At 43.6% G+C, this 288,358-nt stretch overlaps 1 protein-coding gene across 2 annotated transcripts; it reads left to right on the forward strand.

Annotated features, from left to right (window-relative positions):
• The first annotated feature begins 6,622 nt into the window (after positions 1 to 6,622).
• Positions 6,623 to 243,137, forward strand: FSTL4 (follistatin like 4). Of its 2 annotated transcripts, XM_055719381.1 has the most exons (16): positions 6,623 to 6,709; positions 11,750 to 11,885; positions 25,044 to 25,077; positions 80,951 to 81,199; positions 133,136 to 133,326; positions 136,911 to 137,031; positions 200,570 to 200,736; positions 213,977 to 214,097; positions 221,486 to 221,647; positions 222,659 to 222,793; positions 224,251 to 224,277; positions 229,539 to 229,657; positions 232,513 to 232,662; positions 233,255 to 233,362; positions 236,395 to 236,504; positions 239,605 to 243,137. In XM_055719381.1, the coding sequence occupies exons 2-16, from the start codon at positions 11,757 to 11,759 to the stop codon at positions 240,305 to 240,307; spliced, it is 2,526 nt and encodes an 841-aa protein (XP_055575356.1). In that variant the 5' UTR covers positions 6,623 to 6,709; positions 11,750 to 11,756; the 3' UTR covers positions 240,308 to 243,137. The 2 variants fall into 2 exon arrangements, with proteins under 2 accessions (XP_055575356.1, XP_055575357.1); XM_055719382.1 differs by lacking the exon at positions 224,251 to 224,277.
• Positions 243,138 to 288,358: the final 45,221 nt, after the last annotated feature.

Raw genomic sequence — 288,358 nt, forward strand, 5'->3', positions numbered from 1 at the left:
CTTTTTACCCAGCTCTAGTTCACCACGGTCATGGGGAAAGGAGAGGCTGCTGCCGTGGCTCAGAGACAATTCTTCATGCGTGTCCTGCAGGTATAACCCTGCATCCGAGCCCGCTCGTGTGGAGGGGACTGTGTGTAGCCGGTGACATTAATTTACCATGAGGGGAACATTCCAGCGTAAGTGGTCTCTGCTGTGTATAAAACACTCAGTACCAGTGACATTTGCCTCTTCTCTTAGTGATAAAATATATTTATTTGTGAAGTAGATCTTAATCTATCTCAGAAAAGTGTTTTTAGTTTTTCACAGTAGCATTTATAATGATTGAAAGCGTAGGCTGGAGAGGATCTCTTTCTGTAGCAATGAACAAAAATAAGAATAACTTTTCAGCATTACCATATATCAATAGCCAATTATTTTTGTATGGATGGGTTCTGGCTGGCTGCTAATGGACTGACAATGAGATAAGTCTTCCAGGAGAGAAACCATCATTTTAAAGATGGAGTGGCTGGCCTTTTAATTTTAAGGTATTACCAAAATCACACCTTTCACCTTTAAAAATTGTAAATGATCAGCCTTGTTCTAAATCATTTAATTGCTGTTTGAACTGAGCCTGGCTCATGCTTTGCAGGGGTTTGTCTTTCTTAGCACTGATGGTGCCATTTACATTTCTTAATTTTTCTTGAAGAGTGACGTCCTCCTTGCTTGTACTCTCCCTCCCAGCCTGCCTGCTGGCCATCTGTCTGCAGAGGCAATTTAAGGAATCTGTAGCCAATTCGCCCTTGCTTGTATGTATTTCTTGAACTTGATATACAGTGTAGATATGCACAGGCATAAAGTAAAACCTATTAAGCGATGAGATAAAACATGAAGATGCTTTAGAAAACTTTTCCAACTGTTTCAGATGAGGCAGACTCACATTTTCTTGCTGTTTTTTCTTTTGCTTTGGTGCACGTTCTTTCAACTTCACCTCTTTCATTCATCTGCCTCTTTTTCTCTGGCACGGGGAGCTTTGACGACGTGGATTAGGAGCCCGTACCTCTGACCGACTGCCTACTCGTCTGCTGCACAGCCTCCTCACTTTAAACTTCCTCTTGAAAACAAGCTTGAAAGAAAGATCACCATATGCTCCAGAACGCGTACCAAGATTTTCCTATGACTCGACTGTATGTACGGATAGCCAAGGAGCTTGGGAAAAAAAAATCTAACACCTTATTATTATCCGTGCCCATGGATCAAAGTGCTTTCTTGTCTTCAGATAAACACTGTCACTGTCTTTGATGATCTCTCCTGTGCATCTGGGAGGAGAAACCAACACAATATTCAGAGATTGGTAAATTGAGGAAAATAGGTACTGTTCCCAGAGCCGCAAGCTGGGTCAAGGGCCACAGGAGCCATTCACGCCGGCGCCGCCGTTAGCCCTGCATTCGCCTCACATGTGGGCTTTCCATTTTCCATCCACACCAATTCCTATGCAGGCACCTGGGACCATTTGCTTGAACCCTCCGCGTGTCCCCTGCGCAGCAACAAGCCAGCTGCTCTGACAACTCCTAAGAAATACACAACGTGCCTTGAGTTCCTGTGACATTTTATATTCCAAACTTTGCCCAGTGGCTGATGGTTCCTTCCTCAAAGTGACATATTGATTGTGCGTACACGTAGGGTGAGTATGATTGTGTTCAGTATTTTGAGCTCATCATCTGTTATCCCATTCTCATTGTCATCCGAGGCCCAGGCACTATCAAATTGGAAGCAGTAGCGTAGAAAATTACGAACAAATCAAAAAAGACTACAGCTGTGAAATGAATCAAACCACTGTTTCTACCTTTAGTATTTCCTTTGGTATAAAACATCTTTTACAATTTATTTTTTTATTATTTCGGGCTTACAGCTATGAAGGCAGGGGCGAAGCACTTGCAATCCAGCACCCAGCATTTGCGGGCATTTAGCAAATAGAGCAATCGTTTACTGAGGCGTGATGAAGACACAGAAGGACGGATCTCCAAGGGCAGCACCTACCTAGATCTGGGCCTTGACCCATTTTGACCACCCAAAAGGACATGCCACTGCCGCAGAGGCTCGTCCATAGACATCCCAAACTGGTAATGCCATGGGAGACCAGTGCCCAGCAAAAACTCTTGCATGTCTGCTGCTCTTGACCTTGGTCCTCTCCATCTGCTGCAGCTGAAATGGAGCGATGCCATTAGAAACGTTCAGGTCTGAGCTCCATGTCAGCTTTTCAGAGCAGCCCCTCGGTGTGCTAACGCTGTACCCTGAGAGCAGGCTTTAAATATGTGTGTGTTTGTATGAAGATGACCACATTAAATTTAAGCAGAAATAAATGGTAATTTAACTGGCACAGATACACAAGGCTGACATAATCTCTAAAGGTTTGAGGCTGCTATTAAATTTGTTCCTCCTTATTAATTTGTGACCAAGAGGATAATGAAAAACTGGCAACTCTAAAGTTGACATAAAAAGTAAAAGATATACAGTTGGCATGGATAATTTTATGCGCTGTCAAAGCGAAAAGGCTTTGCTAAATATATGTAGGCAAAGATACGCACTGTCATCTTAATGAGCAATTAAAAGATGGACTCCTAATAATTGAATCATGACTCTTGTCACATTTGTGTTTGTTTAATATCTCAAGTTTTGGTTGAATCTGGCTTTGATTTCCTATTTTAATCAGGTCTGATTTAGGCTCTTGGTTCGAATGACTAAAAGTGATGAGCATGAATCTTGTCCTATTACCTCCTCTGCTTCTTGTTTCCAGTGAATACCACATTATTTTAAACCCTCATGTTTAATTATTACATTTAGCTAGCAGGACTGGACAAAAGGGGTAGGTGGGTGATTTGCCGTCATTGGAAGTTTGAATTTTCAAAGAGGAAATGTTGTCTTCCTCTTTTGAACATCACTTAGGAGATTTTGGAAGTACTTCAGATGGCTCAGATGATCACCAGGTAATTCCTTTGCTGGTGGAAATCAGCGAATCTTGGCTATGTGTATTGCTCTGGTGTGTTTTTTGTTTGTTTTGTTTTGGGTTTGTTTGGGGTTTTTTTATTTAAAAAACCAAAGCCCAATAAGAGAAGACCATCTGTTCTTCAAAATTCTCTCCCTTAAACTAACTGCTGTGGTCACCCTTGGATGCTATCGTATCTTCAGTGACATGGAGCTGTGCCTCACCAATCTGTTGTTTAAGATTTCTCATCAAATTCCTGAAGTCGCATCAGTCAAAGCTGACGACAGGTTGCACATTTCCAGCTCCTCTCACTGGAGTGCGCGACACCAGGACTGGCCCAGGTCTCTCCTTCTTCACAGTCCTCGGATCTGCCCACACCATATTAAACATATTGTCATTTACAGCTTCAGCTCCTCTCAACTTCCATTTGTTAATGGTTTTAATGGCTTCCAATGGTTTTATCATTTTTATTCAACTGAGGGAAGGGAAGAATGCTTAACTGTCATTTCAGTGGACAGGTGATTGTGTGTTTTTATGGGGGGGAAAAAAATATTGCAAACTTGTTTTTTTTCCCTTTCTCTGTGTAAGAATCTTCCCCTCGTCAAGTCTCTCTTTAAAATAATCCATTTTTCTTTTCCTTCTAACCGCAATCACTGTTTTTTGGGCCTCTCCAATTCCCAGTTCAAAGGAAAGTAACAATTATTTTGCTTCAAAGTCATCCAGCCCTGAAGATGAGGAATTTATCAGTTTTTCATTGCCAGCCCGCTGTGGAGCAAGGAGCAGTTTATTTCTGCAGATCTATAAGAGAGCTGTGTGCTTTGCCCAGGCTTTGCGGGAGGGTGAACCAGTGCAGGGGGGACAGCAGACACTCCCTCGCCCGCCCAACCCCAGCAAAGCTCCCACAGCATCCTTTCAAAAATGCCCCTTGGGATACAGCCAGGCTTCCATGGTGCTTTTAAAAGGTCTTGGGACAGATCGAAAGTGTTTGGAAAGGAGGGGGATAGAGCTGGCCGGAGGTGGAGGGTGCAGGGAGGGGTGTTTGCCAGTTGTTTTTTGGAAATTGTATTTTCAAAAGGTTGGAAAACATCAAAAGAACACCAGAGAATTGCACAGGACCCAAGCGTGCAAGATGCTAAAAATGATTGTTGGTATGTAACTGTGCCAACGGTGGGAAAGGGAAATCTGGGATCCTGAGGTACCTGGGTTAGGAACGTGGGCACCCCCGGCACCTGGTAACGCATGGCGGAGCAGGCTGGTGCTTTGTGTGAGCCGAGTCACCCAACACACCAACTGCGCGGGGTAAACACGCCCCTTCTTTAGCTGCCGAGAGCGAGGTGCTCAGTTTCAGGCACAGGCATGAAAACAGCAGGAGCAGCGTTCCCGGAGCACGGGGCGGTCGCCGCAGGCTCCTGGCACTGCGGTGCCAAGCTCTCGCCTTCAGCTCAGCTGCCGGGGTCACGCAGAAACACAGCAGCTCCAGCCCATGAATGTAAAACTGCACCAGGTGGTGTAAAATGAGCAAACTGTGCCTACTGCTATGGAAGTGTCGCGGCAAGTCTCAGCCAGGCAAGCTGTTGGTGAGGAGACACGATGGCATCCCTCCCCTGTGTCCTCCAGCACCCGTGGGTGTCAATAAATGGGGGCTGCGCGGGCACATCAAATGTCTGCTAATGCCTCGTGTTTATGTCCGTCTTGAAGAGATACAGAGGGATTAGTAAATACTTCACGTTGACAGCACAGACATGTTTCCATAGAAAAATGATGTTGGTAAGCAGCAAGACTTTTCTTCCTTCCCTTCGGGAAATGGGGAAGAGTTGTCTCCACCGATATTACTTCCAATTTTTTTTCCCTCAGGAAAGAGAAAAAGATCTCACTGCAGATAACATATTTGCCTCTGATTAGATTTCAGCTTTATTTTTTTAAAACCTCAGACCTCTTAAACCTATAGGCCAACTGTGAAATACGCACTCATTTCTTTTTTTAGGACACTCTACAAAGACCTCCTTTATATTGCCCGTGCACAGCTCACACCGGATACTCCCCGGTTTATTACATTTGTGATTTCTTTTTTAATCCACACCTTAAATCGGCAATTTCAGGTAATTTCCTTCCCAAAGAAGGAAACCAGAAAAAAAACCCAATAGTCCCTACGAGCCTTTGTGCACCGTTTGGGTAGAATAAGTTCCAGGGTTTTTTGGTAAACGCTGGTGGTATTTCAGAGGTGCTGCATTTAACAGGCCAGAACTAAAGGTGTGAAAAATTCTGGAGACCCAACCTGCTGATCATTTCGTATTTCCTGCAAAGAAAATAAAACACACACACAGAGGCACAAAAAAGCTTCCTCTCATGGAAGAGCCTTTTGTGCACCCTCGTGCCTGATTTTGTGCAATGATTTGTCAATAAGCAGATTTTCTTCCGGACTAGACCTGGTTTCTGAGAGTAGCCTGTCGCTTTTTAAGGATGTGAATGAGGGGGTCCTGTCCTTGTCACACTGAAGCCAACGACAAATTTGATTTAATTCAGCAGGATCCAGCCGTAAGACACTTTGTAGGAAGAAACACAAAAATTGGCATGTTTATCAGGTCTTTTAGACTGTTCATCTCCTTCTGTTGTTAATTGTGGGCGTTACATTGCCTTTGCCACATGGCCTAATCCTCACTGCCTTTGAAACCGAACCCCCCAAATCCCCCTCGTTCCCACGGCACCACTGTGCCTTCCTCTCCCGTAAACATCTATCCCCCTTTAAAAAATAAATGAGAAATTATTATATTGATTTTTTTTTTTTTTTAAACCAGATGCGATGGTGAAGAGGAGAATGAATGAATTTCAAGGTTTGCCTCTCTGCATAAGCAGGGGCCTGTGGAAACGGAGCATTTCAGTGGGCTTCGGGGCGGTGCTACCGTGGGCAACCCGTGGCGGGTTATGGGGTCCCATGGGGGAAAACCGGGAGCCCTGTAAAGGCACCCCGTTATACGGCCACATCGCACGGGGTCAGGGCTGTCCCCTCGCCCCGTCCCCCACTGCCCGGCCTCCTGAGGCACTGGCCGCCCGGTCCCTCATCCAAAACCGGCCCGTGGTACTGGCACTCACGCAGGGATGCTCCGAACAGGGGCCCCGCGGGATGACCCCGCTGCCCACCCCCCCAGCCCCGTGCTCCGCGGGGGCGGCCCCGCCGACACCCCCCACCCGCCTCGCTCCACGAGCGCCTGCGGAACGGCCCCGCTGCCCCCAGCTCCCGTGCTCCGAGGGGCGGCCCCGCGGTGCCCTCCTCCGTGTACCGCTGCGGGACGGTCCCACCGAACCCCCGCCGCGTGCCCCGCTGGCCCCCGCCCACGGCCCCGCGGCCCCGAAGGGGCGGCCAGGCTGTCCGTGCCCCCCTCCCGCTTGCCGCTGCAGGACAGCCCCGCTGCCCTCCGCCTACGGCCCCGTGCCCCGAGGGGGCGGCCCCGCTACCCGCCCCCCGCCATGTACCGCAGCGGACCGGCCCCCCTGCTGCTGCTCCCCCCCGCGCCCCCGGGCGCCCCCCGCCCCCCGCCGCGTGCCCCGAGGGGGCGGTCCCGCCGTCCCCGCACAGGTGCCGGCGATTGGGTGGAATATGCAAATGCGGCGGTGACGTCAGGCGGCTCCGGCCCAGAGAGCAGAAATAGGGCCGGCCCGGCCCGCGCCGCGGACTCGCCCGCCGCCGCTCCCGCCCCGGCCCGCCGCCCCCGGCCGCCGCCGCCCGGCCCGCCCCGCTCCCCGCCCCAGGTGAGTCCGCGGGAGGCGCTCCGCGTCCCTGCGCGCCCGGCGGAGCGCTGCCCGTCGCCGCCCGGGCCGGGGGCAGAGCGCCCGCGGGAGCCGCTCCGCTCCGCGGCGGTGCGCGCTCGGCGCCGGGCACACGCGGGGCTGCTGCCGCGCTCCCCCGCCCGCGGCCCCGGGCCGGGCGCGGTAACAGGTGGGCGCCCGCAGCGGCGCTGGCAGCGTGCCGCCTGCCCCCTGCCAGAGCCCCGCAGCCGGGGGCGCGACGGGGGCGCCGCCGCGCGTGGGGCGGACGCGGCTCCCTCCCCTCGGGCGCGGAGGGCGGCCCGGCCTGTCCCCCCCGCGGCGGAGCTGTCGGGGCTGCCGCCGTCGGTGGGACGCGGGGCCGGGCGGCGCGTCCCGCCGCGATCGCGAGTGGGGGCGGCGGTTCCCCCCGTGGCCCCTGGGTGGCGCCGTGGTGCCGGCGGCCGTCCCTGCGGAGCGCCCCGTCGGGGCGCGCTGCCGGCCGCGGGGCTGGGGGCGCCGTGCCCCGGGCGACCTTCAGGCTGCGGCCAGCGGCGGGGCTCCGTGGGCAGCGGGGAGGGCCCCGGGGTTAATTCGTGTATCAGAGCTACGGGGCTCCTTTCCCAGCTCGTGTAAAACGCTTCTGCGCGGTGGAAGGAGGTGGCTCCTGGGCCGTAGCGGGGGAACGGGACGGTGCGGGGCTTCTCCGAGCCAAACCTCGGAGCAAACCTGTGGTGGGAACGCGGCGAAGTGTCGCGGAGGCAGCCTTGGGTACCAGGCTTAAACACCTGCGAGGTTTAGGTGCGTCTTGGCATCCCGGCATCCCTGCCGGACTGATGTTCCCCACATTTCTTCTGGGAGCACTGAAGCGTCTTGGAGAATTTAAAGATCAGATGAGATATTTTTAGGTACGCTTTTGCTCAAATGAAATGTCTAGGTTGTACTTAAACATCACCGCTGGTGTCAGTGAGTTCTTAAGGCATCGAAACTGATTTATTTATCTACTGTCTACTTATTTATTTATCTAGTATTTATCTACAATGCTGCAGCTGGCTGACTGACATTGCTGTTGGGCTTCATGATGGCTCTCTGAAAGGTTATCTTAGAATAGATTTTCTCCTTAATTTTGTAGCTTAATTTTATAGCACTTGTAGCACTCAACGAGAAATTATGGATGTCAAAATTATTTTGCAGGCCGTAGAAATGCTGTTTAGATAAGGCTGAAGCAATTGGAGCAGTTAATGACAGGGGAACTGAGGACCAGATTCTTATCTGGTGTTAATGGAGCCAGTTTATATAGAGGGAATAGTCTGGTCCGACTGCTTTCCTTTTGCTATAGTAACAGTCATAACTTCAGGTAATTAAGTTCAACCTCTTTCTAATGCAAAGTGTCTTGGAAATTATTAGAAGCCATTGTGATCTATTAATTTCTCAATACTAAACAAATAAGCTGTAATTTGAGTAGCCCTGAAAACAAAACCAATAACTGCTTTTGGCAAATTCTTTAATCTTATTACAGTCACCATAATTGAATTCTTGAAGCTTCTGTGTTGTGGAGGAAAAAGTTGTGGGATCTCTGCAGCAATCTAGCTTTCTGACAGCTCACACTGCATGACACAGGAGTGCTTTTAAACAGCGAGTGGTGCTCCCTGCTCAGGTGGCCGGTGTGGTTAGTCCCCTTCCTTTTCAAGGTGACCCTTTTTGCTTGAGCAGCTCTAAAACCTGTACCCTAAAACCTGTGCTCATATCTTTGGCTTCCATCTGTTTGCTGTTACTTGTCTTCGTTCAGAGGCATTGCAGCAATTTTCTTGCAACTTGAGACTCTCCTGGTGTGTTGGTGTCAACACAAACATATCTGAGCTCGGGATGGATGTTCTGCAACACTTCGGTGTTACAGCACCAGCAGAGCTTGGCCACGGCCCGCGGTCCTGCTGGGCTGGGCACTGGTGTGCAGGCGAGCCAGTGTGTTTGAGCTGCTTCACGTAACGATGCGTAGTGTGGTGCTGCTGTGCTTGTGGTAGTGTTTCTTGGCAAAGCAATGCTGGCTGTAATGCTGTTCTAGCTCAGAGGAGGAAACTGCAACTTTTAGGTAAACTCTTAGGCTTTGCATAGTATCTTCTTTAACGTAAGAGCCAGAAGTGGTTTGGAATGGACTCCCCTGAAACCAAAGGAAATGTGTCACAATGGATGTGATGCACCAGTTTGTTTACTTTAAAATAGTCTGGTTTAATTCTAGCATCCACATTACAATTACAGATGTCTGTATTACACAGTAGATTAGAATCTGTCTCTCTGCTCGTATGCACTGTGGAGAGCAGGTGTGTGATAGAAACTCCCTTCCACCTCAGATCTTGAGAGATTTCTAGGGTTTAGCCACAAATGTTCTTTGATTTTTTTAACTGCTTGCCTTATGCAGACATTTCCATATGCAGGCTTTGGTTTATCTGGGCAGTAATATCCACACAGGCTCATGTCCTGCGAATCTGTCCCTTGTTCAAGTGAGGAAGGGAAATCAGTAGTAAAACTTGTCTGAGTTCACAGTTGTGGTCTAGATCGATTAAATCAATTTGCATTTTTCTGTTGACTTTGGGGAACTTTAGACTGCAATCGGATAGCTGTATTGCATGATGCAACTGCAGACCAGATTCTGCGAGGAGCCTTCCACTTAGCTCAGGGTAAGGTGATGCTTGAGCTATGGTTTAGGATGCCAAGTGACATGAAAAGGCTGTAAGATTTCAGTTAACCCTCACCTGATATTTATGATGCATATTTGTTGCTTAGTTTAGGTTTTTCAGATGTATAATGTATATTAGTCTGTCCTCCTCTCTGTATGAGAGAGAGCAATTAGTGTACTGTCAGGCAGTATGCAATAAAAATAAGTAATTTCTAAACGGACTAGAGAAAGATGTTCTACAATTTCTGTTTGTAAAGCAACCAGAGTTTCTAGCAGGTAGAGGCTGCCCTTTTGGTTTCATCAGTGTTACAGGCATCCTAATCCAAACACAATCATGTTTTCTAGCAGTTAGTTATTTACTAAATAGACGCTAAACTAGCTGGTCCCCTGTTTGGCTCTAGGATTGTGGTTTCAAGCAGGGTATGAGTCAGAGGTCTCTAGAACTGCAAAGTGAAATAGTTCTATTTGCTGTGATGGTATCAACTGAGCATACATAAGACCTCTATAAAAGAGCGTGAGAGACAGTATTGCTGTGCAAGAGCAATTCATAATGTAACAATGTACTTGTCGCTTATTGATATAGTGACTCTGGTTTATTAAACATTTATTTGTAGCCCCAGTAACATTACATGTGAGGTTTCTAATTGGAATTTAGAAAGCCTAATAAATTTTGATTTCATCCTGAGTGCTCTCAATTCAGGGTGTTTACATTAGTGCTGAAGAAAAGCAATGCCTGAACTCCACGGGCACGTGGTGTGCGGCGGCTGTAGGCTGTGCTCGTTCTATTGATGGTGTGTCTTTGGGCAGACTAAATAGCTGAGACAGTCATGGTGCAAATGGTCATGGCTTTGAAATGAATCGTGATGTGTCAAGGCTTGGATGTACCCTGCAGCAAATACATGGCGTGAAAATGCTGCAAAATGAGTCCTGTCAAGACAAGGTATGTCATGGGGCCTTAATTCAGCTAGGCTTAATTTTGCCATTAGCAGGTAACTCGCCTTGTTAATGTATGTTGCTCAAAGGAACCAGCAGCCTGTCACTTGTGTGCTATAGAAATGCCAGTGCTTGCTTCATTAAGTGGTCGTTATGCTTTGTTGGTGGGTCCTGTTGGCATCCTCTGCAGCTGCCATGAAAGGTCAGAACTTCCCTCAGCTACCCTGGAAATGGTACCAAGGCCTGAAGACTCCTTTGGTATTTTTGTTGTGAGAAGTAATGATACTCTTTGCTGTCCTCTTCCTCAGAGACGCTCAGATGAAGTTCGGAGCTCTCCTGGCTGAGCTGCCAGGGCACCAGCTTGGGGTTGTGCATGTATGAAACACGTAGCTCTATCTGAGAACACTTTGAATAACTTCATTGGTGTTACTTCCAAAGTCATTAAAAAACCCACAGAAGACAAGAACCACTGCTCAAAGTGGATGCGGTTGTGGTAGGAATCCTTGCTTGCATCTTCCCATTCCCCTGGGGTGGGGCGGTGCCAGGAGATGGTGCTGCTGTTGGGTAAGATGAGTCTGGGAGGGATGGGAAAGGTCTCTGTTTGGGGGCAGAGGCAAACGAGTTGAGAAATCACAGCCCCAGGCAGGGCTCACCTACATCGTGGTTGGAGAAACACATCAGCCCTTTTCAGCACAGTTTTTCAGGTCTTGCCAGTTCCAGTGGGTTTGGCGATGTGTGGGCAGATGCCTTAATATGGGGGAAGAGTGACCGTTCCTGTGATTTGGTGTCAGCTGCCAGGCCCTGGCTGGGCTGGCCCTGCAACCCTCATTGTAGCCTAAGGGGGTGGCAGTGGCTGTATCTGCTGGAGGCGGCGGCATCCTCAGAGTCAGAGGGGAATAATGGTATTTTCTGTCACACTGCTGGAAGCTTCCAAGCAGCCAAAGAAGTGAATATGGGTGTCTGGGGCTTTCCTGCAGGTCTGCTGAGGGTACAAAGTGTGAATCCCTGATTATGAATGACCCTGTGCCACCAGGGGTTCTGGAGATGGGATAAAGTCACCCTTTAGCTTCTGCAGTACCATAACGCCACGCTTTGATGTGGGTTGCTGTTGGCTGTGGTAGCTCGATTTAGCAGTCCCGGGGCTCTGGTTCTGCAGAGGTGCTGTTTGGGAACAGACTAGGTACAGCATGTCCAGTGGAGGATAGCTTTGGGGTAAATGTTTCACAAAACTACTGCAGTACGGGAATTCATGGCAAATTCATGGGTGCAATCCAGGAAAATCAGTGTTGTACTGCCTGTGCTGTGGGAGTCTGCAAAGATCCATCAGCACTGGCCGGGTATGGATGAGCACTGTCAGCTGAAGCTTCTGCTGTGTGATTGAATCTGAGCTGGGTTTTGTTGGGATGATTGTTTTATGACTTTTCTCTTGTTTTCAGCAGACGTGAAATGATGACATCAAGAAGCTTTTGGCTATCTCTCCTATTGCTTGGGCTTTTCCCATTGGTCACGAGGGGATGGATGGATGTGGAGAGGAGCAGAAGGCTGTATTCAGATGCGGGGAGGTTGCATCAAGAGGTATTGTACACCAGCTGCTGCTGCAGCTACAACTCTTCTGTTTCTATTTTTGTGCTGTGTTCAGGCTCTCCATACTGTGAAAACAGAAAACAAGTGAGAGCTTATCTTTGTATATTCATGTTAAACACCTTCTGAGGAGGTCAGTGAAGCAGAAGCTTTTACACTTTTTGAGTATACTGATGTTGTTCTGGGAGTGAAATTGTGCATCTGGCCATTGTGGAGATGCTGTCTTTGCCCAAGAGACTTTATGGTATGCTCTGTCCTCGGGCTGCTGGGACCGATGACAGTAAATCTAATAAGATTTACTGGCTCTTCCTTTGGGTCACTGGACCTTCAAGTGAAACCTGGAAAAAAGTCCTTTTGCTGCTTAAAAAAAGGAAAACTGAGCTGTAGGTCTTTCTGAAGGAACCAGCAAAGTTACTGCCCTGAGTGTTTCCCTCCTGACTTTCTGATGTCAAACCCCTGCAAAGCACAAAGTAATTGGAAAGGGACCAAGAGAGTGTGGTGGCCACAGTGAGGGGTGGTCATCTTCATCCAGCTGGAGAATGCCTGCCTCAGGGGGGTGGTGGGACTCCTCATGTGTTAAAGCACGACAGTAACATGCTCTTCATTGTTCAGTCCCTGGGCTTCTGGCAGTGGAGAAGCAACTGAATCTGTTTTTGGTGCTGAAGGTGACAGTGTTGGCTGTTGCAGTGACATGGATTCAGCAGGTCCCCGTTCGGACGGGTGCCTGGTGCTCCTGTACCAGAGCTCCCGGTGTGCCTTGTTGGACAGATGTGGGTAGGCTCCGATTTTCACACGTCTGTGTGAGGTGTGTGAATCAGGCCATAAAAATGTAGAAATGTGACTTTCATGAACAGAAAATGATAAATGCTGAAACAATTTTAGTTATTTAATTAGTTCCCAATTATCTTAGGTTGGCTAAATGATTGCTCAAATGCCTGAAAGTGGGAGATGGTGGGGGAGGCAAGGCAAAGGAGACCTTGCAATTTTTTTTAACTGCCATTGCCTAGAACACTTACGTGCTGGCAGACACATTAGTCAGTGCCAGGCTAATGGTAAGCCCTTGATGGATTTGTGTTGCAATTGGATCTATTTAAGCTTCAGGATTTTGTTCTAGTTGGAGAATCCCATTTCTCCCAGTCACATCTCATCTACAGATACCCGTAGTTGTGTGCATTATTTCAGTAAAACGGTTTAAGCCAATTAAAAAGATGCTTTTTGCTGCTTAGCAGGACTTGAAAGTCACTTCATTGGAGTTGGAGGTTCTGCAGTTCTCTCAGGTGTGCTTTTTTTCTTGAGGTCTCCATCCTCTGCTCTGTAGAAGTGAAGAAAAGCAGTTACCCTCCACACCTCTACTGCTACTACATTGCTGTGTAGATGCAGGTAGTACACTGGCACTCTGAATGTATTCTTGTATTGTCTTAGATCACTTTTGCTTTTTTATTAAAAATAAATATTTTGCATACTTTTGCATTTGGAAAAAATCATTCCTCACTAATGCATATTAGTTTTGTTATTTTGAAAAAGTCTGAGGAATGAAATTCATTACACAAATGATTAACATAAATTGGAGAGCTATTGTACTACTTGAAAGACATTAATAAATTTGATCTTCTTTTTAAACCCCATGAAGTTATTGTACCAACTACTTGATCTTCCTTGAGGTGAAAGGATCTAAGCTAGAAACTTGTTCAGATTTGCATGGAATTTAACAGGTATGAATATTAAAACTTTTAATGTACAAAGGATGTAGTTAAAGTAGTGTCAAGAGATGTAAGTTATATTGCAGATTTTTAAAAAAGCAACTATACAGAAAGCTCGTTCCACAAGAAAGTGTTTGTGACATGGCACCAAACACCAGGGTGAATCTGGAGCCCCAAATGTAGCTTTCAGGTAGGTCAGTGAAATTGAGATAACTGTTGTTTTCCTTCAAAAGATGTTTACTTTGTCTTTCAGAAACCGGTTTAGCCATAATTCCTCTTTAATAATAAAAGTCACCTGAAATCTTTTCCTGGGGATATTGGGCTTTGTTCAGTTCAGAGCTCTTTATTCATCAAAAGTTTGTTAGTTACTAAATTCATGGTTTGATTAATATGTAATTCCATTAACACATGTTTAAAACATTGAATCACAAATAGAAAAGCTCCTAGCAATTCACTAAAATTGCTTTAAGAATGTGTAAAGGGTTAATTTACAGGTCAAATAATTTGAAGTGTGTTCTGATCTAAAATTCCTATGAACTTCATCAAAGCAAATACTTGGGTATGGGTCACTGACCTTCACTAATACTTGTTCTGATCTACATAGGAACAAGTTTACTGAATCAAAAGCATTGCTTAATTTATGTTCAGATTGCTAAATCGATTTGTTCATGGTCTGTGGTAGAATTATTGCAGTTGTGCTTTGCATTTATAAAGGAAAAATAAGTCTTGAGGCCATAGACTTCAACATACAGCCCCTTCTGCATGAGAAATTAACTCTCCAACATAGCTAAGGTGTATGTTTTCTTGATGCGCAGCCTTCTACCTCTAGAATTTATGGGGTGTTCCTGAGAAGAGGTTGTTTTTCTGAAATATTTTTAGTTCTGGTTAGAATAGCTAATAAGCGGGTGCATGCAGTCTGAAATTCTATGGGTGTAGGACAAACTAAAATAGAAAACCTAATTAAAAAGGACTATGTTAGTGTTTAACTGAAAAGGTCCAGCTTGCCTAGTCCATATTAATTTTGGAGAATACTACTGTTACTTTTACATTGAGAAACTTCTCATAGTCTGGTTCCAGAGAGAGCTGGAAAGTTCTTGAAGCTTCTGGGTGCTGCACATAGACTGCTGTGGAGCTAGGAGGTGCAGCTTCCCAGGGTTGAACCTTCATGGGACTAAGTCCTACTGGGTGGAGTATATGCCAAAGTATCTAAATATATAGTGCTTGCCAGTCTGGGGTGATGTTTTTGAACAAATTTTGCCTCTGCCTTCAGCAAGGCTGATTCCGTGCTGAAGTTGGACATTCTGGAGGTGGTTGTGTTTCATGGGCAGCTCTGTGCTGGCTTAGAAGGGCTTTGAGTTGCCCATGAATCACCAGGTGGTGAGGTCTGGGGTCACCTTTTCTTTCTTGAAAGGATTCTCAAAAATGTAGCTCGGCAAGTCATTGCTGGTGGCAGTAAAGGGAGTTTCCAGCATGAGCGTAGCAGAAAAAGACTTAAACAACCTGAATCTGAAATAATTCTGGAGTTCAGATTTGAAGAACGTAGCCAGGAGATTCTGATGGAAAGCCAGTGGTACTACTCCACTCAGTCTCTACAAGGTAATCCACACAAGTAGCTCGGATTTTTTTCCATCAGGGTATTTTACAAAAGCATCTTATTAAATACTGAAATTTGACAGCTAGCTTTCCTTCTGTTCCCTGCTTTGTGTGAGAGGCTGCTTTTCTGTATGTGCCAAAGCCAAACTGGTTTTGCCACAGTTCTTGGGACAAGCTTCTCATCCTTTAAGCCATGGTGCAGCAGATCAGTGCTGCAGGTCTTCATCTACTCTTCCAGGAGTGGGTCTCCCATCTGCTACAGGGAGCTCCTCAAACACAAGCTGGCACAGCACAGCATCTCAGAAATTAAATTCTGTGTTATGCTTTCTGGGCCATTGCTGGTAGGTAGCCTGAACAATGCTGGCCTAGCTGGATAGCGTGAAACTGAAGAGTAATCCTGTGTTGTGGTACATGTTTAGTTGTTTTGTGTTGAGTTGTTAAAGGAAATATTTGGATGTCACTGATGGCACAGGACAGACTGGCAGGCATCCTGTGGTCTGCTCTGGGCTACAGAACCAGAACTGCTCTGTAGTTTTGTAGCAACACTTAATTGCGTTCATTTGGCTCTCGGGCAATGCTCTTCTTGCCACTCATGCTCCTATTTAAGAAGTCTCCTGACACTCCAGAAACATGTGCACAGCACCCCATGCTCCTGTGGGGAGAAGAGCTGTGTGTCTCTCCAGCGCAGAGCTCACAAGTGATGCTCCATGTGCTCACGCAAGTACCAGTGGCTCTTGCAGATCCAAGCACTGGCAGGTTTGCTTTTCCTTTCTGCGTGCTGCAAGATGTTCACACCTCTCTGATGCACCTTAACGGCCCTGTCCCCTGCAAGGTGCCGTTGGTGTGCAGTGCTGTGTCTAATTTGGACTGTGACAGCACAGTTCAAAGGTAAACTAGACAAGCTGTGCCAATAATTATTTCAGTACCTTGATAATTTTTACCCATATCAACCTCAAAGTATCATGTGTAGTTATACCAGTGCTTATTTTTATGCTAATGAATGTAGCAAATATGCTCATTTTTTAAGGTACTGTAACTCTTCTTACTAGCATTGGAAGGTGTTGGTTGTGTAGGCTATCTGTCGTTTGACTGGTTCATTATTACTTGCATGACACATGAACTGCTTAAAATCTCAGTGTAATAAATGTCCCCTTAAACTTCACTGTGACTGCAAATAGCTGGGTCATACCAGCCCTTCAGTGCCATCCTGCACAGGATAAAGCATCCCTCTGGAGTCCACTCACAGCCTCAACTGCGCTTGTCCAGAAGTATCAATTATTGCTGAAATTCCTAATTATCTTCAGTTTCTTAAATGTTGTTCCACTTACTGCTGCAGCTGAAGACCACAGCTGGTTATTCCAAGTAGCAGGGGAGTCATGGGGGATGATTTTGTGCTCCTTCCCCCAGCAAGGTCGTATTTCCTAATCTGACAGACTGTGAAAGGAGTGCTTTGGGAGGTAAGGTACAAAATTGTGAAGGCTTTTGGTAAAAGCTTTTGCTTACAATTCAAATACAGGCATAATTTCAGAGTATGAGCCTGGAATAAAACAGTGTGTATGAATTTTATATGCAGTCACAGATCTAATATCCTGGTATTTATTATAAGAATTATTAGTCGTGTGTTCTCTGCCATGTGTATGTTCTTCCTGCTTGTCAGGCAGTTTGAAGAAAGGACATAAAGAATCAGATTTGAATTAAAATCAGTACTGGGCTACAGCCTGCTCCTGTTTTAAACATTAATGAAGGTAAAGGGAGACAAGACTTAAATTTATTTTTGTATCACTTTGCTATGTACTGATAATTTGCTTCTTGTAACATGCATTTATGTAATATCTCTAACAAGCTGTAATTGCTGCTTGTAGACCCTTCTCAATCTTTACTACTATATTATCCTTGTGGAGATGAGAAGCTTTTGCTCTGAGTGTTGGTTATCAGAGTAACTGCATTTCAAGGTGCTGTGGAATGTCTCCATAGTATTTGGATACACGTGTTGGGATCCTTCCACTGCGTCCCTAAACCTCAACCACCCCATCCTGTGTACCCAGAGGGCTTAATACATGTTGTGTTTTATGGAACACTGCCCAGAGGAGTTTAAAGAATGCTGTATCTTACAGGATGCTGTTATGCTTGAAGTACTAGAAAATTTGAATGCTGAGTTACTTGGAACAAGGCAGGCACTGTATACTTGAATAAAGCATAAAATCTGAAGAATCTTAGTTTGCATTGATGTTTATGGTTCAAACCATAGTGAGAGAGTAAGCAATTGTCAGGATGCATCTATAGCACAACAAAGATAACTTTTTTTTATGCAGTCCCTTACAGAACCAAAATCCTGCTTCCTTTTTTTTTTAAACTTCTGGCAAGATGCAGTTTGTGATACCGCTTAGTGGTCCTGCACTGCCCAGCCTGCTGGGAGCTATCACCTTCCAGCAGCAGGACCACCAGCCTCTGCAGGGGTGAGCTCCCTGCACTTAAGTGGTGATGACCTTGAGTGATGATCTTTAAGTGACTTGGGTTTTGGTGCTGTAGCTGGAGTTCGGAGGGTTTGGGTGCTGTCCCCCAGGGAGCGGTGGGACCCTGGGCTCAGGGTGCCTGGCTCTGTGCTGAGCTGTGGCACTGACTGAGCACAGGAATCAAATATCAAAGTTTTTCTCATGTCACAGTTGAGCAACTGTGAAAAGTCCTACCTAGGTGGGGAAATGCAGGTGTATTTCTGAGGCAGAGAGTAAAACCAGAGTAACAAATCTTGCAAATAAAAAGAAATCTAAGGCAGCTTAACTTGGCTGTGATGTGCCAGAGTTACACTTTCTGATGTTCTGATCAGAAGCTACTTAACCTTAAAAGAGTAAATATTGACTATTTTTTTTTCCAAATGTAGTATTTTCTCTCTTTAAAAAAAGAAAAAGGCTGTAGCAATAGTATTTAAAGGAATAGAGTTCTGCTTAAAGTACTTTCTACCATCAAGCAGGGGAATTCTTAGTTTTTCAGATTAAGAGTACATCTGCAAATTTGGGGTTTCTAGAACAGGCATCCTGTGAGCTTCCCTTTGACAATGTGGAAGTCTATAAAGCTGTACCTGGGTTTCTCATCTGAAGTCCAGAAAGAGTAGTGAGTAAAATCAGAGATACAGCAATTATCTCAATTAGCTACCGTATGGATAAGCAGATGATACTGTGTGATGTGAGACATCAGAGCTTCTCTCAATGTTTATACCAGACAGGAGAATTCTAAATTGCCAGCGTCTGTACTGATAGCAGGCTTACTCTAAACAGTAGTGCGTAACTTATTTTTTTCCCTTCATGCTTGCTCAAAAAAAAAATAAAGTGGATGTTCACTGCCTCATTAGCATCTTTTTTGAAAATATTCTGTGTTCATGGTTGTAAACAGAAAATCCTGATTGTCAAACTAAGCCGTGTATTAGTCATAACCACTGCAAATGCTGCAATCTGTATGCAGAGTGCCTCACCTCTCCCTGTACTGGATGTCAGTGTAATTTTCTTGACCCCTCACTTGAGATAAGGAAAAGCATGCTCTGAAGGGGGGGAAAAAAACCACAAAACCCTGGGATGGTAATCTATTAATAGGAACAGCCACTTTATTAATTTGCTAAATGAGTCAGAGCTGTATATTTAGAAATTGTACAGCAGTTCGGCTGATCCTGAGAGCAGGTCCCTGGAGACTTGGTGTGTGCAGAGGTAACATCTAATTTTGTGATAGATGCAGCACTGAGGCCAGTTGCATGTGCTGAATTTGATTTAGACCCTTGCACAAGCACTGCAGTCTCTTCCACAGAGTATCTGGTAAGAAGGTTGCTACAGTCCAGCAATACAGGCAACTTGCAGAGCTGAGATGTGTTACCTGTTCTTCTGAATCTCTTCCATCTGCTGCATTAATTGTGTGGGTTTTTTTTTTAGTAAAGTCCCCTATGTTTAACCTTTGCTTATGGTCATAAAAAAGGGACGACTCTTGACTAAATCTACATCAGTAGTAAAGGGCAGGAGACTGAAAACACTGCAAGGTTATCCTATTAGCTGCTGTACTTGAGGGCAGCTGGTACCCATTTGCTACCAAGCTTGCTACTGTTAAGCATCATGCTTTGTGGGATCAGAGGCTGCTAACAAAAAGAGGATGGCGAATGTACAACTCTATACCAATATCTGTTAAGTACTGGTCTGGAAATGGAGGAAATTGGGAAGGAGAGAGAACTACAAGGAGACACTGCACTATGAAGATTTGCACCTTAAAATACTACATTGAGCTATTGCTCAGAGATTTGTGCTTGTGATGTGCCTCTGTGCATGTCTGGATTATAAGCACTCGTCTTGTAGTTTTAGTCAAAGGAAAACTAGGAAGAAATAGCAGACAGGAGCTTGTCTTTCCTGATTTCAAGTCTAATTGTGACTGTTTAATTACCTTGCAAAGTGTGCTCACTTTTCTCTTCAAATTAGAATGCAGGAAAATGCATATGGCCACATGTGGATGTGCAGGGACAAAAGGAGGTACAACTGTTACAGGAAAATCAAGAAGCAGTCCTTTTCCCCTCCCTGTCAGTAGCTTGTTTATGTGCATTGCATGTCACTTACGAACCAAATATAAAGTACTGTGTAGTTACTGTAATTTGTAACAGTGCTAGATTCTGCAAGCATTTCATTGTGGTTGTTGTCAAACCATGGGCTATTTGGGTAGTGGGTTGGTATATTTTTATTTAAGATGGCTAGGGGAGTGTATTATACACACACCTTAATGTCTAGTCTGCAGTTGTAGGACTGAGATTAACAGATTGCTTTCAATGATGCACAGCAGCTTCTAGTGATGGTACTTTATACCTGCATCAAACAGTTATAAATTCTGACACTTTCTTTACCTGCTGTAGGTTAAAAAAAATGACACTTTTTAAACCTGCTGTAGATGGTTAATATTACTTGCCTAAAGGCTGGGCTGTGTCATTTTTCTAGAGTGAAGGAGAACTTCAAGAGCATCTTGTTTGTGTGTCTGTGTCTTGTGCCCAGTCCAAGGGGTCTTTGAGCCCTGGGGAGGCTCTGCTCCGTACTGTGCTTCCTGCAGGCAGCCTTGGGGTAGCTTTGAGTGACCTCCCCTTCCTCATGCTGCAATAATCAGTTTGTGTAGTTGGAGCATCTACATGACTGTTCTGTTCTGCCTGCTTATTCCTTTGGGAGAATATGGGTGTTATTAATAGGGATTGCCCTTGAGGTGTGGGAATTAGGTTTCTACATGACAAACAACCCCCCCCTCCCAGTTTGCTACAGCAATTTCTGCAGTTTCATAGATCACTGTCTTCTATTCTGAAATTAACCCTTCAATGTGTTGCACTTGCCGGTTGTTTTAAAGCTGAGAAACATGCACGTGGGCTTTCCTTGCTGCCCTGTTTACTTCAGTACATCTCTAAAAAGCAAGAATGATCAACTGCTGGTTAGCATTGATGTAATAAAGCTAAACTGAAGTGATCTTGAGAGAGATTGGTATTCTTAGCATGGTGGTGGTTGTTCTACACTTCCTGGGCTTCACTTGTTAAAAGACATTCGAAAGCAGCACCCTGAAGGCCGTATACCAGGTCACCACATAGGGCTGTCCAGCCAACTCCAGTTTGCTCAAGCCTAGAGGAGCTGGAGCAGAATCTTCATTACCCAAGAGTGCAAAAAAAACCCCCACCATGAATTCATTGGAGGCAGAAGTAACATGCCATGAGGAAGTAAACCTTTGACTGTAAAATTTTGGTGGAAACTGGAGCATGAGCTAGGAAGGTGCTGCGTGTTCCTTGCAAAAGTGTAATGCACCCTTTTCCCGTGGAGTCAGGAGACGAGGGTCCTCCTGCTTCAGCAGCCGAAGAGCAGAAGCCCACGTAGCCTGCTCTCCTTGCAACAGGGATTTACAGGAAGAGAGCATTGCCTTGTATAGTGTACAATATCTTCTTTGTGGGTGTATACGTAGGGCAAATGTAGATATGTTTCTATACATAGGTGTTAAGAGGTTTTATTTACACTGATACCAAACAATATGAAAGTGGTTTTGCTGCTTGGATCAGTCCCTAATGACCGTCAATAAATCCATTTGCAGTGCATTGGCTACCAAGCACTGTACTATATTGCGTATTCCCTCTGTGTAGTTGTATTTTAAGGCTGTACAGTGAAATTTCCCCCAGCCCCCATTTGTTCTGAATGAAACCTGATTCTTCATTCCAGAAGCACTCTGCTCATCCATGGGCCCATGATTCAGCATTAATCAGGAGTCTATAACACAAACTGGCTATTATGTCTTGGCAGGACATCTAGATGCTGTCTTCTGAAAGACTGGCATTCCCTTTTTGTAAAAGCAGAAAAGGGCTTTGTGCAAAACAGTTGTTAAATTGCAAAAGGTTCACGCAGGTGTTTGATGTGCAGACACAGCAGTTATGAATGAGTGAAGCTGTGCAACAGCAGTGTGAACTGTATTTCTGATTTTTATTTTTATTTTTGTCCCTCCTAATCCAGGTAGGATTAGTCGTTGTACTTGATGATACTCTCTGCTCTCATGTGCTGATGCTGGCTTGGTTGGTCTTTTGGAGGTGCAGTTTTGCAGTAGCTACATGTCTGAAAAGCAATGCTGGAGCAAGGATACTACATTGATTTCCACGTAACGATGATTAGGCATTTCAGATACAGAACAGAAGGACCTTTTATTCTGCATTCAATTAACTAACATTAAAAAGGAGGAAAATAGGTGCTAAAAGCGAACCTTGACAAATAAAACTGTTGTATTGCATTAATGAAATGCTATTTAAAATGGTACTCATGAAGAAGCTTTGTAGAAGGAATGAGGGATCTGAAACAAATTTTTCCTTTCAAAGCCTATGATTTATGCTCTGATAAAATTAGATTTTTAGTTAAAGGAATTTGCAGTCATTAAATGGTGCCCATGAAATCAGTCTCATTTATAACCATCTGCTTTATGGCTTCTGCAGAAAAGTATTCCTCAGGCAATGCATCCGAGAACTTTAGTGTCATTTTTATCAAAATAGTTTGGTTCTCTACTAGTAACACTATTAAAACCTCTATGTGATTTTTTTTTTTTCTCCACTCAAGAGCAGTATCATATACTTCAGAGGAAGGGTGACTACTCCTTTTTGTGAAAAAGATTGCCCAAGTCAGAGCGTGCGGCATGGTGCTGTGCCTGTGGCCAGACTTGCTGGTAATGTCTCTTAGTGGTACATTAGATCACTAATAGAAAGGTCTTATGTTTCAGCATGCCCTCGAGGAGAAAAGTTAGCATCATTTCTTCTTTTCTGTGATACAGAAGAGAGAAATGATTGGGCTGAGGCAAACTAAGAAAAATGAGTCCTTGCCATAGCTTCACTTTCCGAGGGGGACAGAAACCACAGTTGTCCCTCTACCTGGAGCTGGTGCCTTTTTGTGGCTGCTCTTTAAGCCCTGCCACAGTTGCCAGGTATTTTTCCCATTTTTTTTTGTGCACCCTCCTGAAACGCTGAGCGCTTTCAATGCTGTTGGTCTCCTCTTCATGGAAGAGGATGTTTTGGGGGATGCACCAGGTGCCGGTATTCTCCCAGGTAAGGTGAAGTGGTGACTTGCAGCCTGACCTCGTGTTCTTCTGTTGTGTTTCTGACAGGCTTGTCCTGTGAATCCCACATCTGTTTTTTGGGGTAGTTTACAATCATTAGAACTTAGAATGATAAGGGGAACAGGGTAAAAGGGGAACTCTGAAGACCTTTCTTTGTTTTTCACGATGTCTATCCAGTTCCTTTCATGGAAATACCAAAAGGGTATTTAATACAAGTGAGCTGACACTTGAAATTTTTTTATGGAGTGTGAGTGTCTTTTTTTCTCTTTTGATCAATGTAATATTTGTAATTAGTTTTAGTGTTTCTAAGCTGTTGAACTGCAGAGAATTCAAACAGCTTGTTAAAGTGAGGGACTCCGGGGAACTTTAAAAGTACTCTTTCCTTTTGCATATATTATGTGTACACAGGCTTAATGATAGGCTGTATCTAAATTTTTTTTTATCGTGTGCCCCACCTCTCAAACTAATATTTTGAAAAGCTGAGAGAGGTCCCTGGAGTGTGACTGTCTGCGCAGCTCAGAGCTTTACTGCCTAAAGAGGATAAATGCTTTGAAGTCTGTACTAATCCCGAATGCCATTTTACATGTTTCTCAAGATCACTGAGGTAACATCCTGCGGGGAATAATGACTTGGTATTTTTATAAGCAAATACCCTTTTTTTTTTTTTGTTTATCCCCTCAGACTTGGAGGGTGCCAAGGAGGCCATTTACGCTGTTCTGATCTGCCTTGGGTTTGGAGAAGGCTCTGGCTGAGGCAGCTTGGCGTCGCTGGTGGGAGCGAGGGGCTCCATTGCCTGTGTGATGGGTGGCAGGGATGAAGTGGGGGCGATGGCGGGCCCGGGGGCGATGGCAGGCCTGCGGCCAGGGCGGCGAGCACAGCTACAGCACCTGCAGACATGAAACTCCTCACTGAGTTACCTGGTGCTGTCTGAGGTACCGGGGTGAGGGAGGCAAGGCCCGCAGCAGTTAGCTGAGCGGGTACTGTTGTAACTTCCCTAAGCTGAATTTTTTCCCTTTTGCTTATCTTCTCTCCCTTTGAAAAGCTCTGTATTATTTTTTTTATCCTGTGCTCCAGTGGCAGCTTTCTGTATGTCCCGCTGCCCTGTGCCTGTGGAAGGGCCCTGTGGATACACCTCCTTAGATGTGTGCGTAGTGCTGCGCTTTACCTCCCTTTGTCTAAGCGTGGTCTGCAGGGAGGTACTTTTATTTTTTTAAAAAGTGAAACAGTACAAATAAAACTACAATAAGCATCAGGTGGGCCGTGGGGAGGCCATGTGTTATTTTCCTATCAGAAGGAGGAGAAACAGAAACCTTTTTGTTGTTCTGTTCTCTGATAAACATCTGAGAACAGTGAGCGCTGAGGGGATGAAATGAAGTTAAGCAAGGCACATCTACAGGAGGAAAAACCTGCCTGAAGAGCTTTTGGTAGGGGTCTGGAGAGCTTGTGCCTGTTCCCGGTGTCCCTGCTGGGGACACTCTGGGGTCTTCCAGGTATAAATTCTGCACTCGGTGGGGTTAATCCTGCGTCGTCCAGCAGTGAGCTCTGCCCAGGTCAGTGTGGCTCTGGGCAAGGTGGTCTTCTAGAGTCCTCTGTGATTCTGCTATTTTGAATACTGGCTGCAAGAAGTAACTCAAGTGATGGTAGCTATAAGTATTTGTAATTAACCCATAAATGTTACTGCTTGGGATTAAATGTTTATTCCCGTGGAGCCTCACCATTGGTGTAAGTAGTGTTGTTTGGGAATGTGATACCCTTTGAGGCTTTATGCAATGTCTTTTTACAAGCGGTTTCTTTATTAGAGATAGTAGTGATGCTTTGCAAGAAATGGGGCAAATAATATAGGTGTGCAAACATTGAAATGAGCCTTCAGCTCTAAGCATGAGTAGTCTGGTTGTTTTGAAATCATTTGGGTATTTGAACAAGTGTCTGCTAAAAATAGCTGTAATGGCTCCTCCCGCCTCAACCCTAGATCCTTGGTATAGTAATAACAACCTCCTAGCTGCTCCCTTTGAACATCAATAGAGAAAACAATCCATTTTAAAGATATTGTGCTCTACCATGTAACTTATCACATAATGATGAATCATTTTAGGTGATATATTGATCCATTAAATATCTGTGGACAAACTGAAATGTATGCTTCTTATTACTCTTCGGTTATTGTGTAGAGCTTTGTAGATGCTTCTCTGGGACAATGGCTAATCTTTTTAGGGGTTTCTGTTTGTGCTGCCTTTGAACAATTATTTTATTTAAAAAAACCCACAATTTTTTTTCTTTTTCCTTATAGGACTTCAGAAGGCTTGAAGTTACAAGAAGAAAAGGTAGGGGAAAAAAACAACACTTTCATTTCAATGTGTGTGTTGGTGTTAAGTATTCTTGCAGTAACTTCTGAAAACAAACATGAGTTTACACACTCAAAAAGTGTGTAGTGCTGTGGGATTAAAAAAAAGATTCCCTCCTAACACTCCCCTGGCAGTTCTTAGTGTTGCAAATTGTAAATTATTCTATTTTTCCATGAAAAGTTGCTCTTACAGAACTGCATGATGGTGTTGGTGATGCAAGCCAAGTTTGTTTGGTGCTGGCAGAGGATCTAAACTCTGACCCTGGAGCAGTTCAGGGAGAAAAAGGTCCAGACAAGGCTTTCCATGTATCAGCACACTGCAAATCCACCCAAAGGTGCAGCAGTGTTGTCATGGCAGTGCCCTGAGCTCAGATCCTGCTCTTGTAAACTCTTGTGTTAGTGACTAATTGGCTGCTGCTGAGAGTGGCCCTTTGATGGTTCCCAGCAGCTGGGTGAGAACCGTCCATCAAAGAGCTCATTCTGTTATCATTAATTTTGATTTTTGTTTAGCAGATGTTTTCCGGATTAGGCAGTTGCTTGCCTCGTGTCTTGTGAATGTGAAGCAGGTGGCACTCTCCTGCTCAACAGATTAACGTGTTCCCCTGTTCTGTTCCAGCACCTCCTTTAATTGCTTCAGGCATCCCATATATTTGGAAGAGGTTGTAACTACTGCTGTTTTGCTGCTTAAATGAAAATGGTCATGTCCAAGGGTAACATGTCATAGAGTCTCCTTTTTGGGTTTTTTGTGGTTGTGTTTTTTTGGTTTTGGGTTGTGTTTTATTTTTGCTGTGAGGCTGATACAGCAGAGAGGCTTGTATAATATGTGGCTATTGCTAAAAGTGAAATATATTTAACTCTGGTTTCTAGCATGTGTGGTCTGGCATGTGGTCAGATGTTTGCCACTCTTTATGAAGAAATCCAGTTTTACTTGACTTCCCTTTATTGCAGACTGAGGAGGGCTCTTGGATGGCTCCAAGTTGCTTTGAGATGCAGAAGAGCATCTTGGCATCCTGGATGTGGAGGCATTTCGGTCATGCTCTAGCTATAGAGTTTGTGGGGCAGTTCGTTATTGACATGGAGACTGAATCTGGTCTTGTGAAAATGAACTTAATGAGGGAAACTTTGTGGAAGTACCTCTAGTCCCATTTCAGATATGATTTGGGTCTCAAGTTTCATTCCCAGTGAATGTAAGCAACACCTACAAGAACTTAAATATAGCGATTTTTGAAGGCAGGACTCTGTTTATAGATCATGTGGGTGCTTGGAAAATGTTACCTCAGAGCAATAACTGGATTTTGAGATCAATGCTTTTAGATACCAAATTTCCAGGCTCAGTTAGGCTGCTTTCTTACTGCCTTCACAGGATGGATTGGACTTTATTTCCATTTGGAGGGGTGAAACCATACCTTTTTTCAGAAATGCATTAAATATAATGAACTTCTCTGTCAGAAGACTTCTTAGATCCATGGATGGTGAGGAGAGAAGGGGATGATAGTTGGGGAGTTAAGGTCTGTAGATGAATTTGGCTTATGCCCAGCAATGCAATCTGTGAATAATCAAGAATGTCTGAAGAACTGCAAACTCCTCAGGAGTCAAGAAAATACTAACAAACATGGTAAATACATCTTGGTCACAAAAGCTTGTGGATTTGCAGAGCTACCCGGGGATTTTGAGCAGTGATTAAGTATCTTCCTCTCTGGAGTTAGTCCTCAATAGCGCCTTTAAAATAATTCTACAAAAGCCTCCTTCAGAAACCTCTTCAGTGTTAAAATGTGTGCAGAGCAGATACCACTCGGTGCTGGGGAAAAAAAAAATAAAAGGAGGTTCAAAATGTTTATGCACATGAAAGGATTTGTTACAAATTTTGTGATATGGTATGATCTGATTTTAAGATTCAGGCCTTTTTTCCCTAAAATGGTAATTTTTGTGGATATTGGTTTTTACCTGAAGAAATTGGATAACTGGAAAATGTTTGAAGGTGGGGGTTTATGCTTGTTCCCTTCCCTTGGTTGGAAGACTTGGCTTTCTGTTGAAAAGTTGAAAAACTTTGAAACTTAAAAATATCTGACAGAAGCCACCACAAAGGTGAGAACTGCAGCAAACTTGCTCTGTGCCTGCTTTTATTATCCCATGCTCATGGATGAACCAGGATAATTAAAAAAGAGCTTTTGGTGGCTTGCACTTTTCAGAATTTTTCTTTTTCTTTTTTTTTTTTTTTTTTTTTTGGACAAAAGGTTTGAGTCCTTTAGATTGAAAGCAGGCACTTTTCTCTCAAAGGAAACAAAGCCTTGATTGTTGTCAATGTGAAAACACTTTCTTCCTTTTTGAGCTGTGGATGAGAGTAGTTAGACTGGGAGGCTTTTGGTTTCCAAAGTGTCAGGACTACATATGCTGGAGAAATTTTGAAGCTGCTCCAAAGCCTATTACAGTCGATGAATGGCTTTCCTTTGACTTCTGTGGGAGCTAGATCAACTATAATTACATGATCTTTTAATTGCTGTGGTACGGAGGGGAGATGCTTCCCTGACTGCAGCTGGCAGCCATCTTCCACCGTGATGTATGAAGACTGATTTCCTTATGAATTTAAACGGGAACGGCTGCAGATCCTGGGATGCCTAACTAGTGTTCAAAAATTACCCGTTTTGACTAAAAATGATCTTTTAACCCCAAACCCCTCATTCTGGTCGTTGATTAGAAGCTGAAAGAATGTCTTCCTAAATTCAGTTTAGGCTCATGATGAAATTTTGCTCTCAGTAGGTCATATGCTTGACTGTACTTTATATGAGCATAATGCAGATGGAATGGAAAACAGAATATGGTGTGAGGTGCCAGCTTTTGTGTTGTAGCTTTTAAAAAAAGAACAAAACCACAAACTCGAGAACTCAGCATGTGGTAAACAAGCACAGGATTTGAATATGGTCTCTTTATATTGCTCTTTTAAACTAAGATCGTTGCTCTTTTAAACTAAGATAGGGGGGCAAGTTAGAGCTGGCAAACCTTTTTCCACTTATCCAGTCTTCTCTCTTTTTTCCCATTTCTATCTAAAGACTTTTCCATTGTTTATGCCATATGTTTATATATGGTTTCAAGTGTTAGCATTGTTGCTAGTTTCTATGCACTACCTTCCCATAGTGCACAGGAAAGGGAAACTCAGCAAAAATGTTAACAGCCTGCACATTTCCATCAGCTGCTCAGGACGGTGAAATAGTGCTGGAGAGCAGATGGGGAAGTGCAAAATGGGAGTAGGGATCTGGGAAAAGCAGCAGTTTGTTCAGATCAGGTGGACACAATGGGCATTTAGTGAAAAAGAATAAGAATAGCATGCAGCAGAAAACTGGGAGACTAAAGGCCTTTATGGTAAACTGGAAGAAGCACTGGACCAAGCTCTGAAGGTAACACAAGCATTTGGCTTTGACAGTGGTAGGGCTTAATTTTCAAGATCAGTGAGTTTTCACTGTGTAATAGGTGTAGATGAATGTGATACTTATCTGTTGCTGTAAATTAGACCACACAACTTACATATGTAAGAGCCATATACATTCGCATCCATCAAATTCCCCATGTCTAGCAGGACAGGGCCTCTAGTGGTTTCCCCGAGTATCTTAGTTGCAAGATCACAGGAACCAATTCTGCAACTTCTGGTGCTGACAAGTGCTCCTACTTCTGTTGTCAATGTGGGGCTAAAGGATGCTGAGTCCTAGGATAAATTGTCTGCTGAGTATAACTCTATGCATAAGTGTATGTATAGTGACATAAAGCATAAAGAGCCAGATCCTTGGCAGATGCAAATGAGCAAAGCCATGCTGAATTTAATGGACTGCCTTTTGCTTTTTACTAGCTGAGGATCTAGCCCAAGCACTTAAAACTTTTAATTTGTTTTTATGTTGCTTGCAATCATCCATTCAACAAATTAGTGTCAAAAGATGCTTTTGAAACCATTCAGCCAAGAAATGTTGAAGCAGATTGCTTCCACTCTGTTTGACCATATAATCTTATTAAATGAGATGCAACTCCAGATGTAGTCAGACAGATGACATCATGCTACTGTAAAGATATGAACTTTAACTAGTTGTTTTGGATTAAAAGGCTGAAACCTGTCTGGAGTATTCACAAGCTCTGTATTGTGGATGTCCTGTTTGTATTTATATTTACTAAGCATACACAATCCTCATTGTGTTTCCTAATCACAGTGAGGAGGAATAGAATATAGCACACCTTGAGCTTTCCCAGGTTGCCGTAGGTTTATTGAAAAATCTCTGGGTCTGCATCAGTTAGCACTGGCAAAGGATCCAGCAAACAGCTTAAGAAATACTTGATTACTTGCCACTTGACATCAGTTCTTATGTCCTAGATGAAAAACTGACTTGGTTATGAAACAGTAAATGCCCTTTAGAAATTCTATTCACTTCATCCTTTCTGTTTGCTCATTTCAAATTTTCACCTATCCATGGAAGATGAAAGGCTCTCAAAACTTGGCAGGAATGGCAAGTTTTTCTCCTTAAAGCCTTCATGAACACAATGAAGTGATCAACTGTAATTAGTTTTGTAGTAAATCACTTATTAATTTTCTATCCTGTTGTTTTTGTCCTATTGCTTGAGTCCAAGAAATTTGGTTTTGTTCCTTGTCACCTGGTCAAAATCCACCAAAAATCAGTAGCTGTGTCAGTGTTGCTCTTTAGAAGCAGCTGTACCTCCTGGATCTTGGTTTCTGGCTATCCCAGTGACATCCAGAATATATGATAAATATATATACATATATGCTATGTATGTGTAGAGTTGGATGTTCAGAAACCCACTGGCTGTATCTTCAGGACATGTCTCAACTGCAGAGGACAGGTTTCACATTAACAATACCTGTTTTCTAGGATCACAAGTAGGAATATTTTTCTGTATTTTATACTGATCTTAACAATCACTTAGTCTTCACTTCTTCAAATAAAGATTCATGTCTCTGTCTATCTCTGCTACCTTGTTTTCATAGAAATTATTATCTCTGTTTTTTCAGGGCACATGTTGTCAGTGAATGGCCATCTGTTACCTGGGGAAGGATGTTTGACTGGGTCAGAATATTATTCTGATGTTTGCCTCCTGTTTTCCTAAGTTTGGGAAACTGCAGTTTCTCAAGTGGGATGAGGTACAAAAAATGCTGAATATTATTCTTCAGATACATGATGCAGCAGGGATGCCTAGTTTTGTAATGTTGGCAGGGAATTAGGTAGAAATAAGATAAATGCCCAAGGCAGCATTTAGCTTGGATTTTAATTTAGAGCCAGGCTAACCCAAACTGGGGAGGGGAGAAGGGGCAAAATTGTTTGCTCCCATGTATCTGCCAGCAGCGGTGTCTAATGGTAACTTGGCATTTCTGTGGTTCTCTGTGACCAGAGTTAACAGAGGGAGTAAAACCATGCCGGCGGAAGAACTCTGAATAATCAGCTGATTAGCCGGTGTTGGGCACAGTAGTAAATTGAACAGTAATGCAGATGCTCCTAGACAGTGTTACTGTAGGTGCTGGTATTGCACATGTGTGTATGGGACTCTGGACAAGGAGGAGTAGCTGCAAACACTGAACAGTGAATTGCAACTTAACCAGGGAGTTGTTTATAATCTGTTTTCTAAACCAAACAGTGCTGGTCCTAGTAGTAATGTTTGGCTTCCAAATGACTGTTTGTTCATTTAGATGGATTATATCTGAAAATGTGAATGCTGCCCAGCTTTGCCAGTAGGCATAGAAAACCCATTGCATGCCCAGCTCTCTTGCTGCTGGAAGCAGTATGGCTTTGCAGATTTAAAGCTCCTGTAAATTCATACATTGGCTCCTGTAGTCAAGTACTTTGGGGCAAGAGGAATGAATTCTGTTCATGGCAGAATGGACATGAATGTTGAGTAAGTAAATATAATACTATGTGGCTTTGCTAGAGCAGCAGATTGATGGACCCAAAGGAATTGAAGTGAAAACTTCTTGAGAGCAGGAAACCAGGCAGCTGTTACCAGCAGCAAGTGGGAGGAACAAGCTTGTAGGCAATGGCTTACAATGTAGGAAATGGCCAGACTTCAGTTCCCTGGGTGGGGAGTAGGAGAAGATGGGGATGAGCCAGAAAACTACAAAACTTTGTGAGGATTTACAGGGAGATGCAAAATAATACATCTGTGTATCCCATACTACCGTACTTCATAAATAAGTATCCCCAATGCAGAGTGCTGAGGCTGGATGTGCCTGGAAGCATCTCTTTCCATCTGAAAGCAGAATGAACTGTGCTGATTTGGCAGCTGAATAAGCTACTGGTGCTGGCTGCCACACTATGCTGCCCACTGCAGCCCTGCCTGGCCATGCCCCGCCTTTAAAGAAGTCCTAGTTCCTTATCAGCATGTGAAGAACAGCTGGAGACCAGTCAAGTTTGATTTCTGGGCACACAAAAGGAAGTTACCAAAAAAAAATAGGGTGCTGCCATTGCTTGCATTCCTTGAATTTAGTACCTGTGGGTAGATACTGCACAGCAGTATCAGATCCCAAAACCAGATAGAGAGAAATCTGAAACTGAGTCAGCTCCACCACAGGATAGTGGAAGATGCTAGAGTTGTCTCTGTGATGTTCATTTACAGCAGATAACGTGGGGCATGAAACCTTGCAGTGACCTGCAGCAATAAAATAGCCTTACCTGCTGGCACAGTCCAGAAGGCTCCTTGAACTATTTTGTATCTAGGAAACTTGAATCACGTGAGATGTTTAGAGGTTTTCACAACTGATTACACCACACATAAATTGCTGACTTAAAGCTTGTGACCAAAACACACACCGTGAAGCCAGCTTCATCGACCCAGCTTCTCGGAGCAGTTAACAGCAAGGCAGAGTTTTACGGAACAGACTTTTTGCTTCGGGCTATGTAAGAATTTTAAGTTAGAAGCATGTGGGGGGAAAAAAAATACAGCTGTGTGAGGGAGGCAGTGGGCAGCATGTAGGGCCAACCTAGAAGGTAATTTCCTCCTGCTCATCAGTTGATGTTATTTGGAAACTTTGAAAGATAGATTAGCATATTTGCTGGAGTTAAAAAGTGAGGGGCTTTTCTGGTGCGTGCCAAGCACTGTGCCTCTCGGGGTGCTTCTGGCAGTGTCTGCCCTATGCCTGTGTCACCCACTGTGGCATGGCAGGGGCATCCTCTATGCTTTCAGGGAGGATAACAGTCCCAATAGGTCATGGTGCTGTGCTGGTGGTGCTGCCTGCTGCCAGCCTCTGTCTGAGATGGATGACCTCCTCACCAACTTGAATGCCAAGTTTTGATGAAAGCTTAATAGGGAGATTAGTTTTATTCCACAGGACAGTGTCTCCCTCTTCTTTTCACTTCTCCCTCTAATCTCTCTGTGCTCCACAGCCTGTAAATTACCTGTCTTTCCCCAGAAGATAACCACTTTAACATTTTCCCCATCCCTAACATCCTCTCACTCGGCAAGCTTCTCTACTTTTTTTAGCTAAACTGGGCAGTCTTTTAAAAGATACCCCTTTGTCCTACAAACCTTGTCTTGGCTGCATATTCACCCCTCTACAAAGCACTTCTCTCCAGCAGACCCAGAGCAGTCAAGCAAGACTGGTTTGCACTGGTCTTTTAAGACAAACTGTCTTTAAAAATAAGAGAAGGATAGATTTTCAGACAAATGGGCTTTTGTTGACTTAAGCATCCTTAGGAGCAGCCAGGTTGAAATTCAAAGTGAGATTAGAAATAGTGTTGGCCACTGTTCCGAGTGGTGCATTGCTATTTGTATGAAATACTACTTTTTCTGTTCAGGCACATAATTCTGCTGAAATACTGTTGTTACACAGAGCACTGCATGATGTGGAAGCCCCTCTCATATGGAGAGGGCATATGCTGCTTGCACATAATATTAAAAGGTGCAAATGCAGTGGACACCCTGAGTTTCAGACCAGCTGTAAGATAAATTCTTTGTAAGGTTTGAGTAAAAATCTGGCAGCAGATGTTTCAGATAATGGCAGTATAATGCAATATGCAAATATTCTCCAACAAGTCAGTTTATCTAGCATGTCTCAGAAATTAGCAGAATAAGTAACTCTGAGCCAGAAAACCCAAAGTCCAGGATCACTTGTAGGCTCATCAGATTTTTGAGTTGCATGCTGCTAGTCTACTTAATGTGTAAGGGCATGGTATATTTTCAATTACAGACTTAATAGGTTTCAACATGCCATGTCTTCCTGAACTGAGCTTTAACTATCAGGCAGAGCAATTAGGTTAATATTTTCAGAGCTTCAACTCACTGCCCAGATATGAGATAAAATAAGACAGAAGTTGCCCTCTTCATGCTCTCTTAGTTCAGGCACTTATAACCAGGTGGCTGTGGCCTCTGCCTGTGGCAGACGCAGCGTGTGGAGCTGTCAGCCTGGATTAGCCCAGCTGGAGCATTGTGGTTTATGGCAAGGGAGGCTCTAATGGTGCTTCTGCTGCAGGTGCCTCACTTTGCCAGGGCAGCGGCGAGGCAAGCGTCAGTGGTCCTTGCAATGGGTCTGTTATCTTCTTCCACCACATCCAGTTCTCACCAGACCCTGCAGGATGTGGAGAACAAACTGGTCAGGTGGTTGGTGCCATAGCTGCGTCCCCGGCTGCTGCCTTAACAAATACTCTGCTTTAATTTGTGGTTTTCCGGGGGGCTCTGCTTTGTTTGTAAACGTTCCCTCTGGACTTTACATCTCAGCAGCTAGTATGTGGCAGTCTAGTTTTTTAAGAAGAACTTAGGAGCCTGTAAAATGCTCCAGTTGTTCATGGTGTTTGGGAAAGAAGAATCTACTGTGTATGAGGTAATGCAATTACTTTTCTAAAGGAGTTTTTATTATGCACCTAACTGTGCATTTACTGTACTTGATAGACCAAAATAAAACCAGAAGAGAATGAATAAGCCATTTTGGTCCATTGGGTAAATAAAACAGCTAAAGGATTTATAAAAATGTATTTAGTCAGCAGAGCTGATTGGCGACTCTGCAACTGCTCAAGTGTCTTAAGTAATCCAGGTTTAAAAGCCTTCCATAAATAATTCCTTGTTAGTTACATATCTGTGCTATGCTGCTTGCTTGTTGTGTTTGATGAGATCTTTTGAAGAATATTAGCGAAGTTTGTTGTTTTGTATATAACAGAAGATGGGCACTAAGTGTGTTTATGAAGTAGCATGAGTGAGCCTCATGTCTTGTCCCCTTCTCCTCCTTTCCATCCTTGCCTCTTCCTCACAGGTGGCATGTTGTTTTGTCACTCTTTACTCTTCCAGTTTTGGTGACATTAAAATTTGTCTTATTTCTGCTTAACTCCTAAATTCTGTCTGCTAAATTGGTCCCAAAGATGTGACAATCAGTAGGTCTGAATCTCAGCCCAGCTGCTTTTTCTAAGTGAGTGTGTAACCATTTGACACATATTATGAAACTCATCTAGGAACGTGTGTTACCAGAATGAAATGAGTATGTGTGAAAAGTGATTCTGGACCTACAGGATGTATAGAATTCAAAGCCTTTTCCTTCCAAAGGCTTAAGTTGGATTCTGGCTTTTAAATTTGTTCAGCATATTGGTCCAGTTCTGTTGAGGTTACCAGTAAGTTCCTGCGGTTTGTTGTGTGCAGTAGTTGGTGCAAAGGCCACAGCTGAAATCCACCTTGTGCAGCCAGCAGATAATAGCATAAAGTTATGCTCTTGCTTGGAAAACAAAAGGTACAACAAAAAAAGTGCTGTGTTTTCCATCTGTAGAATTGGAATTTTTTCAAAATGTCACTTCTCACAAGATTTCAATTTAGTTTCTCATTGCTACTGCGAAGCAGGTGACAATGGCATGCAGTGCCCCTTCTATGTGCTTTGCTTCTCCCATTGAAATTCTATGATGTGAATTGCCTATAATATGATTTATTTTTTTTACTTTTCACATTTGAATGTTTTAAAGAATAACTTCTCTGTCACTTAAGTTAGATATTATTTTTTTATTATCCTTTCCAGGTTTCGTGTTCTGTTTTCCATGGTATTTTTTCTTCTTTACCCATATTTTCCCAAAATTATTTCTTTTCCTGAAATTATATGATAGTCATATTTAGTTTTTAACTCTTATTGCCCATTAAATACAGAAGTTCATCAACTGCTTTTAGCAGAATCAACATTATGGCAACCCTTATTCCCTGGGAATAGCGTCAGTGAAGCCAGAAATTGGAAGCAGCCCTATGCAGCTTCTCAGCTGTTATCAACACGTCCAGCACTGTTGGCACCCGTGTCAATGAGGGATGATCCATTGCCAGACACGTCTGTAAGGAAAAAAACCAGTTTGTGAAAACAGAGGTTGTTGCAATTAGAGCAGATGTACCACTGAGCATGCAAAGTGACCGTTTCTGCACCCTGACATGCTGGTGGGACTTGCCTAGCGTGCAGGAGTCGGGATGTGGGCTGTGTCTCAACACTGATCAACAATGACATAACTATGTGGCCCATAGAAAACCTTAATAAATGAAAAACTGTATTCTCCTAACTGTGTAATAACACTTTAAACAGTGAACCTCATCAGCAGCCAATAACTGAGCTAAATTAATGGATGAGCCCAGGATTGGGTCTGTCGGAGCTCATGGCCTCTGCTCTGTACATGCTGCTCAGGATGGCTGGACCAGTGTGCTGGCTTCCTGATGCTGGGAGCTGGAGCGAGCAGCCAGAGTCCCAGAGAAGCTGGAGAGGAGGCTTGTACCATTCTTGTAAAAACAAGGTTATTTTTGCCATCGTGACAGTGAACTGGACAGCCTGGGCTGCAAAATGTGTACTGGATATAGGGCTGTCACAGCTTACAGTGGTCTGTCGGTCCTAAAACCAGTAAGGAGCAACTCCTGACTGGCGTAGGGCGTAGGATGGGGAATAAGTCAAAGCCCTTACAACAACATTAAATTATCCTGGAAGCCCTGACTGCTCCTCAATACTATGAGGCATCTTAGAGGGAAATGGAGGTAGCAGTAAAGGAGCAGAGACAGCAGAAATCCCTCTCTTTTCCTTTAGAAATATAATAAACACTTCTCGTATTTGGAGGTTCACTTTTGGATGACACCTCTAAATATATTCAAAACAGGTCAGCTGCATTAGAGGCATTTGCTAAGTGAGTGTTTTCAGTAAGTCACAGAGGTTGCAATTATCACTGGAACGTCCTAATGCATCTCTAGGAAGTGGAGATGCTGGCGAGGTAATCAAGCTTTGAGTGAACTTCAAAAAAACTTCTGTTTGAATGTGAGACAATGCTGAAAATGACTCTACCACCTTCTAATGTTCACCCAATGTAAATAACATCACCAGAACAAATCTTCTGATCTGTATCAGGCATTGCAATTTTCTCTTCAAAGGAAGTGTGTTCGTCAGGGCTTGTTTATTATAGCTGAGCTGTGTTCCCTCTGATTAGATGACCCCATCATCTTCCAGACATCTTTAGCTGAGCACCTTGTAGTATTTTAAAAGAGAAATAATAATTACAGCCTTCTGTCTTTTCTTTTACCCTTCTACCTTTGCAGCAGGCAGAAGCTCTAATGTGATTATTTCACAAGATGATGTTTGTTCACTGGAGGGTGAGAGACTGGTCTCGTCGTGCGAACAGTGCTGCAGGCCTTGCCCGGATGCCTGCGCACAAACATGGACTTTTTCTGTGTTTTTTCTCTGTTTTGGGGAGCCTGAGGGATTATCTTTAGTTTGATATCACAGCAATTCATAGTGGGAATGACATAACCGAAGCACATTTTATCGTATTCATTTAACAATAGGAACATAATGAAAATCATTAAAAGTATCCAATTTATTTTTCTTTGCATGGAGAAACTAATATTGACTCAGTGCCCTAATGGTGGCATTTCCATTTTACTTCCCTGGTTTTGTAGCAATACTTTTCAGACCTTCCTTAAACCAAACCTGTTGTTCATTCTTTCAATGTATTCCCACGGGACAGCAGGATTTCTGTCAAAACAGCAATACAATTCCTTTCAAGGGGCTAACGGGAAGCAGGGCAGAGAGGGGCAGTGGGGCTCCACGCGTGCGTGCCCCCGTTGCTGATGGGCTGATCAGCAAGCGGCTGATGTTAGCGGTGCGCTCCGGGGAGCGGCAGCTGTAGCGGGAGAGTCATTAATATCCAGCAAATCTGTCAGTGGGAGCTAAGCATAGTGCACTTATTTAATTTAGACATTAAATCTTTTTCTTAGCGCTAACAAACGCTCCTTTGCTAGCTTAAAATTCTCCTCTGCAGCTTTGGAGACAGAGCTTTTGTCCGCGGATCTGCCCTTTTGGGAAGGCTGTAAGGAGGTGGTGGCTCTCCGAGAGCTCTCCTGAAGCCCTGCTGACTGGTGCTGGCTGGTTGCTGCTGGGGCGAGGGGAAGGGACTGCGTGCCCTTCATGGCTCCAACAGCTTTTGGTCGTGAAGTAGTTAAACGTACTTGGTCAGAACTGCTCTGTTGAGTTTGCTTGATTGCTTGGTTTTTTTCAGTTGCAACTGGCCCCCAACTAGACGTTTTTGGCTCACCCTTGCAAAATCCCATCTGCAGTGTGTAAAGAGGCACCCTGTAGCTTTACTTACCGCTGAAGTCCATACAAGCAAGAATAAGATGAACTAATAGAGCTAATAGTTACTGAAAACTGGGACTTGTGCTGACTTAAATGCAACAAAGTTTTGTGGTTTTTTTTTAATTTATTTATTTATTTTTTTAATTTCTGGTGAGAAGGGATGAGTTTAGATTTTGCTTCATGAACAGAGCTGAAGCTATGCATTGTCTAGATCCATAGTGAAACAAATTCCTCGCCATTTGATGCTAGATATGCTGCTGTAAAAAAAATGTGTTATTTTCCCCAAATGCCACCTATGTTAGTATTTCATTTTAATTTCTGGAAAGATTGCTGGTGCCACCACCGTTTCCCTTCAGGCATGCTGTATGGCAAAAAGAAGATCTGAGGGTTTTGAGGAATATGCCCATCAGCTACTAGGAAAGCTCTCTAAAGCCAAAGGGTTGGGTTCCATTTAACAAGACTCAGTCCTTGGAGACAAGCACAAACTTTCTTTTTCAAGTTCAGATAGAAATCTGTTTTCTATGTGGGTTATTTATCAGGCACTAGAATATGAAAGTCAAGGTTTGTAGGGAGAAGTAATATCTTTTATTAGGCAAACTGAGATAGAAGGAAATCTGTGAAGCTGTTGAACACAGGAGCTGTTCGTCAGGTCTAGAATGTGAATGGCAATTGTCAGATACCAGATTCACTGCCTTTATTCTTGAACAGAACTGCTGATTTTAAAGTTACTATAAACACAGTCTTTCTACTTGCTATCAAAATCTAATGATGTATGTTTGCCAGCTATTATGATAAAAATGGCTTTCAGGTCTCCCATCCTTATCTCCCTTGTCTGTTTGTGTTTTTTTTTAAAAAATCTTTCCTTTTTGGATGAAAAACAATAAAGATAACTTTGGTGGAGAGTGTTTAATGTGATGACAACTGACTGTAGGACTTCAGATAAGACTGATGTGGCAGCAAAAAGCTTTTGGGGGGTACACTGTAATGGTGGGAGATCAGTGGAGTTTGAGACAGGCACATTTCTACTTTCTACTCAATATTTTAGAATGTGGACTTGATACTTTGGAATTTTCTTTTTGCTGGTGGCATGGATGGGGCCACACTGCTGTGGGTGACCTCTAGGGTCAAGCTATAAGTTTATAAATTTGTCTAGAGTGTGAGGCCAGGGTTCACGTCTGTCTATGGGTGACGTGTGCCATACGGAGCGCCGAGTGCTGGTGATTTCTCGCTGTGGTATGGAATGGGACTGTTGCGTGCATGGGTGCCAGCGTGGGGGCTGCAGCTGAGTGGCCACTGTGTAGCACAATCTCTGAATTAGCTGTCTGGGGTATTATTTCACCTCAAGTTAGATCTCACCTGAGAAGTTAGGTTGTTAAAAATGAAAAGTCACGGAGCAGATATTCAGACCAGAATATGCTTGTCAGGGTGTGAGGCTGCATTCACAGATCCCAGCTCTTTGCCTGCAGATGTGGTGTGTGCAGCCAAGCTGGCTGGCGCTGCCAGCTGACACCACACTCCAAGTGTTTTAATGGCAATTTTCTGCTTGTTTCTTGTCCTGAGACCTCATTCAGGATTTAATAGGAATTAATTATGATAGAAGAAGTTAAAAAGTAATAATTACTTCTTCAGTCGTGCTCTTGTGTATTTTTTCTCTGAAGATTTTCTTCTACATCCTCTGATGGGGAAAAAAGCACAGGAAAACATGCTTCACTGGAGTGCAAACATAATCAAAGCTGGTATGATTTCTGAGATAAAATCAGCTTAAAACTAATTATTGTAATATTTAACTTCATAATACGATCATAAATTTCAGTCTCATGTAATCTGATAGTCACGAGGTACATTTTTCCTTATAGAGATGTAAAGAATCCTTTAGGTCTCTGTTAAGACTTAGTTTGTCACTGCCTGCCAGTGGCAGTCTGTTGTCATTGCTGATCCAACCCTATTGACTCTGAGCTCTAAATAATTAAAATTGTGTGCATCTATTAAGAAAAAAGGAAAGAATCATAAGTAGCAGAATATCCTCCAAAACCGGAGTGTAGCTTTTAGTATTTTTCCCTATAAAGGGGGTCACTTAGTTTGCAAGAAAGATGTAAGCTTCCACAGGGAGACAGGCTGGTATTGGAGTTGCACTCCCACAATTATTTGTGTAACTGTGTAATTACTTGTCTGAGGAAAGTGGTGTTTTTTGGGGGGGTTGCGGTGTTTGGGTTTGTTTTTTTTTTATGATGTGAGAAAGCTCTTCTCCCTAGGTGGGACTAATCTGTAGCATGCTTGTAGTGTATCTGCTGGAGGAGGAAAATGCCTGGAAAGGAGCTTCTGCTACCATTTCATGCTGTTGTTTGTAATTTATTTTTAAGATTAGGAGTACAGCAAAGGGGCTGATAGGCTGAAGGCCATGAGCCGTGACTCGTCCCTGGAATGCCGTGTCTTTCTAAAGCTTGTGTGGGAGCAAACCAAAATACCATGAATTAGACCCCATTGGTGCCTGAGAGGCTCCATATATTCTGGTGCTTCCAGCAGCAGGAGCAAAGAAGATATTTATGGGAGTGGTTAAAAATACTCCTATTGATTCCTGGAGCTTTATTAGGCTGAGTGATTTGGTACACTTTACTTTCTCTGTGTGCAAACCTCATTCGGTTGCTATTTTGTGCTTTGTCGTGATTTCAGTGAGGCAAGTTTAAAAGGAAAGTAGAATCAATTGATCTAATAGAAGTTGTAAGTGGAAAAATGGCCATTGCTTTGGAAATGGCAGCGACAAGATGCAGGCTCCTCCAGGATGCTGGTGCCCCAACACTTTGTCCTGTATCAGCACTACTTGTGCTGCATGTATGGATTTACTGGATTTGTGTTAGTTATTTCATCGATAAGTTGCTTTGCTTTGGCAAGTCAGGCTGTAACCAATAAGTAAACTCTGTTGTTTGGTCTTAATGGATTTGGAGGCTCGAAGATGTATGTTGACTATTATGAGCCTGAATACCTAGAGCTGAGTGTCTCGCCTTCAGAAATGATTTAACTCCTATTCATACAATTTTGAAAATAATGGGAATTAAAAGGAATTTCTTGTACCTTTATGTTGACTACATAGATGTTCTCAGATAATTTCAGTGTTTTATATTGAATGTTGTAGTTTTACTTGTGTTTTTATTTGTGTTTTGTTGTGGTTTTTACCCTAAAAGCCACTGTATTATCTTAATCACAGCAAGTAACCTTTCTTTTTTTCATGTGTGAAATGGGGATGACACTAAGTAAACTTAGTAACATTGCGTGGGGTGGTTGAAGTATTTTGGTATCTTTAAAATAAGGCTGTTAAAGAAAGTGTGCGTGTGTGCTGGTGATATGCTTTGCTCTGGCAGGCAGCAGCTTTCTGCCCAGGTGGAAGAGATGACACTTCGCGGGTCAGTGACAGATAGAGGCAGCTAAGCACACTGCTAAAATTATTATTGGGTTGGGGACTGCTGTGGTAGTTGGGTCAGAACCTGCCTGACATCGACATGTGGGGTTTGAATATTCTGCAGCAGCATGCCTTGTAATACCTGCAGGACACGTCTCTCATTTAAGGTATTGGGACAGGAGGGGCTGGGCAGGCTGTCATTGAGACTGTTGTCCCCCACGAGGGAAGTGCAGATGGGGACGCATTTGTTAGGACCAGGGTTTGCCCATCAGAGGCCCGGAGAGGTTTGTTGCCCTGTGGGGACCTCTGTGCTGGGGGCACCAGGTGAGGGCAATCACCTGCAGTGCTCCTCTGGTCCTCAACCGAGCAGAGTTCCTTTCCCTGGCATAGTTCCAAACTTAAGTGTGCCTGATACTGTCAGACATTAAATGTAAAATTATGTGGAAGACATTAGGGCTTTGGAAACCTAATTAAAATGAAAAAAAAAAAAAAATGAGGCTGTTGGTTTCTGGCTTTGTGTTGTACATGTCAGTGATGCTGAGGGTGCTGGGGCTGGTGGTGGCTGGGGTGGGGGTTGCTTCTGACCCAGGCTGGAGCAGAGAGGTCTTAGCTGCAGGGTCTGTCCTCAGCTGCACTTCATCTTCTGCAGAGCCTGACCCTTCAAAAGCACCGGTTCCTGCTGTGCTTGCACCATAACTTTGCATCATGTGCGGATGGGCAGAGAAAGCGATTCTTCAAGTCTTTTAAGAAAGAGCTTTAAGGCTCTCTGAAAATAAATGTATTGGCTAAAGGAAAGTTGAATGGCATGGCTTGTGAAAGAGGAGCAGCAGCAGAACGAAAATGCTGCCGGGGAGCCTGCCTGCTGCCAGGGAGGGAAACCTGCCAGGAGGTGCAGGAGGATCAGGGAGATGCAGTTTCTGACCGGTGGCAATTAAAAGGGTGAGAGGGAGGACTGAGTGGAACAAAAGAAAACCAAATGCTTTGAAAGAAAGAAGCCCCAGGTCTAGTCTGGTTTACTGATCTAAATCTTGATTGAATTAATCATTCATGGAGGTAAGGCAGTGACTGCGGGAGGCCAGGAGCCTGGGAGATGGATTTCTTTTCTGCAAAAGTTACTGGGCAGCTCCTGGTGCTTGTTGGTGCTGTCCACTGTTTCTCCTACGTGCAAATTGGGAGCAGGTGGCTTTCCTGTTGAAGACCTCTGGATGTTGCAACAGAAAAAAGCTTGACATCCTTAGGTACGCTTGTCAGAGCAAATCTAAAGGGAAGCCCAGGGACTTTAGCATCAGCATGCCACGGCAGATGTTGGCATCCCTTCAGTGCTGGAAGATTGCTGTGTGTTCCAGTCCACAGAGTATTACCAGCCTTACTTCTGCATGAGAAACCTGTCTTCCTGCCCCAAAGTCCCCTGGAAGAGGTGGCCTCCTTCCCATCACCCTGCAGCATCTCTGTGGGCCAGACCTGCTTGTGGAGCTGCCTTGGCTCCCCACAGCTCGCACTGCTTGCTGCCGTGTCTCACCCCTCCAGCGGCAGCGGTGGGAGTTGTGTGCCTCGCTGTGTTTGCAAATTTGGCCTTTAACTGCTTGGACTCCCGTTTTGTTGATGGCTGGAGAGATCATGCAGAACATACAGAAGGATGCAGTTGTGTGCAATGAATAATTATTAAGTGCCTGGTTTGTGTTATTGCTTGAGCCTGGCTTGAGAGACAACCCTTGTGGTGTCACTGGTACAGAGCTTCTGTTGGAGCAAGGGCAAGCTAAAAGTGACAAAATTCAGCATCTCAGCCAGTACCTCCAGGACCAGCACCCTCCCGTCTGTTAGCCGTCCCTGTATGCCCTTCCAGCAACCCTCCCTGTATTTAATGGATAGCACCAAATATGCTGGAGGTGGAGTAGCTTTAGAGAACTCCACTGTCAAAGTCAGTATGACTTTTCTGTTTAGCTGTGCTGAATTATTTTGGATAGATGTTTCTGTGGTGTGGACCAGCCTCAAATGACTTTCCTCTGTACCTTGTTGTGATACTCGGCTCTGTGAAACAGCCTTTTACAGCTCTCTCTGGGGAAGGCAGTGCTTTACACTGAGCGAGAGATGAGATTGCAAGGTCTGCACTTACCTTCCTTAAAAACAAATACAAAAAAATTTCAACAGCCTGAGGTAACTTCAGCGTTACCCTGGTATTTTGTAGCAACTTTTTTAAATAGAGGGAGGCTTCATTAATACCATAGTACTGGAGCAATACTCTACAGCTGACATCTGCAAAATCACTTCAGTTTTGTATTTCATTATTTCAACAGATTTGACTCATTCAAGATTTTGGTTTAGTCTGAAGGAAAAGCAGACATGTACATGTGATCCAGAGTGAGGAAAGAAGTATATGGGTATGCACACTTGCTTTTTTTCCTACGAACAGGAGATGCAGACAGGAAAAACAGCTGTCCCTTCGTGGCCTTCTGTGCTCTTCCCTTCAGTTAAACCAAGGGACCCCGAATCCTGTGGGCGCAGGAGCCAGTGCACAGCGTGCCAGGGATCGGGAGCCTGCGCGTGTGCCTGCCTGTAGCGTAAATGCGGTATTGCTTGAGACGGGCAGGCACGGGAGAAACCTGCCTGCTCATAACATTTTCAGTACTGACCACAGGGTTTTGCTCCTGCTTGCTTACCTGTGGGAGAAAACTGAAGCCTTTACTGATTTGGTCGTGGTCATGGGGAGCACGGGAAAGGGCGTGCGGTGGCACGGGCAGGAACAGATCATGAGCACAGCTCCTTATCTAGAGCTTGTGAAGATTTTACCTCAAATAACTCATCCTGCTCTGTCCTTCCTATCTCTTTCTCAGCTTTGCGAAATGCATTTCACATACACGGTGTCTCCCTGCTTGAGCCAGTTATCTGGCTCTCAACAGCTACTTATTCTTTCAGAGTACTCCATTACTGCTAGGATTTGATTTTTGTATATATATACAATCATTTTGCTATTGTGTTGGTTGTGTGTGGCTGTGGATGCAAAAGCACCTTAGCTCCCTGCTTTCCCATATGCTCCATCTCTCACCACAGTATTGATATTTCTATATGTGGTGGTAAAATTAATTAAATTATGTTCTCTATTTATGAACTAGTTTATAGCTTTAATTACTTATTGCTACTGCAGCTAATTTGATTTGGGCAATATTTAGTTCTGTTTCAGTAACTTTTCATTTTAAAAACAAACTGCTGGTTTGAATTCATTGGCATTAACAACCTGTTATTGATTAGTTTGGCCCCAAACCGTGTGATGAGGAAAGAGTGGCTGTATGCCATGCTAAGCCTTCAGAGCATTAACAGTGAGTTAAAGCGTATCTTTCTGGGAATAGTCCTTTGGAAAGTGCATGAAGACTTGCAGGCACCTAAGGATGGTCAAAGCCCCTCAATTTCTGTGGCTTGAGCTTCTCGTTATAGGAAAGGATAAAGCAAAGGAGGCAGAGCTAAACAACGGCATTACCTCCTTCCACTTCTGGACCTCAATCACAGCGTTCAGGCATGCCCTTTACTACAAACGTTTTTGTTGTGAATTGGTAATAACATCTGTAGTGATGACATTTGGTCTGCTAGTCTGTGTATCTCTTAAGGTCTGCTCTCCAATTTAAAGAGCTTAATTCAAAGCTATTAAAATCAATCTGAAGGTTTCCTCTTTCACTTGCACTTTATTTCGTACAGTATCTCCAATAATGACTTGCTAGATTTTCTCTGTTATTGCTGTTCATGATTTAAAAGACCAAGAGGTTAAATAGCTTCTCTTCCACCATCTCCGGTTACCCCTTGGAAGAGCTCAAGGGCTACACTTGAAAGCAGAAGACGAAAGTCTTGTTTGTAAATTATGGTTCAAGGTCAGTTTGAAGAGTGTTTCTTGAGGGACCAGGGCTGATCCTGCTTCTCTGGTTATACCGCAGTGGCATAGCTTGCATTTCATGTGTCTGACATCAGCACGGCTCGATTTGGTGAGCTGTCCTGGTGCCGCAAAGCTGTGCCCAAAGGGTGAGGAAGTGAGCTCCTAATTAGAGGCACAGCCCACAGAGGGCATGGGGATTTGCCACAGTGCAGCTCTGACCTGAGCAGTGGACAGCACAGGGAGAGCATCAGTAAGAGGGGTTTAGGTAAATGTACAGAATTTGTAGCTTGTGGGCAGCATACGGTCTGTGCTGTCCTGTTGTAGAGCCCACAGCTGTGTGGTCTTCACACTTTCCAGGTTGCTATGGGATAACATAAATGTTTAACTTACCACATTTTATGGACAGGGCCTTTTGAGCTTTTCCCTGGTCACTTCATGTTGATCAGATTTTCATACAATCATCTTGACATTAATGCCAGTTCTTTTGGTCTACAATAACTTCTGTGATCACAGTCCTTCTCTTTGGAATTGAAGGTGGCCAGCATGGTCAGAGGTTGGGGGGCTTTTGTTAGGTGGCCATCACGGCCATGGCACTGAGTTTGTGTTCAGCCAGTTTGAACATGTGCAAAATCCAGACTTCTCCTGGAGCTGAGCTGTCACAGTGGTCAGAGTGCTGCTGCCAACCCCGTGGGGGCTGGGGGCTCTGCTCGGCTCCATGGTCCTTGCGCTGGGTCTGGCTGGCTGCAATGTCATGTCTTTGCCTCGATGAAGCATGTGCTTCCCAAGGGATATAATGGATATAAAGTGTGCCTTCTAGAGGTGCAGGTCATCCTGTTCTCTGTCCTTGAGCTCTTGTATGGAAAAGTGGAAGGTTGATGGAAGCTTTTCTGTAACCTTCTCCTTCCTCTGACAAATATCCTTTATTTATTCCGTACTATGGTGTGTTGTTTACAGCACATGCAGTGATATTAAACAGCTGCCATGTCTCAAGCCAGAGGTATCTGCAGCAATCCTGGAGTGCCTCTGTAAACTCACGTTGAATCCTGGGGGATGAAGGGCTCTATTAAAAATGTAAGATCATTATCACTAATCTTGAAAGTGGACCATTGCATTTAACATATATAATTATAAACTTTGAAACAAGATGATTTCATCTGGTGGAGCATCTGGGAATTATTTTTTCATTATCACGTTTCAGAGAGTGAAAAATCTTCCTATTCTCTCAGAGGATTTTGTGGGATTAGTTGCTGCTGTTTGCTGTTGTGTATTCCTGCAAATGTTTGTATAATTATGCACGTCTCTAATTCATTCTGTATCCTTGGGGGGTAGAGGAGTGGGGTGTTGCATTGCCTTTCCCCAGTGATGTGCTGGGATGGTCCTCTTCAGATGGCAAGGAAAATGACAGGCTTTTCCCATGATCGATTTGGAAAATGGTCTGACAATGTGTGCAGGAGTTTATTGATGTGGCAAAGTACGTGCTTGTGCAATCAATTTGGGAATGACCATACCGACTCAGAAAATTGTCTGATAAAGTGATTTGCATGAATGATATTTCCAGTGCGAAATGCAATAGTAAACATACACAGATACTTTCATTGAAGGATTGTCTAAATTCCCTTCAGAGCCCCTGACAGCAGGTCCTGCTGTCCAAGGAGCAGCTCTAACCACTCGTTTGCAGGGGTAAAGGTATAAAAAGAGGTGTCTCTGGTCCTGGTGACTGAAAATTTTGCTTTATGAAGGAAGTGTGTCCTCTGAGGGATTTTGAGATAAATGGTACAGTCAAAAGTCGGTATGAGAGCGTGTTTTTACCTGATAAGAACAACTCATCCCAGTTTGGATTTTCAAAGTATCAGGCTATTTGCTATTGTGACAACAACTTATCTTAAACTTTTCTGTTAGAATAAAATCCAGTAAAGGCAAAACCAAAGCATCTACATTTTAAGTTAGTAAAGACTTGATTTCATCAGTAACCTGAATTCCTTCTTCCTCTGATACTAGATTTTATAGGGAGGCTTCCTGGTTTTGACAGTGCTGGGGGAAAAGTTGGTTGTGATGGCCCATGGATATTGTCATAGTTGTTTAAACTCCAGTTGTTGGAGAAGAAGCAAGGCAAATATACATAAAACAGAAAGGCACAAAAAAAGGGGGGAAGATTGTGTAGTGTTACTTATAAGCGTGCTGCTTAAGAAACATGATTGTATCTGCCATGTGCAGCCTGACTGTTGTGTGCCAGCACTGGGTTTTGTGGCAGGGTTTTTTGCTCTCTGTTTTAGGACTGTTGGCACTGTAGCAACAAGATGACCTGGTGAGTGAAGCCAGGCTCTTAGTAGAAGGCAGAGTGGCAACACACAGAAGAGGAGGCTTGTTTCTGTTGCAGGTAGGATTTAGCCTGTGCAGCTGAAGGTGGCGATGCTGTTGGAGTGTGCCCTTTTGATAAGATGCCTGTGTGGGACCTTTAATGGAGGAGATGGGAGAATGATGGAAATTTATTGCTTTGAGCTCCATTCTCACAGCATTTTGATCTTTACAAAACTCAAAGGACATTAAGAGTCCAGAATGAATTCATCCTTTTCATGTCTTAATTCTTCTTAATACAGTTCTTGCATGTTATCAATAGATACCTTCAGACAGACTGAAGAATTTTTGTCTCTTGTTTAACTCTTTCTGAGTAAGATCACAGCGATGGGTTGTTGGAACACCTTTGGTATCCTGAGCCCGTTGTTACTTACTGTAGCAATTGTGGGATTTGCCCCATTCTGCATTTGTGATGCAGAATTCAATTGTAAGGCACCTCTTTCTTGCAAATAATATGGTTTGTTTTTAAAGGTGATAATTGATCTTTGTTAGGTTTTGGGTCAGTAAAGTTATAAAGGTGCTATTGATTTCCCCGTTGAATGACAGCCAGAGATGCTGGCTTGCTCCTCTTCTTGCTCTGTAATTTCACAGTACATCCAGGAACTATGAGACTAGCACAGACTCACTCTCTGTTTAGCTGTCTGGTTGTCACTCCTTACTTTCAGGAGCTTAACTGGAAAGGAGAGGCAGGGGAGGAGAGGAAGAGGTAAATAGTGTGAGAATGGGAAGGGAAAGGGGAGACTGGTGAAAATCCCACACTTGGCTGGGGTGTTGAGCTGATGTATTGACCAGGTAGCAGCTTTGTGGGGAGTGGGACCAGGCAACTGTGAAAGTGGTGGAAATATCTTGTAAGGAAAATTGCTCAAGTTCCTACTGAGGAAGGATCATGGTAGTTACGGCATTTTTTTGCCAAAAGTGGTCCACTTCTGGCCAGCCAAGTGTGTTTTAATTCAATCGGTGCATAAGGCTCTTAAAATATCTTATAAAAGAATGTGATTTAAGGGTGTTACAGTTTTTCTCGTGATACTGCTTTCCTGTTTCCAGAGGGTAAGACAAGAGATACTGATGGAGGAGTAGGCAGAGCAGGCTTGCCTGAGAATAAGGGAACTCCAGAGAGTCTTAAAAGATACAAGTTAAATGGGAAATTTCTCTGTTCTTGCTAGGGAGGGAAGATGCGCTGCAGTTACTTGCCAAGGGCAGAAGTGTGGCTTGCCTGGCACCTGGGGGAAGCTCAGGGTTTCATGCAGTTGGTTGATGGAAACCTGTGTCCTGCTGTGTACAGTGCTGGGAGCCAAAGGACTTCGTGAGAGGATGGAGGAACACATCTACTGGTGCAAACATTATAGAAACCAGTTTTAAGTCTTCTAGGAGTCCCTTCTTAGCCTCTGAAAAGATCATGCTAGTGGGGATTTTCTTTAGGATTTGTTGTCTGTTTTTGGTAGAAACGGTACAAGACCACAAGCGAAAATAGTGACAGAGAAGGAGAAACTCGCGCATAATTTGAGCAATGTGAGCATGACACCTCATAGGTTTTTTGCCCGCATTGGAAAAATACTGTAAGGCTTGCTGGCTTTACAGCAAGGTCTCAACCAGCCTGTGATCTAGGTGGTGTAAGTCTTAATGATCTTTTCACAAACAAGATATGAGCAAAATAGTCTTTTCGTAGACTTGTAAAACTTGATTATTTTACAAGGGTTATTTAGTTAATAGAATTCATTGACACCTTTGGATGAACTGGCTAACACATTCTCTTTCCTCAAATGTTTAACCACTAGTAATTAATATTATTTGCAGTCTGCTAAAGCATCCCTAACTTTGTTCAGCCGTGGAGAAGCTGGGGGTTTCTTTTGTAAGACCTTAACTATAACACTGATTCCATATGCCAGATCTCCACTTTTACTTGGAGATGCCAAGAGAAGGGTTTACGATGCTTATTTTTTTTTCTTAACGGGCTAGCATGGTTGCTAAATCTTATTGCACAGAGCCCATCCCTGCAGCTCCACATGGAGCCCATTTCCTCCTTTAGAAACCCTTTCAAATCATTTCAAAGCCAGAAATTTAGGAGTGCATACAATGTGTGAAGTGATTCAATGAATTAACACTATTTAAAACAGAAGAACTCCTTTTATGCCTGTCTTGCCTTTTAAGCATTTCCATCAAGAGCATTTCAAATCAACGACTTAAACTCCTTTGTGCATCTGAATGTCTTACGGAAGGAGTGAGGATGTTGCTGAAAATATAAATAATGACTTTGGAAACCAATAGCAACACGAAATGGGTACATCTGCCAGTCACTGCAGTCCCCGTGTGCGGCAGCAAAGGAAAAGTAGGCTTTAAAATGCACCTAGCAAGACTGTGCCCTTAGTGACATTGCACACCTAGTCATACTTCTCTTGATAAAGGTAAGTGTGAGGGATTTTTTTTCTGTAAGCACAAAACAGGTGATTAAAGTCAGGTTAAGTTTTGCATTTGTACAGTGGCTTGATTATAACTTTAAAACATGGTGGTTAATAAAAAGGATCAGGAGTAAAAGGGGATATTAATTTTACTTGGTCTGTAATATTGCAGCAGTTATGTTCAATCATTTGTAAGACAGAAGGCTGTAAAATACATGCTGTGGTGAGGTTATAGTAAAACTAAACTTTGTCATAAATAATAAAATTCAGCTATTTATTTACCGATCTCTAAATAAGGTGTGATTGGAGTAAATATGATGGGAGACATTTAATTAAACTGAATGAAGGAGTGTTGTAAACATCACAACACTGCCAACGAAAACAGAAAATTAATGTGTTGGCAGACCACATAGTTAAGACTCAAATGCATCTATAACTGTGTCCTTTTGATAAATGTTTCACTACCTCTGTGAATGTTTTCAGATTGATTCAAGGACATCCAAGTGCCATAATATCTTGCCCAGCCTCTGTCAGGGCTGTGAGGCTTCTTTTTTTCAGTGAAAGCATCGCAAGCAAAGAATGTATTCCATAAGGAGAAAACTGCCTAATGCCCACAACTCTATAAAATGAAAATACAGCTTGCATTGGAAGGATTGATGAGTGTGTTGTCACAGATGTCAAACTATTCTGGTCTTGGTAGTAGTAAATCTTTTTCTGTGGATTGCTGCTTTTCTCTTTTTTTTTTATATTTTCAGTAAAAAAACATCACAATGCATTTTAATTGACCCAGTGTTTGCTGATATAGTTCTGCTCCATTCTCCTGTTTTATTTTGAAATTGCTGGATCCAGAAATGAGGGAGGATTCCTCCTGTGTCACCGGGAGAAAACCCTGTCTAGGATGTGGCTGCTGCTAGAGGTAGTATTTTGAACAGCTCATAAAACTCAGCCCAAAGTCTTCTGCTTTGCTGCAGTAGAGTTTATTTCATGTCCCCACCATGTAAAACTGCTGTGTTGCCTCCATTTAGATACACCCCCCCCTCCTTTTTTGTATCCTTTTTTAAATTTTTGAGGGTGATCTAGTCAGTCATGCTCAGATTCCAGTTTCCCATTAGACAAGCTGCTGTTGTCCTGTTGCTTGTAGTATCACCACGGGGAGCTGCTCAGGGTACACTAATGAGTCTGATTCTTGAATGCATCTGCCTTTCGTGAGGTGAACAAAACCAGGATCTTTAAGTTTCTTTGCTGCTTTTCAAACCTAATTCACAGGAAGCCCGTGTGCAGTCTACAGAGCTATGTTCACAAAAAAAAAAAAAAAAAAAATCAAAATTTCTTATTGCATAGAAAACAGGTAGTAGGAGTTAGCATTCATGAGAGAGGTGTCAGAACCATGAACTTACCAAGTTGGTTAAGTACTGAGTTTGTGCTTTTGGATAACTTTCTCTGTAAAATGAGGTGGAGAGGAGTTGAGGTTAGAACACCAAGTACACTGCACAGATGGATGAAACCAGAGGCCATTAAGAGCCCGATCTCTTGAAGTGTACTTTCTGATAGAAGTACATGAAAATCCCTCACTCCAGGTCCCCGTCTGTAGTGGTGTTAATGGAGCTTTGAAAACACAGTGCGGCATTGCTGCAGTCGCATGGTTTTATCATGATTTTTCCATTATTTTTACTACTTCTGTGGGAACCAAACTCATCCTTTCTGTTCTTTTCTATTTTTCTGGACATAAAACGTGCGGGATGCTGCCAGGTGGGCATCCCTGCCAGGAAGATGGCAGCATTGCACTGTACCTGTGCAGGCACATTGAATCATCCCACACGGCCTTGCACGCTCTGTAGTGTGGATTTTGTGCCCAGCAATTAATTTCTATTTCTGCTCTCCCTTTGTTGCCATTCCCCCAGGCCTGGCCTGAGGGGGATGAGCAGACTGCACCCCTGGGGAAGCTGGGACACATAACCACTCTTTTCTCCCTCCATGTGTATTTAAATGAGTCAGGAGCAGAGTGCCTGCACTTGACATTTTATCAATACTGCCTTCATTAGAAGTTCACTTCTGTTCATTAAAGTTCTCTTTTTAGATGTAATTTGTCACTTCCGTTCAAGTGAGAAGGGTATCGGGAGGAATGAGGTGGCTGCATTGTTTCTTGATGTGAATCTACAACGAAGAAACGGGTTTTACTGGTACGTTGTCTGATACTGCCCTCTCACTGCTGGAGTTGATTCGGGTCTGGATTAAAACCCCACAGGTTAAGACCCATCAGCATTTTTGCTGGTACCAGCCAGCTGAGCTTGAAACAGTGGGTTTCATGGAGGCAAAACAGCCTCCTCTGCCCTACCCACATCTTCCATTTGACTTGCTAAAGAGCAGCCATGGACGTCACCTCACCAAGGGCAGATTTTAGATTCAGTACAGATCTGTAGCGGTAGGTTTGTTCAGAGTCGTGCTCTTTGCTTACATGCAGTCTGTAAAACTTCACCTGATGCTTCCTGTAGTGTCTTTTCTAATGTGGACATTAATGTCATGACCCATAGGCTACTGAACCACTAAGGGAACTCCTAGGAAGACATTCAGGCTTCATTAAGGGCTTCAGAAATGTTCAGAACGTGCTATATGTTTTTAGCTATAGAGGAAGACATAGTTGCTTTTCCCTAAAACATACAACAGCCTAGCTGAATGTGGAAAATGAGATGAAAGTCTCTTACCAATAAAAACCTCTCATATTTGCAGTGCTTTTATGCAAAGATTACCACTCCATGCAAAAATGAGCTGTTGGAGTAGGTGGTTGATCATCACAAAATGCAAACCTGAAACACCAGGTCCAAAGTACTGGTGTGGTGTGCGTACGTGCTTGAAGGAAGGACCCAGAGTAGCTTTTCCTGCTCTCTGAAGTGTCTATGCCTTGATTCATATTTATTAAGTTACAATAGGAAGGGTTGGTGGCTTCTTGAGAAACAAATACAACATTAATGTTGACAATTAACCCAGTTGTTCTACCATGCAAAAAGGTGCAATTTTCCTCTTCATGAAAAATTAAGATCTGCTTTGATCATTTGGAAAGCGTAAAGTAAACTAATGAAACAACTTCAGTACGTGAATGCCAATGTTCTTCGTAGGTAAATATGCAGCATCGCTCCTCGGAGGCCCAGAGGAGCATCTACTACAATCTCAAAATAGAAAACCACAGAAGAAATTGCAATTAAATTTGCAATGCATTCAAAAAGCTGAAAGGGGATTGTGTTATGCTTGAAAATGTATAATTTATTCTCTTTGGTGATGTGTCCTTTTTTTTTCCCCATCTCCATCAGAGACAGCACCAGCTTTCCAAGTAAGTAGAGAAGCTGGCACATGGACACTTTCTTGCTCATTAATGAAGTCAGGAGTTTCAACCACAGATTCAAGGTATTGATGGAGCAAACTGCAATGTGTCTAGGAGCATGCTTGGATGTGCATCGTAGGAAACACGGCGGTGGTGATATTTTGCTGAAGAGTAAGACATGGCCACTGTGTGGATTCCTCTGGTGAAAAGCTTGCTGGGCTGTGCCTGTGTGGGATGTCCTAGGGGTATCTGAGATAGGTGATGAACTGGGGGCTAAACCTACATTTTGATTGCACTTTGCCATAAAAAGTAAGGCCCTTGAAAGGGAAAGGTGGATTTTTGATGCAAGCAGTCTGACAGAGCTGTTGCTTAGGAGGCAGGCACAGAGCTGTGGCTCAGGCAACCTGCAAGCGGCTTTGGCAGGTGCTTCTTGGTAAGCGATTGCAGTTTGCCAAAATGCTGGAAGGCAAAGCTTGTCTCTGCCTTCTGTGGCTCCGATGTCTCCTTCAGGAATGTATCTGTTACATCTGTGCAGGGGAAAAAAGGCTGGTAAATCACAATAGTGCCAATTAGTTGCTGTGGAAAAAGTTTACATCACTGCCAATCTCTAAGTTAATGGTTCAGCTACTGAAGCAGAATCCAAGTCTGCCAGAAACGAGGAACATTCATACCCATCGGCATTTCGGGACTATGTTTATTTAAAAACTTTTCAGGAGATATGAAAATTATTGCTGCTGTGAACCTTGCAATAGAGCTGTGAATAACTTATTTTTGAGGTCTAACAGCTGCATCAAAATAGTGAGAATGAGTGAGTGGATATGTCAGCACAGCAGAAAGCCTTGCAAGCAGCTCCTGACTCACATGGGCGCTTGCTTCGTGAAGAGCAGCAGCGTCGGATGAGCTGGGACGAGTGGATGAAGAAGCTGTGATGGGGAGACCTGTGGCACCCAGCCATGCTGGGAATCTGACCCAAGGCATGGTGTGCCCAGGAGCCAGTCTGGGATGGAAGAGGTGCCTACGCTGAAATAAACGCTGCCCTCACTGAAATTAGAGAGAAAACTCCCCCTGACAGAAATGCAAGCTTAAAGTGACAAAATAGGGACAGAGGAACAGGGTAAGGAGAGTACAGTTCTGAAAAGGACAACCCATCCAAGGACTTTTTTGTTGTTGTTGTTTGTTTAACTTTAATGTATTGATGTGTCTAATTGAATGAGAAAAGTATTAATTGTGTTCAGAGAAAAGTGCCAAGATATATTTTGAAAAGCATTCAAATGTTTGGTAAGTTCTGGAGCACTTCAAGGGGTGGCTTTGTGGGTTTTTTTTCATAGCTTGACTTGATGTGAGAAGTATCTCTGTAATGTGAAAGGAAATTGTATCTTGAAAAGGCATCTAAGCTTATGTTGACTTGACTGTCATTTTCATGCTAACAGGTTATTAGAGGCTGAGTTAAATTGAAGACAGGAAACCTTTAGGGGCTGTTTAAGGTGTCATGAATGTGAATACTGCTGTCTCTTGTCTCCATGCAACTCTTTATTAACCTAAAAAAAAGTACAACCATCATTTTTCTTCTAAAGACCTTACTAAAAAGAATGTTTAGTATGCAAGTTTATTTTTTGACACTTTTTTTCCATTTTGAAAGTTTCCACACTCAGTGATGTGGTCTTACCCTCTGTGGACAGGCATGCTTATTTCCACCAAGGCTGCTGACACGGATCTGATGGATGGCACCTGTGCTACAGGAGGTCTGGCTTGCACTGAGCTCCGGACAGCGGGGAAGGCTCTGCCTCAGCAATCCCCACCAGAAAACCAGCGGGGAAGCTGTGCATACCTTTTGCAGAAGGTTTAATTTGACCGTCTTGCTTTGCAGTGTCAGGACCCAGCAGTGTCAGTTATGTGACACCTACCACCCGCTGTCACTGGGCAGAGTGGAATGGGAAAGCAGGAAAAACCCATCTTTAGAGACAGCTGATTCTTACAGAATTAACAGAAAATGAAGTATGGTAATCTGTTCTTTCAGCTGGCAAGCACAGTGTTTCAGTTTACTTAGGGTCATTAATGTTTTTCATTTGTTTCAACATGGAAAAAGCTAATGACGTCTGGGCGCTAGAATAGTTTGGGAGAAGCATTTCACCTATAATGCTTTGGATCCTGATTTCTAAGCTCATCACTGTGCCAAGTATCCACTTGCTTTTAAGCACCTCATTTTGGTAAAACATTTATGCGCAGGGCTGGGAGATACGTCCCACTGTCTCAAAAAATCACCACTCCATTGTCTGCATCTGGCTCCCCCACCTTTTTCCAAAACAGTCCCGTGCAACAGTTTTGATGCTGTGACAGGAAAATGTGAAGGGTTTAGACAAATTTCCTTAATTTGGCCGCTTACAGAAACTTCTCTGCATCAAGGATAACATCCATTAACACGCAGCACACAGTGATTAAGCTAAGTAAGGGTAGTTAATATTTACATGGCATTTTGAAGGAGTATGTTGATAAATTCCTATATGATTTTCCAGAGATAATCTGAAATCCATGAATAAACAAGCCACAAAAAGGACAAAGTGGATGGGTATCAGCATTTTGCATCCCTGGCCCTTCTGTCATCTATCCATCTTGCTCCTGCCATATTGCAAAGCAAAGGCAGTGGAGGTTGGCCTTCGCCGTCAAAGAAAGTTTCTTAGTCTTTACTCTGATTTCTCTACTCGATACTGACCACTCTCTGTCTTCTAGACTTTAGATCTGTATTAATTGACATTTGTCCATTCGTCCATAAATAGAGCAGGTGGATAATAAGTAGTTATTTCAGAGTGCAGGTCTACACACTCAGCAAAGCTATATGCAAGTGAGACTTGCCAGAAGCAAAATCAATTAGTTAAACTTTGAATATTTCAAAGAAGTTAGTGCTGCATGTGAACAAAGATTAAAGATCCTGCAATACACTCAAGCCATTTTTTCCAGCTACAAAACCATATCTGATGGAAAAATAGCATTGCTCAAATATGCAGAAATAAACAATGCCACTCAAATACAAATTAATTACCAAAATGGCTGGTCGCAGTCGTCTAATAATCCAGCTCAGATGCAGAGTTTTGATAGTCTGTAAACTGTTTCAACGCAACTGGGCGACAGAGCTTTGAAGATTGACTTGATTAAAGCTTAACCCATTTGAAACTCATTCCCAGTTGCCTGAATTAGTTGGGCTTTGGCAGGGTACAGGCGGTGCTGCTGCCAGTGCTGCTGCCAGCATGGCTGTGCTCCCGCAGGGGGCTTGCAGCCTGGCAGTGTGTTTCCAAGCCAGATAATGTCCGTGTCCCTGCCGTGGCATTAGTGAACCTGCTCCTCTGGTGTTTGGCTTCTACAGGGTCTCTGGTGGGGGTTGGTTCAGCAGGAGCAGGACCTGTGAGCATGGATTTGACACTGTCCTGTCGGGCTGAGGCTCTGTGTTACAGCCGGAGGGATTCTCCTTAGTGCACAGCCAAGCTGATGGGCTGTAAATACGGGACTGCCCCTGTGAAAATTTCAAGAACTTTTTATTTATTACTGGTTTCTTCAAGACCCTTTAGGCGCTTTTTTTTTTAAAAAAAAAAGCTTTTTTTTTTTCTTTCCTTATTGGCCCTTAAGGGTTATTAAGTATCAGCATCTTTAAGGTCCATAATGTGCAGAAAGAGCCATGAGCTCTCCTGTCCTTGAGGAAATGTATTTCTGTTGCATTTGAAGATATGGCCCTTTCTCTTCCCAGAGTCTGTTGCAGTAAACTCTGGTTAGTGTTTTAGGAGAGTAAGAGGGAGAATACATTACCATGGGTTTATGTTTTAATTTAAGTATGACGGACGGTCTGGTCTGCAAATCTCCACTGTCTTTTTATTGTCTTATGTAATGTTAAATACATTTAACTTTGGGAGAGTTTTTTTCAATATTTGCTAGAAACTCTTAGCTGTACAAACTTTTGGTAGTCAAATATATTTAAATTTTCTCTTGAAAAAAGGGATTAATTTTATTCCTTATATTCTACCATAGTCCTGCCAAAGTTTTATTGGAGAAGATATGAAATAATTTTGTAGACTTTTCTGAATTTCAGTGGGATAATGTTTTGATTACCAAAAGCACTGATTTTGGAGCCTTTCCATGCTCAACTCTCTTTGCATACAGCTATATCCATTTTTTCCTTTTCTATATCCATTTTGTATTCAGCAACAATGAATCAAATCTTTCCACTCACATGGCTCCTGTGGTTGCTGTCTCTAAACACTTGACTGTGACACTTTGCCTTCTCCCTTTGGCTTGAGGATTCCCAGGGAGCCCAGCAGTGACCAGCACACATGGCTCTTACAGCATCTGGATTCAAAATTAGTTTAAAAAGCAACTAAATACATAAGGAAGAGATGTGCATACAAACTGTGTTTTTACTTTGTTTTTGAAGTTTGCTTGTAAGTGCAGCTGTGTTCTTCTGAAATGAGTTAACCTGAACATGGAAATGTTGCAAACAATTCTCACCTGTTATGCATAGCTGATTAACGAGTGGCAAGTAGATACCACAGGCTGTCAGTTTTTTGAAGTGGGGAGGTGGTTGCTGCACTTCAAACAGAATTTTATCTGACAGCACAGCGTCGAGTTCTGGCTCGATATTATTGCTTAGAACCTTCCTGATCTGGTGCAGAAAGCAGAGTGTCCCAGCTGGGCCTTCAGGATCGTCTTAACTGATGAGGAAACCAATTCTCCATCCACCAGTTGTGCTGTAAGGAAACGCCTGTTCTCAACGTGGAAAAATTTCCCTGTTTATGTTTCCAGAGGCAGGAGCCCTGCCCAAATCATAGGGGAGGTTCAGCACAAAAAATGCCCCCAGCAATTAATAATTTTTCTCAACCCTTTTTTTCTCTTTTTTCATTCAGAAAATGCTGCAGTTCTGGTGAGGGCTGACACCTTTTTTGACGCTGATGGTGTCTGGCACAGCATTAATGTGTAGTCAGACATGAAAAACAATGCAAGTAGCATTGATTTGTTGTTTTCCAGGTTGGTTAAGTTCCTTCCTATTGAGTAAAGGGATTTAAATATAGCTTGGCAGGCTGGAGAGAATAAATACAACTGGGACTTCTTTTTTCCTACCGATATTAATGGCGAAGCTCCCACTGCTTTCAGGGGATTCCAGATGGGACCCTGATGATGCTTCCAGGAAAAAAAAGGGATTTTTAGTTTCCCTTTCATTGTGGTGTGTGTAAAATGCAGCATCCGCCATCCACGCTCACACTTCGACTTCAGTTTTATTAACTTCAGCAATACTGTATGTAAGGCAACATGCAGCTGAAGATGAGCAGAGGTATTAAATGCAGTCCTACACAAGTAATCAGAATTGCAGTTATTTGGTGTAATATTTCCTCCGGGTGAGACTGGATGATTCTCCTGCACTTCTTGTCACACTGTGAAATTTTTTCTGTGAGCTTTGTTTGTTCCTTTACTCCAGCAATGTTCCCAAGCCAAAATGTGTCAGTAGTGCTGGAGGGCCAAGGTAACATAGATCATTGAAATATCAGTGGGATCTCTGTAGTTTAATGCTGACCCTATTTTCTTTCTTTTGCTATTTCATGTATGTAGCAAACTGGTTTTGAAAGCCCCATGTTTGGCTGAGGCTGGGAGGTGCTTGGCTGAGGATGTGGCTGGCGGTGCCAGAGGATGGGGCAGTGGCTGCACATCCCTGTTCTGCACAGCCAGCCCTCTTTGTGTGGACACAAATTCCAGCTTTTTGGGGTGGCCAATGACAGTTTCTATGGGTGAAAATCTGCAATTTAGCCATAAAAATAACACCAAGCAGACAAAAACATTGCTTTTTCCCAACAAAATGAGAACATTTCACTATGCTAATGGCTGAAGTAAGTTAGATTATTTTTTCCCTCAGCACTGTGGTGTTCTTGCAATGTGAGCTATAAACAGGGATAAAATTTTACAAAGGATCAAGTTTGTAAATGCTCAATGAGGTTTTGCAAATTGGTGTTTACAAAGCAAGAGCCAGTGGGGGCTGCTGGCTGCAAATACTTACATTGCATTTGCAAGTTTGGCACTACTTCTCATTAAAACTAGGAGTAGTTTGTCCATGATGCCTTAGGAATGAGAAGGCACTTCACGTCTTGAATTTTGTATGGGTATTTTTTATGAAGTCTTTTGTGTAACATTTCTATCTGGGAGGTTTCTGGGCTTGTCTATCCCTTAGGGATGTGTACTTCAGGGAGTTGCAGAGCTGTGTGGTTTCTCAGCTGATCAGATGATGTCTTATATGTGATACCAGAAAATCACAGCAGAATATAAACTGTGTGTTTGCAATGTTTCATACAATCTAAAACATATTTCTGAAGTATACTGGGAATGAACTTTTTAGTTGATGATGAATGTGGGTGCTTTGTAAGACATTGCATCATGCACATCAGTGACAGAGGCCCTGGATTTGCTGGTTTGGGACTGAAACCATGAGCCACTTAAAGTAGTAGGAGGGAGGAGAGTCAATGTGGGTGTTACCTCTGGAGTTGCAACAAGCTGAGCAATTAAAGCAGTCTCACCCTCTGTGTCTCAAAGTTGAATATAAAGAAGCACCAGCATCAGAAGTCAATGAAAGGTGTGAGTTTTTGGTGCAGCACCTTCTACCTAGCTCTAAAACAAACACCTTCTATCTTAATCTTTCATGTGTTTTCAAAAGAATATTGTTATCGTGCTGCATAATGCAAGAGAAGGCTCCAGGGAGACCTTGCAGCAGCCTGCCAGTACCTAAAGGGGCTGACAAGCAAGCTGGGGAGGGGCCTTTTACAAGGGCATGTAGTGATGGGACAGGGGAGGATGGCTGTAAGCTGAAAGAGGGGAGATTTAGATTAGATATTAGGAAGAAATCCTTCCCTGTGAGGGCGGCGAGGCGCTGGCACGGGCTGCCCAGAGCAGCTGTGGGTGCCCCATCCCTGGCAGTGCCCGAGGCCAGGCTGGACGGGGCTGGGGGCAACCTGGGCGGGTGGCCGGTGTCCCTGCCTGTGGCAGGGGGTGGGACTGGGTGGTCTTTAAGGTCCCTTCCAGCCCAAACCATTCTGTGTCTCTATGAATGAGTGAATGGTCCGACTTCTCAACTCAGTGTGCAGGGTGAGAGCACAGGCTGGCGCTGCGAGCAGCGCGGGGTGCTCCCCATTAAGGGCACAGTGCCCTGCCCTGCTCGGGGTAGCCCAGACACCAAGGCTGTGCTTTGGGGTGGGGGGCTGTGCCCTGGCATTTTAAGCACATGTGAGAAGCAGTGCTGAAGGTCTGTGATCCCCAGATGTTTTAAATACACAAGTCACTGTAAGGATCAGGAAGGGAAAACCTCACTAGGTGGTTCTGCAGGCAGCCCCTGTTAGGAGGAAAGGTCTCACAAATAAAATTGCTTTGTCCCTAAAATGTTTTGGTTTTAAAAACTGTAAATCTGACACTTGCAAAGTTTCATTTGTTGTGCTTTGTTTGAAGTGCAGAATCCATTTAACTTGGCTACACATTTGGTCCTAGGGAGACAGATCAGTTGTGTGAACATAATGGGGCTCAGGTGTGGGTGGGAGTGGGAAAAGCAAGGTTGGGTCTTGCTAACACACTGCATCTGGTGGGGAAGGGGTGGGGAGCATCCTCTGTCCCGATAAATCCAGCTTCCCTCTGGTTCCTGCCTTGCTGTTTGTCTGTGTGGTCATACAGAGTCAGTGTGGAAGAGGCCTGGCAATAAGAAGTAGGAGCTGATATATCAGGCAGAGGTGGGTGTCCCAGGTGAGCAAGCTCTGTAGCGACATAGGTCAGACAATTTATGGTGTCTGGCGTCTGGCGTGACCCAGTGGCAGGGACTGTTTACTGCTGCCGGGGACGCTACTGCTGAGATGGCCCTGCTGAGCTTCCCAGGCTTGGAGAGGAGTTGGGTGAGTTGGCCAATGCTTGCCAAGTCCCAACGTGCTTTCTTTGCTGGCTGCTGTCTCCAGAATTTGTCTGAAGGACCTTGTCACATATATGGTGTGAGAAGGGTCCTGGATCCCCTCTGAGGGCTGATGCTCTCCGTAATGTGTGGCTGTGGAAGGCAAGTGTACATTGTGCCATGCCCCAGGGGACAGACTGAATTCCAGGCTCCTTGTGGTAAGGGAAAAATGAGTGGGTTGTGTGTGCTGCTTGGCATTAGATTTGCTCCTCCGCAAACAGGAAAATAAAACAAGCCGTCAGCAGGTTCATGTTGGGTGATGGATGGTTCCAGTTGCTGGGCAAGCAGCTGTGTGCCCTGGGCTGTGCTCATCTCCTCTTACCAGCTTGGTGGGGCACATCCAAGTATAATCAAAGTATTTCAAGGTATAATTCTGACTTGCAGTGTGGGACTTCTTTCTCCCCAGGTTAGTAAAGAAGCGCTGCTGCAAGCAGCGTTGCCTAGGTCTCTCCTGAATGTGATTTTGGATAAGTTATTCCTATCCATAGCCTTCTAAGAGCCTGCAGAGATCATTGTAGCAGTATCAGCCCTGTGCTGGATGGACTGTTCTGACCCTGCAGCTTACACTGACTCTGAGATAAAACTTCCCTAGCAATTAGTTTTTGCTTAGGTTTGTTTGTAGTGAGGCATCCATTGCTCTGCTTGTCCATGTGGCTGTGAAATGACTTGGGAAAAACTGAAAGGACCCTTCAGCAGAGAACAAGTTAATAAGTATTTTCAAGCCTTCATGCAGAGATACCCTTTGGTGCAGAAAGGAGGCTGCAGAAGTCTTGCATTTCGTTATTCAGGTTGGAGTATGGGATTCTGCTGGTTTTTTTCCCCACTGTGTTTTCACTACTCAGCTGTAGGCTATCTGGCTCACAGAGGGGGATTTTTTTTCAAGTCACTCATTGTACTAATTTGCTCAAAATGTTTGCTGGTTCCAGATGTGCAACTAATTTTAACATTATGTCAGTATGGGGTGGCAGTAAGGGTGCCGTATATTGTGTTTTGTTAGTCAGGGAATAACATAGTCCAGAGCTTTCACTGAACTTCATGGGTGCGTGGAGGTTCAGGTGTTCAGAGAAGCACTGGAAATGCCTAATTTAAATTCTTCTCCAGCTACTGGAAGAAAGAAGATAACTCATAAATAAACCTAAATTATGTTCTGCCTTCTTTGCAGATTTCTCTCCCCACCTCATGTAGTAGAAAAATGCGTGTTGTAAATCCCATGCGAAGCGCTTTACACTGGCAGTTCACGTGGCTGTGTTAAAAGGGATGCTCGCTGTCATATTTCAAACTTGCACCTTTTATTTTCCATGTGCAAGTGCGCTCCTGGGTGCAACTGGGAGAGTGAGTGAGCAGTTTGTCTAGATGATGCTCTCTGCAATCTCAGATAAGAATATTAGATTGTGACCTAGAGAAAAGAAGGGGAAAAAAGCCCCCGTAACTCGGGAGCCCTTGTTCCCTCAGATAATAATGATGTGCTTGCTCAGCACACCCAGGGATGGAGACCCATCTTCCTGGATGCAGTGAAATTAAAAAGTGCTGGTGCTGCTGGGGAAAAAAGAAAAAGGGAGATTGAGGTCTTTTAGGATTTTTTTTAGGTGACTAGTTTCTGAGGATTTAGATCTCTACTTAACTTCCATATTCTGCTCTGAAAGAGAGAGGAGAGTGTTACCACTCCCCATCATACCTGCTAGACTCTGCTGCTGCTTGTTAGCTGAATCAGAGCAGGGAAAACCACCTTTTCTTGGTGCTATGTGTTCACCAAGTTTTGTGCTTCCAGAATAAATCGGCAAGTACCTCATCTTTGTACCATGGATGTGCTGAATCTGCACACGGGATGCACAAAAGGACTTTTTGACCAAAGATTCAGGCTCAGTGCTGATGCTGACTTTTTTTTTTTTAACACAGTTTAGCTATACTTGCCAGCTGAGCACAACACAAAGGAAGCAAAAGACCCCTGCAAATCTGGTATTGCAGCATTAACTGCAGAATAGTGGTACTTGGACTGGTAATAACGTGAATGCGTCCTGATATGTGCAGTGCTCTGTGAAACCAAGAGGTTGATGGTGATTTTCACTAAGTCCTTCTGCTTTAGGGATCTCTTGTCTTCAAGTTCTCATGTGATTTCTGCAAAATTCCTCTGTTGAAAAGAGGCTGAAGAGCAGGAGTTGTGGCTGGGCTGTAGGCTTGGCTTGGGCTTTGTAGGTTGTGCATTCACTAGATTTAATTCTGCAATTGTTGTTGGCATCAGTTATTCTGCCTCTTTAGAATCATCCAATGGCAAATTGCAGAGGGACTGGGAAAAGAATGAACTAGTTGAAAAAGCTGATTTGCAGGTGGGACTTTTGGCAGCCCTAGTCCCAGAGCCTGACCCTGCTCTTGGGTTGATGGGATCCTTCATTTCTGGTAAGTTTAGGTTTTCCACTGAAAATACCATGCTATGGATAAACCTGAGCATGGCGGGAGGAAGCAGTCACTGTTCCAACTTTCTCTTGTTTCAGCAAGAAATATTGACTAAAAGCTGGTTTAGATTGAACAATCAATTAATACCCCTCAGTGTGCACTCAGGCTGCATTAATTTGATACTCCCTTGTGTAAAGTCAGTGGAAAGAAGAATATTTTTTGTTAGTTTACAACAGGAAGAAAGTATATCCTCCAAACGTAAATGTCACCATATTGATCAAAATTTGCAACAGCATCTCTAAAGCCTTGTGCCTTTGCTGAAAGACTGGCTGTATTTTCAGAAGAGATGCTGATACTTTTTTCCTTTCTTTCCTCCTTTCATTTTAAAGGTAGCACCTTTCACAATTACATCACAAAACTTTTCAAGGTGTGGTTTTGTGTTGGTGTGGAGGGGTTTTTTTTTGTTGCCTTTTCTATTTAATGTGATGTTAGTACCGAATAGTTTGTGCTCAGCTGATTATTCCTGGTGAAATCCTGTGTGAAGTGGGCTCCTGGTGGGGCAAGGCTGGGGGTACCCACCTAAGGAAGGGTTTGCTCCATGCCGTAATGGAGCTAATGGCATTATGCTCAGGACAGCTGCGGGTACATCTGGTGTTAAACTACCGTTATTTAAACTTTATGATGCGAGAGACTGCCAAGTCTCCCACTTGCAGCATATAAATTATGTCAATTGCTCATGCACTTTTTTTAACCCTGATTTCTCTTGAATTATGGATGATAGACAGGGCCAGAATTTGCTTTTAGTGTTCCCTTGTGACCATGTGTGTGCTGAGTGCACTGAGCAGTCATAATCTCAGTGTGTGCAGTCAGGGGATGCATAATATAATTTGGGCTGTGACCATATAGCTTGTATCCTAACCATTAAGGGAGTTATAACATCTGAAACTCAGAGCTATTTTGGGGCAGGGTGGGTGCTTTAATGTCAGGTTTGTACAAAAAAACCCCTGCTGAGGCTGGAAGGGTTCATAGCTGTGAACTCCGTGTCCCAGATGGGTTTTTGAAAGCCAGCGTGATGTCTTCTTTCAAGAGAGCCCTCAATTGTGGAGATTAGCGACTGTCTTCTGGGCTTCATTGTGGAGAGGAACAATAGCTCATGTCTTTAATGAAAATATTATGATTGGCTTATTTTGAAGTTTTCAAGCCCAGATGTGTGGTGGTGGAGTGCATTCATCAAGCCATGTACTGAGTTGACTGAACAGTCTTTTGTGGGTAGGGGACAGGTCTGACTGGTGCAAATTAAAGTAGTACACTCCAAAGCTGATGGGGACCCTGCTGAAGCTGCTGGTGTTGCTGTGATTTAGACTACTCGTACTGCTCCTTAAAACGGGAAACCTTTTAAAAGATGTTAATGCAGAGTATGGATATCATAGTGCTTTTGCAGAAGTGAGTCAAGGCACTGCCACTTTCAAGAAAATTTCTACAGAATTTATTGAATAATGTGTGTTTTAAGGTGTACTAACAGCAGGTGTTTGTAAATTGCATAAAACAGCTACCGACACTGACAAACAGCCTGTCTGCACTCTATTGTTGCATTTGGATTCTACATAAAATTTAAGACTTTTGGGTTTTTTTTAATACTTAAATATGAAGAAAGCTTCACTCCCTAGCATATTGATTTTACAACCATTAGCTCTTTAATCAAACAGCCCTGAAGTTTTGCACTTCATTAACTGATCTTTAGGAGTAAAGTGCAAACTATTCGCACTGAGCCTGTCCTTGCTGATAGCACTCGAAATGCCCAGTGCTGGAAGATTTCGGAGGCAGAGGTTAGAGCTATGGAAATGGCTGGGTGGAAGGAAACGAGTATAGTCGGGTGTCGTGGCAAGGTATTGCTAAGGGGAAAAATGCAGCATTTGGTAGAAAAAGTCTTGCAGAGCTATAAAGTTGTATGGAAGTGAACCTTAGTTTGGCTCAGAGGAGATGGGGATGAGATGAAAAATCTTTTTATGTAGCCAAATAAATCCTCCTGCATGTCCCGCTGCAGAGGGAGGTGCTGTCACGGAGGCTCATGCATCAGACCTGGCCAGCAGAAGCCAGCAGGAATCCTGGCTGGGTGCTGCTGCCAGCCCTGCCCGCACATCGCCGCACGCCCGGCTGTCGGGTGCACTTCAGCTGGTTGTATTCATAATACCAAGGGTAAACTGTTTGCACACGTAATTATGAGGGCTTATTAATACTGAGCATTGTATAACAAAGACGTTTGCAAATAACGACTTTATAATGTTGCCCAAATCATTAAGATATGACCTTACTAATGTTTTTCTAAAGTATGTCACCAAAGCTTAATTTTCTTTTATCTTTTCTTCATTTTTCTGTATTTTTCTTTCTACACAGCTTATTTTGACATTCAGGCATATCCAGACAGTCACCAGTAAGATTTATTAGCTAAATATACTCTGGAAGCACTTCCAAAATACTGAGGTGTGTCTCTTCACAGCCTGCAGTCTGTCACTTACACATATACATGTAAAATACTGTGTCATGAGATGCATTTAATGGGTGCAATTCATTAAAAGAGTACAGAACAGTGCCTGCTCTTCACCGCAAAGAGCCACTCTGTCCCCAAGACGCTGCACAAGTGCAGACCTCTCTGAAGGAAACCAGTTAATCCTTGCGTGAGCAAATTCGATGATAATGTTCTGTGCTTTGTTGTGTACTATGATCTAATTGAGATTTAATGCATTCTGCCTTGTCCCTACCATGGACTCCCTTTGGACCATGCAGTACAAAGCTTGGTGTTAGCAGCTTTCTTTGCTATATCCCAATTTATGTCTTCAGAGACATTCAGGCATTTATTTAGTCTGAGTGCATGAAACAGTTGTGCTGGGAAAGATGCACGAGAAGAAACAAGATCTTTCCTTGTCCTTTCAAAATGCATTATTTGCTTTAAGCAAGAGTATTGAATTATGATTCTTTCTTTCTCCCAGCCCTCTGTTTAATAACTACGCATTTGCTACTAGTTGTGTTAAATAATCTGCACCTCACATGATGGTATGTAATCCCACAGCAATATTTCAGTATAAAATCAATTTAATTTGGCAGCACAAATGTGCATAGCAAATCCAGCAGGAGAAAGTCCCAAACAGTTTTGCAGCCCGGTAGCTCTGGCAGGGGTGGCCCTGTTAAGGGGGTTTGAGCCCACAAAGCCACCTATGCTGGCTTGGGAACACTGAGCCCCTGACCCGGGGAGTCACCCTTTTGTTACTGACCAGGGATGTGCTTTGGGTTTTCACATTACCAAACAAGAAAAATGGTCCTTCTACCGTTCCTGGGAATCCGAGCCCTGTTTCTAGTGGAGAGGCATTTACATGGGAAGAGATGTTTTCACTTTTTATTTTTCATGCATTTTATCCACTGAAATGGGTGCTGTTAAGACAGTAACAACTTTAAATGTGAACTTTTGGGAAAGTTGTTTCAGTTCAGGATTGCTCCTGCCATCACACACCAAGAGCAATTTTCTTTTTTTCTCATTTTCCCTTTTTCTTCCCTCTTGCCTCCTTGCCAGCTGGTCATTCACTCCATTTCACGGTGAGACCTGAGGGATTTCTTTTCATTGACAGTTTCAGACCTTCCCCCCTCCTCTGAAATGAGCACTGTGCATGTTCTTCCACCTGAGTAACCTGGTGGCAGCCATTTAGTGCCTGCAAGTTGTGTTGGAGTCAGTAAATCACCCTCCGGGATCCCTGTGGAGACCTGCTCTGCAAACGCAACTCCTGTCGGCGTTGGTGAGGATTATGAACGGGAATAGTTGGCAGCTTTGGTTTGTACTTTAGCCAGAGACAAATATTTGCATTGAGAAGTAAAGGTTTTTAAGTCAAAGGTGTGCTACATTATTTAGTACAGAAAATTTTCAAATAAAATAAAAACTTTCATTTTTTTTTAAACACTTGCTCTGTCTGTTGGACAACCCCACCTTGTAGCAGCTATGAAGTTGTTTGAATCTCCCCATGCTGGGTGTTAATGGGAGTGGGAGCAGTTGAACACATGCGCATCAATAGGAGACTCAGAAGCATAAAAATTGAATTCTCTCCTGCCTTTTCCTTTCCTATAGAGAAAATAGGTCCCATTAGTACAGAAAGCTTTGGCAAGATGGTATTTGCAGTCCAAGGCTGGAAAGCAGCTGCCATCCCCAGTGTGTTGTTCAGCACAGGACTTCACTTTTCACTGCTGCCAGTAATCCTATTTACTGTGAGCACAAAATACCAGCTGGATTTTTGCCTGCTGGATATGTTCTCCCATTACGAACGGGTTGAAGTCATTTTGCACTGCAGTTGATCTGACGGAGCCACGCGTGGGGAAGATGAGGGCATGAGGAAGGCTGCGTTGTCCGGTCGTGGCTGGGGGCTGTCAGCAGCTGCAATGGCTTGCTGAGCCATGGTGCGATGTGAAGAGCCAGGCTGGGGATGAATGAACACAATTTTTGTTTCTCAAGCAAATGTTTTTGAAGTGAGCTTTTCCCCAGGCTGTTCCAGTCATCCCTCTTTCGCCGCTCATGTGTTTCCTTTGCCAAGTTATGGGCTCCTGCATCGAAATGCTGAGCTGCAAAGTATTCCAGTGCATGCATACCAGGGTCATGGGGAGGTGGTGGTGGGTCCTGTGTGGATCCTGCAGGGTGGGAGAGCCTGGGTGCCTTTTCAAGGGGCAGCAGCAAAGAAACCGGTGCTTGAGCTTGTTGCTTGAGCTCTGTATGCATAGGGGAAATTGCTGTATCCTTAGCATGGGATGTTCCTATTTACCTGTCTGCTCCTGTAGAGCCCAGTATAGCAACACTCCTTTCCTTTTAGGTCAGTGGTCTAAAGGGACTGGGGAAATGCTGCCCCTCTTGCATTTCTTTTGATCCCATCCATCACTGCATCTTTCCTCCAAAGCTGCCGGAGAGCTGTGTGTGCTGACCCAAGGGGACAAGTTGCAACGAGAGAGGCTGGGATGACAGGCCAGGGAGTCTCTTGTGTTGTCCCTCATTTTTAAATTTGTAGATTTACTTACTTCTTCTAAGGCTCCAAGGGATGAATTTGAACTATAAGCTGGTGGAAAAGCCTAATTCCAGTCTCCAATCTGAAATACAGTGTCTGCCTGTTCTTGGCTTGTATCGTGTGCTTCATGCTGGGCATCTAGTTGCTCTGCTTTAAACTGGTGGTACTGGTTTTCTGGGGCTTTCATGGATGGCACTCATCTAACCTATTTTCACCTGTAACCACTGCCTTGGCCTCATGGGTGTCTGTGCACGCCACACCTTGTACTCCTGTTTGTGTAGTCATGGCATATCTGTGTGGATCAGCTTAACATGTGAAATATGCCCTGCATCAAAACTCATTTTATTCCATGTCCTTTCTTAAAAGAATAAAAAGCCCTGAAATGCTGCTTTCGCCCAATATACTCTGTATGTTAATGACCGATGATTGCGGCTTATCCCTGCTTTTTATCCCAAGCTTTTCTTCTTAGGCCATTAAATGTGACTCCTGTTTTCATTTGGTGCCTTTGTATTCAAAGGGAAACAACGTTTTGTTGATTTTTATCAGTCATTGCTTGGTTTTATTCCTTGTGCAGAGCACTTTCAAAGGGAAGGCAGTGAATATATATGTACTCTTATTTTCTATCTGCCCTTTCAGATGCAGCTCTCCATGCACTTTCCTGGCGTGAACGAATGAGGAGTGCTCCCGCACCCTCGGTGCAGGCTGCTGTCTTTGTTTAGCAGCAAGATACGTCCTAGATGGACTCTCTGCGTGGCAGTGGACCAGCACTGATGCTGTGCAAGGGGATAAAGCGTGTTGTGGGTGGCTGCAGGACTCTACCCTGTACAGGGGTCTCAGTACAGGTTTCTGCCCCACTGGACAGTTTCCCAAACCACATGCCAAGCTGTGCGAATTAAGAAAAATTCAAATTAAGTTAAAAATGTTTGAAACAAAAATAACCCACAGCAGAAACCCTTAATTTGTTACTGATTTTCATCTATTTTCACCTCTTCTAGATTTTTCTTTTTACATTGTGAGTCTCAACATGAGAAACGGGTGATATTCCTACTCCTCAGAATAATAAAGAAAAGCAGCTAATGTTAGTGTTTCAGAGATAATGCTCCATTTCTGTGCTGATACCCTCTGAGCCTGTTTTAACAGTATGTGAAGTTTAAAGGCTTTTCACTTTCAAAACAGCTTTTTAGTAGGTTTTTCATTTTACTGCGTTATCCTTTCAATAGCCTATAACTCTTCCATCAGGTAAATGCACATTAAAATGCTTCCTTCAGCACAGAGCAAATTCAGAAGGAGTAAAAGGTTTGTAATGCAGGAGAAGTGGCATTAATTCTTCTGTCACCCTCCAACAGTTACTCCTCCCTGTGCTTCTCATATAAAGGAGAAGTGGGGATAAAAAAAAAAAAAAAAAAAATCTTTTCTTTAATTTAGGAGCTTAAGATGTTGATGCGTATACTTCCGAATGCTTGGTGCAGGTCAGGACTGGCAGAGGAGAGTGGACGTGTGCTGGGGGTATTCACCTCGGGAATAGGAAGAGATCTTGAAATATGATATTTAGGAGCAGGATTGTAAGTCAAACTGCCTTAAGAAAGAGATAAATCTTCAATCCCAGCCAGGGTAATTTCCTTTATTGATGTGAAATAAAATCCTCAGGAAGGGGGTAAGAAGTAGATGTGCTCTGAGGACAGAGCCTCGAAAAGCTTGGTAGTAACTACATGCTCTGAGGTTTGGGGTGCATTTGCTGACAGAGACCAAAATGTCAAGGTGTTGTCCTATACGAGATGAAGGTTTCTCTGCATTGTGCATTAACATTGGCTCCAGATGGAGCAGGCAGTGGAATGAAATGGTGTGTCTGCAAAATACAGGAGTGCCGGAGTACAGTGGTGTCCTGGAGTTAGACAGCAAATAGAGAATTAAACCAGTGAAGAACTGCAAAATTAGCATAAGTTGCAAAAGAACTGGATGCGATTGCCTAGAAAATAGTGTTTCTCCTTGTTTCTTAGTCTTGGAAAAGAACTTCATTAAAGATAACAGAGAATGAGAAAAGGGAATGCAAATGGTTATTGATCGGTGGTGTGCTGTGGCAATGTTTCAGGCTGGCTTCACGCTCCTGGAGCATTTACTGCTCACTCACGCTGACCAGCACTGAATTAAAGTTTGAAGGCACTGCAGTCGCTTGTACTGGAGCACAGGGAGTTGCTGGAGCACATCTATAGTCAGGGAATTTGGGAGAGGGGTCATTATTTTTTTTATGTTCTGGTGACATCGCAGTTACAACTGGCTCACTCTGCCTGGCAGTGCACACTTCTGAGTGCAGTTTTTACTCCGTGTGTTCACTTGAGCAACGATCTGAGAACATTCTTAACCCACTGCTAACAGGACTGTGTTCAGCCTTTGAGCTGCTGAGCAGATACGATCATTGGGCAGCACCGTGTTCATTTAAGAGTTAGTTGCAGTCTGAGTGAAGTGTGTACATTGGCCTTTGTGATTGTCCTGCCGGAAGATGTTGGTTTTGTTTTGAATAGCTAGCATTTTACATCAACCTTGCTTTGTTCCTGATAGAGGTTTTATGAACCTTATTTGGGAAGCACTGCATAATGTATATAAAAATAATATTTTAAAGACGCATCTCATACTTCCTAATTTAAAGGCAGTCCTGTTTTTTGGTTGTGTGTGGTGTTGTTTGTTTGTGGGGTTTTTTGGGGTTTTTTTGCCTCACTTTCTAGCAACCAGCCAATTTTGAAAGCTTCCCTTTGGGCTCAAAAAGTTGCATGAGTTTTCAAGTCGTGAAGTATTTAGCATAAGCTGGGCTGGCTGCTGGCTCTGTGAAGGACTGGCTCTTTGCCTGTGACTCCTGCTCTCCTTGCCATCCTTCCCCAGGTGGGATGCGGTTGCAGCCACGCTGACAGCCATGTGCCCCATGTGCATCCCTGTTTGGTGCAGGCAGTCACTCACCAAGGCATCAGCTCTGGTGCAGGCGCATTCCACAGCGGATCGGGGGATTGTGGCATATGGGGTGGGGTTCCTGAGCTGGGGATACCCCAGGGGAGCGCAGAGACCTGCCAGGAGCCGGCAGCTCACATGAGAGCGGCTGATGCAGTGTGAGAGGGGCTGGGGTGATGGGGCCACCCCTGGCTCCCACCGAGGGCAGCCCTGGGGAGCGCTGCAACCAGGACAGGCAAACAGATCCTATCGAGACAGGCTGAGAGAGTCGGGGTGGTTCAGCCTGGAGAAGACAAGGCTTCAAGGAGACCTTGTAGCAGCCTACGAGTATCTAAAGGGGCTGACAAGAAAGCTGAAGAGGGACTTTTTACAAGGGCATGTAGTGACGGGACAAGGGGGAATGGCTTTAAGCTGGAAGAGGGCAAATTCAGATTAGGTATTAGGAAGAAATCCTTCCCCGTGAGGGCGGCGAGGCGCTGGCACGGGCTGCCCAGAGCAGCTGTGGGTGCCCCATCCCTGGCAGTGCCCGAGGCCAGGCTGGACGGGGCTGGGGGCAGCCTGGGCTGGTGGCCGGTGTCCCTGCCCGTGGCAGGGGGTGGGACTGGGTGGTCTTTAAGGTCCCTTCCAACCCACTTGGTGAAAACTGATTTATAAAAATGCCCTTTCTTCTGTGTCCCAACACAGGTGTAATACATCCTCATTCGGTAGCTGCATGATTGTAATTCTCCCCATAATGGACCTGTTTGGCTCCTGCCTCACACTTCCGTTATATGGTAACGCTCCTACACTTGTAATCTATGAGGCTCTAAGGCATCTAGTCGGGAAAACATAAATGAAATGTCTTAGGAAGAAAAAATGCGAAAAGACACTGTGCAACTTCAACAGTTTCAAGCTGGAAGTTTATGCTGATTTAGATGTGATGCAGGATTGCCACTAATCCTGCTGCTGGGGCTGCCTCTTCAATCAAGTAAAGTAGCCATGAGTCAAACATACATTACATTGCACCTAAAGTAAAAAACTCCCAAATACAGAACACCTGCACTAACACAAACCCTATTACAACTAAATAGCTTTAATACTTCTCTTTCCTTTCTCTCCATTTATTTTCAGCAAACGGCAACTTTCACAGAAAAACATCAGCGCTCAGAACTAGAGTCGCAAAGTGAATCCAGTCCCTAATTTTCATACAACTTTCTGTCTTTATGTGCGGTAGTAAATGACAGAAGTGTAGCAAGCTGCGCATATGCAGCTATTGATAGCTTCCCTCTGGAAAATTTTATCCTTGAAAATTAATCTAGTTGGGAGAAAGGGGCAAGAGAAGGGACAGTGAAAGACCCTATAGATTTATTGTCTTAGCAGACCAAACAGACTTGTGCCTGAAGGTGGATTTGCAGGCTCATACTCGCTTCCTTTTGAGGGTAAGAGGTTTTCTTTGGTAAAGTGACTGGTTTGAGAACTGTGTTTCTGGCTGCTGGAGGAGGTGTGGTGGGTGTAGAGGCTCAGTGAGGTGGCTCTGCCATGGATTCATGTTTTGAGTATTTGTCCCTTATTTTTTGTACATTTAAATGCTTCTGCTGGTGGAGCAGAATGAAGCCTGTTCCTCCAAGTCCCAGTGTTTCCAAGTAATGCTAATAACCAGGTGGTACACGGAGGTCACTGAAAGACCTGGTATTTAATTACCATATATTTTAGGTTGTACCCATTGCCAGCCTCTGTCCTGTTCTAGCAGCAAGGGAAACGGGTGAAAGTCTGGTATTTCTACCTCTTTTTCATTTTTACACTGGGCTTTAACACAGCTTTAAAAACGTTTTTCAAGAATGTGACTTCATTTGTAAGGTTCAAATGTGCGATGTGCAGCTCTTAAAAGGAAACGCTAATGGAAGTGCTGACACAGGCGTCGCTGTGATGGCGCTAACTGAGGTCTCCATAATCAATCACATTGAAACCTTGTGCAGTGGCACTTGTACAATTTGGTGCAAGTCAGATTTTTTTTTTTTTTGTTAAGAGCAAAATTCAAGAATAATGTAATAAGGAAGCTGAATGGATATTAATTATAAAACCTTATAAACTATTCCTCTTCCAACTAAAAATAAATAATCAGTATAATGTTATTTTTTTTTAGACAAATACAATGATGAGCTGTTTTTCTGTTTCTGTTCTTTTTCCTCAATGAGCCTTATAAACTGATGCACTGAATGAGAAAATAAATACGAAACTGGAAAGATCTTCTTATTCAAGCTGAAATAACATTTGGTTTATGCATATGTAAAGGGAAAATAGGCATATAATAAACAAATGCAATTATTTTTTGATAAATGGTCTTACTGCAAAGCAATAAGTAAAAAAAAAAAAAAAAAATATATATATATATAGATTTCTGTGAGACCATAGAATGCCCCTCAGATGGAGACCTGGCGTCTTTTCTTGAACGATTGCTAATATTGCAAGATATCCTGCACTTTTACATAGGCATGATAAGCAATGGCCATGCATGTCCCCCTGCCACTGCAGCAAGCCCAGTACACTTGGTTTATGGATTTTACCCTCCACCAAGTAGAAATAGTCAAAGTGAGGGTAAAATTTTTTTTGGAATCAGATGTTGAAAAATAGGTGGAAGTGAGAATCTGGTGCCTTGTGCCAAGGAGGTTTGGGGGTAGTGCTGTGTGGAGATCTCTGGGTTCGTGGTGTGTGGTGGCTCTGGAGGGTGGCGGAGCCGGGGAGGAGGTCTGAGCATTTGGGGGGGGAAGCCTCGAATGGGGTGTCTGGAGGAAAAGGGGAGCGAGCAAAGCGCAATGTGTATAGACAGATTTAAAGGTTAATAATGCAGACAGCTGGGAAGATCTAGACTGTTCAGCTTGCCTCCAGCAACTCCACTGGTAATCTAATCAGAAAAATCGCCAGAAAAAGTGGCAAGTCATCTATAGTTATTTTGTTATTGGATTCTAACCTCCTTGTAGTCTCTGCCACAAGAACTTCATTGAAGGAATAGCAGAAAGATGCATGACACCGCGCTATTGATTTCTCATGCCTTTTATAGTAGCCTGTAGAGTGCTAGGGCTTGCTGTGCTGGTCAAAGGATGAAAGACCCCTGGAAACAAGGAAGAGGAGTTAGGATGGTCCAGACAGTAAGAGTAGAGGCATGGGGCAGGCAGAAGACTGATGAGCAAGATTAAAGGCAACAAGACAGATTTTGAGCAGTGACCTACAGGAATTTCATTGTCTTCCTTCAGAAGAGTATATTCTGATAGAGTTCTACCAAAGCAACCAAAGTATTGATGTGATCTGTTCCCTCCAGATCTGATACTGGAAAGTTTCAACATTCTTCAGACTGTGTGTGATACTGTGATAATTAAATACACGATCAAGTAAAATACATGTGTGTGCACACATGCACGTGCATACACACGCTGCTACCCAGCTTCAGTGGGTTGCTCACAATGCTGTAAATACAGGTGCCCAAGGAAACATTAAATTAAATCCTTCTGATCAATGCAGGCAAGATGCTGGTCCTCTGCTAACATTGTGCCGTTTTTGGGTGGGCTGGTTGTGGGGACCTGCTAAACGGCTTGTAAATGCAGGGCGAGGTGCGGTGCCAGCAGGAGCTGTGCAGCACGGCAGCCCAGCGCATCTAGGTGTTTGTACTTGCTGCACTGGAGCAATGTAGTAATATTGCCTTCAATATGCAGTACCTATCATAGATGACTTTAGATAAACATTTAATAACAAGCCGTTTTATGAATCGCCTCTTCAGTAGCTCTTCCAAGAAGAGAACAATCATGCAAATTGTGCATGGTTGGGTTTCATGGCCGGGATCTAGATATATATGTGGCCTTATGTATTGGTTGATATTTCTCAGCAGTCTCTGTATACGCTTCCCATAGTTTAGGTCTTTTGATTTGTACATCTGTTGCTTCCTTTTTCATGTTAGTACCCTCACAAACCACAATACTACCCAGAAATAGTATTTAATGAAGCTTTTGATTTCATAATGGTTAAATGGATTTGAAATGGGAGAAAAATTAGGCTAATTACACTAGGGATAGTGTAGTTACTTGAAATTTTCGAATGCCTTTTCTTGGTGTGGCCTCTAATGGATTTAGTAGTCCTGACAGATACAGAAAGTAACATTAATCCCTGGGTTTGGATATAAAAATGGATACATTTTTTTTTCCCTATACTGTTGAGTGTTTCCTTGGCCTTATTTGCAGAATAACTGCACACTGTTGCTATGAGCAATTCCACTAGGGTTGTATTTGATACTAAACTGCAGAGATTAAGCAGTTCCCCTGGTGCTGGTGTTACCAATGTAACTATTTTTTGCAGTACTCCTTTCCAGAATAATGTTTCTTTTTGGTGTTTGTTTTGTTTGTTGAACTCTGCAAGAGGCCTCTTGAAACAATGTAACCATCTGGGAAAGTTTGTTTGTTTTGGTTTGGAGGAGGCTTTCTACAGCATCCTGTCTCTTGTTTTGTCTAGAGTATCTAATTAAATGAAAGTGACTGAACTCCTCTTCCCAGGTGCTGTGTCCCTCTCTATCCTGCTCAGAGATGTGCACACACATACACACAGGGAGTAACCTCCTACATCTTGAAAGGAAGTAGTTTGCATTTGTAGCAGAAATGTATGTTTGAAACATCTCATTTTCTGTATTATTCTCTAGGATAAATCACCATTTTTGCTTTATAAAAATAATAAATTATAGCACCAAAGGCTAGTAACAGAGATAATGAATGCACTATTACCATGCCCCTATTCCAGGTGATTTACTATAGCTTTTCTGTCTCTCCATTTTCATAACAGGCATGCAATGAAAAACTGAGAAGCTCCTAGAGCAGATTATTATGAAATTCCTGCTTTATGTTTCCTTTCTTATTTTATTGTGGTAGTAATGATGTATGTAGCACATGCATTTGCTAACTGAACAGAAGCTGGGTTCAATAGTCATGCATCTGAACTTTTGTTACTTCCAGCTGTGGGTCGTTCGTGATGTGCCTTAAAGGCTTGCTGGGGAAGGGAGGTGTAAGGCGCCGTGCTGCAGCATCTGGTTTCCTGTAGTCAGCAAAAGCAAAGTTGTGGCAAGTCAAGTGTATGGGAAGCGTCCAGTCATGTGTAAACATAACCTGGGAATGTAAATAGATGTGTGTAAAGATCTTGAAGACACAAACCTGCGTGTGTATGCATTGTATGTATATATCTCCAGTACTGGCAATGTATATTTTTCAGCAGTAAATAGTGCTTACAGGTGTGACATTTCAGGCTGTAGAAGGTTATTTAATGAGGGAAAGGAAAAGTGTTGGGGGGGGAAGTGATGTCAAGATGCTGGATGAGTAGCTTGTGACTTACTGCTCACCAGTTTACCTAATGGAAGTAAAAAAGCTTAGAGACGGAATATTTTTGTCAGGCTGTAGAGGGTCTGATTTTATTTTTATTTTGTTACAACACTTGCAAAGTGCAGCATTGCCTTTGAATGACGTGGTGTAGAAGCTTCCAGTTTCAGTTATACCAATCTCCAGTGCCCCATAATTAAAGTTTCCAGTTTGGGCTCCAGTCCTGATGAAACATCTAAACTTTTTCCTGCAGCAATAAAACTCAATGTCCAGCTGCCTGGAGGAGCTCACTGTTACTTGAAGGCAAACTGACTTTTTACGTGTAAATGTAGTAATTTACATTCCTGCAGCATATAAGCAACTTTTTATGAGTAGCAATATGATAGAGCTGTTCCGTTGTTGGTTTTGCTCTGTGTGTGTGATGGGTTTGGTTGGTCTGAACTAAAGTCAGGGCTTGTCATGAACCCAGCCTTCCGCTGGACTCTTTGGAAGTTTTGCTGAAGTAAGGAATAGAGTCTTATTTGGGAGTAAAAGAGGGGGGAAAAAAAAGAAAGTCTGTGAGCCTTAGTCTGATGTGTAACATGTTTAGTGGCACGTAAAAGGTAGATGAGGTCTCTGTCTTTATGAATTAACAAGCAACCAGAGAATGCGTATTCTCCAATGTGGTAATAAACATCTTCATTTTCTTATCAAATCCTTGCTTTGAGATGAAGGCAGCCTCATAACCAGCCTTATGAAATTCCTGCTCGGTTATTGTACTGCCTGCACCAAGTTTTTGTCAGTTTTTCACTGGAATTCCAAATTTCTCAGGGGCAGACAGAAACCAATTTGAGAAGTCACAGTGTGTTCGTGGGTGCATGCAAATGCGCTTCCTCTCCCCATCTTTCTGGCTTTAATACAATATAACATCTCAGACCAGCCATCTTGGGTAAGCTTAATTAGTGTTGAAAAGTGGCTTGTTTTTGCAAGATGATCAGTTTTTAACCTAAGTAAATTACTTTCTTTGTGACTAATAAATTAAATAAATTATGCCTTTTGCCATGCAGTACAGCCGGGCTTGTAAATACTGTGAGCAGTGAGTTGGTAGTTGCACTTGATTACTTTTCCCATTTCTGTTTTTAACAATCCTTGTAAGGGTGGGGAGCTCAATCACTTTTAACAATGTGACCCAAAAAACCCAGTGGCAGACGTGTTTGATGCCACTGAGCTACATGCTGGTGTCCTTCCCGGCTCGGGTGCCTGCCCAAGGGATCAACTGGAGCAGGTGCCTTGATGCAGTTGAGGAAAGTCTCTTTCTGTGGTGCTGCTCTAAATTTATTAATAACCTGGATAAAGATAAGAGTGCTTTTGCAGTTAAAAACCTTCTTTCCTCTCCGTTTTTGTTGGCTCTGTTCTGTTTTGCATCCTGTTACAGTCCTTCCTGGATGGAGGGTCCATCTGTACAGTTAAGTGTGCTTGTGGGGTGCTTTAGTTCTTCAAAGGATTATGCAAATAGTAATTGAATTAAAGAGCTGCTATCAACATGATCAGATTCTGGCAAAGGCACCCCATGTTAAGACTCTGCTTGCAGACACACAAATTTCAGAGGATTGGGACTAGTAGAAGCACACCAGGATTCCCGAATAAGTGAATCTTTCCTTTCTGGCTGTTTGTAGGGGGTATCCTTCCTACCCCACTTCCTAACTGTAGTGTGATTAAACAGGAGCTCTTCATCTTGGAACGCGGAATAAACCAAACTGTGAACAAAATGACTGAGACATAAATGTAGACGGGCTTTCTGTGGTTTCTCCATAGTAACCAGGGTGGATATAGAAAAGCTGAAGTATTTTGTCTTTTTTTTTTTTTTTATAAGCTGGTGCTTGACCAAATCCTTGATGTATCATCAAAAGACTTAAAATTTCCATTGCAAGAGAAATAGTCTTTGTCTTCAGTAATGTTGAGTTTATATTAAAAATCAAAATACCAAAACTACTTGAGGCTCCAGAAGTTTTTTTGCTCGCTGCCTGCAGTAGCTGGTGGGGCAGGGTGCAGCTGTGGCCTGCCCAGATGTGACCCGATGCATTAGATCGGAGCAGCCCGGTGTGAACAAGGAGGCAGAAATAACCTTCAGCGAGAGGCATGGTGTAGTACTCGGCTGGTGCTGGGTCGGAGAGATCAATTTTTAGCGATCAAGAAAGCACAGGAAGGGCTTTGCTGTAGTTGTGTCTGAATTACATTTATATAGACTACAACAGCTCCTGAATCTTGATCTTTTTTAAAAATATCTTTAGCATCAACAGCACTCCCCAAAACATGTCTTGTGAGGCACATTGTGATGGATAAGCCAAGAGCTTGTACAGGTGCAGGTCCTGCCACCGAGAGGAGGAGGAAGAGAATAGTGCTTGACCAGGGCTTCCTCAAGCCCTGATCCTTCACGCTGCTCTGGTCTACAGCAGGCACTGCAAATGCAGTTGGCCTTGGCAGTCAGGTCTCTTGGAGATCACAAAATTTGCATTCCTGAGGACATTTTGCAGAAATTCTGGAACAATTAGTAAAGTAAATAAAGAATAGTCAGATACTCCTTCCAGGGACTGTACTTTTTGCACTGTTCAGAGATGCTTTGACCTTCTAGTTTATTACGAGTCAAGAAAAGTCAATATTTCTTAGCTTGCCAAGTTGGAAGAATTTTAATGAGTTATTGAATCAAATAGTTAATCCTCCAATAACAGATTTTTTTTCCCCTTTCAGATTTACCCTGATAAAAACAAAGGCTTTACAGGGACCAAGAAAAATGGGGTTTTGTAGGAACTTTTCCTTGTCTTTATGCACATGCTTTAACCCCTTGATCACTAGTAGATGAAACGTAGCTTCAACGCTGGGGCATTTCATATTGGCATAAAATACTGGGCAGGTAGGGGCTATATCAATGTTAGTGAGGAATTTAGCATGATAAAAAAGAATTGATAGATTGAAGTAGCTAGTGCTGATGCTCCTCACATCCTCCATTGCATGTGATGGGGGTGTGTCTCTGGATGAGATCTGGTGTGCTCTCTTAGGCAGAACTGTTCTGCTACTTGAAAAATCTTTGACGGGAAGAGCCCTGGATGCATTTTGGGGGATGGCGTGAAGCTACAGTTGCTGCAGGATTTGTCCTGTTGGATGCTGGAGTACATCTGGAACAGTGCTTCCACTTGAGCTCCCTCTGAAAGCTTGTGCAAACCAAAACCTCACCAAGAGCCAAACCTACATGTGGTAAATGTAGACAACAGGGATTTGCTTCAAAACTGTCCTGCTGGTCCAGACTGAGCCATGGCGTGGGTGCAGCCGGTGGCTGCTGCTGTTGGAAGGCTGCGCAAGGCTGGCAGTGGGTTGTGCACTATGAAATGTTTATTCCTGCTTTAATTATGCCTTTTGCAGCATCCCTTTGTAATTCTCAACTTTGTGTACTCCAATTAGCATAGAATAATCTAATTTCCTGAAACTCTCTTCATTGAGTATAATGGTAATTATTGCTCTGAGTAGTGGCTTGTTCGCAAGTACCCTGTCCTGTATGAATTATATAAATGTTCTGTTGTAAGCCTTTAAGTGAGGAAACTTGAGAAGCAGAAAATGTTATAATACGTGGGCAACTCCCTTAGCCTTTTAATAGTATAAAAAAGCAGATAGTTCCCAATACTATATCCAATGAGTTCTGAAAAGTAGTAGAAAGTTATTTTTCATTATATGTTGTTGTTCAGAGTGTAGGGACAGATACTGGTCGTTGCTTTTACAGCAAGAAGCATCCTGTAATATTCCCCTGACTTCAGTGATGGTCGTTCTTGGGGGTTATTTTTTTCAAAAGCTCTCAGCAATTGCCTGTCTGAGCTTTCATTGAAACCTGTGTGAATTTTGGCCTTGGGGATGTTCTGCTGGCTCGTGGAGCGGAGGGTGGTCTCTGAATACAGATGCTGATGCAGAAGCCGAAGTGCTGTCATTTAGGGTGCTTGGCTGCCCAAAAGGAAAGCTCCTTGTGAGTTTTGTGGCTGAAAGAGTGTAGGTTTTCAGAATTACTTTCACGGCCAAAATTTGGCCACTGAAATGCTCCCACTGGATTTATTTTAGGGTCTAGTTTTGCTAAGGGCTAAAAGAACAAACAGCCCATGTCTATCACTTTTCAGTAAAGCGTTTTTAGCACGTGCTTACTGTTGTGATGAGGGAGAGGCTGGGGAGCACCGAGGTGAAGATACTCTTCAAACTGCTGCTGTCCAAAGGAGTGTGCTTTTCACCTTGCAAACTTTGTCGCTCCTCCTCCTGTAATGATTGTGCTGCTACACCAGATGAGTACAGTCTGTTAGGCAAATGTTGCTCACTGACGTTTTCTGCTCTTCCCAGTGCTTTATGGGCAGGATGGCCTGCATGCATCGTGTGAGAAGAAGTACTGTGGCCGGGGGAGTAAGTGTGTGGTGAACAAGGACACCAATCAGCCCGAGTGCAAATGCGTGGAAGACTGCAAGTCCAGCTACGTGCCTGTGTGTGGATCTGATGGCAAATTTTATGAAAATCATTGTCAACTGCATCGAGCCTCTTGTCTGCAGAGGAAGAAAATCTACATTATCCACAGCAAGGACTGTTTTTTCAAAGGTAGGGCATCATTAAAAATAAATACTTCTGTAGAACTTTCATCACTCATCTTACCGTAATCCTGATAAATGGCCAAATGGTATGTTTTATTTCCAAGAGATAAATTTTTCAAGGATGGTTTATTCTAGGACACTGTAGAACATAAAACCATGTTTTATGCAGCTATTAAACCCCTGAATGTCATCACCACCCAAAATGTAATCAAAACAGGAACTGGTAAATAATTAACATCCCTGTATGTATTGTCTGCACTGTAGTTGTGCTGCTCAGTACTTTCAACCGCCAGTGTAATAACTTTTAACAATCAAATTCATTTGGAAAGGCTTTGAACAAGACAAAGACTGTAAGAAAAAGTATATGGTATTAACAAAAAGTTTGTTGCAAAACTGAGAAACAAAAACCTACTTAGGCAAATGACGTGGGCAAAGAAAAGGAACTGTTTAGATGAAGTAAGAGGAGCAGGGAGTGGACTGCTGGAACCAAATTTTAAATAATTTTAAAGACAGTTCAGGTCACTAGTGGGGTGTGTACACCTTCATCTGTTTTACTGGTTCAGTAGCAAATTGCATTATCATCCTTCTAACACGTCACCAAAGGGATGGAGTCCTGTGTCTTTTACATTAATATTTTGTGTGCCATGTACCATCCTGTCACAAATCAAGTAAGGATGCAGTAGCAGGAGTGTGTGATAAAATGCCAGGGAGTGGAATAAGTTGTAAATTATTTTACTTCTAATGAGAGATCTTACAAAGGCCTCACTAGACTCTATCTTGAGAACTTATTGTCAGATATGACTCCATATAACTATAGAAGGATTTGAGTGGGTTGTTGCAAATATATCCAGTGCCATTTATGTGACCAAATATGAAAATAATTCCTTTATCTTCAGCTCATGGGACACTTGAGCCCCTGAGGAGCTTGGCTATATACAGAGCTATCCATCACAGGTTCTCGTTTACTAACATGATGCTAGAAGAGCCTATTTAAGAAACAGGAGCCCATTCAAAGAGTATTATTAATATATCCTCGTGATACCCTTTGCAGATAGAAGAACATTACTGTCCTCCTGCCTTGGAGGAGGCCTGGAGACCAAGACCAGCCCAAAATTTCCAGAGCTACCTGGGCACTGCTTTGCACAGCATTGCGAAATCTTACTTATTTTGAAGTCTGGCAGCAGATGGGAGAGAGGAGGTGGTTGGAAGGCAGACTTGGTGAATGCCAGCTGAGCTGGGTTAATTTGTCACCTAGGTTTACCAAAGCAGGTCATTAGGTCTAGGACCAATGGACCATGTATGAAGTTAATCATGGGAAGGGGTCGCCTGAAGGCATATTTGGAGGGACAGCACCTGAGCAGGTCAAGGTGAAGAGGGATTTTTGCTTCTCACTGTAAAAAGGAGCATCTAAAAAGGATATTTGTGCCTTGCTCCTAGTGCTGGTGTTTCTGCCTTTGGGTATTGAGTCAGATCAGGGTGCAGATCTGGCTGGAAACTGCTTCCATCCCTGAATAAGATGCAGTTGGGACTGCAGCATGAGAAAACTCCCAAAGAAAGAGAAAATCTTCAGTTCTACAGGTGCTCAGCAGCCCCCTGACCCCACTCGATGGAGGGGGATTTCTCCCCCTGACTCCCCACGAAGTGTTTTCAGGTTTTTCATTCTTGTACGTAGCCCACCTTTTTTACAATGATGTTTCTGGCCAGGTTTTTATGCATCCCTTATCGCATATAGTGTTAAAGAAAATGAGTTCTCATTGCAGTAATCAGTGCCTCTGCAATGGCTGTATTATACCTAATGATACAATGTCACGCTTGAATACTTTCCTGAACACACCATGAAATGATGTCAGAAAGTAGTATTTTGGTGTCCCAGTTTAGAGTAACCCTTAAACTCTTGCCATGGAGCACTGCTTAGATCTGCTTTTCAGCAGAATAACAGCTTTGTGGAAGAGAAGAAAGAAACAACTCACTTCTCTTCCTGCATAAATAAAAAAGTACTTTACACCTCTGTACACGGAGATAAAACATTGGAGAAAACCCCTTATCTTAAGAGTGGGACTCCTTAGGAATATTTGGCTTCAGCCCTTGTTTCTGCCATGCGGTTCCTGAGTAACCTTCTGTGTACCTTTTTATTTCTTTACTTTAGCCTCCTGTTTGTAAATCAAGGGCGATAGTGTTTTCTTTTAAATAGAAAATTGTAGCAAGCAATTAAGCTACAGGTTTACAAGCCCCCTTATAAATGTAACATAAAGCATAAGACTTCATGACTGGAGAAAAATCGTAAAGGTGCAAAATATTATTTCAGCTGGATATTAGGTGCACATCTGTCAGTAGGTACATACTTTCTATTTGTTTTCTATCAAGGAGATAGTTTAATTATTTGAGTACAGTTAGGCTGATGAGTGGGCTGCTTCTTGGCTTTTTGTCCTAGTTGATGTGTTCAATTGAGACTTAAGACCCTCTGTAGAGCTGAGGGACACTGCAGATTGCATCTGTGTGCTCTGCCAGTTTACCCAGTTATCAGTGAGAAACTGGATGGCCTTAAAGTATGACAGAGATCAAATAGTCTTGATTCCGCTTCAGCTGAGCTAGGTCTATCCACAGTAAACTGATAACAAAGTAAACCGCGAAGATCTTGTTTTCTTTAGTGTATTTTGGGAAATGATTTTTTTGGGTCTCCTAACATATTCATCACATGTAAAGTGCTTTGTAAACACTGTCGTATAGCAAATACTTGTGTGTGACTAGAAGCATTGCTTAATTTGTGCTACCTCACTAGCATTTCATTCTCTACTAGCATTAGGAAGAGCAGAAGAGAGTGTGGCTCTGGGCAGGTGACTGATTTCTCCTTTGCCCAGCCTAGAATGAAATGGCTGCTTGAAACCTTGAGAGTCCAAGAAGTTAAAAAAAAATAATAATAAATGTGGACGTTCAGATTCCCCCATGACATTACATGAAATTAATCCAGATTGCTCTCAAAGAGACGTGTAAAATCACTGAAACCTGCTGGGTGAGGGTGAGCCATGCAGAGACATAGGTGCTCTGCTGTCGGCAAACATGGTCCGTTGCATCAGCATTGTGTTCGTGAAAGATTTCACGGAGGGTGTCAGTCCTTGGTGTGCAGACTTTGGGCTGAGTTGGCCACCGCACCGGAGGCTTGGGCTGGTGAATGGACGTGACATCTGAGGTGGGTGCGTGTGGAAATGTGGGTGAAGCAATGAATGGTCCCAGCAAAAGAGATTTCCCCAGGCTTTGTCCTGCACCCGCTGGTGCAGCATAGTTTCCCAGTGATGCCATGCACAAAAATACAAATGCCATCCCTTTTTCTCAGTTGACAAAGCAGATGGTAATTAGGTGGAAAACTTCACTTGAGAGTTTGGAGCCCATAGGGAAATACCGTAAAGCAGAAGTCCTACATGCAGCGGTCTCAGGAGAAATGTCACTCTTGCTCGTAGCTGTTCAGAATCTTCTTGATCTGGTTGTCTTCACTGGTATGAAACATAGTTTGGTTTTCCCTTAAGGAAAATGATCTATTTAAGATTTTGCTACTGTGTGGCTGGTGGGTTTTGTTTGTTTTTTTTTTTTTATATATATATATTTTCACTGTTTTGTGACCTTCCATAGTCATTTGATTTGAGTGTTGGTGATTTTGACTGGGTAATGAAATACATAAAGATAAAATGCTTTTGCTCTTTGCTGAAGAGGAGAGGAAAGAAGTTAGTCTTCCCCAAAAGCGCTCCCAATACCCATGAAAACCAGAAAGATATCTGTGCTCATAATGACAATTGTCCCACAGATGTCCAAAATGAGCAGTTGGCCTGGAAACGTTCCTATTTGAATAAATGCCTTGGATAATGCAGCTATATCATTTTAGCGCAGTGATTTGGACTATTCTTTGCTTTCCCATAGCAATAGTCCCCTTTTTTTAACTTCTATTCATTTTTCTTTCCTTTTGATTTTTTTTATACCCACTTGGTCTCTTCACTCATTTTCTCTCAATATTTTGAGAGAAAGGAAAGCTGCACATACACTACTCGATACAGGTTTTCTTCCCTTACCTCCTTCCTTTCTCCAGAAACATTTGAGCAATGCATTTCTCTAGCAGTGTGCATACATCAGAGAAATTATTTCTGTTTAGAGCTGTGCTTTTCCATTTTCAGAATTTAGGAGTAATTTCCCCCTTCTTTCTGTCCCTTCCTCCTCTTTTCTGCAAGATCAGCAATCCTAAAGTGCCCCTGTTGGAGGAGAGCAGCCGTGTCGCTTGCCCAGGCTCATTCCCTGTTTTCTCTGGTTGTGACATCCTCCCTTTATCCAGGCGTATTGGATTTTTTAATAAAAAAACCTCCGCTTTTCTTGTTGGGCTGTATAGTGGCTTTGTATTGCAACTGGTCAGATTTAGTTTGTGCTCTGGCATGAATTCAATCCAACTTAGTTGACCAAATTCTTGAACTTTCCATTATGTAAATGTACTGTACCTGTGCCAATTACTTTATTCTTTTCTCATTCTCTCTCTCTCTCTCTCTCTTTTTTTTTTTTTTCCTCCATTCAGTCCAACTTCTACTAAAGCTCTAGTTTTATGACATCTGACAGAATTTTATGTGGAGACATGGGGCACTATAAAAGCACGTTCACGTCTGGTATTCCAGTCCCATTTTCCTCCTTCCTCCTGTCTCTCCTGAAATGTCAGTAGCAATTTTTTCAGTAACTTGGTCTCAATGCTTAAAATATTTTTTCTTTTAAACAAATACACCGCAGTAATTTTCAGTCTCATACAAGGTCAATTCTTGCCTTTAATAACCATATTTTTGTACAGATTCTGTACAGAATTTGGAAAGAAATACCTGTGGAAAACCACCTGCCTTTCTCCTCTGTTACACACATGGTCACACTGCTGTGTTCGAGCCTTTCACTGCTGCTGGCCACAGCGTTTCATGCCAGGAACTTTGTCTTCCAAAGCGTGGGTGCTGCTGTGCTGGGTTGTGCGTGCGTGTACACATACACGTGCAAGTGTGTATGCACACTGGAAGAGTGAGAATAGTTTTTTCTCTCATGACATTTGGGCTGGAGTCCCTCTCCGATGGGGACAGGCAGGGAGAGTTGGGGTGGTTCAGCTGGAGAGGAGAAGGCTCCGGGGAGACCTTACAGCAGCTTCCAGTGCCTAAAGGGGCTGACAAGCAAGCTGGGGAGGGGCTTTTTACAAGGGCATGTAGTGATGGGACAGGGGAGGATGGCTGTAAGCTGAAAGAGGGGAGGTTTAGATGAGATGTTAGGAAGAAATCCTTCCCTGTGAGGGCGGCGAGGCGCTGGCACGGGCTGCCCAGAGCAGCTGTGGGTGCCCCATCCCTGGCAGTGCCCGAGGCCAGGCTGGACGGGGCTGGGGGCAACCTGGGCGGGTGGCCGGTGTCCCTGCCTGTGTCAGGGGGGTGGGACTGGGTGGTCTTTAAGGTCCCTTCTGTCCCAAACCGTTCTATGAATCTGTAGCATTTACATGTGTGTAGCATAGGGAGTGGAGCCTGGTTCTGCATGGGATGAGAATGAGAAACAAAGGGAAAAGCTGAAATGAGAAGTTCAGCCTGAATGTAAGGAGATGGTTTTCCCATGAGGACAGCTGAGTGGTGGGGCAGGCTGCCCAGGTGCCACCTTCATCTCTGGGGGCTTTCAGGATGTGGCTGGAAACAGCCCTGAGTGACCTGGTGTGACCCTGCACTAGATGTGTCCATGGGGAGACCTCTTCCAGCATGTATCACCCCAGGGTCACTCGAGTTCATGGCCTTAAATGGCATCTTTCATTTTCAACTTGTTTATCTTTCCTCCAGTTCCAAAAAGTTTCTTTCTAATGATGGAAAATTATCATTTTCTCCATGTCGACAGAAAGTTTGCTGTGCTTGAACGTAAATAAATTACAAACTTGGAAAAAAACTGTAAGTAGGCTAATAACTCATGCAACGTATCGCTGCAGTAATCTTGAGTAGCTATGAATTCAGCCTCAGGTGGTGGTGGTTTGTTTCCCCTTTATTTGTTGTCCATGTGCTAGTTTGGTGCTTTGTTACTTCCAGAAGTAATTTGTTCTAGAGAACAGCATTTCAAAACATCTCTGAGAAGGTGTTGAATGTTTTGCTCATTTAGTGCCTGCAAAACAGGCAAACCCGCTCTGTCGGCTGGTTTGCAGACTGCAAAGAAATCTGCTCCATTTAACACACTCTATCTTTCCAGCTGGAAAAAAAATCTGAGTGTGAACTAATGGCAGATTTCCCAGCTGGCAATTAATATTTGCCGATTTTAACTTTGCAACACTGCTGACAGGCTGCTTCCGTGGCAGCGAGATGGATTCAGAGCTGTTGGGAGGCATGCAATTAATCCCTCTGGGGAGGAGTCTGGGGTCTTTGACATGTAGGTCTGGCCTATAATGATCATTTTGCTGTCCAATGTAAATATATTAGGAGTGTCAAATGTTATAAAGAGAGGTAAGTGCTATATATAATGGAGGTATGTGTTTGCTCTCAGTAGAGCTGATACAGTTCTCATATACTGAATGCTTCAGGACTCTGAATGCCAAAGGGATTCCTTACTATTCCCGTGCTGCCTTTTCAGCTCCCTCCACTGAGTCTTTTGGGGGGAGGGATCAATTTTACCTGGCTTTTCAGGCTGAATCCTCTTAAATGTGATTGACAGCTTAACTCCTTATAAACAGATTGCATCAACCTTTGGGGTAAATTATGGAAATTCCATTGATTTATGTGAGGATGCAAACATGAGACAGTCTGCTGCTAGCTTTGGTAATAGGAATTTTGTAAGAGTATGTGCATGGTCTTTAAGAACGTTTTCCATTTTAAAAGACCTTTGTTCACATTATGAAATTGATGGAAGGGAAATCTTGGTCTCATAAGAGCCAGCAGTGAAACTCTCCCTGATATAGTTGAGCTTTTATTGGAAATTAAATGCCAATAACAAGAGAGCATGGAAAGTTTAAGTGTACGAAAAAGAGTCAAAATTAGAAAGGGTTCAAAGGAAGTCCTACAAAAAGTCCCCAAAGAAGAAATGCCTGTAAAATTAAAAAAAAAAAAAAAAAAGTCGTGGAGACCTAATTCATATTAGTAATAAGAAGCCTTTTCTGGGAGCCTCATGGCCATAATGGTAATCCTGCATGTTCACAGGCAGGTGGGACTGGAGCACTGCAATGGACATTAAATTTGACATAGTCAATCAAAGGTGAATTATGTCCACTGTAACGCCTTGCAGTGGTGCTGTTACCTGCTTCTGCTTCGCCAAAAACAAATCTCTGTGTCCCTGATACTGCAGCTCTGCATAGACTGGTGACACATTTCAGACATGGTCAGTAAAGCTGAAATGGGGGAAAACGTACTGTGGATGAAGCTAGTGGAAAAAGTGGTGTTATCTAAAGTGATCCCTATCCAGCATTCCTGGTGGTTTTATAGCTCCAATTTGAGGCAATGGCTGTTCGGGGAGTGCAGGAGTAACTGTAATGTGGCCTTTTGTTTTTAATGTGAAATTGTGTAAAGTTTGTTTTTTACAGTGATCATGACTGAGGCCCCCATGAACAGTTTTTATTTGGTGACTGTTATCTGTTTCATCTTATTTAAGGACCAGTCTATTAATCTTCTCCAGTTGCTGGTCTTGATGTGCATGGCCATAGTATCTCTCGTAAAACCAAATGGCTTTGTATTATGTATCAAATAGCGAACAAAAAAAATTAAAGAATATTTCAGCAGTAGTATTAACATCTTATAAAAATCAGAATTGTTCTTTCAAATGTCTTTCCCTCTTATAATTCAGAGTGTGCTGGTTGAGCTGCATTCACCAGAGCCTAGAGTTAATGAGATATGCAGCCTGTCTGCCTTGCTGGAGGACCACGCCAGCATCAAGCACTGTTTGGGAGTTCCTGCTCTGCGTGAACATAAAGGAGGGTATGATAGGTGGTTAAGAAAGAGGTTTAAAGATGTTTACACATTGAAATAGAAAAGCTCAGCCCAAAACTCCATGGCTTGGAGGAAGACAGTGGTAGCATGAGATGGTCTCAGTTTAAAGCAGCAAGAGTTGCAGCTTGATATTGTTGAGGGCAGAGAAATGAGATCCAGCTCGTTGTTCTTGAGGGTGGCATCTGCTCAGGCGGCTCAAAGCCTGGCACTGGTAAACCTTCAGGGCAGTCATTTCAGGAGAGCTGAGGGGTGATGATGAAGCTTCTTTTGTTGCATAGCCTTAGCAGTTGTGATGGGGAATGAAAGCAGGAGAGGACAGAGGACTGAGAATCCAAGTAAAGGATACGGGCAGGGACAGAGGGGGTGCCTTGCGTTTACTGGTCGGAGTTCCTATGCAAGCTTGTGTACTGCCGCCTACAGCAGTCAGGGTGTCAGGGGATGGCTTTCTTTCATTTTTACCTGTTTTTATGTGCTGTTTGCATCCAAGACATGTTTGTTGTGATTGGATGGCAGTCTGGACTCACTGCATCCACCTCACTTCTCTGCACATCAGGGTGGTATTTCTTGTACATGAATTTGTGAGCTTAAACCTTACTTAAATATTGAAGAGCCCTGTGTAGGAAACATTAAAGAAAACTTTTGCTTTTTCATTTCATTGAATTGAATACTTGCTCTCACTGTTCTATCAGCAATTTTCCAAACCACTCTAGGTGATGAATAAATTGGAGAAATGCCAGCAGAGTGGGCACAATATTATGAAGTCATGATTAAAAAGTAACACATTTACTGAGTCTCTGCATTTCTGAATTTCATAATTGTGAAAAAAGCTTGGATGCTCATAAGTTTGCCTGCTGTTTTTTCCCAAATGTTGTTAGTCTGGTAAAAGATACTGCCTTTCCTTGTAAAACCTGTGCGTGTTTGAGTTCTTAGACCATCATGGTTGCACCAACAGGACTACAACACCACCACTTTTATTCCCTCCCTCCCTTCCCCCCCCCCCCCCCCTTATGTCTTATTTCTTTTTCAACTCTTCTGTTGCTTCTGCAGTAATTTGAAGGATTTCTCATGCATCAAATGTTATGAAAGTATAATTGTGTCAAGCTCTAAGTTTCAGAATGCAATTTCCTGAGGGGTGCTCGTGGGGAGAGGACTCTCCCTTGGGGCACACACACGGACAGTGTTTACATAGCAAAATGTCAGGCTACCGCGCTGCTGGCAAAGCACTCGCTGCCGCCTGCAGTTTTCTATTGCCTCTGACTGGAGGCGCTGGTGAAATGGGTGATCTGAGCGTACCCGAGTGTTGTGAAGGGTTGAACCTGATTCTGGATAATCTGTGGCTGCACTCAGCTTTGCATACAGACTTCTACTCAATATCCTAATGATTAAAGTTTGATTTAGTTGTTTATGGGGCTTGTATCAAAAATGAATGGAATCAAACAACCTTATGGTTGGACTCGATGATCTTAAAGGTCTTTTCCAACCTAAATGATTCCATGAAGTGTCTACATCCATGGTTTTCCCAGTGTAAGGGCAGGATGACACATGGCATATTCTACCCAAGCAATCTCAAGTGAAGTAAAACGAATACTGCATCAAGATTTCCTATTGCTGTTTAATTTAAGTGTTTTCTGTGTTGGAAAACCTTCAAATTTCAGCGCTGAACTGCAGTAATTCAGCATTATTGGAATGTTCAAGTGCTTCTGCCTAGAAGAACATCAGGTGGAAACTCAGGATGCTGGTTCAAGAGAGGGGTAATTTATGTATGTGCAAAATGTCACCTATGGAGAATATATATTAAGGCTTCATTTCCTTGTGACCACAAAGAACAAAATATTTCTCTATGCTGGGAGGTTTATGTGAGAGGAAGAGGAGGGAGCCTGGACCTTGGAGCATGGAGTTACCACATCAGATGCACAGCATGGTTAATACCGTTGCATGTAAAGAGTATCCTATATTGTAATTTTTCTCGCAGATTGGGGTTTCTCCCCAGGGCTGGTTGCCTTTCCCAACAGCCACTGCAGTTCTGCAAGGAACCAAGTCCCAGTCTGGTATGAAATCGCTGCTGCAAAAAAGGCCAAGTGATTTGAGCAGATTTCCTGTGAGCCATTGTTAGACTGAAAATTTAAACCAGGAATGTCATCTTTTCCTCTGATTAAAAAATGCTGGGAATGTTTCCTAAAAATTTTGGTTCTTTCAGAATTAGGTGTGTTGGCCAGTTGGTGGCCACAGGAATCGGGAGCTGAGCTCTTTAATGCTCTTGTGACACTTGCCTTCATTTCTCTAAAATAAGTAAATTGTGTTCAGAGAAAAATTACTGTCTTAATTAAGGGCCATACATGTCACCTTTTGAGAGGATAATGTGCAGTTTGGTGCCAGGTGACTCTCCATGGGACAGCTCCAGCTCTGCGCTGTGACAGAGGCCAGGGAAAACCTTAATTAAATAAAAAGAAACAGCAAACCCTGAGAGAGACCAAGAGATTGCTTTAAAAATAAACCAGGAAAGGTTAAAAGGTAGAGATGAGCATTAAAGATTAAGATGATGAGATCGTGATAAAGGATGCTTGCTGGAAACTGAATGGAGGAAAACAAATGCATAGAATAAATTTTAGGGCTAGGGGAGACTCAGGCAAGGAGGTTTAGAAGTGCTTTACAGATGAAAAGGACTGACACTTGAGAATAGTTGATTAAAAGCTATTCAGCACAAATGCTAATTTTTCTGGGTGCTCAGTATAAAAATCCATGGAGCAAATTGAAATTCTGAGTGCTGGGGAATACCAACAGGCTGGATACTGCAGATTCAATTAAGTGGCTGCAAGGAAAAAAGCCAGTGCCGCTTCCACCAGCCTTTGCTCCCTTCCTGCCTCTCCGCTCTAGGATTTAACAGGCACTTTTTACTAATACACTTGAGAAGGCTGAATCCTACTGGAGGTGTCGTGAAGTCAGAGCAATACTATTTAAAATAAGCACTCTGCCAGAGCTCTGCAGCATGAGGTACTGATAAAGCCCTTTGTAATTCCCTGGTTGCTTTTTTGCATATTGTGTTGAAGCTGTATTCTCGTTGGAGGTGCACGAAGTGCCAGCAGTGAGGTTATCTGCCTTCCCTTGCCCACGTGAAATGAAACTGTTCCCATGAACGTTAAAACTTGACATAGTAAGCTAATGACTGATGTGCAGATTTGGTCTATCTGCTAGTGACTTGAAGACTCTTTGAGTAGAAACTTTTTCTTGTCTCTTTTTCTTTTCTTTTGGTAAAAAGCTGAGTCACAGAGAGGAATTTCAGTCATAAACTGCATAGTTAGTTAGAAGTGCAGCCACTGCCACGTTTGTATAGGGGGTGGGTGCTGTGGTGGCAGCAGGATTTGTGCCCCATCCCTTCACCCACTGCCGATTTGGGTGGTCACTGTGCAGTACAGGGATGCGGCATCCAGCCATGGCTCATGGAGTGGCAGGTACCAATCGCCTGGCTGCTTTGTGTGAATTAGCGCCGATGCTGTCACTGGCACCTTCCTGTGGGGTCTGCTCAGCTGCTGAAGTGTACATGTGAATCCCATTACCTCTAATTGAGCAGGGATCAATTGCAAATTAAGGAGTAAGAGGAAGGTTTTCGGGTGACATTTAAGTGGGAGGCTTTTACTGATAATATTTTGCATTTTCCGTCAAAGTGTCCTGGAATGCTTCACAAAGATCAGTGAATTAAACTTCACGACACCCTTGCATGCCAGGAAAATAGTAATCCACCCATTACAGGGGAAGAATTACTGTCTAGAAGAGAGCCAGTGACTTCCTCAAGGTCATAGAAATGACTGTCAGAGCCCTTGTTAAATCATCCCAAGTTTAGGCTCCCTGCCCCTGTGAAATCCTATGGCATGTGCTGTTTTTCCTATAGGTTTTGCAGGAGTGAAGGACTGGTTATGGCTGCTGAATGCAGAATCCCTGCGCCCAAGCAGAGATGCAACAGGCTGTGGTCAGTAGGGGTGTGATTGTGGCACACGATGTCTGTAAACATGGAGTTGTGCTGTCCTTGGCACGTAGAACAGCAAGTTCTGAAGCCCATCCAGCTGCTGTACTCGCATAAAGAGTTTTGCCCCATGTTCAGGTTTGGAGCTCTGGAAGGGAAAGGAAATTTTGCAGTTTTGCAAATACCATCGCGGTCTCCTCATCTTGTAATGATCTTGCTGAACAAAAAATATCGCCACAGTAATGAACTTGTGTGATGGAGAAAACGACAGCTCGCTCCTCTTCTGCTCTTTCAGTTAATTCAGAGGAGGAAGGAACAGCACAACGTTGGAGTGAGGAACTTGATCACTTGCAATTATACCTAAATGTAGCTTTCATAGTAAAAAGCATATTGGTGTGACAAATGTGAAGGCAGGCGTTGGTTTTCCTTTTGAGTGAGGGTTGTTTTCACTGCAAACAGTCTGATGGGCTGAAGAAAGGCTCACCTGTGTGAGGTTCACCATGTAAGATGTGTGGGGTTGGTCTCTTCCTGCAGTGATGGCAGCCTGTTGTCAGGGTCTCTCAGAGTTTACCTCTTTCCTCCTTGCTCACTTTTTGTCTGCCACACTGGCAATTTAGTTGAGAATTCAGCAAAGCAGCTTTTTTTTTTTTTTCAGGATTAATGCAGGGAATTTTATTTTTTAAATTATTGCAGAGCAGCATCTGAAATTTTAGTGGGCTTTTATTTATTTATCCTGCTCCAGAGGGTTGTGATCAAGAGGTAGCAGAGCTGAAGGGAAAGAATTCGAGCGCATCCAAAATACACGAGGGGCTTTGTTTTGCTGTTAGAGCTCAGCAAGGCTTTGCCACGGCAGCATCGCCGCAGCTTGCTGGGGTGGTGTTGTGCTGGGGTTTGGAGAGGTGGTGGTGGCCTGGTGCTGCCCTGGTTCCTCTCTGGGGGGCTTTGGGCACACACAAGGACCCTCCACTTCTGGGGACCCTTCTCCTGTGCTGGCCGGTCTCCTCACCCAAGATTTTCCAGTGGAAGCCACGGTGCCAAATGCCAGGCATTACTACAGGGCTTTTTCTTCCCCCCTGTTAAATCTAGAGCAAGCCAAATAATGTGAAAACACTTGAGGTGAATATTTAGTTGTATTTTTGTATGTAAGCACTTTGGTTGTATCCACGGCCCTTCAGTTTGCTATTCATTAATATTTTAGCAAATTGGTTCCTGAATATTTGTAGAAAACGGAATTTAACTTTATATTTGCGGTTTCTTACTGTGGAAGCCCTATCTTGGTGCTCCTCCTCCTGGAGGACCAACGTAGCCAATTAAAGCAGATCTTCTTTGGAAAGGTGATTCTCGGAACCTGCCCATGGATAAACTCAATCAAAGACCGATGGGCAGTGGAACCAGCTGTGTGTAGATAACCCTCGCCACAGCACCTGGGTGCCTTGCAGGTAAACTGTTAGCAATAGCAAAATGTGTTGCCAGCTCAAAGGAGCCTCTGATACTTGGCCTTTTTTTGGATCAGAGCTGTACTCAGGGTCTTCTAAGGCAAAGATTTAGAAATCATTTTTCTTTTGGGGGGTGTCTCATGTAATGCGAATGTTTTTGAGGGTGACTGGACTCTGGGTTCTGCTGTGTTCCTCTGGCTTGAGTTGTAAAACAGTCTAAAAGGAAATTGCCACGGTGGTATTTTCATATGGGCAATGTTTGAGTATTGATACTTGAATTTCAGAATAACATGGGGATAAACAATAAATAATCAAGTGCCATGAATACCCACTCGGCTCAGGGACTCCCGACCTGGGAACTCGCTGTGATGAAGGCTGTCGGTGCAGGACTGTGGGGTGGGCATTACATGTTGGGTCCTTCTGGGCACGGGTTTGAGGTGCTCCTGCCCAGAGGGTAGACACCTCTGTTCACTCAATGTAGAGGATCATCTCTGTCCCAAAGACTTTCCATGGTTTAATCTGTACAAACACATCACAGTGGTGCGTGGTGAGGGAGATCTTCTTTCCTATGGGCTTGATGCAGCTCTCCATCCATGGCTTCCCATTACTTTCCCATCTGTTCCGTACAGTGGTTATCATTACGCTTCAGCCTCCTATAGGCACGTGAGCAATGTGGCTGTTTTCTGGAGAAAATTATTCATAAGAATAGTTACCCAGAAGCCGAAACCCAGGGGTCAACCTATGTGAATGCAGCAGGTACAACTCTGATAGCATTTCGGAAGAGCTCCGCATCCAACATGTACATGAGATTTGCAGCACATCTGGAAAACATCTGTCTTGGACTTATGATTTGGCATTGTCAAGCTTGGAGTCGTTGTGAAACAGGGCCTTGTGGAAAATGTTTAATACTTCTGGACACATTGTGTTTTGTTTTAATGGTAAAATAGCTTGTTAGGTCCAAACAAACTGGCAGAAAATCTTGCTGAAGCTGTACAGTGTGGAAGAAGTAAAAGGCTATTAAGACAAAAACCTCAGCCCCTCTGAACCCAGGAGATTTTGGCTGCAGTTTTGCTGGAACAGAACTGAAAGATAATGAAGGCATTTTGTGGCCCCACACTGGCTTTCAGCTGGGTTTTATTTTACATAATGAGTTGGTGAAAATCGGAGTGCGGTTACTTTGGGCTCTCTTCAGAAATGTGAACAGGTTGCAGGCTGCAGTTTTGGGCTCGTCAGTTATAGCTAATTCCTTCGGCTCTTTTAAAGCTGAAAGGCTGGCCTCCTTGTGCTTTGCAAGAGGTGGCGGGGGCACGAGCAGCGCGCGGGGCTTCTCCAGGCACAGCGAGCTCGGGGGAGCCACTGGAATCCTGCCCTTCCTGAGCAACTGCCTCCCAGATGCGTCCCTGTTCTGGCCCAATTGGGGTTTTGGCAGATTTTAAGTCAGTTTTCACCAGTTTCTTAAGTTGACGGCAATTTTCTAATGGATAGAAATTATTCAAAGGGCTTCCTTTTGTGTTTTCATGAACACTGTTCTCTCTCTTTTTCTCTCTTTCTTCTTTTTTTCCCCTGCATTGGGCGGAGATGTTTCCATCATGTTATATGAACAGACATTAGTCTGTTTCCCAATTCTTTTCAGTTTGGTTGGAGAGCACGTGCTCTGGAACAGAGGAGGCCACGTCTATCTACTTAAGACTTCTTTACATCTCACCTTTGTTTTGGAGGCTACAAAAAAGATCAAGAATTGGGGAAGTGTTTAAGAAATGCTTCGTTATCCTGTTTGATACTGTTATGGCCATGAAAGTGGATCGAGTTTGGAACGGTGTCTGGTCTGTACTGTCTTACGTACACCACTGAAAGTCTGTGGTGTAACCTAAGCTCTGGGAATGTGGTAGTATAACTTATTTTTCTTTACGTTAACGTGCATAAAATACTAAGAGTTATCTCAAAAGAACACTTGCCAATGGCCACCTAACTTAAGAAAGAACAGCCTTGAATCCCCAGATTTTGTCGTCTTCCTCCTCAGGCTTCAGAAAGAGCCATCATCCCCAATAAGGAGCTGGAGAACTCTGACATTTCAAAGTAATCAGGTAGAATTACTACATCTCTAGATATCTTTAACCTATATACTGACATTTTGTTCACATCATCTCATAACATTCAGTGGATCAGAAAACAGCCTAGAGCCACATCTGCAAAATGTTTCATGAAGTGTTTTGATCTGGGAATGCAAAATCTTTGTTTCATTTTCCTGTGGAATATTGTATTTCTCGTCTTTCTTTTTTAACTTCTGTGATTTTCCCCATTTATTTATTACTCTAATTTTCTCCTCCCTTTGGTCGCCCAGCAAACATTTCCATACTCTTGGTGCCAAGTGGTAGACTGCGGTGCTCTTGGGGAGGATTTTTTTAACTAAGCTTAAACTGGAGTCAGCCCATGGAAACTGCGGAGATCCTGGCTTGGATGCCTCTTTTAGTCTTATTTCAAATGTGTGCCTGCGTGCAGGGGCCATCAGTCGGGGCACAGAGCTCAGAATTGCTGCTGGAGCCATAGCTGCCAGGGAGGAATGAGAAACCACAAATGTAAATTGGAATAATAATAAAAAAAACCACCAAGTATGGTGCAGAGTAGAGGAGAGTATCTTTTGTGTCTTTAGTGGCAGCACTGGGTTGCTCAGGCTCTTCCGCATCTGCATTCCGCAGCATTAAAAACCCACAGTGACTTTACCCAAGTTCAGAAGCATACCTGATGGCAAAATATATCCGCCATCAGTAAGTTAAAAGGAAACGTGAGTAGGATTGCAAATGTTTGTTTTTTAAAAAAGAAATATTGATACTGAGTTGAAATGTAGGAAGACCATTTTGTAGGGGCCTTGAAAGTTGTATTCAAATCTTGTAGATGGCTGTAACTTGTGTCTTTTGAATGATAGAGTTGGAAAACTTTCTAAAAACTCTTGGTCTAAGGAAGGTTAAAAAACATCTAGCTTAGTGTGTTGAAGAAAATATTTTGAACTGTTGCAGAAATAATGTTCTAACTTACAGTCTTGGGCTGAATGAGTTTTTGAGTGAGTATGTGTTGTCTAAAGCCAAGCCAAGTGAGGTTTATCCCTATCGAGACATTTCTAATACTGAATAAACAGATTTATCTACAAATTATTTCCTATGATAAGTCCTGCCTTTATATGCTGCATGAAGTTTTGTGTGTTTCTAAGGGATGTGTTAGCACCTGAATTAATCTTTTTTTTATAAAATTTGACGCACACACCCCCCACCCCACACCCCACCCCTCCCCCCGACAACTATAAAGTGCTTAGCATTGATGTATATCTTCTACTCTGAGGTCAATGGTAAATAATGTGGAGTGAGGAAACCCCTGAGCACTTTGGAAGATGTTGGTCTTAATTTTTCTTTCATTATTGCATTTGCACTTGTTACAGTATGAAAAAAAAAAACAACCCCCTGAATGTTTCATAATAAAAAGCACAGAATAAGTAAAAAGTTAGCTGTCAATTTATTGCCTTTATATTTCCACTGGTAGTTTACAATTCTGTTTAAGGAAAGCAGGAGCTCAGTGATGAAAATCACTTATTGTCAGTAAAGGCTGTTTGTAGGAGTTTAGCTCCTGTAACAGGTAGAATCTGGAAGCTTTGTTTTTTCCTCTGCATCTTAATGCTGTGAATTTTCCCCAAATTTTATTAGCAGTGAGGAGCCATGAAGATGACAGATGATCCAAATGGGTTTTTGTCAAGCCAGTGATAGGTGTGTTGCAGCTGCCTGCTCACCCTGACTCTATAAAAAGTCACTTTGCCACAGTCTTTGCTCTGTGTTGCTGATCGATACAGCAAAAGGTGCAGATAAATGGAAAAATAGATGTTGTTAGTGTAAAACAGGGAGGAGAATTGGCATGCCCTTTTTTTAGACTGACTTACACTTCCCTGTATATTGTTCATGCGATAAGGGATTGCTCAGCACTTTTGATCCAAGGGATCCGGGATCCAGTCCAGGGATCTGGCTGAGAGATGGACAGCCTGGCAGGCAGGTGGCATCAGGCATGCAGTGGAAGGCATGAAATAACAACAAAATAGGCTGTTTATTTTCTGTCTGGGCATTATCGGCCCATTTTTAGCAGACTGTTTTGAAGAAGTTATAATTAATTGGGTATTTTAATTAGCTGCTGAATAGTTCCCTACTTGATTAATCTAATTACTTTATTTATGCTTTCTTCATCCAGGGGAGAGCCTGTGTCAGTGCTGATTGCAGCCTCCTAGGTCTGTACCACTGGAAAAAATCCATGGAAACTGGCTCTCCCTTCTGCTCCCTTATTTTTATTTTCAATTCTTTGTGTGGGTTTATGCACTATATTTTTTTTTCTTTGTAAATCTACTTATATGCATAAACTTGGGGGAAAAAAAAAAGTTTTCCAGAGCTGAGTGCTGTGAGCCTTTGCACACTGCTATGTTGAAGCCTACCAGCAAGCTAAAAAAGGCGCTTCTGTGCAGATTTGTACCCGCATTGCGCTCTGCTGGAAGGCCTGAGGGCACCCGGGGACTCGTACCATGGCTGGTTTTCTGTGGATGCTATTCCCAGGTCTGGTGGTCAAATGCTCCAAATGGTCACCAGCACAAGGAGGCAGGACAAGAGTCCCCTTGCTTCTGCTGAACCGAGGAGGTGCTGAGAAGATGCCGTACTTGGGTGGAAAACCAGTCAGGGGCTGGGCCAGGATGAGAAGCTTGAGCAGCATTTTAAGACGTGCACCTTGTGCTCTTAGCAAATCTCCTTTCAGTTGTTCTTGATTTTTGAAAAGGCCTAGAGCTGCCCACAGGAGGAGTTTGAATGGCTGATCCAGGAGAAATCGGCCCGTGTGAAATGGGGGTTGGTTTTGGAGACAGGTGAGGGCTGCGGCAGAGGTGATTTGTGAGCCTGAGCACCATCACTACAGCCTGTGGTCCCAGCAGCACCGTGTCACCCTGCCCTTCCCTGCAGCCCCCCCAACACAAGCTGTGTCTCATCTTCCAGGGGATGATGCTGTGATGCTGGGCAGAGACATCCAGCCTGGAGCAAGCCTGGGGAGAAGGTGGTGAAAAGTGGCATCCCCAACCAGCCGTGAGCTCGGGGCGGTTCTGGTCGCACCTGCAGACTCCCACAGTGCAAAGCACTTGGGCTGCTCTCCTCTACTTGTTGATATTACCATGCAGGCAAGGAAAAAAGTCTACAGAGAGCTCTCAGACAGGGGAGGCTGGGATTATAAAGCTTGTCTGGATATCTTCTGGGTATGAAAAATTAATTTAGATACTTACAGTCCTTCAGCTGAACTCTGTTCAATACGTTTTATGGTTTTATATATTGCGAAGCTCAGCAGCCTGTGATGAAATCTGCAATAATAACAAAAAAGCTTCAGCTTCCATCTAAAACTTACTTTTTGTGTACCATCCCCTGCGCTGCTGTTGTCCTGTGGAGTACAAGGATGAGTTGGGGGCGTAAGCGTTGGCTGGGCTATTTCCCAGACCGTAGACGTGCCCTGTGGCCAGCGGTCCTGTCTTCCTCAGCAGGTACGTCCTCATCCCCAATCTGGCAGTGCTTTACCCTGGGGAGCTGTGCCCCTTGCTAGGGCCTTCTGCCAGCTCCACTCATCCTCATGTTTTGCAGACTCTTGCACACCCGTGTGACATAATTCACTCAGAGGTGGTCATGTTTTCTCCGTTAATGTGTCTGAGACCGTCATCTATGTCTCTGCTGTGCATCCTGGGGCAGTCTAGAAGACGCTCCTGTCCCACTTTGCAGGTCCTCGGTCACCTCCATACATCGCTGTTTCCATGCACTACTGGAGATTGCATTTCCATTTTTTCTTGGAGCTGTTCAGTCCGTCTTACCAGATGGTCTTCTGCTATTTTAATACTTGTAAAAAAAAAAAAAAAAAAAAAAAAAAATGCCAAGCTCTGAGTTCTGTGCATTAGCTTAGAAATTATAAAGTAGCCCAGGACTGATCAATAATAATTGATACAGGGGGTGGTCGTAGGCACACTGTAGTTAGCTATTACCATCAGACAAGGGTTTTAATCCTTAACTAAACAAGGAGCATTTAGGAGAATTTACTGCTGGGAGAGTGTATTCAGGTGAGGTACTGATGTTCAGAATTTCAATAAAGTATGAAATCCCTTTTAAGCCATAAAAAATGAAAAAGTGTGTGAAGGAGTGTAACTCATACCTTTTAATTTTAGTTCCTTGAAATAATTTCCCCTCAAAACACCACTGTAAATTAATAGCTCAGTATTCAAGCCTGTAGTTTTAAAACAAAATAAAATTAAAATGGTTAAAGAGCATAAAATAAGATTGAAAATTTGTGGAAAAATGCAGTTTATAAAAAAAATTCTTGGAGGATTTGTGTCAACGCAAGAAGGGATTCTCTCATGAATAAACTGTAATAATTTTTAAATAATTGCTGTTAACACTTTTGGTGACTACCTAAGTACATGATGGCATATGGTATGTCAGCATGAAGTGCTGATTTAGAGCTTGATATTATATACCAGTTTTCAAGCTGTTAGTTATAAACTAGAAGGAGCTTTATATAAGCAGACAGGTGGCAAGTGCTCAGCAGCTTGGCGGGCAGGTGGGATGCTGCGTGTGCTGCTTGCAGTGGAAAACCTGTGCTCTTTCTGCTACCTCGTTGGCCTCTTTTTCCTATCTCCCCATTTTTTCATCTCTTTTGCTACTCTCCCAGTGTTCTGTGCTTTGGTCCAGGAGCTCTGGCATCCCCAGCCCAGCAGGGGTTTTGAGGCACCTTTGGTATTATCAGTCGTCTTGGGGCAGAAATTGAAATTTCTTTGGATTTTGGGTGAGAGGGGAGAAGGGGGCACAGTCTCCTTTTATACCAAAGAAAAAAACTTCTAGAAGCTGCAGGTGAGCATTGCAAACCATGCCTGTAAATTTTGCTGTTCAGAATATGTCAGAAAGCAAGCACTTTTTCCTCCATGAGTTAGAAAGCTTGCATGCTTGAATAACCACTTTTTATGTCCCTTTTGTGTAATTTCTTTATGTGACAGTTGCAAATGAAGATGCTAATAGCTATCTTTTGAAGCTTTAGTAGCCAGCTTTAGAAAAGAAAAAACCTGGCAGTTTTCCTAGATCTCTGCCATCTGTTGGGGACAGACTTAAGAAGTACAAACTTGCATCTAATCTGTAATAAGAAAAAAAATAATGTCCAGGTAGGAAATCATTGTGATGCAGAGAAGGTGTGCAGAATAATGCCATATAGTGCAGCATGTTAAATGCAACTGGTTACTGAGAGGGACAGCTTCCAGTGGGTTCAAAACCACGTGGTTTGGGCAGAGCCCCCACAGACCGTGTACAAGTGTCTCAGGCCACTTCAGGACCTTCAGGGATTATTGTACATCCTGATGATTTGCAGAAACAATTTACGGAAATGCCTTCATCTACCAGAAGACAGATCCAAGATACTTGGAGTGGAGAAGGAAGAGGAGGCAATGTGGAGCATCATTTCGACTTTTTCCCAGGCTTCTGCTGGTGAAGCTGTCATCCAAAAAACAGTGGTCCCACTCTGATCTAATTAATATGGCCCCAAGTTCTTTCTCGTTGGTGCAAGAGGGAACTCGTTTTTCTTATGGTCAGGGCATGTGGAGATGAAGAGCATTGTGAGTTACCTTGCTCTATCTATTTGTGTACATAGCCTTGCAAATAGGAAGGTGTTTGTGAAGTCCCAGAGAATTCAGGTGAGTTTGTATCAGAAAGCCATGAGAAACTGCACCGAGGATGAAGTGGAGGAGCAGAGGGTATCTGATAAAACTTCTGGTTAGTGAGGACAGCGTGCAGCCAGCCGGCTGCTTCATGGAAGTTTAGAAAAAAGTTTCCTCCTTCCTTCCCTCCCCCCCCTCCTTTTTTTTTTTTTGTTTTGTTTTTTTTTTTTAGCTCAAGATGCTGCATTTATTTCTGGGCAAGCATAACAATAGAGCTGTGCTGACTCTTGAGAAACGGGAAATCCAGTCTGTGATGTGAGGAAGAGTTGAAGATGTCTCAGCTGGAAGCAAAGCTCCTTGCCAGGCTCACCACAGCAAAATTTGTCAGTGCTCAGCAAGCAACAGAAGATGTCCGAGTGCTGTTGAAAGCAGCTGAGCAGGGCTGCACGGAGTTTCGGGGGAGGTGGGCAGCAGCAACTGGAGCAGAGGGGAAAACCCAGAGCTCATCTGCAGGGTTCTGGGAAACAGCGTGTGGTGGCTGTCCTGCTCAGACGTCAAAGTCTGCCGGCGTCTCGCGCAAAGGCGAGTGCGTGGGGAGGAAGGCAGGCGGTGCGTGCCCTGGGTCCCTTCCAGGGGCTGCCAGAAGGGTGGGTCTGGTGTTGGCAGCAGCACAGTGGGTTTGCTTGGACTCAGGGCTTCGAAGTACTGGAGGGGAGGCTGCTGCTACATTGCTTCTCGCCACATTTGTCTTTTCAATGTCAATGCCATGGGAGATCGTGGCTACTGAAGGGGAGCACCTTGGCTGGATAAGCCTGAGGGCGTTCACCATATCCACACCATGGGAGCAGGAGATGAGGATTTTCCCATAGCCCATGGTTGTTAGGTGAGGAGACATGCAGGGTGAGAGCAGGGTGTTGTAGAAGATGATGCTTTAATACTTCTTCAGGAGGAGTATTTTTTCTACACCCGTCATCTACTGCACACACAGATTGCACCCAAAATTTAATATATAAATCTCTTGTAGGAATCTCAGGTGCTGGTTCTGAGCATGTGTTTTAAAGACACCATAGAGTAAGAGAGGAGTGAGGCAATATGAATAAATACATTTTTATGTGCTGTAATGATGTAGGTTTTTCATTGGGCTTGGGCTTTTGGGGCCTCATACAACTTTTGCTGAAGTCGGGATTTAATTTTTTGCTTTTGAGTTTTATTGTGGCTGGATTAAGCCTTAATTGTTGAGGCTTTCAACAATTGCACTGCAATAAATACGTGAAAAAGTGAATGTAAATATAACTTAGAGAATGAAATGCAAATATGTCTATTTGTGTAAAGTGTGTGCTCATAACTTGTAGTCAAATTTACATTTTTAAGTAGCTGCTTTTAAACACTGTCTGCAGAAATCCCTTAATATTAAATAGATAAATCTTTATATTCAGACCAGATTCACATGAAGAAATAGCTAAATATATTCTTAATACAAAGTAACTTTACAGGGTCATGTACTCTATCTAATGCCTTGTGATTTTAATGGATTCTGGTTCAATTGCTCATGTTTCACAGCTGAAAGCAGTTTTTCCTCATTCTTCTGAGGACTTGTTGCTACCATGAAATGTTGGTCGGGGGTCGTAGCCCAAACTAAAATGCATTTGCTGACCATTTTCCCCTGGATTTGGAGCAGGACTGCAGCTGCTGAGGTTTGCTCTGCAAAACAAGCAGCCTGCTGGGGCTGTGGGCTGAGGCTGTACACGGGGCAAGTAGGGTGCTCACAGAGGAGCCCCTGGGTTTGGCACCCCGTGTTGCCTACAGTCTGAAGAAAAGCAGGTGATGCGTCATTTTTTGCTCGGGAAATCAATGACATACCACTCCGTCTGAGCTCACCGTGTGTAACAATGCCTAATATCTCTGTAAGCCTCCATGTAACAACAAAGCTTTGCCAATTGATTACGTAGGCTTATTACAAGTCAGCCTCTGTTAAAATAGAATTATTTGGCAGGAGTAAGTCATCCTGGAGGGATCTTAGTGGAAGGAGGTGGGCAGTTAGGGGAGTTGTTGGCTTTTAAATATACCTATGGGTCCTAGTAGCTATTCCCAAATTCTTGTGGACACTTTGATACTTTCTCACTCGAGCTGGCATCTCTTTTACCCTTCCAGTGGCCAAGTGTAGGTAAGCCCGCGAGGCAGATTGCCACGTGGGGGAAGGGCAGGGGTTTGGGTCTGGGTGTCCCCTGTGCAGTCCCATGGAATAGCAGGAGCAGAGGCTCTCTGCTGGGTTTGCCCATTGATGTCACGTTTCTCAGTGCCCAAATAATGACTCTGCAGACAGTCAGGGGCGTTTTGAAGCTGTGGCTGTGCTCACCACTGGCACTGGGAGTTGAAGTTGGTGGGTGTAAGAGTGAAAGTTGAGTAGGTGTAGGTGATGTCTGCTTAAGACTTCGATAGTTTGTGGTGAAGTCTTACCAGCAGCTCAGTTCGCATCATGTCTTAAACTGCTTGTGAAATAAATACAATTGAGGGATCTGCAAGTAGCAGTTTAAGTTTGTGCATAGAATATTTTTCATTTGAGGCAACCCAGAGGTAAAAAATAAACGCTCCGTGCACCGGGCTGCGTACCCACAGTGTCACTGCACGTGAGGGATGAGTGTCCTAATATATTTTGGATGGCAGTCACTCGGACACTTCTCTGTGCTGATGGTGAAAACAAAGTGACCAAATTTGATTTGAGATTTGAAAATGGGGAAAGAGATATGGCAGCTGAAGTGTGTCATTTAACTTAGGAAGCCTCCTTGGTTGGAGCTCCAGGGGAAAGGTAGCAACAGAAAACACTTCCCGGTCTTCAGCTTGCCCGCCTGGTACAGGGCTGCGGAGCTGTGCGGGCATATGAGAGTTTGCAGGGCACTTAATTTTTGATGTGCACCAGCATGACATACCTTCATCTCGTGGAATTCCCCTGGTAAAACACAGTTTCATATGACAAAGAGCATTTTTTGACCCTGCTCTTCCATGTTTTCTTTAAGGAGAGTTGAAGGTGTGTTGCCGGGTGCCAGCTGTCCTGCTCTGCTGGGTTGCAATGTCGTCTTACTTCCATGGGTGGGGGGTTGCTCTTGGCTGCCAGGAGTTTGAGGTTTTGCGTTTTCTATTGTTGATCATCATCTCAGTGGCTGGGATGAAGTATGGTATCCATTAATGAGAGCTCGTCATTAGTGCTGACATTAATAGAATGCCTTGCTCCTGTTTCAGTAGGTGTTGTTTTAGATATATAATGGGAAAAGGAAAGCTATACTCTAGCAAAAATACTGCAGAATAGTGTATTTATGGCTCTTGTTACACTGTGATGATTGTGGGTTGTTCTTTGCTGGAAAAAGTGTTCTTTCTGTTGTATTTTATGAAGAATGGTGACATCTGGTGATCACTTATTATGAGCCCTCTCAAGACTACCGACAAAAATAAACCTTCTAGTAACAAAGATTTGTCTTGCAGCGCATCTAGGAGAGCGACTATAATTAGCACATAATCCCTGCCCGCTGCTCTGCTTGGGGAAATGTTAAAAACCTGTGTCAGACCAAATATTCCGTTTTCAGTGTATTACAAAACGAAAAAGGTTGTTCCCTGGTCTAATTGAATAAAAGCCTGTCCAAATTGAAAGGGCAGCGGCGACGCTCTGGTCCCTGCGAGATGGGCACACAGAGCTCCCGTTAATGTCAGAGGGGGAGTTGTTCACAGGATCAATACTGGCTACGTCTTAAGTTAAATGCATTTATATTTGTGGGCAGTGCATGCAGGCTGTTTTCATTTGTCTTTGATGTATAATAACCCAAAAGTGAAAGAATCGGAAAGCTGGCTTGGAGTGCTGCAGTATATTGATTATGAATTGATGAGGCAGGGAGGTGTTTTACCTGCTGGCTCTGTGTATACACGTAGGGCTGGTCTTCCCAGCTGGCACTGGAGCCACCTATAGCATATACAAGCATGCTGGCAGCAGGTATATGGCCTTTTAGAAGCAGGATGGTCTGCGTCATTTGTCTCTGAGGGTTTGGTTTTTTTTATCAACATCCAAACTGTTAATACCTTTTTTTTAGTACTTTTTAATATGGGGAAGGTTGGATTGCTGTGGGTTTTTTCTGTGAATCTGAACAGTAAGGTACCCCAGGGTGGTTTTTAATTCTGTTAAGAAGAAAGAAAAATAGTTGTCTTGATTGTAGAATTTTACCTGGTTTTACTGATAGTGTGAATAGAGATGGTTTCAGTATGTTACCTTTGTTTGCAAAACAAAGTAAAGTTGCAAAAGGGTTTTCATTTTAGAGCACTTGAAGTTACTTTGATCTTGTAAAATGTTTTGTGATAGCTTGAAAAATTGACTACAATTCTGTAAATTTGGACATGTTTTTATTCAGTGAAATTCATTTGTATGTCAGAAGTCTGATACTTTTAAATAGTAACCTTGTTCATAAAAAGCTAACATTTTATTTAAAAAAAAACCCCACAACTTCTAAGATAATTACTGTCTGTGGGCTAATTAAAATACTTCATTGAAAATTCAGAGTGTAGTCTCAATGACTCCTTGTCTCTAGCTGTGCTTTGCCTTTGAGCTGTCTTACATTGTCAAGCAAACAAAAATCAGCATTCAGAAAAGGGGAAGATACCTCTTAAGTAAATACCACCCATTTTGCGGAGAGCTGGTTTTATTGAAGAGATTTGGGCGCTTCATTGAATGCGAGTGCTAAAGTTGGGTAAAAATAGAGGCATATGATGCATCTTTCAGGAAACAGTTTTAATTCAGCTCCGCTTGCAATGTCATGAACTTCGCCTGCGGAGTGTTTCTGGTGTGGGGGAGACGGCAGCTTTTCAGGTGCTTTGTGTGGTGTCAACCAGCGGCTGCTTTTACTTTGGTTGGATTTATTTTTAAGAAAGATCTCTCCAGATTATCTGAATTGCATGAGCCTGAAGTCTGCCTTTGTAAAACCCTGGAGAAACGATGGGCTCTTGTGAATTAAGTGAGATCCGAAACAAAATTAATGGCCATGGTAGCATTGCTTTTATTTCTTTGATCAAGTAAGGTCTGCTCTTGCTATTTGATTTTGTGGCCATGTTGATAATAGCATCTTTCTAATCAAAACCGGAGAAGTGCTTTTTCTTTTCCATTCCTTTAACTTTCTCCTTCAAATCCTATGAATAGATAATCGATAGAAGAGGATTGGTGTCAGCCCTGGCCGACCCTCCCTTGTTTTGTGGTGCCACAAATAGATGAAGCTATTGATGATATCTTTGGATTAAGTGAAAAACAAAGCAATAGCTGGCTCCTTGCAGACACAGGGTAATGTGCGTGCTGATATGGAAACCAGTAGGCATATCGGCGTGGGATTTTCATCTCACAGGTTCACCAGGGGAGATACCAGCACAAGCAAAACTTGGAAGCAGCGGTCCCTTCGTAACTCCTGCTCTGCTTGTGCACTTAGGTGGGACACAGAGTGGTGTGACCTTGGAGTGGAGTTTCTCAATGGCCAGACAGAGGGTAGTCCTCAATGTCTTCCTAATACTGTGGACCGTTTAAAGCTGGTTTGCAATAACTGGATGCTGATGTAGTGTGCTCTCTGCTAGTTCCCTGTTCTTTCTGACGTGTCTTGAACTTGCTGGTTAATTTCAACCAAATTGGGCAGCAGAGGTGCAGAGACCCAGACCACAGGTTTCATGAAATTTGGGAACCTTTTGTGGTTGTCCACGGGAAGTGAAGGCTGAAGCCAGCCTTGGTGAGGGACTCTGGAGAATTAACACAAGAGGGAGCCGTTATGTGTGAAAAAACTTTGACATTAGCTGAGGAAGTCCCAGTGCTCTGGGAGCAACTTCTTGTCTGCGCAATTACACAAGAGGAGCCACTCCACTTTGGTGCCAAGGCTTGGAAGGAGAGGGGCGGAGGGGTTCTGCTTTGCTTCAAAGTCCCCAGGGAAGGACAGCATTTGGGACGTGCTGTCCCCAGATCCAGCTCCTGCTGTAGCTGCTGCAGCACAGCTGCTTGGCTGGGTTCAGTTTGGTTTTCCAGCCCTGCAGACAGCAAGGAGTGATGGATGGTTGCGGCAGGAGAAGTTTGAAGGATGGATGGAGGCCAAGTCCAGGCCCTGCTGCTCCTGACCTACGTCTGTTTTGCTGCTTATTCCCTCTCAGCTCTGTATAATTTTAGGCTGGATCTGATGGGCACACCTTGCACGGGGGATTTGGCATGTGAGCAGCAATAGCTGAGGAAATACGGATGTTTCCTTCTCGCTATTCTTTGAGATGAGTGCCCGAGCCAGGCACCTCCGTCCCCTGTGGCACCCCCAGCGTGGGTCCCCACCTCCCATTTTATTGTTAAATTGAATTATTTTCTGCTTTGCCTTTGAAAGCAAAACCATGTAACTGTCTTCTGAGTGTATTTGGAGACTATAATAATTTCTATTCTTCCACAGGATACGATGCGGCAAACCTTAATCAGAGATCTATACAACTTGGATTTATGGTGTCTCTCAGTCCTAAAGATTTTCCTATTAATTAAGATTTTAGAGAACGTCTTTCAGGTTTCCTTTCTGCGTTTTATTGCACACTTTAGCACCTTCTTTTGTCTAGCTGCTATGTAATTTTTTTAAGACCTCAGTCCTCACCAGGAGCACAGATCTTTGTCAGCCTGCAACAAGGACACATCTCCAAGAGCTGCGGAGGCAAAGCTCTTGGCTCAGGTGGGACCTTCAGGCAACAGGGGACATTCAGGGAAGGCTGTGGAAAAGCTGTGATGTTCTTGCAGTCTGAAGTCAAATGGAAAGCTGTGTTTGACTTCACTTTATGCGTGTTTTTTCTCTCCTACTGTGTTATCCAGCTATATGTTGAATGTGCTTCAATGTTTGTACATGTAATACTGTAGGTAGCAGGGGGGCTGCTCAGCCACGTAGTGCTGATGTGGTGCCAACCTCAGCTCCCGTCACCCCAGGAATACATGTTGTGATGCTTGAACGAGTCATTATTTTCAAATGGGAAGGCAAACCTGTGACTTTAATGGTTTGATAGCATTATTAATGCTCCAAGTAATTATGTTGCTGAAAGAGTTTGTGGCTGTTTCTGAAGCATGGGGAACTTAAGTTTCACTGCTGAAATGCCCTGGGAAGGATTGTCAGTAGTTACTAATATCAGTAATTGCATATGGCCTCTCTTCTAGCTACGTAATTTCCCCGGTCATTTCATTCTTTTGCTATTTTTTTTAGTGGGTTATGTTTATCAGCATTTATTACCTATCACAGCAAGCACTGCCAGGAGACAAAGACCTTCTCTGAGTCCCGGAGATGGGTCTGTTCCCCGGCTGTAGGTGCCCCAGTTATTTCTGCAGGGCTGGAGAACTTGGCCATTTTCTTGCAGTGCTCACCAGCAACCAGGCTGGATTTTGAAAAACTGCCCTCATGAGATTCCTGATGCTACCAACACCCTTGAGATCGTGGGAAAACAGCAAAAGAGGAGCAAGAACCAGGGCGTGAAGAGACTGCTCCCAAAACACTGAGGGAGAAAGGGATGAAAGCGTGTGTATTTTTAAGTTCCTCTGTAGAATGAGCAGGGATTAGAAATAGCAAGTATTTCCTTCCCTTCAACCCAGTGCTCGGAGTACCTCAGTTATCCAGAGTTTAATTCCTGGTTTTTCATGACATTGAGGATGTTGCTCCATTTTCTCTGAAAATGAAGATACCATTTTTGGTTCTTTTGATGAGGAGATCTTCTGCCTGTAAGGGAGGTATCGGGGTGATTCGTCTTTTAAAAGTGTGAGCCCCAGAGAAACGTTCTCTTTATCACATTTTAGTTGTTTATTTAGAAAATGGAAATAGGAAACCCCCCCTATTTTTAGGCTACATATTTCTAACATTTTTTCTAGCCAGGAAAGAAAGATGCCAAGTCCTCAGAGAACTGTGACTGCCTGGAGTGTGTTCCTCCGAGGCTGCCGTGGCGGTACTGGAAAGAGATGTATGCGATGTTATCTGTGTTTGTTCCTCCTTGCACTCCTCCTCCTGCAGTGTTCGCTGCATGCGTCTGTGCCAGCAGCCTCCTCGCAGTGAGACAGGATCATTTCAAAGCTTGTCAGGTTCTGGGTCCTTTGTACTTACCCTCTAACAGGGTCTTGCTTTCTGTTCTCCACCTGGCAGTGAGCGCCTTGGGAGACAGCATCTGATTTCCTCTAATGACTTGATTTGTTTCAGAGGTCAGGAGGAGCAGCTGTAAATTACTATATTGCTCCTTAGTCATTGTCCTGATAAAGGGATATTCTTGATTTTGAAATAATAGTGGAAGATCAGCAGACTTTCCTAAAGAGGTTTTTTGGGTGTTGGGGTTTTTTTTGGGGGGGGTGGGGGGGTGGTTTTGTGGGTTTTTTTTGTATGTGGACTAGATCCTCACGATCTTGCCTTGTTTCAGTAAAACCTTTCTGCCATTTCTGGCATCTGTAAAACAGTCTCCTCTAGTGGGACTCTGCTGGTGATGGAGATGGGCAGATGCAGGGCCAGGTCAGGGAGATGCTCAAGCTTTTGGTTGTGGCTGGTTGCACCAGGAAAAGCCTAATGCCCCTGGGGATGATTGGGGGGAAAAGATCTGCAGGGGCAGACTGCTGGAAGTTTGTCATTCTGAAAGACAGAAGTATTTTATTTATAAATTTCATGCCAGCTACTGTGCTGGGAAATGTCTGTCTTGGTCCACACAGATCATCTGAATCTATATGAGTCTTATCTGGACAGACATCTAATTGAACTGTGTCTTGTTAATTTAATGTTTTATTTGAGACCAATAGGGAAAAGAACTCAGGGAGGTGTCCAGCCAACTCAGAGAGTGCTGCTGTCAATATTAGTTACTTCTGTCATATTTCTTCCTATAGTCTCAGCCATCTTTTCCAAAATCTTGTTATTTTACCTGCAATTTTACCCTTCTTGAGTGTACTGTTGGTTTATCTACCCTGTTTTCTGCAGATAGAATTATGAATTTGAGTCTTTTCCATTTACTCTCATTCAGCCCGGTGTGGTCTCCTAATTGTGAGAGAGAAGCTTTGACTCTAAGGTGGTTGGCGTCCAGGTTGGCTCTGAAGCTCATCAGGAGCCATCACCACAGAAAGGGTTTTTTACTGGGGGGTGCTTTCACTAGTTTTGTGCTTTCCACATCTCCAGCACCTTGAAAAGGCATTTGACAGCATCACGCCTTTCTCTTGAATCACTAGGACTGGCTCAACCAATGAGTGGTCCATTTGCCACCCCAAAAAAATCACGTTTAGATCACCTCAAACCAAAGGCAGCTCTCTGAGCAGATCCTGATGATTTGAATCCTGAGGCTGAAGCTGCGGGAAGCAGTGGCTCTGTACGTGGGCACGAATGTGGTGGTGGGTCCCAGTGCCGCGCCATGGCACCGAGCACATCCTCCTCCTCCTCAGCACACGAGCCTGCTGCACGGTGTTGGGGAGGGTGGTGGGGGAGGGTTGAGTTGTTGTGGAGCGGTGTACATTCCTGCTTACTTGAGCGTCAGAGATGGGAATGGTAACACTGACAGGCATCGACCGCTGAGCCATTGCCTTTGTGCTGCCCTCGGTAGCAAGTAAACAACTATTTTACATGGGAAGCTTGAGGACTGTGCAAATAGAGCAGAGCCTGCGATAACAAGCACAGCTCTACAAACCACGTGCATTGGGTAGATTTCACAGAGTAGCATGTTTGCTGTGTCTGAATAATTGCACTAAAAAGGAATCAATAACCTATAGATTTCATAGAAATACAGTATGCTTCCTGTCTGGTCCAAGTAGCCATGACTTGGGTGGACATTCAAATATTGTACTTCTTACAGGCATTGCTGTCTGGCAGGCTGGGTAGCTAGTCACTGAAGTACTTGCCTTAATATATAGCTTTAATTTGGGTCTGATTTTGTGATCTGTTGGCTCCATTAAGTTATTTAGGACTTATGATCACAGTTATTTTGGTAAGAATATGTAGACAGTAAGCATAGTATGAATAAGGCCATTTCTGATTATTTCTATCTGATTTAATGAGCTTATATTATAATTCCAAAACACTGATTTGAATTTAATACTGTTTAGAAAACAAATACATGTCCAAATTGCCTCCAGATGTGATTCATTTCATTTTGTGACTTTCAAGATGTTCTTAACAGCTGATATATGAGTGTGGTGGGAGATTGCCAAAAGAGAGGCTTTTGATTCAATTCAAAAAAGGAAAAACTCTTCATCCAAAACAAGATAGGCATTTTCCCCAACATTTAAAAAGAACTCTCTAATTCCATATTTTATTGAAAGGAAGCTTCTTTTGGATACGCATTAAAATAATGAGTGTCAAACGTAAACAGTTCTTCTGCCAAGATACATTCATTGCCAGGTATGGCGAGCACTCGGGCTGTGGGGGCTTAAGACTGGAAGAGTGACGGTGTCACAGGCTCTCCGTGGCGTGGATACAGCTGTGTGCTCAGATGAGCTGGAAAAAAAAATAGATCCCTGCTGGAGTACACTCTGTATAGATTGCAAAGGAAAAGAAAATAATTAAGCAAGCAAGTCCAAAACAAGTGCCGGTGATGTTTTAAAAGCTGTTGGCTTTGACTCCTTAGATGCCCTTTTTTTCTGTAGAAAATACTAATATTTCCTTTGCAGCCTGACATAAAGCATTAAGGGAAGAGAAATTCATTAACTCACGATGCAGTTCCATTCCTAGCATTTCTATTTTTTTTAATTTAGAATGTGTTTTTTCTGAGAGATTAAACTTTCATGTGCAGGGGATGTTCACTGCAAAAGCAGATGTATGTCCAAAGCTTCACATCTATTTGGATGGAGCAGCCAGCTAATATGGTTCAGGGCACAATTTATGGTGATAAGGACACCAGCACTGAATTAACCTGCAAACATGTGTCCTCCTATTTCAGGATACTGAGAGTCTGGCCCATACTATTGCTGCGCCGTGTCCTTCTGTGTGCCATCTTGGGCATAAATGTATGTAAAGGTATTGACGTGATATGCATGCCCTGCTGAGCTGGCTGGATTTTTGGACAATGTGCTGCCACCAAGTTAAGAAAAGTTTCAATTCAAGAATTCCTGAGTTTGTAGGTCATGATGCTCCCCAAACCCACTTCTGGCCTTAGCGGATGGGAGAAATTATGTAATTTAATGTCTTCATAGTCTGAATCACAGTGTGTGTTTGAGTGTCTTTAATTGAGCTCCATATTTAAACTTGTAAGGATTAAAATAATCCTACCCATAGGGATCAGTGTATTTTCCAGGTTCCGTCCAAGAGATGCAGCTGATTATTTCTTTTTCCTAAGTTCAGTAGTCATCAGAACATTCAGCTGCAGTCTGGTAAAGGCCCCTCTCATGGTGTTTTCCACTCCCCGTAATCTGAGGCGAGCTGGGAGGACTGTGCATGCAGAGGAGGATGCACTGGTGTGTCTGCTCCCCAGGGGTGAGTGACTTTCCTTTCCTACAGACAGGCAGTGAGGCTTTGAGCAGTGATATTAACAGCTGTGATCGTGAAATTAGGAAATTTTTTAGCAGCAGCTTGTGAATAGTACTACTAAAAGGTGGCCTCAACTCCTCCTCCCTTCTTCCCTCCCAAAAGCCCTTGATATGAATTTGAGATATTTTTTTAGCTTATAGATAGTGTATTAGAAAAGCTGAGGTGCTGATAAGCAATAGCTGTTGACTTTGGAGCTGAGAGATTAGTTTTATTAATAACATCTGCTGATATTGTTAACAAAAACATGGAAAGGATCATAGTGTTAGGAAGTTTGCCTTGATGTTGTGGACTCTCCCATTTTTTATTTACTAGTGCAATCTGTAGGAGGTTTGACACTGTCTTACAGCAGTGCCATCCTGGTGGAATGATGGAGGGTGTTGCTGGTGGCATCCTTCCTTAGAAATGGTTGTAATCTGTCAACCTTCTTATCTCCAAGGCTTCTGCAATTGTAGTTTTTCAGCTTTTCACTCCTCAAAGGAAATACTGTAGCTCAAGTCTTCCCTTTTACGACTTGAAGGAGTCCCATCTGCAGATAATTCTGCCAGGTGTTGTTTTAAATGTGCCATTATGGCAGTCTTAAACTGTGCTATTTGTGTTTTATCTCAGGTTCTTCCCTGGTCTTCATTGCATCCCTCCCTCACAGCTAACAGCTAAGTGAGCATGTGGGAAGTGAAGCACCAGGGAGTATGGCATTAGCCAAATGTGTATTAACATTTCTCTTTCTTCACCTCCCTGACTTCGCAAATGTGTTCCCATGGAAAAAGTGTGCTCTTGGAGCACGCCCCTTCCTCAGATAAAGCTTTTCTAAATGCCTTTTGAGGAGTTAAATATTTTTCCCCAGTTTTAATTTATTATTTCAGTGTCTCTCTGGCTTCTAATAATGTATTGGTGGGTTTTGTTTGTTTGGGTTTTTTTAAGTTCAGGCTTAGCTGTCTTAAAACGTCTTTTAACCTGAAAGACCATAGAGAGCTACCTGGCATGAAAATTTAAATTATTTTGTAAGACTTAATGAATAGAAGCAAAGGAACTTTTGCTTTTTTGACATTTGAATATCTCTAAGAAAGCAGCTATGACATAATATGCCAGAAAGCTCTCAAGACAAAGATCCTGATAAAGCGTTGCAGAGAAAGGCTGCCTGTTCACAGGTGAGGCTGTGCAGGGCTTTCCTGGGTCCGTGTGGGGCTTGTAAACCTCTGGGCTGGCTTCTTGGGGCGCTCTGAAAGCTCAAGGTTTCTTGTAATGGCTTCTTCCAGCCTGAATGTATGGGGGGAACAGCAAAAGAGTCTGTCGGAAAGGAATAAATGAACTGGAAGACCAAGGCATTAAAAGAGATTTTAAAAAACATGGAAAAAAGGTGACCTAGGGAGTGGCACAGTCAGCCAGGGAACAGTCTCGGTTCTTAATGTGGCATAGGAAATGATGATCAAAATTTAACGAGCATCATAAAAAATGTTGCTCTGCTGACGTGTGCTGGTTTGCTCAGGGCCTTGGCATTTGCTGTATTTTTCATGCAGATGTAGGAGGTGGTGGGCACATGATTTGCAAAGAAACAACTGTGTGGCAATGCACTTCCATAGTTTCTCTATATGTCTCTGTAATACAGGCATCTCAGACTGCATAGGTGGAATTTCTGCTGACCTTCTGCACCCTTTAACAGAGATCTAGATATGCAATCTTTCTAGATTTCTTTTTTTTTTAAAAAAAAAGTGCGACAGGTTTACATTGTTGCTACAAATTTACTCATGAATACCACCATCACATTTTGTGTATGGGTCACTTGCAATGTCCCTGAAATATGAATTAGGCCAACGGGCTGTTGGCTGGTGTCTTTGGGATGACAGGATGCTACCTTATGTTAGATAGCAATACAATTTTTTCACAGCTCAAAATAAATTTATCTGACAGCCATAGATATATTTTCTGCTTGACTGACTGCAACTCAAAACATTTTATGATATTACAAATCCTAGCATGTGAAGCATAAATTTTTAGAATATTAGTTTTAGAAGTTTTCAGATGTTTGACTGCTATTATATTAAAAAAAAAAAAAGAACAAAACTCAAGAGTTTACTTGCTTGCATAAGCTTGAGCTGGGAGCTTAGTCCCATTAATGTGAGTGGCCACTGCTTATCAAGAGTGCATGAGCCAACAGAAGGAATGGTTAATTTATTTTTATTCTGTTGATGTGGATGCAGACAAAGCTGTCAAATGATGGTCTGAATCTTCTGCTGTTTTTGTTAGAGCGGTCATTCCAGCCTAGGCAGAAGAAATGACCAAACTCACATCTGACACGACTGGGAAATGAAACACAGAAAATATATTTTATTTATTTATTTATTGACTGCAGGGAAAAGATACTGAAATAAATAAGCACAGATTTTGATTCCAGTTGTCTTTTCTGAGTTGCAAATGAAGGCTGAGTCCTGCAAACTTGCTCATACTCCACCAATGTAAAACTGGGGTGAGCAGAGTGGGAGCAGTCATCTGTGAAAAGGGCAGTCCGTGGGAGAAAAATGCAATCAGTCATTGCAGCGTTAATATCTTATCCTTAATTAGCTTTAAAAGCAAAGTGATAAAGATATGGCAGACTTTTAGTGCTGTTTTGATGTGCCTGGCTGTGGTTTTGAGGTTTGTAGAAGATTGGCAGAGGCTGTAGGAGGATGACGGGAGGCTGTGATGCAGGAGTTGTTTTCATTGCCTGCCACGTGGTTTGACTAAATTTTTAATTAAAACTTAAACACTGAATCCCAGTTTTGCTTTTTGTCACATTTCGTATGGTTTAACGGAAACCTAGAGTGATACATCTTAGTTTGTACATCACAAAACCACATGACATGACTAAGGGCCTGACCCTGGTTCTAATAAACGGCATTAAGTTCCTTCGCTTACCTTCCAGAGCAGGAACTTTCACTCGTTTTCTGTAACTGTCGTATTTTACATGGTGCTAAAGACAAGGAGAAAAGCATTTGTGCAAGACCATGTATAAACTGATTTGACTGTCTCATTAATGTAGTCCTTGTACGCTTGCACTGGGCTTTAGCAAGATACTGAGATGATTAGAAAAGGTTTTCACTGGGGAAACGGACATGTTATCTGCAAGTCTTATTATCTTACAGAACCTGCCGCGTTGGAAGGACTCCCTTACGTAAAACTTAATTACATCACTTTTTCAGAGCGCTTAGTATCAGACCTTTCCTCTCACCACTGTGGTGCAGCACAGTGCGTTACTCGTGCCTTACGCTGCTGGGTGAGCCGCATCCGTTCCCTGACAAAGAAAGAAAATCACTTTGGGTATCCAGCGGCTAGGAGTGCAAGGCACGAGCATTGCTTCTTCTTTCAGAGCCCTCAACAAATAGAATTTATGTCAATAAAGCTATGTTAAACCAGACCTACCATTATCAAACTGCCTCTCTGAGCGAAGAGGAGCTAAATCTGTGCAGCATTTTAACATCCTTCTCTGCTGCAATATTGAATTTTAATCTCCAGCTGTAATAAACCTCAGAGTTTTATCCTCTTCAGTGCTTTGAGTTTCATTTGTGCCCTGTGCTGTTTGGACACAGCTAGGTGGGATTTCAATGATCTCTGTGGGGATGAAGGGCTGGCTGTAAATTGTGAATAAGCCCAAGCCCTTGTGACACTTTATAGTTACTGTGAGCATAAGGGCGTGGAGTCGTGTCAGTTCATCAGGCGGCAGAGCCCTGGGAGCCAAGGGATAAATCACTTGTATCTGTCACTTGTATTATATTTAATACACTTGAAAGAAATGCCAAGTATTATGAATATGGAGCAGAGAATGAAATTAAAAGATTTCCTTGTATATGAAACCAATTCACTGCCGTAGCTGGGGCTCTCTGTTTAGTGTCAGGGCTTCTCTGTTTTGGGCAGGAGGTGTTGAGATGGTAGCTATGTTTTGAAGCCTGTCCTGTAAATGGCTTGAACTTTTTGTTTTGGAAGAGTCTAGCAATGTTTTTTTCTTTTAATTCCCTCTTCCCTTTCTAACCCCAAAACACTCTCCCATGCTGGAGCTGGCTGTTGGTGCAGCAGGGTGCTGAGGGCGATGCCCTGTGCTGCCTCCATCCTCTTCAGCATGGCTGTAATTTGGGGGTTTCAGCTGCAGCCAAGGCAGAAACGGGTAGTGTGTGGGTTTGCCATGGGAGAGGCAATCCTCATCCAAATGAGAGATGGAAATTTGGGGAGTTCCTTTCATTAGGGGGGTCTACAGGGAGCCTGCTCAGGCAGAGCAAGCTGAAGCTTTACAGGATGGGGACAGAAGTGCTGGCACCAGCCATGCTGTGCCTGGGTGGGCAGCTCCTTTGGGGCCATCGCTGCTGCTGTTCTAGCTTTTAAATTGTGCTAATTCCCCCTCGACAGAGGCTCAGTGTAGTGCTCTCGCAGATCAAAACATAGTGATTTGTCATTTGTGCTTTACCCTGGTATATGTCACTCTCAGTGCTGAAAATCTTCAGGAAAAACATGTTTTCATCCCCTTATTTCTGCAGTAAGAATCTTTCCTCTGTACTTTAGTGACATATATAATGAAAAATCCCACTGCCAATGGTTCTGTGTGGGGATATTGTTATCTTGACAGGCCTCCAGCAGATCTACTCCAGAACTGGTACCCTGAACTGCAGAAAGGTTATTTGCATTGTCAGCAGCAAAGCACTTCCAGTGCTTAGATGACTGTCCCATTCATCATCTATCATTATAGTGCTTAAGAGAAAAGGGGGGGGAAAAACCAATATCCCATGAAGAAATAGGAAGTCATCCCCAAAATTCAGCCTGTTGCATTGGTGAACTTTTATTTACTCATTCTCTTTCTTGATCTGCTGCATTTGCTCTTCTTAACGTGGATTTAGAGTAGAAATACAAATTTAATTGTTTCCGTTGTCCGGGCATCAGTGGGAGAGGGCGGGAGGAGAGGCATGGATCTGTGTTTTAAATGGGAAGTTAGAGTAGATGTATTTGTATTTTTCTTTGTGTTGGAGCCCTGAGAGCTGTAATGCTGCAGCTGCCTCTGTACAGGCAGGTCAGGGTGTATTTGAAGGTGTAGCTGGGCTGAATGTTGTGATCGATTGGCTGAGTTAGTGCAGATGGAATCTGAGTCCTTGTCCCCACTGTTTGTCACACAGAAAGGGTCAGGTTTAAACTTTACACCGTCAGGACATTCTGTCGTTAACTGGTGAATTCTGACTGTCCGTCATGGGTGGCTCTTGATTTCTGGGGTGGCATATATTGTGCAGGATGATTATAATAACAAAAATTCAACTATTTTTTGCAAGCCTTTATAACTACTACAGTGAAGTTTTAACTTCGCTTAATTCTGGATGAGTGAGTGCATTCTCACACATACATGTGCATATTGTATATGTTTCCCTTTAATCTGTTGTTGCTGGAGCAATTTAAGAGTTTTCTGTGTGAAGTTTCTTGATTTCATTTATTTTTATTTTTTTTTAACATAGAAGTACTTTCTTCCTCCTTGTTCATGTTTTCCTCTTTAGAAGTTAACATTTTATAATTGCAGTAATGCCCTTTAGGGCATACGTTAGATCTACTAATGGGATTCCTGAGAAGTCTCCTAATGACATCTGAACAACAGTCACAGCACATCGTTATCAGACCATTACACACATCCTTAACAATAATAAATACTCCTGGTTACTGTAATTGTATTGTCCTTTACTGCTTAGCAGGAGGAGCTGGGAGACATCACAGTTCAAGTGCAAGGCGGGGAAGTGCCTAAAATCAGCAGCTGTTTTGTGGCAGGTTTCTCTGAATGCTTTTGATTATGGAGATGTGGAAGGACACACCGTCTGGGAGAATTATCCTATTTTCCTATTGCATTTGGATTGAAAATGTCACAAGAACTAGTTGCCAGCATGTGCACGTACCCTCTGCTCTCCCTGTCTGCAGGGAGAGTGGTAAACATCACACAGCTTCTGAGAAGGGATGTTACTGAGAGAAACAGGGTAACTGTAGGCAATGGTTGGCTCAGAATTACTTAAAAAGTTGCTGTAATAGAAGATGCAGCCGTGCCAGGGCAGATCCTGCGGTCTTGTGATAGAGGCAAGAGCTGTCTTCAAGAAGGAGACAGGGAAAACCTGTATATGCAAATACCCAAGAAAAAAATTTAACGTTCTTGACTCCATCCATCACTAAGGATGGCATGCAGTAGCCTTTATTGTACACATTGCTGGCCACTTTCAGACGTGTACTTTATGATGCAGATAACCCAGGCAGTAAGGAAGCAAAGTACCTTTACCAGGGACCAGGATTCATGGGCTTTCTAGTACAGAGTGATGGTGAAGTGTTCCTTCTGACAGTAGAAGCCAGTGTATTGTTTGGAAAGGTAAGTGTTTCAGAGCACAGCAGGATCAGTAAAATTTACATTAGTGCCAGAGGGCTTTAACGTTTATTAAAGCTTCCAAATAATACATTTGCTATCTAGAAGCATTTGATAAATGTGCCAGTCAGCCATAAAAAAAGTGAGCATTGGTTACTTCCCAGAGGAATCTAGACAATTTTGCTTTCTCTAATAGGAATGAGGTAGAGTATTGTAAAATGTCAAACAGCAGATTGTGTAGCATCATCAACTGAAGCAGGCATAAGGAGCAAATGTACCATTTATCTAACAAAAGCCTGTTTGGTTTCATTAATTTAAGTTACAGGATGTCTGGGTTAAAGTTGTGATGAGGTTTTCTGTATAGAAATGAGGACTGCAAGTTGGCTATAGTGAAAAGGTAGTCAAGGCTTTCTGGTCACTCAGACTGACGGACCAAGTCTTTTCCTCATGTCACTATTAAAGTGGAAAGTAAGCTAAGCTAATCATCACTGTATGAAAATTAAATTTTCAGGTTCATGATGACAAGTGGATGTGTCATAGATGTCTTCAGGTGCTTCAAGTGGCCAGAATTTTTTTTTTTTTTTTTTTCCTGTCCTGCAGTTGCTAATGAAGATTTGGCTTCAACGTTAATAAAGCAGCACTCCCCAAACATTAATAGTCTGCCAGGGCTATTCCCTTCATTTTAAAATAGCAATCTCTGGTGCAAAAATTAAAACTAAAGCACAGCACTAGGTGTAAACCATTGTTTACAGCAGATGCATTGCAAAAGATGATACTGGCTTTAAAACAGTCTTCCTCTTCTTTACCTGTTGGTGTGTTTGTTTTGGTTTTTCCCTTGTCTCTGGTCTCCAAACCATGTGCATCAAACCAAAGATGATAGCTCTTAACTTCTTGTCCATCTCCTGCTTTTGCTGCTTCTGTGCTTTTTGTAATCTTTTGCTGACAACCACATCTGATGCTGCTGTGCTTGTAGATAGAAGAGTCCCAGCAGATCTGTTGAGCTGTATTTATTCTTGTTTGTGTTTTGGCCGTGCTCTAGTGCCGTGCCAGGAGCTCTCTGAATGCACGGCCAGAGCCTCTAAATTGAGTGGATATACATAGGACAGGGAGAAGTCCAGATTAATGCAGATTGCTCCTCAGTCCCACTAAAATCCCCCCACAATCCTGCAGCTGCCTCCCAGATACTCCTTTTGTCCATCACAAGCAAAGCCACACTGATCAGAGCCTTCATGCCATCACTGGTGGTCCAAAGGATTCACCTCATGGAAAGAAACCTCTCTCACCCAGCTATCCTTACAGCAAAAGCACGGGGAAGTCTGTAGAGTAAATACAATCTGATTAATTCATTCTAAAAGCGGGGGGGTTATTCATACCGCACTGTACGCTGAATAGAGGTTCCTGAAGTGCCGTGTCACGCTGCCGTGTGCCGCTCGGGAAGGAACAGTGCGTGGGTGCGTCAGCACAGATCACACGAACCGACGCCAGCCCGCAGCAGGATTGTCTTTTATTACCTTTGATTTGTTGAAGCAATGAAATGGAAATCAAAGTCTGGATTTATGCAGAACAACCCTGTTTTCAGGAGCTCTGCTCAGCCTTTACTGTCCAGGAGCATGGCTTTTCACAGATAGGCATTTTTACCTTTTTTTTTTCGTTGTTTTTGTTTTGTTTTTCATATTGCAAAGTGTAATAATATGAAATATCCCTTGTGGGACAGACTGAGCACAGCAAAGCCAGGCTCCCGTGGGAGGAAAAGCAGTGATGTCTTTCCCGAGGACATGGTCTAGATGATGGTGCCTCTCCAAGAAATCACTTAGTTCAGGAAGCAAACAGCTACCTCAGTATCCCATGACATGTTTGCTAAGCTGCTTTGTTTCACATTGCTTGGCTGTTTGCCTGCTCCCCAGCCCCTTTGTGGGAAGCAAGCAGGAGGAGAGCAGCAAAAAGAGCATTTCGGGACTGCAGCTGTACCTCGACCTGTGCAAGCTGAGCAAAGCACCTTGCTGTGCTCCCTCTGAAGTGCCACTGACAGACCCACCCTCCATATCTGGGGGAATTTGGTACTTGAGTCTGCTGTCGCCTCTCTGCGTTTCACGTTCCCCAAGGCAGCTGGCAGCCACGCACAATTTGATCCTCTAAGTCCATGCTCTTCAAAGCCGTGCACAACATACCCGCTTAATTATCCTCCCAGGTGCTGGCTGCTCTGCTCCCCATCCATGCCAGCCCCTGCCTTCCTGGCTCCGCTGCCCTGCCAAATCCATCCCCAGCCTGTGGCTCCCTCCCCATGTGCACGAAGGTCCCTCCTGGGGGTGACATCCCCAGTGCCCACCTTGCATCTGCCCAGGCACCTCTCTTGATTTACTTTCTTTTGCTTAACCTTTACAAAAGCCTCACTGTCTTCCCAGGCTATTTCAATACAGTGTTTCTCAATAATTGCGTCAATTCATTACGCTGTGAATTTGGTTTGGGTTGGGATCTTAAGTAATTAGGCATTCCTAAGCTCGTTGTGTTGTCACCGTTAAAACCAGCTGCATATGGTACATTTTCTTCTCCTGCTCACTGCCCCCCTATCTGCAACTTCGGATGCAGCATCACTAATTTAGCTTAATAGTTTTTACAAAGAGAAACAATATAATCTGAAGACAAAATATAATTTGGAGAGAGTACATAACGGGCACAGAACTGTGTGATAAGACCATGTCTCTTTGTGGAGTCACACATTTATAGCAGTGGGCTGTGTTCTGAATAAATTAATCATTAGACATAGCCAGTTTTTTGTTTATGAATCATGCATAATTCACTCGTGATTTCTATTACTATGTTTGTGCTCACCAAATAGTTCAGATGAGCAGTGTAGGGTTTGCTTATGAGTTGTTTGCCTTGACTATGTGGTGTTCCGTCTTCATTTGCTTTGATGTTCTCGGCATTGGTTTTTTTTCTCTGGTTTGGCAAACATTTTTATTTTTTTGATGCAAAAATATCAGCTGATACTCAGTAGGCAGCAATTAATAAAAACAGCAGTAAGACAAGCCTTGATTGCTTATGGTATCACACAGAAAACTTTCCCAGCCGAGGCATTGCTGTTAGTTACATCTTCTTTATGCTAAATAGTGTTTGGGAATTCTGTCTGAGCGCATCTTTCGGAGAGATGTCCTGGTGGGATGAGAGAAGTTGTCCACACCATAATCTTCTAGAAATTTCTGCCTTGGGAGTGGGCTGGAGCTCTGTGGGTAGTGGAGCATCACCTTGTAGTACAGGAAGGGTCTGAGCCAGCTCAGGTGGTGGGCACTGAATTGTGGTAGAGCTGCCCGCTGCTGACTTAGAAGCCAAAGGTTCTTGCAGATGTGGCCATGGTTGTTTTGTTGCCCACCGTGGGGTAATAAAAATCCCAGAAAAGAGAAAAACCCAGTCATTTAGAACGTGAGCTGCCTTACACAGCTCATCGGAGAGAACAGGTGAGATATGAGCAGAACCCAACATCAGTGCAAACCTGGGAAGATTACATGTGGGCTGTAAGACTTAGTTTGATGTATCAGACAAATGCATAACAAAATTCAGTAGATGGAAATTGAAGCTAAACAAATTAAAAATAAAATATGTTTGCCCACTGAGACTAAGTAGTTGTCTGAAAAATTGCTCTTATGTGCTTAAAATCAGGGCTGGAAGCCTTCCTAGGAGGTATGCTATAGAGCAAACAAATTATGGAGCTGCTGCAGGGAAAATCTCATTGAATTCGGTGCTTCTGTAATGGAGGAGGTCAGAGTGAGCACATGATCCCTCCTGGCTTTAAAAATCTATAAATCTGTGGCACGCTGCCTAGGTGGTGATAGGCACTTGATAAATTACATTTATCGCGTGCTTTCCCACCTGCAAGCTTCCTCCTGCCTCCCGCCCCTGGGGCTGCTCCCAACACCTCCTGCCTGTACCACTGCCTGCTCCCTCCCGGGAAGCGTGCAGATCCAGAACTTGCTTTTGACTTGGAAAACCAAGCTGTAATTCTTGGGCTTCCCAAAAAAGACTGCAAATCCATCCATCTCTTTTCCTGTGCATTTGGGGCTAAGGCGTGTGATTCATTTAGGTTTATGCAGTTTGGAAGGTAATTGTTTAAGGTAGGAATAGAGGTTTTGTTTATAGAACAGAGAATTTATATTCTGATGCTGTAAGTTTTTAATATATTTTAAAAGCTCACAGAGTAATAGATGGGTGCTTTTTCTTGTAATAAAATGAAATATTGAAATAAATACACGCTGAGGCAAGTTTTAACTTTTCCAGGTTGTAAATGTCTATTGTTTAATAGTATCTACTTTGTAGTATATATTCCATTCCATTCCGTTTCTATGATATATTTGGTGAGCTCCCAGTTGCTGCTAAATTATATATGGATATCTGATAAATGTACATCTTATTAACTGAAACGTATCCCTAAGATAAGCAAGTTAGTTTGGGCTTTTATTGTTAATTGAATTTTTTCAGCAGCAGCAGCTGAAGGATTGCTAATGTTCATGAATTTTCATGATGTTAAACATCTGCTCCTCTTAGCGGGAACTTTACCAGAGTTTCACTTAACTTGTAAATTCAAATCAGGAATAAAATAGGTATTCAGCCTTTAAGGGGTTTAGCCATGTGTGAAGTAGGCGGGCAGGTGGTACTGCTGTGGGAGCACAATGCGGTTAGCCAGCTTTGCCTAAATGTCATGCCTGCGATGCATGCCTTCCTCAGTGCACAGTGACGGCGGAGATCGTGGACTTCAGTGGTGTTCAGAGGCAGCAGGATGCTCTTTGTGTTTTTATTAGACATTATAGAAACATGGCGGTGAGGTTACCTGCAGTGCAATTGCTGCAGAGCTCTGCCTGGTACTCTACAGCAGCTTCCTCCGAGTGATCACAAGCCAAATGGTTGCTATCATGACTTTTTATAGAGTAAGATTTGGGTTAATTTTTCTTCATCCTAAATCAGTTTGCTCGGACCTCTAATACTTGCAGCCTATAAAAATCAGGACAGGGGAAGGTTCGAAATGCGCAGGTGTCTCTACATTGCAAGAAATCTGAATTTTACAAAGCATTGTCGATATTCTCCTCTCTCTTACTGCGGCGAGCTGCTACGCTTGCTCAGAGGAGTCTGTTCATGCAACTTGTTGAGAAAAGCAGATTTTTTTTCTTCTTCTTTTCAACCACACAGGAAAAGTAGAAGGAAAGTCCATTCCACCTCTCTGCGCTTGTGCAAAAAAAAGAGCAATTAAAGGAAGAGGAAGATAGATGGAAAGAGACAGATATAAAATTTGCATGGAGGAATGGGGATTTGCAATGAGACCCCCAAAGAACTGAAGTCATCTTTAATTTTCCTGTCCCTGTGTAAACCTGTTCTGTCAAGTCAATCAGGCCACAAGGCCATGGATTATTGGTGTAAAGAGTTCACATAATCGTCTCGCTCGGATTCAGCAGTCTGATATTTTGGGACCATGTTTTTGCAGTTTAGGCATGCCACCACTTTCATTTTGTATGCATGAAAATGAGCTGTTGCTGATAGGCAATTTAGCCGTAAACGGCACAAGAATTAAGGAGCCACGCTCATAAATAAATTTGTATCCCGTAACATTTTAGTTTAGTCATTTTCTGATGCTCCTAACAATACCAGATAAAGCCTGAGTAAAGCGTATGAAAGGATGGGCTGTTTGAAAACAAAACCTTTCTCAAATCCCTTTAATTTTGTTAAGAAGTGTTAATTTTTGGTAACCACATCTTTTTTGCCCCATGGATACAGAAGAGAAATCAAAGCTTAGCGCTCCTATCTCCGGCACTGCATTTCTTCCTGGAGCCATAGGAGCAGCTGAAAATAGCCAGCGTGGTCTAAGAGGAACTGTCAAATAAAATGACACCCCCGGTGCCTCCTGCCTTAGAAATGACACTCTTCAGCCAGTTCCAAACAGCTCTTTATTACCACATTTGGTGGTGGCAAAGGGTTGCCTTGAAAATTAGTGCCGCTGGAGTTCACCTTTGTTGGTGATTTATTTGTACTGAGTTATGATTATACTCCTCTGTGGTGGCAGTGAGCAGGAGCGTGGTCCTGCCGCTGCGGGCAGATTTCTGGCAGGTGATGGTGTGGGATACAGGGAGCCAGGCAGGGCTGGCAGCTCAGGGGGAGGTTGCCCCATCATGATGTCCTAACTCACCTGCAGTGATAGCACGCTGATTCTAATCCTGGGTTGGGGTTGTGGCGGTCAGCAGTGTGGCTGCAGATTTTGCAGGGCTGGAGCCCAGCCTTGGAGCGCATGGGCTGCTGTGGGTTGCAGTGCCCAGGCATCCAGAGGCGCTGCCCAGGGGAACCTCCTCCAGGGTTCTTGGAGGGTCACAAGAAGTTTCGCCCTGTATATACCTTCTTGTGTGGATAACTACATACTCCTATACTTAGCCTTGATGCCAATGACTACCTTTGTCATGGATTTTGCAAAGAGTTGTGGGCGCCACCTGCCATTCGTGCAGCCCCTGTAGTGCTGACAAATAGCTCAGTAGCCAGTGGGGCTCAAATCCTCTGAAGACTTCTGTACGTGTTTAGGTTCACACCTGCTGTCAGGTTGGCTGTACACCAAGGGCTTAGAGATTGGTGCTCTGTAGGTGTTACCAGATCATTTCTGATTTTCAAAGAAGTCCTGACATTTCTAGTAATCATTGTATTGTAAAGCACCTTGCACAGTAACATTTTCCAGGGAGGCTGGTTTACCTATCAAAGCAAGCTCTGCATTTCCTCACTGTATTTTTATTTTGTTAACTGCGTTTCTTTGAAGGACAGTTTAATCCCCAGACTTGCTGTTTCTCTGTTATCTGCTTTGATTCAGAAGTGGATTGAAGATTGCTCAGGGATCCCACTGTAAAAACCTGCTACAATTCACAGAAACCAGGAATAAAATTCTTAAAGAGGGCAATTATTGAGGGAACTGGATTAATGATCTGTCATCACCATTTAGCCACATTCACCACTGACCTTTCACAGAGAGGATGCTCTTGATAAATCTAGTTCATTACTGAGTTCTGACATGAAAACAGAATGGCACTCTGTGTTTCTTGGCAGGCTGATCAATATTTTATCTGCCAAAGCATGCAGAAGTGCTAAACAGGATGAATTACGTAGCTGCTGCAAAACAGAGCAAGAAACAGGATTGCTCAGAGCGAGCGGAGCATGTAAATGTGACAGTTATTGGCCACACTTTAGCAATCAGACCTTAATACACTGGATTGTTCTTTTAGTCTTCTTCTGGTTTATTGTTTTTCTTTGCCTGTCTTTTTGTTGGGTATTTTTTGTTTTCATTCAAACAGTGTCAGGCTTCGCTGGTTTTGAAAGTGCTGTAAATGGATAAAAAGGTCTTGTTTCTTCAGAGATCTACCCCAGCATGGGGGGGGGGGGGGGGGGGGAGATTGCAGGCGTCCCTGGCCAGGGGTGTTGCAGCATGGTTCCTCGCTGTTGGCTCCATCCTGCATCACACGATGATGATTGCCGCAGGAGTTGGGCTTGGGGATGGAGAACCGCTGCAGGCTGCTGTGGAGGGTTTATTTAATGGACCATTTCTAAAAAAAAAAAAAAAAAAAAAAAGTACCAAAAATCCCTGTCTATTGAGTGTGGCAAGTATATTGAAGTTTTACCCAAAGAGCACAGGAGGGAGCTGTACCTTATGTGAAGTTTGTTTCAAAGTCACCACTGTTTCTTCTTAGGGCTACAAAGTCAGGTGTAGAGCTTACAGGGGGAATACAGGCTGATCTCCAGCAGCAGGATGGGAACAAAGGCATCGCTGCCCAGAGCATGGACAAAAACCATGCAGGTTTTCCCGGGGAGGGTTTGTTTGTTGTACAAAGCATTGCTATCAAATTAGATTTGTGTTCAAAAAGTGGAGTGGCCATCAGTAGAAGTGATACAGAGTCTCTTGAAATGGTATAGGTGGCTTTTTAACTCCAAAACTGGAATTCAAAAGTATAAAAGTTCACGTAAAAAGAAAAAAAAAAAAAAAACCCCACCAAAAAACCACACACCAAAAAAACCCTGCCCTGTGTTAGATGATCAGCATTTTGGTTTTGATGTCAAATGCCTCCAGTATGCCCTTAGTTTTCCTCTTCTCCTGGAGTTAGCAGAGTGTATCGTACTGGGATCATGGTTAAAGATGGGAAAGAAACGTGACATTTTTCAAACCAGCCCTCATATAAAGCAGTAAAGAAAGATGATCAAGTAGAGAATTAGTTTAGGGCATGGAAGGCAGGATAGCAATTTTAGCTCGTCCCAACTTTGTGTGTCTGGCTCTCTGTGTGTTGGTTCCCCCAGCTATGTGGTGGGGACGGTGCCCTGAGCACACCAGTAGGCAGTGCGGACAGGGGATCAGCTGGCAGTAGTGCGGTGCAGGTGACTGAAGCACATGTGGTGGCATTTCTGGTGTTCACAAGCAGGGAAGGGAAGAAGTCCTTTGAAACCCCATCTCTGAAGAGCAGTGGTGGTCGCCTCCTGGCATGCAAGCTGGGATACTCACCTGCAAGCAAGCCACCTCTGGAAATGCGCAACTTGTCTGAGCTGGTCACAACTGCAAACAGAATCCAAGTCCCTGGAAAGCCCTAACAAGGAAACCAAGCTGAGAGACATCCATTAACGAGACTTACCAATGAGAGCAACCTGAGATGAGATAAACTGCTAATGATGAGCTTATGTTGCAAAGGAAACTGCTGGGGGCACTTCACAAAGCAGAGACAAGAAGGGGGATAAGTGAGAGAGCATACAGGTGGCTTTTCTGTGCTTCTTTTTGTTTAACAGCTACAGTTGTAATACCTGGAAGAACAGCAAACATGCAGGAGGTGGCAGTGCTGCTGGAAACCTAAAGACACAGTAATTAGCAGATAAAGCTGGCAGATCCTAGGCACAGCCTAAGATTGCAGGTGTCAGCAGCAGCAGGAGGGGGTGGGTGGGAGGGAGAGAGAATACAGAGCTGTCCTTCGCAAGACGTATACCACCAGCTCTGAGGAAGGACTGTTAGCAGTCTCTGTTGGGAGGATAGGTTAAAAAATGTGATGCCTAGGAAGGGGAAGGATCTTTAGTACAGGGGAGAGTAGCTGTCCTTGGCGCTGGCTTGCCGAAGGATGCAAGTTGTCTGCATGTGTCTCCTCCCTTCCTTGGTGGAGGAGCAGGCGATGTCTTCCATGGGGTGCCTCCAGCATTCGTGTCTGGCTGCTGCAGCGCCTGAAAGTTGTGTTTGAAATAGAATCAAATCATCAGCTCAGACATCCCAAGCGTGGATGATTTTGGAACTAATGCTTTGGCCAGACTTACTATAAGGTTATAGTTTCAGGTCAAACAGAGTTATTTCCTTTGACCTGGAGTGGTTCTCTCCTTGTTTTTGCACTCAGTGACATTAAAAAAATAAATTACACGTATCTATTTTTATGCTTATATATTACGGTTCTTGTGCATTTTCCTGTCAGTCTTTTAGTTCAGCCAAAGCAGCACAAATCATTAATCTCGCACCCCTGGGACAGAACTTTATTGGTTTTACTCGTCGCTTTGCGCGCTGCGTGGTGCTGAGCAGCTCTCCAGTGCCATGTTCTGCAGTGACTGCTCGTGCGTCACCGCAACCCTCCGAGGTCAGGGGAAAATGTTCAAAGGTGTGAGACCTGCGGAGTCTGTCACATTCAGGCTGTGGAGAGATGCCTGGGGATCCATCTCCAGCAGAGCCGGGAGCACAGTTTTCTCCAGAGGGAAGTGAAGATAATGAGGGTTTGGAGCAGTTTTGACAGGGGCCGAGAGCACCTTCTCACCTTCCGACTGGTGTGTGTTAACAACATGTGAAACTGAACTTACTTTTTGAATAGGAGACATAATTGTCTTATCGAGGGATTCCTCTGCTGTCTGTGCCGTGGGATGGCATTATCCCACCACGCAGGATGGGGCTCTGCTGGGTAGGTGGTCCCTGACCCTGGACACAGCAGTGATGTGCTGGGGGGAGGGGTGAGTTTATAGCAGGATTTGGGAATTGCTGCCATAGGCTGTCGCCGCCTCTGTCCTGTGGTTTCCTTTATTTCACTCTCGGTACCCATCACGTTTGCCTGGAGGCCGCAGCATGGCTGTGACCCTCTGAAAGTTCCGGAATGGAGATGCTTTCCGTGGGCTGTCTCGCAGCCCAAATGAGTGTGTACTTTCTCAAGACAAGTGGTCTGGTGGTGGCTTTGTTTTCAGAGCATGGAAAAATCGGTGAGGGTCGTAATGCGCTGAAAGGAGACTGCTGTCTCCTGGCTCGCACCATGCAACACAGCCGAGAGCCTGGCTGTGTCACCGCTGGGTGACCTGGCCAGGTCCCACATGCACAGGAATACACGTGCAATATTTGGATTCAAACATCTGCTCCTTGCATGTACTGCTTATATTTTGCTGTTGCATTAACACGCAATTCATACTGGAAATTCTGTTTAAACATGCAGTTGTGCTGGGTTTTGGCCGAGGCTCCAGGGTTCAAGAAACTATCACACCCACTTAATCCTCCAAGCAGGTGCGTGGTATGTATCAGACCAGTGCTAGGCATAGCTGTTAGCCGGAGGAGTTGTCAATACAAGCTTAATAAAGTGAGAAGTGCTGTTAGAAGAGACGAGGAGACTTCAGGAGTGCTTAGGTCCTTCTTCAGTTCTTCCTTTTGTGGTCAGAAAGAGGGTTAAGGTGGAGGCAAGTCAGAAGGGCAGCGAGGGAGGAAGGCTGGGGAAGCACTGCTGCAGGCAACAGTTAGGGAGTATCTGGAAAAAAAATCCAGCTATGAAAAATAAATATAATAAATAAAAGTAAAAGGGCTGGAGGGCGTAAAGGAAGAGCTGCTTTTGCATATGCTACTGGCAAAAGTTGATAGGAGGAAGAAATAAGAAATAAAAAGGGGTGAAGGAAGCTGCCAGGTTGAGCAGATGTGGTGGCTGCGATGCACACACAGAGCCGGGCGCAGGGTGGTCCCCACCATGGGGGGCTGTGTAAGGGGGTCAGCCCGCCCGGCTGTCACCATGTGGCTTGCCTGTAGCCATGCTTGTGCTCTTAAATGGAAACCGCCAAGCAGAAACAGAAGTGGAAGCAAATTAAATAATCGCCCTATCTTCATTAGCCTTAGATGCATCTCTGGGATTGAGATTTGACTGAAGAGAAAACTCCAGCTCAGAAAAAACTATTATTGCAGTACCTAAAATGGTATTTACAATAAGATTGCAAAATTGCTTGATTACACTGGATACAGCAATCAATTTTACTCTTAAATAAGCACATGATTGGAAGAAAGAGATTTCTTCATACTGCCCTCACAATAGCCGTTCAATGACATGGGGGGGGCAGAGGGGGAGGCAGAAGTAATAAACAAGACTGATAGTAGCTGAGTAGCCTTCCCCCCCCCCCCCCCCCCCCCCAACCCAAGACTGATCCACTGTGGGACCAAGAGCTCTCTGAAGGTTGTTTAGAGAGAAGGAAAAAATTAGCAGCTGCTTAATATCCCTGAGCAGTGAGAAACTCAAAACTAGAAGGGTCTGAGTTCAGGGTGGAAAATAAGCCTTGCCTTGCAGTTGCTGCTCGTGTAGCGGCAGGGCACTGACCTGGATGCTGAACGCATGTCTAGCCCCTGTGTCCTCTCTCACCTTCTCAAGTCATGGTGCTTTTGAAGCTGTGAGCACAAAATACAAAGGGTGAAAAAAAAATCTTGATGGTAGATGAGTTTGTTATCATGAAGTGCCTCCCACCTGGAATTTTAATTGGGTTTTGGTTGGAGTAGGACCAGAGAATCAAAATTGGTGCAGCTCAGCGAGAAAAGGACAGGAATACTAGTTGTCAGTATGCCAGTCTTCTGTTGTTTTTCAGAGGAATAATGTTTGGAGTCTTTGGGGAGCTGATCTACAAGGGTGTTGTGCCTTAAAGTGAGGTGAAACCAGGTTCCCTTAGATTTAATCTAGTGATAGGACTTTAAAAGTTCTTTAAAAAACACTGTTACAGAGAATAAGGGTATCTGCATTATAGAGAAAGCACCTTACAGAGAAAAGGTCACCTAGTGGGAACAGCCAACTGTGTGGGTACTGTTGGTGGGTGAGGGTTGATGCCCACACGGTGTGGGACAGCTGGAGCGTGAGGGTGCTCCAGGGTCTGCTCCGAGGTAGAGCCAGGCAGGCTCCTGCGAGGCACCAGCCGCTGTGGTCTGCCGTAAGGCAGAGAGATTTGCACAAAAGAGACGGTTGCCATTCTTCGTTCTGCCAAGCTCTGCCAGGCAGCACTTGAGTAGAAAAGGGCCATAACATCTGATACCACTTTGAACATGGGGCGATGTTTGGGGCATGTGGAAGCCCTTAAATCAGAGCAAGGTGTTCCCTGGAGGAGAACTGCAGAAGAGCTGGCTGCTGCAAGCACAGCAGGAGCTTTCAGGGTCTTGAAGGTTCAATCTGATTCCTCTGGCTAGGCTGGTGTCACGTCAGAGCAAGTGGCTTGAGGGCTTTTCCATGATGATAACCTTTTTTCCTGGTTGGGGGCTGAGGGAGGCATTGATGTCAGTCTGCCGTGGGGTGATGTGCACAGGCACCAGCGACACCCCAGTGGCAGGGGCTCCCCGCAGCCCTGTGCTCCTTGCTGTCCCCCCTTTGGCTGTCTTACCACCTTGGGCTGCCTTTAGGGGGATTCCTTGTGGTCAGCCCTGCGTTTGGCACAGGGTGACACTCAGGGGTACCGTTTATTTATGTTTGTGGCCTGTGAACATCAGCTTCCCCAGGTTTATTTTTTTTTACTTTATAATCACAGACCAGATGAATTTATTTTATCTTTAGAAAAATGTAGAGCCAATTTAATATGGGTGGGGATTACAAAGCTGAGCGTGGGAGTCTGTAACTGAAGCCCTGTAATCTGGAAGGTAGCATGCTGGAGAGCATCCTTGACAGCAGGATTTAGAAAAACTGCCAGCTATTACAAAAGGTAACGACTACAGGAGGAGCTCCTCGAGTGCAGAGCCTAGTGGTGCTGTATATGCAGACAGCCTGCTTCGACTGTGCCTTGTTTTTCCCTTTAGGAGCTCAGTCCTTTAAAAAGATCAGGGCAAATGTATGTGGTCCGATAATGCGGTCTTGTCTTCTAGGTGACACCTGTACAATGGCAGACTACACCCGGCTCAAAAGCATCCTCCTGGACCTGCAAGCTCATCAGCAGAGCCTGCCGAGCAGCCTGCCCAAGGACAGAGTATCCCAGAAGCGCTTCTTAGTTGAAGATATGTTTAAGCACTTGGATATAAACAGTGATGGGCATCTCAGTAGCTCTGAACTGGCTCAGGTGGGTTTATTGTTCAATGAAAATGGAATTATGAAGTGATTGAATTTTTCATTCAAAGTGTGAATTGAATGTAACGCAGCAGCACTCTTGTGAGAACAGTCATTTGTAACTGTCCAGCCGGCAGCAGGTAAAGGAGGAAAATCTACTGCAGTGTGTGAGTCTCTTCTCTGCATCTCTGGGGAGACACTGTTGTCTCAGACATTTGAAGCTCCTCTGCAAACAAAAAACATGGCAGCTTTCCAGCCCCATCCATGCTTCTGAAAATAGATACTAATCCTCACACTAAATGTCATCTTCTGGAGTATTTCCAGCTAGCTGGCTTGGGGAGAATTAATTTGGATTTTTTAGGTGTGTTTAAGTTAGACAGAAATCTCTTAATTCTTCCTCCCTGCCTTCTGGACTGTGCATTAGCATGTAGTAACATGACAGCAAAGCTGGAATATTTTTTAACAGGTTTATTTTCCCAAAATCCCTAGACAGATGCTGAAATGTTGATTAGCAGAACTTAGTAACAGCAGAAAAGGTGAGAGATAGAAAAAAAATGTTATTTCTAATTATGGGCATGCTGTGCTGTTGGAATGCATTTAATTGGTAAAGTGAATGGAACACACAGCCCGGGCACTTGAGCCAATTACTCTGTGTCCTGAACTTGCTCTTTGCACATGCAGACCTGAGAAAACAGGCCTGTAAATATGAGAAAAGGCATTATGCCAGATGTGGGACAATCTTGTCTTTTCCAATTCATTGGCATCTATGAGTTAGAAGCAAGCACCTTTTAAGAGCCTTTTGGAAGCCAATACCTGCCTGGGACCTGTTCCAGTTTCCAGAGCTGGCCCTTCACCCTTGGGGCTGCAGGAGCATCTCACCTGCACTCAGGTTTTCCAGCGCGCATGAATTGCATTGCAGTTCCAGCATGTAAATGCAAGCTGGAGCAAGCAGGAGGACAGATGCAAGCTTGCTCCTCCCTGGGCTCGCTCCTGTGTAGGATGGCTCGCACTGAATTTTAATCCTCAGGCTGTTGACATGATGCACGATCCTTTCTGCACAATGCAAAATGTCAGCGTAAATTCCCTTAGATCTCAGAGCTATGAATATATACAATACTTCATCTAAATGTGATGATTTTTTTTATAAAAACATGGTAGGTATAAGAAAACACTTTTATCTGGATTCAAAGCCAGCTTTTGCATAATGACATCCAAGTGTCTGTTCTGCTGTCCAATTTTTTTCTCTTTTTACATGAAACTTATTCCGTCAGGATATTGAAACTCAACTCACATGGAAATAAAGGGTTGGCAGCCTGCAAGCCATTACCATTAAGAAGAAACAATGACCTGCATTTTAAAGGAGCAGGATTCAGTGCTTTAGGGTCTGCCGCAAAGTTGCTGTGGGCTTCGTTTGCAGATGTGCTGGGAGCTCAGGTCTTGCTTACAAGAGCAAGCATAGACCTTAGCTACTATTATTTTGTTTCTTCTTTTCTCACTGTTATCAAAATCAGTAAACATGCTCACACATGTGCAGCCCACTTCAATTTGATAGACCAGAATAAGTTCAGCCCCCAGCTAGAAGCCCTCTCTCCCAAACATCCACCACAGTGCTTGCCACCAGCATTGCTGAGCTGACAGCACAATCACCTCTTAAAAGACAAAATAATGCAGGCTAATGCAGAGTATAGATAAGCCATGAATCCTTTTAATCCTGAGCAGAGTGGCACTGATGTTGGGTCCCTTGGTGGGAGCGTGGCTGAAATCCTGACGGGGCTGAGGACCTGTCTGCAGGGCAGCTCTGGTGCTTTCACAGCTGCAGGATTCACAGTTTACTGGTAGCATGTCAATTCTTTATTTTTCTTACTAGCTCAACAACAAGATGATTTTCATGTGCTCTTACGTGATCGGTTTATTCACCCAGTTTTCAAGGGTTTTTTTGTAGGTAATGAGCAATTTTTAATTTTCCATGTTACAGTCTTAACAGAAGTTTTCTTGCCTTGTTAGGTAGATTTGTGATTGATTTGCATTGGCTCTTTTATTTGAAGCTCTGTACAACTTTAAAATTCCCCCAAAGATAGGAATTTCATTGCCCGTGGGTAGAGGCAGCTGAAATGAACATGATGCGGTGGGATCTCGTTCTCTCTGGCTGCTGGTTGAGCTGCTGCTGTGCATTTTCTTTGTTTTATTTAAAAGAAAAATAGTCTCTCGAGCACTATAACCCTGTCTGCAAGGAAAAACTCGAGGCAGGTAATGTGCACTGCTGCAGAAAAAAAGTCATTTTTAAGACCTGAAGGGGGGATCTTTAGGAGGCTCATTGCAGAGGCATTCACCCCAAAGGAGAAACTGGAAGGAGAGTCCCTCCGGAGGGCACGGTTCTGCACTGGGGCATTACCTAGCACCGGGAGATGGTGAGGATCTTTGCCCCCCACCTGTTTGTTCTCCACAGCAGGATTGCTTTGAGAAAAAAGTTGGCAGCATATGGTGCAGCCCCTCTGCTTAGAGCTGCTTTGCCTCCTGGCTGCTGGCAGACCCGATTGAACAGTTTCCCACCAGACCCTGGTAGCATGAAGTGCCCGTGTAGTTTTGCAGACGTGGGTATGCAGGGCTATTAACAACGGTGGTAATTGGAATGTTATTTCCATTTAAAACTTCAATGTATTTTCAAGTCAGATTCATAAATCTACTGAATTTGTTGCAACTGAAGTGTTTTGTGTTGGTTCCCCCCCCACCCCCCGATGTTAAATCAAAAGGACTAGTAAAAACTTGTCAGTCTTATGAAAAGTTAATCAATTTTCAGTACAAAGGTAGGCAAAGGGAAATTTCCATCTTTAGAAGATTGATCTTGGAAGTTATGGTTGATCTCACTTTTATTGAACATTTTTACTTGCTAGGTGAAGGGTCTTTTTTTAGCATTATTACTTTAAATTGCTTCAATATAATGGGCCAAGACTAGAATAGTAAGTAAGGGTCCCTGGACTACAGCAAAAAGCCTTTCTGCCCAGAAGATGCAACATTTCAGAAGTTTTCTTCACATTCTACAATAAATTCACAGAACCCAACATTTTCATTATGCTTGGGTCTTATTTTTGCTATTTGCTAACTTGGATGTACAACTTCTACAGCCATCTTCATTTTTAGTGTAGAATGTGTGAAATGTTTAGAATACATAAGACACAGTCAGGGGCCTGAAAAACACACGAGTGTTGAATACAATGCTCAGTCTTGCCCATTCTGGTCCTAAAAGCAAGCAATATAATTTGGTCCTTACCTACAGAGGAGAGTGGAAAAACAGACTTTCCTTTTCCCCTGTTGAATTTTTTATATATATATGTATACATTTGCAAAGTGAAAATGCAGTTCTGTGCTGCTGCTGAAGGAAGAGGCTCCTCACCCTCACTGGTCCATGGCCCATGAAACGCTGCAGGAATGCAAATATCAGTTGTATCTTGATACAAAGTGAATACATAATGACAGCTAATTATATATCTATATATATCTCTCCCCACAGGTTGTTTAATGGAAAATTTGCTGGCTGAGCCAGGACAGCAGTCTGTAGCTTTACCTTATATATAAGATTGCTTGTTCTCTTTGCTACAGCTAATGAAGAAGGAGGACCTGGAAGATGATTTATTGGATTGTACATTAGAAGACCTTCTCCGGTTTGATGATTACAACAACGATGGCCGCTTAACCCTGCAGGAGCTCTATACAGCCTTCCGTGAGTCCCGATGCTTTTGTCTGTCCTGGGTGTTGAAAGCATGTGGGTATCTGCGATTGCAATGTTGTCTTCTCAGACATGATCAGCAAAGATAATCCCTTTTTGTATTTAATGCGTGAAAGCACTATAGAAAGCTTGTTTCTAAAGGCTACTGTGTTCCAAAGGGTAAACATGAACTACGAGATTGGTGAAACTGTGTGGGGCTTATTGTTTTTGTGTGTATTTTGTTGTTGTTCTGGTGGACGGCAGTGGAGAGAACTGGCCGGGTCTGTAGACCCGAGTATGTTGTTTCTGAGTAATCCTGAGGAAACAGGGTTGAAACCTGCCTAAATGTCGTGGGGTAGTGTGAGTTAGTTTGCTGTGGGGAGGGTGTTTTACTGAATATTCTGCCTGGGAATGATCTTTTCTGCATTTTGTTTCTGTGTTAGTACGTGGATTATGGTGTGCAATCTCGACACATATCTCAGCACCATTTGCAAGGAACCCTAGATACTGAGCTACTTACGCTGAAAAAATAAGTTCTTGCGTTATCCTGTTTATCTTCATGATTTTGTGTTCATGCTTTAAGTTAAGCGTTCATTGAAGTCCTTCCCTGGAAAAGGCCCACATTGTCTTCTTCACCTGATTGATAGATAGTTTTGTTGATGCCTGTCACTTTGGGACACTAAAAAATGAAAGGCAGAGAGAAAATGGGGGGGGATAATTCGATAGCTGGGATAGTGAGGTACAGAGTACTTGTATGTAGTTAATACTCTTTAAACAAAAGGAGGATTCAACCATTGAACTGCTGAGTGCAGGCAAAAGGCTGATAGCAAGCCGGTTACCTCTTAAGCTGGATTCTCAAATCTTTGCGTATGGCATTTCATAGGCAAAATAGTTTTGGTATCTCTTGATTTCATTTACTAAACCAGGACACCCTGCTCCAGAGCCTGCTCGGTAGGAAGAGCCTGGTGTGCGTGGGAATCGCCATGAGCCCCACACCAGCACATTCCTCGTCGATGCTCTTTGGCAAGCTGCAATGCTAATACAAAACCTCTGGTTTTGCCAAATATCCTCTTTTCTAGAGTGGTTTCTGTTTTCTTGACTTCTGGCTTTTTGTTGAAGAAACCACCCCACTTTGTATAATAATGTTTAAAGTGCTTTAAAATTAGCCTCAGTTGTCACCTTGGACCTGTTTGAACCACATATGCATTTAATTCAACACATCACACTCAAACCAGCAGATATACAGTAAAACATAAAACCTCATACATTAAGAAGGCCATAAAGTGAATTAACCTAGCTATAAAGGCCTGACATGCAGTTATTTGGGAGCATATTTGGATCAGTGGGTTCTCAATGTCACAGCAACTCGAAGCTAAATTCCAAGAGTCATTTGTATGAGTTTTTGGTTCAGTGAATTTTAAGTAGGCAATGAAAATAAGACAAGTACAAAATGTTAGCCAATGAATAGAGATAGTAATCGATAAACTGCAAAAATGTAACAAAACCCAAGGCGTAACAATGAGTGTCTATCAAAAGGATTTTGTATATGATGAGAATTGTTCTCCATCTGAAGCTGAAAATCAGACTGACTTCTCCATTTTCAATTTTCTCAGAATCTCCACTTTTATCAAGAGCGGTTAATGGCTCATCAGCTTTTAATTTAAAAACAAAGTTCATTGCTTGCAACTTCAGAAGTTTTGGGGACTCTGTAAGCGAATGCTAGTGCTTGGTGAAAATGTATCTTTTTCCTTTGTTACACAATGTAGGAAAAAAATCTCAAAAATGGTTCAAGCACTTGTCTTAAGCACACACTTTGGTTTGCTGTCCTTAAGCATTTACGGAATTTCTGCTTTGTTACGAGCCAGAATCTGGCTCGCAATAGCAGTTCAAAGGCAGAGCATCCTGCACATTTTTCGTATTTTGGCCAATTAGGTTGAGCCTTTTGTTGCTTGAAATTCACCCAAGCCACTCATTTTTGCATGCTGGCAGCAGGCTGCGGGCATGGCTGCTCAGCAAGCTGAGGAACATAATTACCAGAATTCAGTGACATCAGAAAGTGTCAATCTAATTTATCTTCTCAAAAACTCCATCACATCTGTTTCAGTGCACCGTGCTCTGGTATAGTGTCACGGTATTGGAAAGGTTTAAAGATGACCTTGATAATGTGAAGAGCTTTCCAATTTGTCATTCTTGTGCTGCTTTACAAGTTACATTTCATTTTAAAGAGTCTCGTGGCCTTTCTCTAACTTACAGAGCCACAAAATGATCTTTTTCTCACTCTGTGTGTCTCTCTCTTGCTTTCTCTTGACCCATCATCTCTCTCTAAGACCCACAGAGATTCAAAGGACATTTTTGATCCCCATCCATGTTGATCAGCGGTAAATGAATGAAAAGGGCATGGATGAGAACAATCCAGTCTCTTAGCTTTTCTGAAATGTGGTTTCACCCTTACAAGCACCACATCTAATAGGTGGCATTTTTAATAATATTTTCTAATCATCCTCATCATTTGTATACACATCTTAATGCAGAGTTTTGGATTATGGACAGAAATAGTGGCCCTTCTACTAACCCTGTCACCTTTCTGCTGATTTTCTGAAAGTTCTTTTGCTCCTGAATCCCAGGAATACAACTTCTAGGAGATTACTTGCATATATGAGGACAACTAGAAATATCTATTAACACAGGATTAAAGTATCACTTCTCAAATTGCCTTAATCATACATAAGTAACGGATGAGATGGATGAAACACTCTCCTGGCAGCTCTGGCAAGACCAACCTGTAAGTGTCTTCTAATTTCTCATTAATAAATTTTATTAGATAAGCAGGCTTAGGACCATAATTAAAAAGAATAATTTTTAATATGAGAATCTCAAGATTTTCATGTTCCAAAAATAGAGGGAGTTACTAGTGAGTATATTTGTCTGTTGTCTTGTCTTTATATTGTCACAAAGATTCAATAAATGAGTAATAAATGAAAGGCTTAGTTGTCATAAGAGCTAAAGCAGAGCATACGTCTGATAAATCATTGTGGAGATAGTCCGGTGAATTGTCAAGGACATCACCCAGCTGAGTCATACTTTAAATATGCTCAGACAAGTGATTTTTGGATATAACTTCCGGAACCGTGTCTGACTGGGGGTCATTAGAATTAGGCATGTCACTTTGGGCATTCCTGTTGTCTTCCCTAATGGGAAAGTAGCAGGTTGGCAGATGTGGGAGCGAAGCTGAAGGAAAAAAAAAATAGCAGTGTAATCTTCTAGATCTATATTATCGTCAATGTGGACAGGTCAATTTGTAATACAAATATGACAAAGAGAGGGAAAACATGCATTCCATCAAAATGGCTTTAACTTGTCAACATTGTTTAGAAGTTATTAACTCTATGATCAAATCCCCTTAATTTCTAGCTCGTTGCCAATTGGCGCGCTCTCCTGACCACACCCCCTCCTCACAGCTTGCCTTTGCATTACGTTACAGTTTTGAAAGCACAGAAGATGCCTCTTGCGAGTGTCTTTGCTGCCCCACAGCAGCTTTTCCCAGGTCACACTGGGTTTAAGAAGCTTTTTCACTGAGGTTGCATAGAAGACCAGGAGTATTTCGCTAGGTCAGGTTAGAAATCGTACTACCCCGAGATCATTTCCCCATCTCAACACCATCGTGGCTGACCGAGGTCGCCTTGCGTGCCCTGCGCTTCCCAGCGTGGCTCTTGAAGGCAGCTGTATCACATGGATTCTAGTGGCTCTGCAGTGACATTTTGAGATCCTTGATGGCAAATCTGGACCAAAACAACCCACAAAGGCAGTTTGAAAGACAAATACTGAATTGTTATTTTTCAGTCCAGTTGTTATTTCCCAAGCGCTCGTGCATATGCTACATGTAGACAGAAAATTGTTGTTTCTCTAAGATGAGAGACATGTTATCGTCTATGGATATGTTATTATCTAAAGAACACAAATGTTGTTTAGAAGGAGCATATTTCATGCAGGAACAAATGCAGAAGAGGCTGCAGGATCAATGTGCTCATCTCTTAAACTTTCTTTCATAATGCTGTTATACTCTTTGAAAGGAGTTTGCTTTCTTCCCTGAGTCTGTCTTAGATCAGATTTTCCTTTCTTACCTCTCCTATTTATCAAAAAAAGCATGATGGAGAGATGTGAAGCTGCAGCAGGAGGTCAGAGAAACGCTGGATGACAGTTGGAGAGGGTGGGCAGCACCAGCCCACAGCGTGGACTCCTGTCCCAGAGCTCTCCCAACACTGCAGCAGGGGACTGGGAAACCAGAGGGAAGGGTGAATTTGAGTGACCTGGGTGAAAAAATGCATCAGGAGCCTGGGCTGGGAATGGTTGCTGGATAAATCCCTGGGAATGGTTGCTGGATAAATCCCTGCCAATGGAGAGAAGCAGCAGTGAATGGCGTTGGACTGGCTCCAGATTTACTGCAGTGATCCTAAAGTCTCTGGTACCTGTATTACCTGCCAGGCAGTGCAACCACGTGGGGTAGAGAAGCGAGACATCCATCCCTGACACCTCCAGGCATCCTCTGGAGGCTCATTAGAAGTGCACGGTTTAAAACAGATTTATTTTTGAGGTGTGCATATTTCTGATTCGCTGGAAACGACCTTATGGCAGAGCTTTGTAATCATCCCAGAAGCGTGGAGGTTGCTGCTTGCCAGGGAAAAGCTAAGCTCTACCTTGAGGAAGAGGGAACGGAACCTAAAAAGGGGCTGTTGGGTTAAGTGGGAGAGGGAGTTGTTGAGTGAGGAGAAGGAAACTTTCCGCAGTGTATCTGTTCTTGACAGACAGCTCATCTAAAGGAAGGTGATAAATAAATTCTGTGTGAGGAAAGTGGATCCCTGTATTTGGAAAAATGTGTCCATAATACATGTGCTCGACGTCCACCTAGTGAGCCAGCTGCTCCAGCAGAAATTGCATCTGTGAATTCCATGTTCAGATGAGGTGTTTACTCACATCTTTACAAAGCTATTCTCCTCAATGGCATGGCAGGTGGGGTTGGGTATTTGTTACTGCTACCTTCCAGCTAGATTGGTCAAGCCCAGTTAATTATATTGGACAACTATATTGTGAGATAAAATGTTTAGCTTGAGGTGTTCTCTTAAGCAATGTTGTAGCAACAGCTATCTACGGGATCAAATCATAGTCCTGAAATATTGACAATTTGTGCACCATGCTCTGCCTCTTCAGCTGCAATCTCCCTGGTATGTGATTTCTCTTTCATGTTGCTGTAGATATTGGTACAAACTTGGAAATAATTCATTAGCTTACCAACATTGATTTGCTTCTCCTGTGAGCTAGCTATGTGATATCTAAACTTCAAACACGTCTTAGCAAGCCGGGGAGCGCCAGCCTCAGCTTTTGGTTTGAGGCGGTGTTAGAGGTGATGTGAACTACTTGGGAAAGAAATAAGTTTTCCTTCAGTTGGCCAAAGCAACCTATTCCTGCTTGCCTTGAGGAATGACGTGCAGCCATGTTACTGAGGATAAAGGCAACTTATTGGACCTTTACCGGAATGATTAATTTAATAGTGCAATCCTACAGCAAAAAAAAACCCCTAAAAGTTAAAAATTAAGCAAAAAAAAAAAAAGCAGGAATTTAAGCTTGTTTAGCTTGATTGCTGTAGCAGGTGCAGTCTGGCTGAGCAGGGATGACAGGAAAAACCAACAAGCATCCGAATCACTGCAAGAGCGTTTCCACCGCTGAGCCGTGGTCCTGTGCTGGGTGTGTAGGCTCTGGTAGGACCGAGCCAGTGGCAGCGTGGTGGGGGCAGGCGCAGCAGCGTGGCCGCGTGGAGATGCGGAAGGCCATGCATGGGCTGGTGCCTGTGCTGCAGCACAGGGCTGAGCTCCAGATGCACCCTCAAGGTCAGAAGCGCCTTTGATCAGCTCTGGGGGTCTCCCTGCTCAATATGTTTTGACTTTTTAGATAATCTTCAGGATCATCTAACTCCTTGCCTTGCTCATAAATGGAGTGTAAGGTGCTTGGCTTGAGCACTAGGAATGCTCCTGTTGCACCTGGAAATGTAACTTTTGACTGGTAGGATGTCTCAGCTGGGATATTTAAGTGAATTCATCCTAAACTTTAGTGGGCAGGTAATTTTTCAATGTGGAAAATTTTCTTGCTTTTATTTTCTCCCCCATCCCCCCCGTCCCTTTCTATTGCAGAAGCACATTCTGAAAAGACTGTGATTTCTTTTTCTCTTTTAAAGCTCTTCTAATTGTAAAAATTTTCAGTTCTGAGCTCTGACTCTGCCTGAGCCCAGCGATGTATTTTAAAGGGCCCTGTGTTGTTTGAGGTTCCACTGAACGGTTGTCAGAGTTGTGTTTTGTTGTGCATTCTCAATTGTTTTGCTGCATTTTGAACAAAGTAAAAGGTATTTTCTCAGAGGGAAAAAAATAAACCCAGAATTAATTTGTAGCAAGAAAGGCAAATTTATATAAGCAAAGGTGTTTCAAAAGCTAAAATAGTGGTTTCAGAGGAAAAAACTAAGAATGCAGAGGAAAAAACTTAGAATGCTGAGATTAAGAAAAAAATACGTTGCATGTGGTTTCGTGTTTAACAGTGGAAGGAGGGACGTGGTTTTGCCTTAGGCCGTAAGGGGGAACGTTTCCACGTTGAGACCAGGTTTGCTGTGCAGCTTTGTACTCTGCTTAGTTTATACATTTTAGTGTTATGGTTTGAAATAGAGGTGTCTCCTCAACCTAACATTTTGGCAGAATTAATGGCAAATATAGACCTGGTTAAAATGATGGTCATTTCATGCTTTTTGGTCAAGAATTGCTGTCCAGATTTTTTCATGAAAAGGCAAGGAGAGTACCTGACGTGGGCGTTGCTGTTTCTTTCTGACGTATTAGTTCCATGCCAGAACCAGTGCACTTGAGTGTGAATTGCCAAACTCCAGTAGTTTTTCAAATATCACTCATTTCAAAAGATACCATCTGCAAAATGTCGATCGGCTTAATATGTAATGAGTGAATAGGACAAAATGAACTAATTACAAGTTGTTATTGGAAATCTATTGTCTACAAATTGCAAAGAAAACTCACTAGAATACAATGTACTGATGATTTTAAAATACTTTTCAGGATGCATTGATTTGTTAATCTTGGTTTTAAATGCAAAAATTTGCAATGTGGAGTAGTGCTTCCACAGTGATGTAGTACAAACCATATCAAATGTCTACACTCACTCTTGAAGGAGTAGTGTATTTAAATATTTATAAGTACTTACGAGTGACTCACTGGCGCATAAAACCAGGCAAATACCGTTTCTCAAAAAATTATTTGATCCGTACTGGCAGTGTTCACTGAAGCAATTTCACATACACAAATAATAGTATTTTTGGGTGCTTGCAAACACAGAATTACGTCAGTGAGCAGCAAGTACAAATGTTGGTGAAATCATAAAATGGCTGACAGTCCTAGACATACATGTGCACCTTCAGATCACATGGGTAGGAATCTAAAAAGTATAATTTGCATTTTCAGTGGGCTGGGAATGAAGAACTGCAGGATTTCCTATGGCTTCGTTCTGATCTTGTGAAACCAGAGGCTGTTTACTGAAAAGTGGACCCAAACTTTCCACGTTGAATTTCCTTTTATTTTTCAGTCAAAGTATGTCATTTTGAGGAATTTTTGAAGCAAATGCAGCTAGTCGTGAAACAAAAATGTGTTTTCACTAAAAATGGGGAAAAAGCATCCTTAAAATATGTAAAATTTTACATGTAGTCAAAGGTGTGATATGGCAGCACCCTGGGCAGGCTTTCTAGCTCTTGTTATATTACATACAGACTGGAACATCTTAGCTGCTGCTTTCCCTGTTTCTTGTTTTCTCTACCTGTTTTTCCTCATGGGTAATTGCTAGAGCTGTATTTTTCTTTTGAAATCTACCTTCATCTAAGGAAACCTGCTGTGGATGTTCTCTCTTTGCCCTTTCCAGAATCTCACAAATGCTTTGGATTGTTTCTCCATCTACATGTTCTTCATCTTTTCTTTGACCAGTTGAACAGATTCATAGCTTTCAAGGTGAAAAATATTCCTTAATACATCAGAAAAAGTTTATCCAACATCTGTCTCAGATGTATCCACTGCAGCTACTGCTCCTGATTCATGTTGTATTTGTCTTGCATAGCTCATTTTAGGTTCAGTCCCACCAGCATTGGCGCAGAAGGTGAAATCACCCATGTTAGCCGTCTCCTCCCGTGTAACCCTTCCTCCTGTCCAGGCAGGGATCACAGTGATCTTTGGCCGCTGTCTGTTTTGTCACGTACTGACCCTTTCCCTGTTAAAGGTGAAGGCAGGGTTAGTTACCTCACCTCATTTTCATTTTATGATTCTGTCCTGTGTTCCGCATTCCTGGACATGTGGTCAATGTGTTATGTATAACTTTATGTTGTTATATTAAAATGCTTTACCGTGCACAGATGCAGGTTACCAGCCAACCCAAAAAGCTCAGCACATCAGTCCTGCCTCCCACTCCCTGGTGTCTGTAATGTCAGCTGGGATTTCTGTGCTCATTCCAGGTCTCGGTGGAGATGTCGAACAGATTTGGGCTTTGGATGACTCTTCATGCGGCACCACTAGGAACAGCCCCATTTGAGTGGTCCCCTCTGAGAAATTCTTTTAGAGATTTGTCCATCAGCCAGTTCTTAGTTCATTTAGCATGTACTTTATTGATATTGAATAGTGCTATGGAGCTGCAGTGCTAATTTTTTAATCAAAATGCCAAAGCAGCCATCAGAAAATTACCAAGTACAGTACATATCCCCAGTGCAATAATACGATTTATGTAGAGCCACAGCTGAGATGTTTTTATTTCATGTTCTTCACAGGAGAAAATCTCCTTGACAAATCCAGGATGCCCAGATAGAAACTGGAAAAAAATAACAGTAGGAAATTGAATATGCTGAACTCAAAGGTTGGTTCTGCTTTAATACTTCCAAAAAGAATAAAAAAGGTGCTAGCCTATAGAGAAAGGCAAAAAGCTTCAGAGATGCTTCAGTGGCATCAGGATTTGAGGTGAAACTCAGCTGTTGCCAATGTCTGTCTTTAGCACCATCATAAAAAACTCATTCTCAAGTTTCTTGATGGTCAAAACTTCAGAAAGAACATCAAGAGCCATCAATAGAAATAAATAACTTGGAGCTCAGGCCTGCCATGCCTCCAAAGCACTGCTTCTGCCATCAGATTCTCCCTCTGCAGTATAGAAAATACATCTGCAGAATTCTTGTTTCTCTTTCTGCAAAACAGTAAGCACAGGTCCCACTGAACTCATGCTTTGAGCCACACGTTCAGCACAGTGCAGGCACTCACAGCCCAGCAGTATTATTAGAAGCTTGCAGCATAGAGAAGTAATTTGTGACCATAATTTATAAAAAAAAAACCAAACAAACAAACCCAACAAACAACCAAAACAAAACACGAGGAATATGCGAAGTATATGCAGGTTTTTTCTTTTTCTTTGTCATTCTGTTCATCGTGCAAATCTGAATCATGTTAGAAGGGGTCACGGGTACCCGCCTGGACACTGGAGCACCTGGGGCAGTGTCCTGCTCCATGGGCAGCTGAAACCTGGCATCAGTTTGCAGCACTGTGCATCGCAGCGCCAAAACCTGCTGGAGCGGTGATGGAGTGCAGGGAGGGGGGGTGGGTAATGACTGTGATTTCCAGGCAGAGCACCAGAAAAGGAGCAGGGTGAAAAGAGAGAGAATAAAAATATCCTCACCCTGTGGTTTTTATTAAGGTATACACACCTTTAAAAAATGAAAATAAATGGGAGAATCAAGAACTTGGAAGACCAGGGTAACATTCAAAATACACTTTCAGGCTGTATTTCCACATGAATGGTGTTTCGCAGGGATTTCCACAGCCTGATTTCATGTCGTTTCAGTGCAGGGTGCTGGTCTGATGGAGCTGCAGCTGAAATTGCTTTCAGGTAGAGACTGGTTTTGAAGTTTTTCCTGAAAGATGCTTCCCAGACTGAATTTTCCTGTGTTTTTATTCTCCTATCTGGCTCTGTCACTTGATTCTTCATGTCATTCATACTTCATTTTAATTGTCGAGAAAATTCAGCTTTCCCCACTGTTAGGCACTACTACGAAGTAGTGCTGTCCATTGCACCCCCTTTGCTGAAACCATACCTGCAGCCTGGATTGCTGCCCTGCTATTTGCAGGTGGGAAAAAAAATAAATAAAAGAGCCAGATAAGTTTCCCCCTGGTCTGTGAAAACCCAAGAGCCATTGCCAGTCATGACACCAGATCAACCATCTGCAGGCAGTGCCACTGCACTGTTTGGTTTTACAGCAAAGGTGCTGTATGCATATTTTTAATATACAGCCTTACAGCTCTTATTTGATAGCTCTTACAGTTAGACTCATAACAATTTTGCTGCATAAATGTCTTCCTTTTTGTATTCTGCTAACCTCTGAAAGGCTATTGATGTAGGAACCCATCGCTGTTGGGGGGGGGGGGGGGGAGGGGAAGAAAAAAATAGCATTTCTGCCATGAAAATTCAGGAACCATGTATGGAGCTCTTAGTGATCTGATGTGAGGAAATGCAGCGCTACTGCTGCTGGTCCTGGCTTAATACTGTGCTGGGTATCTAACCCACCCTCATTAGCGCAACCTGCTTGAATGCCCTTAATAAAACTGGGAGCTGAAGGAAAAGCATTTGCTAATGCTTGTGTGGTGAAACTGGAGAATGACATGCTGTGTTGCCTGCTACTCGGCATCTTCGCGGAAACTTTTTTTTTGTTGTTTACATGCCTCGGAGAGGGCTCCCCTTGAGGATGACTGCTCGTTTGTGGGTGTAAGTCCACATGCAAAGTCACAATTTCCTGCAGGTTACAGCAGTGAACTTAGAAATGAACCATCCGTCAGGGCCTGATTGGCAGGACGGGAATCTCATTTCTTTATTATTCTTAGGGATGCTAATGTGTTTTTCTTTAATATGCTACCCCTGCAGGGAAGGGCTGTGGTTGTCTGTTGAGGAGAGCTTGGCTGTGGGGGGAGGCATGGACCTCGCCATCCTGCAAGGCTTCCTGCAGCCGGGCAGCCCAGATCCATGAACAGACCGAACCAAATGGAACCACAACTCCTGGTTCTGCCCTAAAGACCCGAACCAGAGCAAGGTAGTCCTGATACCTGTGGCTGATATGTGAGCATCACTAGATAGGGTTTATATTCCTGTAGGACCTGGAGGCAAAGTTGTTTCATAACGTCAGACTGCATTTGGTCATTACCAGTATCAGATGCTGTTGCCTTCAGTCTTCTCTTCAGGGGACTGCAGTTTATTGTAGCAACAAAGAGAGCCCTGTGCCAGTGAACAGCATAAAGTCTGTACTGTCTGTCTTTAATTTATGTAACATTGTGGTTGCCACCGAAACCATCTCCAGCCCCTAAGACAAGCGTATATGGTAATTTGTGGGCTTAGGAAGGTATAAAATGGACATGTGTTTTGACTGTTTTAGAGAGCATGTCTCCACTTATTTTAACAGTTATAATTTGGGGAGTTTTTTCAGCATTAGTATACATTCAGTGCAATATAACCCACAAAAAATACACTTATCTCTCCTAGGTAGACTGGCCTGGAGTCTGCTGTGAGGTGTGATGCATCTTCTGGCAGGGCTAATAGAGTTGTTTGGCTTTTAATGCAATTTACTCGCCAATCATCTGCTAAAATATGAGCTGTATATGAGTTGAAATTTGTTACAGAATTGCTATTATCCTCCTTATTTCATTTTAAGATGTATTTTTATGAACCCATTCACTTCAAGTCAGGCAAGATGCATTCATGGAAAGACTCCGATATGTTAATTGGTATTTATTGAGTACTTCTGTGTACAGTGATGATCAGGCACTGTGGATTGTAATTAATCCATTGACATCCAACGACTGTAGCTGAATGGAAGATGAAAGCAATTTATAATAGACATAGCATGCATTCATCTTGCAGTGCTACGTGGACACCCACCAAGTCAAATAGCTTTCAAAGGGAATGGAAATGCATTTTCTTTCCCAGATGGGAGTTTTCATGGCAATAGTGAAACACACTGACAGAGCAGAAATACCAACCTGTGGGCGCTGGATGGGCTGCTAATGCACAGACTCCTCCCGAGAGCAGCACATCCCTCCAGTGTTACCGGGCTCCTGTGAAGGAGAGGGATGTTTAGGATGTAAAAGAACAAACTCAGCTGCTGCCATCCAGGTGAGCGCCCTGGTATCTCCCTCTGCTCTCCCCTTCCACATCTTCCTTACCCTGCGCCCTTGCTGACTTGAATTCAGTGAAAGTAAGGGCATTGATGGAAGGGATTTGGCTCAGAAAACAGTTTTCTCCTTTCTTAAATAGAGCGAGAGTAACCCACTTAACTCCTTTGATGCATTAGCACAGGTGGCCTCTTGAACGTAATGCATTAAACAAATTATGTGAACTGCAAATAATACGGTTTGTATTCTAGTGCGTAAACAGGGCTTCAGCAAATAAACTAACTGATGGCAAAAAGCCACTTTTCAGATTTCACTTTTCAAGCCCTGCAATGAGGCACTAGTACAATTATGTCAAAAGTGTGTTGAGCAGATAGAATTAATGAATTGTTGGATTTCTTTTCTGTAGGAGCTCTTTAACAGAGGATGTTGGGGAGTGAAAGATTTTCCCTGCAATAGGTATCATGTGTCCAAGAGCTTTAAAAATAATAATAAAAAAGAGTGGTAAGTTAGCTTCATTCTTCTGGCTCCGGGGAGAAGACCAGCAGCTCTGAGCGATCATCGATCAGGTTTCTTTTTGTTAAACATTAGGCAAGGGAAGACTTGGCAGGTGTAATTTCCTCTAAGGAGAGAGCAAGAGGGAAGGGAAGAGGAAAGCTGGGGGACTTGGCACTGCATTGTACTAAGCCATTGCCTTAATCCTCCCATGCAGTAACTCTTCAGTTGCAGATCTTCTGTCAGGCTTTGCATGCTTTCTTCTGCCTGTGAAACAAAAAGTCCTTTAATAAGTGTTAGCTGATCTGTTAATTTCCTATAATAAAAGAAACTTTTAAGACACCAGCAGGGCCAGTGGCAAAGCAATTTCATTATGTCTCTCTTGTCAGCGCACTGGATAATTTAGTCTGAGGATTAGATACCGGTTGCTCATAGAAACAGTTGAAATATCTGATGAAGCAGTTGCAGTACTTGTGGGGATGTTTGGTTTCTTATAGTTCTTATTGCTGTTGTTATTATTAGTTTTTGTGGACGATGCCCCATAGGAGTTGGGTTGAGAGGCGCAGCTAATTTTAAATTCTAGCTTCAAAAGTTGTCAGATGAAAACCATTTTTAAGTCACTTGAAATAACATCGGTTTCAATGCAGTGATGACGAAAGGTGCTGGGCTCTGCCGGTAGCTGAGTAAATGTTGCAGGTGTTTTAACAGCTGTATTGAGATGGTAGACGTGGTATCTGAGCCTTGCTGTTTCTCTTCCAATTGCCTTGTGAAGAATTACCTAATAATCAGTCAGACTAAGGAGGATGGTTTCCCTGTGCTGAGGTGTTATTTGATTAGTCATCTGGGTCATTTTGCTATGGGGAGCCTGAGTGAGCCCCAGGTTACGTGGGGGCTGCGCTGCTGCACCCAGCTGATCTGCCCAGCACTCAGTCTCCAGCAAACCCAGCAGTGGCTGACGTTGATGTATGTTATTTCTTGTAAATCTATTATCTCTTGTATCAAGTTTGTATATGAAAAGCAAATTCTGCATGCTGTGATGGTCTTTGCCTGTTCCAGGTTGAAGCTGGTATGACCTCTAGCTATCTAATTCCCCTTGTGTATGCCTATAACTTTAATCATTTTTAAAAAGCTCATTTACATCAAGTGGAATTGCTCGTGTGTCACAACATACATGTCTATAAATATTTGTGGTCTCAGATGCTGGGAAACTTCCTTTCAATTCGTTTCTTCTACCCACTCCATAAAATCGCCAGGACATCTCTCGTCAGGGCAGCCTGCCTTATAAATAAACCAGTAACAGCCCTAGAGGAAAAACAGCATGAGAAGTAACAGCAACTGCTAATTTATTCTCTCTCTTTTTAATCCCATGCTGCCTTCAGCAGGCTAATGAAGTACAGTAACAAGGACCCGCATGCCGTTCCGTCGCACACCGTGGCTCCGCTGCCTGCCCGGTTCGCAGCCCGCCCTCGCAGGGTACGGAGGGGCCGCTTGCCCCGGTGCTTTGCTCGGCCGCCTTCCTCTTCTCACTTCACTCGGGGTTTTCGTACCTGCCTCTTTCTACTCTGGTGGAAATAAAGGGAAAGGTTTTCAAATGAAAGCACAGGAGGAACAGGAACAATTCCCATTTTGGCAAATTAAGGGATGGCTAAGTCTCCTCCTTGCATAATGCTTGAAAAATTTGACTATCAGTGTCTTAGAGATGTTTCAAAGAGTTTTATTGATGCTTAGAAATTATTCTGTGTCAATGGTAGATGGGTCTCAGCTGTCAGCATCTCTCTTCAATTCACAGACACTGAAAACATGGAAAATTCAAGGGTAATTTACGTCTTACCTCACAGATCTCTTTCTAACCAGTGTAAGAAAGAAACCATTTCTTCACCATTTAAACCCTTCTTAACTGTATCTGTTACAGGACATGTCATGTCCTCCTCCTCCTCCTCCTCTGGTCATGGGCAGTCTCCAACATCCCTGCCCTCTTCAGAGCAGAAAGAAATGCATTGGTACTACACATGAAAAAGGTTACCAGGTTACTAATTCCTATGCTGCAGACTTCTTACGCGTGTCCACATCAACATTGGTTCTTTACGTTATATGGGGTGGGGATATGGAAATGTGTCTCTGTCAGAGTGAAATAGTTGTTTCGAGCTCTTCTGGTTTCTAAAAAGGGACACTGATGGGAGGTGTCCATGCTCCAGTGGAGGGGCATTTCCCTGCCATGGTAACGCTTCAGGAGTTTCTTTTCTCTGGCTTTGGTGGGCAGTGAATCAAGAGCTACACCCAGATCTCACATGATGTGATTTTGTTAAAACTGCTGGTCACCCTGGCAGCATGGCCAGTGCCAGCTGGAGGCTGATGGTAGCCACGGTGAAATGCCCCTGCCAAGGAATGGGGTCTTTCTTACAGTGTGTCACCTTGCGTGAGCTGTAGCTCTGGAGGTGGTGGGGTCTCCTGGCAGATTGGGTGTCCTCTGCAAGGCAAAGGAAAGAGTCATCCATATATTAAAAGTACCCACAATTTTGTATGCTTGAACAAAGTTGCAATGTCAACATCACAATCTCATCAGATCACAGGGTTTTAGTTAAATCAAAATGACAGGAAATTTCCTTGGACTTTACCCATCTTCGGAAGAAATTGGTTGGAGTCTGAGTTTGTAGAGCAAACACATCAAAATGAGTTTGAAGAACTGCTGGAAAGAGCAAGACCTACATGGGTAACTTTCTTGCAATTTCTTTCTATTATTAAGATTTAATTTCTAAAATTGCCTGCAGATGATGACTGGGAATCTTTTATTACACTACCCAAGACATTTGCTGGTGTTCATCTTTTTGTGAACACTTTTTCATTATTTTTTTTGTACTACATGCAGCGTAGGGACTGATGACCTCTCTCATAGCTACTTAGACACCGTTTGCATTTCAATCGAGCCTGAGGCTTGCCTAAAATTGGAAGAAATCAAAGTCTCAGTGGAAGTCAGGCTCCCCCTGCACTCCCCTCCGTGCGGCAGAGCCTGCGCTGGCCGCGGCGAGGGCGCTGGGTGCCCCCTGGGTCTTGCTGGAGCGCTCTGTTTTCAGAAGAGTTTTTGTTGTGCAGGGATTTGTTTAATAGTACTCAGCTTTTTGCTTTTTCCACCCTCCAGAGGTGCATTTTTCTAGTACTTCATGGCTTTTAAAGCCCTTTTGCTGCAGCCAGCACTGAAGGGATGGCTGTTGGGGTCTCGCGTTAGAGCTGCAGCAGGGCTGGTGCCTGATGATCCCGACGGTGTGTGCCAAGCACGAAGGCGCTTCGCCTGCCTCGCTCAGGCAGCTCCTTCCGTGGCAGGGGATCCTTGGTGCCAGCTGTGGCCCTTGCAGACAGGGATTCCATCACAGTGACATTGCTGCTCACTGCTGCAAAGGTTTCCACACTGAACATTGCATTTTTCCCCGCCTCCCCTTAGAAAAAGCTCAACTGCTTTCTAGTTCAAATAGAAACTTCAGGAGCAAACTTTACGTCATTTTCAACGTGCCTCAGAGTGACTTTTCCCCAGGATATGACCTTGCTGTTGCTGCTTGCTCATCACCCCTCGGTGAGCTTGTTGCGTGAGCCAGGGTGCCGGGGAGTCGCTGCCACCAGCTGCTGTTCCTCTGAAGGGTGACAAGTGCCGTCTGAGACAGCCACACTTGTGTGTCATACACAAGGGCTGGAGTGTAACTTTAAAGCCAAGATGACCGTAATGTTGAGGACTGATTTACAAAGCTGGTAAAGGATCATGCCCTGGATTTTTAAAGCAATGTGTTTGCTGTAAGTAGTTTCTCTCCAAGCCCCGCCTTCGCCAGAAAGATAAAGAAACCATAGGACAGAGGTGGCAGATTTTTCTGTGATTTAAGTGCCATCATTTCATTGCAATGTATAAACATAACCTAATTGTAGTCATAAAAGTTAGAGGACCCTGGATCATGAAAGAAGGTTTTTCCAAGAGCAGATGTTTCATTCTCATAGAAAAAGAATAAGCTGTTCACCGTGTATTGGGTACGCCGCAGCTCTGAGCTGGGGACGGGACGGATGAGGTTTGTTACCGTCCTCCTGAGCATGTAGGAGGGTAAAGAGTGTTTGGTCCTGGATGGTGGGCACCAGCAGTTAGGGCACATCTCTCTGATTAGGAAGGTTGAGGGGGTCACGGGGGCTGCTGCCTGCGGACATCAGCAGGGGTGGGAGCGGTGAGAGCATGGCTCTGTGGGGAAGGCGAGGAGGCAGAGCCTGGTTTCCACAACTGCCCAAGGCTGTTGAGGCAGGTGAGACCTGCTGTGGGCACGTCTGGCAGCTGGCTGCAGCCACTCAAGAGTTAAGCGGTTCCCCCTGGGCTGTTGCAGGGTAATATTTGTGGCTACCTGGAACAGCTGTATTAGCCTCTTCTGTAGCTAAATCTACTGTAACAGTGGCAGGAGAAGATGAAAAAGGGATTCGGGGCGTGGGGGGGGTGGGCGCATTAAATACTCTGAGGCTGAATTGAGTAACTCTACCCTGCAGGATATGGGACTGTCCAGCCTGACTGTCTCCCAGAAAAGTAATATCTTGTAGAAAACGGTAAGAAAGGGAATGCAGTAGTGTCTGTGCTCCAAGGCTGCGTCCTTAAATCAGTGAACCTGAATGTATAGAAGTGAACCATCTGTCAGTTCCCTTGCAGGGGATTTTTTAAAAAGCAGCAATGTTCCTTTACATCACGAGCCTTGCCAGGGCAGTAGAAACAATGGGTCTTTTTCCATCACGTTACCTAGCTAGAAACAGCAAATAAGAACATACGAAAAGATTTTTTTTCTGAGCAAGCTCTCTTTCAGGAGGGCAGTGAGGAGCCGTTGTCTCAAACTTGCTGGGCCGTCTGGAAGGGTTCAGCCGGGGATCTGACGGCAGCATTTCAGTATTGGTCACCCTTTTCATGCATTTAGCAAGTATCTGTTTGCTTCATCTCCCCTTCCCGCTGCCTCCGAAATTGCTGGGCCTGCCTACTAGTTTCAGTCATGTTTGATGAGAGGCAGTAGTTTTAAATATGCCAAATCTTATGAAAAAAACCTGAAAAGGGAATGAAAATTATCTTTTTGTCCCAGCTGAGGGAAACACTAGGGAATAAGCTCACTGCCTGGAGACACACAAGGGAACGCACTGAAGAGAAGGTCCTCCTAAACCTCCTGCAGGCAGAGAGCATCCTTCGGAGCTCATGTCACCTTAGGTACCAAAGTCAAGCCGCCTTGGGCTGCTGCTGGATAAACCAAAGGTGCTTCAGTTCTAGTGCTCATGGACATGCTCCTTCTTAAGCATAAGCAGATGCTCAGATGTTTGTTGTTAAGTTACCTTTGTACTATATTAAAGTTTAATAACAGTAATAGCAGAATGACTTTGCTATGAAGCCTGTTTTACTTTCCCTGGTAGGACATGTTCATTAATCACAGGATATTTACTGCTCATCTGTTCTTATTTTGTGGAAGGTTTTCAAAAGTAATGGTTCAAGCAATTCACCCAACCCAGTTTAAATATGTCTCACCACAACTTTCCAAACAACTCATCTCTGCTTTGCTCCTCATTGAGTGTTTGGATTGAAAGAGGTTAAATCAGCGTATGCCAGGATAGGAAGCAGCTTGATTGAGCTGCCTTTAAGCCGTCTATTCACTTTCAGAAGCCAGTGGCCCAAACACCTTCCTTGCTGGCCAAAACCAGATAAAAGTCCATTTTGTTCTTTTGCTCTCCTTACTTCCAGATGTTGTAATATAAAATAATTAATCCTGATGTAGCTCACGTGGCAGATTGCAGCTCTTGTTGGTATTGCTCTGTTGCTCCAAGCAGAAGTAACTTGCATGGTTGCTTAACAAATTGACTGCTTAGAATTGTTTAGAGTACTCATTTTTCTTTTAGACTATTCTTTTCTTGGAGGGATGAAAAGCTTTCAGTAGGCTGCTTTTTATTACATCTATGGGCAAGCAGAAATATGTTAAGAGAGGACACAGAGTTTATCTTTACTTCATTTGCATAAAAATACAATTCAGACTATTTTTTTCTCCATTGCTGTTTTCCGTATTTTTCTCTCCTCAAAGGAAAATCAGAACAGAGTCATATTAAATTGGTGCGTGTCATTACATGGCAAGATCTTTCACCATAGGATCCTGGGGGCAAGAACTGTGCCCTGATATGTTCCTATGGAATACAGAATACTTGGACTTGGGACAAACAGTTGACTTTGGGTCTTGTTTTATTAAGATAAACTACACATTGCAATCAGATGCTATTCTGTGTTTTTGAAGTCGACAGATTTTTGAGTCATCTCAATTTATTCCCTGCTTGGTGCTATGTAACAATACATTCACAATTTCTGCATCGTCTCATGCAGAAAAGAAAGAAAAACCTGAAGGCTGGTAATCTGGTTCCCTGAACATTTGAGATGGATTTAATCTGGCTGCTATAACTGGTTGAAATTATAACACAGTTCTTACTTTTTTTGTTGTTTTGTTTTGTTAATACGATACCTGAATAAGAGTGTGAGATACTCTGGCATCTTGAAATCAAGCTATTTCCCCATGTAAAATCAGTCATTTTGAGTGATTTCAGGTGGAACACCTCTCTGTTGTTTTCCGTTCCATTTTATGCATGCTTACCTTTTCTGAAGATTGTCTCTGCCCATTGGTAAAGAATGCACACAGTGCACCAACACTGAAATAAAATGTTTTCCCTATTCCTTCTTAATTGCATTGCATCTAGGCATTCCAACAAAGGCAGGCTTTAAGGAATTCGTATTTTCTGTATCTTTTGTTTCTCTTTGCCCATTACCAGCCCTTCAAAAAAACGTAGCAGCTTTCCCACCTTTTGGCCCTTGTATTTTACGAAACCCCAAAGAAATGCTTACTGGTTGTACTTGGGCACCTGAGCTAAGGGGATGGTGCAGACCTGCAGGGTGGGTTGCAGATGTGCTGTGTCCTGAGGCTGAGGTGGGATTTCTTATGCCAGCTCCTGCATCACCCATCCTAGCTGAACCATCTTGCTCTGATGGCAGATAACAAGTGGCCTTCGGGCCCATGCAGCTTTCTTTGTGGGATTTTATATTTGTAATGATTTTTTGCTGTCGCTTCAGAGGACTTGTGTCACTTACAGATTGTGTGTGTCTGCCTAGAAACTGGAGAGTATAAATACATGCAACTGTTTATAACAGGCATAGAGTGAAAATATAATTAGGCAATCATGCCATCGTTACCATTTTATACTTAGTTATTTAGGGTCTTTCATCTCTTTTGAAAGCCTTGGTTCTTTAGTGCTTCATTAAATACCACCGTCTCCTCCCAGCTCCCTCCCAGCTCTATTTAGATGGATTGGACCGATCTTGTTACCTTTCTCCTGGTGATGATGGGGACCAAAAAGTCATTTAAACATATTTGGCAGGCCATACGTCTTAATGCTATCCAGTAATAATTCAATAGCAAAAGAAGCCTTGTGACTGCAGGCTAAATGAAATGAAATTAGGGCTCTGTGCTCCCTGTGGGCAAGAATCCCCTTGTCACACTTGATGTAAATGAGAATGGGCATTTGAGCTGTGTAATCAAGACAGAGAAATGATGTTCAGGGTTCTTCACTGGAGAGCTGTGGTCTGGATGCCTTTAGGTGGGCAAAACTGCAGAAAGTATCACAGAGGTATCTCAGTGACCCGTGGTGCTGGTAGCTGATGTGCAAACCCTCTGGGAGATGCCAGCCATACCCAGAAAACTTTGAATCTGCTTTTCCAGCAATAAACGTAAAGGAGAGAAACCGAGAGCAAACAGGGATGACAGGCAAGGGTGTTTCCATACTAGGAGAAATCAAATATGTTGTTCATCACCGCTGTTGCGGGAGAAGCAGCTGAAGTATAAACAGGGCACAGACATTTTTATTACTGTGCCATCAAACCCTGCCCAGGGAGATTTAAGGCATTATTGCTGGAGGTAGCAGTCAGTGTAGTCAAAGAAGCATCTAACCTCAGTGAAGAAATTATCTAAGCTTCTTGCTACAATAAAATTTATTTTCCCAGCATTAAATAAAAGGGGAGGATGCGTGTCTGGGGTGGGAGATGCGCCACTCCCAGCACGCTCTGTGCTGCTACCTGCTGTCACTGAGCTTTCCTTTCAGCTGTAAACTTTCCATAGCAGTTACATTACTGTATGGGACAGCAACTTCTTCTGGCTTGCATTTATTTATACGAGCCGCACAAATCCTGGGGTTCTATTACCCAGCTTGTGGATAGCACCTAGTACAGGCTGAATGCCATGCACAGTGGCCAAGCACAGCAGGGAGCAAACTGCCCAAGAGTGCTGGGTGCCTCTTAACCAGGTATATTAAATTGCAATAACCTTATGCGCATCAGAATTTTAGATTAGAGTCCCAGTTTTGTGTTAGATGCATTATATGGAGCCCACCACTCGAGTGGATGTCAGGGACTCGGATGCTCTGGGCACACCATGCCGCTGCGGTGAGGCTGGCATCCCTGCCTGTGGCCTCGAGCCCAAAGAGCATCACTTGCCACTGATGGCAGTGATCCTGTTTCATAGCGTTTGAATGGAAAGTGACGTGGAACATCGGTGAGGCTGGTAGCACTGTTGGAAGTAGTGGAGCTTTTCTAATGTACAGCTGGTGTGTATCTAAGATAAAACTCAGGGCTGCTGTGCTCACCTTTACAAATAGATGGTAACCACCTGTGGCCACCACACAGCTATCATAGGCGGCGGTGCCAGGTAGCCTCTTCCACGATTGCTTTTGGTACTGTGAACTGGCAGCCAGTATTGTGTCGTCGATACTTGTTCTCCTCCTTCCATTAAACTCTTTCTCCATCACCCTCTGTTCCCAGGCTTGGTGGCTTCAGCAGCAATTTGGCTGCTGTTTAAGGAATTGATCCACTCGTAAAAAGTTCCATGACAAAAAATCCCAGCTCCTTCCAGGCATCAGCTCTGATGTCAGATTCTGCAAGTTATTTTACAAATGCTTGTGTGGTTGTAAAAAAAACCAACAAAAGTAACATCAAAAAACCATACACAAGCAGAACGCTGAAATTAAAATGACAGCATAAGAGAAGGAATTTCAGCTCTGTTGTCATTTTAAAAACTTCATTATCCGGTTATGGGCTTTGATATTACTATTGATTTCACATAGAAAATACTCAGGTACTACAGTGATGCAAATCGTAGAAAACCCTAAGAGAGATCACTGCAAAAATATAATAAGGTGGTGGCTAAAGCTTACATTTTCAGTGGAAACTTCCACTAATAGATAGAAGTCTGTAATGAAATTGGTCCTTAAATGAATTATTATTCAGGAATTTTCTGATTAATGTAAATCCCTTATTATGTCATACTCCAATTAAATTAGACAGGATATTATTTTATGTGAGATCGTAATTAACTAAGCTGGAATTTGGCCAAGTAGCCATAATTTATACCTGGACTGTGAAGAGATATATGAGAATTTTAATATTTATAGTTGATTGAGAACTACCCAGGTTTTCCATTCTTCCCAAAGACAATAATTCGCTTTTCATTCACTGTTAATACAGTAGAGCTGATTTAGGACTTTTTTGTGACTCCTACCTTTAATGTTTACCTTTCAAATATTTCCATGGCTGTGAAATGTCATCTACGTATTTGTTTAAGAGGGTGACATTTCAGCCAAGATAATTTTTTAGGGTGGTAAAAATAGAAAGGTAATAGCAATGTTTTGCACATGTGAGATCATGCTGTGCGCCTGCATGTACAGCGGAGCTACACAGGCAACCAGCGCAGCTGAGGGCGAGCTTGAAGTCAGAAAGATAAAAAGATCTCTGGAATCAATACTTTTTGAATTAAGTTTCTATTTTATAGGATTAAAAATGTTTCGTGAGTGACCCAGAGGAAAAAAGGTAGACTGGAGGCAAAGTAGAAATTATTACTGTACCTAATAACTTTGAGCTGTCCAGCAGTATTTTGAGTAAAAGAGCGAAGTGGCAGTTTCTGTGCATTACATATTATGAGTTTCAAAGTGTTGTTTTGGTTTTGGTTGGTTAGTTGATTGTGTTCTTTTTAAATTGGTGCAAAAGCAGCTTTAGCTGGAGAACTCTCAGAATAACTGCCTTCTTTCTTAGCAATGAATAACTTCATAAACAAGATTTTTAGTAGTTATGAAAGGGAAATAACAGTGTACTTTCTAACATAGTTTTAAATCATTCTACTTGCAGGCTTAACACACAAACCAAATCTCTTATATAGAAGTATAAATCAGCGCACGGTGGAGTTGGACCGTGGTCCGCTCTTACAGGATGGCAAGCCCTTTATGGATCTGTACGGGACTTAATAAATTTGTCACAGACTTAACATTAAGAACAACTTAATAGAGTTCAAAGTTGTCCATCATCATGGTATTTTATTTCTTTGCTGTGGGTTGTCAGCAGCAGAGCTGGCGGGTCTCTGGCTCTCCGAGGGCTTCGCTCGGCAGTTTTGGGTGCTCAGGGCTTGGAGGGAGGGAGAAGGTCTGCTCCATCGTGGCACTGGAGACAGAAAAATTCTTGAAAACTGCGATGTTTGCATGTGTTTCCTGGTTGTATAAAAGCAGTCCTATGTGTAGGCCTGCTGGTTACCTATGTGGAAATCTCTATAGAGTCATTTTAAGACAGTATTAAATATGCCAGGTCCAAGCCGTATGCCTATAGTCAAAGCCATGAGACCTGTTGTGCCCAGCAGCCTGTTATACTGTCAGTAGCAGAGTCATTTTGTAACCTCACAGAAGAAAATTAACCAAGATAATACACAAGGATTAACAAACAAAACAAAACAAAAAGTTAAACTTGTCAGCATATATTTGCTTAGATCGCAGTGAATAAAAACCTGTTGGTTCTTTCTCTGTCTTCAATAAAAACAAATCCCCTTTCTCACCTGGCAGCTGTCAGCAATGGGGAACTTTACCCTTCAAATTATCGTTTATTGAATTTTTGAGAAATCGAATTGTTCATTATGTGTGTCAGCTGTAGTTTAGCAGAACCCTTCTGTCCCTCCAGCAAAGAGCTGATTGCTGTAAGCATGTAACTGATTTAGTCTAAAATTTTAGAAATCCAGATGCAGTCCTGGGGCATGTCTGTTCCTTCTTCCCTCTTAACATTATCATAGGAAATGTATTAATGTGAGTGTATGGCGTTGACTGCCCATCACCCATAAAACAGATTCCATTTAAAAGATGAACATATATTTGTAATTAAAAGAACCCTTTCTTTTTATGAGTATGGCTTGTGTTTACCTTTACCTTTTTCTTTCCTGATAGCGTAATCCAAACATACAGTTTGTATCTCCTCATTTCTATGTGCATCTCAAATAACCAGACTTCCACTCAATCTAAAAGGTCAATGATCTTTTCAGAAGGGAGAGATTTCATTTTTACATGACTTAATACCCACGTAAAGACTTGTCCACCTCTTACTTCTGTTAGGCATAGCGGGAGGTTCCTTCAGCTCCGCGTCTGGGTGCTGTTACCGGGTGCCATGGGGTTATTTCTGATGTGCAGCGTAATTCGCTTTTAATTAGCATTGCTGGATCTGACTCATCCTTTCAGAGGCCTTTTGGAGACTGTCCCTTTCACCGTGCGAGCTGGTGTGTGTAGGGACATACTCAGGGGCAGATCGAGTGACAGTATAAGCGTGCACTGCTTTATTCTTAGCACCAGTTCGATGATGCCAGTGTTCCCAGTAACTGCAAAGATGCTCGCTCTCTTCCGAGATGGTCTGGCGTTCAGACCATCAAAGCAAACACCACAGTACTTAACTGCAAATATTTGAAAATGAATTAGCTGATTTGTAGTGGGATTGTTAGTTTTTCCTGTGGATGACATCAATGGAGACTATTTCAGAGCTGGGTGATCACATACACTCTGCAACACGCACCACTAGGCTTATTGTAACACCTTGATTCAGTGGAAGATATTATTTAGTAAGCAGTGTGTGGGGTTCTTTTGCAAATATTTTACATGAAAGAATATGACTGTGAAGCTACAGGGAAGGAAACTTAGAAGGATTCATATATCAGACCTGAAAACCAGATAAAGATTCAAATCCTAGCTCATTCAACATGACACAATCCGTTTTTACTCTTTAATGATTGTGGAAGATAAATGCTGTGGCAGTAGCTTGAGTAGTACGAGAAATCTTACAAGAATAAGAGAAGGTGGTTAGTTGAAATCCCAGCAGGAACATATTCTTCACAAATTGCAAAGGGATTTACGAAGATGAGGGGAAGGAGGGGAGCTGGATGCTCTGTGCATCAATTAAGGGACTCGGCAGTACATCAGTGTGGGTTGCTGGGACCTGTGAAGGGAGCCAGGTGGTGCTTCAGAGGACATTTGCGGAAGACTTCTTTGTTGGAAAATAAGGATATTTGTACAGTGCTTTTGGAGAACTTCAGCCTGTGGCTTTCAGTAGGAGATTGAACATGCAGTTGTGGTTTTAGGAAAGATACCTTCTGACATCTTAGAATAGCTAGTGTACATACGTCCTCTGTTTTGGAGAGAAGCATCATAAAATTTTGTAGGTGGTGCTGTAAACAGCTTGTACCTGGTAAACAGTGATACAGAAAGGGAGTCAGGGTCTACTACATACCTTTGCATAAATGTCAGCATTGGGGTTTTGTGTGTCTTGGGCAGTAATATCTGATACAGTGCTGAGCAGGGGAGAGAGAAAACATAATCCTAAAGAGATTAAGTTGAATGGTAGCGATAGGGTGGACAGGGTATTTTGAGACTGACGCTCCCATTGGGTATTTTTTTCAGATAGTGTTGTTTGGTTTATTGGTGTGTACTAAATTGTGCTGCGCTGTATCCCCCGCTGGCACAGGGCAGCAGCTGAAGCAGAGCCTGATGCTGGCACTGCCGGACCCCACGTCTCGCGGCAAGTGTTCCCATGGAAAGCTGGTCCTTGCCCAGAGGTGAATAACGCAGCTTGCGCTCAGAGACGTACAGGCTTTTGTGCTGCTTATAAATCTCTAAGTCTCTGTGATATTTCAGCCACTTTGCATTGCATAGGAACTCTTCTGGCACCAGGGGGTTAACCAGTGACCCTCTGTGCTGCGGGTCCAGAGAGACATGACACCGAGGCAGAGGAGCAGGGACCTTGGCCGTCAGCAGGTGTCATCACCCGGGCTGCAATGGTCTCAGCATGGGCAATTGGTCTCCTCAGGGCTGATTATGAATGTTGCATCTCTGTGACTACAGAGAAACAATCAACTGAGGGCTGCAGAATTAGCTTATGTATTGGCAAGGTCAACTCAGTCACAGAGTTTAAAATCTTTCTGTGCAGTTTGACCTTTCTGCTTGTGTGAAGGAATAGGGACATGCTTCAGCAGAGAGGGGGGTTTGTGGCAGCCAGGACACAGCCCTTCTGACCATCAGTTTCATGAAAGCCAATAGCACCCGAGATAGGAAGCTACTCAAAACCTGCCGGGGCTGGAGACCAAAGCCTCCTACTCTGAGAAGCCTAGTAAGATCTCCGCTCTTCTGAGATTCCTTTTTTGGTCTCCCAACATTGTTTTTCCTCCTGGCCTCCTTTGGACACCAAAAATAGTTCCTGTGATGGAAAAAAAACCCCAAAATCCACAACCAACCAGTTTAAGCCTCCTTTCTGTTGAAACAGCAAACAGATTGACGGCATTGTGTTGAGTGTCAGCAACGGAAGTGGCAAGTGCTGGGCTCCTGGAAGCCTGAATTAACACTTAGGATGCTATATAGCCAGTGACAGCGAATAATTATCTAAGCCACGTACATATTTGTGTGTGTGTGTGTATATATATATTTTAGTTCTGTAAGAATTCATAATGTTGATATAGCAAACTTCCATGTTCTTCCAAAACGTTCTGTTTAAACCTCCTACACAAGTGTGGATATGTTTGTTTTGCAAGTGTCCTTATAACATGTGCTCTGTTAAAAACATGTAGTGATGTAGAAGCAGGAGCTGTGCGAACAAAACAGCTGCCCTAAAGCACTCTCTGGTGGTCCAATGGTATTTTTGTTTTATAAATTAAGTGCTGTAAAATTTACAGCAAAAATTGCTGATTTATTTGGTAAGAATTCTTTGCCAGGTATGGATTGCAATCTGTTTTCTCCTGCTCATCCTAGCCCTGATGGGGAGAACCTGCAACGTAACCCAGCTACCTTCTCACTACTCATTCATTCTAGGACAGTACAGCTGCTGTAGGACCCTGTGTATTTTTCTTATCTCATGAGAAACATTGCCATTTGGGGTAAATATTATGCTGTTACTAATGGGCTTAAAATTCATTTCAAGTTTTCCAATTACATATTTCATTTATTTCATGAATGTGAAATGACACTGCGGAGAGCAAAGCAGTTAGCTGGCATGCGCTGAGCTAGGAAAGGTTTCGCTTCTGCAATTTGCATTTAATCATGCAAAATTAATTAATGAAATGAAAGTCATTCTTGTTTACTGTGAGATGCCTTGCATTTTTCTGGCTAAGATCCTGATGTGTACCTACCTCTTCTTTTTTATGTAGCAGGAAAACAACAAAAAAAGATGGTCCCTCATAGCCTAATCTAATATACGCGGTACTGACCTTAGGTGATGGCTGGTGATGTGTTTGGGACTTGCTCTGGGGACAGGAATACTTTGCAATGAACAGCCTGGGATGGAGTAAAGTACGTTTTATTAGTTAATTGCCTTACGCTAGGTATGGCTTTTGCTCATGGATGTAACCACAAATAGCACTTGAAAAGCTCCAGAAAGCACACAGGGCTGACCCTCAGCTTGCTCCAGCCTCACCAGCTTCCCAGCACACAATGGCTCAAGCTGATACAATCAGTGTGAACTAGACCATGTTTTAATTGCAAGCAGAGCTGAGGACAAGCTGTATTGCAGCCACATTTGAGGAACTGCATAGTGACCACAGATAGCTCACTCGCTCAGGATGGACCTCAGGAGTGGCTGCCCTCTGCCAGCCGGGCTGTGCTGGATGGGACCCGTTCCCCACGGCACCTCTGGCTGCGCATGGCTTGCAATGAGAGCTGCCTTGCTCTGGTACCTGTTACAGCATCACCTCTCCTTGTAGTTCACAGGCAGGTTTTTCTTTCCGGCTTCAGCAATAGCTCTGAATGATAACGAAGCACCGAGAGATCATCCTAGCCCTCGCTCCTCTCCGCCATTAAATATTAAGCACCCATCCAGAGCCTCTGGTAATCAAGGATGGAGTCTTCACTCCCTGTACGCTGTTTAGTGGCTGGAGACTGGAGGCAGGGGAAGGTGAGGAAGAAAACTGTACATTCTTAGTTATTGAGCACTCTGGCTTCCTCTACAATGCAATCTGCAGTATGGTTTTCATGCATGTTAAATGAAAGAAAAGGTCTGATGTGTTATGACCTTCCTTGGCACAATTTAGCTCACCGCTTCTCTCACTCCTGCACGTTCAGTGCAGACCAAAGATTGTCCATTTGCATTTGAGTCTCCTCTCACCTTGCTCCAAAATCTGGTTCAATAAACCTCTTTGTAAATGGCGTCAGTTTTACGCTACGGCTCAGCGTTTTACGGCCACAAACTATTAAAGTGCTCCTTGTGCATCAGGAGGGGGAAGAGCAACGCCTCAGGTGCTCCAGTGATAACGTCCCGTCACATATAACCCCTTGCAAAGTGGAGAAGGAAGAAGCTGGCTTGGGCTAACCTGTGATTTCTGTTGTTCAGCCAGTGTAAGTTTGGCATAGTAAGTGTTTTAGGACCAAAATAATTACTGATGGAACATATGGAGCTTAACAAAGCCGGAGGCAGTTTATAGACTCCTACAGTTTATACTGTAAAACATATGTTAAACTTGTGACATTAAAAACAAGCTTTTTGCCAGTTAGCTTATATTGTTACTTTTCTACTTAAATTGGACGCGGTGCTGCTGCTCATGCCATGCAGTTCAGTTGAAGAAAAAGGATTGCGGAGGGTTACTGAGCGTTGTTGCATACTGAGTGGATTGGGACTCAGCACAGAAATACCTGTTGTGTCTTTCCAGCCCACATTGTCCTCTGCCCTTACTTTCCAGGATGTCTGGGTTTAGGTTTGGGGTCTCTTTTCTCTGTGTGTCCTTGAGAAAATCATGGGATTTATGGCTTTGTTTTCATATGACGTGCCTGCCTCTGCCTGCTGAGCTGTTCCTTACTGTATTGTAATTATTAAATTAATTGCATATATAGTTTTGAAAAACAAAATATCTTTCTAGTCCTCACTTTTTGCTCCAGGGAGTGTTGGAGGAGAATACTCGGTGATACGGGCCACATTGTGAAGTGCATTTAAACATCCAAAAAGGGGCGCAAATACACGGTGGGAGTTCAGAAGCACAAGAGCAGGTCTTTCAGTGGCTTCTCAGTGGGAGCTGGGGATCTGCTTGGGCGTCCTTGAAGTTCATAGGAGGTGTTTGTCCAAACCTTTTAAAAATCCAAACAGTGTTAAAAAACGAAGAATAAATGATAATAAGTAACCAAATGAGAATAAACAACCAAATCTAGAGCAAAAGAAATATTAGACCATCCTGATTTGCAGTTCTGCACTGAGTGAAGCCACAAAATTCTGCTATATTTTAGCCATTGACGAATTGTGGCAAGTTCACAAACTCCCATTTAGGGCATTAATATACAGATCTTCTGGTGTGTTACACTTGGAAACAGACCTGAAGTTGTAGGTGTGTGAATGCCATTCACTGATTAAATTTGCCAATCAAGTGTAGGTCCTGGGAGTACAAATCCGGGGACTGGCAGAGGTAATTTGGTGTCAGCCCAGGATAAAGAGCTGTGCTGTCTTTGAACATGAAATCCTGGTGTTTGGGGGGTTTGTTCTGCAGACCAAAAAGAGGAATTAGAGTTCTTTGTTCAGTGATCAGGAAAAAAAATGTGGATGTCAGAAAAATGCATTCATATATTTATTTTTTTTATTTGTGGATTAAAAGGATCAATGAGAACAAATGCTTGGTGCAGACATTACAGATGATAAATAATTTTGGATCTTTTTCACAAAGCATAGGAAGCGCTCCAGTAAGACCCAGCAGCTAACTATCCCACTGTTTCAGGCACTGATGGGATCATAACACAGTTCTTAAACCCATGGTTCTTCCCCAATCTAAGATACATAGAAAGATAGTTAATTTAAGTTATTTCATCTCAAGCTAAGAGTTTTACCTTTTAAAAATCTGCAAACTTGATTTACAAGGTTTCTCCTGTAAGTCCCGTAAAGTAAATTACCTGTCACAAGGGTTGTGGATCCCTGTCTGCATGTTTGAATAAAATGTGTAACAGATTTATAGCATTAATAATGGGGCTGTCTTGGAAAGCTCTCAATTTGCAACAGTAAGAGTGGGAAAATGGCACTTTGGTTATTTAGCACCCTGCCTGTCTGCCTTCTGAAGTTCTGAGAACTCAGCTGCTGATTATTTAAGTTGTGTTCAAAAGTGTTGAACTTTACTGGAAAGCCTGAACATCCAGTGACCTGCACAGAGGGTCTGCAGCGGGAAAAGCTTTAGATGGGAGAGGGAGCTCGGAGGAACTGGGTGGCCCCTTAAAGCAGTGCCTCATCATTAGATTTTATTATTATTTCTCTGTGACCAGAGAAAATGTGCCATGAAGGCTCTGCTTTTTTATGCCGCTCATACCCGTGTCGCTGAACTGAATAATTTTGTCAGAAAAGCATAGAAGGAAAAGTGTTTTACTTTCGCTGTGCAAGGAAGAGGAGTCCATCTGCCAGTAGTTGCTTCTGTGGCAGTCACCACCTGGGGAACGTAGCCTGCCACAAACCTGACCACATGTTGTGGGAACGTAGGAGCAGTCTTGGCTTCATCCCTGATGGATTTTATATGAGTTCAAAGTATCCTCTTTAGCCCAACCATGAAATACCCTCCAGCCATCCTGGCATCTCCCCCTCTTCGGAGGTGCTCCCAGCAGCCTGATTTCTGATGGCGACCTCTCTGGCCTCAGCTCTCCTCTCCTGTATGACTTCCCAGTGCTGTCTCCCCAAAACCAGGAGCATCTGGTCTGCCTGGCTGGTGGTACGCGCTGAGCTGAGCGCACAAGGCACAACACCCAGCAGATGAGGTAGGGGATGCAAGTTCTTCTTTTCTTTCCTAATTCTTCAGTTGGCAAAAAGCTTCGGATCAACTGACTGATTCAAGCCATGTGGCTAAAATCTGTTACCATTCCTACAGAAGTGGGAATAATGAAATTGCTATTTTAGAGCCTCTCTTTAATAAAATACCCTATCGTCAGGCTAACATTGTATCTCCGCAGAATTTCATATACTTGTGTGTACATCTCTGAAATTAGACTGGAGCACTTGAAATAAAATCCTGCACTTTATGAACAATTCCAGCTGAGGCCTGCTGTAATGATACTTCTATATCAGACAGCCATGAGTGTCACCACAGAATAGAAGTAGCTGCTCTTCCATGCATACGTAGGCTATTTTATATAAATGCGTGTTGCAGAGCCCCGGTGACACGGCCTGTATATCTTACTCATCTGAAAGGAGTTTACATTTCATTCTCATTTATCTGTAAACAATCCACACAGCTCCATGGCAAGTGAGAGACGGATGGAGTCACTGATGGGAAATTTAATGCATATCTGAAATGTATGTGGAGACATTCAGATATATGCCCTGGTTTTTTGGGTTTTTTTTTAACCAAATCAGCTTGCTAGAAGCTTGGACAAAAGCATCATTCTCTTTTGATGAGGCAATGGGTCGTTGGTCTCGGAGCTGGGCAGCAGCTGCCATGGGTCTATACCTAAGCTGTACCTTCCTGAAGCTATCAAAATAGAGCACAATCCACGGCTTGAGGAGCTCAGACCTTTCCATCCTGTGGGAATTAACATCCTTTTGTCCATCTTTGGCATTTTCTTTGCTCAGCTTTATAGAGTTTGTGGCGGCCCATTTCTCCAGCAAGTTGATGTCCCTCTAACACCCTCCTTTGGGTCATTGGGTAAAATCTGCCTGGTAGTCATTGAGCCTTTTCAAATCACATCATGACATCATGACACTTCGGTTTATTCTCTTGCTATTTACGTCGTCATGCCCTGATGCATCTTTGGGATGAAAATCATGCCTGTAGTTCACAACCTGCGCTATTGTGTTGTGCTTTCACCCGGGTGTGAGGCAACGTTTCTGGGAAGAGCAGCAGGAGAAAAATAACTGGGAACTGTGTGGTTTCACTGGAAAGCTTTCCCTAGTATTTCGCTAATGTTGCTTCCAAACGCCAGAGGTGTTTAGGGCATGAATGTGAAGTGTTTAATGGCAGTGTAATAGAACAGGAGAGGTGTTTGTTGTTAACCTAGCATGTGTTTCCCAGGATTGAGAAAGCATTCCTGCATTTTCACTAGATGGAATGGGAGACACTGGAAATACCTCCAACATAACAAGGTTTTAGGAAAGGTAGTGAAATAGAAAAGAAATTATTGAAATGCTGTAGTTGCACTTCAAACTGGAATCTCATTCACAACTCGATTAATTCACTATATTATAAACTCACATACAAACAGGTGTAATAAGGCCAACGTTAAACTATTTTATACTCAGATTTGGAAGAAAAAGAACAAAAAACAAGAAGAAAAGCCAGAGACAAGCATTATGAAAAATAGGCAAAAATGTCTGAATAATCGCTACAGTAATTTTGAACATACTGATTTTAAAAGCCTTTATTTTTGACAGAGGCCACAGTGCTGTCATTTCACCAGAACCTGACCGCATCCATGGAACTTGTTTTAAAAATCAAAAGAAAACTCAGCCTAGGGACTGCCTTCCTGGGGAGACAGGTCAGCCCGCCGCGCTCCCGTGGAGCTCCCTGGGCTGCACAGGCGCTGCTCAGCCCAGCAGCTGCTGCCGAGTGCCGCCCCTGCTCGGGTGTAAATTCCGTGCTGACATCCAGATCCTCCTTCAATATGTGCCATTAATTGCCGGAGAATTACTCAATAGAAAGTAAGACAACCATACATATCTTTTGAAGTGGGGATGGTTGCACAGTGCTCCTTTCAGCACGGCTCTGCGAGCTCCTGTTCCCGGCGCGGTTTAAATAGGGACGTGTGGGCGCCTGCCTCTGGGATTTTGCCTCGGAGGTTTGTGCTGGCACATAGGTGTATGCTGGTGTATAGGGGTGTGCCTAATCCGGGGGAAGGGGCAGCGGGGGGTCAGGCTGGGATGGACACGTACACCTGAAGGACGTAGCAGAATGGCTACGGAGACAGAGCTGGTGACTCGTCCAACGTCTCCTCGCTGCACCGAGGAACGGAGGAGCCACCACCGCGAGACTGCTCTTGCAGGGGCTGGGGAAAGCTGCCTGGGCCGGAGCCGAGCGCTCCCTTTTTTTACCAGCCTGTGTGGCTGCTCCAGGGCAGCACTTCTCCAGGAGGGAGCGATCCCTCTGCTCCGACAGGTCAGCAAAGGGGACTGCGTACAAGGGGGTTCTGTCTTATTCTTCTGACCACAAAGAAAACAAAGACTGAATTTTGCCCACAGGTGGAACTGGTGTAATTTGCACCTCATTTGCTTTGCTGGAAGATTTTGCTGCTGTATGTATATAAGTGTATTTGAAGTAAAGGATGTAGTTACACACGGTTAGAAGAATCATTGATGCAAGTTAGCAAAATTGGAGAAAAAGTAGGTTGGAACAGTATCAGTCATCTTTATACTGATATAGATGTTATTAACTTGAGGGAGCTTTTGCCAGTATTAGGTGGTGGGGTAAAAAATTACACTGTGCGCTGAGATAGTCCAGATCAGGCTGAAGATGGTCCTGTGCTCCCTGCTGCTTCTGCGGTGTAAGGAAAATTCAGTGTGAACTCAACTTTCTGTGCTGGGCAGTGACTTTGCCAGCACTGGTGATGGGAGAGGCACACATGTATTACCTACCTCAAGGCAGAGATATAGTGAACAAAAAAACCCAGAAACAAACAAACAAACAAAAACAAAACAAGAACACACACAACAACAACAACAAAAAAACACAAACCAAAACCACCCAAAAAACACAGACAACCTTGAAATTGTTAATGCATTCTAGAAAATTTTAATGGAATACCAACATTAATATGATTGTTTCAATACTATTAATAGTCTCAAAGTAGTTTTTTGTAGAAATACCAGTGCTGGGTATTCTGGCTTATTTGCAAGCTTCCTGCCACCTGAATCTGAATCAAAAACCCCACCTCCATTGGAGTAAGAAATCAGACACACATAGAATGTTAAATTTCCACAACAATTTATATTGCATTATTTTTAATTACATTAGCTTTCTTGCCACTTAATTACTCTGCAAACGTATTCTTGAGTAAAAGATGTGCAGATTTTTTTGCACTGCTATCTTCCATTCCAAAAGTGTAACAGCGCTTTTTGGTATGTTTTATATGTGCATAACTTAACTGGGAAATTTGTTAAATCTTTAAATGCAAACCGTAATTCTAATAATCGTGTGAGTTCTTTGGCAAGTTGGGGTTGCTTTGGCTGTTGCTGATTGCATTGCTGAGTTCATGCTGTGCTGCAGATTTCACGTGGAGTGCTGTACTGGCCGGGGAGCTTCTGTTGTCCTAAGAAAATAAGTAAATGGTACTTTAAAATTAGTGTACTAGGAAGGTCACCTCCACTGCTGTTGTAAAAGAGGTTCAGTGAGGGAAAGTGATGCTATACCACAATTAAAAATACAAAACTTTAGAGAAAGATACACCTGGAATCGACTTGGCCTAGTGCAGAATCAATCTGTTGATTTATGTTCTCAGTTGCACCAACTTCTAGTGCTACAGTAGGGTTTTATACAACTGTCATGTTACATGTAGCATCTGGGTAACATCTATGCATGTTACCTTGCAGCAATTTGAGATGAAGTGGTGCCTATAAAATGTGAAGCTTGCTTCCTTGGTTGATGTCTAGATTAAATTATAATAATTTAAAATTAGACTATTCTAATCTATTAAAGCCACACGTGGAGCTGTTAATTTAATTTCATTAGCTTATTGCTTGTCCATTCAAGTAGCATGTATGGTCCTTTCCGAGGAGTATGACACTAATAATGTAACTGCACTGAGAAAGGAAATTAGCATTAAGATTTGATGTGGGTTTTCTATTGATCCTTCATTAGAGGTTTTCAGAGGTCTGCTGCTAACCCAGCTGGAAGTCCCGGACAGAGGAAATGAGCTGCTCACGTTCTGAGAAATCAAAATTGCATTTAGCATCAGCAGAGTCTAAGGAGACTGAGAAAACTTTACTTTCTGTTCCCAGCAGACTAATACGTGGCACTGTGTATTGTAGAGAAAGAAGGAAATTGGTCCTTTAATCAGGGCTCAGGTATGATTCTATGGTTTTGATAGAAAAGTGGGCATTTAGAACTATTAGGTGTGAGTGTCTGACCTGGGAACATCAAGTGGCGAGAGGCATTGTACTCCAGCGAGAATGACCTTGCCCAAATTTAAAGGCAAACTTGAAGTTCTAATGCTACGTAGTTAACAAAATGTTCCTGATCCCTGCCATATAAGTTTGGGTCTTAATACACTGCCGTAGAAGTAACACCGTGCCTTGTCCTGGTTTCCATATGCTGTAGAGGATTTTGAGATGTTTTCTTTGACCATTGACCTGCCTTACCTTTCCCAGCCGCGCGACACCGCGCCTGGCTGGTGTTTTCCTGCTCTTAGTTTGGAGGTTTGCTCCATTGTGCCTCAGTGTGCACTTTTCCCAGGCTTTCTTGGGCTGTGCAAGCCTGGGTCTGGCTTTTTTTTGTGTCTAGTGAGCTGGAGATGGTTTATCTTTCTCTGATGTGTGTTGAGTCTGTCCATAGGAAGCATCCCCATCCTTCCCATGAGATGTGAAACACGTGTGCAGCGTACCAGCCACAGCAGTATTACTCTCAAATGCTGTGGGATCTTGGATCCCTTTTTGTTATAAAACCATTTTATTCAAGGGTGTGCGATTAGAAAAACAAAGTCCAAAATCTGTAATTTACCTACCGACTAATGTACAATATTCATTCCTGGATTTGGGGTTCCTCTGTACTCATGCAAAGTAAATGAAATGAAAGCTGTAATATCCAGCAGGGCATTAATGCCGAATTGCTGCTTTACATATATTGCTGGAATTTAAACACTGTGCAAGAACCACAACCAGAAAGTTAGAGGCATGCTCTGCTTAAGCAGCAGTCTGCTAATCACATCTCTGAGCCTTGAAGTAACCTTGTCTGGGTTTTGTGTAGGTTTTTACAAGGAAAATCTTTAAAACCTTCCTTCATAATCTAGGTGGTGAATTTGCTTCAAAGGGCTTTGACACAGCAGTAAAAACCACACTATAATATTTGTAATATTAAACGTACTGTGTTCAATAACATTTATCACTGTCATGGTGATTATGTGCCTCTAATTAGGTAAGAGCAGAGAAATCTATCTGCCCTCAGCCACCACAGCAGCCGGGGGGGCTGGTTGACCTCACATCTGAACCCTACCAGCAGAAATAACACTTTTCTGCTCAATCCATGTGGCTCTGTCCTGACACCTGCAAGATGCCAGCTAACAGAAACTCATTAAAATGCATTTTTAAAAATTCTGATGCAAATTACCATGAAGTGTGCTTCATCAGTTAAAAAAGGTAAGGGCGTGCATCGTGTTGCTCAAGCCGTGCATATGTCCTCACCCTCCAAAGCCATCGTGAGACGCAGCTGTGCTTCCCTGCGCGGGCTGCGGGGCGGTCCAGGCTTTGATGGCAGCACGTTGCACAAGGCAGCCTTTGCACAAGAGACTTGTACTGAGGATGAGGAGAAGCTTGTGTCACTGGTGCATAATTAGAAATTTTGGGTGATTGCAACCCAGCGTTCTCAAAATCCTCCTGGGACTAAAAACATGACTGTCCCCGTCTGTCCAACCTCCACATGTCCGTGGGGGTCCAGCCAGCATTGGGTGACATGGTGTGATGCAGCTGGCTTGCTAAGTAGAATTAGCAACAGCTCTTTGCTTCTTTCTACCTGTAGTTTATGTAGTTACTTAGGCCCAGGAACTCTTTCTGATTATTTTTCATGGCAGTGAGTGAGAAAACTAACACAGGCGGGTGCCTCGCTGGGAGCGTGTCACCGCGTCACCATGTCCTGTCTTGCAGACATGCCCTCTGCAGCTTCGTGCAGAGAGAGGCTTTTCGTGGTGGGGTGTGGTTCACCGCCAGATCCTTCTGTTTCGTTGGGTGAAGCCATGGCAGTAGTGATGTCCTTGCGTAGAGGGAAGCACAAAGCTTTTTTTCTTTAGAAAAAAGCAGCCGTGCTGCTGGAGAGCCTCACGTAAAGTAAAGCGGGAGTTTGAACAGCTGTTTAAAACAGTTATTCTGGAGAGTAAGGAGAGGAAAAGCGTTTGGCTTCAATTCTGAAAGGCATTAAAATGCGTGCCTTAAATCCTTCTGTATTCAGCACCCAGTTGAGCATTTACCTGGGATCAAACCCCGAGCGCTGAAATATCCCTCCTGTGTCTGTCTGCATCCAGAGGGAGAGCTCAGGAGCGGGAGGGAGCGGGGCAGGCTTGAGTGATGCTCAGAGGGAAAGAGTCATAGCAGCCACTACAGTTTTCAATATTTCTATGTATTTATGGAATAGGATTTGATTTGTTCGTTGATTTATTTCAGTCTACATAGCTGCAACCAAAAAAATACCCAAGACTGTGCTTTAACAAATTGAACGTCAGCTGCATTGAAACGATCAGCAGGGTGGGAAGTGAGCCAAGCTTGTACTTCATCTGGATACTGCTCACTGGTTTAGCAGGTGCAGGGGATCACTTTGATGGGTATATTTGATGGGAATGGTGTGGGATGAGGAAGACGTGGGACCCCTCTCACATTGCTCAGCATTGTCCTGATGTGTGACGAGGACAGAGAGCCTCACACACGCCGCTGAGGACTTCAGACCTCGCAAACACCACTTTAATCGCCCCTTCAAGAGCCACCTGCCATGCCAAGGGGCACTTTGGCTTGCTCAGACGTAGCTCCAGGCTGTTGGGAGCTGCAGCAGTGCAATCCCAGCCTGAGCCGGTAGGTCCTGCTGGGAGGTAAGCTGACCATATAGGCATGGCCGTATGGGGAGCATGGCCAGCCCAGCAAGCCAGCCGCTGCAGCGGGGAGAAGGGAGCAGAGCCTGGGAAGCACCAGCCATCACTTCCCCACTGCTTTGCTGCATCTCCTCTGCTGGGACAAGCAGCAAAACAGCCACCATCTCTGGATCCACCACTGCAAAGTGGAATAAAAAAAAAAAAAAAAAAAAAAAAGAAACCCAAGTAGTTTTCAGCAGATAGAAGAGTTTGCACAAAATGCCTGTGCTCGGGTGAGGAGCAGGCAGTTGTTTGCAGGTGCTGCTGTTAGTTTTGTGGGGCAGGCTGTGCCATCTGGTGCTGCCGGTCCTGCAGGCAGCGGTTCGGTTCCCCCCCAAGGCAGGCGCTTGCTGGACGTTGCTTTGCAGCAGAACGTGATCGCTGCTGAGACCAGAGCTGTGCTGGACAAGGTGGGTAGCAGAATAATGCCGTCTGGGGTGGAAGGTTTTCTGTAATATTTTTGTACCTGAAGTAACCCTGGCATCGATGCGTTGGACTCAGCACATTAGTGTTTTGCCAGGACAGGTATTTCATTGAGGGCTGGTGTAAGCTGTAGCAGCAAAGCTCATTTTATGCCCCTATAAATGGCATGCGGACAAGGCAGATTTGCTGGCGTAGCTTACCCTGCTGGACCGCTATCAGCAGACTGTTCCTAGCAGGCACCTATCTTCAATTTAGACTTTGTCCCTCAGCCCACTGTATACCCAGAAGACCTTTGAAAATCTTGGAATAACTCACTGAAGGTCTTTTATCCAGCACTGCTTTTCAGCGTTTAATATTTAAATACCTTTTCATCATCCTAATATTCTTATTATCGTCTACACATACTGCTGTTCCCTGGCATCATGATGGATGCAATCAACTGAGGGGACCCCAGTGGCAAACCACTCTGCTTCCACCCAGTGCTGGTCCTGGTTGCATTGCCCAGTGCAGTGATGCTGATGGGTGATAGTGGTTTCACAGTAACAGGCAAAACCTCGTTTAAAAGCACCCCTGGCAGAGGATGGAGAAAATGCAAAATGAAAAAAAAAAAAAATATATATATACACACACCTAGCTTTTCCAATGACTGTTAAGGGATGAAATATAATTTATATTTTTCTGGAGTAGTTCAGTGAGTTACATTGCTATATGAAAATGCCAACAAAGCTACAGTATTCCATTAATAATGAGCATGGAATAAATTATGTGCAGATGACATTTTTTAATTGAATTGCAATCTAATATCTCAGTAATATATTACAATAACAAGAATATTAGGATGATTAAAATATATTTAAAACCTGAGCTAACTGAAATTCTAAGATCCGGTGCTGGGTAAAAGGTACATGATGTATGTGTGTCTCGTTGATTCTCAAAGATGGGCAGTTAATTTGGTGGTGTTTGGCTCTGCAGTGTCATAAAGTTCCTCTCTGATGTGTGCTTCAAGTCTGTTTGTTGTCAGTTTTAAATGTTTCTTCCCAACAACAGCAGTACTGGGGGCTAACAAGCGCAAGCATAAGCTATATTATATTTTGCATGTGTCTAGCAGAATATGTAGGTAATGATCATGTGGAAAAACCTTAGTTCTTTCTACATTTCCTTTGAGAGAGGACTGGGTACTCAGCATCAGAGCCAGAATCCTCTGGAGCGAGTGCAAGAGTTTCTGTTGGTGAATTAGTTAAACTTCTTTGTATGTGTTTAGGATTGGTGACTTGCCTGAATAGGACAAAGAGAGCATGAGATGCATGGCTAGGGAGCAGGCTGACTCCAGTGTGATGTAAATGACTTTTGTTTGCCCTGGAGATTTGATGAATCACCTAAACAGACCTGTCCTAGCTTCTGTATAGCTGATACAATTCCACTGGCAGGTTAATTACTGCAGATGAACAAGCATTTGCTGTGAAAGCTGCAGGTAACAAAAATACTGCACTGGCCCATAGAACCAGCTTTGTGTTAGTTACCTTGCTGGCTTGCTTCTTGTTAGCAGGAATGCAACAGCCTGCAAAGTCAAATGAATATAAAATATATATCTATGTAAGTCCTGAAATGGACTTTCATGCTTGGCTGCAATAGGAATAAAGGGCACAACTTTGTTAATCGCATCCTTTAGGAAACTCAGTAACAATGTAGAGAATCCCAGGCTCTTCCCACCAACCACCTTACTTCTTCCCTCTTTCCCTCCACTCTGTATCCGAACAGACCATCCTCCATTGAGTAATCCAGGAAAACCAGTCCATCGTTCAGCTTTTCCAGTGCCGTGAGGTCTGAACCTCAGTCTGAGAAGCACAACAGCCTTCTGTTGCCACAATCTATTATAAAATTTATGATGTCTTAATTGATCTTTAGTCGTCCCGGCTTGGTTAGTGCTTATTTATTACCAAGTAACACGTACTCCAGAACCCACTGAAATAAAACCTATTCCAGGAACAAAACTGCTGACAAGACTCCCGCTACCAGTCACAGGGGAAAACAGCACAGGCAGAATCCCATTAGATGAATGCCTATAAAGAAAACGGCAGCCTTCTGTGAATGGGGAGATAAAATGCAGTCATAATTTAAACTGTTTGATATAGTAAACAGTTAGAATATGTTTTGCAAATTCCTTACTGTGGGGGTGAATCGCTCCCAACTCACTTACTGCACAGCTATCGGACTTGTCAAAGAAAAAGTATTTCTTGTGCATTTCCATTTTTTAATTAAATGGGTATGGGGGGAAGCGCGTACACTGAAGCATGCTTTATGGGTGTGTGTTATATGTGTATATATATCAATGTATGTATATATCTGTATATATAGGAATTCACACATTCATATACTGTGGACATTTGAAAGGCTACTGCAGAGGCTGCCAATTCAAGAATCTGGAGAGTCGTCATATGCCAGAATTACAGTTAGGAAGAATTAGAATAAATTGGGTTGTGGGGCAGCGTTAACAACGCCAAACCCTGGTCCTCAGCAGCCTGAACCCTTGGTTTGATCACAGGAGGCAGGCACTGGTGTTGAAGCTGCAGGGGCAGCAGGAGGAGAGCGGTGGGTCGCATGGTCCGGGTGCCCCCTTGGTGTGATGGGTTTGGTGGAACGGAGAGAGGGCTGGTCACGGAGCGGCGAGGGGATGCAGGGCTGGAGATGTGGGGAGAGGACTTCATAGGAGGTGGGTTGTAGGGCCAAGACATTGAAATAATGACATGGTTTCAGAAGGAGCCAAGAAAGGGCAAAGGAGGCAAGAAAAGAGGAGAGCTTAGGAGAAGGGTGGAGCTTGCTGCTGCTGCTGGCCCGCCGCGGGGCTCTGGGAGCCACATGCCCCACGCGGCGTGGTGGCATGGGGCTGCCTGGCCAGGAGAGCCTCTGCGCAGCACTTCCCATAGGGAGATTTTACCTCCAGTTCATATGCCTCTGCCAAACTGAATCCGCTCGAGCTGAAATGCTCCACGCCAGGAACCTGCTGAAAATGAATTTGTCTTTTTTTATTTGCTTTCTGGAAACCACAGTAAGAATTACTCTGCAGCTTTCAGTAACAAGATTAGAGAGATGTCCAGTGTTTAGTCCATGCTACAGAAAAAAACCCTTATTATTCCCAGTACAGCGTGAAGCTTTATTACTAGTTGTTTTGCGCTATTGGATTTAAACGTCACAGTTGGGCTGCACTTGGAGTCAGGACATTTTTTTCTGAATTTCCCATACATATAAAAAAATCAACCCAAACTTGAGAAAATTACGAGTCTTTGACAGTGTTGCTTTGTGTGTGCTGGGCAAGGTCATCAGTAGAGAGAACCTAGGAGGGTGTATCCTGACCAACTCATCCCATAATTCTTACAATTGCAGAGACTTTTAGGAAGCTTTGCATCACGAGATTTTGTAAGAGTCACTAAACAGTAATGTTTCCTTCTTCCCCTCCTAATTTTTTTTGTTTGGTTTTTTTTTTTTGCCACACACAGAATTACATTGATAGTAAATTCCCACCTGGCAGAGCAGCAGGCATCAAGTATAATCATTTATGACTCATTAGCGTGGTGCAAATTCCATGGACACAGACGACAATCATCTTGATTTGGAGAAATACAAGGCTTGCAACCTTTGGTTGTGCAGAGATGCTGGGTTTTAAACTACAGCTTAGGAATGCTAAAGATTATTTCTACGCCACCTGCAAAGGGTTCAAGAGATTTAGGTTTATTTTCTCTTGGAGTTGAGAATCAAAATCTATTAGGGAGCTTTGAAAATACTTGGGTCATGGCACTTATTAAGACAAAAATGATGGAGTTGAATCGTTCTTTAGGGTACTTTGTGGGAATTTCTGTGCCTCTGCAAACCCAAGCAGGGTAGGTTTGCTGCTGAGGTCCCCTTTCTTCTGCTGCTTCCCAAGGTATAACAAGTAGATGCTACAGTTCTCGAAGTGCTCCCATACTACAGTACAAGGAATTTTCTGGGTACTGCTGGATGGAAATAGTCAAATGGACTGAATTATTTTGCTACATGTTTGAGTCAGCAGCTTTGTCTCCAGGAGGTGGTGGCAGGTGTCAGTGAGAGCCAGAATGAATCTTTCCCTCACTGCACCCAGGGATGGCTGATGGCATCTACCATTGCAGTGCCAGCCTGCTCCTCTCTAGGAAATCATTATGAATAATTACACTTTTTAATTATAGCTCCACTCAGAGCCTCACATACGTCTTTAAACAGTACTGAAAGTCCTTGACATCCTGCACGGGATGTTTCTCTGCCTGGTGGTGTTTTCAGGGGATTTAACTCAGTTTGTAATCTCACTTCAGTCTAAAGCTGGAGAGTTAGAAATAAGCTGAAGGGAACCACTTTCGTGCTGTTTTCCATAACTAAATGTCCTCTGTCTGCACTGCACAAATACTTTGATGAGCTCTGACCTTTTAGGGTTACAATTAACTCCCCTGCCACCCTGCCTTTTATTTCAGCTTCTCTAGTGGGCAAAAAGTTTCAATGCTTTAATTTGCGAAAACCCTGAGAGCGAAGGAACACAACAGGGAAGAAAAGAAGCAATTGTGGCTTTGTCATCTGAGGGGGAGGCTGACCCTTGTGTCCTATCAAATTTAGTCCTAAATATATTTTACCTTTATTGTGAAATGCCCTTCAGCTGGCACAAGAGTTCCTCACGCCCTGAGCTAATGCATTCAACAGCACAGGCTCTTTAAGGTGAGAATTGAATCTTGTTGCCCCTTGACAGAGATGGAATAATAGTGTAATGCAACAGAACATTTTTGAAATGCTAATACTCGCCACCTGCAACTTAATTTTATTTTTTTTCTTATTGCCTTTTTTTATGACATTTCACAGCCCCATAGTCTCAATAGATGGATCTGCGTCATAAAAATGACACACCAATGATTTAAGGATAGTCAGTCTGAGTGAAACGGATGGAGTGCTTTAACAGTGTCAGTTTAGCACCTATTACATAGGGTCAATGTTCATTTTCAATACATCATTAAAGCATCCTGCTAAATCACTCAGAAAATGTTCATGTTCTCCTTTTTGAGCCACCATGTTAGATTACAAGGATAATGAAGTGTAACTGCACATAAATGGCAGTATTACACAAGCATATTTTATTGTTTTCAGGGCCACTGTTTTAGGTTATTCTGAATATGAAACGTTAAAAAATCCACAATGAAATACTGAGTACCTCCTTAGGTGATAGTTCCCATACTTACGTTTGCAGTCAGCTACCAGCTCCATCAAATTTGATATCTAGTGAAGTCATTTTCCCACTCTATCAGTTTTACAATATACAGTGTTCACTAAACTAATATCAATAAAATCAAAACTGCCCTCAGCCTGGTAGCTAGTTCTTAAATTACATTATAGAAGATGTATTCCTATTATTTTGAGAAGAACCTGGGAAGCTCAGTTATTTCAATAGAAGTCACTTTGTCAAGGTCATTTCAAGTGCGAGGTGATTTTTGGTGGCTCCAGATGCTATTATTGGAGCAGAGTCTCAGTGATACCTCTGTCACAATTAAAATTCTGATTATCAGGTTAAGGTTAAAAATGAGTCTTTGGAAGACAGGAATCGGGACTGATGGGCATAAAAATGTTAAATATTTAAATAAGTCATTGTGCTCTGTCCCTAACACCGACCTTTCCCATAATATGTGCTGGTAACCACTTGGTATGAACCTGGATCCTATGGATAGCATATACTAATACTGAAAGTAATAATTTCTGTTGTACTGAACCAGGGAGCACAATGCTGGCTTCACCCTAGCAGGGAGAGAAAAAAAGTCAGGTTCCCTCAGGCTTATAAAATATTTATTTTCTTTTATTGCATTTTGTAATGGAAAACGTGGCTTTTATTTACAGAAAGGTGATGCAAGTATGTCCCGAGGCACCCATTCTTCATCCCTCCTAACCCAGGCTGTGTAACTGAGGGGCTTAGATGAATACCTGGGTGCCTTTGGGCTCTCACTGCCTTCGCTGGTCAGAGACAGGTACCTTGGTGTTAATTAGGGGGGGCATCTCCAGTTTCAAAGTCCTGACTTGTAGTCCACATCTACCAGGAGTCTTTACTCAGCTGGGTTGGATAGTGTCAGTTAGGTGCGTTATGAGTAATCCTGTATGAAGGTGGTGAGCTGCGGTGTGGGAACGGGGAGTTTTGAGGAGGTGGCTGTGGGCAGGATGGGGAGCTGCTGCAGCAGGCTGGAGGAGAGAGCTGAGCAGCAGGGTGCTAGGGGACATCCCAACAGGGATAGCTGGGCCCTGTCCCAAAGGATGGGAGGAAACTTCGGCGAGATACGGCAGATAATCGGGCCATATTTTCAGGAGAGCATTGGTCTACCCATTTTTTCCTGGTTGGCATTTCCTTACGTAGACCTGCAGTTGTGGGAGTTGTACCGTTTTCATCCCATACGTCAGGCGGCTGAACACACTGCAGGTCGTGACGTGGTGGCCTTTCTTCTAGTTCTCTAATGTTTTTCTGCTCCACTCCAAGTTAGTACAGATGTCCTCTGTCTGCAGTGCAGACAGAAAGGGCCAGCACAGGGCCGAGCCGCGAGAGGCTTTGCAGAGAGTAGGAGTCACGATGGGAAAGGCTCCGGGGTGGAGGTGGCGCAGGCGAGTGAGGCAGAGGGTGGCACTGGCCATTGTGACATGGGGCTGGGGAGAGTGACGGAGCTTTCCAAGGCAGCTAATGATGCGGCACTGCAGGTTTTTTAATGCTTCAGTTGGGAAATTCCTACCATTAACAAGACGTTTGTCTTAATGACAGGCTTATTTTAGAAAACGTTCAAAGCTAATAACTATACTCAATAATGATAGTGAACATTATTGAGTTTTCCCCGTTCACCTGTAAAGGATTGTAAAAGGCTTCTACCCTACTGCCAATAAAGTTTTCTGCAGGCTGTATGCTCAGCTGCTTGGCTCCTCTAGACCCTTCTTACCAGGACTTGCAGGGAAGCGTTACTTGAGAAGGTGCTGGTTCACAAAACAAGGAAGAGTTATGGAAAGAAAGGATGCTTAAGCAAAGTTTTTTCCCATTACAAACAAAACAAGTCTGATCTGCAATGGGAAACTGTTGCGTGAGGAGCAGAGGGTCACATTCCTTATTTCTGTTCCTAACAGCGACGGGTAGTTAAGCACATGGCATTCCTTCTCCAGGAGAGATCTGTGTGGGTACGAGCATCCTTTCAGGAAGCAGACCGTGGCTCTGCTGTTCTTTTTCTAGGATCAGCTGCCAGCCGTGGTTCAGGGTTGGCACAGGTCCCCTGCCCCCTCTCCCCCCACTCGCCTGAGCTGAGGGGAATAAGCCCTTCAGCAGGAGCTGGGGTTGGGCAATCCCTGCTATCCAGGTAGGGGCAACCTTAATCTGGGTCCAGGCAAGGACATTTAAATTTATGTTTTTAGAGCAAATTACTTTCGACAAAGTCAGTAGAAATGGTCCCATGAGCTATGGAATTTGGTCCTGATTCAGAGACAATTTTCTTGTCCTTTCAATTTATTTTCTAGTCTTCCCTTTGGAAACAAGCCAGAGCTCCCTCCATGTTCTTGACTTCAGTTAATTGCCTGAAAAAAAAAGATTTTTGAAGATCTGTTTGTTTTATTTTATGAAGCTGCTCTGAGTTCTCCAGTCTGCCCGTATTTCCTTATTATAGCACTCTCTTACTCCTTGCAAGTGGGGCAATATATCAGTATTATCAGTTTGCCAGTCCTTTCACATTTTGAAAGCTTCGGTGGGTGATCCTGATATTTTCCTCTTAAAGTAGTGAAGGCTTTATTTGTGCCCTACCCTCAACCTTTCGGGTCTTGGGCTGGTTCTGGAGCTGCAGTGTCCGTTTCACAGTGCAGTAACACTTTCCTCTGCCACAGCCACCTAGGTGTAGTACGTAAGAAGAGAGGTCACGATGTTGTGTTTGTTTTGTCATGGCTTAATAGTTTTGCTTTGATTTTCCTACCGTGCACTAAATGGTGGTCTTAAAGGTTTCTGTTCAAATTAAATTAATTAATTAATGCTCATGTCCTGTTGAGTGTTGCACATGACTGCAGCAGTGAGCAGCTGCTCCCTCAATAGGTTCTCTGCTCATGGGCTTGTTATTTCACGTTTGTCTACGCTGATCCGCAGCTGCAGTTTCTTGTGTCACGCAAAACTTTGGGAAGACAGCTCTAGACTCCTTCGTGGTTTATTCTGCTTCTACACCCTTGCCCCAACTCCAGCATGGAGCATGTTGCTCCAAATTTCTCCCCCCCCGCGTGGAGGGCTGCCCCCAGGCCAGCACTGGCCGTGGCTCATTTAATGATTTGTGAAGCCAGGGACCCCGAGGGAGCTGCAGCACCTCCGTGGAAGCAGCATGACCATGAATGTGTACACACCAGCTGCTGTGTCCTGCAAAACTGGTCATTAAAGCATCTGGAGCACAGGAGCTCCTGCAGTAAATACAGCCAAAGAATTTAAGAGTTACCTTGAGGATTACTGTACTGTCTGATTTAATTCTTCTGGCATTTACTGACAGGTCAAAGACAAAAGTGATTCTGTTAAGAATCAGAACTTGCTCAGAAATGCAGCAGCTGAAGCTGTTTAAAGGATCGTTATTCGACCTGTGTATGCAATTCTGTACAGCAATCATATCCTCCAGCAGCTAGCCCTCAAACATCTCCTCTAAACCTTTGAACCCATGATATGTCTTGCCATTTCTATGGCAAACCTTGTTCCCCAAATGATCTTAACATAAGTTAGTCAGAAGAAAACACTGTACTTAATTTAGTACAATCAGAGTCCTGAGCCCTGGAATAATTTGATTGCAGAGGCTCAGAGGTGGTCTGATGGCTTGGAAAAAATGGCACTTGTATCCATGGGTCAGCATAGCTCTGCCCTCCAGTGAAACCCCATGGAACAGAACTGGTTTGTCGTGATTCATGTACATCCCTGCATCTGAATGTTATGCTGCTGTAAAACAAGATACTAGAGGATAAAACTTTAAAGGTTGGTAATAAAAAGGTAATAAATGGGGATATACAATAGGCTGGTGGGAAACTTCATTTATTTCCCTAAGTTATGGATGACCTCATAATTCATGAGTGGTGGAGCAAGGCGGAGTTATGAAAGTCATGAAAGGTCATCAATAACAAGTGGAAATAAATGAGTTAGTCTATTGTATTCTGTGTTTGCGTGCCTCGCCCAGTGATGAATGTGACAGCAATGTTGGGATGATGAGGCTGGGAGGGAGCCCAGGAGGAGCAGAGCACCCCACGGCAGTGCTGCCAGGACCCCAGCCCCAAACTGCGGGGCGGGCACCCTGCCTAGGGCACAGGGCCATCTTCTGCATCAGACGTAGGGGATGAAGAAAATCTTCTAGCTGAAGTCGGGAGAGAAGCAAGGAAGGTGCCAGCACAGCCGAGGAGGGGACTTCCTGTCCTGGTCCCGCAGGCACCGTTGACACAGGGTAGCACAGCCTGGTTTGCTCTTGGGGGAGGCGTAGCTGGTGCAGGTCTCCAGAGCACATGCAAAAGCTGAGCAAGGATCAGAAGACTCCGGCAATGCCAGCTCAGAGTGTAATGTAACACCATGAAGGTGCAGAAAGTCTTTTGATGACATTTCTTGTGGTGTTTGGCTGTTAGTTCAGTGGCTGTATATTTTAATCCAGCCCCCAGTCTCCCCGCAGAGTGTTTTTTCAGGTTCAATGGTAACTGTCCCCACGCTGCCCTTCTGCAAACACTTGCAGAAACCAAGGTCAAAACAGGGCATGACAACCACTGAAAACTCAAACCTTGCTCACATTTTAAGACGAGTGCTCCAAGAAGGCAGCTGTGTGTACGTAGCTATTCCACCCATAATGGGATTATAAAGTAATCTCAGAGAGGCTGGAAGAGTAACCTTGGGAAATAAGGCATGTGTCTGGTTCTGGTTCAGATACGCTGTGTAACTGCAGCTAAATAACGTCTGTCTCTGCTTCAGCTCACCATCTGTAAAGCAAGGATTTTTACGTTCTTTCCATAAAAGAATATTACTGGGGAGAGGAAAAAACCCAACTATGAATTGTGCAGATATTTTTGTCCTGGAGAACCAGCCACAGAGCAGTACTCGAATGGAAAGTCACTAGAGGAAACTAAAAGAACAGTATTTTGATGAGTCAGTTAAAGAGCCAACGCTCTTCCTGCTGACAGAGTATTGAACTTCAGAATTTGGTTAGAAGGCACTGTTTTGCTGACAGTACTGTCTTTCAAAGGACATGCAAAATCAACACCTGACCATCTGTAGTCATTTAAGATTCACCCAAAACGTTTTTTGTAATAGAGGGGTTGATGTTAACCTTGACATCCTGGACAAACGCCAGCTTCTCCCACTCTATATCAGTCATCAAAGAGAAACTACTCACATCCTCTTCTGTCCTGTACCCTTCTGAGTTCCTGGACATTTGCTGCTTTTCATGCGTCGAGCAAGTGCAGGTTTGCGCCTCCTGCTGCAAGTTGCAGCAAACTAAGCCCCAGTGATATGGCCCACATAGTGTCTGGAGCGAGGCCACTGCAGACCTAAAGTCTTCCCAAGACTGTGTTCACAAGAGACCATCCCATGCAGGTTTTTCCTTTAGTGCTCTGGCAGGCGTGACAGCCAGGCTTCTCCTCAGGCTGTAGATGACTGGTGTGCAGACCTCTTCTGCTGTATGTTAACGGGAGACTAAGAAGGAGGGATCTCCTGACTTTTATCTTCCAGGCTCTGTAACCCTACAGGACATAAGCATGCTTTTTCCTTAAACATGTAGCATAAATTTCGATGAGCAGTTCATACCCTCAGGTATTGCTAAGCGAAGAAGCTAGGAAAAAATAGTTTAAGCAAGTTTCCATGCTGCAGTAGGCAGCATTATGGAAGATCAACGTGAAATATTTCTGTGCCTTCTTGCTTGAATATATTGGGGAGCACAGCTTTACCTTGTTTAGTGTCCTTGGCTTTTGTCCTTCCTTCAATAACTATTATTTGCAGCTGGGGAATAAAGGCTCCATTCAGTCTGAAAGGAGCAGTTCTGCAGTGGTTTATGAATGCTTTGTTTGCTCAAACATCTGAAATATATTAGTCTGAATCATTAAGAGCCTTTTTTCACAGTATGTCCCTGACTTCAGTACTTCATCCTTGATGTTTCCTGTATGAGCATTGCTCTTGATTTATACTCAGCGTTAATGATTTGCAGTGCATGAAGTATAATGACAAAGCTGTGTCTTCAGAGGGGGGATTTAGAAATTGCAGGCAGAGCTTTAACTGTGGGCAAAGAGCAGAGATGCCTGTGCGAGTCAGTCCTTGGTGCACACCTTGGGACACCGCTGATGTTCTTCACGTTCAGGCGCAGTTGGGGGCTTGCTGCCGGGGCACGGCAGAGCAGGGCTGAGCCGGGCTCCTTTCAGAGGGCGCCTGAATAGTTACAGGACCTGATCCTACACTCCTGCTCCAACCTGTGTGGCCAGGCTTGTCAAGCATGGCCCTCGCTGTGCTGCGAGCCCGTGCAGTGAGCCAGCCGATCACCGCTTTGCAGAAGGTCCGAAGGGTTTTTCCTGCAAAGTTCATATTGCCCATGGTCGGAGGTGAGCGCTGCCATCCTCTGCTCTTAACGAAACAAGGGTGGAAAATTACAGTCCTCCTTGATCTGACCTGGGCTGAACAAGCAGTGTCTCTCAGCTTTTGGCATTAGTTGGAGGCATTTTCATTTGTGGGATGCCCTTTTTATAGGGTCAGAGGCAATCTTCTCAATTCCGCATCTTGGCATTTTGCGGTCTTGCTCAATGTAGCCTGAGTAAGGGGAAGGGAGAGAACGGTAGAAAAGATAGAGAAATTAGAGGTTTGACCAAAGATGAAGCATAACTGTAAGACAAATGAAAGAATATTCTTGTCACCTGGTTTAAAAAGCATAATTTAGTTAACGCTTATTAAATCCCTTCCACCCGGGATTAACCACTGCCAGAAACACACAGCTGGGGTCTTGCCAGACACAGAGGAATCCCAAATACTTGTAGTGAGTTGGTCACCATCATGAAAACACCTGAAAGCAGAATTCAGGGGTAAGATACAAACAATCCTTCCCACAATAATTATGTTTTTCAGGGCTTTGGCAGTGCCACTCACAAGCAGGGAGACAAGGTTTGCTGTGCTCGACGCAAGTCATTTTGTCTGACCGTGCCGTGGTTTCCCATGCCATCTTCTGGTACCATTGCAGGTCTCCATGGCATGAGCCATTTTTTTATAAATATATTTGAACAAAGCTCTGCTTCTTCTTGAGTCCCTGATTGTGGCTGGGCCCTTTTGGTGTGCTGTGGCTCAGTAGCCATATATAAACTCCAAACCAAACCTTGTCAGGCATCAAGTCTGGTGCTGCAACAGTGCTGGGACTCACTATAGAATAGCTCCATAAATTACCATTAATTGTTTACTCAAATTAATAATAATACTATTGAGCCGATTAAAAATGTAGGATTTGAGATTGCTTTGAATGAATATAAGCCACAAAGGACTATGCATCAATTAAAGTACTGCAGAAGGCTTTTCACTGAATGCCCTGCAGGTATGTGTTATATCTTAGTGAATGAATGTCATGTTGCGTTTGTGAAAATCATTTCATTATCAAAGCCATGATTTACACAATAGTTAATACATACCAGCGTGTACAAGCCAGCCACTGATCTTACTAATGCTTGTATTGGCTGCAGGTTTTACGTTGGAAATTTGTTGACATAATGAGCGGTAACTACACTTCAGTACTGTTTTCTGTGGGTTTCCTAGCACAGAGGTATTATTTAGATAAGATGTTAGCGAAAGCAATTGAGCCATCATTGCTGATGTTCTGCACAAGATAGTGGCTTTTTATGAAGTACTAATTTGTACCTGACCTTTGGTGAGTGAATGAATACATTTTGGATGTTGTGTCTGTGTCTCTGCGTAGCTGCACAAAATAGAGGGGGAGGAAGGGTGGGCTGGAGAGGCGAGGAAGGCTCTTGTCCGGGGAGGGACATGGCTTTAACCATTTCTGTGGTGGGGTTGTGATGTGCACGTGGACTTGCTGAGAGTCTGAGAGAATTTCTGCATTTTTTCTTCACATTAAGAGTGAATTGTTTCTTGGGAAATCAGAGCATCTGGTTGATAATATTTGTGATGAGCACTGTGTGAGGGATCTTAAAAAGAAACTATCCCCAAACTCTTGATGTGCTGAATATTGTTATTTGTGGTACTTGGCATATGGTGGCTGTGCTGGCAAATAATTTAGCATTAAACAAGCTTTCATTTGGCCCACTCCATTTCTGGGCTGTTGTAAATTAAATACATGTTTAAAGATTGTGTTTGTATTTAAGTTATAGGCTTAACCAGCAATGATTCATTATATATAGTGCAATGTGCGTTCCTCAAGCATTCAGTTTATTGAGCTGATTTTAATTTGTGATCATTAAACATAAACAAGGCGTGTACCTACTGCAATCAGCCTAAAAAGTCAATATTTAACAGCCATTACCAAAATGGTGATATCTAAGATTGTATTCTGTTCGTACAAGAGCAATCTCTTTGATGTGGTCTGTAATCGCCTGTATAGGGAGGAGGCAGTGAGTAGCACAGAGCCATTTAATACAAAGAGATAATGAGTTACAGTTGCTGGAAATTGAGAAGGGAACAATTAAAAAATAGGGAAAAAAAAGAAGACCATTTTCATAGGAAGGAGGAATGGAAATGTGCCTATTATTTTAAATACTGTTGGTTAGACGGGATGACTAAACACGTGCTGCAGCAGGCTGGCGCGGCTGGAGAGCCGGGGGGCTGCGGGCTGTCGGGCAGAAGCAGCCCAAGGAGGGCTGAGCTTTAAGATACAAACTTCAGTGCCGTTTGCACAGACTTGGGGAAACACTTCTCAGGTTTTGGCAGAGAAATTCCTTGGGTGAGAAGCGGCGGAGGCCATCCCTGCAGAGCCAGGAGCAGGACCGTGTCATGTTTTGTCCTCATCAGCCTTTGCCAGACCTGGGATGTGTGAAGAGAGGAGATGTCGAACCTGGAGGTGGTGGGAAGATGTGGGAGGTTGTGACGATGGGGAAGGGAGACTGGGACCAGCCCTCCATGGGGTGACTGGAGCTCGGCAGGGATGGGAAGTCTCAGCCAGGTCAGAGCTGGGACCAGGCTGGAGCTGAGCAACGGTGAGGGAGAAGGGCTAAAAATGTACTTTGTGCTGAATAGTTCCTCTCTGAGGCTGCACGACTCACTTAAAGCAAACATGTCAGAGGTGCTCACAAGCGTTTCTGAAGCGGATTTAACGGTGAAGGGTGTTACAGAAAAATCCGGGGAGAAATGAATCATTTCTGCCTTCAGAGCTACATTTGAATAGTTGAAAATAACATTGAGGATATAAGATAAGAAAAACAAAATGTTGAATAGCTGCTTTCCAAATAAACCCTGTCTGTTCTGTGCAAAAATAGCGTACGCTGACGGAGTGAGGAAGGGTGCGCATGCGACCCAAGTGATGCAGGCTGTCCCCACTCTCCTTCCCTGCCGTTGCTTTCCTTTGCAATCCAAGTGTTCTTCTAATGCCAGGGGGGTTTATGTGACATAAGACTTATAAGCCTGAATGATAAAGAACAGCTTCTATAAATCATTTTTTTCTGCAGATTTAAAAGTTTCAAGAAGCTAATGTCGGTTGGTACACAGAGTATGACTGGCCACATTTGATTTTGCCAGCATATCTTGCTTTTCAATATGCTTTTTAATATGATAGTCTGGATGATTTGTTTTTCCTGTTACTTTCAAGGAAGCAGTATTTATCATTCTTGTATTACTGGAATTTAAGTTTCTCACAGCAGTAGCTGCAAATCTCTGCTTCAAAGTATTTTTGTGTAATTAAATTTCAGTTTTATATGTGGATTTTATCTGTGAACCTCTGAGAGACTTTAATGAGAAATCCACAGACACAACATGCTTGTGGGTGTTTGTGTGGCCTCTGTTACTGTGGTTGCTGAGAAATCCTTTCAAACGAGTTATTCCTAGAGTGGCCCGGAGAGGTCTTTCCCATGGGGGAAACTGAGGCAGAGCAGGGGTCAGTGTCATTCTGGGCAAGGACTTAAATCTGCTTCTCCTGCCATCACACCACTCGTCCCCATCTCTGGAGCTCTCTGCAGAGGTTTCCACTCCACTGGAGAAGCCGCCTCCGTGGCTGCATGAAGCCTGTCCCTACCCCTTCCCTGCTGCTCCTTCCAAACCTTTTGTTGTCCGTCCTGCAATTTACCGATTCAGAATTTTGTTAAAAAGTCCCAGCTGCCTGCCAGGCATTGCACAGGAGCGCTGATGAATTACCCGGCCCTTTCTGTGCAGTTGTCAAAAGACTCTTTAACTGCAGGGATTTGGCTTGAAAAGGTTTAACCAGGAGAAAACCTGCCCACAACGATAGATGTGCTGATAGCACGGACCAGGGATTGTCCTTAGGTACTGTTCTTTGCTCTCTGGTTTCCCTTCACTCTCCTCTCCAGAAGGAAATGTTATTTAATTACCTGGCCCTTTGCAAATCACTGCTGTTCGTCTGCACATTTCTGACTTTCTCCTAAACTTTAGTTAGGCAGTTTTGACTGCAGGAAGGACGTGGATGAGAATGCTGATGCAGAAGTTTTTCATCATCTAATGTATTTTTAAAATACAAGATGTTATCTGGATAAATGTTGCTGCAGAGCAACTTTGCTGTAACCTTGCACAGTCCCCCCCCAGCCAAATTTGCACCCTTCGTGCCAGCTCCGGATCTAGAGGTCACTGCAGCACACGGTAAATTGGTCCGAAGCTTCACTCTCCAAGGCAGAACCGGCAGCACTGGCACGGGGAGGTGAAATGCATCCTCGAGGTGGACCTTCGGCTGAGCCCCAGTGCAGCTGGAGTCTTTATGGCCATAATCCTGCTTTGCAGCCCGGGAGGCAGCGATGCTGAGTGATGTTATGCAAGTCCCATGTCCAGCCAGGGGTGCATGGCATAAATATCTGGGTATGCCTCATAGCCACTCCCTTTTTATGGCGTTGTTTTTTCCCTGCTTATGTAACTATAATTTACAAATGAAACTTGTTCTGATGTTATACTGCTGGCCTGGGGCCCAGGAAGCTGTTTGTAAAGGAAAATGACCAAAAACCTCAGAGAGTGACTGAACTCTGATTTTAACGAGGCAAAAACCGAATGAGGAATGACTGGAGCGGAGGGTGAAGGGAAAGGATGAAATACCTCAGGCTCTGACTTGAGATGGCATTGAGCACAGGAGAGCAGAGTCCTTTGTTTTTATCAAGTTCCTTGAGCATAGCTACAGTCAGAAAAGATGCAAAAGCTGTATCATCACCACGGCTAAATTTGCAGTCATCCATAGAAGAGCAATGAAAGCTCCATGAAAATTATTACTAATGCTTATTTACAACTCGAAAGGTATGCTATCGCTGATTTGGTTCTTTATGAATGCAGTAAACATGGGAATATGAAAGAAATAAATATACCTGATTTTAAATGCTTGGGGATTTTTTTTTCCAAATGCTTAATCTGAGGTTTAGAAGCAGTGCAGGCCTTTCCTAGGCTCCTTGTTTCCTGGCTCGTCCATTTTTCAGTGTATCGCGTTCATTGCATAATGCTGGCCAAGAACTCAAAGTAAAATGAACAGAGCGCGAGAGACTGGAGCAGTTCTGTGCAGCCATTTCTGATGTCGCGGTGCTTTTAAACTATATGTGAATTCTTCTTGAACCCCAAATACCCCATGGCCTGACTTGTCTCTATTTCAAAGTAATTTACGTACACATTACCGCGCTTCCCACAAGTCATGCTGAACTTAATGGTCTGACAGTATTTCCATGATAAACCCTAGGGGTTTATAGAGCATCCATAAAAATTCACTCCAGGGAGAAACTTGGCATGCCACGTCCTCCACCAGAAGCTATCTTTTTCTGCCTTAAATCAGGTATAAATCAGTTCAGCTGCTGTAACTTCCAGAAGTTACAATGAAAAAGTGTAGTGGTTTCATATGGTTTTGGTCCTCTGAAATACTGTAGTTTAAATACAGATAGTGGCTGTTCTTAAAAGTGTCGTTGCTTTGAAAGAACCCGCCCATGCTAAAGCTTTCTCCATTCTAAAGCTAAGGAATTTCTGAAGGACTGGGAAAAACTTTTAAACTCCTAGAAATGCTGAAATAAACCTTTTACAAGAGACAACTGTGGCTTTTGTGGCAGTGAAATAACTGATACTAAGTATGTTTTTCAATTCCAGTAGGACAGAGAGTGTGAAAGAGAGAGAGCAGCTGTAACACCTCGCATCTGTCCAAAAAAAAGGGTTTTTTTTCTTTTCTTGTGGGTTCAGTGAGAGATTTTTTTGAGTCTTCTTGAGAGAGACAAATCTTTTGAGTCCCATGTTTAACTGGTGTGACTACCAGAAGTCATTCTCAAAGCCTGTTAGATCATTAGAAATTTTACTTTTCAAATTAATAAATTGGCTGGGGAAATGCATGGCTGTTACAGTCTAAGTGGGACACTGTTGACACAACATGGGAATATTTTATCAGAAATTAATCGTATCAACATTACTCTCCATCTGTGGGAAATGGGAATTTAAAATAAAAACAAATGCATTTATGTAAACTATTCTCTAAAATAGACTACTTATGCCTATTTACATAATGAATCCATCACTTACCACCTCAGGAGATTAGATAATTAAGCACTGAACAACTTGTATTTATTCATGTACTTTCAAGAATGAATGAATTATCCCTTTCTGCACAGACTAAATGTTCTCCCTCTGATTAGTAACAGGAGGGCAGTGATGGGATTTTATGATGGAAAGTGTGTTGCTTGTTTCCTTAAATAAAAAAAGAAGTTGATGTTTAGAATACAGTACATAAAGAGGGTGTGTTTGGTGAAAAATCAATAGAAGTGATTTTATCAAATTTATTAGTCATGTGAACGTGCTTGATACAAATTCATATGGGCAAGGTGGGCTTCTTACTTGAATGTATATGATTTTTTTGAAGGAATTTGTGCATAATTTAGATAAATACCAAAGCAGCTGTTTGAAGAGTTTCCCTCTCCAGATGTAGATGTTTCCAGTGCAGATGGCTCTGTTGAAGTTACTCACCTGAAGTTTCTCTAGAGCCAGTGTGAGGAATTTTCTTCCTTGGGAGCAAATCACCCCATCCCCCGCGACATGGCCAAGGCAGGCATGGTGACCCAGGGCCCCACAGGGGCTCGGGAGGGGCTGGAGACACCGGCTTGGAGGTGATACCAGCCTTTAGATCTCTGAAGTTCGGGAGATCTGAATCCATCCTCACAGCCGGGCAAGAAACATCCTCTGTTATTCTCAAACCCAGCTGTTGGAGATGATGCTCAGCCTCCCCTGGGGGCACTTCTTCACTCTGGCGGAGGGTGCAGGGTTCGTGCAGGTGCCCCATAGGAGCGAGGGCAGCTTGCTTTGCATGTGGGGTCCTAATCCCTCTTAGGTAGAGGTGGGAGCAGAGTCTGACGTGAGACTTCCCGCCCCCCCCCCCCCCCCCCCCCAAGTTAAGCTTAGTTTTATTCTGCATATTCTCGTTGTCTAAATAATCAACTACTTTGAGCAACCTGGTCTAGTGAAAGGTGTCCCTGCTCATGGCAGTGGGTTGGACTAGATGATCTTCAAAGGTCTCTTCCAACCATAAACCGTTCTATGATATGTCAGTGATAGTATATTATGGACACAGTTGCTGAAGGGAAGTAAAAGGCATTGTTTTATTTAATTGCTTCAATAGCTGCTTTTCTCCTACATTTAATCTAAAAGTCACGGTCACACAGGCTGGAAGAGTTGTTCAGCTTGACAGGGATGAGAGATGGGGTCTTGTCCTCTCGCACCACACCAGAGCTGAATATCACTGGTGATTTGCACACATTTATTCTGAATTCCATGACAGGACAGGTTTTTGCCTCAAGTGCAGGTTGGGACCTACCTCGGGGGGTCGTAGCCTGTTGCCTTCAGGAGTAATGACAGAAGAAGGCTTGAAGTACTAAATTCTTTCCTACTGCTAGAAATATGATTATGCCTTTTTATGACTTAGAAAACAGCATTACTAATTTAGTAGAGAATTTACAATAAAATGCTTCCTGAAGTAGCACACCCAAGGTCCTGAGGATTTATAAATTACATGAAGACCTTGAATTATTGCAGTAACAAAATAAAGCTGGGAGATGAACATTTCTACTTAGCTTTAGAAATCATTTTATTATTCACATTAATTAAGTTTACAAGCCTTTGAGGAATGCTGCATGGTGGTACCTCTTCTTGAGGGAAACTGAACCCCACAGTGGCAGGTCACACCAGCGGTGGCCAGAGGCAGAGCCGGCTCCTGGTGGTGTTATTCACAGGTTATAAAGCTGGAAGCCTCATCCCCATCACCCTCTCTCAACTGATGCGGGAGCTGTAGGAATTCTCTGGGTTAATTAATTGTGAACAACTTTAATCATGTTCATTAACAGCTCTAATGTTGTTAATTAATAACATAAACATCTTTAGTAGCGTGACTGGCTTCCCTGTAATTCTAAGTTGGTGTTCAGAAAATGGAGTTTTCTTTGGGAGCTGGGTGATGGATGGTCCTTTCACCTGACTTTGGACAGGTGAGAAAATAGCAAATATGTCTGGGTGAGACTGGCTCATTGGACCTGAACCAGCAAAATGTGATAGCACGGCAACATTTCTTCGGGACATAGTCGTAAAAACAGCCAGGTGACAGGTTTGCAAAGCCATGCAAACCCACAGTGATTTGTGTACTAAGGTTTTTATCAATTCATTTATTTGGTCTGTAGAGTAGGGTAGAAACTAAATCACATGCTAATACAAGAAATTTATAAGCATATTATACAGTGCTTTACAGATTCAGACCCACTGTGAACTGCCCTTCATCGCTTTTAATCTCTCTCTGCAGTGACTAATTAGATGACCACATCTCATCCCAGGGTCTACCAAGCAGTATCACTGGAGTCACTCTTCAGCTGGCCAAATTTCATGTTCAATTGCGTGTTTATAAATACATCCCGCATAGCATGGTCATTTTAAAATCAATTAGCTGCAGTTGGCTTGGATTTAAGAGGGTCTAAAATTGCTCTCCCCTCTCTATGCAAAGCCAAATAGATCTCATCAAAATTACTGGGGAAAATCATAAAATTGTAAAAGGTATATCCTGGTTTTTTTTCCTCTGATCCATTAATTGGTTTGATTTTCTTGGTCCAGGTAGCTCCTCCCCTGAGAATTTACTCAGCTAGAGAAGACTCTTCTAGCTATTGAAACAAATGCTAAAATCACCATTGACCTTCATGGCACAATATTGGCCACAAGGCAATAAACAGATTTTACTAATGCAATGCAGTGCATAAACACAGCTGCAGGACTCGGGGAATTGAGCGGAGGCTAAAGTTTTCATCCCATTAAATCAATCCTGACTTGAACCATTGCTGGAGAAACACGATGTGTTTAGGGCTGCGTTACCCATGCTTCGGCTCACAAACAAAAGGTCTCTTGGCTCAGGAGCATTAACTTGGGGGCAAGAATCTCTGCTTGAGACTTTCTTTGAAAGTCATCCTGTTGCTTCCAACAAGGCTACATTTTGGTTTGTTGTCTCCCCACGGAGAGCAAGTTACAGGGTTAAAACTGTATCACTTGGTCCCCTAAGCAGAATGTGAGCAATAGAGGCAGTTGCTCCGTATTCTGATTTAGCAACGCAAGATATCCGTAAACAAATGTAACAATGATGAAAGGTGGCAACAATGCATTCAAAAGTCTATTTTCTTTAGATTTAAGGGAAAAGATCTAATTAATGATATTAAGCACTTTTAAAAGTGTGAAATCTGTTTCTGTATGTAGTGTAGCATGAGCGAAGGCAGGCAGGCAGCCAGCATTTACTATGTAAATTACCTCCACACAGTGCTAAATCAGTGAGTTTTTCTCCATAGATGCTCATTCCACGTTGCTCCCTATAATGACCTCAATTATACATGTCTCATTGTGAAATTATGATTGCCTTTGGCGGGCTCCAAATGACAGCAGAGAAAAAGATTTCCATGATAAAACAGCACAACAAGTAATACCTGCTGGCATTAGTATGCACGGCTTGCAGGGGTGCAGTGCAACTTCAGCTTAGCACCTGGAGAAATAAAATGGGAGCGGAGGACGGTCCGAGGAAAATGTTCGACAACATCTTGACATTTTTAAGCAGAAAATTAATTAGTCAGACTTCACATTCTCACGTGACACCGTGGGACCTGGTGTTGCAACGACTGTAACATAAGAAGAGCTACGCCTGGGTCACCGAAGGTGCACAGCACTTCACGGCCTCTCTCAGGCTGAATATAGCGGAGAGAAAAGGTGTCAGAGACAGGGCAGAGCGATCCTTCCCCTGGATCACCTCTTGGCAGTGACAAGAGCCCCACGGGGAGTGATCCCTCACCCTCCAGAACGGGGGAGATGGCTTTGAAGATGGCACGGCCCTAATTCCTGAAGCCGCACGGTTTTCAGGCACTGAGCTGCTGCTGTCACCAAAGGGGATGGTGCAGCGTCCTGGCCACCTCTTCCCAACCCCGGCTCTGTGCTATGCTTGGTGCAGCACTTGATGAAACATCGCTCCCGGACCTCTGATACACAGACAGGGCTACACCCATTCCTTCTTAAAGGTGGTTATTACAAAGGCTTTACCCCTGTCTTGAACTATGAAAAGTTGAGTCAAAAATGATAGCATCCGCTTCTCCGATGATAGCATCTCTCTGATGGCAGAGGAGTTGGCAGGAACTGGGTTTTTTCATTTCCATCTGGAACAGACTGTCAAGTTGCTTCAAGTGAAAGAAGAGGACTGGGTTTGACATGACTTGATAAATATGATCGGCTAGGACTGATACTGGCTGAATCTATTGAATATAGAAAGCTGTTTTGCATGCATCATCCTGCAGAATTTCCAAAGGAACATAAAATGGCTTGATTTTAGGACCAAATTCCATTCCAGCCTGTGTTTTGCAAGCGAGTGCACTTTGAATATTACCCATTTGTTCTGCTCGGTTTTATACATGTGGTAAAAATCCTTCTCTCTCCTAACAGTGTTCAATACTGAATCTAGAGGCTCTACAAAAAAATCATTATGGTGGCTTGAATAATTTGTAGACATAATCCAACTAGCATCGGTGCGTCTGAACTCTATAAATTAAGTACAAGATTCTGAGTTTTTTAAAAGATTTTTAAAAAGCCCACCCCTTGCATCCTTTTAGGGGATCTCTCTTTCCTCCCCAGTACACCTGGTTGCGTAAGGACATCTTTTCTATTGATAACAATAAAGCAATGACTAAAGCCATGCACAATAACCCTGTATTAGTCGAAAGGCTTTTAGATGTTAATAAGATGCCCTCAAATGTACTGGTAATAAGATGCTCTCAAACATACTCCATAGAAACACTCAAAAAAGGAGTGTGTTTGTTATTGTTAAAGTGGTCTGTACTAATTACATGCTTTAAGATTAAAAGTTATCTTTTGGCCTGATATGGTTCATCCAAGAATGGCAGCTATGGAAGGCGTCTTCTTAATTAAAAGTTAATGTATTTCTCATTACTGGGCTTCTAAAATGTAAAACCGAAGCCTCTTTAGCTGTCATTTGGAATATGGGCAGGGAGCCTTAAATTCTGCTGCAACAAAATACTCAAAAACTGTTGCTGAAGAGGAGGCTGATGGGAGCCCAGCGTGAGCCAGGGAGCTCAAGGCAGTGTGAGAAACAGCAGAGGAAATTAAGGAAAAAAGCAGTAAGATGAAAAAAAACAATTCTCTTGTAAATGAATGACCCTCTATTTCATTTCTCCTTCAGAAAAGATGTCCTCATTAGCCTTACTCCATACTACCAATTATTGTAATTATCAGTTCTTTATCCTGTCAAGTGCACTCCAAATATTTTATTCATAAAAGGGAACTCTCTTTTGTGCAGAAAATAACTATGTTATTAGACCCTATGTGCTGTTTACATGCTTCAGGCAGCTGGATGAGGGTGCTGGGATGGGAGATCACCGCTCCTGTGGGCCACTGTCCCTGGTCCTCAGTTGCCACCTCTCCGATCTGCTCCAGCACGTACCTGAGGGCAGTGGGATTTAATGATGTATTGTCTGTTCCTGGTGTTGCCACTGACCTGCTCAGTGACCTTGGCTGGGTGATGTTCTTTCCGTCCCAATCTTCCTCTGTCTCCACCTTTGGATTTTAAGGTTTCAAGTGCAGAAGTTGCTTGATGGTCTGACTGGGTTGGGCCCTCTTCTCGTGTAATGCCTGTGGGAGCCAGCACAACCCAAGTAACAGCAGTGAGTTGGTCAAACAATCTGATTTTTGATTAACTATCTTATCAAAACTGTAGCTACCGTTTCTTTCAAACAGCTCATCCTCTTTCTAAAATAGCGCTAGGAATATCAGATGGGATGTGCAATGCCGTATGGATCTTTGCAGCCCAAAGTCAGCCTCAGATCTGCAGTGGCGAATGCAGTTTGTGGGACATTCAATGACGTTCTTGCTCAGGTGGAAGAAGTGGGGAGGGGAAGGATGCAGGGCTCTTCGGGTCTTGCTGCACACACGAGTTTAGCACCAAGTGTTCACAATCTGTTGCCAGAGCAGAGCGGTGATGTGAGTCCTTCCAGGCTTCCCAAGGCTACCGAAACAGGCTGAATATTTCAGTGACCAGAGTTAACAGATTCACTACTTGAGAGATGTAATTTTTCAATTAGACAGTATGTGAAGAGATGGAAAATGCTTGCAAAAGTAGATACTGGGCTCTCTTTATTCATGCATTTCCATAGTGCAAGCCCCATAAATGAGCGCAAGATTTCCCCACCAAACCTGTTAACTTTTTAAGGCAAAAACACGTCTTAAGCTGTGAACTGACATGATAAAAGTGAGTATTTGGATTCACTGAAAGTCGTCGCTTCTTCAGAAGGCTGGAAGAAAGTGCACGTAGAATTTAGGTCTAACCAACACAGATAAGTAAGCGATACGCAGATCTTGTGTGGGTCGTAACAACAGAGGCGAGAAGCAAGCAAGCAGGATGGAGAGTGATTTTTCCAGCTGATGGGGGGATGACATCTGACCCCGTATGTCATTTTCTAGTGTCAGCACTGCTTGAAGGAGTTTTTCCTGAAGCATATGGCCGTGGGTGAGGCAGCATCGGTCACTTTGATCCCTGTCTTACCGCAGTGGACGTGAGGAATGAGGGGTCTTGGGGCCAGGAGAGGGTGTTTCATTCTGCAGTTCATGTTTCTGAGTTGGTTGAAGCAATGTAATGCCAAAGTGCTGTGAACGTTCCCTGTTCATCTCAATGGGCCATTCCCTTGAAAGACCAGTTTTCAGCATTTATATGCAATATAGTTTCAAGGCTTCCTTATTGCAGAGCCTGCGAATGAGAGTAAGCAAAAAACATCATGTGAATGATAAAATTGGGAATGCGGGAGCTTTGACAATGTGGCCTGATTGCCCTCTTGCTGGCTCACTGCTGCTGAAATGCTTAATAACGACAGTCTGCACCTACGGTAATTCTGATATCGGATGTCTTGCCTATGCGTGTGGTCACACATGGCAAAATGTGCAGGCGCGTCATGTGAGCATGGGCCAGAAGGAATTCATGTGATGTGGTGTGGTTTCAGAGATGTTGATGTGGTTTCCAGTAAGGCCTGCTGCCTCAGGTGTTTCTTTTGTGTGGTATATATAAGTCAAAATAATTGTTTTTTAAAAAATTTAAGTAAAATATGAGAAAGCTTCTTACTCCTTCTTAGAAGAACATTGTATCTCAGGCGCACTATGTGGCTGCATTTGGCAAAGGAGTTTTCATGCTTGATTATTTCCAATATTAGGGCAATTCAAAAATGGGTTTATTTATATTTCAGTGGCAACAATCTTACCTTAATTCTGCTTCTTCAGGGAAAGAGCCTGACTCCTTCTCATGCCTTTTCAAAGGACCTTGGAGAAGACCTCTAGAGAAAGAAGCCCAGGCGGTCTCAAGCAGGAGAGTCTTTGCTTGTCCCCCTGTTGCTGAGTGCTTTGTAGACTTAACTCTTGAGCCAGGCTGGCCAGAAGACCCACCATTATGGGACCAGTGTCCCTAATGCCTGCTACAACTACTACTAGATCCCTAAGGAAAATGATGCATCAAGTTTCATTGTGGCAGATTCCATTTCTACGTGTCTCACTTGGCTTTAGTGTTTAGGATGTTTTTTATAGCGTGGATAATCCATCTCCTTGCCAAAATCCTTCAAAAGTAATTCCTGAACGAGGAAGAAGGAAAGCAGGGACGGGGCAGAAGGGGAACAGCTTCTCTTGGTACTATTTGGTGTTATTCCTGTTTTGTTGCCTTTTGCAGAAGTGGTCCAGCTGAGCCTGCCAGAGGACCAGAAGATCAGTGTTACCACCATCACAGTTGGCCTGAGCACTGTTCTGACGTGCAACATCCACGGGGCGCTGCGGCCTCCCATCATCTGGAAGCGCAACGGTGTCATCCTCAACTTCCTCGACTTGGAGGACATCAATGTAAGTCCTGAGTTACCCTTGTCATTTTCTTTTTAGGGCATTGAATATGACTTCATTTAACAGGTGATAGTTTTAAGGGAATAAGTTGTATCTTGTTATTATTATGGAAAACTGGAAGCTGGCCTGATATTTTGTTTTTATGTGAATACGCCTCAGGAATAAAAGTGAAACAACGTACATGCAGCTGAGAGCAGGGGTACCTGGAATATGATGCTATGAAATTAAAGCTCAGTACTGTAATAACCCAGCACTTTGACAGCACTGGTGCTTCACCCCTTGTCGCTCATTTAGTTTGGTGCAACCTGTGGTCCACGGACAGCAGCCCTGGGAACCTGGGGGACAGTAGCTCTGCAGACCGTTAACTCCTCGGGGATCTCTTTCCTACTACAAAGAAGCAGGTTCATCGAGAGCATGAAACAATACATTTATGGTTGGCAATGAAATCTCTATCTAAATCAAGTAATACATTTTTATCTCTATTCCTCCCGTTTCACTTGTCTTTCATTCTTCGGCTGAGGTTTCTGATGAGCATTTTTAAAAGGGGTTATTCAGCCGGGTGTGGCAGCACTCTCATGGGAAGATGAATCTGCTTCAGTTCACAGTGCTGGTCTGATATGCGAGTCAGTTGGTAGTAAAGACAGTACCTGAATAATGGTATAAACCTACTCGTTTGTTTAACAACATTTAATTATGGAGATAGTGGAGAGTAATGTACAAAAAATATGGTGTGTATTTCATTTCTCTTTGCATTAAAGTGCACACTAAATCAGGTTTTATTTTAATTACACTACAGCAAGAGTTGATTTATATTTTTGTTGAGTTCTTGTTAATTTGATAACCACTCAGTTCAGAGTTACAGTCAATACTGTAGCTCCCAAAATAGTTGTGTATCCAGGATTGCTTAAATGTGAAAAATCTTTGGTTTACTTTTCTGAATAATTACATGGAAATTACAGCACATGGGACAGATGTATGCACTGCAACTCGGTACGTTATTTGTTGGTTCTACCTTAGCAGGAAAATCATGTGCACTACATATAGGTGATTACTGTGTGCACAAACTCAGCAGTTAAAACCATCTAAACATTCTTTTCTCTTCATCAAAGCAAGTATTACCTTTTAAAAATGCATTTCTTGTCACCATTTGGAGCATGACATTGAAGTGCAACTTGAAACCAGCGAACGTCCCACTGCAGGATTGGTGCGGGACCATACAGGAACCGTAAGGAGGACGCGCAGGATTGCACAGCCAGCCCGAAGCCAGTGTACCTGACCAGATTTCTTATAGACATCCACCAGTGCCAGGATTAGAATAATGGCCTTTGGGTCACTGGCACTAAAAATACATGGGAACCTGTCAAGCTGCGATGTGCAAAGTCAGGCGTTCGCTGCTGTAGTCGGGGCATGGCGCAGCGCGCCGTGCAGGTGGTTGACCTGGCAGCTTACCGCCTGTACCTCCTTGTGCAAATATTCTTCAGAACAGATCTATTTCCTGGCACAGATTAAGCTTAGTAAAGATTACACGTGCTGCCAGTGTGCTTAGTTTAATCTGTAGCGAGCAACTTCAACAGCTTTTGTGTGATCGGAGTCTAGGAAGAGCCTTTTCTTTGGGCGGTTATATTCACTGGACAGGTATGAGACGTGGGTTTAGGGTCAGATTTTGTTGGGCTCAGGGCTGAGCTGGGCTTAGAAGCGAGATTCAGCTGTTTGGAAATCCTATGTCCACACACTCTGGAGGCTCAAGAATTAGATTTTTTTGGGCCAAAAATAATGAAAATTCTAAGTATTTATCTTGCCTTTATGAAATTTTGGTTATGGTCACATTAATCTTAAAAGATTAAAGTTCTTGTGTGAACTGGACACAAGGTGACAGTCCAGGAATTCGAGTAGAAACACATCCTTGAAGGACAGATAGCACGTGGCTCTGAGGCTTCATTTGCAAATCCTGCTATGTCAAATAGAGTTTTGAGGAGTACATTTTCAGGCTGAAATGCCAGTTCCTCCCTAATTTAGTGCTGCCCCAAGTGGATTTCTGGTTTACTTATAAGTAATACTCTTTCTCATTGGTTATTTAATGTTAACGGAAAAAATTATGTCCTTGCGCATAAACTGACTGGTTCCTGAATGAATCAACATGCCCATGGACAGTACCATGCCATACAGCAGGAAAAAAAATATTACTTTTTGATCTGTTTGAACAAGTATATCTCCGAGAAACTATATCAAAAGAGCACTCCGAGATTCTTACAGGGAGGAAAGCCAGGATTTATGCCTCAGTTTTAATGTTTCACCTGTCAGTTTATGGCCTCTATCACCTTGTCATATAACACCTGCAACTAGCGCACATCAACTTTTTTTTAATCTAATAAACACCTCCACACCTTTTTTATTTTTAAATGAACTATAAAGTTTTTTATGTTCTCTGTATATCCCTGCCACCTGTATTCTGGGCTGGTTACTTGAGGTGACAGAATTTGGCCATTACCATCTTTCCTTTTCCCTAATCTGTCGGACCCTTGAGCTCAGGTTGTCCCCTCTCCGGTGACCAAGGATGGGCACCTGCATGTCTGAAGCACTTGTTGGCAGCAGGGATGAAGAGATGGTCCTTCAGCTGGTAAATCCAGTCTTTTTATTTAGATTAATGACACGTTTTACAAGTCTGGTACTCATGGAACATGAGCCGCGTTCATCTGCAGCGTGAACACACTTGTGCTTGGGGCGGATCCTTGCGTGTGCCATGGCAGTAGCATCAGCATTCGCTTTGGGGTTTGTGGTGTGAGGGCACGGGCAGCCGTGCGGGCTCAGCGCTGTGGGGTGGGCTGGCTGCAGCAGGTGGTTCAAAGCTTCACCCTTCCGTGGGTACGGAAACTCACATTAAACAATAATCTATTTAAAGGCATTGACAGCAAGAAAGTAAAGGGAGCGTGCTTAATGCACTTGAAGTCAGTTAATTAAATTACTTCAGTTTTCTTTTAGTATGCCTCAAGCAGAAACTCGATTGCGTTTCTGCTTTTCACAATAAGGTTAGCAATTTGGCTAATTGGAAGTGCAACAGGAGATTAGTTGTACCTTTTAAACTTCAAGAAAATCCTCCCTGCTCCTGGCACAATGGTAATCACATACAAAACCTACAGGATATTCACACACTCAGAAAAATCCTCATATTATATTTCAATTAGGCTATTTCTCTTCTAAATGCTAATTCAAGAAATCAGATGACGATAGAAGCCTGACTCTGGAAAAAACAGAATCCTTCCAGCCAGGGGTGAGAGCAGCACAGGAGAGGCACTGCTGAAAAGTCCTTCGTGACTTTATTACTCTCCAGATTCGTGACAAATGTGAAGTGGGAAGGTTGACTGTGTTCCGGATTAATAGTAGAAGTGACAAAGTTGGTCAACAAAAACCTAGATAATCCTAAATTTGCGTAGAACTGAAAGGTTGAAGATTGCTATAAAGCCTCGTTGTTTAAGTGTATTACTTAAATCATTTTTATGTGATATCTTGATTGGCAGCAAAATATGAATGATTTTTCATTGCATTCTTAATCAGAAGCTTTCATAAGCAACACAGTAATAATTTGTCTTGTCCTGTCTTTGAAGAACTCTGTTAAAGAGTTGTCACATAGCTATTGCAAAAGAGCCATCTTAGTGGTACATGCAATTAAATTATTTTTCTTGCAAACACTTAAGATTGCTTTTAGCATAAAAATATTATTTATCCATAAATTACCCATCCACATTATTTATTGATTAGAAGTCCCTTTGCAGCTATACTTTTTAAAAGTCACGTCAGCTTTTCTCATGCAGAAAACAACTATAACGTAGCTGAAACTGATAAGACTGTGATAGCTATAAATGGATTTCTGACTACAAATAGTGAAGTGGTTAAAATGTGTCATCTTTCAAAATAATACACTTTTGCCCCCTAGGAACAAGCAGTAAGTTTTACCAAATACATGATTATGAAAGCATTCCTCAATTTGAAAATATAATAAAATCCTCCTGGAGTCAAATGTATTTATACAATATTTATAGGATATTGTTTCACATGATTTGACATTATTTCCAGAGAAACATACGTAAATTTATAAACAAAATCTATAAACAAAAGTTATTCCATGAGAAGCAACGGAGAAGAGAATATTACCATAAGAAAACAAATGTTACGGAATACAGGTAGATAAGATTTGGTGAATTACCAACTGTAATGCAGGTAGCTATAATATAAATTCATGAGTGCCTTTCATTATTCATTTTAAATTAATCTGTACACTTTAACTCATATCTGCATTCAATCATTAGTTCAAAAATAAGCTTTTCATAAACAGATGGTTGAAATGCAAGTTATTTCATTTCTACTGATTCCAGGTAGGATAGCATGTCCTTGTTCTCCCAAAAAATCCCATCCAAGGACAAGCACAGAACTCCAGGGTCAAGTCCCACATGGTGGAAAGCACACCAGGGGATTAAAGGCAGGGGGGTGAGAGCGCTTTGCAGCTACTTTATGACTTGTCTTTCTCCTTGTTTTATGAAAAATCAGTAATTGCCATTAAAAAGTGTGCTCCCAGGAGTTAAAAAATGGAGCATAGAGTTTGTTGGCTATTGTCGCTTGTACCTATCAGTCAGCTTATCTTGCACTAAGTACACTGAGAAGTGCCTGGCAAGATGTCCACGTGCCAAGTTCTCAAAGAGGTCTGGAATGTTCCTGTCCAGCGTCATGCATTGTATGACGGTGTCAGGAAATCACACGGGCTGACAGGCAAGGCAGGTTGAAGCTGCGATGAGCCAGGTCCGGCGAGAAGCTGTTCTCTGTGAGGACGAGCCCGCGGTGCGGGAGCTCAGCCTTCCTGCTAAGGCTCGCCCCACTCCCGTGCATCTCCTCTGCCGTTGCCTCCTGCCAAGGGAAGGAAGCTCGGTGGTGGGACCTCTGATCTCGCCTTCAGCCATTCCTGCCTTTGACATGGCCTCGGGAAGAAAGTTTGGGGGTTGCTGCGTGGGTTCCTGTCCTCACCCAGGACCCCAGAGGCACCTGAGATGTGTAGGCTGAGCTCAGATGTGTAAGTCCATGCTTGGAGAAAAAGGAGTGATTCTCTTCTCCAAGTAGGTTTTCCTCCTCCCCATACAGCTCTGTGTACCTTACTCTGGCTGAACCCAAGGCTGCCTCCATCTCTGCCCACCGAACCTCTGCCAGGTCCACGGTGCAGAGCATGCTGAAGTGGCAGAAGTGGACTCGGGGGGTGCAGACCACTTTCTGAATGGTTCAGTGCTCATATTGCACATCTGCCACCTCCTTGTACGTCTCGTGGCTCTTATCTGTGCCTACCTGCCTTTAATCCACACTGCAGGTATATTTGTGCAAATACCTATTTTCCATATATAACATTTGAAACCCCAAGCAAACGGCCAACCTTTAAAGTGCTAGTCACTTGGATTAGTCTTCTCATTAAAACGGGTTGTGTGAGGGCAATATATTCCTGTTGATGGTTTTAATGTAGTTTCTCTGTTAAATAATAAAAAGATCATCTGTGAATAACCCCACTTAATACTGTGCTAATAGAAATCGGGCCGTTAAAATGATCAAACCTTCTGTCACCCTAGATGCTGCAGTAATATCATGATGGGATTAAATTTCAGGAAGTTGCATGTTTAGAGCCAAGTTTTTTCTCTTTCAAATCAAAGTTTATGAAACGGCACAGTGCTTATAGTATCTCTTTGCAGGCTCCAAAATAGAAGTTTAGTGGAAAATTAGTATTTACAGTATTTTCAGTATATATAGGCTCTCACTTTGCTATAATGAAGATCACAGAACTTGTATCCACCTGTGCCTTGACTAAAATAGCTCTTTTTTGGGTCACAGACCAAAGTTTGTAGGTAATTATTGCAAATGCAGAAATGCCTTCATGGAGACAATAGAGTTGTTCACCTGGTCCTAAATAGCCGGTGGAGTGTAAGGCTTCACCTTCCTAAACAGCCCATTTGGGGGGAGGCAGATGTTACTCTGGGGTGGTTTTGGTTTGCTTGCATGTTTTGAGATCCATAGGGCACTACCTTGTGAAATTTTTAAGAAACCTGAAATTAGGTGCAAATCTCCTATAGATGAATTGCAGTACTCCGTCTGGATGTTACAGCAGAAAAGCAGGACTACGAATGCAGCCTGAATCTTGTACAAATGAGCAAGAGGAAAGGAGTGCGCCCATCTGCTGTGAAGTATTAAGGCGCCTAGAATGGCACGCTTAAAAAAATGCATTAGGAAAAAATTGAGAGTGAGATGAATTAGACTCTGAAATCAGTTGTACTCTCCCGTAGCTGTTCTGACTCTTGCAACTGATAATTGAATTACAGACCAAAATCCATGAATTCCAGTTATCTGCCTCTCCACTGTAGGGAGAAAGTTTATGAATACAGTTTCCTCCCAAGATTGGTACTTACCTGTTCAGTCATGGTCTTTTCATTTCTCTGAAATGTCTAGTAGATCCAACTAACAGAAGCATTTCACTAAATCCCTGGTATGCCAATTCCTCCCTTCCAATAGCTCCAGCAAGAAGACCTACCGTTGATTTTCCTCACTGTATTGTCTCTTGAGTTTCTCAGTGTATAAAAGCCATCCATTTTTACCTATATAATAATTGCACAACTATCTAAAAAGTTTATTTCCATATGTTCAAGCCAAAAACTTTTTTGGCTTACCAGCAAAGTCTTATGTTGTGCTGAATTCTTTGAGCAGAAAAACAAGAAAAGATGAATTAACACCCCATCAGGCAGTGTTTGCAATAGTTTTCTGGCATTTGCTTAAGGCTGAATTTTTCTCCATGCAAATAACTAAAGTGATAGCATGTGTAAAACCAAGAACAAATAATATTAATGAAGCATAAGTTCTCAGCTTGTCTCTGCAAATGAATTATTAAAAGCACCAAAGAAAGTGATTTAAGAGCCCATGACTAATTTAGTTTTTATTATTTTTATATGAATCCCTCATGAATCTATTGTAAAAAAGATCAGAGACATTTGATTAGTGAGGAGAAATAATTTTCAAAATGATAGCCATTGTTGTAGATTTTGCATAATAACAGTCTCATTAAACGCTTGGGTACATTTTGTTTTAAACTTCTGTAAACATTATCAGAGAGAGATTTCCAGGACTCTGATCAGGCAAGCTTTTTTTAACATGAACTAGTTAATACATTTTCGTTGGTGTGCTAGTTACTGTGAAATCGTGCTGATGTTTGTCTGGTGGATGACTGGTTTTGTCAATAGGCACTGATACCACATGGGGAAGGCTCCCAGCTTCCCTGGGCTTGGTGGAAAGGGCTGGAAGGGAAGGGTTTAAAAGTGAAGTGAAAGAAAAAAAAAATCTAAAAAAAAACCTCTTTCTTATTTAGAAAGAAATCCCAGCTACCGGTGGGATTCTCCTAAGAAGAAACCACTCGGGGAACTCCATTCCCTCTGTCGTTATTTCTGCTATGAACACTCTTAACCTGGTGAGGGGGTACCGGCTGTCTTGGGGACCCACCCCCAGTGTCTGTTAGGAGCAGTCATTATCTCACTGGAGTGGTTTAAAATCACTGTTTGGGTTTAAAATCGCAGGGGCTGGGCAGAGCAGCCGCCCGGGCGGTGTGTACCCTGTGATGCCAAGCTGCGGCGTGACCTGTGCCAGCGCTTGCCGAGAGCGGGGGAGATCGTCTGGGTTTGTGTCATTGGGACTTGGTTTTCTGTTCCTTCTTCCTATTTATAGTGATCAGGCAAGTATCTTTTTTTCTCAGGTGACTGAAAGTTATCCTGAAAATTAATAAGGCTGAACCTACTCTATGCTAATTGAAAATTCCTGGAAAACAAGAGACTTTGCCAGAAGAGTTTTAAATGTTTCAATTCTGGGTTGGAACAACCTCAGGATGTGTTAGAAAGCTTCATGGTAAAGCACCTGAAATGGGCAAATAAGGCGAGCAGGCATTGCCCCGTACCCCCGGCATCGCCGCCAGCGCAGCAGCCCGGGATGGGTCCCCTCCGCCGGCTGTGTTCCGGGGTGTCAGAGCCGGAGATTTGTGACATTACAATCACATATTGGATTTCACTTGAGGCAGAACGTGAACGAGATTTACAAGCAATATGCAATGTTTTACACATTTCTAAGCACAGTGTCTCCGAGCCGCGGCAGATTGCTTGACCAGGGAACGCATTAGTAAGGGAGGAATGGGATAAATAAATATGAAAAATCTTCTGTTTGGAGAGACCGATGTCTTGAGTAATCAGCAGTGATGGAAAGGAAATACAATAATAATAAAAGAAAAAAAGTACATAGCCATTTTCTAGGGTCTTTTTTGTTATTTTTTGAAATTGACTGGATGCAGTAGCAACTTTTTTATTTTTTGGATAACCGAGCTGTTACCAATCTAAAATGCACGGTCTTGCATTTTTTTAATCTTGAAAAGTTAAAACATATTCTGAGGTCACTTAATCAGTTACTTATTTGAAGGGTAACTGCAAGACATAAAAGAAGCTCATGAAGGGTAGAGAACTTTTTATTCAGAAAAGGGAGAGAAAACGTGATACAAACTGCTGGAGAAGGCAGTTTATCATCTGCCAGTAGTCGACCTTATCAATTATGAGAAATTATAAGCATAGCTTGCTGCATTATTATTTTTTAGCCAGAACGCGTAGCATCATTTTATCATGAAACTCATAAAATAGAGGTGATGAACACCTTATCCTCATCTGGCCGCTTTGATGCAAGGCTTATCAGTTTGGGCGGGTAGAATGGTTTCTGCCTCTATTTTCATCATTCCTGTTTCTTCCTCTTCACAAGAAAATTCACCTTGGGTGGTCAATGAGGAAACCCATGTCTCAGGTGTTACTTCTTTGCCTTTCTCCTGGTTGCCTGTTGTTTTTCATGGGATGATAGCTGTCGGGGTCACCGTTGGGCATTGCTGGGGGGAGGAGCAGGGCAGTCCCAGCTCCTGAGGGGTGGGCAGTACGCATGGAGACTCCTGGGCAGCCCTGGGATCCTCTGCTTTAAAATTGGGATCATTTTAGGGTGAGAGAATTAAGTTAAGTCCATTTTATGGATGTTTATGGTTCCCTCTGACGGCTTCGAGGCTCAGAGTGGCTTGGAAACATGGCTTTGCAAGTAAAAGCCTCTGAAAAACGTCAAAGGACGTGCAGGACAGCAGGGCTGGGGAAGGGGCTGGAGCACAGGTCCTGTGAGGGGCGGCTGAGGGGACTAGGGGTGCTCAGCCTGGAGAAAGGGAGGCTCAGGGGGACCTTCTTGCTCCCTACAACTGCGTGACAGGAGGTTGTGGTGAGGTGGGGGTCAGTCTCTCTTGCAGGTCACAAGCAACAGGGCAAGAGGAAATGGCCTCAGGTCGCACCAGGGAAGGTTTAGATGGGAGAGCAGAAAAAAATTCCTCACCAAAAGCATTACCAAGCAGTGGCACAGGCTGCCCGGGGCGGCGGTGGGGTCACCGTCCCTGGGGATATTTAAAAGACGCATAGATGTGGCACTTAGGGCCATGGTTTTGTGGTGGGCTTGGCGGTGCTGGGTTAATGGTTGGACTTACTGATCTTAAAGGTCTTTTACAACCTAAACAATTCTATGATTCTGTGAAATGTTTCCTCTGCCTTTTTCCAGTGTGAATTCTTCCCATCCCCTCTCCCCACCCCATCCTCCCCCCACCCCATCCTCCCCCCGGCCAGTTCTCCCGGCAAGCTTATGTGGGCGTGTTTGGATGGGGGGATGGAGCTTCAGAAAGAACTTGAGCCTCTAGAAATGTTTTGTGCTGAACAGGTTCTGAGAACTTTTGTTCAAAGAGTTCCCACTTGCCTGATGCACGCTTTTGAGAGGCAAGAAGTCCTCGTTGCCCTGCAGTTCCTTCTCAGCTTGATAAAGTTGTGTGCAGCACTGCGGTGTTAGACCCTGTCGAGGACCACTTCCCAGCAAACCCAACCAGCAGCTAAACACACTGCCCGTGTTCACTGACCGGTTAGTGCAGTGGCAGCGGCAAGAGATGCACCTGAGCAGCCCCCTAAGAGCTGCCAAAGGTGGAGCAGCACAGAGGGGGGTGGGAAAGAGCCCCCCAGTGCGGGGTCAGCCCACTGCGCAGCAGGGCTCCTGGCCGGGAGGGGTGTAAGATGTAGCGTTAGAGGCTATTAAGGAATCAAAGACTCATCATTTCCTAATGCTCTAGGGCTTGGGTTTTTACAGCGCTTCCAAATATACCCTCATGAAATACACACAGAAAGTGCTTGTGCGTAAGAATGTATGCATATATATAAAACGTAACTGTGAAATCCTAATGTACTAATTATATCCACAGGGAAACTCAAGGAGAAACCATGAGCTGCAATAAACACGCCGAGTCATTAATTTGCTAGAGAATTCAGTATTATTTTTTTTTTGTAGCAACAAAAGGTTCAGTATTGAACCTAAATTTCATAATCGCTTTTTCCTTCCCACATCTAATACTGGTCATTCTTAACAATGTTGTAGTCTTATGTGAATTTACTGTGTATGCACAAGTTCTAACACAGGGCAGATAATTTCCCTATGCCTGACATAAGTGATATGGTGTTAAACTAAAGCATCTTTGATAACCTTCTTTAAGTGCTAAAAGTCAGACAATAGTTTTTTAAAGTCATAAACCATGCTTTTACCAATATAAGCTTCTTTTTACAAGAAAAATGCATTTGGAGAGAAAGAGAATAATACTATAATCTTGCTTCAGTTTGTTTTTCAAAGGGTCTTTACTTATATTAATACATTTATATGCATTGGAAAAAACAGATCGTCCATAAAAAGACAATTATAGAGCACAAACCAAGCATTCATAATATTTTTCTGAGATATCTTAAAGGAAGCAACATACTTAAAACAGAGAAGATTTTATTGTCCTGTTTTTCCACAACTCCGTATAAATCATTCCATAAAAGTACCCATCCTGCTTTTATTGATCTAAACTCAATTTGAGTTACTTTGGGATTAACTTTTTAAAACTGTTATTAAGTTCCCTCTATGCAACCACTTTCTCTATCACATGCAAATATCATTTGAACAGGGCTGTTATCTTTTCTATTTGCAGTTGCTCATGCATCTTTGCTTTCTGGCAGGAAAGATCTAGCTGACCAGAAAACAGGCAAAAGCTTGAAATGGGAATTTTTGAGTGGGTATTTGTAATAATGTATTGGGCAGCTTAACCAGCTTATCCCATAGTGTAGATGCTAAATCTGCCTGATACCCAGGGTGGCAGTAATATCTGAGATGCTTTGGCTTATAGAATAACGAATGTCAGGGTCATCTGTGGATTTACTCTTATTCTTTATAATTGCTCATGCACTGGGGCAGCACATAGCACAGCCAGGGTGGTTATCTCTGTGCCCTCTCCGGTTAAGGTCTGTGCTTTGGGGAGGGTTGCTGCCCTGCTTGTAAACTGTATTGCTGGGTGCTCGCTTCAATCTGCCTTGTAACACGTCTCAAAACTAGGCAAGTTCCCAAACCTTTCTTCCTCCCTGCCAGTGCTGGCCTGCCACTGAGCCACGGAGGGGAAAGGCATGACAGAAGTTACTGGAGAAGATTCAAGAGCCAGCAAAATAATGCCAGATCAATCCCATACTGCAAGAGATGGGCTACCTTGTATTTTTTTATTATTATTTTTTATGGGTGCCAGCTGGCATTGCAAGTCTGCCTCAGAATCGCAGCTTCCTTCAAAAAATGTTCCAAGTGTCCTGGCTGGAAAGGAAGGCTTCGAACTGTAAAGCAGATGCACCCTGAAGAGGCAGGAAATATGAAATATAAGGAGCCCCAGATGGTTTTGGTCAATGATCAAACAACTCTTGCTCATAATTTCTGAGCGCCTGGCAGGGGGGTGGCAGCAAGAGCATGGATGGGGATGATTCCCTGTAGCATTGGACCTGCCACGGGCACAGCAGGGAAAGGGAGCGGTGTCAGCACCTCTGTGCATAGATTCGCTTTCTCCACCACAAAGAGACTGGGACCCAAATTCTCAGCCCGCACAGCACATTTGCATTCATTTTTTCTGCCGTCCACCCTGGTAGGTTCGATGGAGTTGTGCTGGAAGACCCTGGCTGTGAGGTTTGCCCCCCTCGCCGCACTGCGGTGCTGCGCTTCCCTTCTGCTCCTCGTGGCCGTGCCGGACAGGGGTGGCAGAGACACGGCTTTGGGTCGGGGCTTTCCCCTGCACCCATGGCTGCAGGCTGGCTTTCCACCTACACATTGGAAACTTGAAAAAAAAAAAAAAAAGTCCTTGAGTTTTCCAGAGCAAAACCACTCTTCAACACTCACCCTGTTGTACTGGGTTTGTGCCATCCTGATTCTAAGTTGAATTTTACCACATTTCTGCAGTGTAATTCAGCAGAGTTTAGCATGCTTCACACGAAGAACTAATTAAAAAATATCATTCTTTAAGCTCATGAACAGCTCATGAACTGTTTTTCAAATGTATCCTTCTGGATTTGCATAGAAGTGCAAACGTTCCGGAGCTGCAGAAATCTGAACATTAATGGTGTAACAAGAGAAGCTGCTTTGTATACCCATCAGCGTTGTGGTTCTGTTAACTATAATTTGAAATAAATTCCTAGGCAGGGCGCTTGAACAACACGTTCAAATGCCAAAACCTCTCGACTAACTCATATTCTCCCAATCTATAATCAAAAATTAAAGTAATACAAGAGCAGATCTAGGAAGATGGAGGGGATAAAGGAGGATATTTGTCAAGCAGTTGCAGATCAAAATAAGTTTGTTTGAGAAAATGCTTGTGTTCTTCCTTGTCTCCTGCCTAGGATATTGTCTGAGATCAGTGAGAAACAGTTTCAGTTCTTCCTCATCGAGTCTCAAGGTTACAGTGCATTTTCTAAGAAGTGGCATGGATAAAGGAAACCTTAACCCACCCAGAACTTAGCGTTTTATGCAGCTGAGGTTAACGGGTAGATATTAAATTCCGCCATAAATAAAACAGCTGGAGATTGCTGTCTTTTTTATGTGCAAAGAGCGCCTTGTTAGCTACCAGCACAAAAGTTCATGTTCTCAGATGAGTTACTTCGCCTCACTCTTAAATTGCTGCTCATTTTCTCCCTGCATGTTGATTTATGAACTTTAAAACTTACTGTTCAAGGCAAGTTGTGTTCCCAAGCTGCGATGCTATCAAAACCACTGAACAGGTAGTCTCCCTCCATGTGGTGTTTAAAATATTTTTACTAAATAATAAGGCACCTTTCCTGTCTTCTGTTCCATACAGGATTTTGGAGAAGATGATTCCCTCTACATCACCAAGGTAACAACTATTCACATGGGCAATTACACCTGTCATGCCTACGGCTATGAAGAGCTGTATCAGACCCACATCCTTCAGGTGAATGGTTAGTAAATGGCATATATGACAATCCATGAGAACATTCCCGTAAGCCAAGTTGCGTGTTAATCTCATTCGCACAGAGACGTGAAGAGCCACGCACCAAGTTGTCTGCGTGCGAGCGCGAATGCAGCTCGGGGTTTGCTCACTCGTGCTGTATCACACAGGCAATCAAAAAGAAAGGTACCAAGGGGGGGACATGTATAACTCCCTGGGCTTCAGCAGGTATCCTAGCTGTAGAACACGCTGTCAGTAAGGTTTCCGTAGAGTTAAGAGCAGCATTTCAAAGCATCTCTTGGACTAATTACTACTTTTGTCAACAGAAGTGTTGCTTCACTAATTTCTTCTTCCAGAAAATAATTTGTTGCATGAAATAGCCCAGAATATTTAAATAAATACAGCACAGTGTTTCCAAAACTAGCTGTCTAACTCCCAGCTATGTATCAGATGACTACCTGGTTGTAGTTACCTTGATTTGTTGGGGGCTGTTTACATGGGCTAAAGATGTGGCCCGCTGGGTTGCAAAATGAGGGCGAACCATTTTAGGGGGGAGAGAACCGCACGGGTCGTATTTCAGCATTCTCATTCCCCTCTGTCCCCCGGACCACGTTTGCGCTTGGTGGAACTTACATTCAGGTATTTGCTAACTTTCTTCTGACCTCAAACTCAGTCAGTCACGGTTATTTAAAATTCTATTGGCTTAAACCAGCATTTCATCAAGGGGCCAGCCCGCAGAGTGTCCACCTCCCCAGCAGCAGGATCGATGTCCAACTTCAAACCCACACATACATGTGCTAATATGACTGGCAGTATCTCCAGAAGAGGAGACGGGGGAACCCCTTGCACGCTATGGGTAGATTTTGACATACTCTGTGAAATTCAGAAAAATTCAGAAACTTCGTTACAGGGGATACATTATAAGCAAAATGAATATGTAGTTCTTTCTCTAGATGTGTGCAGACCTCTACAAAGAGGAGATCTTTCAGCTGGTAAGAGCAGATAGCTACATACAGGTTAATAGACAGAGGCTGACACGAAGAGAAAGAGTAAAAAAAGAATATTTAGGCACTTCAAGAAGTGCCACGGTGGATGTGGGGTTTGTTTGACTGCAGTTCAAGTCTTCTGGACGTGTGTAAGTGCTCCCTACCCACAGCAAGTACCTGGAGGAAAGCATGAAGCATCCAGTTGATTTGAATGAAAACTGACTTAATGTTTCTACATAATAATTTGTCATCTTTTGAGATAGTAAAATGTAAAATCTCAGCAATGTGGATAACTAGATTGTGCACGCTGCAGCTGGGAAAATAGGTTTCCTTCCTCAAAGCGCTATTTGTTTGATGAACGACAGTTGAAAGAAAAGCAAGCTAACAACTTAATCCCGTGTATATTATGTGATATATTATGAGGCCTGAATGGAGTTTAGTTGGCAGACAACAATGTAGACTTTATCATCACTGAGAATATAAGGCCCAAAGGCTTTGAAACTAAAATCGGAATGAGAGGAAAGCTAGATGGAGTGTGGGGAGGGGTTGATACGTTTCATACTCATGCCTGCCACTTAGATTTAACTTGTTCTTGAAAGATCCCATTTTCTTTGTAAATGGAAGTTCCACACCACAGCTGCTTGTGTTTTTTCTTACTAGTAGGAGAGAACATTGTGATACCAAAAAACCTGCTACCCATGTTGGCTTTTTAATGTTGCTGTATTGTCACTAAACACTGCAAAAAATGCCATGCATTCTGGTGTCAACCCAGGCTTGCTAGAAAACACCACAGGGTCTAGAAGTCTTTGTCTTGAGGCACCTGATATTCCCACATGGGCCATTAGGCTTTGCAAAACCAGGTTTTTGCAATTCTTGATGGGGCCGGCTGGCTGCCCGTATTACCACGTTCTCTCCTTTTTTCTACCCGTGTTGTGGCTTCCTCCAACAACTGACGTTGGGGTGACAGCACCAATGGCAGGACAGTGTTGCCTGCCTTCAAGTGCAGGGGGGGGAGACGGGGATGGGACAGGGAGGGTCCTGGGGCAGAGCCCTGCGCAGGAAATCCTCGATGGGTTTTAATAACTTGCAGGAGAAAGTGAGGAATTGCTCTTGACAGGAGTAGAGGGAAGAAACTGAGCCAAGCTGAAGTGAGTGAAGATGCCGAGTATCTAAGTATAGTTGATGGGCTCTGTTCTGCACTGGGGATTGTCTCTGTCTGTCTGTATCAAACTAAAAACTCCATCTTCAGCACAGGAGGGTTTTTCTTGCTTTTCTGTATTGGACTAAAATGGTAAGAGAATGTGACAGAACCAAGTCAGCCAGAACTCGGGTGTATCCGCTTGCCTGTCTCCTCCAGGGAGGGACTGATACACTTTTAACATCAAAAACACGGGTTTTTTTTAATTCTATGAAAACGATAAGATTTTTTTTTTCTTTTTAATAGAGAAAACTCCACGTTTCTCTGTTGGGAAGGAAGAACCAACTGGGTTTATCCCTAACCCTTCCCAAGCTCACTGTCTCTCTGTACAGGCAGGTCCCAATTTTTAGACTGTGTTTCAGTTAATTCAGTGTTTCCAAAGCTGCAGTAACTCTTCCAGTGTCCTTTGATCCTTTTTGTACCACCTGGGTACTGTTCCCACTGAGGCCCATCAGTCCAGCTTACAAAATATTTTCCTTTTATAGCCTTTTTCTCCTTAAAAGAATCTGATTCGAGTTATATGTGCCAGGAAATACAAGGTTAAATAGAAAACTTGGAGCCCAGTTTAAACAAAATTAAAAGTTTCTGGGATTCGGAACTCTACTTGAATATATTACAGACTATTCAAATTTATCAAAAGTTTACCCATAGAAACCCTCTCTTTCATCCCAGTGTTATTGTCGTGGCTGTTCCTTCTCTTGTCCAAGGGAAGGGAATTCATCACGGTCACGTTCCTGCTGGCAGGCAGGCGGGGTCCTGGCTGATACTCGTGGCTGTACCGGTGCCACCAGCCCAGCCGCGGGTGTGCAGCACCGTGCCGGGGCTGGTCAGTGTCTGCAGTGCCCGCAGCAGCTCCGCGCTGGATGACTCAGCACCGGGCATTGCGCGCTTACGGATTTTTTGGCCTAAAGATCCTCTCCCAAGCAGCCTTTCTGAAAGGGAAGAGGGCTGGTTTTGCTCGACTGCTGAACACCATGCAGTGCTTCCCCTTGCATTGGCTGGTTCAGGATATCACAAACACCACGGGCAGATCCAGATGCTTGTGTTGACAAGCAGAAATGAGAATCCTGTTACACAGAAAATGGGGAGACCACCAGATGAATGCCCTGAACCGCTGGCTCACGTCTTCTGGGCAAGAAGCATAGCGCACACATGTGAAATGCGTCCTGCGTGCGACAGTTGATGTGGTAGGTTTGGGTTGAGCTCATCCATCTTAGGGTTGACAGCAGTGGTAGAATGCGTCAGTGTATTTATACAGCTGGCCCTTAATGTCTTCTGAAGAAAAGGATGTGCTGAAAGGCAGCACAAAGTTTAACAATGAGATATTTATCTTGCATGCTGGTATCTTTGATCAGGAGAAGCCAAGAACAGTGGGAAAATTATGTTCTCTCCTACGTATGGATATTGCTTGGGAAGTGTGTACAGCATACACTAACTGTAGGGAGGAAAAGCAATTTATCACTTTCAAGAGGAAAAATAGTTGCTGAGGATAAAGAATCTCATAAAATTGTAATCAACTATGAAAATTGATAGTTTGCAAATCAAGAGACTGCTGAGTGTGGGGCATCATTTTCCGTGGTCTTGCACTTTGGAAAACATCAGCATAAATCAGAATATTGTATTCCTTGAAAACAGTTTTAAAAAGCCATTCAATCCTCAGCCCAATTATAAGGGTCCAGTAGGACAAATTTTCCAGTAACAGAGAGATGTTTGAAACACGAAAGTTTTCTTAATGTGGATAAACAAAACATATAACGCTGCAGACTCCTTTCAAAATATAAATGGAAAGATTAAAACTTCTCAAGTAAATGATTAATCTATTAATTATTACTAAGCCCTGGAGTATATAGGTTCTATAGCTGCAGTGTATGTCTTTGGGGCTTGATACTGCCATCTGTGCTCGTCGTGTGCCTTTATCACCTGAGCTGTTTTATTGTAATGAATTGGTCTGCTCACGGGTAAGGTGCTACTCAGTATGCAGTAGTAGGCAATCTACCCAATCTCATACTTGTTTGAATGCTTCTTTTTTCCTCTTTTGCTTAAGATAATAACATTTTATATTGCCCTTGGCTACAGACACAGTAATGGTTAGCAATGATATATATTCACCAAGGGAAATAGCAAAGGATAATCCATATATTCCAAAATCTGGAGCTGAAATCTTTGCAAGTGGAAAGTAAAATGTGCTTACTGGGAATGTATTAATTTGTAGCAAGGACAGTAACAATGCATTCTGCAGTTTGCTGTTATCACAAGGCAGTTGTGTGCAATAATTTAACTGTGCAATGAATTATGTAAGACAAGGGAGAAGAAATAAAAAGTTTAAAAATAGAGGGAGCAGGAAAATTGTAAGAGAGTGGGAATGAAGGTGCAACGCGTTTTTGTAGGTGGAAACAAGCAAAAAAAACCCTTATTAATCACTTGTGAAAAGACATCTTGCTATAGTTTTAAGTTAAGCTAATTTTCATGCAGAATATTGATTCAGTTTCTAGGACCCCTGAGCTACCTCCTGCAGTATAAATCTATTTTGTTTTTAGCTCTGCGGGTAAAATAATGTGGATTACTTACATGCAGACTAACACGGTGTGAGGCAAAAAACTGAGAGATGCAAGTAAACTCTGCTTTGCAAAGGAGTGCCCAGTTTCTAGGGAGCATGGTTGTGGTGGCAGTCATTGGGAGTGTTTACACGAGTGCTCATATGAAGAGGAAAGCCTAAAGCAAAGCATTGTAAAAAAAATACAAGCCAGTGCTGGTTTTGAGAGCATTAAACAGGTGATGTCTGGGATGGGCTTTGTCTGCTTTAAGGGCTGGTGGGTGAGAAAACAACACTAGGCTTGAATTAAAATTGCTCGGGTGCCTTTCATTTGGGAGATGTTGGAGAAGGGCTTAAGCCCAGCTGGGCGGAGCTTCATCTCGCCTGGAGACGGGCAGGCACGGGCAGGTGGCCGTATCCTGGCAGGAGCAGAGCTCTGTACGGGGCATGGGACCTTGCGGGCTTTGCTCCGGAGCTGATTTTCTGCTGGCTGGGTGCAAGCGTGGGCATGCAAGTCTGTCTGACAGAGGCTGGGGCAGCAAACCCCCGGGCAGAGCGGCTCAGCATTGCTTGTGAACTGGAAGAGGCAGGTTGTGCCATCTGGAGAATTAGGGCGGTACCTGAGGACATGAAGTATTAACTGTCACTTGACTTCACGCAAGTTGGGGCATCTAAATTCCTTGGATATTACAAGTTTTTTCCTATGCATGTGTAGGAGACAAGCCATCTCTCATCTATGAGTCTGAGTAAATCATGTAGGCTTTCAGTGGACCTCAGTTCCTAAATCATTTTGTTCTAAAAATGTTACTAGTAGCACGCAAATCATAGGCAAGACAAACATTGGGTGCAGGACCTTCATAAAATTCTGTCGAAGTGGACAAAAATTACTGTCTTTATCCTATCATGCCTGGAGACATTGACTCGGAGAAATTTAAATTAATTTTCCAAGGCACAGACAGAACGAGAAGCTCCTGACTCTGTTACTCCCAGGAATTGACTGGGCACTCTCTTAAATAAGGGGGGGGGAGCTCTGACAGCCGCCAGCCGTTTCCAAAAGCAGGGCGCTTGATCTGGCACCTCCCGGAGTCGGGAGGAGCTGCAACCCTGACAGTAATGGGAGGAGGAGGAGGAGGTAAAAAGCTGGTAAATGCTTTTATTTGAGATTTGAAAACTCGATTTAATAAACCAAACCTTGTCTTTTTGGTAACCTGATTAAAAAGCTCTGGGATGGTGTTTTACTCACTGCTCTGCATCTCACCGCTCCTTCTGGAGTTAAGGAAATAGAGGAGGGATTAAGCCCACACATCCAGTGCAGACCTGGAGTTTGAAGCCATTCCTTTCCTAGAAGTCCTCATTTTTTTGTCTCTTCAGTTGCCCCTAGGTGTTTCCTCTCAGATTACACTTGAACAATCTCTCACTTTTAAAGCTATAAAACACAAGTAGACTTGAGGGCTTTCTGTGGTGGCTGATTTCCTTCCAAGCTGACGACTCGGCTCTGGTTAACACTTGACAGCTGGTAGGTAAGGCAGAAGTAAAATGCATCTCTCTGGTAAGGCCCATAAAAAAAATAGAAAGATGGAAAATGTATGCTAGTGAATGTAATTAGTTAAAGTATCTCCATATGGGTATGTAGACACATAGCAAGCTGCAGACACAGATTTCATCTTATTCTAAAGCAGCTGTTAGGACAATGTGATTTTGCCAGTCCAGGAGCCTAATGCTGGACTTCAAAAAAACACAGCAGCAAGTTAGGTACCTTAAGCCAGTGGTTTCCAGTAGAAGTCTGTTATTAACTCATTTCTTTTAAAAAAAAACAAACAAACCACAAATTTTCCTTAATCCTCCACTAGTGATACAGCACAGCCTCATGTCTCCTTTTCGTACATCCCTTGAGGTGAGAGAGAGAAGGGTCTCACTGATCCTGCAGTACCACAGATGCTCTTTAAAGTGAGCGAGTAGTTAAGAAATAGTTAATAGGTGATCTTAAGCCTTGTTGATTTGAGCAATGAAGCCAACATGATTGAAAATCAATGAACTTGTCTGAAATTGTAATATAATTAGGAGTTCTGTTAATTGAGTGTATCAAATAGTTCAGAGGGGCCTTCCTGAAACAATGTAAATCACGTTTTGAAAGCCTCTCAGAAAAAAAAAAAAAGATAAGTTGATAAACCCTTAATCTGTTCAGAATAACAAGTAGTGGATGTACAGCCTATTTCCTGATGGATATTTAATTAAAATATTGAATAATGTGCTACTTCTAATAGGCAAGAACTCAGATTCCTTCCTTACTAGATTCAGTGAAGGTTTGGGTTTTATACTTTAGTTTTTTATCTATCTGAGGATCCACCTTAGGTTTTAATCCAACTTTACTTACATTCAGTCAGTCACTTAATGAAAGAAAGCAAGAACTATCGAAATACAACATCAGATATTGAGGTTGCTCCCTGGCATTGGTTTATTAGTTTACCCTTTTCTATTATTATGTTCTATTTTCTGCCCCTGTCGCTGAGCTGGAGAGAAGTCCTGTAGCTTGCACTGGAGGCTGGGATGTCGCCAACCTGCCCGGTTCGCAGCCCACACCTCTCCCACGGCGCCGTGTGAAGGCAGCGGCTCCGGAGCCACCGATGAGGGCTGGCACCGGGAGGGTGAGCTTAACGTCACTGATTCCTTGTTCCCCACAGTGCCACCAGTGATTCGCGTCTACCCTGAAACGCAGGCGCAGGAGCCCGGCGTGTCGGCAAGCCTCAGATGTCACGCCGAAGGCATCCCTAATCCCCGAATTACCTGGCTAAAGAACGGCGTTGATATCATGCCAAAACTATCCAAACAACTAACGCTTCTAGGTAAGAACAGAATTTTGATTAATTAAAGTATTGTAGACGGGGATTAAGGAGGATTATTTTGCCCTTTAAACTAGAAGTTCTTGTACTTTCGCTAAGCCACAGTTCTTTGGAAATTGTGTTACAAAACCCCTGTTCTTTCCTTTTATCTTTTTCTCCTGTGAATTTCTCAGGAAATACAGTATTGATTGTTGTAAGTGGTAACAGCGCTCGGTTAAAAGGCAGCGTGCCTGGTTCTCCACTGCCTCGTCTCTCGTGTACGGCTTCTGATTTGTGTGCAAATCAGAAGAGAAACGCATTAAATTATTTGTTCAGGTAAAAGCACTACGCTGGATGCAATTCAGCTGAGAATCGGACTGTGGTTCACTCCTCACAGCCACCTCTGCAGAGAGAATCAGGCTCCTGACTCCTGTTGGTCCTTGTTCAAATGAGGGTTCCACAGATGCGATGAAAGGCAAAAAGAGTTATTTGCAATTTTTTGTGTAAAAATATTACAAACCTCCCCACCCCACCCCCTGCTCTGGCTGTGGTGTATTGCAGCCCTCCACCAGTGTTGGCAGGACGGCTGGGTGCCGTAGCTCCAGAGCTGCAAGGGTCTTAGGCGACAATCCAACTCCAGGAGGCTAAATGATAGGAGGGACTGTAGAGAGACCCCTCCAAACCCAGGGTTTTGGGGAGCTGATGAAAACCTGTTTGCGAAATTGAAGTTAATTTTTCTCTACTAAGGCCAAAGCATTTTTTTTGTAACAAGAAGAAATAAATGAAATGTAATTTATTGTTTGCACTTGGGATTGTCATTCCTGGCGCGGAGTGTGTATGTGCTAATGGAATGAAGCAAAACATCGGCTCTCGTGAGAATGCCCCAAATACTTCTAGTTATGTACAGGGAAACACTGTGTGCTGAAACCACCCTCTTGAGCCATCGCCGGGTGGCTGCAGCAATGGAAAGCAATTAAAGCAGTAAAAGCAATTAGCAGCAGTGAGGAACACTGTTTATGGGTGTCTTTCTTACAGCAAATGGAAGTGAACTTCATATCAGTTCTGTCCGATATGAAGATACTGGTGCCTATACCTGCATTGCTAAAAATGAGGTGGGAGTGGATGAGGATATATCTTCGCTTTTCATAGAAGATTCGGCAAGAAAGACCCGTAAGCTTAATTTTCCATATATTTATTTCTTGAAAGATTGTTTAAATTTAATGGTATACATGCAACTTAATAGTTCAGTCCATTGCATGTGGTATGTTGGGCTCTTACTGGTCAGGTAATGACAATTTTGCCTGGGCTTTGATCAGAGGATTGTATACTGGTTTGGGAAGGAATCACATGGGGGAGGTGAAATCTCCTCGTCCAGGATGATGGTGCCTTTCAGGTGCCAGAAGCGTACTGTGCATGGTACAGGTGACATCTTCACTAAAGTAACAAATTGGCAATAGTTTTAGATAGCAGAGAATCCAAAATCCTAATATTTTGTCAAAATTTAGTTGGCTTCAGAAAATAAATTTAATTGATTTCTGTACAAGGCTTCTTCTTTTAAAGCCAGTTATAAGTCAAAGTTCTCAAATATTCAGATGCTTGAAAAATGTTCTGATTTAATTATTTATTTTACCTGTATTTACATCACTAACTGGCAAAATGGGTTTCCCTTGGTGTGATATCATCTTCCACATCAAAGACAAATATTCTCCCAGCCACTCCTAGCTACATGTGTCCCACAGGAGTGCGGTGTTATCTTGACCACACTGTCCCTGAAACACAATTAATGAAGGAGGTGATTAGTTGCACCAGTGGAAAAGCTCCCAGGGGCCTGATCCTTCCTAATTCTGTTGTCCTAACTGCTTGGGAGATTGCCTGGCTTTATGGTGGTACTAAAAGGCCATGTGCAAATGGGATTTTTGCTACTTTTCTGGCTGTTAATACAGAGCGAGAATTGGAAATGAAGTTAACCATAAATATGTGCTCTCATGGTGATTATTTGGAAAATATATTCTATTCCTCATTAAGTAGATTTATGTACTCTTGTTAATGTCGGTAGGTTTCCCTTGAATACTTGAGCAAGGGAAATTACAGTATGTTGAGAAATAATTGGATGTATCTTAAACAGAGATTCAAATGCAGATGTACTTTCAAAGGGTATTTGAATCCTAAAAGAGAATGTAGTTGCATGAAAGTCCAAGAAGAATTGCAGCAAAATGTGTTGTTGCTGTAACTGCCCATCTCAGGCTTCTGAAAGATGTCATGTTTCCTTACTGAACCTGCACAGAAATCGCAGCCAGTACCATACCTCCAGTTACACGGGAAGGTGACATCTTCTCTTTAGTCAGACTTTGATCTTTGCACGGGCTAAAGTTGACTTCATTTCAGGGAGGATTTTTCCCATCTCAGAGTTTCAGAATTGTCTGTAGAAGCAGCAGATGTATTTAGAACTCTCTCTCTTTCCTGATATTATATTTGAATGAATGTTACAAAGTTTTCACAAATGAAACAGTTCACGTAAACATAAGTGTTAATTCAGTTACTTGCTACAATGAGAATTTTGACATTGTTTTGTTGTTTTTTTCTTTTCCTGATTATTTTCTGGCGTTCCCAATTTTCTGATGCTGCAGTTGCAAACATACTGTGGCGAGAGGAAGGTACTGCAGTAAAGTTCTTTTGTCGTAGTGATAATGTGCTTGTCTGCGTTAATAATTCCATGATGGGCCATTCTCCACTGACTTGCCACTAACTCTTATCAACTTTCACAGTTACCAGATTAAGTACAGACCAGACATTTAAAAGCTAAACTATTCAAATAAGAGATGTCACTCTTGTAGTACAAATCGTACCTGTGAGTTCTTACATTTTCTCACTATGAAATAATAGATGACCATAAAATATATAAAAATGTGAATTTTATATAAACTACCACTAATGTGAGTAGCCTGAGATTCCCAAGCTGCATTAACAATTTCGCAAGTGTCAGAAGTGCTCCCAAATTGCCATAATTGAACAAGTAAGACACAAATTCAATACGCTGCATTTTTAAGCAAGCCATTCAAGCTCTTCCTCCTCAGTAGCATGTATTGATGTTTACTAGGTGAGCAACAAAAATTGTGTTCTTGACTGTTAGGCAAAAAAAAAAAACCCACAACAAGTTTTGCTTCCCTCTATCCTTTAAGTCGATGCAGGGTAAAGGTTGTCCCATTTCTCCTTGTTTTAATTGGCAGTTAAGATCTCTAGTTTGATCAAATTTATAGTGCGCCCTGCACAAGGTCAACATCTGTGTATCTTGGAAGGCAAATTAGAAAAAAAAAAACCTCATCCTAAACAGCTAGTTGACTCAAAGGATACTATGGAGGCACTTGAAATGAAAATCTATTAGATTTTGTGCATGCTTGTGCTGTCATAATGTTCAAAACACACAGTAAGATGCATCGTGCAAAGGCCCGAGGAGCTCCCAAGCAGCTCAGCCAGCTGCCTCTGTAGGTACAGTGCCCGGGGCATGGATGGGGAGCATCCATGGATGGCTCCTGGGTGCAGGGTCTCCACTCACTGGAGGAGGGTTCTTGGACTGAAGGCCAGGCATAAGCCAGTTCTTACACCTGCCAGTTGCGTATGAGGAAGCTGGGACTGTGGTGTCCTGCCAGCCTTGTGGAAAGGTCTCGGTGCAGTTACAGCCTGTCTGGACCACGTCCCCCTGCCCACTGCTAGCAGCCCTCCCTCCTGTTGTTCCTCTGGGAAGGGCTGCACACTCACGCTGCCTTTGGAGAGTGCAAAGACCCTTTCATAAGTAGTGCCTCCAGGTATCCAAGAAACTAGTCGTGCTTCACACCCTCAGCTTGGAGCATTCTGGGTTGCTGTGGCTTGCCCCAAAGGGGTTTAGGGGCAGAAGGAAAGTGGCAGACCTCAGTGACCGGTGCTACCTCGGCCAGGTATGCGAACACCCAACGCACACCTGTGGTCCCGCTGTTGGCTGCAGACACATGCACGCAGCAAACGCAGCTGGCTGGAGGTCCTGAGGCATGGCCAGCCACCTAAGACAGCTCTCTAGCATTTATTCCCAGATATGCCACCTACAAGTGCATGGTAATGAAGAGTGTCTCTTTACTGCTTATATTCCTGTAAATGGCGTTACGGGCACTGAGAACTGCTATTTCCCTTCTGCTTGAAAGTGAAATCTCTAGCACATCTAATCAGTCCAGCATCATCTGTATGATGCTGCATGGCTGTTTATATACTGCATCCCTTACGCTCCTCTTTAAAGGAAGTAGCTGGATAAGCCTACCAGATGTAGAAGTATAGTAATATTTTAAGAACAACTAAGAAGTTCATTGCAGAAAGTCATACTATAATTCTGCTAAACAATATGGACTTACTGCGTATCAACCTTGCACATTTTAAATAAAAGTATGAGAAATGTACAGGGAAAACACAGGCAGTAAAACCAGATTTACTATTGATGTTCTTAAACAATTCAGTATCTTCAGAGCAGGTTTATTCCCCTGCCTGGTTGTTCTGTAGTATTTGATCGGCACATTCATTCTAGACAAGGAATCCATCAAACATACTTTAGCATGTGAAATAGCATGTGAAATCTTGGCACAGAGAAAGCTGGAAGAGAGGAATGGTATTTTTGTTTTTACATTTTAACGTATTCTTTCAGTTCTAGTAAAATGAAAACTTACATTTAAGTAGCAATATTAACAAATGGATTGGTAGACTTGAGCTCCTTTAAAATGATCCCATCCTCGTGCCCACCAGGTCTGTAGTAATTAAAGCTATTGGGAAAATGCCTAGACAGAATATTGTGTAGAACAAGCTTTTGCAGCGAGTCGAAGTTTAAACACAAGTAGTTGGTCATTTTAAAAGTCAGTCTATCAGTCTGTTCTCCAGACCATTCACAGACCATGCACAATTAAAACCTCGAGAAATGAGTGCACATAGCATGACCAGCCGGTTAAACTTGGCACTGGAAGCACGTGCAATATTTACTCAGTGTACAAACTAGTTTTAAATTCTGTCCAGAGAAAACTACAAGGAGCCCAAATGTAAGGCAGAGATTGGTTTTCATGCCAGTGTTATTTCTGCAGTGAATGTTGCTTTCTTTATACTTGGATAAAGGGAGCATAGAGTGCCAGCAGGCAATCATCAGTTACGTGAATGTATGCACTTAAAAAGCTGAAAGCCTCTTTGTCACCAAATATAAGTTCTAAAATACTTGGAAGCATTTAGATTAAATTGAGGAAAATTGCTCAAGTATCAGATCTGAGGAGAGTATTCTACAGTGACAAATTTGCTCTTTGATCTCAAAGGAGGGAAACACAAACGTACACTCAGATAGAGACCGTATTCCTGAAAGAAAGAAAACTCTTGTTGTCATCAGGTGTCCTCCTGAAGTTTTCATAAAATAAAGACGTTAGAGTCAACTTTATCTGGAAGGGTTCAAATAAGAACTATTAATTTTAGGAGACCCTCCCCAGTCTTAATGGGGGTTTTGTTAGCTTAGGGTTTTTGTTACACAGGTGAGGTTTGTTGCATTTTATAAAGCCTTTAGTTTTTGAACTAGTTGTGTCATCCAACCTGAAATGGTTTCAGTCAAAAAGAGGAAAAAGAGGAACCCTCCTCATTAGTCCCCCAGTCCCCAATCTAGTACCTGCCTCACTAGTATAAATAACACAACTGAGCAAAATTTTCTATTGCCCACCTCAGTACTGAAATAATTCCCCAGACCGAGGAGTTGCAGGATGATCAGGAGTGGGATCTGTTTTACCGATGTCCGTGAGATTGTGTAGAGATGTTTACCCCAATGAGACTTGGCAAATGCTTTGTAAGTCACAGTAAAACACTAGTTTGTCTAGTAAAAAACCTGCTTTGTCCAAAAAGACAGTGTGAAGATTACTCTCTGAAAAAGTATTTTGATATAAATTGGTAAACTTTTTTAAAAAGAAAGTACCTGAATGGAATTTGTAATTTCAATCATATTTTTAACCAATCAGCAAAAAAACTTCTACTCGTTTTACTGTAAAAATAAGTTATGACTTGCAAAGTCACTAATTCTAAACCTACTGGGGCAAAATACTGTCAAAGTATTTCTGTGACTAATTAGGCCTTAGGTCTGAAACACACCCTCATTGTTATAGGATCATCAGACAAAGTCACACTACTATCGTGCATGAAAATAATAATAAGCATTTTCACAATGGTCATAATTTGTTGCCTGCCTGTTTCCACTTCCTAGGATTAAAACCCTTTACTCATGAAAATATGTGCACTCATTCCAGCCAGGGTCAAGTTCTGCCCTCGGATGTATTCACTCAAATCCCACCACAGCAGGTGGGAGTTGTGTGCATGCTGGGAGCGCAGATTTTGGTCCGAAGTGCCCAAATAAAATGTTTCAACAATATACTCAAAAAAACATTAGCCTTTACTCCCTAAAGATAACCTAGTTCTCGATAGAAGTTCGGTAGCTTTTCTTCCTCGTGCATGATCCCTCACTGTGGCATCACATTTAAGGATCACGGCTCCTGTGCCCACCTGATGCCCTAACTGGGGTATTTCTGTGCTATGGTTTAGAGAGACTCAACGTGAATGTTGTCAGTACAGCAAACACCACGTGCTGAGGTGTTGTACTCTGAGGCTACTTATTTGGCACAAAAAGAGGGGGTTTTAGCACCAAAAAAAACCCCTTCTAGCCTTACTAAATACTACGCATTTTTCAAAATTGTCCAAAAGTAAGTTTATCCAAATTACACGTTTTCACTGTGAGGCTTTCCGATGATGATTTAGACCTTAATCCTGCAAACACTTCAGAGATGTGAGAAATTCTAGGTGTGAGCAGTGTTTAAAGCTGCCATCACAGGGCCAACCAAGGAAACTGTGACGCTGAACAGTGTTCAGATCTGTAGAACCAGAACCTTATTTCTCCATGCATAAAATGTAATTAATTAGAAATTACAAATTACCACATCTCCATATCACTGGCAGATAAGTACGCTATCAACATTACTGGGGGTGACGGTGGTCATTGCAAACACTTATTGGTGGTGGGATGAAAAAGATGAAATGATGCTTGGATCTTTCTGACTAGAGTGTTTGAAAAGATCCTGAACGTTTCTTAAAGATGCTTGTCACTGCAATTGCATGTAGCTGAAGAACAACTAAATTGTCAGTGTTTTGAGGCATTTCTGCATGACAGAAATGATAAAATATGATCTCCTAACAGCAAAGCAATGACAGACAGCCAGTTTTCCAAATCTCCTGGAATGCCCCAGTTGGATAAATGAGTGCTATTGCGATGCCAAACTACTCCACCTTTGTGAATTACAGTTTGCAAGATTTCAAAAATGTATTTGTTTTGGTGGCTACAGCTAGTTCATCCAGATAGCTTAAGAAAATAGAGAAATATATATATTTTCTTTCATGGAATAGATGTTAAGCACTTCCGTTTTGCAGCAGAGTTACAAGAAGTCATTACTTGTAACAGGACAACCTTCACATTAATTTTAACTAAAGCTTCTCTCTCAGTTCTCAAATTATTAGCAAGCTATTTTTAATTAAATCATAGAAAAACCAAAGTCATAATCTGAGGGAGTTAGCAATGTAATACAGACGCTCCTTGTAATGAAATCCCTCTGTGGTACGTGTGCACAAGATGGGAACATGGGTACTTGTGTACAGCCGCTGCCACCAAGGCAATGCATTTTTGAATGTGTCTGTACCTCTTCACTCCTTGAAGCCCTCGTTGTGACATGAAATTTGATTTTGTGAATGCACCGACTGCATCCAAATGACCAACTTTTATGTAAGGCAGATCTTGTTTGTTGGGGGAGGAAGGAGAGTTCTTAAAAAGAATCCTGACAGCTACGGATACATACTCAAAAAAAAATCTTACCCCTTTTGCTTTATCCCCTTCAAGGCCTGAGTGTTGGGAATATGTTCTATGTCTTTTCTGATGATGGGATCACAGTCCTTCAGCCAAACGAGTGCGAAATCCGGAGACACATCAGGCCCGAAGAGAGGATTTTCACAAGTTATGTAAGTCCTGAAGCCGGCAGCTGCGCCCAGCAGCTGGAAACTTCTAATCCCTTCAAAGGTCACTATTGCTGAAGGCACCATTCGGCAGGGTGGTGTTGGGGCTTGGTGGGCTTCATGCAGCATCCCTGAGGATGTCATCTTCTCCTCTTGAAAATTAAGGGAACCGTGTAAGTTATGAGACTGACATGGAGGATTACCGAGAGCACTGCAGAGAATCTGACTAGTTATCGTATCCAAATGTGGGCAGAGGCTGTCACTTGCCCTGTTTGAACAGTTTACATATCCATGCCCAAAAGTTGTCACGGGGCTGTGGGAAGTACAGGAGTCGGTACCGGGGAGCTGCACCCATCAGTCCCTGCCGCTGGCTGGCCCCTCTCGCTGCTGGCTCTGTAGCCAAAGCAGTGGGATACTTTCTGCTCTTTAGAAGAAGTTCCCCAGGTTAAACCACAGCAGGGAGGTGGGTGAGAATGCACAGAAGATGGTTGTGCCGTGCTGGTCCTCTGCACCTTCTGCTGCTGAACCGGGGACCTGTGCCGTCCCTGTTTGCTGTCTGGGGTTCTTTACCCAACCCTTGCTTTAGGAAACAACAAGGCGGAATTGTTCAGGTGACAGTAAACATCAAGCCCTGGCTCGTCACAGTCGAGCTCAACATGGCAGGTGGGCTAACACATGCCTGGAGGCCCTGGGAGGCCACTGTTTTCAGTGACCTGTGTAGGTGCTCCTGCGTGGTAATGTACACCATGTATATGTTCATGAAACTATCAGTTCTCAGAAAATATAGGTGCTGAAATACATCCAGAAATGCTTTTCTAATCACTCCATTATTTAGTTGCGGGGTTTTTTTAAAGGGGAAGCTGGGAACGTGACTCCCTTCTGAAGAGGTGGGCTCAGCCTTGCTCTCAGTTTCGGGAGGAATAAAAGGAGAGAATCGCTGTCCTGGTCCTGCAGGCTGGGCCGGGCTCTCTGCCGTGGTCAGCACCTTCTGTGAGGTCTCTATTCAGTATTTTGTACATCTCAATACATTTGTGGTTTATACTGGGTTTTTTCCACTGGATTTTAATGTACCTTAGTAGAAATCCAGACTGGTGCTCACCCCAGGACTGGTCCTTAGAATGGGCTTAATATTATTAAGCCACACTTGAGCTGCTGCTACTCAAAGACAGAAATCTTGTGTTTCTTTTCCAAAGAGCTGTAAGTATTGAAGAGGTGGTTCTGGAGAAACAGCTTGAAAAGAACAAAGGAGAGAGGGCACTTAAGGAAATAATGTCAGCACAGTGGTGGGCATAAAAGGGATTTTTAACGTCATTACTTGGCTGTCTTTCAGAGAGACCTCTAAGGGCTTCCTGCAGATATCATAGGGCCCTTTCCCTTGGTAGAGGGAGAATTGACTTTTTCTTCCTCATTTTTCCATTTCAGTATCTTGAGTGTCTGCCACATAGACAGTGACACCAGCCTGCAACTTTAAGAGGGTTTCCACAACAAAGGTTTCTTTATTTTCTATTAGAGGGCAAAAAGCAGATAGAGCAGCTGCAGCTGAGCACTGCAGCAGAAAGGCCAGTGACCTTTCCCTGCTCCTTTGGTTTGGGTGGATGCTGTGCTGTGAGAGCCCAAGCCCCATTGCACGGCTGAGGATGAGGAGGGCAGTTTGGAGACGGTCGGGTGCTTGGGTGCATGAATGGCTGCTGGAAACCCACGGCTGGGCTTTTGTAGTATCTTTTAGCTTACAGCAGCATAGATCCCCAGCCTGGCTGGAGCTCCAGAAAGCAAAATGCAGCCACACTGTTGAGTCTTGTGTCTTCGAGCCTTACGTGTGATCTCCACCAAGGCACCTAGCTGACAGAGCTGTGCTGCTTACAGGTGAAATCTTTTTATCTGTAATCACTGCTCTGATACAGACCTGGTGTTGGTATTGTTTTTTCCTCTACCTTCTCTTTCCCTGAACAAGTTCTGCTGCTCTAATCACTTTCCCCTCAGGGAGGTTGTGCCATTATTAAAAGTGACCCAGCTGTCGTACTGAAAAGATTTAAAACCAACAGTTGTGCTCAGTGAAATATATATGTGTTCATTTAGTTTTACCCTCATTTCCTGGTCCCACACAAATGCCCTTTCAAATAAAGCAACTTGACAGAAGGAGGAGTGATGAAGAGTACCCACGTGCAAAGGCTCGTTGATGAGATCACGTGTGACTCTTCAAACCTGGGGTACCAGTGAGCTCCCACTAAAGCCAGTACCAGTTTTGAGCAGGGCTGTGTGAGTGGAGGATCAGAAACAAAACAGGGCATCAGGAAGCCATGAACAGGATTTGGTCCAAAGCAGCAGGATTTGGTTTGTTTTGAACAGGGGAAGTTTCTGTGTTGGAGCAGTGGAGTTGCAGGACCCTGATTGTTTTGCCACGGTTTCCATGAGCACAAGTATCTTAGAGCACTCTCTTCTGAGCCGAAGATGAAGACTTTATGAAAAATAGAAAGCTGTGATTCAATTAATGTAAATATCTGTTTTTTCAAAGCACAGAGTGATACTTCTATTCCTAATAAACGCTGACAGCACTGCAAATCTTGATGAACCACAGCGTACTTCAAAAGACAGATCCATAGACTGTACAGTTATTTAAATTCAGTGTGAGTTTGCAGGAGGTCCAGCTGTTTAAATGTCACTGGGTAGAGCTAGGCTGCAGTGTGGTACCTGATAAAATAATTATTTCATGTTTTCCAGGAGAGAAAGGGGGAAAATATCATCCCGATGGAATCCCCAGGGAATTTTTCCTATGGTTTTCAAGGCTTGAGCTTCTCTTACTGCTTCAGCCCCTGTACTTGTAGAAATTAAACCTTTTCTCCTCTTCTTTTTTCCCCCCTCAGGAAGAGATCTGTCCTAGAGCAGAAGGTGAAGGCACTCAGTCCTGCCTCTGGGCTTCAGCTGTCAATGTCAGAGACAAGTACATCTATGTGACACAGCCTAAGCAGAATAGAGTAATGATAATTGATATCCAGACTCAGAAAGCCATACAGGTACTTAAAAGGAGAACTCTTTATTCCCTGCTGACAAAAGACTTGATGTGGGACAAAAAAGAAAGTAGATCTTCGCCCAGTGGATCTGCTGGCATCACTAACAAGTTGGGCCCATGTTGCTTTCACCCATGGGGTCACACTGTTGTTTGCTGTTCTGTAACCTCACTGGCAGGAAAAATCTCATTTCTGGGTTGGGTACCGTAGTCTCAGGGCTGCATCTGCAGCCGGGCTTGCAGCTAGCGTGCTAAAATAATGCTGGGATGAATTTTTGGCTTACGCTTCCTGAGCCGCTGCCTGACCTTGGTTGTAAGCGGGCTGGGAAAAATGAACTGGTGTGGGTGTAATTCAAGCAGAAATTGGCCCCTGATGTACTGGCTATAAGTAACAGCATAAGATGGAGTGATGTCTAGCTGGAAAACGGCACTGAGCAGCCAGATTTTTCTGCTGCTGGTGATCCCCCAAATGATTTGAAGGCAAAGCAGCACAAGTAAGTGTAACAGCAGTGCATGGGAATGTCTGCAGTGAACTAACATAATATTTGTCATGCACATTTGTGTCACCATGTAAATACCTCTCTCTGGTTCTTTTTAAGTCCTTGGATGTTGACCCGTTGCCAACCAAATTACATTACGACAAGTCCCACGATCAAGTCTGGGTGCTTAGCTGGGGTGACATGCAGAAGTCCTCACCGACGCTGCAGGTGAGTCCTTATGCATCTGAGCCTTTGCCCGTCCTTGGCTTGGCGTCATCAGTAGCAAGCTGGTGGCTGGTTGGTTGCTGGTAATTAACAACATTTAATGATCTGGATATAAAGCTGCTCTTTCATTTGCATAATCTGGTGTGGTTTATTCATCCCTTCTCTGTCCATCCTCACATATTTTTCCTGCTGTTTAATTTGTTTTTGAGCAATGACTGTGCCGTAGGCTGGCAGCAGGATGGCTTTGTTGCCAAGGTCTGTTTTGTTTTAAGGCTGATGACAGAGCCAAGTGCCATAAAGTCATACAGCAAGGGCTGGCAGCTGCCGGCGAGCAGGACGAGCCTGCGACGCTCCAAGTCATTTGTGCAGCCTGCAGGAGTGCGGCTTGCTTTTAACTCGATCGAGGTCTAAAAGCAGCGGGCACCAAGGAGCTGCAAAGAGCACACTTTGTGCACAGATACCTGTTGCTCTCAGTGCTGGTGGGAGTGTTTCGTCAGCGGTGTTTTCAGCCGGAGCAGCACACTCAAGGATAGACCTAAGGTAGGGACTAAGTGTGTTTTCACTGCAGAGCTGCAGCGCACCCTTCTCAGATGTTACCATTGGCTGCAGTTTTTCCTGTCTGCAGAGTTTGGGGGCATTGCATGTAAAAAGAAACATTAAAAGATGAATGCATTGGACATTGCCTCAAGATTCATAGCTCTTTGAGGATTACTAGCCTGTCACCTGTGTTACACATTGAGCAAAAACCACCCTACTCTTGAGTTTAGTAAAGGCATTTATCTCTTTGTATCTTCCACACAGGAGAAGTTCAGCTTTTCTGCCAGCACACTGAATTGCTACTTGTTTTCTTTAAACTCGTTGTGTCACTTGTGTCTCACAAGCCTTCAGCCTCCTTTTGGATGATGATGGAGCACAATGTGGTAGAATTGTTCCTCTCAGAGTAGAATGCAAAAAGGAGCTCTCTAGGGCACAAAAAAACATAAACAGCAAAAGTAAAACCTCAGGGACGAATTCTGTTACTGGGTGTCGGTGACTCCACTGGAGGGGTGCCAGTGAGGTCCCTGGAGCTCCTCCGTGCTCAGCACCATCAGATCCACAGTGATTTTGGAACAGAGTAACGTGCATAGGTTTGGACAACTAAATTAACTTTTGTTTCTGGATTGCCCTGGGGGATTCACTCTGTTGATGGTACAGAAACATGAGGTGTAGGCATCTAATTGGGCATTTTGCTGCTGCTGCGTGTCATCTGACAGAGCTGACACCAGAGCTGATCTGATCTATCCAGACGTACCCTTCTCTAGTAGTTGTTTCCTGGCACTTGCTGCCCAACCTTTCTGGAAACATAGATGTCATGAGTACGCTTTCCACCAGAAACGTTTGCTTCTAAGTCTACATTAAAGCATTCTCCAACAGGCAGAGAAGAACAGTGCCTGTGCTTTCTGACCTAAAAACCTACAAATCTGGTGTCTGTGTTAGTGGTGGGGTTGCCCAAGGCTTTGCTGGAGGTGCTGCCCTGAGCTGTCCCCACCGGCCAGGTGCTCCATCCAGGGTAACCGCTGCATCCTGCGGACTCGCGATGTGGGTGCTTTTCAGGAAAAGACACCAGAAACAGAATGGGGGCAAATAAATGAAGATTTCTGAGATGATGCCCCAGCTCATCTCACCTGAGGATGAGCAGTTTCCTGTGCAGGGTATGAGGAGACAAAATGGGCTGTCTTTACCCTTTCTGACTTAATTTCTTCCATCCAGCTGTGAGAGGTTTCTGTAATTAAAGGAGAGATGGCACAAGCATATGATTATTAAGAAGAACACACCATGTGCACAGCTGGAAACTTGTTATAAGGCTCCAGGTCTTGGATAGTCCTTTCTGTTATCTGTATGGAGTGCAGCTCCACATGTAGAGAGTGAGATTAGCATCAGCAGAGCTTTGCTTTTTTCCAACCTTCTTTCCCAAAAGGTGGGCAGTGACTAATTTGGCAAAGTTCATTCTTAAAACCTGCGGTGGTTAGTTGCAGACACGCAATAAAATATCTTTTTTTAACAAAGGTGGTACTGCAGGGGTTGATCTAAATTTCCACTTGTTCTTCGGAAGTCAGGGATTTATCAAGCAGCCTGTGCAGCCGGCTGACGGGATGCTGTTGTTTAGCCATTACTGGCTCGTGGGAAGCAAACGTCTGGCCTCATGAAAGCACTGCGCAAGAGTGGGCATCTTTCTTGAGCGATCTAATTGGAAGAAATCTAAATGGCACAGCCAGAACAGCTGTCTGAGCTAAGCCTTGTAGGATTTTAGCATTTTCTTAATGAATTATGTAGCTATAAATTCTAAGCAACTACTGTTGTACATTAAAGCAGCAGAGGTTCCTAATAATTGGACTAAAGTCATCTTGAACCGAGCATACAATCTGAGTGTTTAACATTTTAATTATTGAAAACTTCTACCTCTCCTTGTCCGGAGCGGTGGAGGAGCCGAGTTCCCGTGGCCAGGGAGGTGTGTGCTGTGCGGGGGAGGCAGCACGGGGCAGGGGCACCCAAGGGCCCTTCCCTGCTCCGCCCAGGACGTTCTCTGGTGCAGCAGATGGATGAAGAGTTCTTCTCCTTCAGAGTGGTAATTAACTGCTGTAAGTTAGTGTTTGGTCCTTTGAGCTGGTAAGTTATTGCTGTGCATTTAAGTGAGATTAATAAATATGACCATGAAATAAATGTTTATTTTAGACAGTGAGAAATAAATTATTACGGTCTCGGTGTTGTCGTACTGCTTCAGCTCCTGCATGGCTGCTCTTTCTAGAAATATAAACATCTTGCGAAAGTCAAGTTGTGTACTTACCTTACAAATGTCAAGCCTCAAATATTATTTATTAGCACGCCTTTCTCAAGACAGCTACACCAAACAATATTTTGAAGTCATTAATCAGTTCGAGTCTGCTACATCCCTGGGCAAAGCCACTCGGTGCCGTGTATGCCTGTGTAATCTGTATTTACCTTTCTGCTGTATTCGCTGCTTCTCGTCTACTCAGCCTTATGTGTATTTATTGTAGGTAGTACCAGAGGCCAGTGCAGGGGAGGATCAGCACGTTATCCGCACGCCGTTTGAAGGAGTGGATGATCTTTTTATACCACCTACAAATCTTATTATTAATCACGTCAGGTAAGAAGTGACCTTAATGAACAGCAACAGTGAACTGTGCTGCTGTCTTCTAGTGGGCGTCTTTCTAATAATCTTACAGCATTTTACAGTTCTGAATGAAAGAATTCATGATCAAGCTAGCTACTCTTGTCCCCTTTTTCATGTTTGAAATGGAGAAATAATTGAACAAATTACCAATCATTGCAGAGCTAATCAATGAGCAAAGCAAGGAACAAACCTGGACTACCCTTAGACCATGCATGGGCACGCAGGGCTGCGCTTGGTCAGCTGCCTGCTTGCAGCAGCGCGTGTCACACTGCCCTGCCTTGCTTGTGCTGGGAATTAGATGGCCAGAAAGTTGCCTTTCTCTGCCTCAAAACCGCTTTATGGATCTGAGGAGAAACCTATGTCAAAGATTTATTGCCTGAAGTGGTAAAAGTTTAATCTGCCTGAAGCATAAAGCGTGGTTCTTCCACGTGTTGCCAACTTGTTCAAATATTGGATCTCTGTGTGAGGTGTATGGTTTGAGTGGAAAAATGGTATGTGCTGCATATTAAAAAACCCACCTCTATGAACCATCAGTTTTGAATGTTAATGTGATGTAGTGGTTAATGAGACTGTATAACTAACATACTAATAACTTGGAGTGATACTGGCTGCTTCCCAGCAGGCACAGGAAGCATCCCATTAACATTATCAAAATTGATGATAACTGCACAGCAATTTATACTATTCTTACCGTGTTACAACATAACAACTATTTAACCGTCTTCTGTCCCCAGTATAGTTTAATGAAGTTAAACGCTCAAAAAATCATAGTGTAACTCCTTACATTAATCTGAGGTTCCCTGCAGTAAACACCGAGGACAGGGGGGTCACACTTAAATGGTTACGTGTTGAATGTGGTCCAAAATAAATAACTTTCCTTCCTGAAACACAAAATAATGAGGCATACTTCATGGCTGTCATTCTTAATTTTTCCCTACCTCATTTTTGCAGTTTGCTTTCAGAGTATCGTTATGACTGATACTAGTGCCAGGAGGTAGGTGGCTCTGCTGAATGTTAAAGCCCGAGATGAGAAGGTAGGGTCTGGGTTCAAAGAAAGGAAGGTGGAACAATTGCACTTTGTTTTGTTTTGTTCTGCTGTCTTTTTGCTTCAGTGTGATTAATCGGCTGTATACAGGTGATCTTTCATAAGAAATATTAAATGTAGATAATTGTCTATAGTTTTTCCTTGTACAAAGCAGAGAATGCTATGCCTGATTTCCTATTTCATTTGTTCAGGGCCAGATCCTTGTCCGGTCTCTCTCACCCTCAGCCCAGAAAAATAATTGCTCACAGTCTAATGAGACTTGCTGAGATCATGTTCTAAATTCTCCACTCAGAAACAATAAATGGCAATACCAGCATTTCCCAGGAAGGTGAATATTTAAGCATAATCTCTTCCACGAGCCAAAAAATATTTGTATGCAAATGTTCCTGCATATGTATTTCAGCTGCCTGTTATTTCAGATGGATATCTAGGAATGTATCCATTTTTATTAGTTCCCAGGGTGGATTGTTGTCTATTAAAAACTCTCCAAGTGCAAGGTTTTCTTTGAGATTTCAGATCACAGATTTCATGCAAGCGCTGCGCTTCTTCTGCAGCTGTGTGCACATAAAACACATTCTGACCCACTTTTTAAAATTAAAGTTTATGATAAGAACCATTTTTTAACTTCTTCAGGCATTTGGCCAAGTATTAAGGAAGTCTTGGGAAAAAAATGCTGTAAGGGAAAGCATTTTTTAAAGTGTGCTTAAAATGCATTCATCCAGGAGAAATACAAGTGTCATATCCAATTTCCCCACACACAGTGCACTGCGTATCTCCACTGCAGATATTTTCTGAAGTCTCTAATGGATGTGAGTATAATGGGAAAATGAAAGGCTTAGCCCAGTGATTTTCATGGGATCATATACTACATTGGCTCGTTCTTCAGAAGTAAAATCATTGCTGAGTGTCTCATTGACAGATGGATTAAGAATAAAGAAATAAACCCAGTGTTTTAAGCAAAATACATATTATCTGCACGCAACCATGTTGTCCTCCACATTTCACAAAGCAATTTTACATCTTTTGGGGGAGAGATACAAAGCTAAGCACTCACTTCATTTCCCTCTGTCTGCATTGAACGGATGAAAGGATACTTGATGTCAAATTAGTTTTTGTAAGTCAGTGTCAGTGACCTGTGAATCCAGGGGAACGCAAACAGGCTGTTTCTATGGGCTCCCTCTCAAATTAAGCAGAAACCTTTCCTGGCTATTCTTGACCTTTTCTTGTCTTCAGCAAAGGTCAGATGTGCTGCAGCATATATCTTTTAGAGAACATTTATTCTCTGCTCACTGTTGTCTGCCCTCTCTTGAGACAGGAAACAAAGACCCCTTTTCTTCGGTGCACGCTGGCTGGTTACATTCCTCGAGAAATGTTTTACACCTTCCCTGGGCAGGCGGGATGGTGTTTGACACAGTCTGCTCTACACCTCAGCCCTGCCAGCTCCTGCAGTGGTCCCCAGGCACCACGGGCAGCTAATGCACATCACGGCTGCCCTCTGGTCCTGTAATTGCAGAGATGGAGTCGGTCGTGGTCTTCACTCGGTGGTGATACATAGAGATCAAAGTTGCTCTCTGGCCACAATATGCTTGATTTTGAACGGTTTTCTGTTTGGGGATTGAAGAAGTCTTGCTTTTTCAATGTTGAATTACATCTCTCTGGACCTGAAAGAGATTAAGTGCAAAGCTGGTCAACAGTAGCCTGCAGAACACCCAAGCCTCGCGATCATTCCTATTGTAAATCGACCTTCCCAATAAAAGATTTCAGCTCCCGAAGGTATTATTCAAATACCCAAGCACTTATTCAAGCTTCCAGGGTCAGGTTGCTAATTTTAACTGAAATATATACCTCTTTTTAGCACATTTTAGAAGCAGTAAAGCGAGAGAGATATTTTACAGAAAAGAGCCAGCATTATTGCACACGCTTCCAAAACCAACAGGGTAGAGTTTCCCAGTTCTGCTGACTCTGGTCTTTTCTCAAGTATATCCCATCTCTCCAGAGATGACTTCAGTGTCATGTTTTCTATTTCAGGTTTGGCTTCATCTTTAACAAGTCAAGATCGGCAGTTCACAAAATTGACCTGGAAACTGTGACCCACATCAAGACTATCAACTTCAAAACCCCTGGCTGCCTGCCGCAGGCCATGGCGTACACCCACCTGGGCGGTTACTTCTTTGTGCAGTGCAGGAGGAACAGGTCGGCGGCTGCGTCGCCGCAGCTCATCATTGACAGCGTTACCGATGCTGTCATCGGCCCCAACAGCGACGTGTCGGGCACACCTCACGTCTCGCCGGACGGACGCTACTTGGTCAGTGCGGATGAAGACAGTGGCAGGATCAAAGTCCAGGCTGTAACCGTCCAAGGGGAAATCCAGTTGATTTATGACTTACAAACAAACATACACGTATCTGATCTGACATTTCAACCCTCTTTCACTGAAGGCAATCAGTACTATATATATGCTACTTCACATTTGCAAACAGATGTGCTTTTTGTAGAGCTGTCAACGGGCAAAATGAATGTACTGAAGAATTTAAAGGACCCTATCACATCCAAAGACTGGCCCTGGAGCAACTACAACAGAATTGTGAAAGACAGTGGATTATTTGGACAGTATCTCATTACGCCAGCTAAAGATTCATTGTTTGTTATAAATGGGAGGCAAAATACATTACGCTGTGAGGTTTCAGGTATAAGGAGGGGTAACACAGTGGTCTGGGTTGGAGAGGTATGAAAGGGCAATAGCAGTAGAGCCTTCAGCAGTCAAGTACCGGTTGGACCTTCACACTGCAACAAAGGAGCAGTAGCATTGTATATTTTTACACTGGGAAAAAAGGAAAAAAAAAAAAAAAAAAAAGAAAAAACAAAAATCCCCTGTATAGGCTTCATGGTACAACACTGGTCTACTTGCAAGTTTTATAATATAAGGTATGCTCTGCTAATAGGAAGTGGTTTGGAAGGGATATTTTTTATTTGGGGGTATGATTTGTGGTTACGAGAAGAATGCTGGGAGGCAAATATTATCTCCACTGAGGTATCGTATAAGCCACGAAACCTAGTGATTCTGTAGAACAAAACAGATTTTGAGTTTCCATACTGAGGAGCTTTTACGTTATGTTCAATCCATCCGTTGTCTTTCCTGTATACCTTGCCCGTTAGCTGTGCTGACCACCCCACCCCAACAGAGAGAGACGACAGGAGCAATGACTGCAGCTGAAATTCACCTTTGGGTGACGAGGGGAACTAAGCATCAGAGGGCAGTTTTCAACCCACAGAAACCTAGGAGAGCGATTTAATGAGAACTGATCCATTTTCTCTGCAGGATGGCTTTGGGAGGATTCAGAGATGTGATTTCAGAAGGAGGCGTAACAGACGCAGTAACTGTCAGCTCGCGTGCTTCTGCACTTGATTTTGCTCTTGGTACTACTGAAGGCAATGTTATGAGTCCCCTCTCTTCTAAAGTGTATTTGTGATTGTGTTTGAGAAATTTGGCATGAAATATCCAGGCCATTAGTGTGGGTAAAAGCCAGGAAACACTGAGAGAGGGTTAGGGCTTGTAAAAAATGTTGTTGAGAAGGGGGCATTAGTCTTTCAGCAGCTTGTGAGTGCAGCCAGCTTGGGCACAATATGCAAAATCTGCTTTTCAGGGGCAGAGAATTAGTTACAGTTATTCCCATAGGAGGCAGCAACACTTCTAGAGATTGTTGGTTTCTCTCATTAAGGATCTAGTAGCGCTGAAGTCACTTGGTTCTTCATAAAATAATAGCTACAATACAGAGGGTATTTTTAATACAAAACTCGCTCATTCTCTAGTCATAGCCTTAATTTGCCTGTTTCTTTCCAGACATCCTGGGAAAGAGTTTTTCTTTGTGATTTGTTTCTTCCCATTTATGGTACACTTGTTTATAGTCAATTATCTTTTAGTTAGGAGCAAAGAGATTCATGTAAAACCAGCTGAATTACCTTAGAATGCAACAGCTGGCATTGAGAAATTTCAGTTGAGTTCCCATAAAAATATAGATCCATTTGCACATTTGGAAGATATAAAAACTTTTCTAGTTGCATTTTTGTAACTTTCTATATCCATCACCTTGAAGTAATCAGGGCAAGAGCAGCTGTGGCTTGCGAAGCAGTGCAAACCAGGTGAGCACCACTGCGACCATCAGCGGGAACATCCGAGCGGTCCTGTCCCACATGCTGCTTTGAAAACGTGGTCTTGAGGTGGGTGAAAGTTCTCTCCGAAGGTAACCGTCCCTTGCATCGGAGCCACCCGTCAGCCTTTCAAAAGACCCAGCTCGTTTTGCAAATCTTGTTGCCCAGAGTTTGTGTGAAAGCAGCTGCTGGACGCATCCAGTGATACGTAGTGGTGCGGTAATTATTTTTCCTCCACTGATGCTTAAAGTCACCCATTTCACAATGCACACAGAGCGATTTTAAACGAGGGGGATGCAGACTAACACTGGTAATCTTTGCTGTAAAAGTTAAACTTTACCAACAGAGCAGCATTTTAGTATGGCTGTAGACCTGAAGTAATTTAAACCATTTCGGTTCTATAAAGAATATACAAAAATCTGTTCAGACAGACAAAGGCGGGGAGCTGAATCCTATGAATTCATTAAACATGGAGTCCTTGAAATTGCCCTTCAACACCCACAGGCTGAAACCTACATCTCTTTTCACTTATGAGCCATAGGGGTTAGAAGAGACTATTCCGTCATTGCCACACAGACATATAAACCAGATGGGCATAGCCTTCCTCTAGCAATGCATGGTGTCCATGATTTTCTACTCATCCGGTTAGGAAACATACCCATGTCAAGGAAAGGAGAAGACCAGCTTTGTAAGTACCTTTAAATATGCACAACTCCTTTCTTGAACAAAGCTGTATCCATACATTGCAGTCATCCTAAATGTGTTTTACCAAGGCCAAACACTGCTCTCGTGTTATCTTTTATGACTTCTTGAATATTTTACTATGCCTATGGTAAGTTTCCCTGTAGAGACGTTCATTGTGTCATAGATCAAGCAAATATTACTTTTTTAAGAATATTTAAAAAAAACTGTATATATCTGTTCAGGTAAATATTCTCGAGGCTGGTTTATATATAGGCTGTGAAAGATGTGTAACAGACCTCACTTCTTCCTGTTTGTCGCAAAATATTGGAATAGCGTTCACTTGAAAAATCCCACTTGGACCTTCCAAAGATGTTCCCTTTCTTCCCTCTTCAGCCCAAGTCCTGGTGATGTGTTTTCTAAATTATTCTAATGGTTATATATCATAGTTAGAAAATGAAGTACAACTTAGATTGTCCACACGACTTGTGAACAGTTCCAATGACAGTCAAGTCTGACATTAAAGTGCTGCACATTTGTTACTCTGATTTTATTTTTTTTATGACACAGAAATTTTATATATACTGAAAAAATGTTTCAGCTCCTTTTTGCCTTTCAGCTCTGTCAAAAAGAGACTGCATTTCCTTGTTTGTAGTTTCTTTCTCCCTCCCATCGTGTTCTTCACCAAGTCACAATTAATTCCTAGCTAATAAATTAACTAATTAATCACAGTGATTAATTGAAATGAATTTAAAGTGAATTAATGACCATTTAGTTATCCTATAACACTCATAGATCAGTTGGGTATTCTGGCACTAGCATCGTGCAAAAAAATAGTCCCTGGTTGACAGTAGGACCCTGGCCCTGAGCTCGGTGCCTTTTCCATACGTTGCTGAGGGGCACCAGCAGTAATGCCCAGACTGCTTCAGCTTGGGATTTCTCTCAGCAGTGTCCCTCTGTCAGTGAGTGTGATTTTACTGAGCACTTTCAGCTGTGCAGTTCAGTATTTAGAAACCATCTGCTTTTAAATTGGAGAGAAAAGTGCCTTAGTTTGGAATCGGTGACAATAATTAACATTATCATCATTTAATACTTCGATTTTTTAAAGTATTTTTTTTTTAACCACTACAGAAAGATCAACAGAAGCCCCAACAGATTCAGGGGGCAGAGGGGATGCCCGCCGGAGGGGTGGGAGGGGAGCAGGGCTGCCGGGGGGCACGGGAAAGCTCTGGCCTCCCCCAGCACTGCCTTGCCCCAGAGGCACGAGTCCTGGTGACCTGGTGACAGGTACTTACTTACTTCGTTTATACCAAGATTAGGTCTTAATTACTGGAGTGCCCAGTAGCGTGCTAGGTGCTGCGTAAAACAGATCAGAAGGCTGAGTTCTCCGTCCTGGAGGGGGTAACTGCCAGTTCCCCGGGTGACCCTACAGCAGGTCAGTGAAATGAGGTCAGGATGCAGGAATGGGGGCTGGGGGAGACGTAAGCATTGCCCTGAGTGCGATCACCCGGGCATTCATCAAACATATGGGCATGCCATGCTGCACGTGTATTTTTTTCCCTAAGACCCCCTTTGTCCTGCCCCATTCGGGGCTTCGTCTGTGTGAACACCCCTGCGGTTACAGGTGGAGTTGTTGCTCTGCATTGAGTCCCTGGGACGGGCCGACCCCAGGGGTTTCCCTGTCTGCTGTGCATCCCGTGACTGCCGCCTGGCACCCGGATATCTCTCTTAGAACACCTGGGGGTAAATCCTGCGTGTTGTAACAGAGCGAGCGCATCGCGCAGGGCCAGCAGCCAGCACCCACCCCCATACCAGGCTGCAGCTGCTGCTCTGCTCCCTCGGACCTGCGTGCGTTGCCTGACACCCTCTGCACCCGTTCTCTTGGGCTAACCAAACAACCCAAACCCCTACAGCACAGCTGCGTCATGGCGAACAGAGATCTGTGTTAGTTACCCCCTCTGCCGCCTCGCACACGTCTCCACGTGAGCTGTCACAACAGGCACCGCCAGCTGCTGCGCCCCGAACGCTCTGAGCTCCTTCCTGCATCTCACCCTGTCCTGCATCCCTCGAGACACCTCAGCCGTGACATGGGCACAGCTCCTGCCACCGTGTCCTCCCCCTGACCGCCGCCTGCTTTACCCACTCGCCTCACCAGAAAGAGTTTTTCATTTATTTTTTCCGCCTCCCCCCTCGGTACTTTTCAAAGCAGGCAGAAATAAAGCACAGGGACATTTCTCTACCTGGAGACCAGGAAAACCTGCATGCTGCTTTTATATAAGAAATGGTTTGTCGCTATTTGGTGCTGAGGGTGGGACAAATTCCCAGCCAAGCACGGTGAGCCCAGGAACGTGGGCTAGAGGAACAAGACACGTGAAATGTCACCCTTTCTTCAACCTCCCTCCATGAAGAAGGTTAGCTCTTTTCTAACATTGCTCTCTAAAAACAAAGAATAAAATAGCATGGAGGGGGTTTTAATCCTGAAAATGGCAAAAAGAACCAGGCGGGAATCTTGCCTCTGCTCACATCTGGTAAAAATCAGGATGCCCCCAAAATGCCCCAAAGCCGCTGACTCAGGGCTGGTGCCAGAGCGGTGGGACCAAGCTGCAGCCCGGGCTGGAGACGTGTGATGACGGGGGCTGCACACACGTTGCTGCAGCTTTTAAGTTGGTTTTATATCACATGCAATGCCAGCCGGCTGTTGCAGCCCAGCCTAATGCATTTGCCAAAGCACCTTGGATGCTGAACCCCTCTAGCTGCCCATACAGGCAGAGCGGGATGGTTTGGGCATGACCAGTGCTATGTTCTTGGCCCGATCGACATGATGCACCGGCTGAACTGATGCCCACAGCTCAGTTCAGTGCTGGGTACGGCACGAAAGCTCAGCCCTGTGCAGCTCAGGGGGAAGACGTACCTGTGCCTTCACACGCTCCTGTCAATGGCCCGCAGTGCCTTGATGCAGGATGCTCAGGTCACTTACACTCCTCACAGACACAACCAGCTAGTAAAGAAGCTCTGCTTTCCTTTGGTTTGGTTTTTCTTTTCTTCTTCTTGTAATTTTAGTTGTCCCTCATTGTAAGAAAGAAGAAAATTCCTGAGAAAGGGGTGAAAACGCACACTGGTGGCACAAAACTCAAACGTAAATAAGGCTTTTGCATCTTAATTTTGGGAAATGGGGGATTGTGGGTCATATTTTCCAAATGCTTGCAGTTGCAAGTCAAAAAAAGAAAGTCATTATTTTTTTTAACGAGTTCTTGATACTAACTTTAAAAAAAAAAAAAAAAGAGAAGAGCCCAGCTTTGGTGCTTCTGCAGTGCAAATTGCCACAGCCTAAAGGCTTGTTTAATTAAGCACTTCAGCATCTAACCCTTGGCAGTCTATGGTTTCTTTGACACTTGTCCAAAGCCATCAGATGAAGGCAGTAGGTGCAGCAGAGAGCCAGCTGCGGCTTGTAAACAAGACAAGCACTGAATCAAACAAGAAGCCCATCCTAATCTGCAAAGGTCAGACCACTGGCATTTCCAGGCGTAAAACTCCAATTCCCGGGTTAGCAAAGGTTTCTCCCCACAGCTGCAGGCACGTGATGCCATGCATGGCTTGATGGCCACATCGGTCCTGTGCCATCGGTGCCCAGCCCAAGAGTCGTGTGCTGCCCAGTTACCTGTAATTCACAGCCGGGGGGGCAACGACAGCTGGCACCTCAACCGCCCCCAGCCACAGCAGAGCAGAGAGGGGAGCACTACCTGAAGAGGAGGTTTCTTTTTTGCTGCAAAAAAAGTACTGCAGAGGAAGAGTTTTAAATGTTCATTTAAGGCCATTTTACTCTTTAAGGCAATTTAAATTTACAATTTAAGGCAATTAAACTCTATGTTAATTGACTTGCAGAAAGTGGAGGGATATTTCTGCAAAGTGCAGCATTTCTGCAGAAGGCTTGCTTCGAGGGCTTGCAAAGCCCAAGCTGAGCGTGGTCAGGCAGGGAGACCAGGCTGGTATCTTGGAGTCCCACCTCCCTTTTCATTAAGCACATCCAACCAAGCTAAAAAAAAGAAGGTTAGTAATTTGGGGATTATTTTTTTTTTAACTGCATTATTTCCTGCTTTCAACCCTCATCCATTCCAGCACAGCAGAACCCTGCAGGCCAGTACCTGCTGCACCTGCTGGAAGCAGTTCCTGAGCCTTAAAAGATGCAGAATTTCCCCGAGCTGAACATCAGCCCTGCCCACACTGGTGTGCAGACACTTCAATACCAGCAGCTATATTGTATTGATCTGTATTTGCAGTGTTGCATTGGGCTCTAGTCTTATTCTTATATGCAAGCCAAGACAATGACTTTAAAGTACAGTGTCAGGAATACTGGTGGACCACAAATAGCGGCTAACTACTGGCTTACTAGTTACCCTCTCCAGCGTCCCTTTCTTTCAAGTGGCTGATCCAAAATGGTCTGTATCTCACCTGATAGCTAAGCTTCAGGGTGTTCTCCTCATCCAGCCCATCAGCACGTCTAGTCCTCATGCAAATAAAATTCCCTGCTGCGTCGAGCACAGCTGAACTCCTCCAGGAAGGTACCACGTACTGACACAGCCAGCAGGCGCCACCAAGCCCCGCTCCCTCGGCACTTTTCCAGCTCCCAAGCTTGCTCAGCACAAATTCTGTTCTGTATTAAACACAACTTCAGCTTTGAAGCTCTTTGGCATCCAACTGCTGGCACTCAGGATGCCATCTGTATCCCATAGCCAAAATTACTCAGTATTTTCTCTCTGTAAAATTATTTCAATCCAGTAGATACATCAGCTTCTTTATGGTTTCTTAAGCAGCTTTTATTCTCTCAAGGCAAGGCATTTTCTCAAGCCTGAAAACCTTTATGTAATTTTTGTTGTTTGGTTGGGTTTTTTTAATTTTCTTATCTTCAACAGCCTTTATTTTGTAACGGGGAAGGGGATGCAGTCAGGTTTGTAGACAACATTGCTGCATTGCCCTTTCTCCCCTCTAAAACTAATAGAGCAGGAAAAATTCTGGAGCCAAAAACACAGCACTGCACTGCATTGCTACCCCCAACAAAGAAATATGGATCTGTGTCCTGTGCTGTGGCCAGCAAAGCTGGAAATTGTGCCAGACCCCACTGCCGAGTTAGCTCAAGCATCTTGTATTAAGCTAAAAACCATCTCCATCGGGCACTTAGTGTATAGCAGAATATCAAATAGGGGAAAGGGGGGTGGAGGGGGGGGGGAGGGGGGAAGAGGATTGATGTAACTATAAAAAGTTTGGGGAAGTTTTAGGTCTAGAAAGGAAAGCAGCACTTACTGTGTTAATCATGCAGGGTCCAGCGCTGTGGTCCGTGGCTGGTCCTTCCCTGTCCCCATCCGGCAGGTTTGTCCAGCCCCACGTGCTGGAGCACCGAGGCTGGCACCACTGTGCTCCCCGGCGAGGAGGCGGCGATGCCCTGAGCACAGGGACGTCATGGGGTCGGGTCGCTGGATACTGCCCGTTAGCACAGCTTAAAACAGACCAGTAGCTCTGAGTGTGCGTGGGAAGGTCAAGAGCATCTTTGGAGCGTGCTAACTACACAAAGTCCTCACTTCTGAAGGTGCGGAGCTTTCCCAAGCAGAGGACATCCCAGACATCCTGCCCCTTCTTCAGGGACAAACATCTGGCAAACATCTGGCCAAAAATAATAACCAAACAAATTATTATTCTCTCCCAGTAAAGGGTGAGGGGACTGCAGGTAAGAGCTTTTTTAATTTCTTTTCCCAAACTTCACTGAGGACACTGAAAACTAATGAAAATTTGTGATTACCTTTCAAAGCTACGGGTGAAGAAAGCAAAATCCAAACATTCTGTCAATACCCAAATCACGAAGAGCAGAGCAACATTTTAGCACTCGTTTGCATTTTAATAGACAAATATTTGCCTCTTTTGCTACAGGTTTATGTTTTAGACACACAAGCCTAGGAGCTGTCTGTGTGGATGCCTTGTTCACCCTGCGCTTCAATGCTTCCTTTAAGTCCATCATGAAGCAGAAGTCTAGAACCAGCACCAGGAACCTGGAGGGGAATCCCCAGCTGCGGGATGGGGCGATGCGGCGTGGGGAAGCTCCCTCCTGCCCTCCGCTCGGCGGTGAGGGAGCTCGGGACAAGCCGCAGCTTGTAGAGCAGCCGGAGAGGAGGAGTAGCACAGCTCAAGCTAAATAATACGGGCAAAGCATTAAGATAAATGCATGGTGGCCTGCTGCTAACTGACTGCGGGCTGCTTTCCAAACTGAGTGGGTTTCACCTTTTTTCTTCCTCACCTTGCCTCTGAAGAGCATGTCCAGCTGCTTGTTCCCACCACCACTGACTTCATCACTCTCTGAAATCTCTGTGTGCTCCCGACTTTCGCCAAAACAAAACTTCATTCAGCAGATAAGTCAAAACAACTCCCCAAGACCTGCTGAAAAAACCTCCAGGTGGCCTTGGGGTGGTTTTTCTTGATAGAAGAGATGGGCTGTACATAGATGGGCTAATTCACCCACTGGTGTCAGTGGTCCACTGTCCTGTACGTACACAGCTACAGCATCTCAACAGCACATCCCTACCCTGTAACACTTGCTAAAAATCAGATTTTGTTTGTCTCAAGACAGACCAATAGTAATTTTCAGCACTGAACACGTATGCTGGAAAAAGTGCAATGGAAAAATAAAAGTAAGTTTTCCCTAAACAGCCTCCTCTTGTAATTCTTGTACATGCAAGTTTCCCCCCTTATTTATAAAATATATGAAAATATTTTTAATACATCAACTTTAGTAGAGATTTGTACCAACACAGTATTAGTGTGCAACATTTGAAATACATTTGTATTTTGTTCGATGTGCTATATAATACTGCTCACACAGTGTATTTGCAGTAACCCGGTATAGAAGAGGAGGGGCAAAAAAGAATCACACAAAGTGCTCTCTATAGATACTGTAAATGCTCTTTTTCTTCCAGTTTTACAATAAAAGCTGGCAAAAGCTCATGCTGACAGTGTCTGTCTTATGCTTTGGGTGTTAGGATTATTGACGACAGGATACTCTCTCCCATTTGCACTGGGTGTAAGCCTGCAGTCAATGGCTTTGTAAATGTAGGTGTATTTATTTATATACAACAAAATGTAGCTGAAGTGCTGCAGAGGGCTCCCCTCCACCCCAAAAAAGCAGCTGGGTGTAATTTCTATGTGTGTGCATGTCTTGTTTATACGCACAAGTTTATAATGGTGTATTTGCAGCTGGGAGCTTGCAGATCCAGACTGGCCAAGCTATACCTGGATGCAGGGAAGGGCTGGAGGCAAACGTGGGACCGGTCCTGTCACTGGCGGGGATGGGCCTCTCTCGGGAAGGTGCCGCAGCCCAGGGCAGGCAGGACTGCAATCCGGCAACCCGGGAGGCCCTTCTCTGCCGTATTCCCACTGCGAAACAGCCCAAGCCCCCCGCCATCCTATGGCAGCTCTTGGGACCCTGTGGGGTGTAATGCAGGGCAGCCCTCGGCCCTGCTGCCTGACTCCAAGGTGGCACTCTGCCTGTCTGGGTTAGCTGTGCAGCTTACCACATGCTTCTCCAGGAGCCTTCATCCTCGGCATCGCAGGGAGAGCGATGAGGAGCCAACACTGTGCCTGGCACCAGCCCTTCCACAGGTCGATCTGGTGGCAGAGCTTCTCCTGAAAACAAAAAGGTTGGGATAGGTGAGCTCCCGGTTTTCTCATGCACAGTGCACTACGGCTCTGTGGTTTTATATTTAAGATTAGCCTGCCATGTCTGTGTATTTAATTTATAATTATAATTTTGGCCTGGAAAAAAATTAGTCTCTCTTCACATGGAGCTATTGTAACACTAGGACACAGATGGCTAATTATCAAAATGTCTAATAGCATCTTTGTAATAGTCCTAAGGCAAAAAACCCTCACTTTTGACAAGCATTATTTGCTGAAACAAATTCCTTTTAATTAAGACATGAAGTCTGGACTGAAAGACATCCTAGCTTGTCAACAATATTAACTGCGGCGTATACTGCTCGAGGTGATGCTTTGCATTAAGGCTAAATGGCAAAGGACAGGAGTTTTTTAAGAATTTCTTAAGTTTTCCTGCGTAGCAAGGCTAAGCTGGTCGTTTTTCTTGAGCACTATTTTACTTTAGAAGCTCAAACCAATGCTGATGAAAACACCCAACTTGACAGCTATGGACGCTAAAAGCCCCTCCGTACCCTAAAAACTCATGTCACCAGCACGGGCTGGCCTGCCTGCCCTGCCCCAAGGTCTGCAGAGCCCTGACCCCCCCCCTGGGGCCGTGCAGCCCCTGGGTGCACAGGGGCTGTGTCAGCGGGGCCACCACCGCTCCTGAGTGCGCCTCACAGCAGGAGAGGTGTTAGCAAACCACCCCTCTTGCAACACCACCAGCTGCACGCTGTTGTACCGGCGACTCAGCAGAAAGCATGGGCTTAGCCCCAGGGGTGCGGAGGTGGCTGTGCACCGCTCATTGAGTGAGACTCACTAATGCACCAGAGCCAGCAGCTCAAGGTCTGCACCACCCCATATGGCAGCAAAATCACTGAAGGAGAAATTGCGCAGGTAGTCAACATGTTCCAGCCACAATAATTATGCTGAAAACAACAACCTAAGTAGCAGTCTGACTGCATTACAGTCAACAAACGCAGCTCCACTTGTTTTCTCCTGTTAGACACCCCAGGGCTCAGGGGCCGGGGATACTCTAATAAACACCCTAAAGCTACTGCTCCGGCATCCATACGGGACAACGCTTGGAAGTTAGCAGGGAAAAAACCCATTCAGTAGTAGCAGCCATCATGCCAGTGGCACAACGCTTCACCCACCAGCAGTTCGTCCACTAGCTTTCCAGACACACTAGAGAGCATTTTAATCAAGGCCAGATGGTTTTGGCAAGTGTGGGAGGAATAAGGGCAGCAGAGAAGGTGCCGGAATGGAGCTAATTACTGCAGGCTTGATTACCGGCTGACTCGCAGCTTCCTTGGGTGCGATGGGAGCTGTGGGAGTCCAGCCGCTTTGCAGGACATCTCCTGGGAAAACCAGGAAAACGCTGGTTATCTGTGTTACCGTTACAGGGAGGGAAAGGACAATGAGCAGATGCACTTGCCTGGCATTACACTGAAGTGACAGTACAGCATTCTTCACAGCAAAACTGGCCGCTGTCCCTCCAACAAGCCACGAGTCTGCTGATTGCTGCAAGCCAGATTTTTGTAACTGGGCTTATATTGATCACCAACTTCTATCGATGCCTTACAAGTGAGAGCACCAGGAAAAGGTTCCCTGGCACAGAGCCTGGTGGCCACTGTCAGATAAAATAATAAATAAAATATCAGATAAAAAAATAAATAACTAGGTAAGGCACAGGTCTGGGGAGCTATAATCAGGTGTGTGTCAAACATCTCTTCAAAGTGTCACCAAAGAAGGACAGAGGCTGATACAGTCTTCACAAAACATCAAGTGATGATACAGAACATGTTAAATTTGTGCTTATTTAAGTCCTTCCAGCAACAAACTCAATCCCACTGGCAGTTGTTTCGAAGTGTTTCTTCAAGTCAGCCAAACAAATCCCTGAATTATCATCTGCAGCAAACAAAATGCAGACACGCTATTAAGCCGGGCTGTAAATATCATTGCAAAGCATGCCCTGGCCAATAAATTAGGGGCTCTGGTGGCAACGGTGTTAATGCAAGCCTGGAAGGTGACACCCAGGAGGGGCAAATAAAGTATTTGTGGTGTTGCAGGAGAGAGCAGAGAGGCAGCTAATGGATGTCAGTTGTGTAGCACATATTGTTCACAAAACCGTTCAGTCCACTGCCAGGCGCCTCATGATCGATGGGCGAGTGATAGCTGGGAAGATTTACACTCACTTTCACACCTCCTCGGGAGGGCTGGGCCGGACCAGAGCGCACTGTGAGACAGCTGAAAACACTGTGCCAAAGGAGCCGTGGGTCACCCAGCCCCGGGTCCCAGCCGCCCATTTCCAGCCCTCCAATAAAGTGAATATGGCATCTTCGAGGATCTGCTGTCCTTTCCCCTCAGAGGGGAAAATATCTGCGAAAGCAGCGTTATGCACGACTGCAGTGAGCTGCCGGCAGCTGCCCTGCCTGGGGCTGGCGGCCGAAGGAGCGTGGGAGCCGCCGGGGCGCTGGATGCTGCTGCCCGCAGCGGGGGCTCCGCCGGCCCGGGATGCCCCGTGCCTCGTGCCTGCTGCACAAGGACACCAGCCGCCCGTTACCCGCACCGCCTGCACGGCTGTGGGGCGGCACAGCACCCGTGGGCACGGCCACTGCGGGGGTCCCAGAGCTGCACCGCCCACCCCAGGGGGGAACTGACCCAGGTGACAGGGGCAGGACACAGGCTGATGACGAGGGTTGTGCTGAATGGAAGAACAACTGTAAGAAACCCAATAGACCCTTGCTATCATCCTTCAGCAGATGAGAACATACTTCATGGCTCCCAGCAAGCTTCTAACAGCAAAAAAACCCTCTTTTCCCCCCAATTTATTTACTTTTGCTCTTGAGGTTAGATTCAATCAAAGTGTCAGATGGTTCATGGAAGACAACAGAGCTCTGCAGGGTGACGTGCGTAATGCCACCCCATGTGGGGACTTGGCCGGGGTGGCAGGAGGGATGGGGACATACCTCTGCTGCAAAACGTGCACGGGAGCTGCCCGGGCGATGTCAGCCAGCTACGGGCAGGGAAGTGAAGAGGAACCCAGCAGCTGCAGTGGAGCTCCTCGCAGGATCAGCTGCTCTGTGCATGCAGTGCAGGTGTCCTCGCACCGTCTGCCTCGCTGGGCAATGTCTGCTGGCAGCCAGCAGCCTTCCCTTCTCCGCGCAGCATCCGGAACAAAAAGGATCAGAGCCCTGGCTGGCGACTGGTATAAAAACAATTGGAAGGAGCAATGGTCTTCTGAGTATGGAGCAATCAATAGGAAGACTAGATTTACTAGTATTTCAGGTATTGGTGAAGGCAAAACCATTTTCAAAATAGAAAAACAAACAAACAAACAAGTATTTCCACCTGCAACTCATAAGGTGGCTGTTAGTAGTATTAATAATCTGATCCCTAATGGCTTCAATCCAGCATACAGGGGCTTATGCCCTTAATTCCCTCTGAAGAGAAGGTACTGCAGGGCAGGGCAGTCCCTACTCAGATGTGAAGCAAATGTCCTGCTGCTGGACGGCATCAGTGTGCCCTGTGCCCCAACGCCCTGCCTGGCCCAGGGGTCAGTCAGCTCATGGACCGTGCTGCCCAGCCAAAGTTCACCAGCTGTAGCACCAATTTGTAATTAACTGCAGAACCGTAAGTTTAAATCAGCACGCTTTTTTCTTTATTTAAGATGGTTTATGGTCGCTACCTGGAGCATGCAATTTCATCTTCCCGCAGTAACAGAGTTTAGCTAAGCAGCATCAGTTCAGTGAAGATGACGTTTAACTCTTCATTAAACTCATCATTCCCATAATAAGTGTTCACAACATAATCATATTTTTAATGTCCTTATGGGTCAATTTTAAGTTATTCAATCGTTTGTCCCATTTTATTTGCTACATTTTTGGTTGTGCCATCATGTGATTTACTTACTTAATGGCAAGGCAAGGCAGCAGCCTCTATGATATACTAGTAGACCATAGTAGTCATATATGTCACATGCATTAATTATTCATATTAGGACTGCAAAAAAACCATCCTGTGATGAGAAAAACATGGAGAAATTATTCTTGTAGTACCTTTACTCCAGAGGCAAAGACTGGATTGTGGCTGCATGGCATAGCTTGCTGTTACATGGGTCGTAACCTCTGAAGGGCAGTCCATGATCACCGGTTAAAAACAGCCATCTATAAATACAAATAAATCCAGCAAATACTATGGCAACTGGAAGTGCAGCATATCCAGATTGCACTGCACCCTCCCATGCCCTGGCAGGCTTGTTCCACACAATCCCAGTGTGGACCAGTCAGGTGTTACCCTCAGGGGGCCACATGGACACCCCGGGACTGGAAACCTCGACTCCTGGTTCCACTTTAGTAGCTCAAGTCTCACTGCATCGGCTTGATGTATGAGTGCAGGAAGGAGGAGTGGGGAAAAGTAAGGACATTTCAGTAGAGGTAAATAGGATTTACAATGCTGTCATCTCTAGCAAATTTGGCATTTCAATTCATTGGAAGTCCAGACAAATTAGATGTTTGTGTTCATTTAAAATAATTTCTCCTCTTTGACCTAGCTTAATTTATCATTTTACCTCTTCCTGCAGCGCTTAGGAGAGCTGCTGTTTAAATGAACCCAAAAGAATATACAAGTAAAATATTAAGTAGTTCTCATTAACCACATGGTACATTTAAACCCAGCACCAAATGCAAAGGATTCTCTTACAGATGTAGGCTTTGTCTTTCTTGCAGTATTAAAGCCGAGACACCTTGTGACAGTGTTTTTGCAAGTAATGTGTGTCTCCGGAATAGAACTGTAGTCATAAAAAGAAACAGCAAAGGGGAAATCCTGCATCTCAACATCAAATAATCCTTATTCAAATAATACTTTTCCCCCTAATAAAAGACTCCTGTGGTTTATTTCTGCCATTTTGTGTAAATTTTGGAATTTATTGTGCTTTTATGAGTAGCTACATTTTGGTGATGAAAAGTGCTGTTTATGAATTTGTACATTTGCATATTTTTCAGAAAAGACAGGCTGGATAATCAACAAGTACCTACCTAAACATTCATGTCTTTAATTTTGGAAATGATTTTTTGTTTGCATCAGCCCTGGGTCCACTCTGACAAGTACAGCACAGAGTAACATTTATGCACTCATTCAGAGTTACAGGTAACCCAAGAGTAAGCTTCTCTCATAACGGCATCACTCATTTCTCTGTCATCAGAAATAGATAGTGTCAGTGAAGGCCACATAAATTACATTTATCCAGCAGGCTTAAGCAAAGACATAAGGAATCATGCTAAGGCTCTGATAGCTTCTTTTGAAATGACGCATATTAATGCAGTTGTCAGGTGGAGAGAGGGATAAGGAAAAGATATAAGACTTCCCAACAGCTTCAGCAAATCAGGGATGGAGTGGAATAAACTAGTAAAGACAACACAAATATTAACTACATGAAGGTAATGCTACTATTTTATTACAGTGCTTTCTGCATAACACAAAACCATAAATAGCTCTAAACTGCAACAAAAGCTAACATTATCACCGAGCAATTTCTTCCATAAATAGCTAATCTGGGCTGCACTAACGTCGTCTCAAAAGAGCCTTTCCAGGACGGTCCCCTATTAGATGCCAGCAAAAGCCATTACTGTGGTCTAATAACAGCAGAGCACACATACACGGGACCCTGTCCTGGAAAACAACATGGCACTTCTGCCTAAAGCACAAAGCATAAGTGCAAAGAAGCAAAATGTGTGTCTGTATGTATGTATTTTTCTTTTTATTTCTGTGTATATATATATATGAACAGATTACTTTAAAAAGTTCTGTTTATATATTTATATGTATATGTTTGTTTATTATATTTCTATTTTTTATATCTATAATCGAGTGGCTCTCTGAAGATGGTGTGGGTTTTCATTACCTTTAGCAGTCAGGACGTGGTACGCGGCAAAGGATGTTCTTTCCCCTGTTTCTCCTACAGCGCCGAAGTCCATGGCGTGGCATTGCTGCTGTCTCAGCCCTTCCTTATTAAAAGCTTTTTATAGAAGACTTAATTCAAATGTACACTTTTGCTGCTCATGGCCATGAGTTTCCCAAGAGAAGGCTGACTCTTAATGTCACAACTACCATCTGTTGACGGTCTGAGATGTTCAGGGGAATCTTTCCATGTGGTCTTATTGATTCCTGCCTGAAATCCGTACTCCTTTCTTTGGATGCCATCCAGAAAACACCTGTGATTTTTCATTTTGAAATACCATTTGCAGCTTGCTACATGCTGACTTGGGAGTTAAGAGATCTGTGGGGAAATGAGTGACACCAGCATGAGCAATTTGTCATAATGACTCAGAAAATTACAGGATAAAATGTACATATCAGCATTACAATAAAAAGAGGGCTTACTGGTTAGTGAGCTCGTCTGGCACGTGGGACTTTCTGCTCCACACCAAGACCCCCCTTGCACAGTGGTGGACGGGACGCACAGGGCGATGGGCCATGCCACGGTTTGCGGAGCAATCACAGGTGATGGACCCAGCCTCTTCCACCCCATCTCAAGACCCTGCAAGACTCAGGTCAAAGATGCTCACAAAAAAGCCAGGAGCTGAAAGAGCAGGAGGGAGGTGGCACTTTATCAGCTTTGGAAGCAGAATGGTCTGTTAGGTGTGGGGAGGAGAATTAGCGAAGGATTAGTAAATAAACACTGTTTTGGCCGTCAGCTGAGCCTACAGACCGCTGCGGTCTGCTTGAGTGTTCCTGTTTGCGCTGTGCCGCAGCAGCTCCGCAGGGACCTGGCAGAAGATGAACCCTGCGAGAAGGGACCCGTCAGAGACGTCGCGGCAGAGCTAGGCTCTCGACCGCAGAGGAATCTGCCAAGAGCTGCAGGACTCTGCTAGCTGACAGATGAACAAGGGGAGGGACAGGTATGCACAGAAAAATATCTATAAATAAAAGTCACAGTCCAGTGAGCTCACCCTGGTAAGGCTATTGCAGCCCGGCTCTAGACATGTCTGTGTCAGAGCAGAAGTTTCTCTTCATGTTCGGTAGCTGCTCAGAGCTCAGAAAGGGACTTCTGCCATGCTGACTTGTAATATAATAATATATGTGTGATATCTGAAGATCAGGACCATCTCTCTATTAAATTAGATAACAAATAATTAGATAATTTTAATTTACTCTATGAATCTTCAGGAGAGTAAACTGCTTACAGGCAGCTAATGCAATAAACTTACTTTATAAGCAGAGGCCAACATCTGTTACGACGAGGAGTCTGCAGCACATGTTAGGATTCTGTGCACGTGCAGCCGTAGTTAGAGTAAATGTATCATTAAGTTGGTATCCTTTCCCATTCAAAGCACATTTTTCAAGATTTATGTACTGCAGACAATAAGATAGCAGGAGAATCAACTCACGCTCCACTCTTCTTGCATTCACCCCCCGTCCCATGGCAAGATAGCGTTAATAAAAAGGGTGAGCTGGAGCGGGGAAGTTAGGTCACATCTATACACGGCAAAGGAAACACAACCTCAGCCCCACACACATCAAAGGCACGGCAAAGGCAGAAGCTGCGCCGAAAGGGTACCATGATGGTCGCAATATCAAGCCCTAAAAAATCAAGCAACTTCGTCATACGGCCTTCCTTGCATGCACGCTGCTGTCAGAGCTGTAACTGCAGGGAGTGTCCCAGGCCACAGCCTGCCAGGCTGGGTTAATATGACTTCTAGAAAAATCTTAAATACCCTACCTGAGCATGTGCAAACTGCAGTTTTTCTGAAGGTTTGTAAACTCAACAAACTGGGCAAATAACAGTGACAGAAAGGGACATTCTTGATGAAATCTATTCTTACCATGGATGTGACATGCCCGTTCCAGACCTGAAGGGTGCTGTAAAAGATCAACAAATATATTTTAATTTAGGCAAAACAATGTATTTAAGGGACCATATCAATCCAAACACCTACCTTTTCGAAGTTACAGTGACATCACATTCTCAGAAATGACCTGTGATTTCTTAGGTGCCTTCAGTGTTTGAATGGTAGGGAAACCTGGGGTTTGAAGGATGATGCTTTATTGCCGTCGATGCAGCTCATCTATATTTGTAAATGAACTGGCAGAACAATATAAAAATAAAACCAAATCAGGCGAGCAATGCTATTGTGCAACTTAGCAGTAATAGAAAACCACATTGTCCCTTCAGGCAGATGAGCATCACACTAAAGATATCTCCTGATGTCATTTATGTGAAAGTTGCATTTTCATTATAAATTAATCTACCGCATCAGTCACACATACAAACCTTCTCAATGGTCATCACACACTCTGAGAAAATGAGCCTTGCTTGCTCCTGGATTCTGCGGTTGCTGCCTTCCTCTGGTTAGGGAGAAGTCAACAAGGGGGTACTGATGGGCAGGCGGCTGGTACCAAGCACAGTTTGTCTGTCTCGGTGGGAAAGAAGGAAAGCAAGCCAGCCCCGGGGACAAGCACGGGGCTGCACCGCCCATGTGCTTGCTGCAGGTGAAACTGCTGGGAGGTCCGCAGCAGGTTAGCTGGGAAGAAAGACCATTGGATCTGAGCCTTCACTAGCAATCATGGGATCTTTAATCCCCCTTTTCTTCTTTTTTAACCTCTGGGGCAAGTCCCAGCGAGGGTCACTGAGTGCCTGGCGGGTTTGTGTCAAAGCTTTCAGCTTGGTGTCAGTGTCTTCTCTCCAAGAAGATTAAAGGTGTTGGGAAGAACAAACTTGAACAGCATGAAATAAAGAGAAATAAATCAACACTGGAGCCACGCCACAGTCACCTACACAGCAAAGTCTCTCCCTAAGATATTGTATGGAAAAATCCAGCAAAGGCAGCTGATTTACCCTTCCAGACAGAGCTGCTGGAGAGCTATTCTCCGTGCTGAGCCCTAGGTGAGATGCTGTCCCAGTTCTTTGGCTGCTGGAAGGCGTCACTGGCTCCACATAAGGACACGGAGACACTGGCATGATGGACAGCCAGGAAACGATCATGACAATGCTAGTACCGTGCTGCTGTATGAATTGCTCTGCGCCAACACCGAGCTAACTGCATCTTAAACACGGATCCCAAGGTCCTGTGAGGTCCAAGGGAGCAGGAAACGAACACAGAGACCTTGGCAGCTGCAGCCCTGATGTACCATTACGGACAAGAGCCCCTGGTTATATTTCACTGCTATACTAAGCAATGAGCTGCTAAAAATACTTTTTACCTCCTGAAGATTATTCCATCCTAGACTAGAAGTTATTAAAAACTCCTGGAGCTCTCAGCACCGACAGCCCAACCCCTGTATATCTCTACCCAGCCCAGCGGACGGGAAGAGCCTGCGTGCCCTGCTCCAGGCAGATACCACAGAAGCAGATGGAGGACACGTGCACAGTTCACTTTGGCTCCGACCATGAGTTTGCAAAGTAAAAAGTTCCCACATGTCTCAACACGGAGCTCAAGGCCAGCGTTTCTCAACAGGCCTGATATAGGAAACGGGCTATTTTTAATCGTCTCATTGTTCTTCCGGTCCTGAAAATGTGCCTTTTCCCAAAAAACTGAACCAAACGAAATTCACAGAGCAGTCTATAACTGCAGACACTCCAGAGGATGGCAGATACTGTTACTGTGTTCTGAGGCCCACCTACAGCTGTCGAGCTGTGCTTTCCCTGTGTGATCCAGAAATAACCACAAGGGAACGTACTGAAGAGTAGATGAGTCTTACTCGGAGAGCATCAGAGATGCACCTTAACCCCAAGCCCAGACATGTCGGTACTAACACCGGACCTGGAAGCTGTTCAGCTTTGGAGACTCCACATAGTAACCTCTGGACTCTGGGATCACAGTGCCCTGACTCTGGAAAGTGGGTTGAATAAGCTCCAAGTTGGGACTCATTATCTGTGTCTGGGTCAACTGGCATAAAATCTCACGTAAAAAAGCTGCCTTGAAGTAGCTTTCAGCCTCGTGGGCCATTCAGAAAATTGCATATGATTCCCATATGTGCAGAAACGCCTGTACAAGCTATGACATGAGCTGCTCTGTGGGTGGAAGGAGGTATCAGCTTAAGATGCACTGAAAATTTGATAACTGGATTAGGCACAAGAAAGAATGTCCTGAGGGCGGGAAGTATCCACGTCTTCTCCACTGAGAAAGGTTTCTAGACCAATCTCATTTATCATGCATTCATTTGTTAAGTAAATATTCATAATATATAAATGCTAGTGTCACTTTAATATTCTGATTAGCATGGTACATCTTTTCCTCTGTCTAGATAATGGTGAAAGTCATACTAATTGAAGTAATGTTGTGTGTCAAATGATACAGAGCTGATTTACTTAAGGCTTGAATGTCTGCTCCAATTAACTTACAAAGTAAATTGCACTGAAGTTCCCTTTTATGAAATAGAATACATAAAAAGTATGAGTTGCAAAGCAAATCTGCCAAAGTCCTCTTATATTACCTCTCCACATACTCACTGACCTTCTGCCGGTCATTCCCAAAGCAGAGAGAAGCCTGCAAAACTCACAACAGTTATTCCCCGCTCCTGCAATAAATTCATATCTATTTGCAAATACAAGATCAGCCCACTGCCTAATTCAGATTTCAGGCTTTTCTGTACACTGCACAGCTGTTACAGCAAGGAGCCATTCCAGAGAGAAAAAAACTGCATGTGAGAAAAAAAAGGATGTGAGAGATATGAAGTCCATATGGTTGACTGAAAGAAGATAATTGTGTCTAAATTGTTTTTTTTAACTGTTGCTGGATGTGTTTATACTCAACCTTTACAAGTCACACAAAAAAGCATCACTCAGGTGGGTTACCATTGAAAGCCTGACCTTATTAACACCCACCCTGCCTTGTCATTTAGACTAACATTACTGGAATATATTGTGCCCACCGCTCCTATATTTTTGCTGTTTAGAATTGTATTGGAAAAGCACTTTACATGACAATCAAGCATCAGCTTTGGGCCAAGTGAATGGAATGAACAATGAAATAAAAGGAAACACTAGGTGGGCTCCAACAGGAGAAACAGAATTATTTTGGCCACACCAGTTTCTAATTAAATGGAATAGAACGAAATATTCAATGATTGCCCAGATACCACTTAAAAGTAAGGGAGGGAAAAGCATGAAAGACTGGAATCTTGGTTCATTTGATGTTTAAATAGCAAAATTACTAGTTCAGTTGCAAGCACATTGCTTGTATCTCAAGTCTATAAAAATTAACTGTAGGAGACCTTCTTCAGGATCTGATTCAAAGCACTTCAGCCCAAGGTATAACCCCACACTCAAACCTAACCCCACTCACACTCAAAACCCACATAATCCCCCGAATTCTAAGCTCTTGCTCACGTTGCAGTGACTTTTAAGAGGAATTTAGATACAGCCTTCATCCCTTTGCTGAATCAGCTCTTAGCAGGTCCTCTAGACTTCCACAGTCCACAGTGTCCCACCCCAGGACAGGGTTCCTGCAATCCCTACGATGTCAGAGCGCACAGGGGCTGCCCGGCGGCTTCAAGGGTGCCCGGACGCGGCAGGGCTCAGCTGGGCACCATGCCCCCAGCGCTCCCCCGCAGCCCCCCAGCTGCTCCTCATCATCAGCACCACTTTACATTCTCCTGGTGAACTAGAAGTGCCTGAGAAGGAACAAGTAAATATTTAATCTACTGTCTGAGTTTTAACAGGTAGTTCTGGGGAAAGCTATTGCATTTTTATCTGGAAAGATGATTTGTGTGCTCAGAATATCAGAATCTGATGCTCACACAGGGATGTTCAGAGCAGCGAGCTCTCCCCAGAAATACTTGAATTACGAACGTCTCGGCTGCTCTTTTAATGACTTTTGCCTAAGCCGAGGGTACTTTATCAGTATTCACACGACGGACTGGTTGGGGAAGCTGCAACCACGCCGCTGGTTTTCAAAGCCAGGCATGAAGTTGATTGGCACCAATCAGCCACCAATAGCAATATCAAATGCAGTTAAATCAATAGCAGCTGACAGCGCTGCAATAGCTCTGGTGGTGCAGACGTGCCCCCAGCCACATGCTCTGTCAGCATGGCGGGTACCAGCACGGTGGCAAAGGGGACCGTGCTCCCATGGGCTCTGCTCCGGCAGCATAACCTTCACAAGGACAGCAGCAAAGAGACCTGAGCCTGAACTTTCTTATTTTTCATGAAGTTAATCCCTTAGGTTACTTTAATTTAGTAACTTGTATTTAATTTCCTGTTTAAGAGACGGGGGGAAACAATGAGGAGAAACAGATGTTGCCCCCTGTGGTCCGTAGAACAAAAAGAGCCATGAAAACTCATCCGTCCATCTGATTGCTTTTTTACTAAGTAACACAGACGCTGGGAAGGTGGAGAGAACTGAGGTATGTCAAAACATTAACTTCTGGTTTTGCCTTTTTTTTTTTTTTTTTTTTTCCATTCTGGTTTGAATTACCCAGTAAAAAATAAGATGGAAAATAAGGTAGTAAACCTGTGTTCTCTCCCAGCCATTGAGTACACGGCAAACATCTGGTTCTTTTTTCTAATACATGAGAGAGGAGTGTGACTAGGGACTTCTTTTGCAATAAAGCACTGATTTTTCTAAAGGATGTTTATTTATGTGCTTCATCTGTAAAGGGCTGGTGTTTCTGTTTCATGTAGAAATTCAAAGTCATAACTGCTGAAAAAGGTGCAGGGCTGATTTAATACAGGCTGACATAAATGTAAGTTTTGGCCACGCTATTCAAAAACTTGTCAGATGGTGCAGCATTTTGATGCAGCCTCAATGCAGCTCGGTATGGGTTGCAAATGCAAAACCTGCCTTCAGCTGCAAAGCAGAAAGGAGCAGGCGTGCTTCTGTGCTAGGTGGGGCAGGGAGGTGGGAAAGGGAAAAGAAATTCTTCAGATCTGCTTGGTTTTAGCCATTTTGTCAGCTAGATTAATAGATTCAAAAGATTAATAGATTCAAAAGATGGGAAATTCTGTAGCAACAGATATATAGGTTAAATGGGGAATGGCCTCCTCTGAACATGAAACTCTATTAATCCATTTCTAGAGCGCTCTGGTCATAGTCAAATGAGTTTAAGATTATACAAATGAATTTGCTGTAACTGCTCTTTGCTTGCAAGTCCAGCCACTGTGAAATGAGGAGAGCTGAGAGCCTGAAGGGTGAACCCAGAGGAAATATGGAGGCTAATCCAGAAGCAGAGTAGCCCTGGCCATCATTTTGGTCAGGGTCACCTCTCCTGCTCTGCCAACAGATCTGCATCAGTCTCTGGGCCCCGCTCGTAGCTGCTGCTTGGCAATTTCCTCCCTGGCTCAGCCACGTCTGGCTTAGAGACCATGGTCATCAATTTTGGTAGAAACTCTCAAGGTCTCTTGGCTGGACCATTTATACTGAGAAATTGTTTGACTATTTCTGGTGCACTTTTCCAGCTGGAGGGCATGCCTATCCTATGTCTCACCTATGTAAAGATGTTTTTATCTGCTTGGGTTGAACCAGTCCAAGAGCACTGTGAGCTAAGCTTTCCCCCAGCTCCAGGGAATCAGGGATGCTCAGACCCCGAGGTCTGCAGTGGATTTGTTTCTGGTTGTGAGCAGAGTACATATGGAGGAGGTGGCCGGCAAACATTAACTGGAAGGAGAAAAGTCGTAACTTTGCCCTGGGAAAGTGTGCAGGCATCACCTTTTTAGGGAAGAGATCATTCTGCTAGAAGGCCATTACACTGTGTTCTTCAATACAAAAAGTATTTCAAATCACTAAAATATGTCAGCCATTCTCTTATATCCCACTAGCTCCAAACCATAAAAATTTACAGCTGAAGCCAACTCCATGGCAGGCTGGAGGTGGTAAAGGAGACTAGACCATGGCTTGTTATGTAAATAAGCCCATAAAATCTTGAAATTTTACATGAAAATCAGATCTGCAGCAACCGTTCTGCCTTAGCTTTGCGGATTGTTTAATTTGTATGTACATGATTATGCAGCGTTATTATACAGAGAAGGCATTTTATAAACCTTTAAATGATCAATCAGTTAAATAAATAAAGCATCTCTGGTGATGCTATACTAACTTTTTAGGAAGTGCCTCATCCTTCTGTCATTAACATAATAAGCGTGAATAATGTTTTCACAGCAATTACTTACCAGTGGGTCAATGTCTGCTATTAGCAACCTTTCCTCCATGGATCATGAGCATAATAAAGCACGACAGCCCCAGAAGACACCGCGCGTCAGGAGTCTTTTCCCAGTATTGGTGCAAGGCTGCTTTAATGTGGCACGTATAGTGACAATAGATTGTCAAGGATCATTCAATGCAACAACAATTTACTGCCTCAATGGGAGTTTTCTCATTCTGAGAAGTTCAGCAAGTGTTATAAGTCTGTAAATTATATCAGACACAAGAGGAAAGTACATATATACCAAAGTGCTTTGTAACAAATAAAAGTTGTACCTGCTCAGAAACTGCTTTGTCAACCTCTATTTCCTCCCCCTCTGCTGTTACCTTTTGGCATTGGTTCATATGGGGTCAAGCTGGCACAACATCCAGGCTTTAAAGCATTTTGTTGCAGAAGAAGTGCCAGTAAAAGGCTTCAGAACAAGCAGTACTTGGCCACTAAACTTAATTAAAAGCAATGTGATTTAAACCCAACACCCAGGGGTTACCTGGGGGTTGTGGAGGTTAATTGCAATTGTTACTATATTACTTTCCAAACTCAGATTTTCATTCCTTGTATGCAATAAATCCTGCAAAGTCAGGTTACAAAAAAAAAAAAAAAAAAAAAAAAAGCTCTGCGTACAAGACATGCATCTTCCCTAATTCAAATAGAAGAAAGTGTGCTGCAGAGCCTCACAACTTTGCACAGCTGGAAAATAACCCACTTTATCGGCTGCTGGAACTGACATTGCAGACTTCATGGATGTTTTTTTTTCATTTTCTTACACAAAATACATGCACAGATAAATTTGTCCACAGAAGTAAAAAAATTTATTCCTTATTTTAACAGCGATAGGTTGTCCTTACCTCCAGCCTAGAGATGTGGATCCTCTCTTGGGTGCTTTGGAATAATTTGCTCACTTCTTTTTAACACCAGCCCTTGCAGAATGAAACTGTCACCTCCAGTTTGGGAAAGTCAGCTGGGGCTTTCTACAGGCACAAGGAGTGTGAGAGATCTGCGCAGCCTTCATGATGGGCACTAAGCAATAAGGTCAGATTTCCTGAAAAAAAAAGTAATTTTACTGAATAAGCAAACCAAAAAAAATCAGGATCCTACAAACCTGTGGATAATATCTAGAGTATTGATTTGAAAATAGATTTTGCCTTGTTTTTTAAATTCTTTTCTCCTGCTGTTTTGAAGTAACAACCATGTCTCATGTTTGGTACTCCAACATGCAGTAAATTATTGTATTTAGTCTGCGGAATTTCACATGATTTATGCCATCAGGAATTTGAAAAGCAAACCCCACCTCTGTCTTCTCTTCTTGGAAACATTTCAGTTATTCCCAGTTTCAATTATTTTCAATTCCACCAGTGTGATCAGCATATTTAAAATTCAATCAGCCTTCTCATTTAAAACATTTCATATGTATGTCACACTAACAATCAACAAGAGTCCTGAATTTAACATCTGTTCCTAATAGTAAATGGTTTTAATTTGAGAATTGGAAAAAATATATAAAGTAATTACTAGGCATTCAATCACAATGAATAATGTGTTTGCTACCAGCAGTTCTGTTCTGTCAGCAAAAACTCTGGAGAGGCAGAGTGGTAGAAAAGTGGCATTGCTAGAAACTGGGAAGGGCGGGTGGAAATTCAAAATACTGAAACTGGGAGCAGGACGCGGCTGTGCCTTTCCTCCAGACAGACCCGGGGAGCACAGGGTCACCGGGGGGGATGTGTGCTAGTGGCTCGCAGGTACTAGTGATGTTACATTGGCTTTCACATCTCATGGCACCATCCCTCTGCCCATATGCTTGCTTGTCTTCTGAAAATAGGTTCAATTTCATTGCCACAGAAGGCAGGGTGAGTGCAATGGCCAAAGCTGTGCCCAGTGTGGCCGGCGCCACCCACCCCCGCCAGCAGCCCACTGCTCCTCTGGCTTTGTCCAGCACAGCCCTCTCCCATCACCTCCTCAGCAAATATTACTCACTTAGCTAGATGCTGACATTTTGCAAGTGGAACCAATATTTTTTCTGCAAGCCGTAAATCTCGTTCACTCAAGAATCAAAGGAAAATCAAAGGAAAATAGCAGGAAGAAAGTCAGTGTGCTATAGAGCAAGTCCTGCCCAGCGCTTTGCATGCAAACAGATCTGGTGCCCTGCAGAAATATGTGCCACTGCTGTGCAGGCAGGGAAAGCAGAAATAGATAGCTCAGATATTGTGAAGCAAGGTGCTGCAGAGGCCTCTGAGGTGGGGTTGGGGGGGCCTGCACAGCTCAGACGCAGACAGCCTCAGTAGCCCCCATCCCTGGAGACCTCTGCTGCTCCAGAGTCACTCTGCAGCTTCCCAAGGGAGATGCTGCCCTCCCGCCAGGTCCACAAACAAAAAAACAAAACAAAAAAATCCCCATGTTTTAAAACCCATGAATAGATATACATTATATATTAAAAATAAAATGTTTCACCTGGTTGGTTTTCTATATGACTAAGCACGTCGTGCCTCTGGGTTTTTTAGAAATCAAAATTCAAGCAAAGAATTACTTCTGTCCTTCTGAGCATTAAAAGCTTTAATGTTGAAGACTTCGCTGGGCTGGAGGCATTTTCACCCCAGGAGTTTCTGGAGAATACAGGACTGGATGCCAACAGGTCTCTGGGAAAGCCTGAACCAAGAACACAGACAGATCAGACAGGAATGTGCTTTTTAGCCTCCCGTAACGAAAGCACATTTTTCTGCCTGTTGTATATCATTGCAGGTAGCATTAGCACAGCCTGGTGCAGCAGATTTATCCCCTGTGGGGGTTTGCCCCTCTGCTTGGCCTGGCAAACAGCACCCACCCCCGCCTGACGTGCAGCGCCCGATCCCCTTGCTGAGTTTATCCTTCCCCAAGTCCCTTGCCGGGAGGATTCACGATGACATTGTGCACCCCCCAGGCAGGCGGCCGGGCACGGGCACGAGGCACACACCCCGCTGGCCGGCAGCTCCTCACCTCCAACACGCCACACGATGTTCCAGGGTGATGGACCGACGGGAGCATCGCCCACCGCCCAAACCACTTGGAACCAACCCACTGCCCATTGCTGCCCTGGCAGTGGTATTTGCCCTTGGCACTTGGCGGGGCGGGGGTGGGATTACGGTGGTTACTGACCCTTACAGCCATGGAAACTCCTTGCGGGATGTTTGAGGGCAGGCTCTCAGTTAAACAGGTCTGTTTGCCACTCAGAATGATTCCCTGAAGCCTGCAGATGGATAAAAGTGGTTTCAACAGCCCTCATGCCCACCACGTTACAGCTGCATCCTATAACGCTTGATTCCTGATTCCTGGCACCCTGCACACGATGACTGCAGAAGAGCCAACGCTCGTTTGCAATGTAGGGGAAAACAGCCCCATCTCAACACTTTGCTCTATTGACTTGGACATTAAATGCTTTCAGTGTTTGGGGAATAAACTTTCTCTACCCAGGGGAGCGGTGATCCCTGGGCAGAGGTTTGTGTTGCTTATCCTGTGCACACTGCTCTTTGCAACCACATCCAGCAGGACATGGATCCTTCTGTAAGCAGCTGATAAAGGTAAGCAGTGTGAAAAACAGTTAGGTGTTGGCTACCCTAATGCAGCTGAACTTCACCAAGAAAAAGAACAACTTCTTGCTTTTCTGAAGCACTCTGTTTACTCCAAGCCTACCAAAAAGCGCTGTTCAATGTTGCTGCTAAATGTGATACCCTTTACAAAGACTGCTCAGCACCACCGACCTTGCTGGAATAGGGAACATTATTTTCTTTTTTATGTAGTCTTCACAGCACAAATCTCCAAACTGCAACAAGAGGCTGCAAAAAAATCCCCATCTGGGATTTCGGTGTTCGATGCTAGTCTGGAAGGCCAGTTACAGCCCACGATGGGAGAGGGAAGAGATTTGGCCTTCAGAGCAGGGAATAAGCACGCACCTGAGGGTCTCTCCAGTGACCCAGCTGGGACAGCAGCCCATCAGCCTGCTGTCTGTCAGTCAGAGCTGCTCTGCAAGGTGTCTGGAGCAGGGATCAGTCCCCCGGGGTGGCACCATGCCTGGGCCAGGGGGAAGGGTACCACCTCTGTGCCAATACGCAGCAATAAACCACACTGTTCCCCCCACGGGTCAGCTTGGGTCTCAGCATCCTCTTTCATAAGTCATCGCAATTCTTAAAGCACCGTTTGAATCTCCTCTCATTACCAAAGCATCTTATGAAATTATTAAGATGAAAGGAGAAAACCCAGCGATACTCTGCATCATGACGCCTGAGCCCCCGGGGCTGCGTGAACCGCCTTTCCCCAGACTCCATGGAAATATCTTCAGTGCTAAATCTGTGTGTGCATGGGAGGAAGGCGCTGCGATGTGCACTGGAGCACAACTGATGATACTTGTCAACACACTCACGCTACAAGCAGTAATTTTAGTAATTCTCGATCCTTAGAGAAATTACCAAATTCTGCGCAAAATTACCAGTTTTTAAGTAAGCACATTCCTCTCAACATTTCTTTTGTTACAGAAGTAATATTTTTACTTGCAAATCCCTAATTCTTGCATTGCAATTATTTTAACCATCATTGAAGAGCAATTAAATAATAAAACATCCTAAGCCCTGTACATGTTCTCTTGCTGCAAACATTACTGATATCAATTCCACTGAAGGCAATGCAGAACAAAAATCACTGCTTCCAGCTCATTGGATTTAACCCAGAAAAAAAAATTGCATATTTTATAGAAACATCTTCTGATGATTCACTGTATATTGTGGAGGAAGGGGAAATTGCAGAAGAAAATATGGGACACATTCCAAATTATTGCCATTACACTGATGTCACATTAAAGCAGTGAGCCAACAGATTGGTTTCGAGTGTCTAGAAATAACCTTTTTTTGCCAAAATGTTGGGGGTTTTGAGTTTAACACAGGCATCTTTTGTTCATCCCTTGGAAATACAGAAATAAGATCACATAGCACTTTATTCCTAAGTATCAGTGCTCATGGAGGTGACTGGATGCTCTCTGGTACAATGTGATACCTGTATGAGAATAAACACATTGTGTAGCTCTCACTCAGTAGGTATTGAGCCTTGCTTTGATATTAATATCATATTATATATATTGATATTAATAAACTGAACCTCATGCAATGCTGCAGGCAGTCAAAGCTGTGTCGGGCACAGTTACTGCCTCTGAGTGTACCTAGAGGTGCTAACAGCCAACACTGCAGAGATACTAAAATTTTCCAATATTGTTTGGACCTGTATTTTCACATTTTTTCTTTTTTAATTTTTACCAGATTTTTCCAACACAGGAAAACAAATGGAAACTAAATGGTAATTATTTTGAAATATGGTGGTGTAGAAAATGCTTACATATTTGCTCCTTTTTGCCTCCAAAGTGAGGAAAGTATTTCACTTCTCATATTTGCTGGCAACGCTCCATTCGGTTCATAATTTAGATGTATGATTTTGTACTTCGGATCTGCTCAGTCAGATGCACAACACAATTCTTAATTATTTCAAAATTATTTAAATAGAATAATAAATCTAGCATTTGATGTAACATGGCTGCCTGACCCAAAGAAATATGTGGGCAATTATCATACTTCCCAAGCTGATTCCTGCCCCCGCCCCAAATCAGTCACTAATTATGGCTACACTCACAATGATCACTTGGACTAATTGTGATGTTTTGCCTTGTTGTTTCAGACAAGAACAATGTAATTCTCTGAGTGAAAATAGATGTATAGATTTTATTCCTAGGCCAAAATGCAAATGTGGTTGGTCTGACGGTTATGCGCATAATAAACAGAAGTGACTTTAAAACCCCAAAGGTTAGGAACTTGCAATACTCATTTTCTAAACAAGAAATAGCAGCATCAGCCCCGGGCGCAGTCTGTGAAGCTCTGGGAACAACACGGCAGTGTCCCCTGGTGACAAACCAAAGCCACCCAGCCAGGACCACACCACTACGGTCAGCTGCGCCTCTGGTTTATTTGCCTTTTTTTTTTTTTTTTTTTAACCGAGCAGGCCATTATTGCTATTTTTGAAGGTATCTACAGTTTCATTATCATTGGGGAAGCCTTAACAAGCTCACGGCAAATGGAGGTAAACACAGATCAGTTTAGTAGTGGAACGGTCTAGACATAAACATGGATTTTTGGTAAGAAGAAAAATCAGTGTGCCCTAGATATGGGGTTTAAACTTTTCTGTATAATAACTTACCCGTGACAAAACACCACGCAGAACCCCCATGCCTCAGTCCAGCCTTCCAGCTTCCAACTGCAGGTAGCAAAGTCCTCTGTAAAGGCCAACAACCTAAATTAAAAATAGCCAGCAGTAATAATATTGATTTATCATCCCTTGAGGTACATTTTTCACAGGTATCTAGTTAAACTTCAAGTGATGTCCTCAATTAGGACACTTTTACTCTCAGTGCAGTTACCCAAGTGCAGGTTTCAGCTGCATTTACAGTTGCTCTCAGGGCTCTAATCCATGTTCTATCTTTGATTGCTCTCAGAAAACTAAATAAAAAATAGGTTGCTGCAGCATGAACAAGGATGAAGAGACCCGAAAAGAAGACATGAAACAAAAGCTCTGCCCCCAACCCTGCTTCATTTCACGAACCCTTGATTAAATGCGGAGAGGGTGACATAACCTCAAAAACATTTCTTCAGACTTCTGTAGTATTTCACATGAAAAGAAATGTTCCTTCTCGCTTTCTTTTTAGTCTGAATATAGCTTTTTTCCTTCAGTATTTGCTTTAAAGAAAAATATATCTTTGCCTACCTACTACAGTATTTTTAATTCTTTAATTTTATTAGATAAATATGTATGTATACACGAAAAGAAAGAGCAGCTCTGACTCTTTACACCGGGCTTCCTGCATGTTTAACCTGATAGCCCCTGCCTTTGCAAGCACATTACCTGAATTACTAGTGTACCTACTAATACATAGAATGCAGAACACAAAGTAGTAGCCTGAGCTGTGTTGTTAAAAAATGCATAACAGCAAAAAATATATATAGTGTACTGCCTTCAAAATAACTGTCATATCTGTCTGTGTGTGTATATATCTACATATGGCAAGTTTACCTATCTTTCTATAAAGAATAATGTATCTGAACTATGATCTCTTTAGTGGAAAACTTTCCAAAACGTAATGAGAAAATCAGTTAAATAAAACCTAGAGATGTTACCTTCTGTGGCAGCATGGAGCTCTTTGTAATGACACACTGGTAATTCTCTCCCAGCAGCACCACCAAAACCAGCACAGCAGTGCCTAGTCAGACCATTTAACCCATGGAAGACCTAATCAAGATTATGCAGAAAATGCATTATGATGAACTTTGTCTCGCTGGCATTTCTTAGGAAACACATGATTGTAAATGTCTGGCAAAACAAATTCACCTCTAATTTTCTTAGATCTACTTTTGCTTTTAAAAGTATGGAGTGTGGACTAATTACAGCAGCAATTACCAGCTGGTTTAAAGATGGAAACCACTTAGTGGGTGGAAATAGAACCGGTTGGTTTTGTCATTATTGACCGTAAGTTGGTTTTCCGAAGATTTTCCTCATGACACTCTCCCCAGCAGCCAGGGAGGCTGCGTTCCCCCATGCCCCATCTCTGCTCAGCCTGGATCCCACTATAAAACCAGTCTGCTGACCCCCAGCGCCCCGTGCCATCGCTGCAGAGGATGACAGCTGCCCCAGCCAGCGTCCTACGTCTCTTTGCTATTCTGCATCTCTTTTGAACGCATTCGCATAGAAGCGAGTAGTGCTAATCTTACTCTTATCAGCAGTTGCCAGGGCTTGGGACGGTAACTTTGAATTAGCATGAAGTGAGTAATTCCCCAAGTCCTTTGCAAGAGCTTTAAGCCATAGCTGCTGTATGAAATTATTCATTTCCCATTGCTGTCAGCAGTTCTTTTATTTACCATGATTTTTCTGTCCTTTATCCCTAGCCCTAATTTTGACCTTTAACTCATCGGTGATGTTTTATGCTTTCCACAGCCCTCATAAATTTCTATTACTCCAAGAGTCTGTAGTGGAAGATGCTGTGTGACAGCAGGTACCGCTGCTCCCGCTCCCCGGCTCCTGGGCAGACGCGCTTCATGTCAAATCTGATTTTCACATGTCTGCGTCCATCAGAAGTGCTGATATATGGGAGCAACTGATCATCCCTGGCAGGACTGAAGGAAAATGCCCCCAGGGTGTACAGGAGGGACTGGAAATATGGACGTGCACAAAACTTCACAGCTTGCCTCATAAACATGCACATCACACAGACACAAATTAAAGTCTTGACAATGGCAAATACAAGCCAGGGAGCTCAGCAGCTCGGTCCAGTCCTGTCCCTCACCCCACCCCCCTCAGCTGGTGTAAGGGGCTCCTGATCAAACAGACGCATCTAGCAACAATGCTCGCTGCAAGCAACCCCACATCTCTACATTGCGGTTCTGATTAGTTTATCAAACACACTCAGCTTCGGTTCCCATCTCACCTGTGCTCTGTGACGCTGTCAGTGCCTCACAGCTCTGATCTGTCACACCATTAGCCCCAGCGTACCTGGGTTTGGGGACCAGAAGCTCAGCCCTTCCTGCACACACCCAGCAGGCACAAACGGAGGGCAGAGACCGCTACAGCTTTGGCTGCTCCTTCACAGGGCCATACTTCAATCAGTTCTCTAATTATTTCCTCATTATATATGACACAACATCACTTGTGCATGAGCTGTTTTAACTAATGTGATTTTGCTATGGAGAATGTGGGAGAAAGCGCTCCGTTAATTGGCTCGCCTGTGAGCAGCAATCAACGCGACTAGCACATCCCACACCACCAGGAAAATACAAATTGAATCATTCCCACAGCTTTCATTTACACACTTTCCATCCAGGTGCACGGAAAACACATTTCATATTAAATCCAAACCACAGAGTGGACATAAATTTATACAAAAGTATTAAATTGTTTCTATTTATAAAGTAATTCTGGATGAGATTATAGATTCCTGGCTTGGGCTGACTGCAAATTCTCCATCCTGTGACTTGATTAAAATGCATTATGAAAGAAAGATGGCAGGAAGGCAGCCTACGTTTTCAAGTCAGGAAAAAAAGCGCCCGGCTTGCCCTGCTGAATGTCCTTTTGAGCGGTAGGAGCAGCTTTAGCAGGCTGCCACATCTTTGCTGCACACTCAGATAAGCCCAGCTCCAGAATGCCACATTTTCCATTCCACATTTCCATTTAAAATTCCTGTTTCATATGCTATTCTGAGACCAGTTACTCACAATCTGGATCTTAATGCAAATATTTAAAGCTTAAGATAGAAACAGGAATAGCTAGCTCAAGAAACTGATAAAGCATTAGAAAGCTTTTTATCCTTCCAAGTTACATTTCACATTTGATTCAGCACGGTAAGTAATTGTGCATGGGCCCGTATGCGTATTCTCATTAATGAAAATAAGGACCACAAGAACAAACTGAAATAAATGTCACAGGAAAATGCAATTTCTAGTGAATGAGAACATTTCCCATTGCTGAGCGCTGGGGGGCTGCTAGTGGCAAGGCGGGATGAGCCAAACGCAAGGGCTCGGTAACGCCCCAGCTTGCCCGGGGACCGGTGGCACCCGGCGGGGTGGGACTGGCCAGAAATGCACAGCAGCAGCAGCACCACACCTTATATACAGCTGTGTGTGTGTGTGTATATACTTGATACAGATATCAATATATGTTTTTATATGCAAAATGTATATGTGTATAACTTTTTATGTGTATATATATTTTGCAACAGATTTTGAAGTCATCAACTTTGGTTCCATTCTGATTTGACAACTATTTAATTTTTTTTTTTTTTTTTGCGTGAAAATACCCTTGAAACAGCTGATGCCATCAGCCTTTCTTCTGGAAGGGGAAGAGCCAGTTTCAAGCCCTTGCACTGTCTGATTCGGGCAAGGTCTGATCCTGCACCCCCTGCTCACCCCGCAGGCTCCTTCTCTGCAGAAAGCCGCAGATATCCCACAGTGTCCCACTGTGAAGAATAAGTGACCTTCACCTGTGTATTGGCAGCAGATACAGACATGATAAGAAATTCGACTAAGCTGGTGGGCCAAGCGAGCGGGCGGCACAAACCTGCTCAGGCCAAAGCAATAACCTCGAGGTGGTATTGCCAGAGCGGTGGCTGCCACCGCACACTGCTTGCTGCAATTACTGAAACAGGAACATGTTTCGGGAGATGAAGAAGCAACAAAAAAACCCCAAACCTGCAGAAATTTGTAAGTCTCAGCACCATCCTTTGCCACTGGCCCTGCAGCATCTTTTCCCTTGCGGATCTGGTTCTGCCTGCGCAGAGATAACCCAGAACTGACACCCACCGCACCGAAAGAACCGACCTCTTTCCATTTTCCGTTTGCTCTGCACGGTGCCTCCGGCTGCCCCGTGGCCAGGTGGCATTGCCAGGACCCACCACGCCGTCCAGCACCCAGCCCCAAGCCCAGCCCCAGCCCCAGCCCCAGCCCCAGCAGTGTACCGCAGCACCCCACTTTGCTCTGTCCTGGTGTGGGCAATGTGCATGGAGACCAGGGGTCTCCTCCAGCATCAGAGAAAACAGCATTTTGCATCCTTTGCCAAGTGTTTCTCAACTTCAACAACTATTTTGCTACTGCTTCCAGCAGGACTCGCACACCCGCTACCACTGGCTGCAGCACAAGCACTGCTCATATCTGATCAGATCCCAGATTTCTTTTCTTTATACACTATATATATTCTTTATACACTATATATATATTTCTTTATACACCATATACAAGAGCGCCCAGCCCTACGTATCCCACAGAAGGACACACAGACCCAGGTATTGCCCTGTGTTCTCCCCACTTAACCTCCTGATATTTAACTAAAAAGCAAGGCACGTGGCTTGAAACCTTTCCCAAGTGTTGTCTCCAGCAGTTGTAATTGTGAGCGTTCCCTGTAACCATATGAATAGCTAATCTTCCTTGAATCTATAAATCTAACATTTCAGATTCATAAGAAAATCCCAAGGGGACATTCCTGCATTGTATTTTCCATTTCATCCTCCCTTACAGAGTTAACAGCAAAATGCCCTTAATGTCGATTTTATAGGGATAATCGAAGATATGTACCATAGCAAATATACCTCTAATAAAATGAAATGTCTGAAGTGAATTAAATGTTGATATCTTTTGCTGGAAAATCAACCTGTTTCTTCTTAAATTAACCTAGCCTTCAGTCTTTTAGCACCTAATTGCTACTTCCTTGGTATCTGCTAATGGCTTTGAAAGCAAAGGAACAAATGATAATTGGAGCTGTTTAAATTCCTTCTGATCGATTTGGTTCTGTAGTTTCCAGCTCCTTGACTCCAGCTCTGCCAATGCACTCTGTGTGTGTGTGTGTGAGAGAGAGAGAGAGAGTGCAAGCACATGTGCACACACGTGTGTGTCCATGCACATGTGTGCACACACATCTGCATGCTCTGAAGATACACGCACACACATGTATGCTGTTGGTTTTGCAATGGCAAAACCACAATGATGTGCATTCAGCCAGTGCTAAATTTCAGCCTGGTGATCATATTCTCCAGGTCTGTTAAAACGACATCTAAATATGTCATTTTCTTGGGATTAGCAGCCTCTCATCTGATTTTTACAGGCCCTCGTATGATCGTTAGCATGCGGTGAGGTTGTGCTCTGGGAGGCTGGGAAGCTGAGCGGTTGTGCTTGTTCTGAAGGTGTGATTTGGGGTGGGTAGCAGCTACAACAGGTACCTGGTGCTGCACTTTATCTGCTCGTGTTTTAACCCCTAGTCCCAGGAAGGTCACTTCTTGCAACAAGGAATGACATCTTTGACAGTATCACTCCCCCTCCCCTTTGGCCCTTTCAGACCTTGCCAAATAAATAATTAAAAAATTACTTTAACATTCCAGTCATACCCATCTTCTCATCTGGTTTCAGTAATGCCAGTTAGGTGGAATTTATGCTCAGTGTAATCAATCCAGATAGTTTTCTTCCTTGATTAATTTTCTGCTTCATATTTTGATCTGGTGTTAATTCTGCTCCTTCTTTTAATCTTGCCATTTCATCACTGGGGGGCTTTTTATAAACAAGCCTGTGCATTGGAGCTGCCCGTGGAGGTGACTGTGAACTCCTGCCCCCTGCCCGCTCGTGTCAGCCCCAACATCACTCCCCTTCCCAAACCGCACTGGCTCAGTGGTCCCACTGGTACAGGTGTTCCTCTCCCTTCCCAAAATCTGAAGCATTGCCTCCAAGCAGGAGCTTCCAGTCCATTCTCTCTGCTCATTGCCTGCACAGCACGTGTTAAATCAGATTTTGAAACAGGCACCTCTTCAGAGAAAAACAGGGATTGCACATTACAAGGGAAGACTCCCAGCGACACCAGCACCTCCAGGACCCACACACACCTGAGAAACAGGGGGTTTATCGCTGCATAACGGTGTATTGGAAATATTTCTCTGCTCAAATGAAGAGATACACCTGCAAACCAAAAGCTACGAAGAAGGTAGCGCTTTTAACACCCAGCAAGATAAAGCAGTGTCATTCACACTCACAGCAAGGACTGGAAGGATTTGAAACAAATCCTGCAATTTGGCTCTTCCTCTGACAAACAAAGGATGCTCGTGACCTGTTGCAGCTGCTGATAATGCTGTGAGTGTAACAGCGTGGATCCAGACCTCAGCACTGTGCTCAGAAGGCAGGTTTCCCCCATGGGGTATTTTACCTTTGGAGCGAAAACACCTTCTCTCCATTCCTTGCTGTAGAGCATAATCATCTGCAAAAGCCTTAATTGTTCCATGTTGGGCTTCTTGGTCCTGATTTCCAGAATGCCTGGAAGAACAGCAGTTTAAAAAAAAAAAAATAAAGATGCATCCCTGTTCTTTCTGAGCATTATCCTCTGTGTACACAAAGGTATACTATAGATATTTTCAGACATGGCTCCAGCCATGTCTCAATATTTACTTAACGTTCCAGCAATCCCTGCTTTAAACCCTGCTCTTTTAAAGCCAGCCCTTGCCAGGCACAGGGCGAGTGCGTACAGTCCGACACCTCACACTGTGTGTCGCCGTAGGAGGACGTGATCATACAAGACGTGTTGGGGAGTCACACGGCGGCTGATGTACCGCTGCTGCTTAGGTGTTACTGGGCAAAAGCTTTGATACAACCCCTCCAGAGCACCTTTCAGACAGGGGTCTCCTGGCTCTTTAGCCACGCTTGGCAGCTGAGGAGTAGGAGCTGAGAAAACACACATATTTTAACCAGATCCCAGCCCCTGTGCTCCAAGCAATCTCTTTTTCTCAGGAAATCTTTAGTTGTGATTCTCCGCACGGTACTGAGGTCCTGGGGCAGTCTCATCTCTCCCCTGCCAGTGCAACATACAGCTCTGAGCTGCCCCACGGGCTTGCACATCATCCAGATAATTTCAATGCCAAACCAGGCGGGTGAGTTCAGTCCCACACCAGAGCTGGAGGCTCAGATGGAGATCCCAGAGATCCCAGCCTCATGCCGTGAGAATCGCCTCATGCAGAGAGTGACCACCCTTCGGATGATGCCGAGACCAAGGGGTGATGTGCAAAACACAGCACAAGGTGGTAGAAACTGAAGCAAAAAAAGTGAACTTTTAAACTAGGCAAGGTGAAAAAATTTAAACTTTTTTTTTTAGTGCTATCAGTAATTAGGCTTTATTTTTTTCCCCAGAATGAGGATGTCTGAAATATGGATCATACTCATCACATGTTTTCACTGGAGAAGATAACACAGGTATTATATGGTCCTGCACGCTTTGAAATACAGTGGTTTAATCCTATCTGTTTTTAATCAAAAACACCATGAGCAGATCCTCTGAAGCCTATTGCATTAGTCCTTGCAGGTCTCTGCCAAAGCATTTCTGCAATCAAAAGGTGCAAGACAAGTTTAAAACAACCAAATCTGTGTTTCCATCATTGGAGGGCATTACTGAAAACAGGAACATTTTTATGCACTCGGTCTTTTCTCACACAAGGCAGGTTGGATATTTTCTATCAGATTATCAGCAGGTGGTAATATTTTGATACTCTCATGCTACTGAAATAAGGACATCACAAAGAGCGCATTGTAGATTTTTATCTTGGGGAAATCTAATGCCATATGCCACTTCAAATTTTATTTACTGTCTTTTATACCATAAAGAACAATAAGTATTTTGGCTGCAGAGCACAACCAATCTTCCAGGTACTACTTTTCCCACCTGTATGACATTTCACCCTTACCTTTTTTAATACAGCATTATAAGACAAACATTATTAGCGCAAAGAGCTTTAAAATCATACCACTTGGAAGTTTAGACTTGAGGCGTGCAGCAGACCCCAAAGGTACCAAGCACCACCAGGATGAGAAGCAGAATAGACTTTGCCTGTCATGTCAACAAGTATTTTAAATCCTTGTTGAAAAAGCTCCACAATCACATTATAAGGAAAAGTATCCGAGCAAATAAATGTTCCCTGATTTCCCCTGATGGGAGGGCGTGCTGCCGGCGAGTCGCTGAGACATTTCAAGATCACTTTGCAGTTCAGGCAGGAGCTGACAAACAGCTCATGACAGGTAATGAGGAAAAAATCCTCATCAATTAGAGAGTTGGGAAACCTTCCGACAGGAGAAGGGAGTTTTCCTGTTCATCTCACCAAGGATCCCTTGCAAGGCGAGGGTTACGGAGGATGGCCAGAGGCACAGCGCAGCCCCTAGCACCACCTGCTGCTGCTGACAGATTATCTATATAAAATGCCAAATATTAAAGGAACTGTTCCCTTCGCTCTAGAGGGGAGACTTCATTTCAGTTTGCTTGGGAAGAGAAATCTTCCTTGATTTCATAGCTCAATCACAGAGAGCAGGCAGAGACATGCAGGTGAGGAGCAGGAGGAGAGCAGGTCTGCTGAGGAAGGGCAGGTCTGTACAAATGAGGAGTGGAGAAAAGAGGGGAGCACAGTGTCCTTGGGATGAATCCATGAAAAACCAAAGAGTTTTTCCAGCCAGGTATTTTATCACAGACCTTCCTGCTTACTTGTAATGAGGGAGAACAAAGACATCATTCACCAGTTAACACTGCTGGGACAGTGAGATGATTACAGGAATGAAAACCAGTCCATTGAAAGAACTGATGCCCAACTACAACCTAATACCTACTCGTACTGCTGACCAAAAAAAACTACCAGAGGCAATAAGGAATGGAGATTTACATTGTTGGTGTCTTTGTTAACTGCCCTTCCTTCCTCTGCAGCGGTGCAGCAATACTGCTCCTTGCACAGCCACAACCAAGCAGCAACCATCACCTGAAGCAGCCTTTTTTGTAAGGGTTTTAGCTGCCCTTAATGTAAGAAAATTAAATTAAATAAAAATAAAAGCAAACCACTAACACAGCAGGACGAGAATCAATTTTGCTTTAAAATGATTATTCAAACCTGGTGCCGAGCTTATATAAGCAAAAATATTACCAAGTGTTGCACTTTTCCCCCGCAGCCCTCACTCCCTGCGAGGTCTTGTGGCTCCATTGGGAACTCCCCACCCAGGCGATGGTGCCAGAGCCACGGGGTGCCCAGGGTACCAGGTGCTGCCACAGACCTGCCTGAGAAACTCAGGAACATTCACGCAGAGATTTCTGAAGCCAAATAAATGCAACAGAAGTTTGTTTCCAAGGGTTACGGTCACTTGAGGGACAGGGGGTTACCAGGAGCCCAGAGTGTCCCTTCTGCACTCAAAGAAGCATCTTGCAATGAAACCTCCATGAGAAAGTCTATGCAGCTTTGAGGACTTATTTAAAACTAACTAATGCTTAAAACCAGAAATTTTTTTGGCAGAGAATTTGCACACGATAAGGAAGATGGGATTCGTCAAACAAATTGTGTGCCCAACAGAGGCTGTTAAAAACCTTCCCTAGGTTACCAAGCCATTTTTTAGGCTCAGGATGCCTAATGAACATTCCTCTAAGCTGCCTGGTTTCCAACCAGCTGTACTAGCACATCGTCCCACTAGATGCGAGTTGAATTTACATAGTGTGCTTAGATTATCAGAGTTGTGATCATTTACGTGAAACAAAGGAGACAAATATTTAAACAAATAAACAGTCTATGGTTTTATGAAAACATGATGACTGCATAATTAATTCTTCCCAGGCACTGAGTATTCCCGCATGGTTTGAACCAATGTTTTCAGAGTGTGACATTCAAAAAAGAGGAGAAAAATTAAGTCTAAGATCACCTTTTGTGGTGCTGGTGCTCCAGCACTGTGACCAGCTAAGAGGACTTGGTGGGCCGTTGGATGGGCTCCTGCCCCATTCCTCAGTATTGTCTGGGCATCCGTTGCCACATTGCCCGCCAGGAAGGAAAGGCTTCCCACGTCTTGAGGAGCTCTGAGATCAAAGGCTGAAACACACCCCGGGGTGCCCAGGACTACAGCTGGAACATCTCCTCTGCTATGTTTCATTTTCTCATCCTCCTGAAGTGCTAAGATTAATGACTTCGCAAAGTCTGCCCAAGCGCTCTCCTCTGGATGTTCCACTTGAAGACTCCCTGTTTCCTCAGCCACTTCCACATGACCCAGTCGCTGGGACAGTAAGCCCTGTTTTGATCTGAAATTCTTCATATTAATAATGTCATACATTACATCTGACAGCCTCCAAGTGATTCTCTGACTTCTATATAGCAAAAACTTCTGGCAGTGTTATTGGCTTTCCCTTCTTTTATTAACTGCTCTGACTGGCAGTGAAATCCCCAGCAGAAACGGGTGCTCCCAGGGGAATTCTTCAAAGGTTAGATCCTCTCATGCTGATGCAACGGTTTTGTCATTATTCAGGAAGACAGATTAATCACTTAGACCTATATCCTAATCACAGGAGGGGAAAAAAAAAAAAAAGTCAGGTGTCTAAAAAAGCTTTAAGCATTTAAATATACTTCACAAATTCAGTCCCTGGTAATCAAGCACTGGAACAAGGAGAGCAGCAAAGGGGGAGAATATGAGACAAAGGAACAAACGTTCATTACAAGCCCAAAGAAAATGAAGCAATGTGGCATCAGGAATGGAAAGCACAGCTGGCAAGATGTAGGAAACCGTTTTTTTCTTAACAAGAAGTTAGAGACTAGCACAAAGAGTATCGACCCTGCAAGCACAACAAAAATGTAATAATTCACAGCTGCTGAGGACGCTGAAGCCACAAGCCCCTCACTCACAGATGGATTCCATAGGTTATGCTGCAAAATAGCTCCATCGTTCCTCCAAAAAACCTAACGCTTTACTGCATTCCTACAGAGCAAACACCCAAGTGAAAACACATGGGCTGAGAAAAAACGACATACAAACAGGCCGTGAGAATTCCCCATTTATTATAACTCAATGTTCAGCCCATTAGTACATCTTGCCCTTCTGCTTCCGCAATACAAAAATAGAGTAACAGCTACTTTGTGGAGACACTCATTGGAGGGAACAAAAGCCACCTTAAAGGGACTCGAGACTAATGGTCTGAATTGAGACATTTCACTGCCTTGGTCACAGAGGCTCTTGTGAGGGGCGAGATACTGCTGGAAAAAGTCTAATGAAATTAGTGGCGTTGAATATGTTTATGGTTGATGGAAGAAGGGAGCAAGAGCCATTTTAGCCACCTGACATGTGAACATGTACAATTCTCTCCTGGAATGACAACAGGCCACAGAAGAAACCTTTTAAGTACGTACTAAATGCATTACCAGCTCCCATTTGAGCCTCTCATTTTGGATGCGTCAATGGCTATTGACAATCTGTCTTGCAGAACTTACACACTAAAGTGATTGTCTTCTGTTTTCTTGTGTACCGTGGAGGCAGATGGTTAGATTTCTTCCCTAAGTGGAAAGCCTTTATTGGCAATAAAAAAATGTGCTTTAAATATCAATTCCTCCTCAGGTGCGGCTTTGGTATGGCAGGACACTAGTGAAATAAAGGACCCTTTCTCTGATTTTCCTTCCTGAAGAATTTCTACTTTGCTTCTGCTCCAAAAATTCTGCCTTTAAAGGGATTTCTGTTGTCTCAACAAGCAAGTGCTGCAGCTGAGACGTTGACCTAGCCCATGTTTCTTGGGATCCAGATTACACCATTTCTACAGGCAGGTGCACAATTTCTTTACTGTGAGCTTGCAGTGCCCCTGAGACAGCTCTGAGTAGATGGAATTGAACATTGAGAAGATAGAGCTGAACGTTACCTGCAGCACAGGAGGTGAAGGAGGATTCCTGGCCCGCTGTGATGGCCAGCTCCCTTTGTGGAGCCAGGCAGCAGCTTCTGCATTCACACCGTTCAACCCTTCTTGAGGTGCCTGAGGAATGCCCCGCAGGGAAAGGGCAATGCCCACCTCCCATGGCTGACAGTGAGCTTTCCTGTAACAAAGAGGAAACAACATCTTGTAAAAGCATAGCAAAGGCAGCCTGGTCCTTCACTACCAACTGAAGAAGAAATATTCAGCATGATCCATTTTGGCTTTAAGTGTTCCCTAAAGAGCGGTATCCTTCCCCCACCAGCAACTGGCACCAAGCAGCCTGTTGTGTCCAGAATACACAGACAGCTACACAACAAGAAGAATTACTATTTTCCACGTTACAAGCAATTATTTGGGTAGAGCACAAACCAGGGTGCTTTGGAAAGGCTGAACAGATTTGGAAGACAGTGCCCAGAACACTCTTGTGCATGACAGTCACTTCAGCTGGTTTAGGGATGGACAGGAAATTTTGGGTAAACTTGCAATTCCTTGATGTCTTCACTCTAAGTTCAAAGCTGCCTACCTGAAATCTGTTGCATATAATGAAACCTCATAGGATGTTCCATCGATTTGAAGCCTTAAGCGATATCCCTCAGACGGACAGGGCATGAATGGATCTCTTGCGACAGATTCTTTGCCAAACATACCTCTCCACCATAGTGCCCAAAGGGTGTTTGTCCTTCCCTCCTTTTGCTATCGAAGGGCAACTCCTCCTTTCCTTCCCTCCGGGCTCCACACGACAGCTGGAGGAGCCCATCTCCTCCCAACCCAGCTATGGATCATGCTCAAGGTCCACTTGACTGAGCGGTGCAGACCAGCCCCAGCTCCTTTGGCTCTCAGAGGGCAGATCATTGTTCCTGTAACAAGTTTATTTTCCATCTTACTGAACGCTCTCAGCTCATAATTTGTGCAAAGGTACATTTTGACAGGTGAAGTATATGTTCTTGTTGCTGAGCCATGGTGGACCTCATCTGTTCAAATCAGCTCCCAGATTGTTTACATTCCCGTGACAGTCACGCAGTCAGTACGAGGTCTGATTATTATGGTCAAATCACTCTAAACTCTTTGTGCAAGTCAGTCATTGATCTCTGAAAAACCCTGACACTACTCGACTTGAGACCTCCATGTGAGCTCCAGGTGAACGAAGAGAGCAGCGCCCCCCAGGCTCGCAGGCTACGCCTCTTCAAGGCCGTGCACAATTCCCTCAATCCCATCGCTTTATCCACCCCTATTCTGGGTTTTGTGGCAGGACTCTTAGTTTGAATAAAATTTGGCTGAAAAAACCATATTCCAGCTCATGCACAAAAGTGCTCGAGGCAGCACCCTGCAATAATCCCAAAGCAACTCCCTTCAACAGCCCAGCTCAGAGGGGCAGAACTGGGCTTTTGCGCTGCTTGCACACATGCAGACAGACAGACAATAGGGCAGTTTTCTTTGTAAACTTAGAAGAATCACAACAAAAGTGCTGGGACTTTGCTTAGATTCCAGACTTTTAATTCCATCACATAACAAAGCTGACATGGTTTGTCTTCCTTCCAGACGTTACCGCAGTAGCCAGCAATTTAAACCAGATCATTCAGTACTTGTCAGATTAGCGTAAATCCCTTCCTAACATGCAGGACAGAACAAGCTTAAAATTAATGAAAAGAAACGGGAGATTGCCCAAAGTTATATAGCCTATATTTAGTGTTTAAAGGCCTGGTACACACTCCATTGAAACGTTCCTATTAACTCCATCAGCGGCTGACTCGCACCCTCGGACTCCTGCAAGGGGATGTGTCAGCCCGGCCCGCGGAGAGCCCCTCACCCTCCATCCCTGCTCGCTGCTCAGAGCAGAGCGCCTGGCGTATGATGGGAAAGTACGCATTTTAGAGGAATTTATAAATCTTTTAAATGTATAGGTTGCTTCTGAAAAAGAGGGATTTATCACATTCAATTGAAAATTTAAATCTTAGTACCTTTTCATCCAAAGTAACGAGAAAATGCATTTATCCTTTCCCCTGCAAGCCTTCTTATTTCAGCAGACAGCACTTTATATGCTGCCGTACATTTGTCATGGCGAAGGCATTTCTTTTTCAGATTCCCAAGTAGACGCTCTTCTGGGAAAAAAGGCTCTCCTATTGTCCTAGGGTTATTTTGTACAGGGTACAGACAAGGGGAAATGCATTTTCACTGTTCCCTGAGGAACTGAAGACATTATGCTTCAATGGTTAATTCTTTCCCTTCCTGCAGCACATCTTGTGCCTGTACAGACCTTCATTCAAATACACGGTGCATTACAACGGAATTTAGAGTGCAGAATCTGCCCATCACTGTGGTGATAAAATTTCATGCAAAGAGAAGGGCTACCCTACGCACAACCATTCTTACAGATAAAATTGTGAAACTCAGCCAAGTATTCAGACTAACCAATAATTTATTTGGTGTTTCATGTATTTGTCTTAAAAATGTTCAAGAGAAGATGTGGAATTTATTCTTGACATTTCCCCTGTAGATAATAGCTTGTATAAACATGGTATGAATATTCAATGTTCAAGCCTTAAAATTTGGACTGTCAGTTACATAAATCATGTAGTATTATTGCTTTCCCTTCATGACATGTGTAACTAAGCAACAAATCATGAATTTAAATATTAAATTTATTACATTCTGCCCTTTTCAGAGTGATAAGTGATACAGAGATCTTGGCTCAGCAGGAGGTGGGTCGTGCTGTCCTAAAGGTGGAGAATCAGAGAAACACCTCTACTCAAAATCCAAACGATGCTGCCTATTCTGGATTAGAATTTACATAATGAGCATTATTGTCCTGGCAAGGCTCCACTTCCCAATCATTCCCAAAACCTAATTCAAAATGCCAAGAACACGGTCAAGCCTAGACCTGTTCTTGCATTCAGGTGACGATGCAGAAAGACCTACATGACCATGGCCACCACTTGGTGGCCGGCTGCAAACTATCAGAGCACCTAAAGAATTTGTAAGAATTGCTGCAGTTAGTCGCAATCAAAAATGAGACGTGCTAAGACAAAGAGCTGGAAAAGCAGCGCAAAATGGGGAGTTCAAAAGGATTGGAAGAGGCATTTGCCATTTAGAACAAAAATTGAAGACTTCTAAGGGGAAAAATGGCAGAATAACCTTAGAGTAAGAGGTATTAAGGTACTAAAGGGAGTAACCTTTAAAGCCTGCCTACAAAATAGATCCCTGAAGTCCTGAATCATAATAGCAGAGGGGAGGAAGAGAGCCTTGAAATAAATGAACATTAGTCTAGAAATTTCCCAGAGATGATGGAGAGTGCAGAAGTTTCATGCTAAACTAGTTATTTCTGAACTCCTAAGTAGCATGGAGTGCAAGAGGAAGGGAGATAGGAAGGATAATAAGAGGGGAAATAAATCTCTGCTCTTAAACACATTTAGTGGTGTGGCGATAGGGGTAGGGATTACACTCAATCTGAATGGATAACACAGTCCAGGATATTATTTGTAGTTTGCTTAAAAATCTCCTCTGAAACACAGCTTTAGCGTCGCTTTCTGCTACAGCACTTTGCCCCCCCGGCTGCGCCATGTCCCACAGCACTCTGCCTCCTGATATAGCCCTCTGCAGAACGGGCCTTGTGATACAGCACAGAAATAAATGGTTTAATTCAAGGGAGAAACTGAACTAGTGAACAAGGTGGCAGGAGTCCTGAGCTGATTAGTTTGGGGAAAATTATATGAACTGCTTGTGTAAAACAGCATGGGATCCACCAGTAACAAATGTAAGCTGCTGCTGTTGTTCACCAGACAAGAGACAGAAGGGATTGCAAGGAGACCTACCCAAAATATCAGCTATTTGATTTCACCTCCTTTGTGTGGTCTTTGTGAAGCTGAGAAACCACTCACCGCTGTGCAGAAACAGGTTGCAATAGCAGGTTGCATTCGTAATCTTGCGAATCAGCACAGCTCGCATTGTGCAGTCCGGACAGTCACAGCTCCTGTCTGCTCCGGCTTGCCGTCCTGGCCAAAGCTGCCTGCCACCCACAGTCACAGGGATGCAGGAATGGGTCACCCCAGTGAAATTCAGGAGTTGTTTGATCTGAATTCACTCCTTCCCTTCAGTGAATGCCCCGTGACAGGATTACATCTCCTGAATCTCACACCTTGCTTCATGGTCACATCTTCTAAAGCTGCTACCCAGTTACTGGATTGATATTATTTTTTGTGCTCTAATAACACAGTGCCAAACATGGGATGGACAAAACAGTTGAAGAAGTTGAGCTCTATTTTTATGGCAAACTTCCTACCAGTGCTTAATTAACAGCATTGTAACAGCTAATCACTCAGCGGTTCCTACCTCCACTCATTTTCTCAGTGCCACAAGGGCATGTGACGGGGGCGAGTGGCTGTACCACGTCTGCTTGCAATAATCTGTCACCTCACAAAGGGCTGTGGTGCCACTAACTGGGTTAATTGGGTTCATAACTGTTGCCAATCCAGACATCTGTGCTCAGCTGCTGCCACTTAAGAACCAAAAAGCAGCTAAATACAAGTTCCTTGAAATGCTGCTGACGAGAAACTTGCCCGCACACAGCTCTTGCATCCCAAAGGATTCCCAGAGAGAAAGAGGGGGCACAGGGGAGAACCCTCTGGCCTGGTGAGATGTTCAGAAGTTTCAGAAGTTATTTCCAGGAAGAATTTCCAGGGCATGAACCCCTGACTTCCTAGAACAGATGTGGGGAAATTTCTAAGTAAAGATGACTAGAAATGTAAACGGGATTTGGCAAAGGGAAAATATCAAGGGAATTCTTTTAGCTTTATTTTTATGTAATCTTCAATGCTGGAGATGTCTCAATTACTCTGTAGTCCTTTCTCAGAAAAAAATATTAGGAGGAAGAAGTTATTATTGTTATCTGGCTCACAGATCAAGAAATGCTATCTCCCTCTCTCCAACAGAGGGGGGCACAGGGTGAGGAAGCTTCAATTGCTACAGGCAACAGAAGAGTTACAGGTAAATGGAAATTTAACAGTGAATGTATTATTGAACAACATTTTGTGAAAATTCACAGCTAAAGACATTTTTATGAAGAAAATTGGGAGGTTTGGGTTTTTTCTCTCCCTGTAGCTAACATGTTGTGTAGAACTGTTCTCTGTGATTGACATCACATTTTAGATGAGAGTTTTGTTTTGGTGGGTTTTTTATCTGCTCTAGAGAGTGACACTAAGTTATTTCATGGGATTAGAGATCTAAGTAATGTGAGTAGGTTGGTTGTCATGATTAGCAGAAGCTAAAGCAAAGCAGCATTTGCTAACTGCAGAGAATTGAGATGATGTGTCTGGCCACAGCGGCTTATTAAATGTATAATGAGCTCAGGCAACTTATAAAAGGAATCAAAATTCTGTAATGCAGGGAAGCAAAGTTCCTAAGTACCAGCATATTCCTGTAAGACTGCGAGGTGACATGAAATTATTAAAAAGTATTTAGTGAACAGATATTTAAATGAACACATCGGGGGGGGTGGGGGGGGTGGGTATTAGGACAGTGCGTTTTCTGGTTTTATGAGAATTTCAGTCTGGTGTCAGCAAGCCAGCGACTGTAGCCCTGCAGTGCTGCTGGGTGGGAATCAGCCTCTCTTCTTTCATCGCAGACAGCTCTTTCCAGCTACTAAAGTATCACCATTTGAATCTGTACATTGCTTCTGGAGATCTTTTTGGCTTTCTGTCTTCTACTATCCTTAAATTCCCCCGGTACCATAATATTCCCGCTTTAATCAGGCCCTGCTTTGATTTCAGGCACTATCCTCCCGCTTTTGCCTTCCAGACCTTTCTCTCTGCAGCCACTGTCTCTCAAAGAGCTCTCGGCACGCCTGCCTCCAGCCTTCCCCTTGCATTTGATGTGCTTGCTACCAGTCTGC

The sequence above is a fragment of the Falco cherrug genome, chromosome 8 (genome assembly GCF_023634085.1).
Source record: "Falco cherrug isolate bFalChe1 chromosome 8, bFalChe1.pri, whole genome shotgun sequence".
NCBI classification, from domain to species: Eukaryota; Metazoa; Chordata; class Aves; order Falconiformes; family Falconidae; genus Falco; species Falco cherrug.

Excerpts from the sequence above, each read along its gene's own strand:
- FSTL4 (XM_055719381.1), top strand. The coding sequence starts at position 11,757 with ATGATGACATCAAGAAGCTTTTGGCTATCTCTCCTATTGCTTGGGCTT. Across the intron at positions 25,078-80,950 it reads TGAAGTTACAAGAAGAAAAG|TGCTTTATGGGCAGGATGGC; the intron begins GTAGGGGAAAAA and ends TGCTCTTCCCAG. Across the intron at positions 221,648-222,658 it reads CAAACAACTAACGCTTCTAG|CAAATGGAAGTGAACTTCAT; the intron begins GTAAGAACAGAA and ends TCTTTCTTACAG.